General features: G+C 40.1%; 2 protein-coding genes across 3 annotated transcripts; one reads left to right on the plus strand and one right to left on the minus strand.

The window, feature by feature from the left end:
* Positions 1-3,404: 3,404 nt before the first annotated feature.
* Positions 3,405-4,820, plus strand: LOC128738592 (galectin-7-like). Of its 2 annotated transcripts, none has more exons than XM_053833844.1 (4): positions 3,405-3,557; positions 3,616-3,698; positions 3,795-4,162; positions 4,222-4,820. In XM_053833844.1, exons 1-4 carry the CDS (start codon positions 3,525-3,527, stop codon positions 4,380-4,382), a joined length of 645 nt encoding a protein of 214 aa, XP_053689819.1. In that variant the 5' UTR covers positions 3,405-3,524; the 3' UTR covers positions 4,383-4,820. The 2 variants fall into 2 exon arrangements, with proteins under 2 accessions (XP_053689819.1, XP_053689820.1); XM_053833845.1 differs by having other exon boundaries at positions 4,237-4,820.
* Positions 4,821-28,765: 23,945 nt separating this feature from the next.
* LOC128735179 (roundabout homolog 2-like) lies at positions 28,766-173,168 on the minus strand. Its single transcript, XM_053829674.1, has 15 exons — positions 173,025-173,168; positions 172,619-172,912; positions 145,685-145,987; positions 95,197-95,466; positions 69,941-70,218; positions 69,650-69,857; positions 39,885-39,967; positions 39,351-39,626; positions 39,092-39,262; positions 37,404-37,817; positions 36,755-37,348; positions 36,503-36,692; positions 36,226-36,397; positions 35,568-36,056; positions 28,766-29,420 (listed from the first exon to the last, which is right to left on the minus strand). The coding sequence occupies exons 1-15, from the start codon at positions 173,032-173,034 to the stop codon at positions 28,766-28,768; spliced, it is 4,407 nt and encodes a 1,468-aa protein (XP_053685649.1). The 5' UTR covers positions 173,035-173,168.
* Between the last annotated feature and the right edge of the window lie 115,190 nt (positions 173,169-288,358).

Consider the following 288,358-nt stretch of genomic DNA (forward strand, 5'->3'; position numbering starts at 1 on the left):
CTCATAACTCTAGAACTAATCAAGCAAATGGAACCATATTTGGCATGTGGGGGTTTTAGAGGGCAGGAATTTTTTCTATGGTATAATGAGACCCATCCGTCTTTTAACAGGGGGGGGCGGGATTATTTCTATGGTGGATTAGAACCTTTGCTTTCTTTAAGAAGGGGAGATCCCATACAAATAAAATACAAATTTCTTCATAACTCTAGAACTAATGGGGGGTTTTTAGGAAGCATGAATTTATTTATTTTATGATGCTTTGAGACCCCTCACTCCTGTGGTAGGGGGATAATTCATTACCATTAAGAAATTTCTATGTCTCAAAGGTTGCAGGCGTTGTACTTATGAACCCCCGTCCACGTATTTTCAAAGCCACCATTGCATTAAATGAAGAATTGAATCTGAATATTTCGCTCTTCTCTTTTAAACATTCACTTAAACAATGGCACTCACAGATTCTTATAAACATACATATGCCAGAAATGCAGTTTACGTTAGTCTTTGATCTGATGATCTGATATAGTCCTACGTCACCCTTTCGTACAACCCTTAGGGCTGTATACCTTGTAGTTTTTATTTATTTATTCCGTCTTTTCGTTGAAGTTTTCCAACATCACTTAATTTCGAAATTGGACTCAAAAATGGAAGGGAATTGGTGCTGAAACTAAACATAAAATTGGACTTGAAATCGGCGTTGTAATTGGGCATGTCATTAGTATTGGATTTGCACTTAAAATTGAGTTTCAGTTGGATGAAATTTATTTGATTGCTGGATTGGAAACTGGAACTGGATTCGTTTACTTATCGCAAAATTGAAAACTGCTGACTTCCAGGTTACAGAAATTATCTTGTTTTAAATTAAATTTCACATTACCATTGAAATTATTAGTGTTTAATAGAACACCGCCTCTAGTTTCTGATAATAAATAACATAAGTTGTGTTTCATCATGCGCTATGTGTGAGAGTATGCTTGAAACTATCAATGTTTCTCTGTTGAATACAACAGATGTCGTTACTTCGTAACGAATATTGTACATTTCGGAAACAGCTTACTCTCTCATGCATCTCAGTTTCTTTTGTGTTTATCGGTAATCGCAATATAACGTTTGACACCTGAACCAATAAATAGTAGGTAAACATTGTTTTTATTTATTGCTCTCATGTTGCGAAATTTAATTTTTTCGAATTGAAATGTCGCAAACATATTCAGCTCCTGGCTCTAGTATGATGCTATGGAGAGTAACTGAGTAACAGAGTAACTGTACCACAAATAAAATATGATTAGTGATTGTTTTTCAGGTAGGTAAACATAGTGAGAAATTTTGATTTTACTACCTCTAGAAAAGCGCCCTCTCTTGAAAAGCAACGGTTCGTATGGTGTCTTATTGTTGGTGATTACACTGGTGTTGTTCGAGCCAAAAAAGAAGATTCAAAGTAGAAAAATAATGAGAAGATTTGCACCTCCGCTTGCTATTTTAACTCGAAAGGTGCCAATGTGGATAATCGAATTAAATCTGAACATAGTTTTTTGTTGCAAAAATCTACTGGAAAATGCTTTAATCACTGCTGGGAATGAAAGCCATTTAATTGTAATCATGTCGTACTAACTCGTGCGGTCCATGAAATCGACCGTAATTGAGTTTTAATGGTGACAAATCGATTTATGTTTCCAATCGAATCGCTCATCCTGCCAGGGCTACTGATCGAGAAAAAAACGAAATAAAAAGAAAATCCGAATCACAGACTCGAACCGTTTGCCGTACATAACAATATCCGGACGGCGAAGGACATAAATTTGTTATTTATTCTTTATGATTTGCCCTTATTTTTCACTTCCGCCTCCGCTTTCTCAAGCGCAGCTTGCCCCGCAATGAACGGGCAAAGCCGGTGGAAAACCCGAAATTGCTTTACTCCCAACCACCGCGCACCGCTCGTCGGTTGTCGGAATCCGTTCGATCGGAAAATCCGTCTAATCCTGCGAAGCGATGAAATTTGTTTTAACTCTGGCGCGAAGTCGGACGTTCGGTGGGTGCCATCCACCATCCGACCGGCGGCCCATTATTGGCAACACCGGCGGGTGATGTTTTACTTTATTCCGGCACGGCTGGCCATTTTTCAAAGCTCATAACCCTTTCACTTCGGCGCTCGCTTCAGCCGCCCGATCATCGGCGGGGCGGCGTTAAATCCTCATAACGGAAGGAAAAATAGCTCAATATTTCATATTTATGTACTCCCGTATTCGCCGCTGCACTTACGCCCTCTGCACTTCGTCTTTCGTTGGTCGACCTCCATCGTGAAAGGAAGAGTTGCAAAGATTTTTTTTTTCGTGATTTCCGAAGGAAAACTGTGCTGATTGGGAGAAGACGGTAGCGGAAAAGCTGTGCAAATGTTTGCTTGTTCGCGAACTTCCTAGCAGCCAAAGCTAGCTATAGCAAGTAGTACCGTAACTTTCATCCTTTATTATGTATGATTTCTGCTTATTGCAATAATGGAGAGGTAAAACTCCTTTTTTGTGTTTTTTTTCTTGCTGGCAGTGCAGTGGTTTGAGACATTAACAGTCGGCCGCAGAATGTTAGTGAGCTCGTAAATTTGAAATTCCGATTTTTTGAAAATTTTTTCTTTGCTTAAATTTGGAACCGTTTGTAATGTTTGTGAAATAATCAAAATTTGGTGGGTTTCGGAAGAAAACTATCATCGGTGCTTAGTACTGTTCACTTTGCGAAATAATGGCTTCCAGCTCAGCCCGATGACTGCTGCGGTATTGCTGAACGAGCGAAGGAAGAAATGCAGCCAAGTTCTGATGTGCTGTTCACCGGAAAATAAATCTTCAGTTGCATCCTCCGCCATAGGAACATTATTATTATTTGTAGCGGTTTCTTTTGGCACGACAGCATCTTGTTTGTGTTTCAATCTTGGCTGGAAATATACATACATACCAATATATTGCTTTATCTTTAAAATGAAACGAATGTTTGTTTCCCGCGTATGAAATTGCATTCTTTGTCGCAAAGAGAGCAGATTGCAGTACAAAACGTCTCCATCTAAATCATAATATTGGAATGACACTGCTAACGTTACTGAATCATAGTTTTGAAAATTATTTATGATTTGTTAACTAATTTTGATCGGTAAGAAATATGAAGATGATTCTTAAAAGATCCTATCTATTTGAGGCGCAAAACTTACTATCTTCTAATACAATACTCATAATAAATTATAATTAAGATCACTCTGAGTACACAAGTGCTGACAAACTTTTTGCTTTTAAACTAGACTTTTATAGATGCATTCTTTTCTGTATATTGAAAGCTGAAGATATGATGAATAATAGATGCACAAATGTTTGCATTGGCTGCAATCGTGTAACGATAGATGGCGATAGCATATATAACAAGCACGGTTATCATTAAACGTCAAAGTGTTTTCACGCTTTGTGAGAACAGTAACGTTTTGTGACCTAAAACTAGTAAATCCGATTGTTGCGCTTGACCTGTATTGTATTGTATTACTGCTCAATCCTGACATGACGTCCTCAATGATTTCAGTGTATTCTCCCGTAAGTAAAGAATCGAATTTGGTTTCTTCGATTAATTATTGAAACTATTCGCTTTCAGTCGACTCCGTTCGTAGGTTCGGTACCGGGTGGACTTCCACCTGGAAGCCTAATTAGAACTACAGGAGTTGTCCACGAAGGATTGTAAGCAACGTTGCTCTAGTGGATAATAATTCTCTACGAGTGCTCTACGTTGAAACTAACAGGATAAACTTTAATTTTTTTTTCATCTGTGTATAGCTGTCATATCGATCTTCAAACGGGATCCGAACCATATCCAAACGTTGATATTGCCCTGCACATTAGCATTCGACCGAGTTGGAACCAGGTCGTAAGAAATACGTTTCAAAATCGTGCCTGGGGAACCGAAGAGACTGACGGGGGTTGTCCGATTCGTTACGGGCAGCGGTTCGAACTGTTGGTACTGGTTTTGGCAAACATGTTTAAAATCGCAATCAATGGAGTCCATTTTCGTGATTACCACCATCGAATGTCGCTTTCTTCGGTTAAGTATGTCTCGGTTAACCAACAGTGTCGGATCAATTCGGTTTCCACTGAAATTGAAAATTACTGTATTCCTGCACCGCCGTATCCTAGAAGTCTCCGAGGTTAGCTTTATTTCAAACAACTCGTTTGTGAACTGTGTATTATTTTTATAATTGTTTAGATGGCTATCTTCCAGATGTCAAGCAAAGGACGTCCGGAGGAAATGCAAGTTTTGTTCCACAGCCGATATTGTCGCACTCACCAGGCACACCTACACCCGGTCTTCTCGTTGACCGATCCAATCTTTATAATAATTCATCTGCGCTTATTGATACAATTTAGTGAAATATTTGCCGAAAAAAATGGAATATGTTTCTAGTGTGCTCGCATAGAAGGATTTTAGTCTAAAACCTCCCACTAAAAAAACGAAGCGAATTCTTGGTCATCAATTTTCTTTCAATAGATTACTTTGTTTGAATTTGCTTTGAAAGGAAGACGAGGCGTGAAAGAAAAAGCGCAGAACATGGGGTAAAGAAGTGTGATTGAAGTAACGCTTGTTATGTCTGTATAACTCTCTCCTACCTAATTTTTCGCTACTTTGCCTTCACGTCTTGCCTCACCTGAGATACTAGAAATACATTTGTTTCATTACTTTCTTCCAGCGTTCCCTTCGTCAATTTAAAGAAAAACTACCGTTTTAAAAAATGATTTAACAATATAAAGAAAACTAAAAATACACGAAACAACTACTGAAATAAAACTAAATATTATTTGAAACAATAGTTGAATGAAATATAATTGAAAATTAATTAAAATAGCAAACCACTCAGGTATGTCAAACTATAAAGCAATATAAACTAAATTGAAAAACCGATCCAAAAATGCCAAGAATAAAAAAAAATCAACAAAATCAGACCAAATTACATATAAATCTTACCAATTTTGATACAATATGTGGAGGTTCCATTTTTTTTAAATCATAGAAAATTGATTCAACTTTAACACCCTTTCAGCTCATTTCCTCCCAGCCTTGCAAAAATATAACGCACAACGGTTTGCGGTATCATCATGCGTTTTGAGAAACATATCCCAAGAAACAATGGGAGTTTTATTGTACTCTTATGGCGGTTTTCATGACCAATTTTGGTTTTAAATGCCATCATAAGCGTGTAAAAAACCCAAATTGTTACTTGGGATATTAGATAAACGTATAAAAAATGAAAAACTTGTAACAATTACTGGTCTTGCTAACTTGCTGCTAGTTTAAACTAGTTACTTTGCCCGCAGAATACTGGAAGAACTGAACATCAATTTGAACATCAATAACAGTACGGGAGTGTCGTCGTGGTTGGGTTAAAAGTTATACGCATTTACGTGAAGATAAAAAATGTTGTCATAGTCGCGCCATGTTGTACAGGTTGGGCCACCGCAGAAAATCTGAGACATACGTATTGAAATTCTATATAGAGACATAATAAGAATGAATTCCGTGAACAACGGCTCACATAGGCACAAATACCCTATTTTTAATTGCATTTTTGGGAAATTTTGGCGAGCTTGTAAAATAAATATTTGCTACAATGGCCTTTTCCGAAGTGTACAACTACAATGAAAAAACAACAAAAATCTAGGTTTTTATCGTATTAATTTTGCTTCATTTCATCACATTTTACGTGACTGACATTCTCTGGCGATTATATTGCGCTTCTGCGCTTAAAATTATGGTGGCCCAACCATGACTACTCAAGTGGCTCGACCCTTTTTTTCCATGTTGGGTATTTTTATCACTGCGACCATTTGTTTGATCTATTGTGATATATCCCCCATTTTACTATAGCTATGTTGTCAAGATGACGCACCACTATTAGAAGTGACCGTCATTGTTTGACTAATAGCATTTGACCAGTCCGGTGATACATTTCGGATAAAGTGCACTACCGTACTGGGAATTGTTCTCCAAATATCAAAGGGTTCTAACAGCCCTCTGTCAAAGAACCTTAATCTTTTATTCAAAATTGCCGGACATCGGCATAACAGGTGTTCCGAGTCTTCTTTTTCTATGCCACATAAGTACCAGAGCACCCTGTGCAGTATATTGCTCCCTCTGTTCCAAGCTGGTAAAGAACCATTGATTTTCTCCCCAGCAGAGTACAACCATCGCCATGGATAACCTTGAAACAATAATTGATGGGGCAACCAACGACCCCCAAGAGTTGGTGATAAACACCGGAGTAGGTGTAGAGGTGGCGCACGACGGTAGACCGGAAGTGCGCAGTCCGATCGGCACGGACAATACTGGCGAAGTAATGGATACAGGGATGGAAGAGGACTTTAACCTCGACAGCATGTCGCTGGAAGGAGGACTCTCGGCTTCATCTCTGATCCTGAATTCACCATCAGGGAATGCGGAGAGCGACGCGGATAACCTTCCCGATCCGGTGACGCTACCTGAAGTCAAGGGGCAACCTGGGACTTCCGGAGTTGTAGCCAAGCGTCTCTCCAAAGCGCAACGGCGACGGCAGAAGTGGTATCGGAGCAAGGGCTACTCAAAGGACGAAGCGGAGGAACTTGCCCTTCTGCCGGCCGGCCAGCCTAGCCAGCGGGACCTTGTCGTTACCAAAAGGCAACGATCCGCTGATACGGCGTCGCCGAACATCAGCAGCAAAGGTCCCACTAAAAAGAGACCACGCAGTCGAGCCTGCGCGGGTCCTTCGGCACCAAAACCATCCTCGGGGTGCACCTACAGGGAAATGGTGGATGCTTTCAGTGTAGCCATAACTACGGCTGATTATCCCGTTTCCCTGCTCACTACGGATCAGCTCCAGACTGTCCGCGCCGTTCTTCTGGATCAAATAGCTGACCAGGAGACTCCAGCCATTAGACCCAAGTTCAGGAGCTGCCAGTTCAAGAACGGCTACTTGATACTGGCTTGCTCTGACCAGAACACGGTCAAATGGCTGGAGCAAACGGCATCTACTCTCGTCCCGTGGGAAGGAGCACAACTACGGGCCTACGACACGAAGGAAGGCCTGCCGAAGGCTCACACCTTCATAGGGTACTTCCAGGACAGTGTCGGTACCACGGACGAGAAAATCCTGAGATTCCTCCAGAATCAGAACGACGGCTTTTCAACGCAAGCGTGGCAGATACGCCGTCGCATTGTGCGTGGAAATACCGTGGAACTGTTAATGGAGGTTGACCAAAAGTCGGCAAGTCAGATCACTGAGCAGCGCTTTACGCTAAATTTTATGTTTGGCAAAGCACGCATGCGACAGGTTGGTAGAGGTCTGATCAACACAGGCGCAACAGTCTTTGCTGCAAAGTCGAGGAAGGTACGAGCGGAACTCCCTTCTGGGAGCGCCCCGCCACCACCAAGACAATGCAATCCTGCAACGTTGAGGGTGGAAAGTGCGGAACTTCCCATTGGAAGTGCCCCGCCGCCACCTAAACAATGCAATCCTGCGAAGACTAGGCGAGCGCCGCGAAAACCTCGCAAGAGGCGTACGCAGCAATCACCAGTCGATAGCAGACCTCAGAGGCTCAATCCGCCGTTAAGTGCGGGTCGGACATCTGTAGCCTGTCGCCTGCGGCAACCGAAGCCTGCCGGTGTGAGCGACCCAGCCGCTCAACTCAGCGAAAACGCTGCTGGTACCCGTTCGCCAAGGCTCGATCCAGTACTGGATCAAGCTGAAAACGGCAATCCTGCCTCCAAATGAGCAGCTTTCGCTGCATTCAGGTGAACCTCCACCATGCCAAGGGCGCGTCTAGTGTCCTATGCCGGAGGTTCACCAAAGAGCAGCTGAGTGCTGCTCTGATCCAGGAGCCATGGATCAACGATACCACGATCCTCGGTCTATCCGGCGCTAATGGTAAGTTGATCTATTGTAATACACAGTCCAAGCCTAGGACTGCCATTCTGTTAAATAAGAGAATAACATTTTCTCCAATTACAGAATTCATCCAACGCGACGTCGTTGCCATTACGGTGGTAGTCCCGACGACTAGAGGGAAGCAGGAGATAGTCGTTGCGTCCGCCTACTTTCCAGGGGACAAGGACGAAATACCACCGCCCGAGGTTGCTGAACTTGTGCGGTACTGCAGAGCAGTCAACAAGCCGTACGTGATAGGCTGCGACGCAAATGCGCACCACACGATATGGGGCAGCTCGGACACAAACAACAGGGGTGAGTACCTACTTGAATATCTTACTTCTAACGATGTCAATGTAATCAATGTAGGGAATGACCCCACCTTTATAAACGCTATCAGACAAGAGGTCCTAGACCTTACTCTATGTAGCGCCTCTATAGCTGAGAAAGTCAAAAACTGGCATGTCTCTGATGAACCAAGTTTATCAGACCACAGACATATCATTTTCGACATCGAGGCTAATCCTCTAAAGAGAGAACAATTCAGGAATCCGAGGAAAACCAATTGGAGTTCCTTTAGGGATCATCTGATTGCCTCACGTAATTCCTGTCACAATAATATACGAACTCCAGTTGAGCTGGATATCGCCGCTAGTGACCTGCAATGTAGGATCACAGACGCGTATAACACAAACTGTCCCGTAAACACGCGAACAGTTTGCCGTGATGTGCCCTGGTGGAATGAGACGCTTAGCAATCTCCGTCGGAAGGCAAGGCGTCTGTTCAACAGGGCCAAAATCACGTCTAACTGGGAAGACTACAGAGCTTCCCTCACCAAATACAACGCTGAGCTACGCAAAGCCAAAAGGAAATCTCGAGTTAAATTTTGCGAAAGCATTCAAACTCTGCCAGAGGCTACGCGTCTGCAGAAAGCGATGTCCAAGGACCATTGCAATGGTCTAGGGCAATTGAAAAAAGAGGATGGGAGTCTCACTGTTACCACCAGGGAAACTCTGGAAGTTCTGATGAACACGCACTTCCCTGGTTCGACAGTGACCACTGGGCAAAACATAGGCGGGCAACAGTGGAATGGGTCATTACACAATGTGCCAAATGATTCGGTTCTACTTGCACGCCGATTGTTTACGGAGGCCTCGATCAATTGGGCACTCAGCTCTTTTGAACCAATGAAATCTCCAGGTCCGGATGGTATTCTACCCATTTTCTTACAAAAAACGGACGGTGTTATAATGTCCGAGCTCATCAACCTCTTTCGAGCCAGTTTCACTTTGGGGTATATCCCAGAGAATTGGCGGAAAGTAAGGGTTGTGTTCATACCTAAGGCTGGCAAAAAAGACAAAACCATGCCTAAGGCTTTCAGACCGATAAGTCTGACTTCAACGCTTCTTAAGCTGATGGAGAAAATCACGGATAACTATATCCGCAATGAGTTTTTAAAAAACTCTCCGTTACATGTAAATCAACATGCATACCAACACGGTAAATCTACGGAAACCGCACTGCACTGCTTAGTGACGTTAATTGAGAAATCGCTCAAATATCAAGAGACGGCACTTTGTGCTTTTCTTGATATTGAAGGCGCTTTCGATAACACGTCCTTTGCGTCAATTAATACGGCTCTCTGTCAAAAGAGAATCGACCACACTACAATGAGCTGGATTCAAGCAATGCTCTCGAGCAGACAAATTACAGCATCATTGGGAGATACGTCGGTCACGATTTCGGTGATCAAAGGATGTCCACAGGGAGGAGTTCTCTCCCCCCTGCTCTGGTCACTGGTGGCCGACGCACTCCTTCACAAGCTGTCACAGCTTGGTTATGAGACCATTGCTTACGCCGACGACGTTGTACTTATCGTCAGAGGAAAGTTTGACGCAGTACTGTCAAGTCGCTTGCAAGGAGCTCTAAACACCACCATGTTATGGTGCTCACAAGAGGGACTTAATGTAAATCCCACCAAAACAGTCGTTATACCATTCACTAGGCGAAGGAAACATACCATTACTCCGCCTATACTGAATGGTGTCAGACTGGGCTTCAGTAATGAAGTCAAACACCTCGGAATAATTCTCGATAAAAAACTGAACTGGGCTGCCCACCTAGATTATGCTGTTAAGAAAGCAACTTCGGCTATCTGGGCATGCAGGTCACTGTTTGGCAAAACCTGGGGATTGAAACCTCAACTAGCCTTCTGGTCATATACTACTATTGCACGGCCTAGGATAACCTATGCTGCAGTCGTATGGTGGCCAAAGGTGAATGTGGTGACAGCCCAAGCCAAACTAAACAAAGTTCAGCGCCTGGCCTGTCTTACAGTTACCAGTGCCATGCGTACAACACCTACTGCAGCCATGGAGGCAATGCTATGCTTACTGCCTTTGCATCTTCATGTGAAGAAGGAAGCAGAGCTAGGCGCACTACGGTTGCAAAGGAGTAAAACCATACTCGAAGGTGACCAAATCGGTCATCTTCGCATACTTCGGGAATTCAATCTGACACCCTTAGTAACTTCAGTCTCTGACTGCATGGAAGCCAGGCCCAATATGGACGTTCCATATGAGGTGATTGAAACAGATCGCTCAATGTGGAATAATGGAGGGCCAGATCTTCCATCTGGAACTATCTGTTTTTTTACAGATGGTTCAAAAATGGGGGCCTGCACAGGCTCCGGAGTCTACGGACCCGGCATCAGGGAAACTATCTCATTAGGAAAGTGGCCCACCGTTTTTCAAGCAGAAGTATATGCCATATACATCTGTGCGACAATATGCTTGAAACGAAAGTACAGGCATGCGAAAATCGGTATCTTCACGGACAGCCAAGCAGCACTACTGGCTCTCAAGTCCGCCAAATGCGTGTCCAAATTAGTTTGGGAGTGCAGCACAGCATTGAGGGAACTCTCCCGCCAAAACAAAGTTTTATTACTTTGGGTGCCCGGTCACTGCGGAATCGAGGGCAATGAATTTGCTGACAACCTAGCAAGACAAGGATCAGCTCAGCAATTTATTGGTCCTGAACCGTTTCTGGGCACCTCCACATCCGCCGTGAAAGGCGAACTGATGACATGGGAAAAGCTACAAATAGCATCCCGTTGGAATCAAACACAGGGTTGTAGACAAGCTAAACAGTTTATCTACCCAAACCCTGCAGTAGCTAAAAAACTACTCCATTTAACTCGTAGTGAACTACGCACGATCACGGGACTCCTAACAGGACACAGCCCCGCTCTTTATCATTTAAAGAATATCGGCAAGGTATCATCTGACACCTGCCGCTTTTGTAACTCTGAACTTGAAAGTTCAGCGCATCTGCTCTGCTATTGCGGAGCTCTTGCATTATCAAGGCACAACTTCTTAGGAAGTTTCCTTCTTACTCCATATCAGGTATGGAGCCTAAATCCCAAAACGGTCATTGGCTTTATAAACCATGTAGTACCGAATTGGGGCACAGGATTACAACTATTCCGCTCAACTCCATCAATGGGTATGAGCGATCCGTAAACTGTGTACAGCAATCGGGGCCTGCCACAAAAGACGATCATTAAGACTGTCGCAGTGGCCTTTTAACCCAATGCCCTTCTGGCATACAAAAAAAAAAAAAAAAAAAAAAAAAATGCCACATAAGTGGCATATATCATCTTGAAGTTTTCCCATAAGCTTCAGATGATAGCGGCTCGGACAATGTCCTGTTATTAGACCAGTATAGATGCTTAGATCTTTCTTTGAAAGCTCCAGTATGCGGCAGATAGGCCGCAAAAGGGCTCAGGTCCCATAAATTGATGAGAAGATCCGAGTCTTGCAAGCGCATCAGCCCTTTCATTTCCATCAATTCCACAGTGACCTGGGACCCAATATAAGTTGACTTGGTTAGGGCAAGATAATTTTTGGAGTGATTGAATACATTCCCAGACGTGTTTGGATGTGCATGTCGCCGTCTTTAAAGCATTTAGAGCTGCTTGACTATCGGACATGATGCATATATTTGAATGTCTATAGTTTCTGCGCAAGCACACAGTAGAACAGTCTAGAATTGCTTGAATTTCACTTGCAACACAGTTGGCCATCTACCCATAGAAATTGACTCTATCTATTCCTGGGCCAGTTACTCCTGCTCCCACTTGGTTGTCCATTTTTGAACCATCTGTGTAAAAAACCGTCGAGCCTTGGCGAAGATCGGGACCACCGTCTTCCCAGGAATCACGCCTAGGCTCAAATACACGAAAAATTCGGTCAAAGTTGTATTTTTTCGCCATCCAGTCTTCATTATTGATTACCAGAGGATTAATACTAATAGTCTTTAAAATACTGAGATGACCTGTAAGATCACCATCATAGAGGTTCAAAGATCTTTTGATCCTCAGAGCACTCTTTTCAGCTTCTAATTGTATGAACTGATGCAGTGGAAGCATATAAAGTAAAGCATCCAATGCCTTCGACGGTGTACTTCTCATTGCACCTGTTATTGAGACAGTGGCTAGCCTTTGAAGTCTTTCTAGCTTTTTCTGAGAAGCTTTCTCTTTTGTTTTTGGCCACCAGACCAACGAGGCATAGGTAATCCTGAGTTTCACAATAGCCGAATAGATCCACTGGATCATCTTCGGTTTCAGTCCCCTTTGCTTACCAAAAGTTCTTTTACATATCCATAGAGCATTTGTAGCTTTGTTTACAGCTTGCTCTAGATGTGTATTCCAATTGAGTTGTCTGTCAAGAAATACTCCAAGGTATTTGACAGTGTCTGAAAGTTTCAAGAGTGTTCCTTTCAAACTTATGTTACTCAATGTAACTTTATTCCTTCTCGTAAATGGTATGATAGTAGTTTTATTGGCATTAATGTTGAGGCCCTGCCTATCACACCATGATGAAATAAAATTCAAAGCAATTTGCATTCGGTCGGCGATGATAGAATCAAATTCCCCACGAACAATTACGACTATATCATCTGCGAAGCCAATTATTTCAAAGCCTAAGGCTGTCAACTGTTGAAGAAGATCATCAACTATTAAAGACCACAATAGAGGTGATATTACGCCTCCTTGTGGGCACCCTTTCATTGCTCTAACGCTAATGGATGTACTTCCAAGTTTTGCTGATATATCTCGTTTTGATAACATTTCGCCAATCCAGTGGATAACGGATACATCGAAACCACGTTTCATCATAGCCGCAATCATTGAACTATGGGATGAGTTATCAAATGCGCCTTCTATATCTAGGAAGGCTGCTAGTGATATTTCTTTCGCTTCAAAAGACTTTTCTAGTTTTCTTACAACCGTTTGTAATGCTGTTACTGAAGATTTACCTTCTAGATATGCAAATTGATATTCGCTCAGAGGGTTTTTAACTAAATATGATGATTTTATATGCTCATCAAGTATTTTTTCCATTATTTTCAGCAGAACAGACGAAAGGCTTATCGGCCTAAAGGACTTTGGTGAAGTCTTGTCCTTTTTATTGTGGCCTTCGGGATAAAAGTGACCCGCACTTGTCGCCATGCTGCTGGAATATGGCCTAGTATCAGGCTGGACTGATAAAGGTTTGTCAGAGTAGGTGTTTAAAACGCCTTGCTCTTCTGTAGTAGTACAGGAAAGATTCCATCCCTACCCGGTGATTTGAAGGAGTCAATCGCCCATTCCACTTTGGCTCGACCCTTAGAAATAACGCTTTTCTATAGTTTTTCACCTTAGCCTTCCCAAACACCTTACTGGGGGAAATTTTCTACAGTCTTCGAGTGCAGTATAACACACTTCATACATTTTCAAAATTTATCTCGATAATTGCATTTCATGAATCATTTCTTGAAGAAAAGTTTATTGCGCCTGGAAAACTTTTTTTGTAAGATTTAGTCACTGAATTCAGTACGGGTGTTTTGAATACGAGATTGAAACTCACAATATTGTGAAAAGTTAGCTATCACAGTTAGAAGTTTTACAATGGTTGTACCATAGATATCATGAGTTACTAAAACTGTAAAATCTTGATGGCCTGACCATAACAGTGGCCCGACGATAACGACAATACCCTATTCCTGGACACAAATCTAATATTATAAACTATTCCATGTTGAGTACCTCCCTACGTCCCGCTGTAGGCTCCAGCGTTTATTTGCAACGTACCGTTACGGAGTAAAAACTGAAAATACTTGTCTACAGTTTTTTGTTAGCTGATTTAAAAGAAATGTTCCCTGAAAGTTTCAGCCTTCTATCACTGCTGCGTGCTTAATGGGCTTAATGGTCTTAATGGGTTAAGATTCGCAAGCCGAAGAATTTGAACACGCCATGCGACGCTCGTTTTCGCATTTATCAGCGCGAAATAAGCTAATCAGCAAGATAAAGACAGAGAAATAGCATCATTTGGTCACATTTTAAAACTTATCCGCTTGTCGAACTTTGGCGGATTATGGGAGCCGGGGATCAAGTAATTTAAAGTTGCTCAACGCGCGAGACACCAAGCGCAACCATTTTTAGCATCAAATCAAGTCAAATATAAGTAAAGCAGAGCAAAGCCATGGGTTTAAATGTCTATAAGAGCTTCGCAGCCGGTTGTTGAGCACAGGACAACTACGGGGCTAGTGCAACGATCCTCCAATCCTCCAATTGTACTGCAAAACGAATGCGTTCTGACATTTTTTAATATTTTAGTTTCGTTTTAGTTCGCTGTACTGTTTGGAACAGCGAATGATTGCAATCAGTCAACTGGGATTCACCACACTAACGGAAGGCAACCAAGCTATCATATGATTCAAAACCACGAAAAAAAAACAAATAATACAACAATAATACAAGTACGTAAAAGAAGCATATCGAAAGTCGTCCGACACAAACGAACAGTTTGCTTGCGTTGGACCGACGTCGGACGACAAACTTTGGAGAGGAAAAGAGAAACGGAAAAATAGGTCATCTTATGCCCCCGATCCGTTTGCAGTTTACACTTTTCAATCTGAACGCTAAGCGGGAGATCGGCTGTTGGCTTCTCTTGAGATGTCACATGAATTGTACGCGACGGTCGCTGACGAAAAGCAGATTGACTGCATTTGAAAAACAATCAAATAATCGTTTTTGAGGCGCAAATTGAATGCAGAAAGCGTACGCATTCACGCAGTCACAGTCAATTCGCGATCCCTTTTCAAACCCTGCTGTTCACCCATCCGCGGATCCTCTAGTTTGGATAAAGAGGAACGATACACAACTTTGTAAGCGTTGCTTCCGTGACCTTTCGTTGCCAAATATTTCGCTCTTTGTCCTTCGCGGCTTACCTCCCCTGCGGTACTATCAACACCTTTGTTTCATTACTCTCTCCTACCGTACGGTCTCCTACCAGCACTAGCGATGGTTTTATAGTTAGAAGTGAAATAGACGCATAAGACAAAACGAGCAAAATGTACTTTTCAGTCCTACGCACTCTAAACTATGTTGTATAGTACCCAATACTCAAATAATATTTGTTTGTTCGAAAATATTCGAAAAATTTGGGAAAATAGAGCTTCTTTGCTAATAGTTTCATAGTTGACGTTACTTTCCGCGTAATCAATCAGCACAGTAACCTGTTTTTCAACACTTGTATGCCAAGCTATGAGAATAAACGTTCAACAAACAGTCTGTTTATGCGCATAAACTGGCGTAGGCGTATATGTTCGAGCGCCTAGAAGGGGTCTTTCAACTCGTTTTCGTAGGGTAGGGCTAGTTATCCCTTTAGTACAGTGCTATTCTTCTAATCGTCAATCATTCACCACTTATGGCATGGACATATATGACTATTTATACTAGATTATTATCAGAACGTGAGAGGTTTGAACACTAAATCACTCAATTGTAGTTGTTCTTGAGCATCTGCGACTACGAAATTCACATTCTAATGGAAACATGGCTTAGTAAACATACTAGTAGCCGCAAAATCTCCTCTAACTGTACAATTTTTCGCTGCGATCGCAATCCGTTGACTAGTCTTCCAGTTTTGGAGTAGGGAAAACACCAGAAAAAATACTTACCTCATATTTAGCTAAGTTGTGGTGAACTCCGCTTGCTCTCATACTTTTCGTATTTCATCCACTTGAAGATTTTCACCCTAAGTAAGAAAAAGTGATATTATCATGTATTACGAAATTCAATCAAGAAATATTTATTACTTTCGAGATTCGTTGCATAACCGCATAACACTTGCGTACTTCTAATCATACCAAAATACGTCCTAGATTATGGCTGACCAAGACCACTCTGGAGAGCTGTGTTATGTATTTGCTATTTGTGAAACATACCATCAATGGCATTGCAATTTGGTCTATTAAGTCTACCGCATAAAAACAAACTTGCAAACTAGTCATCACCGCTAGCGTTGGCACTGGTGGGCACTTGGAATGCAATGCAAACCGCATTTAGTGTGCGGCAACAATGCAAATTAGCACCTACCATCATCATCACCATCACCATCACATTAGAGAATAAGCAGCATAATTGCATTTACACATGGCTGAGTTGCCCCATTCAATCAATAGTAATCATTTTTGGTTTTTGTTGCTGTCGCTGCTGCTGCTGCTGCTGGTGACAGCCACCAGCAGCCAGTAGTCCCGTTCGCCGGCTGGACCAAAAGCAGCAAACATTATCAGTGAAAATTAGAATCGGGCCTGCGGTCGTGCATTTATTTCAGCCACTCAATTACGCGTGATATGGCAAAGCTGTCAGGTGAAAATAAGTTTAAAAGCTCCGCGGGAAACCACGAATCCCTGCCCTGCCCGTGTGTATCCACTCTTTTGGGGGGTCGCAATATAATGGATCGGAAATAATTAATACAGTCTAATTGCGTTTCAATTCGAAATTGACTGACGGACCGGTTCCGGTTTTGGCTGGACCTACCTACCTGTCTACGCACTGGACGTGTGTGACATTCTACGGATATTTTCCCGAATGAAATCCGCCAGTCGCTATTTGTCAAATATGGTTTAGATTTATTTACAAATTCGTTCACTGGTTTTCCTGTTTCGATGCACGAGGCGCTGTCCTACGCAAGAGAGGAAGTGTCATGAGGATTTTGTTTTTCATATTTCAGTAGTTTGTTTTCATTTCGAAGATACAATTAGGTCATTGGGTAATAAATAATTCTATAGTTAGTATTGCGCAAGTATAATGCTTCCGTCTCTAGCTAGAGCTGCGATCTAAATGATGTGTTGTGAATCGTGAAAGGGTTTTATGATTATTATTATGTTTTACGATCATTTTCTACAGACTTACACGCTAATCAGAACCGACACTCCTGCACAGTGGAGGACTGTTTTGCTAATCGATGAATTCATTTTACGATTTACGTATTGATGATGAGTGTAAATTTGGAGTGTTTTACGTTGCTTTGCTCTAGTCGGTTTTGTAAAGTTTCTATAAAATCTCCGTAAATCATTATGGCGTTTAGGATTGTTCGATTTGAGTAAGCAATGTTTACAATGTTCGTAATAAGTTAGTGACTTAGTGACTACGCCTATTCGGTTGTCGTATTATTTTTATTTTTTGTTGCGTTTAGTTGTTTTGATTAAACATTTATATAGCACGTGATAGGAAGTTGATGAGTTGATTGCCATCTTATTTACAATTGCATTTGCGCTTGGAGTATTTACAGTCTCGTTACTACTTAATATTGAAAAGATAAAACAAAATGCGACACACAACCAATTGCCAGCTAGATTCTAATTACAACCCAAAATTCATATGTATTTATGTGTGTATAAGTGTATCGATCGGAGAGGCCAAACGATATAATTCAACTTATTTAACGTTTCAACGTCTGCTCAATCAAGGGTGGCCTATCACATTAAAATAATATCACAGGTACAATTATACATGATTTTAACTTCAATTAATCTTAATTGCTAGGTGATTAATTTTTTTTTGCAACGACAGTTTGCAGATTCGTGCAAATTCGAGAATTAATGTTGTGACTGAGCGCTTTTATCACGTTTTGATTGTGATGCGACGAGCCGATCGATAAAGGTGTCATTATTATTGCATTGCATGGTCGATTCGATCGCATGTGTTTCGCGTACACTTGAATCGATTGTTATCAATTTGCGGTGGAATTTAATGGCGACTCTCTCCCGTGGGTGCTTGGGTTTCGCGGCGGAAAAGTGGTCATGAACGGAAACTGCTTTCAAGCGGCGGTTTTCCGCTGTCGATGTATCGGATTTTTTAATTTTTATGTTGTATTTTGGTTACACTTCATAAAATACAAATAATTTACTCCGGCTTTTGTCATTTAGTTGAGCATGGATTTTCCCTGGACGAGCTGAATCGGAAAATGTTTGTGCAGGTAAATATATCATTACGTTTTATTGCTATTCAACATACAAAGAGTACAATTGGTATTTGACATGCATGAGAACATGATGAAACAGTTATTTTCATACAAAAAACGAAAAATTAATTGTCGACAAATCGAATAGGTATTTTTATTGCTGCAGCAAATAAATAAAGCTTATGATTACAATCGTTCAACCAAAAAACCCGAAATTCAACAATTTAAAGAAGAAGAAAACGGCTCTCGCGGCTTTTGAATCACATCCAAAAGATATCAACTAGAGCAGTTACAAAAAAGGACAAATGTCACTAATTCGGAATGAAAAATAACAGAAGCTAGTATCCGACACACTACAACACGGATTCTTTCCCGGGTGATTCGTAGAAACAAATTTGGTGGACTTTGCATGTGTGAATAAGTGTGAGTGCCACAGCTCAAGTTGATTCATTTGATTCAGTTGATTCACTGGCTTGAGAGCCGCTTATGATACCGTCATTCATGCTTTTCTTTCGAGCAAGCTGGAGAAACTTAGGTACACAAAGATTTTGTAGATGGTTGGAAACATGTTCTAAACTTTTCGTACGATTTGGTTCAACTGCCGGTCTGCCACGTTTACAAATAACTCTGGTGTACAACAGGGTAGCAATTTGTGGTCACTGCTTTTCTCTATCTACATAAACGAAGCAGTGTTATTACTCAATGGAAATGGATGGCTTTTCTTTTCTGATGACTTGAAAATTTATCTTGTATAGATTTGTATAAACGAATTTGAGACTGCAGAATGTTACAAAGGTTTTTGGACTTGTTTAGTGAGTGGTGTGTAAGGAATCGATTATTATTATTACTAGTTGAGCCCGAATCTTACGATCCAGAAAATATAAATGTTTGTTTAGAATTCAGAAAACTGCGGATACATTCCATTGACCACTATTTGCGAAGATGTTTAATCTTTGTATTAGTTCTTTGAGTTCTTATATTGCTTAATATAGCTCTAAGATGTTGTACATGAAAGAGTCATAGCCGGAAACTGAAACAAATAGTTTTTATGGTCGTATTGAATTTTATCTAACTGAATAAAAACATTATCTCCACTGTGCTCCCGCCTATAGGCGGTCAATAAGACTCTTTTGTGTGGGTGGCTCTGAACCGTCTATTGTCTGCCGCATACCGATTCATATGGTCAGTGTTAGGTCAGACAGAACCAAGTGGCAAAATTCTGACTTCGAGAAAAACGCATTCAAAGTTTGCTGCATTCGAAATCATTTTCTAACTCTGGCGTTTGCAACATTTATGTAGTCTGATTAGAGTAAAATGTTGCTTAGAAAATTCTTGATCGTTTGCTATCATTAACTCATTTTTTAAATTTTGCGACTTGGTTCGGTCTGATTCAATACCGACCATGTGATATCGCGGCAAGCAGTCGAGTTGAGCAGGCGAGTCGAGCAGTCGAACCTAGCAATCGAGTCAAGCAGTTGGGTCGAGCAGTCAAATCGAGCAGTCTAGTCGTGCAGTTAAATAAAGCTGTTCAGTTAAGCAGTCCGGTCGAGCAGTTGAATCGAGTGGTCGTGTCGAGCAATCAAGTCGATCAGTTAAATCGAGCAGTCCAGTCGAGCAATTTAATCGAGCAGTTAAGTCGAGTAGTACAGTCGAGCAGTTGAATCGAATAGTGTAGTCGAGCACTTAAATCGAGCAGTCAAATCGAATGGTTTAGTCAAGCAGTCGGGTCTAGCGGTTGAGTAAATCAGTTGAGTCGAGCAGTCGAGTCAAGCAGTTGAGTCAAGTAGTCCAGTCGAACAATTTATTCGAGCCGTTGAGTCAAGCAGTCCAGTTGAGCAGCTGAGTCGAGCAGTCGAGTCGAGTAGTACAGTCAAGCAGTCGAATCAAACAGAAGTTAAGCAGTTGAGTCGAGCAGTCTAGCCGAGCAGTTAAATCAAGCTGTTCAGTCAAGCAGTCCAGCCGAGTAGTTGAGTCGAGCAGTCGAGCTGGGCAGTTGAACCGAGCACTCGAGTCGAACAGTGTAGTCAAGCAGTCTAGTCGAGCAGTCGGGTCAAGCCGTTCAGTCGAGCAGTTAAATCGAACAGTTGAGCCGAGCAGTTCAGTCGAGTAGTCCAGTCGATCAGTGAAGTCGAGGTGTCGAATCAAACAGTTAAGTCAAGCAGTTGAGTCGAGCAGTCGGGATGAGTGGCTAAGCCGAGCAGTCTAGTCGAGCTGTTGAATCAAGCTGTCAGTTGAGTCGAGCAATCAAATCGAGTAGTCTAGTCGAGCAGTTGAAACGAGCATTCGGGCTGAGCAGTTGAGTCGAGCAGCCGATTTGAATAGTACAATCGAGTAGTTGAGTCAAGCAGTTCATTCGAGAAGTCGAGTTGAGCAGTTGAGTCGAGCAGTGGAATCAAGCAGTTGAATCGAGTAGTTGAGTCTAGCGTCAAATCGAACAGTTAAGTCGAGTTATGTCCAGTCGAACAGTCCAGTCGAGCAGTTCAATCGTGCAATTAAATCGAACAGTCGGGTCGAGTAGTAAGTCAAGCAAATGTGTCAATCAGTCGAATCGTGTAGTAATGTCGAGTAGTCCACTCGAGCAGTTAAATCAAGCTGTTCAGTCAAGCAGTCATTTCGATTTGTCCAATCAAGCAGTTGAGACGAGCAGTCGAATCGAACAGTTCAGTCGGGCAGTTCAGTTAAGCAGTCCAGTCGAGCAATCAAATCGAGCAGTCTAATCGACCAGTCCAGTCGAGCAGGCTAGTCAACCAGTTGAGCAATCGAGCAGGCCAGCAGTCGACCAGTGAGGTGACTGAGAATACAACCCATTGCTACGAAAGCATGACGTCCTATCAGGGACCTGTTTTTAGTTACCGATAAGCCTCTTATGACGTCCTGTCACATACCTGGTTTTCGGTACAGACATAAGCCTCTTATATAAATAGATAGATAAATAGATTATGTGTGGTGAAGTAATACTTGACGAGAAACTCATTATGAAGTCTCACATTCCGGCCATAATTGACAATTCCAGTCGTAGTCTTGGGTTCATATTTAAAATCGCTGGAGAATTAAACGATCTATTTTGGATCAAAGTTCTCTATTCGTTCGGTGTTGGAGTAACCAAGCATCGTTTTGAACTCGCACGAGTCTTTCGGGGACGTTAGACTAGAGAACGTACATCGAAAATGTGTTCGTTATCCGATTCATCAACTTCCCTGAAAGGATTAGCAATATTTAAAGCTGTACAAAGATCACTGGTGCCTGTTGTCTCTTAACTTTAAGTCGAACGACCACAATACAATAAATCTCTACATCCTCACAGTCTACAGCCACTGCCCGGATTGCATAAACCAGCTGACCCAATCTCTCGCGGGATTTCGACTGGAGGGACCACAACGGCTGAAGAAAGGGGAAGTTGAAGCCGGAGAGAAATGGCGCAATGTGTTTTCTGGAACGGTTTCAGTGTTCACCGATTTTAACAATACATACATGACCCATATTTCGTTTTACCTAGATCCCATTCGACGCACAGTATGTTGGCTGCTGCATTTAATAAAGCTCCCAAGGAGGAACCCAAGTAACATTTTTGTTGTACAATAGCTTATCAAGCACTTGTTCCACGTGAATCAGCTGTACAACAGTTTAATAAGCTATTATACGACAAAAATGTTACTTGGGAATATTATAAACCACTCGACGTTCTTATCACCGGAAACTCTGGGAACACTTCCGCTTGCTGCAAGAGCAAGTTTTTCAGGAGTATTAGAGAGTATTATCGAATATGTAAGCAGTAATAGCAGCTGATCTATTTTGAAGACCGACTGAAGCATTCATTGGAATCGCTACTTCATACGTTTCCATTTACGACGCTGCCTTTAACACCTATTGCATGCTAGACCACAATTGCTCCTGGAAATCAAAGCAAAGCAAAGCCTAGGTGTCACATTCCGTTATCGAAACTTGACGTTCTGTTTTTACAAAACAGACTTTGCAGCCATCTGTTAGAGTACAGGACAATTGCAGGGCCAGTTGCTATGATCCTATTAACTCTAACAGCCTCTCCCAGACGAGATTTGAACATACGACGACTGGGTTATTAGGCCAGCGTCATTCCTCAAAGCCAACTGGGAGGCTCCCCGATATCATCAGTCCCAAATATTGATTGCGAAGAGGAAGAAGTGTTGCAAGGGTCATAATACACAGTTGAATAAAGTGTTATACCGTACGACGTTATCCCTAGTTCAGCAAATGATGGCAAATTTGTAGACAGTGAGAGTGCCTCTTAGTCTTCCAATTCTGCGAACTGATGTGAACTTTTTTGGACTCTTTTACGTCAAGGCGCTTTGCTATTAGAACTTACGTAGCTGAATTTATATATTTTCCCCCCTAAGCCATGTACCGTGACTAGCAAACAGATTTGTCTGTTGGAATTGATGGGTCTATTTAGAGATGATAAGCACCATGAAATCATATCCAAAGAATTAGTGAGGGATAGAATAAAGTGGCATTCAAAACGTCCCAGCGTATCGCATTTTGAAGGCATGTGGGAGACAGCGGTAAAATCTGTCAAAACCCGCCTGCAAGTAGTTTTACTTAAGTAATTAGTTTCGCGTGATCCCGTGTCCGCAGAAGGCATTATTCCAATATTGGTTCAGGTGGAAATATGTTTCAACTCTCCGTCTCTTACCAGAAACTAAATCCAGCGACCTATCAACCACCCAAATAGAGCACTGCCACTGTCAGCTAATGTAACCGAAAATTGAAGGAGTTTTGAAGAAGGTGGCGTAAGGACAATAACGCAGTATTGGCAACTAACTGTTCCTAATAACGTAGAGTAATTAGTCGTCATTCATGATGATTTCTTGTCGGGATGTAGCCCCTGATTAAAGCTATCGAAGCCAATTATGATTAGGGTCTAGTTCCAACACAAGTGTAGGGGAATTGGAGCCTCATTCTCATTCTATGCGTATGATGAGTGTGGTGGGAGAAGCTTTGGATAGGACAAAAACTCGTTTTCAACTCTGTGAGGCCAATCGTCGCCGTTTCAAGCATTTTACCCTTCCTCCGAGAGCTTGTCTTCATGTCAGGAGTCGGACCTAATCGGTTAGTGACTGTTACCTACGATAGTGGCGACGTGTGCCACATTAGAATCGACTGCAAAGAGCAAAGCCTTGGGCTTAAACGTCCTTTTTGAGACTTGACCTTTCTTTATCGATAGACTTCACAGCCGGCTAATCAGAGTACAGGACGGTTACGTGGCTAGTGCAACAAACCTACTGATTCTATCTAGCAGCACCGCCTAGCAGAGAATCGACTGCAGTAAAATCCTAACAGCACGACCCAAGTTACAATTTCAAAGCCGCTTGGTTTTGTTTGGATTTTATTAAGATTTTATTGCGGTATTAGTCATTACCTCATGGTAATACGCAATACCAAGATTATACAAGTCTAAAACAACTTATAGCAAGCTATAAAACCACAATGAAGCTGTTAATAAATCAAATTTATTGTGGTTGCTTACCACGATAAAACTACGATAAAACTGCGTTATAACCCTTATGAACTTACCATACGTGAGGGGTAGCAATACAATATGGCACACTAATTAAAATTGATCTTATTACGGTAGCTTGTGAAATCGCAATAAAACTTTTAGTTTTATAGAGCTAGTAATACGGTAACACCCTGATCACTAAGATTTATTGCTGCTATTGTGAAGAATGTTACAGTTCAACACCGAAATCATTTTTTTATGCGAGGCCATATTGCCATATTCTAGAATTTTTCATAGATCACAAACAAAAAGTCATCAAAGTTTAACTAACTGAATATATTCATTTTGTTAAACAACTAGTTTTCAAAAATTGCAAAATTTCATCATATTAATTTCCACCATAAAATTTAATGCGCATATGACGCACAACTACGGAGACTACTGAAAATTTATTAATTATTCTATGTGATATTTTATTATGATCGCTATAAACCAAATCGATCAGGATGATCTGACATTAAAACTTTAACTTTTATGCTCACAGATGTATTTTCATGTAAACAAAGCTGGTAGACTGATTTACCTTTAAACGCCTTACGCTTTATAGCTTTATAGTGAAGAGCTTCATTAAATTATGGCGGTGGCTGTCAAGCAGCGAAAACCATAAATGGTTTTATTACTGCTTTCTGCAGAGCATGAGAAGACCACTTGAGCTTATAACCTTACTCTTAGAGAGCTTATAAAAACCTTCTGAAGTGTGGGTCCTTTGGTCGAAAGGCAGCTTTATAACGGTCATCAGGAAATTGTGGTGGGTCTCATAGGTTTATTAGCGGTTTTAAGAATTTAGTCATGAAAACAAAACTTGAAATTGTTGCTTGGAAAATCTTCCCCACGATAGTGAAGAACGTGCTGCTCGAACCACAGATGCTGATAGAAGATTCCAATAACTGTATACTGGACATAGGATTGACATCTTGGACGGGATATTTCAAGACACATAATCGTACTATTCTGCTCCCTGAACAGGCAAGGCATCTTTCTAAAACGGTGAGCGCGCTTATGGCGTGGTTTCCCTCGTCCCGGCAAAACCCTGGCAGTCTTGCAGGTACATTCCAGACTTCTACCAACGTTGGAGGGTGCGACCTCAGATGTTGCCTTCTTAAGGTGAACCGGTACTGAATCTCAACATGGCCGGATCGATGGCAGCCATATCCTCACATGGACACCGTTTTTCCGATCATGCATGGATTCAGTACCGTGGTATCACCTTAACAAGAGCCCACCCGGCTCTGCATACGGTACTCTATGATTGACCGTATCAACCCAAGCATGGTCTTCCTGCTAGCAAGGATAACGATAGGAATGGTCGGAGATTGTGACCTGAAGGGGCGACCCTGCAGCATGGAAGCAGATCTACAAACATTAAAGCAAGTATGAGAAACAGGAGAAGAGAACCCGTTGGTACAAAGTGCAAAAATACGGTCAGACCGAACCTGTTATACCGAATGACGCAACAAGCGAGCTTCAAGGAAGACAGCCAGTACTCAGTACCAGTAAAAGAAATCCGCAAATCCGCATCCGTCGAAATTGAAGGATGTTAAGACTACGTGAACAAAGAGAACAGACAATAAAAAAACCGTAATAAAAATGTGCATAAAATGCGTTCTAGTGCAAAATGTGCTACGAATGTGTTCTCGTACCAAATACTAAACATTCGTAATAGCTACATTTGCGGTAGGAAATAAGCCTACGAATTGAACAGTCGATAGCGTTAGAATGGCAAAAATTGTTACCTTCAACGACTGTTGTGGTTGAAGGTTGTGAGCGATGTCCAAACTGTGAAGTCACCAACACAGGAGGAGATCAGAAGAGCGACAAAGGGGCTGAAATATCAGCAAGGTTGCTGAGAGGGCTGGCAAAGCAAAGCATTGCCTACGTTTTCCATTTCGCTTTTGGTTTTGACTTTTAGAAAATGGATTCAAATTTTCTTTCAATTTAATTTTTCTCAACAAATTTCGCAACAACCGGTTATAGTGTAGGGCAATAGCGGAGCTAGTGCTGCTATTGTGTTGAAAAGAATAGCTAAAACTTAGAAGCAGGTATGATGCCACCCACCGGATCATAATAAGTATCTTGACGGATGACCTAACTGGTTAGAGGACTTGTTGGAAAATCCCATTTGGTCTATCTACTAAAAGAGCCTTCGATTCGATTGTTGCAATTCTCGAGGCATTATTCTGCTTAGTTCTATGGCCCAGTGATCTCTCACAATCTTCAAGTTCATAAAACTGAAAGCGTTAGCGGAATGTTTCACAGCTCAGTTAATCGATTTTGAGGCAGTGCACGATTCAGTTAAGTGAAATGAACTGAAGAAGATCTCATGCTAGAACTTGGTTTTTCGACGAAGCTGAGCACCTTTTTTGACGTTGAATGACCTGAAGCACTTTCAAACTTATTGTTCAAACATAGCTTTGGAAGGTCTGGCACGAAGAGCAAACGTTCAAACAAACGGTGGTATCTTTATAACGAGATCTCGTATGTTTTTTGGTTCGGCAGATGGTATTAATATCATCGAGATGGACCGTAGGGCTGTGAAAAGGTGTTTTGGCGTTTTAGGAGAAAAGTTGCGGGATTGAGACTTATTATCGTGGGAGTTTTAGGAAAGGTGGGATTCACGATGGTGTTGGTGCTGAGATGAAATGAGTTGAAATTGCGAGCAGGACTCGTAGTTTCCAAATTCATTCAAAACTAATATTGTATAGAGCTGTTATACTCCCAGTGGACCTTTACGGACTTGTAGATGCTGAAAGAATCCTTAGTACTTGAGGTACTTAGGGTTTTGTACGTTACGGGTTGAGTACTTAGGGTTTTGTACGTTAGGTTCGCTCGAAAGGAGCATTCAATATCTGATGGTAATTTGAAAGATGAAGTGCGATGCAGACGTGTCGATCACGAGTTGTACCAAGTATGCAGGTACCAAGGAGATCTACTGCCTAAGACCGACGCTACGGCAGAGTTATAATTCTTTTTGCCGTTTGTTGCTAAAGATCCATCGTCACAAAAATAAGGAAAGGAAAGGGGTTTATAAATTATATGCTGCAAATTTTATCAATCCAAAATACCATAAATCTAAATCCATGAAAAATGAAGTTAATTTTCGTTGCTGTACAGCAGAAGTGCTGTAGCAAAGAAAAATATTTGTCAGTTATACGAGGAGCCAATAAGTTACTTCTGCATTTTTTTGGTGTCTGGTGTGAAGAAAGATAAACTGGATGAACTAGAAAATGTCGGTATGTAGGCCAAAACTATTATGAGCCATTCAATGGCAGATGGGACTCGGCTCGCACCCACGCTCTTTCGGTTGGTACCCGAATATTTTACTAACTAAACTACTGCCCTTATATTAGGCAGTCTATTTAATATCCAATTTTGTTTTATTTTGCATGTTTCATGAAAAATGCGAAAATACAAATAAATAATAGTTAGAATCAGCTAAATTGTTTTAAAAGCATACAAATTGACAGCTAGGTCCTAGGTGAGCTATATATCAATAAAAAATCAACATTTTTATTGACCGTTATAGTTTGTAGTTTGATAAATACAACAGAAACTTTTGTATCTTTTTTTACCAATTTTTTTCCTTTTTACATTATTTTTGACACAAATTTATCCTTTACTGCAAAAAGAGCTTAAAATTTGTATCCACCGTGTCGAAGACAAATATTAAAGAAGTAACAAATTAAAATGGCTTGTCTACTGAACTAATTGAAAGGCTTTGCGGACTCTAAAAATGTATATAGCCAATAGGTTTTAGCACAAATTTGGCAGCCATTTGGTTTAAAAGCAGTTTTAGGGAATCATCTCTGAGTTTTGTCTCAATCGATAGCTATCATTGACAAAAATTTAGCATTTTGGCTACTTAGCATCATTAAATTAATTAAGAAAAATTCATAGCGTGGCATTGTTAATAGAATTATTTGACAAAGTTTCGCCGGTAGTCAATCCTAATGAAGTGTTTCGACACTTCGTCCACAAATCCCAACACAACATAAGTTTTGTTCTGAAACGTAAACTTCATTCCAGTTACTTCTCTAGTTTAGCGAGTTAAAACCGGCCCCAACTAAAAGGAACGTGCTCCCGTGTATGCTGCCGAGTTGACCCTCCGGTCGATGTTGATGCAGTAATCTAATGTGTGCCGAAGATAAAAGTAAAAACTTTGTCTCCACACACTATAAGGACGGGCAGCAAAAGGTGCTAGGTGCTAGGTACATATCCTGGCAGGCAGCCTACGCGCACGTGTGCAAGTCTGAAAGTGAGTAATTTGCTATGCAAAACGTGTTCGGCAAATGCGATTCTGCAGGATGGTCTACGTGCCGGTTTGCCTAACTCTCTCTGTCTGTCTCTAGACAGTATAGATTGTTTTCGGTTGTGTTGCTGATGACGGTTTCCCGAACAGTGAGCCCCTAGGATCGTGGTACGCTCTTCCTTAAATAAACTAACACAGAAGCAATACTCCCATTGGCGCTTCACCGGTGGAGTTAGGATATTCAGCCTCAGATTGTTTGGTATTCCGAACCTCATCGATATTTAATAGTTGCTCATCGGTAACACTTGAATGCTAAACTGGTGCTAGCAAATTGTTTCTACCTTCTATTTTTTTTTTTTGCTATGGGGCCGAATTCTACGTTCCAGTTTGGGGATTGTTATTTCTCGCCAGAGCTCATCGGCACGATATGATACGACAGTGCTGAGCTCAGTGTTTCCCCAAATACGATTCTGCTCGGCAACTAACGCCGGCTTCGGTGGGATTAATTTCTAATTTATGTTCCGTTCATGACCGAAAATTCCACACCAAGCAATTGATTTTCTGCTGTGGTGCAGCAGAAACTAACAAACAGGTTTCAGTACCGAATATAATCCCAATATTTATACGCTACGATATTGGATACCTTTATTGCTACTGCAACTACTCATATATCTATGTACATACACAAACACTCGTGTCGGAAAATCCTAATTGAGGGCGATTGGTGACTTCCGAAAACCGGCTGTGTCCTAAAATCACTAGCGATAAACGTCAGCTGAGCTTTATTTGACCTGGATCGGTTCCTCGTATAGGTACGAGCCATCGCTGCAGGAGCAGCACGTGTCTCCGTCGTCATCCATGTCACAACTGCCGGTTCCGTGGTCATTACTTACCGTGACCTCGTTTCCGGAAGTTTCGCTATAGCTATTAAGCATTTTGTCGTTCTCAGTCTCATCATGCTCGCTGATCGCCTCCTCCGGCGGCTGCTGCTGTTGCTGATTATGAAGATGATGATGATGATGATGTCCGTTCTGATGATTATGTTGATGATTATGATGATGGTGCTGATGATAGTTCCCGTTGAGGGCGTTTTCGATATTTACATGCACTTTGCGGGCGAATTTCGATCGTTGGGAAAAGCCACCGCAGCCAGTGCTGTTGCTGCTGGCGCCGCTTCCGGAACCGTCCGAGGAGCAAGTGTTGTTGAAACTTGTGGCACTTTCGTGCTCGACCCCGCCATTTTCCCCTCCTACGGTTTCTCTTGCTCCACCGCTGCTGCCACTGCCACCGCCTGCGGCGGAACTTCCGTTGCTGCTGCTGTGCTGCAGCCGGTGATGATGATTCGCCGCCTGATACGAGTCAGGAGTGCGATCCAACGGCGGATATGCGATGCCCCTCATCGGCAGGCCAGATAGTGCATCGCAACTACCGCATAATCTGTTGGGGCAGAAGAGAAAATCATTATATAGTGATAACTCAATCGAGACAAGTGAAATTGGACAGTAAAGGAGTGCTCAACTGAGCGTAGATAATAGTTTCACCATAGTCGGTTTAATTATTTCGACGTGCAACATTTTGATAGCATTTGCCATACTTAAAGTTGAATTACCTCTCAATTATGATTATAACTGGGAAACTCATATGGTAACTGAAAATGCGTAGAACTGTTTCTATGAAAATTTTCAGGGCTTTCCCCAGCAAACAATTTGCTTGGTATATCTCGGTTGCAACTGAGAAATACAAAATCACATCTGCACAAAAAAGTTATATTCTACGCCACATAAGAACATATAGACACCAAAGTGGAGGCAATATACGTGCGAAAATTTTGACAGTTATTTGCAATTCTAGCTTGCAGTTTATACAGCGGTTTTTAGAACACGCAACTTAATATATGATTAAGATATAACTTAATATTACGATACAATCATCTGCATTACTTTATAATTCACAATCATGAGTTATATAAGAGGACATGGGCGACTGAGCGATTTATTGTTCACTTTGCCTTGACATACTCTAATCAACGTGCAATTCCAATGTAATATTAACATTTAAACGACTCAATGTGACCTTTCTATTACTCTCTTGTGTTATCTGGATCACTCTTACAGTCTTCTCAAAATGAAAGCATCAAACATTCTTTTCCCATTACCTATAAACGATGAGTAGTAATAACTGTCAGTGTTTTTTGGACGTGTTCAATTTAAAATGGGTTTATCGCAGATGTGTCTGCATATTTTTCATTTAGAGTATATTCAAATATCAACATGTTTGTTTGTAATTTTCATTCGATTCTTAAATCGTGTAATCATGGACGCAAAAAGGAAATGTTTGATAAGACTGTTTTTTTTTTAATTTACGACCGTTTGATATTTTAAAGAAGTTGAAGCCACTCAAAATAAACGAAAGATTCATTTTTTCGTACCATCAAGCAATACAAGGTAACTGGATCTTGGAAAATACTCGGCAAATCTGGCCGTAAACGCACTGTAAGGTCACTGGAAGTCATTAAGGTGAAATTAGTCGTCATCGATTGCAAATTTCAAAAGTAGTCTTTTTGTTTGAAACAAAATTTCTGTTCATGAATATATACTCGCTGTGTTTGGCAAGGAAAATGCAGCAAATACATTTCTATAAGCAGAATCGCCTTTCGGGCCCAAAAATTGCTTCCGAAATTGGGCTCTCCGTCAAAAAGTAAATGGCTGCTAATTTCTTTTCGTCAAAAAGACTACAAAACTGCAACATACTGCTTCCAACAAGATTCTGCACCATCCTAGCTAGCACCAACTCGTATATCAACGTACGAAAATTATCGTAAATAACTCTTAACTAATTCGAAATCGTAACAAATGCTTGATAGAGTGGGCCCAAGTTGATTTTATATCGTATATAATGATAATAACTGACCTACATACATTCATACATACAATTCAGTATAAAATTGTATAGCATTACGAAGCGAGTTGCGCTTAATCGGATATTATCGTATATAAATACATATATGATCGTAACGCTTATAATGATTCCTAATCACGTATATCGCATCCAAAATAGTACGGATATGCCAAGTCTGCTTGTTTGATTTGAATCCTCTCGACTTCTATGCATTGGGTACCATGCTAGCCAAACTAGGGACTACTAGGCTAGGCAAACGTCACCGTAGACGTCAACGACGAAAACCAAATTATTGGCTGCTCGACTGGACTGTTCGACTGGACTGCTCAACTAGACTGCTCGACTCAACACCTCGACACGTCTGCTCGATCAAACTGCTCGACTCAACTACTCAACATGACTACTCGACTCAACTGCTCGACTTGATAGTTCGACTTGAATACTAGACTCAAATGCTCGGCGTACGACTGGAATGCGCGACTTATTTGTACGACTTGACTACTCGACTCAATTGCTCCACTAGACTACTCGACTAGACTTCTCAACATGACTGCTCGAGCAGTTGAGCCGAGCCGAGCAATCAAGTCGAGCAATCGAGTCAAACAGATGAATCGAACAGTTGAGTCGAGCAGTCAAGTCGACTCAACTTTTTTTTCGTGAAAGAACTCTCAATGCCAGGCACACTAATGATGTATTGTTACATCACGTGGCACAGTGTTGGACTCCAACCCACAAAAAACCTCACGGGCATCTGACCTTAACCCCCCGGAACTACCGTTAAGTATTACTTCGGGGGACGGTAGTGTCTGTATCCTACTTCGCACACCTGTCAAGACGTGAACCAATCCGGAGATGACGACCGTCATGACTTCCATTTCCTCACGGCCACCCCCGCAGGGTTTCTATCCAAGCTTGGTTTGCTCCGTCGCGCTCGTCACTCCATCTCCGATGCGTCTGCCGAGACTACGCTAACCGGGATCGGTAGTCTCTCCACTGTCGTTACAGTTGCAACATAATCTGTGTTACAACGCCGGTGACGGCATTCCACACGCTCTTCTAGCGACACATTGCGCTCACTATGCTCCACCGTAAGGAGTAGCATCTCCTTTCACATCACAGCAAACCGAGGACATTCAAAAACTACATGCTGTAGTGTTTCTACCGTCTCTCTGCATTCCGGGCAGACTGGCGTCGCGGCGTGCCCAAAACGGTACAGGTATTGCCTGAAGCAACTGTGACCCGAAACAAACTGCGTCAGGTGGAAGCCGACTTCTCCATGCTTCCTGTTCAACCAGGTTGACAGAACCGGTATGAGTCGGTACGTCGTTCTGGATCTTCCATCTGTCCGGGAAAATATCATCTTCTAAACATTTCTGCAGCACGATCCTGAACATATACGGGAATACTTATATTGCTGCCTTAAGAACCACGCTAGGAATCCCATCAGGACCAGGGATCTTCTTCGTCTTTAGCTGGCTATTTCATTGATGAAGACTTGCCGACCGTCAGTGCTGGCCCTCTCTTCTGGACCGTACGGTGGTGGTGGCCACATCGTAGGGGCGTGCGTCGGAAAAAGTTCCTCCACAATAACCTTCAGCTTATTCGGAACACCTCCCTAATAGTCGCAGCGCAGGACCTTTTACTTTCGCCATTACGATTCGGTACGCGTCGCCCTAGGGGTTGGCGTTAGCTTCTCGTTACAGCTCCCTGTAGCAGTAGCGTTTGCCTTGTTTTATCTCCTGTTTCAACGTAGCCCTAGCCAAGCTGAAAATCAGGTTACGCTCTTCATGGTCTCCTGGATTGCTGGTTCTCTGAACTCGTCGTCTGGCTCTGAGACAACCTGCGTGTAGGTTGCTAAGTATCTCATTCCACCAGTAAGCTGTGCGCCGGGCATTTCGTGGTTCCAGTTTTCTTGGCATGGTAGCATCACATACTCTCGCTAACATATCCGTCAACTCATGCTTTCACTGTCCACCCGGATTGCCTCAACGAACAAGTCTTTGTCAAAGGCCGTCCTCTTCCACTTTCGCTCGCAGATTCTAGCTCTGTGCATTATAACTAGATTCCGCCGGCCGATGGTATATTCAATCGCTTGGTGATCGCTGTGGGCTTACGCTTCGCAGACCCTCCAGTTCATGTTCGACATCAAACATGGGTGGGCTACCGAAGGTGACGTCGATGATTGAGTCGCGGCCGTCCTTACGAAAAGTGCTAACAGTTGAAGAAGTTGAAGTTGAAGTTGAAGAAGTTGAACAGTGCAACTTCTAGCTTAGCCAGACTTCCAACAGACTATACCCTCTGGCGTTAGTATGCCTGCTACGCCACTCCACAGCCCAAGCGTTAAAGCCTTCTCCATTAATGATTGACCTTCGCTCGACGAGTTTCTCTGTCAATGCATCCAACATTTGGTGGAACAGCTCCATGGTCCATCTTGGGGGTGCGTAACAGCTACATAGGAAGATCCCGTTGATTTTGACAATCACGAAACCTTCATACGAACTCGTAACAACCTCCTCGATGGGAAACTCGTTCTCGCCGCATTTACGGCATGATTTGGATCTAGTCGGATCTTCACAGTCCCGCGCCTGGTGCGCAAAGCCCCAGCACTTGAAGCATCTCTCCATTTGGTTGGCCACGCGAGGGATGGTTTTTAGCGCACACACTTACCACCCGACCTTGATTTTGCCCTTTTTTAGTAGCTTAGACGCCGAAATACGAATCGCCGTCGTCTGCGTTCCACCGTAAGCCTTCCTCAGCCGGATTGCCATCGGCACGTCGCACAATTCACACTGTACTTCCAGCGCGTTTCTAAGTTCTTGCTCTGTGGTGATCTCGGCCAGATCCCTGTATTCGTTCACGGTTTCTTGGGAGAGTGCTTTTACACTCGTATCATTTCCCAGCGCCTTGGCAACCAGTTTCTTAAAAGCTGCGCTTTTGATCGACGGATCCTTCCGTAGCTCAAACAGTATCTTTCCTTTTTGAATCCGTCTTGTTCTCACCTCTTTTTCACCGAGTTCCTTCAGCTCCGGGGCTTCTCGGACTTTTCAGAGAATCGCTGCGTACGAAACGTTGGCGTTCGCTTCGACAGCTAGAGCATCGCTTTAGTCTTCTCCCGCCGAGGCTTTGGTTTTTCTGCTCTACGTTTTGGTTGCTTCCATTTTGTTTCTTCCTGTCCTTCCGGTTAGCAATGAGATCCTTGAGATCCTACTACTCGCGTACGACGACGGTAGTTAAAGCAGATTTAATCCTCACCACTAACTGCTTGATCTAGGTGTGGACATTGTGTCTATCCTTAATGAGCTCGTAAAGCTCGCCAATTTTCATCCTAATCTCTACCATCCCATCTAGGGGTGCGCATCTGATTCAGTGTCATACCATGCCTTCCTTTCTGTTCTGCTGGAGGCACACTACTACTTCTACTCGTCAGTGTAAGTTTGTTTGACACTGGCGATCGTTGTAGTCTTCCACTTCTAGCGAATACATTCACCTCTTCCTTGGTGTAAAGCTGCTATTATTTTGGGTCTCTTTTGGTGTTTTCATACTCGTGGGTCCCTCCTTCGAGCCGCTATCTCGTGGTTCGTGGTCGCCTTGTTGCGATCCCATGGTTATCTATGCAAGCAGTGAGGCCATGCAAGGGTTGACTCGAATCTTTCATGGGGATCTAAGCCAGAGCCAGATCGCCGTAAATCAGGAATTGTCATCCGAACCTACTACCCCACCACCTTTGAGCTTGAACGAAACACGAAGATTTGCCAGGTTTTAACGAAACGGAGACAGACGTTGTATTATAATATTAACGCCATTTCACCAAGGTACCACCCGTGTTTACTGAGGGAACACGATATCTTAACTGTCAGCCCATACCGTCTAATACCATCTCGTCTCTAAATCCTAGCCGTAGTCAGTACACCATATTCAGGATCTTACTGGGATCGGTCCTAATGTGCCGATTAGCACTCCACGGGGGGAAGGGGGGTACAGTGCTTTAAGCGGCACTAACTCCCATTAACGAAAGTGCTTCCGAATGTTGTGGTATTTTATATAGGTTCGGTAGAGTCCACTGTCAAACCTCGCCCTCCTAGACAAACTTCCTAACTCGCAGTATGACAGGCAGTGGCAGGGATGCCACATATAATTCTGTGTTTTTTGTTGGAAAAATCTGACAATCTGTACGGCGAGGAAAAATATCTGTGCAAAAATCTGTCCAATGCAAAACAATGAGAGTGAAAGATATAGAGAGTCATTTTGCTGATCATTTCCGTCTCTTTCACTCTCATGTAAAAGCTCAAAAATCTGTTTAATCTGTGTAATGTGGCGAAAATCTGTATTCTATGCATACAGATTCTGTACAGGCGATTTCTTTCAAATATCTGTTAAACACAGAATAATCTGTGCATGTGGCAACCCTGATGACGGGGGGTCGTTAAGCCCTTGACTTACTTTCCCTGCTGCCCCTTGTCTGTCTGTCGGTCTGTCTGTCTGTCTTTCCTATTATTTTCCTGTCCCTCTGTTTCATTCTTCGTCTCTTATTGATCTTTGTTTTGCGGTAACGAAGATTTTCTAGCAGGATTATGACTATCCGTTAAAATTATTTTTTTTCTTGTAGATTAGTTTATAATTTGAGGACTGCTCTAATTTGTCAAAAATGTAGTATAGAATACATTTAGATCAAAGAAGTTTACTCACCGCTTCTGATGGTGTACAGGCAGTTCAGCAGGACCCTGCTGATGGTGTCCTAGCTGTTGGTGGTGTTGCTGCTGCTGCTGTTGATAATCTAGGAAATCTTGATGCTTTAGTCCAGCCGGCGGACCACCACCGGCTCCATTTTGGCTACCGCGCGATTGACTCGACGGGCAGCAAGAGATCGACGATGCCGACGAGGAGCTGGGCATTTTAAACGGATGCTGCGTCGTTGGCGGGGGCGGCATCATCATCATCACCTGTTCGGCACTTTTGACCGGACTGTTGTAGATTTCGTCGTTGAAGTACACTTCGCCGGGGTTGGTCAGTGCGGAAGCCGAATGCGGTGGCGGTGGAAGTTGATGGCTGTGGTGCAGGAACAGATGCGTTGGCGGCTGGGGAGGCCCCGTTGGGCTGCGCAGCTCGTTGCTGCTACTGCGGGAGGAGCCGCGTCCTAGCAGTGAGGGATCTACGTATTGATATGAGTGGTGAGCACTTGAGTGTTGCGTTTGTTGGAGGGGTTGGTTAGAGGTTGGTTTCCAAAATGAAGCAGAAAGACAGAAATAGAAAACATCGTGGTTAGATCGTGAAGGCTCGCATTAGGAGGAAGGCCCAAGGCGTACGGGGGTGTAAGCGGTGTTAGATTCGCCTGTTGTCTACTTACTTGTGGCCGCTGGACAGAGTCGAGCCACAGCGGGAACCCTGGGAGCTGGTGGTCAGTCCGACCAGCTCCGATGGATAGACGTGATTCAGATGTAGATGGTGATCTAAAGCTTGCGGAATGGGTGGTGGGTGTTCCGGTGGAGGTGGTAGGAAATCGATCCAGTTAGAGGGAGCTACAGAACGAGTTGCTAGCGATTAGTACCATAGGATATGTTTACATACACAAACCAAAGGGAACTCACTCTAAGAGAGGAGAGAAACAGAAACAACAGGCTTACCTGCGCTGTACGGCATTGCGAAGGGTTTCGGATGACCCGGACCGTACGGAATATCCGAACGAACACTGGAAGCCGCAGATGAGTAAGCTTCGTGGTTCATCGATCCACCTTGATAGGGAAGCTTGCCATTTTCCTGTGGGAAACCGTTCATTAAAACGGTAGTAGCGTACGGTGACGGGTTGTCAGGGGACTGGAAGGATGCGGTAATTTAAAAATAATCTTTTGAAAATTTTTTGGGTATCTCGGTCTTACCTTCCGACAATTATAAAACGAGGTGATACTCCTCGGATCAACTTCCGCGTAGTCGGTTCCAACATCGGTATAGTTGGAGGGATTTTGTGATCCTTCCAACAGTTTCATCTCACTCAAACCCGAGTCTTTATCGGTGTCTGTCGATCGCCAACCTCGGTCGATCCAGAGACAATCCTTTCGCGATATATTCATGCTCGCCAAATCGCCGGTCGTGATGACCGGCACAGTGGCAATAGCTTTGCTCATGCTTTGACGCTTTTTGAAGAAGATAATGGCACCGACGACGGTGAAGGTCAGTATGATCAGCAGCGCGAGTGCCACGAAGATCACAAACCAAGTTTCGTGCATAAAATTGTGCTGCCGATAGCCTCCGATGTCGCTCAGTGAGTTGTGAGCCCGTGGAGGAGCAATCACGTGGGCAGGATCCATCACCAGATAGGCAGGTTTCGAGTACGGTCCAGCTCCTACGCGGTTGTATGCGACGATCTGAGCTCGATAGGTCGCTCCCGTTGTGAGGTTGTTTAACATGACCGAGGTTGTAGTGGCATTCAGTGTCATCGATGCGAGCGTCTTGGAAGAGTTGCCGGGTTTCACCTGAAAAAAATCGGTTTAGATTCGTCGCCGATTGTTCGGGGAGGTTTGGACTTACCTGGATTTTATAACCTAGTAGAATTCCGTTCTGATGCTCTGGCGGTGGTGGGGACCACCGAACCCAACCGGCCGTTAGATTTAGCATTCCGGTTTGAATGTTAACCGGAGCAGCTGATGGGGCATCCTCCAATGTTTGCACCATCTTCGAGTTACTCGGTTGTCCTTCCACGTTTTTGAAGTACGGAGTCAGGAAGAATTCATACCGGGTAAATTTGTTCAAACCCGTAATCAAATGCGTTTCGGCTGCATTGTTCGGAATGGTCAGCATACTGTACTTCTGTGAATTTGAACCCAAATCACGATACCGTACGTACAGCCCTTCGATGTACTCCTCGGTGCTCGATATATGCAGCTGCCATTCCAACCGGACCGAGCTTGAGCTCATGGCAACCACATCGACCAGCTCGAGAATCTAAACGGGACGGAATAATAAACCGGACGACAGTCGGTTAGTGGAGTGAAATGAATTATGAACTAAGCTCGGAAATGAGTGTGTGGATTGATATCAAACGGTAGATAATTTGCAATCAACACATACCGGGTTGATTTAAAATGCAAATTAGCTCGGTCTAGAACTAGATTTCCGGATCAGAGATGAATTCAATTAGTCTCCAGTATGGATTGGTAATAAATCATGGCAAATCGCAAATTTCTTCCGCACCATTTGGTGTTGTGTTCTTCGATTCGGATTAGTAAGTTATTCGAATAATCTTTTTTGAATAATCTTCCTGGTTAGATACTTGTTTTTTTTCCAAAGCTTACGAACACAAGCATAATTGTGTAATACTACAATTATAATTACTTATTATTTATCAAAATCACTAAAAGTCTCATCAACTTAGGAATGTAAAACCAATCAACAAATTACTTTCAATAAGCATACTTTTGGCAAAGCAACTAAGCAGTTCCTCTAAACTCTCATACTGATTTAGCGCTGCCAGTGAACACAAACCGGGACAGGCCCCTTCGTTCGGAACAAATTTATGCCCTTTTAATTCATCCAATTTAAACCCCGTTCTGGGCAATATAAATTATCGGCATTAGACTGGCAAATGCTGGTCTGCACCCAACAGACAGCGACAGCGAGAAGAGCAGAGCAGTGCAGGATCTTCTTTTCTTCGTGTTACTTTATCCGAGTAAGACTCTTCGGAAACCTCTTGGTTTTTCCGCTTCCGGCGGTCCCGTTTTCTTTCCGTCGTCGTCCGTCGCGCTGTCTTGACTTGCATTAGCTTTCATTATCATAAAATAGGGATATTTCTTCGAATTCGCGTCGACTTTTTGCCCTCCACTCGGTGTGGAAGAAGTGAAAAACTACCCTCCCCGTCGCTGTTCCCCCACTCCAACATTCCGGCATCCAACTTACTGCTTGGGACGCCTGGGAGAGACCGCACGTTATCTACGTCGGTGTCGGTAGAATGAAATATTAAACTCACTCTACCGTGCCGAGAAGCAAAAGTTCTTATCCGTATAAAATTTACTAACTATATTGGTTCCACCATCTCGCCCAGCGACTGCGAGAATCTTCACTAAGGTCGCAGCGAGAGAATTTTCTTAATTTTCGACAAAATTGATTGGAAATTTTCCGCCCCCAAACTAACTTCTTCTCGACTGCTGCGGTTGACTGCGCATAAATTAGTGCCGCTCATTTCAGTGCCGGCATTTTACCCGAAAAGCTTCGCTACTTACCTTCCCATTCAGAACCATCCGGGCGGCTTCCAGCTCTTCCGGTCTCGTGACGCCATCGTCGGCGGAAAGCGTCCGGATCACGTTGGAGGGCGGTGACGGGGCGGAGTAACCGTATGTGTTTTCCGCCCGAACCACGAAGATGTACGCCGTCGACGGTGAAAGATTGGTTATCTGTGGGGATTAAACAACAACGTGTGAGTTTAAACGGAATTTGATTTGTGGTGGTTTTTAGTTTTTAAAATTAGGACCAAAAACTTACCGTAGCAGTGTTTCCCGATAGGCGACTAATTGCTCGAATCCAGCCATTTTTCTCATCGGGGCTGTAATATTCCAGCGTATACCCGCTAACAGGATTGTTTCTAAGTTTTTCCTGCATCGCGCTGCCTCCACCCCCGCCGACTCCGGTTCCGACTTTAGACCAGACGAGCGTAACGTTACTGTTGGTGATGTTCACTGCTTTCGGCATGGAAGGCGCGGCCGGAAGTAGGTCGGCATTGTGGGACCGATGGAGCATTGCCGATAGATTTTTCTCGACCTAGATTTTGCCGACCACGACGAATGCGATGATAAAAGATGAAAGACAATAGACAACACATGAAAGCGATTTGATGTGCGCCAGAGTGGGCTTAGGTTGAGAAAACCGCAACCATCAACCGTTCTGGTTCTGGGAATCGACGGACAAACACTCACTACACTGACTGGGTTTTGCCGGCAATCAGCGCAGCAGATGAAAAAGCTGTCCACGTTCCCCGGGAAGGAAAAGGGTAATGATAAGAAGCGCATCACTACTTACCAGCAGATAGGCACTCCACGCGGTTTCGCCTTTCTCGGAATAGGCCACGCATGTGTACCAATCGGAGTCCTCCGGTTGCAGATCTGGAAAAAAGAAGGAAGCGGAAAATAGGCAGAATGAGTCAAGGATGTATGTACTAACTAGTGCCTCTGCTGGAGTGGTTTTGAAGTGGATGCTTTTGTTCTAACAAATAGCTGGAGAATGGCAAGTATTCTCCAACTGCAGATGGGTGGGACGACAGAAGGTTACAATGTTTGTACAGTAGCTTTGGTTCGATGAAAGCTGTAACACAGATGACTTTTGAACCTGTCATTAGTTGCATCATAGAGTAAAGCTAATGTTATAAGCTCTTGAGTAGATACTAATTTACTTGATTGAATCATTGAATCATCAATGGTCGATTTTACTATTCAAAATACTGGCATTGGATCTGGCCGATATATAGTTTCAACAAGATGGCACTATATGCCATTCGGTACGTGAACCAATAAATCAATTGTAAGGCTAGTTTGGTGAAAAATTATATTCTCGTCTTGGACCTGTAAACTTTTTTTTCTTGTCCTAGATTTAGACGGTTTTTAACAAACCAGTCGAGGCGGGTCACTAAGCAAAGTGCTCCTAGTGCAACCTAACGAAACTTACATTTTGGTTATGTATCCCAAGATGATATTAAAACTATGCAGAAACAATCCCGATATGCAAGCAGATGAAATCGTATGTTTTATTAAGGTTAAATAATCTCCAAACCATCAATTTGGTTTAAAATTATCATCAGCTAATTAAAAATCATCAGCTAAAAAAACGTTAGTCGATTTAACACCACTGCGCGTAGCAATACATTGGTTCATGCGCGTGTAGACAAACGTCAAAATGTTTATAAAACACATATAATCGCTTGGTAGGAACCGGCGTAAATGCACCGAACATACACACAAAACCCGATCGTCGGTTTTGAAAGAATGCAACACTTGGGACCATTGTGAACACGGTTCGGAAGGAGCTATCGAGGTAGTAAGAGGCAAGTATTTAAAAGATATCGAGAAAAACTGCTTCGCGGTATCTTAGCATCGACCGCTCCAGGCAAGAGGAATCTTTTCCAAGCAGCAATTTATGTTTTATTATCGTGAGCTGAGCGTTCCTGACTCTGCGCATGGTTCATAATTCTGTGCAACCTATATTTCAGCCAAAACTTTCAAATTCGTGCAAATTGTTATCCCAATTAACGAATGTAGCAAAATGTCAGTACATGTAGTTGCTAATTTTCAAGTAAAATATTTCAATTTCTTGTGAAAATAAGCAGTGCGCAGAATTAGGTGCGCTTACGGTAAGTTCCATTAGTGGCTTTCGTGTCCAATTTCATAAAACCGCTAATAAGACTATGAGTTCCACTAGAACCTTCTGAAGATCGCTATGAAGCTTCCATCTGACGGAGAAGCCCACAAATAGGTTTATTCCGCTCTGCTGAAAGCAGTAATAAAACCAATTATGCTTCTTGATGCTTGACGACAACCGCCATAATCTAACGAAGCTTTTCGTTTTGTTCGACAAAGCTACAGAGCATGAAGCTTGTGCATGAACCCAGACAGCTTTATTAACTTGAAAATATATTGCCGTGAGCAGAAAAAAAAAGTCTTATTGTCAGATCATCCTGATGCGATTTACAGCGGCCATAATAATCTATTCGAAAGAATATATAATAAATTATCAGTAGTTTCCACAGTTGTGCAGCATATACGCATTAAATTTTATCGTTATTGCAATAATAAATGGCTGAAATTAAATTTTTGAAAACCAATTGTTTGAACAAAATAAATACAGGGTGCTAAGTAGCTTAGTGCAGATATTTTGAGGAGTGATAGAGGACCATATTTGACGAAAAAAAACCTTCTACGCATATGGTCAAATCTCAATTGTTACAGAGTTATGGAACATTTTTAGTTTTCGGTTCTGTATGTCTTAAATTAGCTCAAAAACTACAAAAACTATGCTAGCTAGCTAAATTCTGTTACTTTCATTCGAAAGCTGAGAAAATTTTGTACTAAAAATTGTTTTTAAACCTTCTACTTCATGGATTTTAGTAACTTTTTAGAAGCAAAAAACTTTGAAATGTGGGTTTCTCAAGACGTTTTTATCGAATTTCTTCTAAAAACGTGTGATAATAATGATTGCCGTTATTCACCAAGTTAAAGCTCTAGTACCGTCTTCCAGTTCGTTCTTTGACGTAAAACGCCTATCTCTTTTAGTTTCATTGCAATTTCATTTTAAACGTATCGTAATTCAACACTAGTATCTGAAAACTGCAAGAATTCGTACATCACGCATTGCACACTAGCTTACCGCGTGCGATGAACACAGTCTGCCACCTTTTAAAATCAACAACAAGTTTTTCATAAAATGAGGGTTCGCCTCCACTTTTGCTTGGATAATCTTGCAAAACTCAAGCCGCTTAGGTTTATTCGCTGGCAGCAGCTCTTGAGCATGTAGTGTGGAAAGGATGCATTTACCCGGTTCAGCACGTTCTACACCTCCATGGGGACAAGGGACTGTGCCGCAATTTGCCTTGTACTTGTCGTTGAATCATTTTCCACAATCCGCAAAATTTTATGGTCAATCGTTGACGCCACTTGTTGATGAGGCAGAGGTCCTCGAAGCCTCGTTGAAAACAATGTTCCTTCTCGCAAGCACGCTGCGTTGTCTTAGACATCCCCGGAGTGTACAACAAAACGAACACTGCTGGATTTGTGTTCCCTTACTTGCATTAGGTAGCGGATGATCAGAAAATCTACAACCATATTCTTGCTAGGCTGTCGTTGCTGCACAATTAGCGAAGCCATAACAAAGATGAAGGTCCGCGAGTCCTTCCGGAGAATACATTTTAATACTTTCAGAAACGTCCCAGGGAGACCCGAGAAGTTAGTTTCGAAACTGTTTTCCATATGCATCTAACCATGTCTGTCGCACGCAATGATCTTGTGTGCTATGCGTGATGTATGTGTTCGTGCAGTTTTCAGATATTAATTCAACACCCAAAACCAAACGTTTCAAATGAAGTTGCAATGAAACTAAAAGAGATAGACGGTTTACGTCAAAGAAGGAATTGTAGAACGGTACTAGAGTTTTTAATTGGTAAATAGCTTTTATTAGTTTTATCACACATTTTTAGGAAAAATTCGATAAAAACGTCTCTAGAAACACTTATTACAATATTTTTTGCTTCTAAAAAATTACTAAATCTAATAAAGTAGGAGGTTTAAAAACAATTTTTTGGACAAAATTTTCTCAGCTTTCGAAAGAAAGTAACAGAATTGAGCTAGCTAGCATAGTTTTTGTACCTAATTTAAGGTAAAACGAACCGTAAACTAAAAATGTTTAATAACTCTGTAACGTGTGAGATTTGGCTATATGGGAAGAAGGATTTTTTTGTCAATTGTGATCACCCCCTGAAATATTTGTACTAAGCTACCTAACACCCTGTATATTCGATATGTTAATCTTAGTATCTGTCAAAATCAATTTAGTTGCATTCTGGGGCATAAAAATCGAATTATAATAACTTCCTTTCTCTAACTCACAGTTTGCTTTGATGCATTGTTGTTTGGTGACCAAAAAAAGCGGTTTGACAAGCAACCGCAATATGATCAACTTAAATTTGTGCGCCATATTGTATTACTACGCCTCGTGGTAACTCAAATAACAATCCTATGTTTCATTACGTTCGTCTAGTGGTTTTCATGACCAATTTCATAAAAACGCTAATAAAACCATGAGCTCCACCAGAACTTTCTGATGAGCGCTATAAAACTGCCTTCCGACCAAGTGGTCCACTCTTCCGAAGGCATTTATAATTTCTTCTCGAGAATCAGACTATAGGCTCAATTAGTCTTATCACGCTCTGCTGGAAACAGTAATAAAACCGATTATGGCTTGACAGCCACCGCCAGAATTTAATGAAGCTTTTCGCTATAAAGCTTTAAAGCATACAGCTTGCTCTGGAAAAAAGCTAAATGAGTTAGCCGGCTTTGTTATGCTGAGAACCCAAGTAACAATCCAGGTTTGTTTTCCACGCATGTAGGCCATTGCAAATCATTTTCAAAGTTTTTGTCACCCCCCCCCCCCCATTCCTTGGAAATTGGCTTGAAAAATCGTGGGGCAGAAAAATAATTTGAAGGATATGAGTCAAACTTTTTTTATAAAATCAATTGTCCATGGGCTCTACAGTCTGAAAAACTCGAAAAATGAGTGGACAAGTTGAATTAACGCTTCTAGCACGAAACAGAAATGGAAATTCGAACAATGAAATTTCCGTAAATCGTTCAAAAAAATTTTCCTTCGTTTTTGTCTTTTTTCGTATATTTTTGCATATAAAACAATAACGTATATATTATAAGCAAGAATAGATTCGGTTTTCACGTTTAAAACTTAAATAAAAATTCTTAAAATTCATGTTTTTTTTGCTTTATTAAAAAATTCACTTTGTTTTTTTTTCGCCCCCCCCCCCTTCAGTGGCCGAAGACCGTAAGGACAAAAACTTCATAAAATATTTGTAATGGTCTAACGTATATATTATAAGCAAGAATAGATTCGGTTTTCACGTTTAAACTTTAAATAAAAATGCTGAAACCCAAGTTTTTTTTTGCTCGATTAAAAAATTCACTTTGTTTTTTTTTTCGACCACCCCCATACCCCCCCCTTCAGTGACCGAACACCGGTAGGACAAAAACTTTATAAAATATTTGTAATGGCCTTATGACGGTTTTGGTGACCAAAAATGACCAATATGACCGCAATATGAGTGGCATGAAACTTAAATTGTTATTTGGGAATACATCCGTGAGCAGAAAAGTTAAAGTTATACTATCAGATTTACTTGCTCATTATGGTTTATAGCGACCATAATAAATTCTCCGATAGAATAAATAATAAATTTTCAGCAGTTTCTCTAGTTGTACAGCAAATGCACATGAATTATTTAGTGCATATTGGTTTGATAGGCGAATAAAATCAACGCCCATTGGTATTTTATCTTGAAAATTTGAGTAGAAGTAGTTTAGAGTGTATTGTTCCCACTGTATTTTTATCGCTGTCAGTTTTTCGAAAATTGGCAAAAATGGCATCACCCGAAAAGCAACGTTGCCCAAGCACCTGAAAAATCCTCAACTCTCTCATCGGGAAACCGGAAAACAACTCGGAATCGTACATTCAACGGCGAGTCGTGTGATTAAACGTGTCCTACGAAACTCTAAGCATCGAACGGAAGGAGAAATGCGGTCAGAATGGATGGATTCGGTCAGGAATGCGGCCAAAAAGTTGAATCGGTCCAGTCTTTCGTTCAGAGAGCCAAAGACCGGGAGGGACTGCATACGTACAAAGCGCAGAAGGCTCCAAATCGTGACGAACGGCAAAATACGGTGGGAAAGACAACCCGGTATAAAATAACCATGACGCGGAGATAAAAATTATGTTAACAGCAGGATACAAAGTACAGTAAAAACAATAAAAGTCATCGTCCGAAAAAATAACCAAACTATCAAACTTATTGTTGTCCATCATAATTTTCATGGTTTTCAGAGATTCTACCATAAAAATGACGGGTTGAATAATAAAAAATCTAGTTTTTCGCGAACCAAAATTTTCATTTACAGTAAAAGTTATAGTCCTGCTATGGTTTTTTTAGGCGAAAAAACAAAATATAATTTAAAAAATCAGTAAATTTAAAAATTGAAATATGGCCAATTCTATAGCGTAAAATAAGAAATAAAAATATTAATAAAATTTGGATTTGTGGCACTTTTACAATAAATTTACCATAAGTTTTAATGTTCACAATAAAAACTGTTGTAGATGCATTGTTTCTACTACAAAATTTAATGTAAATTTTTTTTCGGGCCTCATTGTCTCATCATGGATGATGAGACTTACGTCAAGGCCTATTACCCAAGCAACAATGTGAGTTTTGTTGTACTCTTATGGCGATTTCCAAAGCCAATTTTGGTCTGAAATGCCACCATAAGATTGTAAAAAACCCAAATTGTTACTTGGGTATGGAGCCTATTATAAAGCAGGCACTACGGAAGCCACCCAAGGAAATCAAATCTGCGGAAGACTGGAAGGAAAAGTGGGTTTCCGTACAAAAGAAGCTACAGCTAGATGTTGTACAGAACCTGAGGAGTGGAGTTAAGTATAAGGTGCAAGCATACGGTTATGGTATTGAGGTTGAATGAAAAAAATATATCAAAAGCATTATAATGGGTTACATTTTTTTTGTCTGATAGCTTGAAAAGAATCGGTCAACTAGGTACTTTTCTACAAATTATGTCCCAACTTGAAATGAAATTTTGTAACCCTTCGACCGAAATCAATACGATAATTTTAAAAAATTTCCAATACACTAAGGTCGTTTGACGTGGTTTCTTTTTTGCGCAAAGTTTAGAATTTATGCAGCTTTTTTTGTATGTCAATTGTTGAATTTAACCCATTGAGCCCCACACTTTTCCCAGCAGGGTTAGAAAGTTGAAACTTTCAGGAAAATTCTCTTTTAGGTCAACTAAGAAAAAGCCGCTGACATGTATTTTTAATTTTGACCCTGTGTTCCGCAACGCTACGTTGCGAAAACGCAACGCTGGGCGTTAAGGGTATACCGTTTTTGCATACCTTCATTATTATGCATATAAATACTTCATACTTTTTAACCGTTAAATCAAACTTGGGATTTTTATAATGTTTCCGGGATATTTTGAACAAGCGAAAGATAATATTTACATTCATTTGTTTACTAAAAAGCAACGACTTCAAATGAAACATCTGCAGCGAACGAACGAAAACAAACGTTCCCGTTGCAAATTTTGAATATCGTTTCTTCCTAGCGTTGCGTTTTCGCAACGCAAAGCTTAGAACCTTTCCTAAAATTACTAAAGTAATCAAAATTTTGAAACAAAGTGTTTATTGGCAAGCAACCGATTCTTACTAACACTGATTAATAGGTCAGGTGTAAATAGAGGTAAAATCGAATTATATGAGCATTTTTCCTTAATTGTTTGAAAAATAGCAAAACCTGTTGTTTTGTCACAGCTGTAATTATGTTACATGTAACATCTGACCTTTGAGCAAAAACAGGTCGATTAGATTTTTTCCCAATCTTTCTTTATTTCTCAGGGTCCAAGTTGATATCTTAAACAGGGTCTTCTCTAGAATCGTATGAAAGAACGTTGTGTTTTCGCAACGCTGGGAGGAAATGGGTTAAGCGGGATAACGAATCTGGATTTACGCAATAGACATATTTTTTGAGTTAATATCGAAATTTATGCGATTTTCCACATGAATTGCGGTATTTACTTAGATATTTAAGCGAATTATGGAATTTATGCAGGTTTTTTAAACTTTAATTTTGGGATTCAGGCGTTTGTTCTTGTTCAACCAGAACCAGAATATATTTTTTTCTGAATTAATGCATTGAAATTTTGAAATTTATCCCGGTTTTTTAAGTATTTTTTTGTAACTTACGCGATATCTTTACGCAAGTATTCAAATTTATACGTGTTATAGGCGAAATTTTGGATTTACAAGGGGTTTTCACGTTAATTACGTGATTTACACATTTTTTTAACACAAATTCCAAAGCTAAGATTGGGATTGGGATTGGGATTGGGATTGGGATTGGGATTGGGATTGGGATTGGGATTGGGATTGGGATTGGGATTGGGATTGGGATTGGGATTGGGATTGGGATTGGGATTGGGATTGGGATTGGGATTGGGATTGGGATTGGGATTGGGATTGGGATTGGGATTGGGATTGGGATTGGGATTGGGATTGGGATTGGGATTGGGATTGGGATTGGGATTGGGATTGGGATTGGGATTGGGATTGGGATTGGGATTGGGATTGGGATTGGGATTGGGATTGGGATTGGGATTGGGATTGGGATTGGGATTGGGATTGGGATTGGGATTGGGATTGGGATTGGGATTGGGATTGGGATTGGGATTGGGATTGGGATTGGGATTGGGATTGGGATTGGGATTGGGATTGGGATTGGGATTGGGATTGGGATTGGGATTGGGATTGGGATTGGGATTGGGATTGGGATTGGGATTGGGATTGGGATTGGGATTGGGATTGGGATTGGGATTGGGATTGGGATTGGGATTGGGATTGGGATTGGGATTGGGATTGGGATTGGGATTGGGATTGGGGTTGGGATTGGGATTGGGATTGGGATTGGGATTGGGATTGGGATTGGGATTGGGATTGAGATTGGGATTGGGATTGGGATTGGGATTGGGATTGGGATTGGGATTGGGATTGGGATTGGGATTGGGATTGGGATTGGGATTGGGATTGGGATTGGGATTGGGATTGGGATTGGGATTGGGATTGGGATTGGGATTGGGATTGGGATTGGGATTGAGATTGGGATTGGGATTGGGAACCTTCAACATATGCGTTTCAAAACTAGAGTTATTGTTTCACAATGATTAATCAGTTTTATTAGGTTTTAAACTATGAGATATTTGAAGCTGCAAGTTTTTATAAATCGTAGAGCAGCGTAAAATTTTAGTTCAATGATTACATAATTGATTTGTTAAGAAATTTTGGCATTAGTCCATCATATAAATTGCTTTAAAAGAGTTTTTACTTCTCTTCTGAAGTACTACACGCTAGTAATTGAATTTACTGTTGCAACAAAACAAATTCTCAAACGTTAAAGTAGGTATTTTGCGAGCTTTATCAAGTTAAAACTTTCGGGTGAGCAAAAATGGTTTATTTTACTGGCAAGGTTGTAATTGTCTTTTTAATGTAGCTGCATTCTGCCTTCAAACTAGATTGAAAAAGTACAGTAACCTAATGTCTTCTATAGACCTTTTTACAGAGAACCGAAGTAAATTTCAACCAACCAACTGCTTCTCAATTCCAAGAAAAACAAATGAATGGCAAGCTCTAAAAATCATTCGATTCAATGTGTAATACCATTATCGGCAATCGGTTTTTGGTCAATTTCAGTCGATGGAAGCGATTTTATTTTCATCGCTACCCTATAGCCTAGCGGCGGCGCCCGGCCCACCGAAGATTGTCTCTTAAATCCGCCATACACACGCAGCCATAAACTGCCTCGGAAGAATGTTCCACTCCAGATCCGAGAGTAACCGAGATGCTCGAATGGGCTATAAAATCGAACGATTGGTGGGTAGGTACTAAAGCCAAAATGAGCTCGACTACCGAGAAGCGATCGCAAGGCAGCAAAAGTGACATCCAATTTCAGCCTAGAGCGGCAATCAATTCAGCTCGGATCGGATCTGTGCCGGCATCAGTCGCGCGTTGGTGGTTCGTTTCTACCGGGATGCGATGACGATAGCTTCAATAACGATAATGGCGGCTTCCGGTGGCTTTGCCATCTCTCCGGACGTCGCGATGGCACGGGAACGGGACGGCACCCGGCAGGTATATGTGTATAGAAGATGATTATCTTCCTGTCGCCGCTGATGGCGCCTTGCATTGCATTTCCAGCGGAGATGCCATTTTCCAGCTTGATCCTTCGCCATCGGCCGGCTAGTATCCCGGGCTGATTGAATCAAAGTGCCGCTGAGGAGCTTTTCGTTCGCACGTCGTTTGCATTCGAAATGACAACGTGACTCCGTCGTTATGCAAAGTGAATGCAAGAGATCCGGTCCGATTAGTGCTTCTGGCAGGTTAAAGTCGCCGCCGGCTGACATATAAGTAGCCACCACGACTGGCATCGTTTTTCATTTCTACACGTTGAAAATTGAGACATTTCACTGATTTGATCCTAGCGACAGACGCAGAGCAATCCTGAATAATTGCTGCACTCGTCCCGCGCCGAGCAGACTGAGAAATTAATTACCACCAGCAATAGCATCACTTCGCGTTGCTTGTGCCTTTTCCGCAAGATTGACGGAGAAGATTCATGAAAATCACTGATAAAAATGAGAAATTAATCCTCGTCCTCTTCATTCAGGCGGGGAACCCTTGGCAACAGAATAACGCACAGGAAAATGTTTCCTTCCTGTGAGTTTTTGTGCGCTCCATCTCTTCCCCCTTACTTTAAGTTTCCCGAAGTTGAGTTGCAAGGCAGAAGCTCTTATCAAATTGCCATTTTTCAATACGCATTAAAATTAATCCTCATTGTTAGCGGTAATTACATTTTATGACAGCTGATAAGCAGCTTACCAGCCAAGCAACGCAGCGACTGGTAGAACTACCGAGACTAGGAGAAAGTTTTATGCGGCCTAATCAATTATGAGTTTGCCCATTTTTTCGCCCGTGAATAATGAACGTGGGCTTTTTGAACTTTCGAGCTCCCCACTCTCCCGTTGTGGAGGTAGAATGCATTTTCTGATTTCCAGAATGTAGATAATGTTTGTTCGTTGTAAGCTGTTGGCGTAATCCTACAGAAAGTTAATGATTTATTAAGTTTCATTAGGATTGCTGCAGATAAATGATTCAAAAAAAAAACTCTACTAATGAGATGTTATTAATTTCCACGGAAACACATTAATGTGAGCGATTAAACATTCTAAATGAAATGTCAGTCCAGCAACACCGCGGAAAGGTTACAATTGAGATCACCGAGATTAACATTAACCGGTAGCTGCACTACGGCTGGCAGCATTCTTCAATCATCCGCCAGTGAGTGGAACGTGGAAAGGCACTACGCGGGATTTATTACTGACGGGAGTGAATTAAGTGCACGCTCGGTTGGCAGGATTTGATTCGTCTCACGTGAAGCGAACAGTTAATGCGTGTGGTATCTGTAGGCTATCCATCACTTTTCGGGATACGGAGTCGTAAATCAGCTCCACGCGGGCGTTCGTTCGGTAGCAGCTTGAAGCGTAGGCCCATAAAGTACAATTTGAGCTTAAGTTCATGTAAATTTAAAGCCACCGTGTAGGGTCTGAGTCAATTTGCATAGGTTTCAGCCAGGGGGCCAAAATTGGATCAACTAAATTCATGGCACATCCCGTAGCCACGTATATAATGGCGCACTTTAGCAACGGATCGTATTCCGTCATCAGGAGGAAGGCGGTCGGTAAGCAATGAGCAGAGCCACGTGGAACGCGCAATAAAAATAATTATCTCTCCATTTTTCATCCTCTTCGTCTCTGTGCGAGGAGCCTCGCTAAGCACACGGTACAAGTAGGTGCCTATAAGCAGTTTGGTGACGTGCTTTTTAAGAGCACTTAACCTGAAAGCTCTCTTCCTGTGTTCTTGTCGGTGCTTACGGACCGCAGCTGCCAGTAGCGTTTTCACTTTGGGCACTCACCAGGATCATCCATTTCCGGTGACCTGCTTTTTTCCTTCGACAGAATGCCGGCTGCTAGGATTGATGTATGAATGAAAAGCCCTGTTGAAACTCGGTTTGTAAAGGCGAAACATTAAATTTCATAATTCAGTAGAGAGCTATGGTTGAAAGTTGTAAATGTGCTTCAATTTCAAAGGCACTCTTATCGAATTAAAACATAAAGGTTGATTTTTTAAGTAGCTTATAGAGTGTAAGTTGCACAGTTCGGATTACCATTCTGGTGCGTGTGCTGGGTGAGGTACGATATCGGTGCTACTAAGCTTTCCTGAGTTACACTCGTAATCGGTTTCCTCGCAATGAATGGCAACAAATCGGCTCGAGGATAAACTTTGATAATTAAACCAACCCCGGGCCCGGGTTCGTTCATCGGGACTACATCGAACGCGACCGGGGAGTGCGGTTTCCTTTCGTGTGCCTAGTAGTGTGAAACGTTGCGTGCCGGGGCGGCGCACACGCTCACGCTGCCATCAAAACAGTGTCCCTATGTTCCGAAACAACGACTGAGACTCCGACGATAAAGCGAAACTTTGTCGTTTGCTGTCGGAAACTCGTTGGATATAATTTGTGTACACGGACGATAGGCACAAAGTTACAACGCCCAGCTTTGCCGAGCTGAAAGCTGACATAACATTCCTAAGCATTGCTGCCAGTAGGGACGAGGCGGTTTATGTCGTGTTTCTGGATAATCATTTCTAGTTGTATTTTGTAACTGGTTTAATTTGAGCTTTTTGTTCTGATAACTGGCATACAATTTATATTTGAAAAATGATTGAATTATAAGTAACTCAAACGCTTAGATTTCCGGAAATTGTTTAAAGAGTGATTGGATTTATTTCCGGAGAAGTATTAAATGTTTTATACATAAATATTATTTGTAATTCCATGAAAATAGTTCAATCAAAATTTCAAAATGCTACAATTTTATTAAAATGTTGTATACTTACTCCTTTTCAGAAAATTTTTGATCCGCGTTTTTGTTATTTAGTCCTTGGGGTGCCTGTTTCTGAGTTGGGTTGGTCCCAGAAAACGCTGTTTTTGCCAACTTTTTTTGTTTAAACACTTTATGACTTTTGAGCCACTAAACCAATTTTACTGATTAAACAAGATTTACTTTTGTGTATCTTCATAGAAGCTCAAATATGAGAATAGGAATTGTTTTCCGCTTAGGTTAAAAAGTTAAAAAGTTTCGCATGTTAAAACACGCACGATTCATAACACCGTTATTGAACAGGAGACACAGGACAGGACACAGGAACAGGACATTATGACATTATGAGTAGCTGCACGGGAGAGAAATTTTGAGGGTTTCGCCATTAGGCCGAAAACCGGTTCTACACTTTAGCGCAACGAACTCGTTGGACTAATTATATAACTACGAATAATTGTTAATATATAATTATTCGTATATCCTAAATATTTTGATACTATAAATTCCCGTTTAACTACCGAAGTGCTACAATAATTATGCATAATGAAATGATACTGCTACATACCATCACCTTGTCGAAGCCCCCTGCGTGTTTCAAACGGACTTGATAACGCGTCCGAAATCCTTCTACAGCACCAAACACCGGCCATTGTGGCCTTAATCAGTCTTGTCAGCTTCCCGTGAAAGCCGTTTTCGTCCATAATTTTCCATAGCTCTTCACGGTCGATAGTATCGTACGCAGCCTTGAAATCTCTGAAATGGTGGTGCGTAGGGACTTGGTATTTTTTTACTTTTTGGTCGCAGCACAAAAATTTGGTCCGTTGTCGATCGCCCATCCACAAAACTGGCCTAATAACTTCCCACTAATCTACTTGCGCGCGCTAGCGATAGACGACGAAAGATGATCTGAGAAGGCACGTTATAGACGGCGTTGTGAATGGTGATCGCCTAATAGTCTTCACATTCCAACTTGTCGCCTTTCTTGTATATTGGACATATTACTGCCTCCTTCCATTTCTCCGGTAGCTGTTCTGTTTCCCAAATCCTGACTAGCAGCCGGTGCAGACAGGTAGCCAACCTATCCGAACCCATCTTGACAAGCTCCGCTGCGATGCCATCTTGGCTAGCTGCCTTGTGATTCTTGAGCTGCTTGATGGCTTCGATCACTTCACCTATTGTGGGAGTCAGCACATCACCATCATCCGACGTACTGACGTAGTCATTACTGCTGCTGTCTTGGCATTCCTTCTCCGCGCCTTTCAGTTGCTCCTTATAGCGCTGCTTCCACCGTTCGATCATCTCATGTTCATCCGACAAGATCCCTTCTGTTTCTGTATTTATCCCGATATGTTTCGGCTCGCGGCACAAAGCCGTTCAGGTTACGTTCAGTGTCCTGTAGAATTTAGGTGTTTCCTGAGAACGGTATAGCTGTTCCATGTCTTCGCACATCATTTCTTCCAGGTGGCCGACGCTGCTTATCCCTGTAAAACTGGGTTTGCTGTCTTTGTTTCTGGCTATATCATTCCACATTTTGACGCGTCCCCTGATGCAGCTTCTATGCCTGCGCTCGCCTACCATCCTCTGGTATTCCTCGCCGATCCCAGTAGTCCTCGAGAGGCGCTTATCGGTGCTATTGTTCCTAATCAAGAATTTAGTTTTTACATTTTACAGTTTCGGGTCTACAATCAGTCTCAGCTCCGGTGGTGTAAGTCAGATAGCAGAACATTTAAGACTTGTTAATATTTACCTGCTGCCGCTTGATTCGCACTTATCGATAACATGCAGGTCTACGGCATATCGATCAAAAAGACAAGTTTTCTTCATTGGGTCTTGTCTTACGATGCCGCAACATCGGTCTGCACCATATCAGGGGTTATTTATTGACCCATAGGTCGCTTTTGACGCAGACCACGAATGCTTTATGAACTCGTTTAACAAGCACTCGGCCTCATATGACCAAATCGTGATTACTAGTTACTAGTGATTGCCCAGAAGTGTTTACGGATATTACCAGTGTCCCCCAGGGGAGTATTCTTGGACACCTTTTGCTTTCGCTATCCCTCAACTAGCTTTTTATTGCGTTGCCGCCTCGTGGTAATTCGTGGCAATTTCTGACACTCAGCATCAGCAAATGTATCGCCAATAGACGTATTTGTGGACGCCGTATTGCTCGCTACCCAAGTAACAATTTGGGTTTTATCACACTCTTTTGATGGCATTGAAGACCAAAATTGGTCATGAAAACCGCCATAAAACTACAACAAAACTCACATTGTTGCTTGGGAAGTCTACTCAGTTCATCCCAAATAACATTGCTAGTTTTATTACACATTTATGACGGTTCTGGTGGCCAAAATTGATCATAAAAACCGCAATAAGAGCGCAATAAAACTCAAATTGTTACTTGGGATGCGTTTATGCGGTTAATGGTTTGGTATGAAGTCCGTATCAAGTGAGCTGGATTGCTAAATTCGAGAGGATAGAAACAAAGTTTGCTCGCTACGTGCTTTGTCGATTGCCATACCGTGATGTGAGCAACCTAACTTTTTACATTTATTGCCATTATCTACTGGGTTTTGACACCCTTAAACGCGTAAGGTTCATTGCACAAGCTGTGTTTGCTACCTGCACTAATTCGATAAAATACGAACAAAATGTGACAAAGCGGAGTGTGTTGCCTCAAATAGCGATGTTGTTTAACCCTCTGGGACTTGTATCACCGGTGATCGTAGAAGCAAAGATGATCATAGTGTGCCTGTCGGCTTCCAACCTTAGGTGGGATGACCCTGTGGAAGGTGAATTACTCGAGCGGTGTACGAAGCTGCTTAATAGCTTAATAAGCTCGTGATCCCAAGTCGCGTCGTAATTCCAGACACGGAGGTAAAGCTAATCCATGGTTTCGCCACTGCCTCGAAATAAGTCTATGTAGGTATATAGCTTAGCTGCACTGATAAGGAAGGGTCAGCAGTATCTTATCTGCTACGCAGCAAATCCAAGGTAGCTCCTTTACGTGTGATGAATATTCCTAGACTAGAGCTCTGTGTTACCTTATTGCTGGCCAAGCTGCTTAATCAGGTGCTTCTGACCGTGAAGCTGCAGTTCCGTGAAATCAGACCACGATCCGACAGCCAGTAGCGTTGGCTCGGATGACGAATCCCTAGGATCCAAGTCTTCGCTCGTAACTGTGTGGTTCAAATCAACAGGCTGACTGATCGCAGCCATTTCGTCAGCACAGATCAAAACTCGCTGGATATCGTATTCCGTGGAATAAAACCGGCCCTATTAAGTGTCAACTGTGATTCTTTGTGAACCCCAATACGAGATGGAGCCGACAAAAGACATTCCCGATGAGCTGAAGTAAACTTCTGCCGCACCCTTATGTTATGTACACTAATATCCAATTTTGTTTTATTCTCTCAGTTCTATCACTCCATGTACTTACTTACTTACTCACTCCACGTACGGTGGTGGCAAATTACACTAGACTTGCCGTTTCAACGTCCGGCAACAGACTGACTGTTTCTATCGCACCGACCAAGTAGATGACAGTCTGTCTTCTCGGCAGTAGAAGCAGGAGGAGCAATCATACAAATAATAATTATCGTCGTCGTCGTGTGTGGTGTTTGGAGTGATAGAACTGAGAGAATCAAACAAAATTGAATATTTGATTACCTAATATAAGGCTGCGGCAGTAGTTAGTAAAACATTCGAGTACCAACCGAAAGAAAGTGAGTGCGAGCCCCACCTGGCATTGAATGACCCAATATATTTTTGGCTTATAGATCGCAATTTTCTAGTTCAACCAGTTTTTCAGACATTTCTTCACACCCAAACAAGAGATTCGTGTGGCCGAATGACCGTACAGGACACGCGTGAGGCGATGGATTACATTGTGCGACGTCTGCAGCATTCCTAACTACAGGAGAAGATAAAGTGCATCCAATACGGTGAGAACCCAAGGCATTTAGCTGCGTTGCAAATGTTCAGTGCGAGTCGGCGGTCTTCTGCGAATTACAAATTGCGTAATTGTCCTTTAAAACCAAGCATCAATTGTTGTTTCCTCAAAAGCACCGAATAACGGGATTGCTGATTCGAAAAATCCACGGAGAATACCTTCACGACGGACAGTCCGGAGTGTTCACAGTCCGGCAGCCATCCGCTAGATATTTTGGATCGTCAACGCTCGTTCAACTATTCACAAGGCGATCCATAATTGGTAAATGGTACGGATGGTAAATCTTCCTGAATCGCAAGTAAACATTGTCACACTGTTCGAGCTAACTGGCGTCGATTATGTTGGGGAAGTTTTACAGAAGGAGGGCCAGTATAAGATAAGGATCGTCAAGGAGTAGATCGATTTATTCGTATGTCTAGTATCGAAGGCGATTCACCCCGATCTTGTGTAGGATTTGTTGTCGAAAGCATTCCTGGCGGAATTCCTAGACCGCGTTGTCAATCGATGGGGTATGGTGGTGAGAATATTTGCCGACAACGAAACCAACTTTGTTGGCGAATCCAAGAAGTTGCGCCAGCCACGTGCTCTGTTCGATAATGAAACTGCGAAGGTCATAATATGAGATTTTCTACTATGCGGAGAAGTGAAATAGGAGTTCATTCTACTAAGATCACCGAACTTTGGAGGATTATGGGAGACCGTAGCGGAGGTGGTACAACTGCATTTAGTCAGAACTATGGGAAATGTTGCCATGACCTCAGAAGGTATACCGTGCTGACTCAATATTAGAGTCAACTGTCAACTCCAGGCCATTACACTCTTCGTCCGAGTTATCAATTCGTCAACCGACATCTCCAGCCCATCTGATGTTTGGCCGATCATGCGGACGTTTGTTTGACGAGATGTAAATTTCAATACTTAGATAAAAAATAGAATAGATTCCAAAATTAAAACGTAACGTAAAAAACCTAAAAATGAAGAAAAAAAGACGAAAATATTATGTTAGGGTACGTTGTGTTCCTAACATTTCTGGAGGTTTTGCCGATTTGTGAAAATTTGGATCGTGATGGTTCAGTTGGTGTTGTCTTAAAACTACCAATAATCTTTCCAAATCCTGGACATAACCCGGAGAAGTACCTTTTCTAGTGATTTTTTACCAAGTTTGTAAAGCTTTGTGGGTAGTTGATCTTTGATGGTACAGAAATTATGCCATACAGTGAATAAAAATCATATTCACCCTGAACTACTAACCTTGAACGTAAATCGGATCTCAAAATAAATGTGAAAAAAATCCTGTAAAATCTCCAACAAATATTGTTTCGCCAGATTTAATTGCTGTCAACATTAGTTCAGACAAGTGCGGAAAATCCACTGATTTAATTGCTGTCAACATTAGTTCAGACAAGTGCGGAAAATCCACTCTACGCGCACGCCGTTATTATCATCCGCCAGCCACCAGCCGACAACAATTCGACAACCCTAACAACCGAAGAATCAGTGCTTCACAGAGAAAGAACGAACCGGAAACCCACAGCACCAGTTTCACATGTCGACCATGTCTGCCATATTCAGCATCGCGGAAAATAATCCTTTCATGTCCGTGGTGAAGTGTGTGTGTGTGTGTGTATGTGTGTGAGTGTGTATGTGTGTGTGGTGCCTACCTACCTACAAGAACAGTCTGTAAGCTTCCGTGCTGCTTCCGCAATTGGATCTTGGAAAGCTGAAACAGAAACTTTTGAAAGCCAGACAAGGCAACAATAACGAAACCGCACCACTACGGGCACAGGAGGGCTGGCCGTCGTCGCCATTGTTACCGCACCACCACCCCGCTACTCGAACCGACACACGGTATTATTTATGAATGTTCTGCGTCGCCCTCTAGTCGCTTTTGCCCGGAAGTAGGTACTACTGTACTGCGAACTAGAGCTTTCTTCTCAGTTCGTTTTGTTGAGTGAGGGGTACCTAACTAGTAGTACTAGGTGGAAGTGGGCGCAAGGAAGAACTTAGTTGCAATGGATGGCAAAGTCCCTCGGCGTGCAATCTCCGCACGAAAATCCTCGGAAAGGCAGCGAATCACTTGGTATGCGAGACTGTGCGAATGGATAGTGATGTCATAATACGCTAACTTGGGATTACTCTTCGTTGTTTAAATTTCACGCCGCGCGGCGGGGGCGGTTGAAGACGGGAAGGTTTGCCAAAGAAAAGTACTAGGCATGCTCGGCGTGGGGAATAGCAAATGGCAATATTAGCATTCGGCAGAAGGATGTGTTTCCCATTTGTGCTACTGCCGTGCCGTGCTGGTTATACTCTGGTGAGCATGCATCGTCTCGGCGCATTAGACGACGGGACGCAGTGTGAAAGCATTTTACAAATTGTCATTTTCTCTCGAGGATCGGTCTCGTTTCATTTGGAGGACTTTGTTTGCAAAGCACAAAGTGGATCTCGACATGGATTCAATTTGAGTCTGACAGCTCAGTCGATTGAGGTAAAGTATGCATAATTGCATAACATCTATTCTTGATCCGTTTACGGCAGTTCGCCACAGTACAATAGCCTTTCACCTATTTTGCAGGTGAGAGTTGCAACTCACGTTTGCGAAATTACGCATACCTTTCGAACTGGCTTTTACTAATCGAAAGCTCCGGTGTCCACTCCCTCGCTGTCCTGTAGCTGGTAATTAATAGCCTCAATATTGACAATCCCAATAGCATGTTCCGTGTCTGTCAAGCAGTGCACGCAAACTGCCTGCCAGGTCAACGACGGGAACGGGAGCGACGGATTACCTCACAAGGGGTCACAACCCACTTAACGCCTCTCGAAAAACCGGGGACTGGATCAAATTTCATGACACCCTAGCTACGGCAAAAAGTAATAAAATTTTAAATGAGTTCAGACTTTTGGGACACACCGTGAACCGATAGAAATTTGATTGTATCGCGGTCGCAAAGTAACGAGCTGCCATCCGCCAACCCACGGACCACGGACGGATGAGGTCGTTGATGTCTGTGCCACCAGCGAGCGCCGCGCCGTGATCAAAACACCAAACGACATTCGGGAGGATGGCGGTGGCATTCGGTGTCGCTATAGTTCTAGTCATTACGCCATCTCGGGTGTTGCCACGCAACCTTTCCGGCAATAGCCGGAGAGCGCCATGCTATGTTATGTGCAAATACCACCCAAGCCTTTGTAGTTTCGACGAAGCCAACCTCCGACCGACCGACCGGCATTGGCAGCAACACGGTGAGGTGCGGTTTAGTTCAGATATTTACTACGAAGCAATGTAAATCATATGCAAGACCGATACACAAACGACGACGACGACGGTGCGTCGTTGTTGTCGTCGTCGTCGTCACGTTCAGAGCCACCTTATGGTAAGGAGTTTGCATGTTACACGATATTGTCTCAGTGAACTATATTCAGGAATTATGCTCTTCGGGAATAGGCAACTCGACGGCACAACACACGGACATTAGATATGCTTTGTGAAGTTTTCGGTCCGGGGAACATGCGATGATTGCCGGAGTAATAAACTTTGAGCTGTTTGCTATTAATTTGAGAGTGCTTTGAAGCTTGAATGGAACACTCAGCGGTTTGAAATTTAACATCCAGCTGGCTGGTGAAATGTAGATTTTCTTGTTCGGTAATTGCTTTATAGCACGAAACTAGGACATAACAATCCTCGTTATGAAGTTTATTGCCGGGAACTTTATCACTTCATATTTGAAGCTAATATAAGTTCTTGTTGTGCTTCAAATTTCAAGATGTAATAAAATACATAATTTTATCACCTAGTTTTGGACAATTATAAGAAAAAATTAAGTAATAGAAATTTGATATAATCAAATCCGTGCACCAAATCAATACTATATTCTACTATTTTCTCCTGAACCATCTCCTAACTTAAATCAAATAATGTCGACGGCAATCAAAGGAGAAAACAAAAGCATTCAGCTGCATACGAAGATACCATTGATGTTGACGATTATGAAACTTTCGCAGAAGTTCCCATGCAACCACCACCTGTATGGAATATCCGTTCATGCAAACTGTAAATTGCAGCTATTCCGGTTTTGTTTGTAATTGTTATCGGGAAAAACTAACTAATGCTTTGCCTTTTCTATACTGAGCATAGATATCCCCTCAACATGTCATGCGATCGATTTCTATCCTTTGTTTTACAGTAAATGCAATTCGACTGCATTGAGCAGTCAATTACCTTGTATCTGATAAAGCTTGTGTAGTTTCTGGTTTGCAGACCGAAGCGCATCTCTTTGTTTCCTTTGAAATTCAAAAGACAACTTTCAACGAACACAACGACAGCTCAGATTCGAGTCGAGAAATATCAAACAATTTGCTGGGAACCGATGCCAAGAAGTGAATAGATGCAGTCCCTTTTCACCCAATTATCCCTAACTTATCATTGAAATTCCGCTGTACAGTGGTTAAAAGTGAAAGTTTAAGTGAAAATTCAATGTTTGAAATACTAAATAGGATAAGTTAACGGTACGCTTTGAGAAAATAAGAGTGCGTTATTGGAGACCAACTTTTCCAGCAGCTGGCTGATTCAAAGTTACTCATCTTTGTAAAAGGTCCGTGTAACATATTAGTTTTCTGTGCCCTTACTTTGGTTTGAAGATACAGCAAGTTTCAGCAGTATAAAAATGGTATTTATAACCATGTCGATAAAATAAAGAACTTTTCCATAACCGATCTTTTGATTTTGACTTTGTCGTTGATCAATTGTGCAGATTAATCAAGTTGGTATTAGTAAATTTGGTTGGATGTACTTCCAATCTTTCGAATTTTCTTATGCCAATCCCAATCCCAATCCCAATCCCAATCCCAATCCCAATCCCAATCCCAATCCCAATCCCAATCCCAATCCCAATCCCAATCCCAATCCCAATCCCAATCCCAATCCCAATCCCAATCCCAATCCCAATCCCAATCCCAATCCCAATCCCAATCCCAATCCCAATCCCAATCCCAATCCCAATCCCAATCCCAATCCCAATCCCAATCCCAATCCCAATCCCAATCCCAATCCCAATCCCAATCCCAATCCCAATCCCAATCCCAATCCCAATCCCAATCCCAATCCCAATCCCAATCCCAATCCCAATCCCAATCCCAATCCCAATCCCAATCCCAATCCCAATCCCAATCCCAATCCCAATCCCAATCCCAATCCCAATCCCAATCCCAATCCCAATCCCAATCCCAATCCCAATCCCAATCCCAATCCCAATCCCAATCCCAATCCCAATCCCAATCCCAATCCCAATCCCAATCCCAATCCCAATCCCAATCCCAATCCCAATCCCAATCCCAATCCCAATCCCAATCCCAATCCCAATCCCAATCCCAATCCCAATCCCAATCCCAATCCCAATCCCAATCCCAATCCCAATCCCAATCCCAATCCCAATCCCAATCCCAATCCCAATCCCAATCCCAATCCCAATCCCAATCCCAATCCCAATCCCAATCCCAATCCCAATCCCAATCCCAATCCCAATCCCAATCCCAATCCCAATCCCAATCCCAATCCCAATCCCAATCCCAATCCCAATCCCAATCCCAATCCCAATCCCAATCCCAATCCCAATCCCAATCCCAATCCCAATCCCAATCCCAATCCCAATCCCAATCCCAATCCCAATCCCAATCCCAATCCCAATCCCAATCCCAATCCCAATCCCAATCCCAATCCCAATCCCAATCCCAATCCCAATCCCAATCCCAATCCCAATCCCAATCCCAATCCCAATCCCAATCCCAATCCCAATCCCAATCCCAATCCCAATCCCAATCCCAATCCCAATCCCAATCCCAATCCCAATCCCAATCCCAATCCCAATCCCAATCCCAATCCCAATCCCAATCCCAATCCCAATCCCAATCCCAATCCCAATCCCAATCCCAATCCCAATCCCAATCCCAATCCCAATCCCAATCCCAATCCCAATCCCAATCCCAATCCCAATCCCAATCCCAATCCCAATCCCAATCCCAATCCCAATCCCAATCCCAATCCCAATCCCAATCCCAATCCCAATCCCAATCCCAATCCCAATCCCAATCCCAATCCCAATCCCAATCCCAATCCCAATCCCAATCCCAATCCCAATCCCAATCCCAATCCCAATCCCAATCCCAATCCCAATCCCAATCCCAATCCCAATCCCAATCCCAATCCCAATCCCAATCCCAATCCCAATCCCAATCCCAATCCCAGTTCCAATTCCAATCCCAAGTCAATCGGACGAATGCAAAACGACACTTTATTTTCTCTATTCCAAACGTTTCGATAAAAAGAAAACTTATCCAATTTAATTCTACTATGTATATTTATTCTTGACAGATACGTATTTCACCTACGACATATTCACAGTAGAATTAAATTGGATAAATTTTCTTTTTTATTTTATTCTAAGTTTCGTATTCTACTAAGACGCTCCAAAACCTTCAGTCAACGTTTCGATGTAATTAAAAAAAATCAAGGAGTTCAACAACAAAAATAATATGAAAATACGACGAAAAGACGCAACAAAAAAAAAATGACAAAAAACAAAATCACGACAAAAAATCGTTTAAAAAGCGTAAATAAGTCGACGAAACATGGTAAGAAAAAAGACCAACAACACGTCGAAAGAACGAAAATGACGAAAAGACAGTAAAAAGATAACATTTTTGTTGTCTTGACAATAAACAGGATGACGAAAAGACAATAAAAAAGGCAAAATGGCGACAAAGGATGAATGAAAACAAAATGAAGAAATAACTACCCATTGACTACGGAAAGACGCCAAAACAGTAACCAAACAGTTGACAAAAAACTGCAAAAACAAAACGAAAAACAGATGTCAAATACGAAAACATAAAGATAAAACTACGAATGAAAAATGAAATTGGGGGGCTCTGTAGTCGCAAGGTTACCGAGTCTGCTTTGACAAGCGAATGGTCATGGGTTCGAATCTTAGTAGAATCAGGCCATTCGATGGGAAAGTGACTTTAGCATAGGTTTATTCCCAGGCCCCTCACCACCCTCCCTTCGTGCTGAATTCTATGTTATCCCGATATGGCCTATTGACAGTGCAAAAATGAGACCCTTATAGTTCAATGCACTGGTTAGCTGTTCCAGGGATGGCTATAATTGGGGACAGCGCTGTCATGTGGAACGAGGTGGGTAAAGTAGAGAAAAAGCATTGAGGGAAGGGTACTCAAATTACACACAAGCACGCATAAAATTCAATAAGCATATCGCTCACTCAATAGCGACTATAGCCAAAATAAATGCAGTGCGGGTTAGACAGCAAACACCCGGGCGATATCACAATAGATCAAATCATGCTGGTCGCAGTGATGAGTCCATACAGAAAAAAAAAGAAAAATGAAATTTAATTAGCAAAAAGACCGCGATAACATAACAGGGGCACTTGAGAGATGACAAAAAGACGACAAATACGAAAATATCATCAAAAGAGACGAGGAAAGGATGGCAAAACGGCATTGAGATGAGAACAGTAAACGACGAAAAGACTACAAACGAACGACAAAAAGATTATCGCAGTCTGCTTCAGGAACATTTGATCATGAAAAATGGTTTTGACGTAGGATTACGTCTTACTGCAGGGTGTCATTCCATAGTTTAGATTCTATTTACCGTCACGAAAATATGAAAATATGAAAGCGTTCAATTAATAGCTTTGTCAATTATGAATGGATTTTGATGGTACCATCAAAACCAATCGATACCAATCGATTCGTAAAAGATCTGAAATTATGAGGTTTTTATTACAAACACAATTTTCGTTTTCAATCACTCAAAAGTGAATATTAATGAAAATTTTGAAGGTCCAAATTTCCCATACATTTTGTTCGTGACTACTATGCTTCACAGGCAGGGACGACAGTTAAACACACCATCTATTTAGTGTGGTTTTCTTTTAACACCGGAGTGCAAAACCACCCCTGTTCTTCAATCGATTTTATCTTCAAGCATTGAATCTAGTCGAATTTGATGTTCTGAAAGTGAAAGGTCATAGAAAAGTGAGCGGTCATCCTTCTCTTTTTGCCAGATGGTTCCGATTATATCAGCTTCCGATTGAATCTACCCCCGATTATGTCACCTATTTTCCGATTTTATCAGCCTCAAAACTAATTTTTCTTTTTAAGTTATTTTATGATTCCTTTCTGGTCATATGAAAAGCCAAATGAGTGTTTCAGGCGTTTTAACCCTTTATGGACCAGGTTGCACAGTGATCCAAACTACGAAATACGTGATCGCCTGAGGTTACACCGAAGCGCGAGATTTTTCGCACAAGGCAATATTTCTTGGTATAAAAACCCTTCGTCGGGCAGGAACCATTATGTTGTTTGTTTGTTTGTTTATTATGTGATTAATTCTCTGAAAAGTGAAAAACGAAATCTATTTCCTCACATATTCGAGATAGAGATTTGATGTGTTCAGCAAAGATATAATAAATATCAATACAAACAACTTTGTGAAAGACATTATAGCTGTATCTCTTCATAAAAATTAGCTGTGAAGCGTTATTTAGTGGGCAAGTCCTTTAAAACAGTTTTTTTTGTCTCTAAATTATTCTGGTCAGTTTTTACGTGTTCATAGTTTCCTAGAAAGTTATTTATCGTACTAAAATCCACGTTTTAGTGGAACATCGTTATTCGTAATTTTCTAAATTTTCTGAGATATTGGGCCTTATGAATAAAACAGTTCTCTTTGCTTTTCCCGTTTAAATCGTATGGGAGCATTTGCTCTAACTCATTTATTCATACGGCCTATTAAGCTTATTCGGTGAAAAATAGTACTTCTCTGAACTCATAAAATTCTCAAGGTGGTAAATGATGTCAGATCAAACAACTTACACATAAAAGTACAAAAAAACGGTAAAAGCAAGTATCAGTTGTCAGTATCTGATTATATTCTCAAAAGTTATTGATTATTGACACAAATAGATTTTAAGGGGAAACCGAAAATGGCTCAAAGATGGCTGGAAAAATGGCTACCGTTCAATGCATGTATTGTTTTGTGCCTTAAAAATGCATATGTATTGGCAGAGCACGTAATCAGTGCTCCCAGTGCTGTTAGATTTCCTAAATCTTGTCATTCCATTTGTCGACCCGGTATATATCAACAAACGCTCAGCAAAACATAGTTGCTAATGGAAAATAAATTCAACGGATCATATAGATCATTACGTTTTCATAAAACGTATAATCTGGAATTGGTTAATAGATATTTGGTTGCGCACATATTTCGTTGTACTAGCGCTTTTCGAAAAAACAGCACCACGATCTCAAAGTTTCGCCACATCAATGAGCTTTTAAAGAGCTTTCTGCTTTTGCCGCATCGATAAGCTTAGAGAATGTAAACAAAGAACTCGCCTTCAATGCAAACGGAATAATTAGCCATCCTATTGAATGCATAGGATCAATAGGATTGCTGCTGCAAATCTTAGATGAATCGGAATGTCTTGATAAAGAAAATAAACCATATTTCGGGATTTTAGTAGTCGGTGCGGTTGCTGCGGATCAGCTGTGTTTTTGTTCGCAAGCTCTGCCATTTGACATATAGTACCAATACTAATGCAACATTCAAATAAACGTTTAGGTTTTTAACGAACACATGAGATGTACAGTACAGTGTGTGTCGCTCTAACACAATAACGTTAGCCACTTTCGGTGTCTCCTTAAGTGCTGTTTACAAGCAAATCATTATATTTCTAAAACCATAAGACATAGATAGCTACCATATTTGACCAAGTTACTTAGCTTGGTATGTTCTACAACTTTTTTTTATTAACTTTCATAAAGACATAGTATTTTTGGTATGCGTTTAACATTTTTTTTGAATCATCCTAATGTGTGGAAACATTCCCACCCTAATTATGCAAAAAGGTAGAACATAATTTTTTACTAAACTTGGCATATTATAATAGGAACAAACTGCATTGCTAGAATTTGTTCGGAATTGTTGTCTCGCACGGAAATAGGGCTGACAAGATATTTGTGCAAGTGACGTGACGCAGCTATTGTCAAAGCGAGGAAAATGTTGTCTTATCCGAGAATAGTTTTTGAGCGTTTAATTTGCTGCTTTTCCTATGTTAGTTGCTTGCAATTCTTTACATAGTTTTAATTATTTCTTTTCTGTTAAGTATTCAAATAGCTGTAAAGTAAACTGTCGAAAGGAACTAGTAAGATGCAGAAGACGTTAGTTAATTGATATTTTAACTGGTTGTCCACATGTTAGTTGTAACACAATTATACTTCTAATCAATCTATCACAATGAATGGTGCTATCAACAATTTCTTAGAAATTGACGAATGTGAATCAATGTTGCAAATGATAACCCAGAATAGTTCCAGAATCCATACTTTTACCGACAATGGAAAATGTATCTGTATATATCAATGAATCAATCAGATTTTCTCCAACTCTGTGTGTCTCTTCTTAACAGCTTGACAAAGAAATTCCAAAATTTTAGTTGCCACCCGTTAATTTGTCACTAAATCCGGAAACTTTCCTAAAAGTTAAATTCCTTAATAAATTATAGTAGTCGGTGCGTTTCCTCAAAATTCAAAGGATTGGTGAGTCACTGCCGAATTTTAGATTTAGGATGTGAGTGTTATCGTGTTATGAGTGTTATTTTTGCCTGACCTACGCACAGTGGTCCAAAAGGGCTAAAAGTGGAACTTTTTTCCTAGTGTCTTGCTTTCATTTTATCATTTACGATCTTCAGTACTTTTGTTCGTATGAACATCCCCCCCAATCTAAAACTGTCAAAAGTTAATCATTGCTTACTACAATGAAAATAAACAAATAACTTTTTTGTGTTAGGATATATAGACCTAGTTTCTTCGGCACAGTTGTAAATATTGTAAAAGCAAGCAACTTTACCAAAGAAATAAAATTTCTATCTTAATCGAGTGCTGAATTATAGGGCATTTTCTTTGAAATTTCTTCAAAAATTAGTTTTTCATTCTTAGCTTTTGTTAGTTGCATTTTACAAGAATATAATGTTCTAGACAATTATTGAAGCTATCAAAACACACATTTTTGCAGAAGACCGCAAATCTCTGGGACTTTTACTTTCTAAGTTATCAAATATTCAAGCTTTAAATTTCCGTAGATTCACGAGCCTATGGGGTAAAATGGGGCAAGCGGACTTATGAGATCAATGCTTCGTCTTAAAGCTTAAGTCGAGTTCTATAAACTTGTATGGGTTCCACTTGTCCCCAACCACCCAAATGAGAGTACGGCAAGCATACGTTTTATGTGTTATGCTCCATAGTTCAGCATTTATCAATTACGGAACCGTGTTAACATGACCATGAGAGGCGGAGCGCGTGTTGACCAAAAGAATGAAAATTTGCTCGAAGTTTATGACGTCAATTTCAACTAGGGAGTCACTTAATAATGAATAATGTAACTTTGTTTTTGGTATTAAAATTCGGAGTCTTGCGGATCCTATGACGCAAGTGAGGGCCTTCACCGTTTGTTCTCCCGCTTTGAATTGCACACTAATTGCCAAACTACTTTACTAGTTGGTAAACCTCTATTAACACTGTCGCAGTGGTCTTTTAACCCAATGCCTTTCTGGTGTACAAAAAAAAGCCTCTCTTTCAGAGATCAGAGAATCAGCAACCCATAAAGGGGGGGGAGATGTAACGACTTTACCCTCTGCGAGCATGATTTTAGGGATTTAGCCTGGAGTCGAAAGATTAAATTCCGATCATTTCATAGCAAAGCAGCGTTGGTCTGAAAGTAGAACGGTCAACGCCAGCTTAAAAGAAATATGACACATTTCCTAGAACGTTCGACCCAGTTCTCCAAGGACGCTCGCAACGAAAACAAAACAAAATAAAAAGCTTGATGAAACTGCTTATTCCGCAAGCCTACGTGGCTGACGAAACACGCCATGGCTGTCCCTTCACGACTACGACTAACTTACTTGAATTCATACATTTACCGTTAAATGCAATGGACTACGTTCAAACTTTATATACAGACTACAGGACAGCTATATATTACCATTCCTAAGGCTTTACAAATGTATCAAATCATATCTAACAACTCGTCAACAAATATTCAAATTTGAAGGTCGTCGATTTTTGACCCATTGCTGGTTATTATTCTATTTTGGCCTTCTCGGTACGTTAAAAAACGTCTTATCAAATTAACGTCTCAAAAGCAAAGACTATTGAAAAAGTCTAGGATCTTCGATTAACATGATGTAATGCTATTCGAAATACATTCTAAACTACTAAAAAAGTTTATTATAATGCATAAAATAGTCAAAATCTCCCATCAGAAAAAAAAACATACTAAATTGAAAGCATGTGTGAAAGTAAAAGCGCAGTAGTGAGCGACCACGATGACCCTTAAACTGAATGTTATAAAATTTTGATTACAAACTTTAGGACTGGTTGCTGAAATGCAGTGGGTTTTAGATTTTCGTTGCGTTTTTGTCAACTTCCCCATCATTGTGCGATGGACGTTGTTTACTAAACGAACAAAACTATCGAATTAAATAAGTCGTTATAAGTTGCTTACTCTGCAAGTGTCCACGCCGACAATTTTAGAGTCGCTTTTGTGGATCAATAAAACCAACCAATCGGTCCAGAATATTTAATTAATGTGCTTCTAATAGGTGTAATTACTGCAACTAATGCCGTTCGTTTCTGGTTTGCCATGCTTTGCCTAAAGCGATCATTAGCGTAACTGAGTACATATTTTCACGCAATTTAAATTGCGTGTGAATGAGCCGTTTTAATTGACGTCGCTTCCTTCTCGGACTCCGGGGAAAGTGTTCGCGAACTAGTATTATGTATTACCCTACAGTTACTTCTGTAAAATCAATATTTAGCCTAGAAAATGAGTAGGAATTATAACTTATAATTTAGTAAAATGATACACATTCGGTGAAATGTGCAGCACGAGCCGTAAGTCCACGAGCAAACAAAGGGTTATCGCTTTAAAAAAGCCGTAACCCTTAATGTCCTAGAGCCAAAATTAAAGACCAACAAACAACAACCACCTTTGTATGTATCAACAAAACACGAAAGAGCAACCGTGCCGGTGAAATTTAACCAACAATCATATGGCACACTACCGTCCCCATGAAAACATCACTCCCATCACGGTTGTATCCCATGATTATCGCGTGTACCATGTCACGTCCCGTAAGCCACTGCCAGCCAAACATCGAAATTGCCGGGTTCTGTCGAGTCAAGTCGATACTTTGCTCGTTGCTGTGTAGGTTGGAAGGTACCTATCCCGATGGCAAATGCGCACGATGCAGCTCATCGAAACAAAACGATTTCAACCGGCAAAACAAATCGATGATGACTACCACGGTTGCGAACCTATGCTATGCTACGACCGACCGGCACCCGGCAGGCGGCAGGCGCCCATGCCACGGGGTGGTGGTCATGCAAACCGGCAATTACTCGTCCGTTCGATTGGAAACAAAGTATAGAGCCGGCGTGCCCTACCGCAGAACTCGGTGGTAGGTGGCACGGCCTGGCTGGCAGGTACTCACCGTCAATTTTGAGCGTTCCGCCTTGAACGATGGTGAAGCGTGGCCCGAGAGCGGTGATGTCGGTGACGTTCTTCTTCCAGTAGAGTTTCGGACTAGACGGACCGGACCCTCGGCAGGGTAGCAGCGCGATGCTGCCCCGCGGTAGCGTCTGATTAGCTGGCACTGCCTGCAGCAGCGGGGGTGGGCTACTGTCAAACGAACTGGTGACCTGTTCGAAATACAAAACACATGGTTGAAAGTTACAATAAACATCATGCAAATTGCTCGAAGTACTGAGTTGGTAAAACTCACCTGAAGATACGCTCGGCTAGTGGTAGAGCCGGCCACACTAAGTGCTGAGCAAACGAAATAGCCGTCATCTTCCTTCTGGGCTCCTCGTACCTGAAGGGATCCCTGGCTGGATATGTGTATATTTCCGTACGTATTGTTAGGGAACATCAGCGTTTGGGAGCCTTCTTTGGACCAGAACACCGACGGAGGAGGATTGCCCGATGCTGTACACTTGAACGTTGCGACACCGTTCAGGTTGGTCCGTTGGTCCTGCGGCCGAATGATGAACGTTGGAGGCGCTGAAAGTAGGAATGGAGGAAAAGATTCACATATAGTCATTGTCCAGCAAATGGTCATTTTCCAATTACATCAACCCCATTTGTCAAACGGGCATCCAATTTCCCACACCGTCCGGCGTTCTGGGCTTGTCGTTCACGTGATATCTCAACCATCGTTTCTCGATCGTTTGTATCAGTGGATTTTTTTTGTTCTGCCTGTCTTTAAAAAACGAACCATTAAACCTACAATTTTCATGTTTTTACACGGTCCCTCAGCCGCGCACTGTCCATAAATTATAGCACCCGACGGAAAACAAAGCGCCCGAGTTCCGCCGCTCGGTTGTCACGCCGACTCCCACAGTTCACACTCGAGCATCGCACACTGTACTGCTCGAGTTGCTTTCGATTGCCGGCAAAACACTGGATAGTTAAACCGAAGGTGGGTATGTAGGTATTCTGTCTGAGTTGCCGTTGGTTGTGGCCGTTTTTTTTTGCTGTCCTATTTTCCATGGAAACCACCACTAAGGAGAGAGGAAGCCAAAGGACGCACGGCTCACACACAGAACACATAAACCGAGAGCGCAACGATGCGATGGCGTCTGCTATCGTTAACTTCTGAAACGACTGTGTTCCGGTCAGTAAAACTGGACAGGACAGCAACCGGGGACAGAGGACAAAAAGAAAGAGTTTTACGTTTCATAGAACCTTGACGGAATGTGTACGATGTGGTAGGTAGGTCATCAAAATGCAATGCAATGGGCAGAAATTAATGCATAGATACCGATGGGTAAAAGCAAATAGCTTGCTATAGACAAAAGTTATTCGTTTATGATTTAAAAGATTCAATTTTTTGATAAATAATGTATTTTATTAGGGGTCAATCCAGGTTAGCACTCGTGCTTCTTACGGCGAGGACCCGGGTTTAAATCCCAATCTCGCAAAAGTCACGAATGACCCAAGTGACTAATTAAGTAAAAAATATATGTTTTCGTAGTTGGTTACTTGAGACAAGTTATTTTGGTACTGGATAATAACAAATTTTGACTTATTTCATTTTTATTTCACTGTTAACATTTTATTGGTGTATGAAGTATGAAGTATTGGCGGAAGTATGAACACATTGGACACTGGACAACGTTCACAAAGGACTAAGGCCAGACATTTTCGAAACAAATAAATACAGTCGGTTCAAATACGACGCGACTTGTCTCATTTGTTGCAAAGAACCTTCCAAACAAGTTTCCATCGGAACTGCTGATTGTTTCAGGCGGCGGGAATAGAAGTTGATAGAAAGATAGTTTATAGAAAACTGCAGGGAAAAACTATTTATAGAGCTATGGAGAGGACACATAATTCAATCGCTGATACACAGATCTTAAAAGAATAACGTGGGTTGATACTGGAGGAATGTGGGAAACAGTGGGAAAATGAAATTGTGAGCACAGCTATCTATTTCTATTTCTATGTTATGACACATTCCACCGTTACCCCGTTACGGAACACAAAGTGCAGCCATGTTTGCTGTGCGAATTAGTTCCTGTTTTACCAAATTTTTGGAGGATAACTGGAAAAATATGTGACGAGACCCGACCCAATTTACCATTTGAATTGCATGGATTTGGTGAAGTAGTGTCCCATAACGCTTTAATGACACATTCCAGCGTTACGGGACACTATCCCTACTATGCAGATCGGTCTCTGTTTCATCAAATCCCTGGTATTTTAAAGGAAAATAAATTACTCTTTAAACAACTATTTTACAGGGTATTTGCAAAAAAATTGGTGAAACAGGAGCCGATTCACACAGTAATAATGGGTGCTGATTGTGTCTAATGTGTTTAATACGTTACTGTAAAACAAATATTTTATTTATTTCAGAGAAAACACAAAATGTACAGTTTAACAATGAAACTAGTTACATGAATTCTTTTGTATAATTTAACAAAAATGCAAAAAAAAAATGATTTTAAAATGGAACAGTTAGTCTTTTATTTGTCCAATTGGTTAAATTGTTAAATTTTGACGTGACATTCAAGGTTGGTTGATTATGAAAGCACGCAACTAATCCGGGATCCATGAAACAGTTATATACTAGCTGAGTGCCCGGTTTTACTCGGGGCGCCTTTACCTCACAGCTTGTACATTAGTTATTGTAACCAAAATGCTTTTAATGCAAAAATTTAACGCTTGTTCCCCTTTTGGACGTTCTTCCCCATTTGTCAGCTCCCCCTCTTTTGTCTACCCGGCCACTTACACATTTGTTTTCTTTATGGAAATCCCTATAAAACCCTATAGAGAAAGAGAAACAAAGATATTTATCCTATTTGCACCTTCCGCTAACAATGGCAACCCCACCCATAGGTAATGAATAGTTTTGTTATTGTACTTTTCAAAAAAAGTAGAAGGTGCAACAGTGTTTCTTCCTTGGATTCAAAAAACCTGTCATTCCTTTCATCTCACTTAAAGACAAAACTTGTGTGTAAACAATGTTTTTAGTTTCACCACCAGGAGCAAGCATGCACAAATTATTGGCCGAGCCCACTCTGGAATATGCCACATAAAGTTGACCATGGGGAAAACATGGTGTCCTCAGATCAACTCCACACTGTTTGAATGATTGCCCCTGTAACTCAAATAGAGTCGGCCAGCACTAATGGTCGAACACTTTTTATATGGGTCACTTTGATTCGGCGCATAATTACACTTGAAAAATCTACAGTTGCGAGCATTGCCGTTTAGTGTATCGTATTTTAATTTTTTCTGTTGTACGGATAAATTGGTACAGTCATCCCCGGTGCTGATTCCCTGATGTCAAGGAACATGTGTGCCAAGTTTGATAAAGAACGGTCAAGGCGTTTCGGAGTAATGGCCTCCCCCTTTAGGGACCATCCCTCCCTATCAAGGAACCTCCCTCCCTCGTTTTTGTTTACCATCCAGTGCTGATTCTTTTATGCCAAGGAACAATTGTGCCAAGTTCGATGAATAACCGTCCAGGCATTTCGGAGTTATGACCTCCCCCTGTTACGAACCCCCCCTGTTGGATTGATTCGGATCGTGAGAGTATTTTATACCGAGAAATCAACTACAAAAACTTATAAAGAATATTATTAATGTGTGCTTCACTCAGTAGCTTTAGCAAAAGAGAACAATTGAATTATAGAAAAATGTCTTTATATATTTGTGTAAGTGTTATGTGATTGATAACCGGTAACGTCTAAGCACTGTAATAGAGAACGGGGGGCGTAAATTTCTACTCTCCTCCTCAGTGTATGCCCATGCAGCATTTCGGAAAAACGTCGAAGTTTCCAAGCCGCTAATAGTTTTGTGAGTAAATCTGCAGCCATCGATCTGTTGATATTTGACGTCGCCCTTCTTTTCCTCGGACAAACGGACAGGACAAAAACACAAAAGAGACATACAGGATAGATAGACATGACAGACAGACAGGACACACAGACAGGATAGACAGAAAGGACAGACAGACAGGATAGTCAGATAGGACAGAAGGCAGGACAGACAGATAGGATAGGATAGACAGATAGAACAAAGTGACAGAAAGATAATAAAGACAGCATAGGTAAAGAGAATGGACACAGGGAACTGTACAGACACAAAGTTAAGAGATAAGCAAAACAGAAAACGGGACAGATAGACAACACAGACAGACAGCACAGACAGGACAGACGGACAGGCAGAGCAAACAAACAGGACAGAGATATGAAAGATAGATAGGATAGACAAATGGGACAGACATACTGGACAGACAGACCGAACCGACAGTCAGGACCAATACATAGGACAGGCAGACAGGACAGACCGATAGGACAGACAGTCAGGACAGGCTGACAAGACAGACAGGCAGAGAGGACAGATAGACAGATGAATCTGACGGACAAGACAGACACACAGGGCAGGCTGACAGAACAGACAGACAAACAGACAGGACGGATAGACAGACAGAACTGACAGACGAAATTTAGACAGATGACAGACACACGGTACAGAATGCAAATGGAGTCGATGGAGAAGAATGGGACAAATAACCGGGATGAATTATCGGTTACTTGCAGACAATTTTCCTAAAATTTCGACGGCTGAATAAGCCGTTCTACATCAAACAAATTAGCAAAATTTTTTACTTTTTATACTACGGTAGGGTAGATGCTCCAGTAATGGAGGGATTATGTCGGTGGATAGTGTTAAAGACAATTTGAACGCTCAATTTATCAGTTTCCAATTGAACTACATGATAATATGGTGCACCATAATGTTGGCTTTATACCAAAATTATACCATTCTGCTGGGTGATATATCTAAAATATTGCTTTTCCTGACATTAGTCTATGCTCCTAAAGTAGTGGTAATGTTCCTCTAATAGTGGAAAATTTGCCTACAATAGTGGAATTTTGTTTGCCACCCTTAGTAACGCTTGCAGTCAGCATGGCAGTAGGTCGATAACAGCATAGGCTTGTTAAAATGCTACCCAGGTAACCAATAAGCATTAGTATAAGCAGTAAATCAGTCGTTTATTAACATCCCTGGCATTTTATACTGCAGGTTGCTGTTTATCAACCTTTTGACTGCATAACTGTCGTAAATTGGCATCCACAATTCTATTTAAATTCTTCTTGTCGGTAACTAGCTGCAAATAAGCATTGTCAGCACTATAAGAGGGCTTGCCGTAAAGTAGCCGCATATTTTGCCAAAATAGCATTTAAGTAGCATTTAAGGCAACTTAAATGCTTATTGGCTTGCATTTAAATTGCATTGGAAATGCTTATTGGTAAGTAATTGCACAAAAGGAATTTGTAATTTTTGCACCATCATCTTAAATTTTAACTGTGTATCTTAGATAAAACTATTAACAAATATATATTTAACAATAAAAAATTGAAATTATCTCGAAGTCCGCCAAAATTATGATATACTAGCTGATTGCCCGATCTCACTCGGGGCACCTTTGTCACTCAGTCACTTGTATATCAGTTGTAACGAAAATTCTTATAATGCCTTTATAAACCCCTTTTTTCTTTGGAATATGTCTACTTCTTTTGTCAGTTCCTCTCATGTTGTGCCACAACCACTTATAAATCTGTCTTCTTCTCGGTAATGCCTATAAATCGACACAAAACCTTTTTTGCGTTTTAGAACCTCACGTCACGTCACGTCTGTTTGACAAACGACGTTTGATGAAGAAAAGTCCAGAAGTTCCGGAGCTATAGCGGAACATACATTCATACTCACGATCCTCGTCCCCGTACATGTCAGTTCCTTCCCAGTCAGCTTTCTCTTCTGTCACGTAGCTAATTGTGTATCGGTTTGCTCAATGAAAATCGCTATAGTGAAAAGGAAACAAAGGTATATTTACCATATATTCCTCCTCGGTGGAACCCCCTCTTTTCTCAGTCAGTTGCACAACTGCAATCGGTTTAATTTTAAGAGAAACGCAATCCTTTTACTTATTTAGATCTCTCCTCCCCTCGTTAGGGATTCTCCCCTTTTGTCAATTTCCCAATGCTGATTCCCTAATGTCAAGGAACATTTATGCCAAGTTTGATGAAGAATTGTCCAGGAATTTCGGAGTTATGACCTTCCCTCTGTACTGAATTCCCCCCTCCCCTTTTATGACCTCCCTCTTTTGTCAACCCCTTGAGCTCTGATTCCCATACGCCAAGGAACATGTGTGCCAAGTTTCATAATTCTTTATTAAGGAATTTCGGAGTTACGGTCTCCCCCTTGCTATGAACCCCCCTGTTATTAACTCCCCCTGTTATGACCCCGTTTCCTGTTATGACCATCCCCCATCTTTTGTCAACCCCCTTTTGCCAAGGGCCATGTATGCCAAGTTTGATGAAGAACTGTCCAGGTGTTTTGCAGTCATGGTCTCCTCCCCTGTTATGAACCCTTACCTCCCTCCTCTTCTTGTCAACCCTTTAATGCTGATTTCCTTATGTCAAGGAACATGTATGGCAAGTTTGGTGAAGACCGTCCAGGCATTTCGGAGTTATGGATAGTCCTCCTCCCTCCCCCTGTTACGACCGCCCCTTCTTATCAACCCCCCAGTGCTGATTCCCTTATACCAAGGAATATGTGTGCCAAGTTTGGTGGAGATCGGTCAAGGCGTTTTGGAGTTATGGTGGAACATACAAACGTACAAACATACAAACATACAAACATACAAACATACAATCATACAATCATACAAACATACAAACATACAAACATACAAACATACAAACATACAAACATACAAACATACAAACATACAAACATACAAACATACAAACATACAAACATACAAACATACAAACATACAAACATACAAACATACAAACATACAAACATACAAACATACAAACATACAAACATACAAACATACAAACATACAAACATACAAACATACAAACATACAAACATACAAACATACAAACATACAAACATACAAACATACAAACATACAAACATACAAACATACAAACATACAAACATACAAACATACAAACATACAAACATACTAACATACAAACATACTCACGCTCACTTTTATATATATGGATTTCGAGTTTCCACCACTACTGGTACTACCACAACTACTGGAGCATCTACCCTACTTGAATCTAGAGGCATGAATTTTGAACGTTCAGGAAAATTAATTCTTTTAAACCATACTCAGGAACAAAAAGAAACTATTTATTTTGAATTTTTTTTCGCTGCTGATTGCTGCGGTAATTTGCTTCTATTTTCTCCAAAATTTGTTTGTTTTGTGATGCTTAGTTCAAGATCTATCAGTCGTCTATATGAGCAAAGTCCTAAATATCAGAAAACTTAAACATTGAGTTGCACTTGACCGCAAATCACGGCAACTACAGTTCATTAACTAAAGTATTTAGAGCGTCCTAGCGGAATACCAAGGTTGAAATTATAGTAAACTTTTTTCACGATTGAATTCCACTATTAATGTTATTAACGACAGATACGTATTAGGTCTATGATTTGCAAGCGTCATCAGTGTCTGTTTTCGAACAGTTCATCAGCTAGTTGCCGCTACCATGGCGTTGGGGTTTGCGTTACAGACCAAATAAGGTCTGTGCGAGGTCTTACCTCGCATCTAATTGAGAGCGAATCGGAGGTACCCAATAGAGATGGTCGGGTAGCGGAAAATTTGCCCGATACCCGCACCCGTACCCGTACCCGCTGGGTTCGGGTCGGGTTCGGGTATTGAAAAAAAATAATTTGCGGGTTCGGGTCGGGTACGGGTTTTTAATTTTTGTTTTTGAAACCGGGTACGGGTCGGGTCGGGTATCTCTATTGACCACATTTAACACTAAAGATGTCCGGATACCCGGGCCCGTCCCGTACCCGACGGGTTGCGGTCGGGTTCGGGTATCAAAAATAATAAACATGCGGGTTCGGGTCGGGTACGGGTTTTTAATTTTTTTCTTAATCGGGTACGGGTCGGGTTCGGGTATTTAAATTTTCATACCCGACCATCTCTAGTGCCCAACCTAATTTTCCATAATGTCAGCGAAAAAATAGTTTTTTGATGTGATAATCCTGATTCATTATTACGGAGATACCGGGAATATATGACGAAACCCCAAAATGTACCTCTAACGCTATGTAACTCTTTGAGATGCAACTACGTTACTGATGCTTGTCTTGAATGCAATCTGGAATAATTTGTTTGAGTTTTCGCTTTCATTTATATACTAATTTGCCACTGTTAATTATGGCATTGTATCCCGAATATTTTCATGTTTTAACACCAATTTTTGAGGCCTCTTATTTTCCGAATCCACAACACATCCTGCTCCGGATAAGAGAGTGTTCGTAAGCTGCTCGTACCAGCTGTAATTTAGGTGCACATGTATTAGTTGCAACTTTGGGTAAAGTATTTAGGGAGCGAGCCGCAATTTTTGCTACGAAAACCTGACGTCTTGTCAAGGGTCTGGTTTTCGTTACAGGTGGAATAAGGCGCTTATAGTATTAAATGTTGATGATGATGATGATGATAATCCGTATCAATTTTTATTTCTATTACCCGTGAAAAGATCGTAACAAAAAATACTTCAAAAATGTTGCAATTGATTGTTTAGTGTGTGATTCCGATTTCATAATCATCGTGTTCAGGCAGCCTGCTAATGTTCAACTAAATAAAACCATCGAGTGCCGCTGTGTTAGGCTCCTATCACGACAGCACTATGCCTAATGCAGAATAATTGTATAGGTCTTAATTGTAGTTGTTGGCTGGCTTATAAGGCCATTGCAAATCATATTTAAAGTTTTTGGCACGCCCCCCATCCCCCCCCCCCTTGGAAATTGGCATGAAAAATCGGGGGGCAAAAACATAATTTGTAGGATATGAGTCAAATTTCTTTTTATAAAATCAATTGTCTGTGGGCTCTACAAGCTGAAAACTCAAAAAATGAGTCTCCGAGTTGAATTAACGCTTCTAGCACGAAACAGAAATGGAAATTCAAACAATGTAATTTCCGAAAATCGTCCAAAAAAATTTTCATTTCTGTCTTTTTTCGTATATTTTTGCATAGAAAATAATAACGTATATATTATAAGCAAGAATAGATTCGGTTTTCACGTTTAAACCTTAAATAAAAATTCTTAAAATCCATATTTTTTTGCTCGATTAAAAAATTCGCTTTGTTTTTTTTTCATTCCCCCCTTCAGTGGCCGAACACCGGAAGGACAAAAACTTTATAATATTGTAATGGCCTAATTTTGACAGCCCAATACAGAATGCAGAGAACAGTTTTTAGCATGTTTCGGAATGTAGGCAAATCTTGATGATATCCTCTCTTAACTATAATGCTTTCCCCTTCTATTCGATAGTGAAAATGCAAACAATTTTTCGATCTTTAGATGCAAAATGTCGGAATAAAATCCTTTCATTTTTCTGAAATAACAGTATTGCGACTTAATCGTTATTAACCATAGAACTTAACTGGAATCCTGGAAGATTGTAGAATTAAAACCTCACGCTCTTTTATAGTAGCTTTTGATGGATTTAAAAAATATAATTTATTTATCTGTGACCAATCAATCATATTAAGCTACTAGTTTGTACTTAATTAGAATTCAAATTACTTTTCATGTAGTTAAATGAGAAATCCATAATTTAGTTGTATCAATTCAGCAGTAATTAAGTCAATCATTTAAAAAGAAACAGTTAATGGAATGGCTGTAAGTTCCATCCTGATTTCATTAAGGTCGAAATCGAATCATGTTACTACACAGAGTTCACTTAATATATTCCTAAAGAAGAAAACAAAAACCCCGACTAGAGAAAGCGCCTCAATTTAATCGCGACCAAATTTGGTAATATCGTTAAACTTTCCATTAGTACGATATCCACGTAGGTACAGCGGACATGTCTCCGGTATTTCAAGCCGAGAAAAAAACACAACAAAAAATGGAACACCAAAAAACAACAATGTTTATTTTGCTGGTTAAAGTATATCTCGAAATTGAACCATGCCGGCACGGCGGCGGACGTAAAGAAAATAACCATGCCGGCACGGCGGCGGACGTAAAGAAAATCAAACAAAATCGCCGTCCCCGAAGGCATTTTTTGATCGAAGACAACCACCGGAGCGCGGAGTCCTAGGGGAAGGGCGGTAAAGACGGACACCTTAAGGTCAAGAGTCAATATCCACTCAAATATAACTGTATTGATTGCAATTTTCATACAAACTGAAACTTTAAGTCTCTGTCTAATAAAGTTACAGCGTGTACTAGAAAATTTCTTCCAAAATTTATACTTTTTTTAATATTATAAACATTATGTATAAATCAGAGTTTCTGCGCATGGGCGGGAAAGACGGACACTTGATATGGGAAAGACGGACACTCGCGAAAAGGTGTCACGCGCCGGCGAATTATCAGTGTTAAGAAAGATTAACATATTTCATCATGTATTTAGGAAAGAATTGGCTTGGGAAAACCCCCTACCCAATTCCCCCTTTGAGCGAGGAAATAAAATGGTTCCCTGTTATAATCTTCAATATTTTAATTGGTGATGAATTAATCGTTTCTAAAAGTTGGCCTATTCCAACTGTTAAATGACTTCTGGATACTTTTACATGTATAATATGCAAGTATTTGCAATTTAAATCGTTGTTAGGCAAAATGAATACGGAATCTTTGTGTCCGTCTTTCCCTACCTTCGGGTGTCCGTCTTTCCCGACTTGAATACCATTTTTTCAAACTTTAATAACTTTTTACTGAATATTCAAAAATTCACTAGATTTCCAATGGACATTCAGTGAAGGGTCAAACTAACGTAATGTCGTCAATATAGCACGAAAGTATTGCTTTTTAACGATTTACCCGCTATTTTCTTCACACACAAAATTACATCGGTTAGCGTATTTAGGCATTTTTTCTTTGTTTTGCTTATAAATTTGACAGCTGCGCTGCAAGAAATCGGCAGTTCAATTCAAAAGTGTTTATTCAGTCTATAGAAACATTTCCCATCATTGGTTTGCTTCAAAAAATTATTGTTTATGAAATATGATAAGTGTCCGTCTTTCCCGCAGTGTCCGTCTTTACTGCCCTTCCCCTACATGTTATCGTACCTACTTGACGACGTTTCTGTTTTGCGGTAAACAAAATAGATATCACTAAGAATGGTGGAATTACCCACACCAGGTTTACATGAAGTAAAGTGCTCTGATGGTTTGATGGTCTTTAACGGTAAGTGTGTCTTTGGCATGTAAGCGATGATTAAAAATGCACTTCGATAGATCATTTTGCAAATTGCCGAACTAACATTTGCGTTTATCGCAATTTTAAAGATGCTTCCAGCACTTCTTTCGGTGCAGTGTGTCGCCAGGAATCAAATTTTTGTCCAATCATGGTCTCTTTCCCATGCCCGGAGCGTCCGTTTTTCGACGACGAACGATGTCCTGCCAATTTATCGATACACTGTTACTGGACGGAAGCTGCGAACTTTCGTATTTTACTTAAACATGCCCCACGTGACTTGCCCATTGCTTGACTAGTTCGCAGCAACCGTGCACACGGTACAATCAACTTTCGGGACTAAACACATCGAGGTCACGTCCAAGTACACGGTCGGTAGTTGTTAAATTGCTTGTTACCGGTCCTCGGGAGTTTTCGGAAGATGCAGTTCAGAGCAGACAGAGTAAAGAAAGAAAAAACCGAGGGCAATCAATGACTCGCGACCGTGAGGTGCTGTTTCGTGCCATACTTCCGTTCCCAAAAGCTTTGCATTATAAAACGGTTCAGCTCCGGGTGGGTCAGGTTAGCACGAAAGCAACTCGGAACACAATGGTCGGACCAGAAAACGACAAAAAAAGAGACTTCAAGCAGCAGGACATCAGCAGACAACAAAATGGGTGTATGTACATACAAAACATTATCTTCTCGGGTTACCTTACTTGACAACTTTTTTCCGTTGTTGGTCTCATGTTTATGCCGATGCCACTGCGCTTGGAATCGAGTAGCGATTGTACTGCCGTCAGCTTTCCAGCAGCAGGACGAAGCACTTTTTTGTCGTCCTCTCTGCCGATCTCTGCTGCGCTGGGCACTGCAGTTTGCCCTGTTCATTGTATGTAGGAGCAAAAACTTCATTGAACATTTTGTTTATTGGCTGTTTATCGTGACACTTGACTTTTCCGGAGCACGAAACTTTTCTGACTCAGTTGCTTATTGGAGTTATTTCCACTATCATTGGTTCGATAGATTCGAGCAAAACTTCATCATAAAGCTCAGTCAGTTCATTTGAAAATCCTTATTATTCTCACGAAAATCTTCAATTAGACAGAAACGAATATTTTCTAAGGAAGACAACCAAAAGCTCCCTGTCTAAGCTACAGCCATCAATTCGATTCCTTTTATCCAGCGCCCGGCAGTCGCAACACTTTAGTGTTGATCATTTTTCACTTCTCGTCACAGCATTCATGCCCGAACGAAATGAAGCCTGTAGCTTAAGCTTCAACCGCACAGGTTGCGTTCGGCCATATCAACACATCCCCGTAGTAGAAGGAATTAAGAGCTGCCGAAGATTTACGACCACCGACTGCTAGACGGCAAAGTGCTCAAGAGCTTCCAGCTTCCGTTCCGTCCGGTCGGTCGGTCGGTCGTAAGTGTACGAACGGTTTTCTTTCTTTCTAAATTGGGACTACCGGTTCGCTACTCTGCCAGTGAACATACGGAAATCCGCATACATTCCGCTTGCTGGTTGGACTTTATCTTGCGTCACATTTATTTCGGCTGCTGCCAACACCTTCCACCTGTATCCGCTGCTGCTGGCTGGCTGTTCGCCATTCAGTGTATCAAAGCTAAGCAAGACGAGTGGAAAAGCCCTCTCCCCCAGCTGGATAGGCAGACAAGTCGTGGCACACAAACATGGCTCCTTTCAACGGTTGGTGGCCACTTAAATTTATGGATGCCCAAAAACCGAGAGGAGGGTGAGGTGAAAACCGAGGGTTGGTAGTTTTTTTTTCTCTGAGTATTTTTCTCCGATTTTCATCGTTACTACATTGGTTATACCGGGTGGAAAAATCTTTTTTCCGTTCTTAGAAGTGTCCGACTGGGTGGAGATACCGACCTGATTAATTCGTGTCCATTTGTTAGGTTTTTCCTCGGGAAGGGGGACGGGGACTACTATTGACTATAGGATTGATGTTTTCTGCTTGAAATCACGGCAAAAGATTAGGTTTAGCCTTTTTTGCCATCTTCGTAGGGAATTAAAATGGTGTGTTGATTATCGTGTATTAATTAAACAAAATATCTTTTGAAAAAAAGATCGTTGATTACTATCTGAATTTATTTGTTACATAAAAGGATCCTAAAATATATGTCAATGAATGAGGCCAAAAAGCGATAAGTCGAGCATAGCCATGGTGCTACATTCCGATATCGGGACTTGAACTTCTGTTGACGTAGGACTCTTTGTCTTTGTTTACTATACTGGGTAACAGTTTGTGAAAATGAAAGCGAAACTGTAACGTTTGAATGAAAGACTTCAAACATCAATAACTTTTCTATCGCTGCATGGAATTCCATCGTCAATATGTCGTTGGATATAAAAAATGTCCAGTAATTTTATTATGTTTCCATTACCATTTTAACCATTTTTTAAATTGATTAGAAAATTAAGTTAATATTAATTTTTCAAGCAATCACATGGAAGCACATTTTTGCTTTCCCAGACGACGATCTAATACACCTGCGCTTTCGTTGAATTCGGTTCCATAAAATAACCAACCCGGAAAAAATAACCATAGCACGAAGATAAAAATTACTGTAACAGTAGGATACAAAATACATAGCCAAACCATTAAACTAATTCTAGTCCACCATAACATTCATGGTTTTGAGAGATTCCACCATAAAAATGACAGGTTGTTAAGTATCTTAACAATAAAAAAAATATTTTTTCGCGAACAAAAATTTTTATTTACAGTGCAACTTGCACTGTTGTCCTTTTGTGGTATTTTTTTCAAGCGAACAACCAAAATATATTTAAAAAATGCAGTTAATTTGTAATGTAATATAGTGAAATTTATTGCTTGAAATAAGAAACAAAAATATGTATAAAATTTGAATTTGAGACGATAAATTTACGATATTACGATAAATTTATTCTAAGTTTCAATGTAAACAATATAAACTGTTGTAGACGCATTACTTTCGCAACAAAATTTAATGCAATTTTTTTTCAGAAAGCCAATTTATCCCAACCATTTTTCCTTAGTGTACCTAGACGAAGTTGATATCCTGAAAGTAAACCGTATCAAATAAATGCCTAGCCACCTCTAATAATTATAATAATGTATTAAATACACGAAGTTACCCTTGAAAGAGGATTCACATTTTAAAGCTAGCGATTATTTTGTTCCTGAATTGGTTGCAGGCTTTTATTCTGGTTTATCGTACCAGTTCGATGCTGGTAATTCATCGCCTATTTTCATTCATATCACGATTGATAGTTGACACAGGGCACAGAATTGAAAAAGATTGTAAGTACCATACCATACCATACCATACCATACCATACCATACCATACCATACCATACCATACCATACCATACCATACCATACCATACCATACCATACCATACCATACCATACCATACCATACCATACCATACCATACCATACCATACCATACCATACCATACCATACCATACCATACCATACCATACCATACCATACCATACCATACCATACCATACCATACCATACCATACCATACCATACCATACCATACCATACCATACCATACCATACCATACCATACCATACCATACCATACCATACCATACCATACCATACCATACCATACCATACCATACCATACCATACCATACCATACCATACCATACCATACCATACCATACCATACCATACCATACCATACCATACCATACCATACCATACCATACCATACCATACCATACCATACCATACCATACCATACCATACCATACCATACCATACCATACCATACCATACCATACCATACCATACCATACCATACCATACCATACCATACCATACCATACCATACCATACCATACCATACCATACCATACCATACCATACCATACCATACCATACCATACCATACCATACCATACCATACCATACCATACCATACCATACCATACCATACCATACCATACCATACCATACCATACCATACCATACCATACCATACCATACCATACCATACCATACCATACCATACCATACCATACCATACCATACCATACCATACCATACCATACCATACCATACCATTTTAAAATTCTATTCCATTCCACTCCATTTTAGATTCCATTCCACATCACGCCATTTCAAATTTTAACCCTCTAACGCAGCGGTTCCCAACCTTTTTTCGGTTCGCGTACCCCCTGACGGATTGCATATCACAAATATATCTCAAATTCCAAATTTCATTCCATTTCGTTCAGTTGTAAATTCCATTCAATTCCAAATTCCATTTTATTTTATTCCATTCCAAATTCCTTTCCTTTTCATTCCATTCCAAATTCCATTCTATTTCACTATATTTCAATTTCCACTCCATTCTAAATTGCATTCCAATGCACTCCACTCTAATTCCAAATTCCAAACTTCCATTCCATTACACTACATTCCAAAATTAGAATCTCATTACATTCCATTCCAAACTGCGTTCCACTTGACTTCGTTTCAAATTTAATTCTATTCCGCTCTTTTTCAAATTCCGCTTCATTCCACTTCATTCTAATTTCCATTCCATTCCACTACTTTCAAATAATATTACACTCTACTCAGCGTTATTTTTCGGCTTCGCAGTCAAATTGCTGAAAAAACGAACGTTTTTATCGATACTCATTCGAAAGCTATAATAACAATTACATTATACTTCATTCCAAATTCCATTTTATTCCACTTCATTGCAAACTCCATTCCCATCTACTGCATTCCACTCCGTTCCAAATTTCAAATTTCATTCTATTCTGCTTCATTCCAAATTCAATTTTATTTAACTCCACTCCAAAATTCTTTCCTTTCTACTACATTTTAAATTTTATTCCATTTCACTCGTTTCCAAATTCCATTTAAAATGTATTCCATTCCATTCCAAGTTCCAAATTGCATTCCAATGTACTCAATTCCAAATTTCATTCCCTTCCACTCTATTTCAAATTCCAAATACATTCCATTCTACTCCTTTCCAAATTTCATTCCATTCCACTCCATTCCAAATTCCACTCAGTTCCAAATTCCAAATTTCATTCCATTTCGCTCTATTCCAAATTCCATTTTATTTAATTTCATTCCAAACTCCTTTCTATTTCACTGCAATTCAAATTTTATTACATTCCAAATTCCATCACATTTCACTCTCTTCCAAAATCCACTCCATTTCAAATTCCAAATTGCATTCCAATGTTTTTTTTGTCGAAAGATTTGACCACTGCGACCATTATTTTGATCTATTGTGGTATTGTGGTATTGCATCTATTGTGCATTCCAATTCCACTCCATTCCAAATTTTATTCCCTTTCACTCCAATCCAAATGCCATTCTATTCCAGTTTACTTTATTTTACTTTACTTAACTGTACTTTACTTCACTTTCCTTTATTTCACTCCAGACTCCTGCACTTTTCTGCAGTTTTCTTCACTTTTCGTCACATTTCATCGTTTCACTTCACTTCACTTTACCGCAACGCACTTCTCGTTACTTAACTTCGTGTCATTGCTTGTTTTAACAAGATGTTTTAGTTCTTTCATAACAGTTTTTGAGCCATTACAAATATTTCACAAAGTTGTTGTCTTTCCGATGTTGGGCAACTGAAAGCAGCTTTTATTAGTATGGAAGCCCCCCCTCTTAAAGGAGAGGAGTCATAATTCCCCTTCTAAAGAGGGGAGGGGTCTCAATTCACTTTCACTTTCGTATCTTCGTGCAACGTAAGAACTATTGAACTAATAATGTAATGTATATACTGGACACTATCACTTATTGTTCTTACAAAATAAAAATGAGCATTTACCTTATTCGCCAACCGGTTTCGGGTAGATGTTACCCATCATCGGGGCTAGGTCCAATGATGGGTAACATCTACCCGAAACCGGTTGGCGAATAAGGTAAATGCTCAATTTTATTTTGTAAGAACAATAAGTGATAGTGTCCAGTATATATTACATTATTAGTTGGTCTCAATTCACCATAGAAAAAATTCTTGTCTCCAGAAACACTCGCATGTCAAATTTTGTTTGTAATCAAGCAAATGATTAGCTCTCGAGTTATGTAGAAATTTGTATTTCATTTGTATGGGAGCCCCCCCTCTGAGTGGGGGGAGGGGTCTCTAACCATCATAAGAACCTTCCCTGGCCCCAAAAACCTCTACATGCAAATTTTCACGCCGATTGGTTAAGTAGTTTTCGATTCTATAAGGAACATCCCGACAGGCACACAGACAGACGGACAGAAATCCATTTTTATAGGTATAGATTAAATTGACCAAACTCGTCTTTTAGTCTTTGACCTTGAAATGCGGTCAGGCATTAATATTAATATTTTTTTGAAACGATGGTTTTTACAATTAATGGAGGGACGGTAGGGGAAAGTAATGAAAATTTTTTGGGAAAGGAGGGGGAAGGAAGGGACGGGGGGGGGGGGGTGGTTAAAAGGTAGCTACGCTTGACAAGCTATCGTTGTGACTTCTATCTTTTGTCCAATGCTGGAAGGTGCATGGGTCGAACCAAGCTATAATCAAAGATTATAACCGGATTTGGACCCACAACTCAGTTAAATAAAATTTTACTCTTTTTTGTTGATAATTCCATATCTGTGACGTACTTCCAAGGACAAAATAAACACTACCGCAGTTTTATATTATAACAAAAGCTGCTAGTCGATAATGTGAAAGTTTCATTACGAACAATAGAGCTAAGAAAATCTTCTGTCTTCATATTCAAAGATATTCGTTCTAAAAAGAACGGTTTTTGGTTTCGCGGCGGCCCACCGAAAACTGGGGAACATCACGGCTTGTAGTTTGTACTTTCTGCTTCTTCTTTATCCTTTGGTTTCTTTCCACTGGTTTTCGGTACCATTCCGACGGTTTGCGTTGACTTGCTCCGTAGCAATTGATAGCACTGCGGAGGTGTAACCCTTCGTTTTTTCAACACAGGTTTTCAGGTGTATTTAGTCCGTCCCATTTTTCACGTGTTGCCATTTCAATACTTACGTAGCCGAACCTTTTCATCGATTGTTGCTTCGGTATATAACGAGTACGAGACATCAGTCTGTGGAAGGTAGAAGTTAGACGCTATTTCTTTTGCAGTAGATCGAAAATAAAAGTCATGCTACATTTTTTGACGCGGCAAAAAGGCAATGGCAGAGTCTTGTTCTATTCGGGCTCTCGCCGCCGCTGGTGACAACAAGAAGTCTGCGAGCATTGCCCAAGTTTATGTGTTACGGAACGTTCAAGTCGTTCAAGTGCCAGTTAAAATGTTGAAAATGTAAAATGTTGAATCGTAGCTATCTCACTAATGAACAAAGACCGTTCTTTTCAGGACGAATAAATTCGACTACGGACTAGCCTGTTTTTGAAGACGTCATAGCCAAAGGCGTCCATAGAAAATGAAGCTGTTAATAATCATAACCAATTGAGTCGATTCCGATAATTCGTGGAGTGTTTTTTTATATATTCGTGGAATTTACTGTATAGCGATTGTAAAATTTTGGCTTCAAGTAATTAGTGTTCTCCATCGTCCTCCATCAGTGGTGGGCAGAGTAAGCTTGTATACAAGCTCTCTGATATTTTATATCAACAATAACTTAATTTGTTTTAACCCGCCATATTAATCTTCTGGTGGTTCCCGACACCGGCCCTTGGTTCCTACACATGTCATTCCCATTCAAATGCCAAATCAGTAGAACCGTGTCATTTAAATTCATTAATTTTAAATTAAAATGCTGGTGGCCTGTAATTTTAAAACGCCACAAAGCCAACATCCAACGAGTATTTTGGTCATGATTTTCCACCCTCCGTCCGCTCGGGACCCGCTTCGCGGTGAGCTGTGCAAGCCAAATTTGATGATGATAGCATTTTGATATTACGGTCCGAAAACGTGCGCCAGGAGCTGCAAAAAGGCTCCCACTTCCGTGCCAGCCAGCACAGTCGAGTCTGGACCGCTCGCTCGCCGTTTCTTCGCTTCGTTCTTTCGTTCATTCATACCTGACCGAGCGATTACCTCCATCATCGCAAGTGCTATTCCCCCTTCCGCCTTCACGAATCCATTTCACTATCAAAAATTCATGAACACACACACACATTCACATACACGCACACACCTGCAAGTACAGTGAAGGAACATCGTCAGAAAAAAAAAAAAAGATTCGCCTGGAAACGATTTTCATGATTTATGTGATGAATACACTTCAGGAAGGCGAAAAATTACGACGATTCGGATTTTTTATGTCCGCACTCGCTGCGGCGCTGCCGCCGGAGCCCAGGGAATGTCGGCGCTTTTATCAGTGCAGCAGCCTCCTCCCTGAGTCCTGCTGGCACGGCACACGGTAAGCGAACCGTGCTTTTTTGTCTTCCGCATCCTGCTGAGTATGAGGTTGGGCATGGAGGCGACGGACAGACGGTGGCTTGAAATGGCATAACGAGGCATGCAGGACCGTTCATGTTATTTGCTCTCGCGCGTACCCCGCGCTCACTCGCAGCCACCTGCTCGTACGGTTGGATTCGGAAATGAAAACGGTAATAAAGATGCGCTGAATTATTTCAATTTTCATGCTCGAGTGGCCGGATTTATGGATACGTGTGGGTGGAATGCCATTTTTCCGGTCATTATGGCTGACGGTTCCACGCTCCTGGCGATGAATTTATGATAGTTGGCAACATTTTTTTTCTTTCTTTCATTCTGTGCTCTGGAGTGCATCACGTTGGGTCGCCGGAACGCTGAACTGTGCCGCGAAGCCACGTCTTTGGTACTTTTAATTATGAATATTGGAAGGGTAGTGCAATTTTTTTCCTTCAAAGTAGACTATAAATTCTACAAGATAATGCTACTGCATTGCACTGGAATCACTCCGTTCGAGCAGAGCTTCAAAGAAATTAAAAAGTGATTTCCTACTTCGAACTATGGACGCACCTCAATCAAAAGGATGAAAGTCGTTGCTGGCAAATGTTGCTTTCTTCCGAGAAAGTATGGATTCTCTTCTCGAAGAAGTTAGTCGTACTTTGCCGGTACCATCAGCCGAGGAATGGCACTACCTCGCAGTAAATATACATTTAATAACCGCCATAAGGGATGAACGTGTCGCTCTGATGCCATTATTTCCAAGAAGAGCGCACAAGAATCGTCATCATAATCACCGTCAGGCAGCAGCAAAACCAGCCATCGGTTGTAGTGATAGTCATAGTAAAGGCATTAGCAGTGCTAGTCGGAAGCGGTGTGTGTTTTCCCCCAACGACCACATTAAACATGTGTCACACACGTTCCGGAAGCTGCCACCCGGTCGAAGCAAAACCAAGCCAGATTACGAGAAACTTTGCAAGACGCCAGTCGGTGGCGCTTGCTGTTAAGGATTTGCTTCTTCTTCGGGGAGAATATGTATGGGTTTTGCTGCTGGCAGGATCACGCGCGTGTAATGTTACTGCAGTTTTGTTCGCCACCATGAATTACAAGTGAGCGATAAATTGTTTCTGCTTCATCTGCTGTTAAGTTCAGGCGGTAGGACAAAGTTGGTGCAAATTTGAAACAAAATTTGTAACAAAATATATAAAATTTGTCTAAAATTATGATAAATGAAAAATGATAAGGCCATTACAAAAATTTTATAAAGTTTTTGTCCTTCAGGTGTTGGGCCACTGAAGGGGGGGGGGGGGGGGCGAAAAAAAACAGAGATTTTTTTAACCGTTATGTGTTCGACAAAAAAAACACCTTTAAGTGCTCGACAAGGGTACCCGGGTACCCACAAATTGAAACGCTTGTAACTTTGGCAATGTTTGACCGATTTGGACCATCTTACCACCTAAAGATTCAGGAACTTATCCACTTTCAGTGGGGTTACAACAGAACCGGAAGTGGTTCATCTGATTCCCGGAAATTCGGTATTCCGAGGGTGTGTTCCGGAATTAAAGCACTTTTTAAGATTTTGGATGTAATCATAGTAATATGGGTATCCAAAATTCCTCAAATGACTCCGAAAGGTTATTTTTCATAGTTTTAAAACAGTATAATGATTTATCCTAGGAATGGCCATTCTGGAACAAGTTCCCATGGGACCTCCTGCGGCCACAGAACTGTTTGGATTGCAACACTGGCAATATGGGTATCTAAATTCATGAAATTACTCCGGAAGGTCGTTTTTCATTGTTTTAACTCTATCTAATGATTTTGCCCCGGCATGGCCATTCCGCAACATATTCCCGTGGGGCTTCACAGTGGTTCAAAACCAGTGCTTCAATAAACAAGCGTATTACAGTTTTGAGTGGGAAAACTTGACTTTAGGTTTATAAAGGCTTTGGAAGAGTTTCTTGAAATTAAAAGTTCTATCGTTTGGTGAAATTAAAATTTTGATTAATCCCCCTAAAAGTAAAATAAAATTTATATTTTTCTTCAATTTCAATATAACACATTTACGGGTTCTGCAAAGTTTTAGAGCATGTTATTACAAGAAATTTTCTAGAAGACAGTAACCTTCTATCTCTTTAGCGAAGATAGAAAAATCCTTTTCAGCACTTTTTAGCTTTAATTCCGGAACACATCCTCGGAATACCGGATTTCCGGAAACCAGATGAACTACTTCCGGTTCTGTTGTAACCCCATTGAAAGTGGATAAGTTCCTGAATCTTTAGGTGGTAAGTTGGTCCAAATCGGTCAAATATTGCCAAAGTTACAAGCATTTCAATTTGTGGGTACCCGGGTACCCTTGTCGAGCACTTAAAGGGTAAAAAATTTCGAAGCTTCCCCTTTCCTCCCCCTTAAGTGCTACATGAAAACTTATTTTATGAAAAGTTGTAATTTAGCTAGTTCTGAGATGTCACAGAGTTTCAGTATCCTGGGTCGAAGAAAACTTTAGAATTTCTTACTTTGAAATCTGAAAAGGTACCCGGGTACCCTGTCGAACACATAACGGTTAATTGAGCAAAAAAAAGGGTTATCAGCATTTTCACTTCACAACAGTCAACAGTCAACAGTCAACAGTCAACAGCCAACAGTCAACAGTCAACAGCCAACAGTCAACAGTCAACAGTCAACAGTCAACAGTCAACAGTCAACAGTCAACAGTCAAGAGTCAACAGTCAACAGTCAACAGTCAACAGTCAACAGTCAACAGTCAACAGTCAACAGTCAACAGTCAACAGTCAACAGTCAACAGTCAACAGTCAAAAAGTCAAAGTCGAAAAGTCAAAGTCGAAAAGTCAAAGTCAAAAGTCAAAAAGTCAAAAAGTCAAAAAGTCAAAAAGTCAAAAAGTCAAAAAGTCAAAAAGTCAAAAAGTCAAAAAGTCAAAAAGTCAAAAAGTCAAAAAGTCAAAAAGTCAAAAAGTCAAAAAGTCAAAAAGTCAAAAAGTCAAATGTCAATAGTCAGAAGGCAAAAGTCAAAAGTGAATAGTCAAAAGTTAAAAATAGAAAATCAAAAATAGAATATCAAAAATCGAATATCCAAAATCGAAAATCGAAAATCAAAAAGCAAATCGCATAAACCGTGAACAAAAAACCAGAGACAAAAAGTCAGAGCAAAAAAAAAACAGAATCAAAAAACCAAGAGCAAAAAGTCACATGCAAAAAACCACGAGCAACAAGCCAGATGTATAAAGGAATATCCAAAAAGCCAGAAGCAAGAAACCAGAACTAAAAAGTCAAAACTGAAAAGCCAGAATCGAAAAAACAGAAAAGCAGGATAAAAAACTTAGCAAAAAGAAGTGATGAAAAACCCAATCGATGGAAAATAAAGCAGAGCCGTAACAACCGTCAAAGTGTCAACTTGTAATTTACAAATGAAAGCAAAGTACCCATAAAATGTAAATTTTAAATATTGTGGTACTAAAAACTAATGAGTAAAAGCTGCCGACAAGTCGCTGCTAAATAACCAAAAAGATAAAGGCAGCAAGCCAGAAGCAGAAAGACAACATCAAAAAGCCCCAAGCAAAGAACCGGAAGCAAAACAACTCGAAGCAAATGATCATAACCAAAAAGCCAATAGCAAAAAATCAGAAGTCAGAAAAAAGTCAGAAACAAAGCACCAGAAGCAAAAAACCAGAAGTACAAAATCAGAAACAAAAAACCAGAGGAAAAAAATCAGAAGATAAAAGTAAGAGCAAAAAACCAGAAGCACAAAACCAGAAACAAAAAATCAGAAGATAAGGGCAAGAAGCAAAAAACCAGAAGTAGACAGTCAAAACCAAAAAGCCAGAAGCAAAACGTCTAAGCCAAAATGTCTGAAGCAGAAAGTCAGAAGCAAAAAGCCAGAGGCGAAGGCCAAAACCAAGAAGCCAGAAACAAAAAGTCAAAACTAAAAAGTCAGAAACGAAACACCAGAAGCAGAAAGTCAAAACCAATAAGACAGAAGCAAAAACCCAGAAGCAGAAAGCCAGAAACATTAAGTCAGATGTAAAAACCCAGATGCAAAAAACCAGAAGCAAAAAACAAGAAGCAAAAAGCCAGAAGGGAAAAGTCAGAAGCTTAATCTAAAAATAAAAAATAAGAAAACTTATCCAATTTAATTCTACTATGTGTATTTTATTCACGACAGATACGTATTTCGCCTACGACTTGCAGGCTTCCTCAGTGTCTGTTTTCGAACTGCAAGTCGTAGGAAGCCTGCAAGTCGTAGGCGAAATACGTATCTGTCGTGAATAAAATACACATACTAGAATTAAATTGGATAAGTTTTCTTATTTTTTATTTTTAGGTTTCGTATTCTACTAAGACGCTCCAAAAACTTCAGTCAGAAGCTTAATGCCAAAAGCAAAAAAAAACAGAAGCTAAAAGTAAATAGCAAAAAGTCAGAGGCAGGAATTAAAATTCAAAAAGTTAAAACCAAAAAGCTGCAAGCAAAAAGTTAGAAAAAATAGGCCAGAAGCAAAAAGTCAATACCAAAAAGCCAGAAACAGAAAGCCAGAAATAAAAACCCAGAAACAAAAAACCAGAAGCAACAAGTTAGAAGTAAAAAATTAGATGCAAAAAGCCTGAAGGAAAAATTCACAAGCTTAAAGCCAAAAGCAATAAAAAGCAGAAGCTAAAATTAAGAAGCAAAAAACAAGAAGCAGGAAGTCAAAACCAACAGGTCAAAATCAAAAGGCCAGAAGCAAAAAGTCTAAGCTAAAAAGTCTGAAGCATAAAATCAGAAGCAACAAACCAGAAGCAAAAAGTCAAAATCAAAAAACCTGAAGGAACCAGCTAAAACTAAACAGTCAGAAGCTAAGAGCCAGAATCAAAATGTTAACACCAAAACAATGAAACATCAAAATTTGAAAATGAAGAATGAAGAATGAAGAATGAAGAATGAAGAATGAAGAATGAAGAATGAAGAATGAAGAATGAAGAATGAAGAATGAAGAATGAAGAATAAAGAATGAAGAATGAAGAATGAAGAATGAAGAATGAAGAATGAAGAATAAAGAATGAAGAATGAAGAATGAAGAATGAAGAATGAAGAATGAAGAATGAAGAATGAAGAATGAAGAATGAAGAATGAAAAATGAAAAATGGAAAACGGAAAGTAAAAATTTTAAAACGGACTATAGATTCAAGATGTTCTTATCTTTTGCTAAGCCGTCTAATTCCAAGTGAAAAAGTCACCTCAATTTCAACCACTTCTTCCGTCGTACGTGTGAAATAATTTCTTCTTCCTGCATGACACAGCTGACTTTTCCCTCGTCCCAACCATCTCCATCCCTTCGGCACAGATTTAATGCACAGAAACTTAAGTCAAAAGCTACAAGAAACCGCTGTAGCTACTTTTTGTACATCAAATCATAACACGTATGATGCAAGCTTATGCGGCCAGCACCAGTGGAAACCGACTGCATCGCAAAAATGCTAGTAGCAACTGTAACTTTCCGGCTCCGGGTACACAACAGCAGTGACGGAAGCAACATACCGTTTTTTTGTACTTCTTCAGCTCGAAAGACCAACTTGCGGTCCTCGTCATCGTCGTCGGTTGGTACCGAACAAATGTGCCATTAGCTATTAGATTATTGTTATCGTTCGAACGTGTTTCCACCCGATCAGTGGATTGTCATAATGCTGGTGGGTTGCTCCCGCACCACCGCACCGCCCTGCGAATGAACTACGACTGTTGCGAGCTACACGATGAGATTGGATTCGTACGTGGATAGAATTTAAGGTTTCGCCGTGGATGCAACCGCAAATCGGCATTTGTCGTTCCTTAGGCAATTACTTGGAGATAATATTAGAGGAACGAACATTTGACGTTTGACATTGTTGAAATTTTCATTCGAAAGAAAGTAAAATGATTCGAAAATAATACTTACAATTAACAACCAGATGAGCTTTGGCGTTGATCTGCCCGACCGAGTTGTGCGCCTCGCACATGTACATTCCTTGGTCATCCTGTGCGACGTTTTTGATCACCAAACTACGATCCTCCTCGAGAATTTCGGCTCGACCAACGGGAATGTGGCCATTCTCCTTTTTCCACAGAATCTGCGGGTGCGGGTCGCCTCCGACGGTGCACTGGAACTGAACTCGTTGACCGACCAGCACCGTAATGTCCGTCGGTTCATTGATGAAGTAGGGTTTAACTGGAAGAAATAAGCGAAACGATTGTGGTTGAAAATGAGCCATTCGACGACGATGTTCGGAATCGGAACAATTATCCGTAATAGGATTTTCTCGCTCACGGAACGGAAACTCCCTCCCTTCCCCAACCTTGCTCCCCTCGCAGGAGCACTGCAACTGTACTCTGTACTCTCTAGCAACAATTGAACGGCAAACCATAATTTAATTTCGGAACAACCACAATTTCACACAGCGACAGGCAGCGAACGGTTTGTCGGTCGGTCGTCAGTCGTCGGTCTGCTCAACTCCAATCGGGAATTGATTTCCCTATTATTCACCGAAGATGACATTTTGAGTGGTCGACTGCGCTGGCGGCTAGGCTGCAGTGAATCGAAGAGAATTTCCTTTTTCTCCCAGCTGATTCGATTAAGCCCCGAAGCTTCGAAGTCCGGGCACAAGGCTTCATCAATTTCAGCTTGATTGAAAAGATGTCAACAGCGTCGTCGTCGTCGTTGACTGCCGCTGCTGCCAGCACTGGGGAAGCTCGAGCAACAACAAGATACAAGCCAAAACGAACCGAACTGAATGGGAATATGCAAATCGTAGTCGGAATCGGTTTGCCATTGCTGTCGTTACTGTCTTATCCATCCACGCTCCCTTTCTGTGCTGTGCTGATGGAAGATGAAGCTAGAATCTATTGTCTCGTTTTATCCCCGGTGGAGAAGTGAATGTTGAAGTCAGAGATGAAAATTGCAGCTGATTGATTGAACCACGTTCTCTCCGTCGATGGAATTTGCGATACGTTGTGGGTTGATATGTTTGCTGATGAATCGAGATGTGGAGAGTAATATTTCATAAGTGGTCGTATTATTAAAATCGAAGGAATTCGATTTCTTGCCTGAGCAGAGTAACTGAATGTCAACTTATGAGCAGTAATCAATATTGCTATTGTCAGTAGTGTTCGGCTTTGAACGTAAAATATTTAACTTCTTGCAGTGATTGCAAATCGAATAACCTATAAAGTACAATAAATTATGATTGGCTATTGATTAGTGATGATAAAGTAGATATTCATTGGACTTTAATCCAAAGACCTTTTGTGATAGATGATTTTTATTGGTCTTCCGAATGGGTCTCATATTGAAGTTCAGTTTAATCGACCGGCGCCTGATCTCTGACAGCCACAGGTTTTATCACCCTGAACCATTTTGTTCGTCGTAATAGGGGTGTTAAGTAGTCACGCGTTCAGTATGCCCCAAAGATATTCATTTGACGTTAGACATGATCCCAACTATTGGTTGTACGCCGCTAGTGTTGTCCGATAGAAAATTGCTGAACATAAGAGTTTCAGTGAAAATTACGCTAGTGTTATTAAATTACAATTCATTCTGTTTCTAGCGTCAAAGTAAGTTAACCACCGCCATTGATGGGCTGCTTTCATCTCCGCCTTGACGGATCGAACCACTTGTTCCCACGATCCACCCATATGCGGAGCGGTCGGTAGGGTGAATACCCATTTTGTGGTTGTGTAAGTAAATGCTTCTACCATTGTTCCGCAGATCATCCGAATCTGCTCCCGTAGTACTGATGTTTGCTCACTGATGTTTACTCACATTTTTAATGTCTTAATGAATTTTCGTTTATCCATCCTTTACTTCTTACTTTTAACTACGTAACTAGGAATAGATTTTATTAAGTGAACTACTTATATTCTCTACAAATTTTTTGAAAGAAAAAAACCCGATTAAATCCACCTATTGGTGAAAGGAACCTTTGTTATACCATCTCATTTGTCATTTGAGTTAGAATTCGTCGCGTCTTCGGAACATAACTCTACTTTTTGATAACACTATGGTAGTTATCATCAATATATATGCAATTCAATGTAATATACTGATAAATTTGTATAACATTTCAAAGTAATCAATAAATGTCTTCCTTTTAATAGTAATTTGTTAATTTGAGTTAATAGCGGGGACGCATTCTGGGGTTTCGTTTAAGTTAGAAACTGGCCGTTTTCCTAGATGTATTCGGAACATTCTTAGAGCGTGTCCGGCTGTGGCCAATGTAATCCTGGACACTTTATATCACGACAAATGAACTACTTTTTCAATTTTGAGTACTTAAAGTTATCACATGTTGTATTTAAGTTCAATTCAGATACTGATACCCGATCCGGAACATTCCCGAACGTGTTCAGATTTGGCCGATGAAGTCTTGAACATTTTATACGACTAACAATGGTCTAGTTTTGCAATATCGAGTACTTGGAGGTGTCGCATGACGGGTTTGTTATGATTCAAGGTGCTTATATGTTCAAGATTCATATATTCCGGAACTTGTTCCGGATATATCTTCGGAACCGTATATCCGATTCAAATTCTGTTCAATAGAATTCTTTTAGGCCACAAAACTTTGCCTTTGGTGATTATTCAGTCAAATCGGTCCAGGCATTTCCTAAAGGCAGATGTTTATATTTTCACTACTGAGATTGTTATGCGTTTATTTGTAACTGACATAGTTTGATTTTTTTTTTCAAAATTTTGGGAACAAACATAACATTTGAAATATTGAAAGAATGAACAATTTATAGATGATTCCCAGGCTTACTTCAAAAGTGATGAAAAATCACATGGGACTATTATGCGTTTATGGGCAGTAATGGTAGTTATCATCAACACATATGCATGTGTATTGGAGTGTCCCAAAATAACACTATGTCAGAAAACCCGGGGGCTCACCCCTCAAATGATAGCTTAGGGTTGTCACAACAAAACTTTTATATGACGTCAACATTGATTGCCGCGATTTAGGGGTCGCACATTTGAGTTTTATGAAAAAATGGCATTTTTCAGGAGTAAATTCAAAAAAATATTTTTAGAAATGTTATAATAGATGAAACAAGGTACTTAACTATTTTTTTCACAATCATTGGGATCTGATACATTCATAAAAAAGTTATGGTGGCATGTCTGGAGTCATATTTGGTTACAACAATTTATTGAATTCGGCAAAAATTTAAAATTTTCGAAATTTCATTTAAATAAACATCAAAACAGGGTATCGAACAGTGTCTTAGAGCAACATAGCTATACTGTATAGATGGGAAATTTTATGACGAACAACTTTGCCGAAGAAAGTAAGGATGTATCTTTAAATCTCGCTGAGATATTCACCGTCATAAATGCTCAATTCGTCGAATCTTATCGATTGGTATATGTGACTCGGATCAACTTCGTGTTTTTCGACCAATTTTTAAACCTTTGCACAGTGGTTCAATCAGCGAAATACGTGATCGTTTGATATAGCGCCGAAACGTGAAGTTTTTCGCATATAATGTCTTTAGGAACATTTATTGGTATAACAAGCCCCTTCTTGTGAAAGAAATCTTTGGGTGATTAATTCCCTTAAAAGTGAGATACGAAATTTATTTTCTCGTATATTCGCGATACAGTTTTGGTACTTTCGGCAAAGTTGTAGTAAATATCAATGCAAACAACTTTATCAAAGACACCATACTTGTATCTCTTCATGGAAATTGTCTATGAAGCGTTATTCGTGGACAAACCCTTCAAAACAGTTTTTAAATCCTCACTTATTCTGGTCAACTTTTACGTGTTCATAGTGTTCTAGAAAGTTGTTTATCTTGCTTAAATCAACGTTTTTGTAGAACATTATTATACGCGATTTTCTGCAGTTTCGGAGATTTTGAGCATTTTTGATGAAAAATAGTACTAGTTTGAGCTTAAATGTTTCCCAAGGTGGCAAATGGCGGCAGATCAAACAACTCCTACTTAAAAGTACAACAAAAAATCTTTAAAAGCGAGTGTCAATTGTCTGTATCTGTTTGTATCCTCAAAAGTTATAGTTGTTTTAAAAATCCATCTCAGTCATGTTTATAGAGCAATTTAAATGTACTTCGGATGCAATAAACGCCATTTTGTTTACGTTGACAATCTTTTTCTAACAAATTGAGTTACCAGCAATTTTTTCGCCTATTTTCGAATCGAAAATAAATGCAGACTTAAAATTATTTGACGCAAATAATAAGAAAAAAGCTTCCAAATAACTAACTTAAGTCTATTTTATTCAATACCTTCGATTACATAGTATCTTTTCAAAAGATTGCACTCATAATGGGCTGGTACCGCATGGCAGAAACACAAATGGTCGAATCACGAATGGCCGAAATCAAAATGGCCGAATTTCAACAGCAGTCACAGAAGGCCGAATTTTCTCGGAATGACTAAATAACTATTTAATTGGAAAACAGTAACAGTAACAATTCACATTACTCAAACAAAAAATAAAATAAGCATTATTTTTCATCAAAAAAGCTCAAAATCTCCGACACTTCAGAAAATCACGTATAATAATTTTCTAGAAAAACGTTGATTTTAGCAAGATAAACAGCTTTCTAGAACACTATGAACACGTAAAAGTTGACCAGAATAAGTCAGAGTTAAAAAACTGTTTTAAGGGTTTGTTCACGAATAACGCTTCATAGACAATTTCCATGAAGAGATACAAGTTTGGTGTCTTTGACAAAGTTTTTTGCATTGATATTTACTATAACTTCGTCGAAAGTACCAAACCTGTATCTCGAATGTACGAGAAAATAAATTTCGTCTCTCACTTTTAAGGGAATTAATCACCCAAAAATTTCTCTCACAATAAAGGGCTTGTTATACCATGAAATGTTTCTAAAGACACTATATGCGAAAAACTTCACGTTTTGGCGCAATATCACACGATCACGTATTTCGCTAATTGGACCACTGTGCTTTGTTATAGTATAACAAAGGTTGAACGAGTACTGTATTTGAGAACTGACACTCGCAGGTCGATTGCTGCTCCGACAGAGGCACTCGATCGGGTATCAGACTTGTTAAAAGTATCGCTCGGAGCGACACGGCTCTTACCCACTCATGCATGCACCGCTCTCGACGCTTTGGATAGTTGAACACAGTATCGGTGTTGTGTTCTGGCTCGCTATCTGGGAAAGAAAGAACTCAAACGCGGTGCTCTCAACTTCAGCTCTATGACTTTGGTATGACCGGGTAGGCTGGCACGGTGTCACACATAAACTTGGTGATCAGTACGATTTATGAACGGCATTGCGTTTCTTCGACAAATAGACAAATGGAAACGAATGAATAAATTGCTCGAGTAAAGTGCCTTGGCATAATGCTGCACGGTGCACTCTTAATACATATAGCACTATATCATACAAAAGAAATTATCTCCGAGAGCCCAATATTCGTTTTAGCAACAAGTCGTCAAAATGCGCCAAAACCGAGAGCGTGTTAGTTATGAATGGGGCAGAATATTTAAACATGGATCGCAGTGCGGTGCGTGCTCTCAGAAGTCTGTACAGATATAATCAAAAAACTTAGTAACTAGCCGTCCACGATTTTGTAAAAATCAAAATACAGCCCGGACTCGATTATCCGATTTTTAGCCCGGGTAATCGAATCATTATTTTTGGAACAAAATTTTTTATTCTGATTTTTTGTTTTGATAATCGAATCCCCGGATAATCGAGTCCGGCCTGTACACTGATTACGTTCCGTAAACAAATATGTTGTTTGAGATACTCAAAATTTCAACAAATCAATTATATTAGATACGATACAACATTTAAATGAAATTAATAAAGCCGACACAAAAGCAATGCTTGATGATTCAAGAATAGTTCCATCTCACCAGAACACACATCGAACAAAAAGCCGCCTCAACCAACTATCCCAGCGCTATCAGCAGCCAAATAGCAAACTTGACAGATGACGCTGAATGTCAACACTTATCAGGGGCCCCCTGCACAAACAACGAAGTTGTCATTTGTGCTTTCCGGTAAACTTTGCGACCGGTGCGTGCCGAGCAGAATTGCAAAGTTTGGAATGTTCGCTATTTTCCTTGCATTTTCTCGGCAACATCGATCGGCTGACGGGGTTCGCTCGTTCGCTGCCGCTTGTTGGAAGGGTAAATAAATACAAATTAAAGCTCAACATTCAAGAATGCTCCCGCACGCGTCATCCGCCATCGCGCCGCTTGCACAGTTTCGGAAAGAATTTCACAAGTCGACAACCGGCAACAACGTGGACGACGACGAGACCGATTATCATGAAAATGGTAACAGCTTCAGCCTCGGAACAACCGCAACGTGCAACGTAAACGGCCGGGCCCGGCCCGGCTGGTGAAGGTGAATCGGAAGAGCAAGCGGAAAAACATGTGCCGGTGAGACACTGGCTGCTGCCAGGATGTTTTCTACCGCAGTCGTCGCCGCTTTCGCTAGCAGTTGGTATTTAAGACAATTTAGCTTAATTTATCGTGACAATGCACTGCTGGAGACAATTTTAGTCGGAGCAAGATTTACGGCTGATGTACGATCGGTTTCGTTCTGCCAGGCCCAGGACGGGATAAGGTTGATGGTATTATCAGCGCACTTTATCACTGGCCGTCGGATTAGAAAAGGTACTTAGGATGGATTTGGCGACTCGTTTGCTGGCTTGGCTACTTCGAACGAGGATGGAGATTTTCACAACACGGTACCTTTGAGTTGGGCAACGCCCAACCATTTTACTATCAGCACAAAAGTGGCCTGCAACATTCAATTACATGGTGCACTTATCTGAAGTACTTAAATCTGCATGCAATTCCTTCGCCGTCCCGAAAGCCCGCAGGCCGTAAGATACCCATCGACATGCATAAGCAGCAGCGAATCAACCCCGGTAAAATGGCTTAAACATCGACGCGCCGGAACGATGATCGGCCAGAGTGCTGTATGATGGAAAGATTCAGCCCATTTTTCTTTATGCGGCACCGTTTGCCACACCATGGATGGCTTGCCATCGGAAGCTTACCGACTGACTGACTGACTGACTGATGTGGCGGACGGACGGACAGATTTCGGACGGATCAACCGGATGGGTGTCTGCCCCCGGGGGCTCCACTCCGATCGGTGCAAACAGACGCATAAATCGCAGGAGAACAATCAAGGGACGTACCGTGGAACATTATCGTTACACGCAGTTTAAACGATTTTGACGTTCGATTTTCGCTGCTAACATTGCCGCGCAATGAATGGCCACTGGGCAGAAGCTGAAACACTTCAGTAAAGCGTGTTAAATGTTGATACGATCGACTGCCGCATCGAACCGAATTGCTTTGCTCCTCTGGAGCTGGTCGAACGGAATGGGAAATTCGGTTTTCAGTGGAAGGTAGCTTTCTCATCCCACAATAATGCGAAATCGAATGATTGAAATCAGACAGTTGCTGATTGCGACAAAACATTTCGTGACAATTGCAGGTCGCATTTTTATTGACAGCAAACGAACAAAAGTCACGAACTTCTGCCAAAAGGCACATCTTCGCTGATCGGTTCAAATATTTTTTGGTTTGGGTGAGAGGTACGCCAACAGGCATAATTGTACCTTTTAGCAGTCTGCACACAATAATCTTTTTCGCCTAGCTGGCAAACGGCTTGGTGTTTCCTTGCAGAAGCGTGACAAATAATTCGAAAATTGTTAATACAAACTGTTTCTTCCGTAGAATAGAATTATTGTGAACAAAAGAAGCTTGTTTATTAAAACAGAATATAGAATAGACCAACATCGAGTTTTTCTTTCTATTGGCCAGGCATTTATTTACTTTTTCATAACGTCAGTTTTTAAAATCAACGGAGCGGATGGTAGAAGAGAATAATAAAACAAAGGTGTTTGCAGTATCCAAACAGAGTGGGATAAGGCGTGAAGGGGAAAGCTAGGGCAAAAAGGAACGGTACACATCTTATTATCTTATTATATTTATAATTATAAGAGGCTTGTGTTTGTCGCCAAAACGAGGGGCGCGATATGTATTTTTGTGGTAATAATCGCCCACATTAAGCAAAGACTCAAACCAATCATACCAGATTACATTCAAGACGAGCAAAAGTAACGTAGTTGCACCTCATAGACCCGAGCAGGAGCGAAGAGCAAAATAATATAAAAACCATATCAAACTGTGTTATAATAGTATATTTTGTTATTGAATAGATATGGAGATACATTGATACAGTACCGCCCCGCTAATCCGACAAATTTATAGTCGGTTAGCGAATTTTGACTCGATAATCCGACAGTCAAACTGACGTCAGTGTGAGTTTGAAATGTGGTTTTGTTTACATCCATACGTAAACAACTCCGGAAATTTTTGAAAATATCTGTCGAAAGTACGCAATAACTATGTTTTATACTCGGTAATGCTCAATTTCGTCAACAAAATACTTTGAAATTCTTAGTTAGTGTCGAAATAAGCGCAAGCACATCAGTCTATTGAGAGTAGCAATGAAAATATTATAGCCATGGCAAAAGTGAACGTATTGTCGATTGAGAGTAGCAATGAAAATATTATAGCCATGGCAAAAGTGAACGTAGTTAGAAGCAGCACCATGTGCCATTTCCATTTAGTTAGAAAGAGTGCCATTCTGACTTTAACGGAGACGCCAAACGAAGGTAGTGTTCGATTGAAAGAAGTCAAGTACAATACGTTTTAATTCGGAATTTTCCGGAGTAGCGAGATCCGGACTATTGAGTCGTCGGATTATTGGGTGTCGGATTAGCGGGGGGATACTGTAACACATTTTTTATTGAGTAGATATTTAGAACAGTGATTGTAAGATGAGTTTAATAGCTGATTTTGTTATCATATCTTATTATGGCCTTAAAATGACATTCGATGTATTTCATAAACAAATTTTTTATTGATTAAAGAGATTTTAGATTATAAATATTTTATAAAATGATTTTTTAATAGCTCATATGCTACTGCTTTTGTTATTCAATACCTTAATAATACTAAAATATGTTATTCTAAACTCTGAATACAGTCATGTTATCGCTTTGTTATTCAAATAACACAAGTATTTATTTTTTTGGTCTTAAAGGAGCAAAAATTTGAAATTAGTTTTTATTATTTTACCAACTATGTCAGCCAAAACAAGACCAAATTTTGATACTAGTTATTCGATTTCCATAATATATTTTGCTATCATTTGCATGCTCGGGGAGTTACATAGCGTACCACCAATTTGCGCACAATTAAACGCGAGGCAACGCGCGGGGGTTACAGCTAGTATTTATATAAGAGGCTTATGTCTGTACCGAAAACAAGGTCTCTGACAGGACGTCATAAGAGGCTTATCGGTAACTAAAAACAGATCCCTGACCGGACCTCATGCTTTCGTAGCAATGAGTTGTATTCTCAGTCATCTCACTGGTCGACTGCTGGACTGCTCGATTGCTCAACTGGTTGACTAGACTGCTCGACTGGACTGGTCGATTAGATTGCTCGATTTAATTGCTCGACTGGACTGCTTAACTGAACTGCTCGACTGAACTGTTCGATTCGACTGCTCGACTCAGCTGCTTGATTGGACAGATCGACTTGATTCTTGACTGAACAGCTCGATTTAACTGCTCGAGTGGACTATTCGACTTAACTACTCGATTCGACTGTTTAACACATTTGCTTGACTTACTACTCGATTTGACTACTCAACTTAAGTGCACGATTGAACTGCTTGACTGGACTGTTCGATTCGACTGGACTGCTTGACTGGACAGCATGATTCATTTGCTCGACTCAACTATTCGATTCAACGCTCGCCTCAACTGCTCGATTCAACTACTTGATTCCACTGCTCGACTGGACTACTCGATTCAACTGGTCGAATGAACTGCTTGACTCAACTACTCGATTGGACTATTCTAATCGGCTGCTCGACTCAACTGCTCAACCCGATTGCTCGATTTACTGCTCGACTAGACTACTCGATTTGATTGCTCGACTCAACTGACAGCTTTATTCAACAGCTCGACTAGACTGCTTGACTTAGCCACTCAACCCGACTGCTCGATTCAACTGCTTGACTGGACTACTCGACTCGACTGGTCGACTCAACTGTTCGACTTAACTGCTCGACTGAACCACTTGATCCGAATACCTGACTAAACTATTCGATTCGAGTGCTCAACTGGACTACTCGACTGGACTACTTGACTCGACTGCTCGACTCAACTGCTCGACTCAACTGCTCAACTGGACTACTTGACTCAACTGCTCGAATAAACTGTTCAACTGAACTACTCAACTCAACTTCTCGACTCGACTGCTCGAATGAAATGCTCGACTCAACTGTTCGACTTAACCGCTTGACCCGGCTGCTTAACTAAACCATTCGATTCGACTGCTCGACTCGACTGCTCTGCTAGACTACTCGATCCAACTGTTTGACTGGACTACTCGACTTAACTGCTCGACTGGACTGCTAGCTTTAACTGCTCGACTTGACCACTCGATTCAACTGCTCGACTCGACTGCTCCGCTCGACTGCTCGACTCAACTTCTCGATTGCACTACTTGACTGAACAACTTGATTTAACTGCTCGATTTGACTGTTCGACTTGACTATTCGACTCGACTGCTCGAAACAACTGCTTGACTCGATTGCTTGCCGCGATATCATATGGTCGGTGTTAAATCAGACTGGACCAAGTAGCAAAATTTAAAAAAATGAGTTAATGATAGCTAACGATCAAGAATTTTCTAAGCAACATTTTACTCTAATCAGACTTAAATGTTATAGTACTTAAATGTTGCAAACAGCCAGAGTTAGAAGATGATTTCGAATGCAGCAAACTTTGAATGCGTTTTTCTCGAAGTCGGAATTTTGCCACTCGGTTCTATCTGACTTAACACCGACCATATGAATCGGTTTGCGGCAGACAATAGACGGTTCAGAGCCACTCACACCAAAAAGCCATATTGCCCATCTATAGAATCAGTACAGTGGAGATAATATTCTTATTCAGTTAAATAAAATCCAATACGACCATAAAAACTATTTGCTTCAGCTTTCGGCAATGACTCTTTTATGTGCAACATCTAAGAGCTATATAATGCAATATAAGAACTCAAAGGACTAATACAAAGATCCACAAACACTGGCCAATGGAATGTATCCGCAGTTTTCTGAATTCTGAACAGACAGTTATATTTCCCGGATCGTACGATTCGGGCCCAACTAGTACTTAATAAGCGTTGTTTCAATGACACCTCCGTAGCTAATTTTTTGCTCTTTTTTCTTCACGTCTTGTCCCACTCTCACTCTCACAACACCATTGCTTCATTACTTTCTTTCTCGTCCCCTCGTCTTCTCGTTTTCTTCGTAGGTTTTCTCATCCCCTCATTATGTCGGCCAAGACAAAAACACGAAGTTGGTCTAACATATGTCTGTTATATTGGTATTTTTGTATACAATTTGCACCATTTTCGTATATTTGTTGGGAAATTTTTGCATAGAGTTTGTACCATTTATATGCCATTTTGTTTAATTTTTATATCATTTTTGTATAATTTTTGTGTCATTTTTGTGAAACTGTTTGTCAAACTTTTATTTGTAATTTTTGTGACATTTTTCTGTACCATTGTTTCCATTTTTCTGTGACATTTTTGTAACTTTTTACATATTTTTTATGTCATTTTTTGCAGCTTTTGTTATTTCATTCTTGTATCGTATTCGAATCAAATCTTATGCCATGTTTCTAGCGTTTTTTAGTAATTTTTTCGTCATTTTTGCCCCAATATTGCACTGAATTGGTGTCTTGCAACATTCACGTATCGTTATTGCGTAATTAAATTACAACATTTGGGATCAGTCCCGGTGGAGTGGTTAGCATTCACGCCTCTTACGTCGAGGACCCGGCACCCGGGTTCAAATCCCAATCCCACAGAAGTCACGAATTAAAGTGACTATAATCTCACAAAAAAAAATCACAATATTTCATATATTTTAACGAAGGACTATGTCTTATGGCAAGCTTCGTCCCAACAGGTCGAAGATTTGTTACGACGATTAAACCTAGACCAATTTGATGTCTCTGCTTGGAAAACACGTCAGAAAAAGTGACAAAACCTCCGCGTCGCAACAAGTTTCTTTTAGGACTACGATAAACCTAGAAAAAATTTGGTGTCTGTGATAGGGAAGTATGTCAGGAAAAGTGACAAAATCCCCTCGTTCCAACAAGCTTTTTATAGGACCACGAAAAACCTACTCGGATCTGATGTTTGTGTTGGAAAAGTGCGCTATAGCTGCAGTGTTTTCGATAAAAAATATGATTCTGTATGGATGCGTAATAAGACAGGTAATAAGACAGCAGTAGTTTGTGTTCTTGCTTTCGCCAAATTGTTTCCAAATGCACATTCTCGCCAGCGCAACTTTGATGTGTCCTCAAACTCAGATCCACGTGATTTGAATTAAGCACGTGGTTCGGTTTAAATATCTTTAGTTACATTCTTTAGTCTTACGGGACACAATTAGCAACCATTTTTACCGTGTAAATTGGTTCTTGTTTCGCCAAATTTTTGGTAAATAGCTTGTAAAATTAGTGACTAAAAAGGATTTCACTTTCCAGTTATATATCAGGTATTTGCCTAAATAGGATCTGATTTGCGTGGTGGGCACTGGGTCTCGTAGCACTGAAATGTGTCTTTATGGATTAAGTCTCAAAAGCATGTAGTATAGTATATTTGTTTTTTGTTTCGTAACTTTTAACTACAAAAGTAAAATACTGCGCTTATTAAATAGTTTTTCTTTCTTTTGTTCTTCGGTTTACTGGAATTCCGTTAATCAAAATTCATAGTGTCTCATTTTTTCTAAATATGTATTTCGTTTTAGTATTTTTAACTTTTAAATTTTATATCTCAATATGTGTTTATACGCTTAATGTAAATATCTTTCGTTCCACATGGTATTATAGTGAGACCACTTCTTTTTGCGTAATTTTCAACAAATATTTTGAAATTCTTTTCTACAAAATTGTTTTTCTCTTATTAGGCATATTTGGGATAGAAACTTAAAATCTTTTATTTCGATATGGTATTGATACAATTAGATTTGCTTAAGAAAAGCTTTCCGAGACGGATGTTATTACTCAGTATGACTAAAAAACCGTAATTTTAGGTCAAAATCAATTTGTATTACATGAACAATCAAACATTCAATAACCTACGATAGCATTAGGTACCCGCGGAGACACTCGCTTTCACCGTTGCTGTCTGAAACGAAAAATAATAAACTGCTCTGCTGACTCTCACACATCCCTCCACATGAACGACGCAGTCTTCCGATCACGTCCGGCGTCAGTTCAGGACTGCCGTCGCGGTGATTACTGCAGCAGCAGCAGCAGAAAAAACAGCAGTGCTCCGAGGAGATGTCAATTGCTTATCGGCTGATTTCCTGATTTAGTTTTATCGCTGGAGCGCGGCATTCAATCAGCTTGCCAAAACGTGACCCCGGTGGTTCAAGCAGGCCCGGGCTTTCGATTGGCCGCTTTCCAAAGGACAAGCATCGACAGAATGTGCTACAGAATTTTTATTTCTGTTTATCGTCGGCTCGAACGAATTGACTCCCTACTGGCATCCCCGCTTCTGCAATCCACCAGTACGACGGGTGCATCTGTAGTTGGGGTACGAGGATGGGTGACTTTCCTTTGTCTTGTGGAAACGGTACCGAAAAGCGTCTTGGGCCAAAAGAAAGATCATAAATCAAGCCTTGTTCTTTGTTTCGAGCAGTGCACCGTCAAAACGGTTCACCGAGGGGGTGGCCATCCAAAATGCTGTGTACTTGGTTATTGTGGCGATGAAACACGAAAGAAAACAGGCGAATAACCTTTTCCTCTGTGATCCCCAAAGGGACAGGCTAGAACACTACCGGAAAGTTGCTGACGCGAGCAGCACACTGGAAGGATTATTACGCTGTCAGCGTTTGGCGTCCGGTGTGCCGAATTCAAGCTCCTTTGCACAGCTTTTTTTTTCGGAAATCTCTACCGAAATTTATTGGGAAAAAACTATAGTTTAATACTACAAACCGTTTTCCGCCTAATTGGCCAATTAGCATCAAATTCCGCTATTCCGAATTATGTTACCGTTTCACAATCTTTACCCTATAACACCCATTTAGAGGAGATTACGTTGAATGCACTGAGAAGCAGCAGACTAGAGTTCGTGATGAATTTTGTATATTAATATGTAGTTTTAGGTTGGGTGAGCGTTTAAATAAATTATATATAGTATACTTTGTTATAATTATAAAAACTAAATTAAAATCGAATTTAAAATCAATAAATATTTAGGGACAAATAAAATATACAATAAAAGTAACTCCGAGTAAATAAAAATAGGGACAAATTAAAAACGCTCACAATGCAACGATGCAACACGGAATCCACAATTTGACAATTACCAACGTCAGTTATAAGTCAATCGATAAAATGTCAGTTCAGTGGCTCAAGTAAACGGCAGGAAATAAAGTGAGGAATTTCTCCCTCCAGCAGTATTGGAGCTACCGACACTTTCTGTTAAGTAGTTGACCAAGTAAGATGAAAATTATTAAGCTCCGGCTATTGGATTAAAATAGTTAACGTGTTAAGCCAACTGACACCTGTTACTATTAATTGTACAAGATCCGTGGCACGCATAGTGGATTAACCTAGTCAGGTATGAAGAGGTTTATAGGTTACGGGGAAAGCATCAACCCTAACCTCAGTGGATTTATACTGATGAATTTATTCTGTCCACGTGCTAGGACCCATTAATCTTTGGCATCAAGACGCCGTCAGCGCAGAATTAACCCATTGTTCTTTTGGAATACCGCATCCGCGGTCGAACCCGTGCTTCCGAGGTCAGACGCGCTCGAAGAGAGGATGTGACGAGCCGGGATGAATCAAATAGATCGAGCAGAATAACCCTGATAGTAGAGATACCGTCCCCGCGGTAGGATCCCCCGCCTTTGAGGTCACTCGCGCTCATAGGGAGGCGGTGACGGGTCAGGGGTGAAGCAGAACGATCGAGCCGTGAACCATCGAACCTGTAGTCGAGAATCTATTTCCAGTTTCTACGCATACGAGCTCGGAATCTCGACACTCTAGTAGCCGGATTGAACTGACCACGTGAGATTAGCAGCAATGAAATCGATGTACCTAATAAGCACCAACGGTCGGCCGACCACCACAATAAGCAGCATCGACAGCAACCAGCATCGTGAGTAGAGTGTGACAGCCAAAAAGAGTTAGATTAGAATAAATAGATATAAAAGTGTAATTTAGGGCTTTTGATTTCTTGATCCAGAAAAGTAGACCCGGAGCCGACTCTGAGAGCCTTCGCGTTCTCAAGGTTGAGCTAGCCAGTGAGAAAAGAGGTCTTGAGAGCCCAGCCCCTACACGGTTCCCAGTGGTTCGACCAGGAACCTGGGGTGAACGTAACCGAGGCCCCTCCGGCCTCGGAAGTAACAATTATTCCATTTTGTGAAAATAATCCACTATAAATAATTTGTCCGCTGTAAACAACAGCTAAATATTGCTCTCACTCCACTTATCGGTCGGCGCTATTCCCGCCTTATCTGCCGCCTCTGCTGCCGGCCTCCTGCTCGGCCAATTCCATTCCGAGAGGAATTCGCTCCGGCCCCCGGACCCAATTTTCCGCAGACACAGCCACGGCCGACGAGTGCCAGCCAGCCCGGTCCGTACTAAACGGCAAATGAAATAACTTGCCTTCATGTTAAATTAAATCCCATTAGCAACTAAGTGAACTTGCACACTGCATCCTGCGGCTCCCTCGTTACACTCGACCCGTCGACGAAATTCTTCCCTCCGTCGCTTCTTCAACGGGCGACGGGCGCCCATTTTGCATGCGATCATGTTGTAAATATATTGGGTCCCGAGATTCACTAGACCTGGTCGTGCTCTGTTTGGCGTAAAACTCTTCCTTGCATGCATCCGTGTCTGCATAGTTGCATGCGAATGCAGTTCTACTGCCTGAACAACGACCGACACGGGTCGGGGGCGAATGTGTTGTGTGTAATTAATAACATTCGGCTGCTTCGTCCCGCTGCTCCACTCCGCAATCCACCCACTGTCTGATAAGCCCGTCGGAAAATTTGCATGCCACTTTACTATTGTACATCGAGATTCAATGCTACCTGCCCTATCGGTCCATTCCCCCCGGTAGGACTGTCCTTTCCCAGGGGAGAGTCGGTATTCATTAAAGAAAACCAGAACGTCGTCGTCTTAGTTGGTCTACCGTCTACCAGTTCGGATGCATTCTAGCTTTGAATATGCGCACAAGTTCATGGATATATTTATGTTATCATCTTAGTTACTGGTGACTATTAGTTCTGCCAACTCAACCGACCGTTTCGGAACCGTCCTTCTGGAATTTTCCCGAACCAGACGTCCCTAATTTTTGCCTTCTGCGTTCGTTGTCTATCCAAATGAGGCCCCGAAGTGTTCCATCTTCTAATGGTCGTACACTCCATTGCTAACTAAAGTTAATTCGTTTGCAAGAGTGTGGATGCATGCTTGCATGGCTACATGCATGCATGCATCCATGCATACATCCATACAGTAAGCGGCAGTGGAGATTTTTGTCTTTAGCGTAATAAATTTTACGATAAGCACCACATGTACTGTCGATAGAGGACGCTGCTGCTGCAACAATTCTCGTAAATTTTGCTCACTTGAAAATATCGCAGTTTATCATTTTGAGCTCCGATATCGGAAACATGGAAGGTCTCCATCCGACACGCGAAATATTGCCGGCAGCCGAAAAATCGACAAAATTGCATCTTCTACAGTGGAAGATTTTGACTCGGTTTACTATCAATCAATCAGCGTTGGAACGCACGGGGCACGGAAAAGTAAGAAACTGGTGGAGAACGACAGCCAAAATGAAAGAGAACAATTTCAGGTTTTTATCTTGCGGTATCAGTGGAAAAAGGCAAATGAAGATAATCGCGGAAAAATGTCATTCCATTGAACGGATGAAATTATGTAGGTTTGAGAGTTTTGGGAAGTGGGATTGCAACAATTTTTTGTGAATTGCTAAATCATATTCAATATGAAAATGACCAAGCACACTTAAATATTGATTTTTTAATTTTTAAGAATCGTAAATCACAGTTCATATATATGCGATATGATCAAAACAACAAAAATCAATTTGCGACAACGAAAATCTAATTCGGCGAGGCAGCTGGTGCTCGAGGAAGCGTTAACAGTTCAGAGTCTGATGTTCGATTTTTGATTTCTGATTTCTAATTTCTGATGCCTGACTTCTGATTTTACAATTTCCGGATTTTCTGATATTTTGGTTTCCTGATTTTCTGATCATCTGATTTTCTAATTTTCTAATTTTCTTATTTTTGGATTTTCTGAGTTTCTGATTTTTTGATTTTCTGATCTACTGATTTTCTGATCTTCTGCTTTTTTGATCTTCTGACCTTCTGATCTTCTGACCTTCTGATCTTCTGATCTTCTGATTTCTGATCTTCTAATCTTCTGATTTCTGATCTTCTGATCTTCTGATTTCTGATTTCTGATTTCTTATTTCTGATTTCTGATTTCTGATTTCTGATTTCTGATTTCTGATTTCTGATTTCTGATTTCTGATTTCTGATTTCTGATTTCTGATTTCTGATTTCTGATTTCTGATTTCTGATTTCTGATTTCTGATTTCTGATTTCTGATTTCTGATTTCTGATTTCTGATTTCTGATTTCTGATTTCTGATTTCTGATTTCTGATTTCTGATTTCTGATTTCTGATTTCTGATTTCTGATTTCTGATTTCTGATTTCTGATTTCTGATTTCTGATTTCTGATTTCTGATTTCTGATTTCTGATTTCTGATTTCTGATTTCTGATTTCTGATTTCTGATTTCTGATTTCTGATTTCTGATTTCTGATTTCTGATTTCTGATTTCTGATTTCTGATTTCTGATTTCTGATTTCTGATTTCTGATTTCTGATTTCTGATTTCTGATTTCTGATTTCTGATTTTTGATTTCTGATTTCTGATTTCTGATTTCTGATTTCTGATTTCTGATTTCTGATTTCTGATTTCTGATTTCTGATTTCTGATTTCTGATTTCTGATTTCTGATTTCTGATTTCTGATTTCTGATTTCTGATTTCTGATTTCTGATTTCTGATTTCTGGTTTCTGATTTCTGATTTCTGATTTCTGATTTCTGATTTCTGATTTCTGATTTCTGATTTCTGATTTCTGATTTCTGATTTCTGATTTCTAATTGTTGGTTTGATTCTAATTGTTCGCTTCTTATCAAATAATTTTAACCGATCACCTCTCGCGCTTCTGTTCGCTTGTTACTGCTGGTTGAGTTGGCCGTCTCGGAAGGTAAGAAGTAGCCAACAAATATACCAGCTCCAAGTAAATGTCAAAATGCCAGTAAATGGGTCAAGCGTCAAAATCCATAAAACCATGGGCTTAATAAAATGAAATAGTTTTAGTAACATCTTTTGCATCTTCATATGAGAATTTGTTCGTTCTTCATAGAACGGTTTTCGGTAATTGATGAAGCCTAGGAAACTTGGAACTTAGGGCTTTTCACTCGGTTTTCTTTAGTAACACAAATTTATCCATCACCAATGCTACAGTAATAATACGTAGCGTAATTTTTCTTTGGCAGCAAAAGGAGAACGGATCACTGGTAACTTTGCTCTTTTGTTCAGACTGGAATTGAAATGCTCCATTTTATTTTACGTACATGGTAGAATGAAGGACCATGAAAAATAGGTGTGGCCGATTCTTGTCGCTTGCTCTGGTACATAACACGAGGTAAGCCGGCGAACAGCATAATTCAAACGCTAGCTGAGCTACTGCCAGCATCGTTTGCCAGGGCAAACGAAAGTCACGCTCGACTCGTGCACGTTTGCAGTTCCCGGTCGGTCGTGTTCATCAGCTGCTGAGGAAAGGAAAGTATGCTGAGCATGTGTTGGATGGAGCTGGAGCACTCGTTTCGCTGCCGTGATGGAATATCTGGCTGTCGAAGTTGTGGAATTGGCAGGAAATATGCTGCACGGGACAACAAAACGACCAGAAGCATCCCACGTCACTTGCAGCTGGCCACTTGGAGTGGTATTTCATCATGATTCAGGACCACACACGAACGGCTTCGTTGATCGCATAGCTGCTGAGGCTTTCCGGCTGGTCCGTTGCAATAAGCCGTGCCTGGTTAGCGGTTATCGGTCGGTACTCCAATTTACCGAAAAGAGAATTACGTTAAGTGCGTTAGTGCAAGTTTATTGCAAGCTGGAGTTATGATAATCAAACAATCGGTCCTTTTCAGGGCCACACAACGATTGAAGAGTTTATTATATTTTCTTGCCCAGTTATTACCATAATAACACAGGCAACGAGGGAAAAGTTGAATTTTTCGCCATTGCGGACGACCAACAAATGACGGCAATAAGTTTTCTGCAGCTTGTTAATGCTTTATTACCAGTGTTCTTTTGTAACCCGCAGAACAGTTGCGCAAAATTTTCAACTTTTTGAAAACTCTCGTGTACCGTCTACCAATTAACTGAGGAAAAGCACTATTCAACGTAGAAACAGATCATAAAAATTTATTTACTGTTTGGTTTAGTTACCGACTTGGTTTCGTTTTAATAAAATAGTTTCAATCAGGGATGGTTCGATCACTTTGACTCAATTTTGATTCATTCGACAGTACCGTCTTAACGGGGCCAAATATGACAAAGTTATATATGGGACATTTGTAAAACAGGTCACTAACTATAATTTTTCTGGATTAAGTTTTGCTGTATCTTTTGTAGTTGGGGCGCTACAATGCTAGTATCTTATTAGTGACTAAATGAACGTTCATTTAGTCACTGATGAGTTACTAGCGTTGTAGCACCGTAACTACAAAAGATACAGCAAAACTTTGTTCAGAAAAATTGTAGATTAGAACTAGTTCTACAAATGTCCCATATGTAACATTGTCATATTTGGCTCGACTGAGACGGTACTGTCAAATTAATCAAAATTGAGTCAAAGTGATCGAACCATCCCTGGTTTCAATCAATTCATGGATATAACTCCAAAATCGGTTGAGGATTGAACGTATATAATGTTTCTACTTTAATAAACGTTACGTATGTAGGTTGTATACATGAAGAATCGTATTATTACATACATGGATACATCCTACTATCGCTACAAAGAGACTTACGTGGTCCTACGTCACCTATGCGGTCGTGTCTTGTGCACAACTCCTCTGATTTTTAAATTTCAGGTTTCGTCTTCTACTAAGCCGCATCAAAAACTTCAGTGATGCATATTTGAGATTCTACAATCGGTCAAACGCAACGCTTTATATGAATCTTTTCTGATTTTATTTTCTGATGCCCAATGTCCATTGTTTAATGTCCAATACTGAATCTCCAATGGCCAATTTTTAATGTCATATGTCCAATATCCTGTATGCAGTGTCCGCTGTTCAATGTCCAATGTCTATTGTTCACTGTCCAATGCCCAATATGCAGTGTGCACTGTTCAATGTCCAATGTCCAATATCCATTGTCCAATGTCCAGTATGCAATATTCTCTGCCCAATGTCCAATGTCCAATGTCCAGTGTCCGATTTTCAATGTCTAATGTCCATTATCCATTGTCCATTGTTCATTGTCCAGTGTCCAATATGTAATGTCCACTGTTCAATGTCCAATGTCCAATGTTTAATGTTTAAAATACAATGTCCAGCATGCAATTCCCACTGTTCAATGTTCAAAGTTCAACGTCCAATATCCATTGTCCAGTATCCAATATCCTGTACTGTACCTCTGAAATCGTAGTCGTAGTCGAAATACGTATCTGTCAAGCATAAAATATACATAGCAGAATTAAAATAAGTTATCTTTTTATTTAATTTCCAGGTTTCGAATTCTACTAAGACGCTCCAAAAACTTCAGTCAATGAACATTGACTATTGCACAGTGGACATCAGGCATCGGATTTCGGACGTCGAACACCGGAGATCAAATCTTATATAATGGATATTGGACATTGAACACCAAACATTGGACATTGTACATCGGTCATCGAACTCCGAACTTCCGACAACGAAAATTGGACAGCAAGAATCGAATATCGGACATTTGACATCGGAAGAATACATTGGATATCGCAATTTGGACATTGTACATCGGGTTTTGGGCATTGGATATTAGACCTTAGAGACTGGACATAGGCATAAGACTTCGGATATCGGAATTTGAACATTGGACATCGGACACTGGACATTGCAAATTGAATATCAGAAAAATCAAAGTTGAGAAATGTAGTTCCTCAGAAATCAGAATCGGAAATCGGACATCGAACTTCAGAAAATCAAAAATAGTACAAAATTAGAAATCGGTTATCATAAATCAGGCTATCGATAATAGGACACCGCCTCTAGTTTCTGATAATAAATAACAGAAGTTGGCGCAAGTGTTTCATTACGCGCCATGCGTGAGAGTATGCTTGAAACTATCAATGTTTCTCTGTTGAATACAACAGATGTCGTTACTTCGTAGCTCATAGTGTGCATTTCCGTAACAGCTGAATTATGAGCGACAATAAATTTGCTAAAATCAACACCCTTACTCTCTCATGCATCTCAGTTTCTTTGGTGTTTATCGCTAATCGCAATATAACGTTTGACACCTGAACCAATAAATAGTTGGTAAACATTGTTTTTATTTATTGCGTTCATGTTACGAAATTTAATTTTTTCGAATTGAAATGTCGCAAACATACTCTTCATAAAGCCCTATAAATGTATCTTTATAGGGCTTTAGCTTTTTAGAGCTCTCGGATGACTGGTAGTAAGATGCTATGGAGAGGTATAGGAAATATTTGTTTTTTATCAAAATTAGGCAGAAATCATGAAAATTAAGTATAACAGAATAACTGTACCACAAATAAAATATGATTAGTGATTGTTTTTCAGGTAGGTAAACATAAATAAGTGAGAAATTTTGATTTTACTACCACTAGAAAAGCGCCATCTCTTGAAAAGCAACGGTTCGTATGGTGTCCTATTCAGAAAATCTGACAATTTTATAATCTGAAAATGTCGTACAATTGTTCAATCGTCAAATCGTAAAATTGTAAAATTGTAAAACCGTAAAATTGTAAAATTGTAATATCGTAAAATCATGAAATCATAAAACCGCAAAATCTGGTTCTCAAGTCCAAAATCCTAAAATCCCAAAGCCCCAAAATCCTTAAATTATTAGTAAATTAGAAAAACTATAATTTTTAAATTATCAGAATCAAAAATCCAGATCAAAGCGGAAATATAAGGCAGAATGGCTAACTATTGTTTCAGAAGATGTTGTTGTAAAAAAGAGAATAAATAGTTTAATAAAAAATAATAAACAGATTAATTAGATTAATAAAATGAAGCATGTAAAAAAATAGAATTGGCGAAAAGTAGAGTCAAAGAATTTAAAGAATTCCCGAAAATCTTAGAGAAATCACAGAAAGACAAAATGATGTCTGTCTCAATCAGAAAGGTAAAAAATATAAATTAACTAAGAAAAGTACGAACAAGATAAGGAAAAAGGACAACACACTAAACATAAGCAGATAAGAAAAAATCATAGTAGAAATAAGACAAATATCAGAAAAGCAATGACAGTAAAATAAAGTTTTTAAATTTCAGAACAGTCAGCAGAATGTCATAAACTGGCAAAAATCTTAATTTTGAGTAAAAATTTAAATCAAATTCTAATTGCTTGGTGAGTTCCCCAAGATCCTCATTTGAGACTTGTTCTGTTTATTCTATACGTATGCGTTTTCTACAAACTGCAAAAGGGATGGAGTTATGAGAATTACCTTAGAGTGCAAATCAATCAATGAATCATTCCAGTTAATTGAGGAAAAAAAGGTAGTTGTATATACATGACACGATAGCTGCCGTAAGACAACGTTACTTTTGCTAGAGACTATATCGGAAAATACCAACGTTAAAATATCAGTCCCATTCTATTCGTTCTTTTCGATTAGGTTTGTAGACAATTCTAATCCTTAAGCTTAGGTACAATGTTAGCATGGAAAATCTAAAAATCGTGGAATAGATTACTGTTGAGATTTCAATTAAATATTCAAAAGCGAGACTCTCCATCACACTCTTCAACAAGCGCACGCCATACGTTTGTCTGCAGCTGCATTGACAATTATCAAACTGGTGTCTGTGCTAGTAAAGCGCTTCTTTTTCTAAGCAAATATACTGAAAATAGCAAGAAAATAAATTGCTTGACATTTGATAATTTTTCAGTAGAAATCACTTGAAATTTAATAGTTTACTTCATTGAAGCCGATACGTAAAAAATTTCGGATCTACTAGGGCAAAAATATTGAAGAGCGATCAGAAAATTGTTTAGTATTTAGTTCAAAATCTAACCAGCCTTTCGTGACGCACGCTCTTTAGAAAAATGTGAACTTGCACAGCTTGGAACGGTATGGAGTAGTTAAGATTAACAAGTTGATAGTACATTTAACTGCATGTGTAATATAATTAATAAGCAAAGTTAAATTTAATGACGAAAACTAGACTAGAGAACTAGAGAACTAGAGAGATAAAATACTAAAACCGAGAAATTAAAATTAATTTAAAATTTGTAATTCAAAATATGTATTGTGTTGAAAAGCTTATTCTCAAGTAAGGTCAGCTTTACTCTTTCACTTTGAAAAGCTGATCATTTTCTTCGTATGGTAAGAAAACCTGTTTCGGGTGAACTGCATGTCAGACGGCATGACTCATACGTTTATTGAAGAAAGTATTTCCTTTTCTATGAAAACCAGTGCTTTTATGTGGTAAGTATTATCTGTTTTTTTTTGCCTTCGATACAAAATTCAACAAAACATGAGAGCGAACATTCGGAAACATTGAATCATCACCAACATTGCATCCGAAGCGGATGATCGCAGCCGGTAGGGCTTACTAAGCAAATCGTAGGCGTCGCAGCTGGGCAGTTCAGCAGGATGCCAAAATTAAGCAACAGTCCCTCTAATTGATTGATGATCTTTGTGCGAGCGCAAAGCGAGCTTACTTTTTATGGTGTGATTTTTTTTCAACATCAGCTCGTTAATTGAGAAGCTACTTGCAATTTTGTAATGACTAATAAAGCCTGAACCTCCTGAACTGAAGGCTGCGGGGTTAATATTCGCATCATTGTTTCACAGAAATTGTCCCGCTGACCGGACAGCATTGGCTTAACTGTAGTCAACTCAAATGAACTTTTTTCAGCCGCTTCTGACACTTTACCACCAATCGAAGATTCTAATTATATCTCAAGCTAACGTCAAAGTACTAGGCCGTGAGAGGAATAACCTTTGATTGATTATTACTGTATCGACAAAAAACACCGTTGAGATATATTTGGGTCAATTAGCAATGCATCGTAGGCCTTGTCAACACCTGATAAAGGATAAAGCAAATAAATATATTCTTAAACCACAGTTGAAACTAACTTAAAATGCTTCCACTCATATATAGGGCAAACCTTAATGGCCATTCGCTACGATCGACTAGATTTTCCCAACCTACTATTAATTAACATTTCCGAGAATTCTCCTACTATTATCTGGGCCATCGTATTCGCGATCGGTCGCATTCCTATACCTGTTGCGTTACTGGCGACAAAAAAAACTACAACATATCAGCCATCCACATGTGATCATATCTACTAACTTGCATATCAGCCAAATCAAGCTGAAAACAAACGGCGACGACGACGACGCTAATTGAAATTCTACGGCAGGAAGCGCACGCCACCGGCGTGACAATACGCGTTTGATCGTTTAGCACCCTACTAATTAGCATAACAGGTTGCTGGACATTGCAGAACAGCGCGTTCGGAATTCGCCGCTTCCGAAGGGATTGCAACCCGCCGCAGCAGGAATTTCTATGATTTGTTGTTGCGGAGAACAACAACTTCATTGATTCATTAGGTCTGTGCTTACCTACGCGGTAGGGAAATTACGTAGATCACACCATGTTTGGTCACCAAAACAAACGACAGTGTTGCAAATTTCTGTATTTTTTAGAAAAACCGTAGGACAACTTAATCAGTCTTTTGGAAAGGATGAGTTTGATGACTCACACCGCCGCGAGTCGGGGGTGATCGAGAATGGATCAATGAATCCGTTTCGCGTCACCGATGCAACTTGCCTAGTCACGGTTGCTGTTACCTACTACTGCTGCTGCCGCTCTGTGCCAAGGTGAGACGCTATGAGGCTGCATGCAATGCAACCGGGCAAAACTGTCAAAGTGACGCACTCCTCGGTGTGATTACCCCCTCTGGCGCTCGTGCGCCAGGTATGCAGTGCATGATAATTTGTACTTGTAAATTGTTTTGAAAATGAGTTTGTTTTATATTAATCATATATACACGGCTACCGTAACACCGAACGACGGATTGACAGATTGTATCGAATGGAAGAGTCGTGCACGCGCGCTAAAGAGATGCCAACGGGGGCGGGCGTGGCCGGGGGTTGCGGGTGTCACTGGGCTTGATTTAAGTTTTCGAATAATATGAAATCACTGAAATCTCACAGTAATACCTATTATACGATTTAATATTTGACAGTCAACCAGCAAATTTATCAAACCTTTGTTAAAATATACCCATGTTTCCAACAGCGTCACATGTAGTGACATATTGTTTGTACTGTGAAACGTACAATAATTATTCAAGCATGCCATCACGATTTTCATGCAACTTTATTTCCATTATTACTTCAGGTTTCAATATAGAACATATTAAGCTAGGTCGAGTAGGGAAGATTTTAGATAGAAAGGATCACGAAATCTGCTAACAAACTAAACTCATTCCCGGCATTAATAATTGTTTGAAAAGTTAAGAGGTATCAGTTGGCCTGATTCATCATACCAGGATGGGACCCAAAAAATGAATAATGGAAAATAAAATAAAGCACGGTCTTCCAATTAACAACCTGCAGCACTCATCCAACACGAATAGGAACAAAATAATACCATAAAATGATTACTAAAATGCGAAAAAAGCAACTGTCCAAAGTTTCTTCTTTGCGGCACGTCGGACGTAAAATTAAATATTTTTTATTGCTTGCAGCCAGCGCTCAGTCTACTAGATTAGATAGATAAATATGGCCTTAAGCAGTTGATTCGTGACTTCTGCGGGGTTGGGATTTGAACCCGTGTCCTTGGCGTGAGAGGCGTGAATGTTAACCACTACACCGGGACTGACCCAGTAACAGAATTGACCTAGTTTGCTCGCACGCTTTTTGTACAGACCCGAAAACTAAAAATATTTAATAGCTCTGTATCGATTGAGATTTGACCAAATGCGTAGAAGGATTTGTCTCGTCAAATGCGATCCTCTATCACTTCCTGAAAGATTTGCACCGATCTACCTAACACCCTGTTTATAAAAGTGAACGTATGTTTGTATATTCCGCGATAACTCCAAAATTCTTTGTTTGAAAGTTTTGTTTTGCTTATGTTATAGGGATTTTAAGAAGAGGGAGCAGACTGCAAACGAGCTAACGGGAGAGGGAGGGGGGCGTGGAACGTGAATATGAATGTTCCGCTATAACTCCGAAAAATCTGGATGATTCTCCATCAAACTTGGCACTAGAGATGGTCGGGTATGAATATTTGAATACCCGAACCCGACCCGTACCCGATCAAGAAAAAAATTAAAAACCCGTACCCGACCCGAGCCCGCAAGTTTACTATTTTTGATACCCGAACCCGACCGCAACCCGACGGGTACGGGACGGGCCCGGGTACCCGACCATCTTTAGTGTTAAATGTGGTCAATAGAGATACCCGACCCGACCCATACCCGGTTTCAAAAACAAAAATTAAGAACCCGTACTCGACCCGAACCCGCAAATTATTTTTTTTCAATACCCGAACCCGACCCGAACCCGGCGGGTACGGGTACGGGTGCGGGTTTCGGGCAAATTTTCCGCTACCCGACCATCTCTACTTGGCACACATGTTTTTTGACATAAAAGAATCAGCGCAGGGGGGTTGACAAAAGGAGGAGGCGGTCTCTTACAAGTGCGGAGGTTCAAAGGGGTGGGGTGCGTTTCTATTGCATTTGGAACGATAGCAGTTGTTCAAGTAACTGAACGACAAGAGGGGAATTCTGCAAGGGGGAATGAGGTGGCTATTGACGGGGGGAAAGAGGGTTTAAAAAGGCTTTGTCTCACTTTATAGGATTTCCAAAACGAAGACAAATTTACATGTGAGTTGGGGATAACATGAGGGGAAGCTGACAAAGAGTAGACACATTTAAATGAAGAAAAAGGGTTTTATTTCTTGCATTATAAGAACTTTCGTTACAATAACAAATGAAAAAATAGCTGAGAGACAAAGGGTCCGAGTAAGATCAGGAAATCAGCTAGTAGTTTTAATGTAGATTTATTGCCCTTGCTTGACAGCTATTTGGCAGTGAAACGGGTTTGCAGCTGTTGCCAGTGACTGGTGGAGGATTTCAAAGTTTTATTGGTAGTTTTGTAAACTAGCTGAAAAGTTTAAGAAAATTAAAATTATTACGTGGAAGGCTGGGTGGACAGGCACGCTGGTGAACAAAAGGTATTAGTGCAAACCACCATTGATTTTTTAGTTTAAAAGACAGAAGAAAACGGCTCAACCGCTTTATATTTTTGAGCGAGAGAGTTGAGCCGAGAACTAGGGAAAACTTTGTAGCAGTCAATAGACCTAGAACGTATACACCCAGACAAGTGCGATCTGTGCGAGAAGCTTGCGTTTCAGATGGCGGGTCGCCTGAGTGCTCGTCCGCAGCCTGTGACCGTCTCGTCTTGAAACAGCGTTTGTAGCATTCTGCCTAGAAGATGACGAGTCACTCCTGTTCCTTACTTGTTTACGAAAATAATGAGAAGTAAGAAGTGAGCAGTATGAAAATGAGAAGTGGATAGTATGGAGAAGTGAGCAGTGAATAGTGAGAAGTTAGGCACAAATCTTCCACACGCTTATGAAAAACGTGCTGCTCGCGTCACAGATGCTGAAGAAATGAGCAGTGAGACGTGAGAGGTGAGAGGGTAAAGTGAAAAGTTAGAAGTGAAATGTGAGAAATGAGAAGCGAGAAATGAGAAGTGATAATTCAGAAGGGAAAAGTGAGAAATTGAGAAATGACAAATGGAAAGTGAAAAATGAGAAGCGAGAAATAAGAAGTGACAAGAGGTAGGTGAGAAGTAAGAAGTGAAAAAGGGCTATATTTAAAAAAGGAGCAGCCTTAGCGCAGATCCGGAAACCGATTTCGATGGAAACCAATTTCGAAAAATGTAAGCTGACAGAAAAGGAAGCACTCAAGCTTTTGCTGAGTGTAGACACAAGGAACAGCCTTGCAGGCCGAAAGCAGGTCACCGGCGGCTCCTTACGGTGATCTCACTGCAAGATGCATCGTTGTTTTCTTGTCAGATGCGTGACTATATTCTAGTATAGGACCAACGAACAAGTGACTGATTCGTAGCGAAAAGATGGATTCTGCAATACAAGGTATGAAAAGCCTAGGCATCACTGTCCTAGCAAGGTCCCATACTTACAAACTATCGGTGTGGACCTATGTAAAGGAAAGCGGAATATTATTGGAGACTCGATACTTAAAGGATCAGGACTCTACTTAAATCGGCCTGTACGGATATCCGGGCAAGAAAGGTGTAGAACATGAAGATTGAGGTTGTAGCCAGTCAGGAAGTGTAATGGTCTTAAATGGAAGAACTTTAAGCAGTAGATCCTATTGTGGGCATGACAAGAACTTCAGGCAGTAGATCCTATTGCGGGACTGTGGTATCGATTTCGAGTTAGGTACTTGGAAAACAAAAGAAATGTGTTATTAGGAGGAGGCCCATCAATGATCGACTCGGCATGTTGAGGATGAAGGACAAATTCTTCATACGATTCCATACGATTTTCCATACGAAATCCATACGATTTCTCGAGAAGCTCTCAAAACTCATAGATATGATACTTTATCATCCTGACACAAATATACAGGTAGCACGCGAGTACTTTCGCCTAGTTATTGATAGGGAGCAATGCTCCACTCTACTATAAATGGTGTCGGTTACACGGTTACTTTGCAGGAAACTGAATCCTAATAGTGCTTTCAGCTCTCAGAGGACCACGTCTTATTTACGGTCAGCACTTTTCTGAAGACAACGATTCTACACCACACTATTTCCGAGATTTGAGAGGAGGAGAAGCTAGTGGAGGCCTACACGTGCCGACGCGTCACATATTTATTGGTTACAAAGCAGCAGACGATACAGTCGATCGAGACCAGCTATGGCGGATAATGCACGAGCAGGGTTTTCCATATAAACTGACGCGACTGATCAGAGCTACATTGGATCGAATGATGAACCAACTCTTGGGCTTTGCAGATGACTTTGATGTTATTGCTTGGAACTTTGCGATGCGGAGCTAATCTATGTTAGACTAAAAGCGAAGTCTAGGAGGATTGGGCTAAAGATAAATGCGTCGCAGGTCAAATACATGAAAGCAAGAGGCTCAAAGAAAACAAACGCATACCTCCTTTGGCTTTATGGGTTTGAAGCCATGATGTTGCTCACGGAGAATACACACGCCCTTGTCGTGTTCCAGCGCAGGGTGCTGCGGACGTAATTTGGCGGAGTACAAATTGAAAGCGGAGAGTGGCGGGGACATATGAATTACAAGCTTCATTCACTGCTTGGAGAGATTCTTATCGTACATCTGGCAAAAGTCGATAGGCTACGGTGGGCCGGACACGTCGTAAGAATGCCGAACGACAGTGCGACGAAAACAGTTCTCTTCAACAACCCCACCGGCACCAGAAACAGAGGAGCTCAACGTGCCAGATGGCTTGAAAGTGATTTGCGTCTTCTGAGACGACTGGGAAATTGGCAACGAGTGGCCAAAGATCAAGTTGAATGGTGACGACTGCTTGAAACAGACGACGGCAACGATGACTTTATTGATGTCGCAGATGTACGGTCCTTCTGGAAACAAAACGTCCACTCGGGCACTACTCTGTAATAAGTCAGATTTGCACCCGCTTGCATTCAAATCGAAACCAACTTGGAAGATTCTATTAGACTACCGACGAACTGACATAACATCCCATATATTTTCCTTAGAAAACATGTTCCGAAAAAAAAATTAAATGTATTTTACGTTGATCAGTAACACCATCTGTGCATCGAATTACTATTTATCTAGGAACACTAGAGAACAGATTTGACAGAATTTCATGTATTAACTTCGTGATCGACACGAGAAAAATTAACACTTTAAACACGAGAAAACACTTTAAAAGCACAAATAAATGAATAAAGATCTTTCTAAAAATTACTTTATTATCTGTTTGTAGAGCATTCAAATAAATGCCAGGTCATTATTGCTATTCATACAAGTTTTCATTAAAATAAACTGAATGTTGCATAAACAGGAGACAGCTGTACCTTTCTGCATCTCTCTGCTGTTTGACATAAGCGATCACTCGCTTGCATACATCGTTAATCGCTTGCTTGACCTCATGCGTCAAAACTGAAATGCCAGTGTCATGTCAGTTCATCAGTGGCCAAACATTTGGTAGTTATCTGTGGAAAATGTTGATGCAGAGCCTCGGAAAGTTGAATCGGAGAACTCTTTTAGCTGATGTTAAGTGCTCTCGGAAAGTCGAATCGGTGAGCGACTTGGGGACAGGCTTGTTTTCGCTCATCTTAACCATAAATAGACATAAATATTTGCGTCTCACAACGACCAAGAGCTTTTGTTTCTGTTCAATCGTTAGCTCTGCCTCCGAATGATGCATGAATACTGTTTTCTTTTACAATCACTCATCTTGCGCAAAAAGAGCACAACTATCACGTAGAGCCAATCTTTTCTTCACACACTGGAGCCTGGAGACAAAGTCGTATGACAAAGAGAACAGGGAATTATATGGATCGAAATGATTTGTTACGTGACATTGAGAGAATGGATTCGGTAGTTTTCCGGCAGAAAAAGAAAGATGAAACAGAACTGACGCTCATTCGGAGGCAGAGTAAAGCAGCAAAAGCACTCATCGCTTACCAGAGAAAGTAACATCCAACTGAGTTGGACCTAGCCCCGATGATGAGTAACATCTACCCGAAACCGGTTGACGAATGACGAGGTAAATGCTCATTTTAATTTTGTAAGAACAATAAGTGATAGTGTGCAGTATATACTATACATTACATTATTTGTTGTCACTTATTATTGATCTTTTATGTACCTCAGATTCCTCTTCACAGGATGTTAGAATTAGCCAATAAAAATACAACAATAAATTTAATGAAGGTTTAAACTTTAAACCCTGAAGAAGATCTAAACCAAAGATCGAAACGTTAGCGTAAATTAAAATAAATCATCCACTGCATTTAAAGACTGGACAGGCAATCCTACTACCTTTAATGAAGGACCTAAAATAATTTATCTCGGTTTTTTTTATAAAATCGAATTTTTTAGTCCCTAATTTAGATCATTCCAATTAGCCTCGAGGCACGATGCTGATGCTGGTCTTGGTGACAAGCCAGTCCTCGTATGCTCAAATCCCGACTGAGCGGTGCTATTAAAGTCCGTAGGATCGTTGCACTAGCTCCGTAATTGTCCTGTACTCTAACAACCGGCTGCAAAGTCTGTCTTATGATGGTATTTAAAAACCAAAATTGGTCTCGAAAACCGCAATAAGAGTACAATAAAACTCACATTGTTGCTTGGGATTCCACCTCAAGTGATCACAACCGTTATAATCAATTACCTCCGATTTCAACTAAAGTTAGTATAATTGCTCATTTTGACCACGGATTCAATTTTTCAAAGTTACATCCGTACAGGATAGATAAATCTCCCTCAAATTTACAGAAACCAGTTTACCCATATACTTTTTTCGTAGCATTTTGGATGTGTAATCGAATGATGTCAGATGTTTAAACGGTGGTGGCGTGGTGACTGGAACCGTCGACAGAAACAAGATAATAATCGAGAAGGACAAGTTGTGAATCCACCTACTTTGGTTGCGGTAAAAACTAGCCAGAGAGCTGAAAAACGGTAAAACTGCTGAAAAAACGCCATCCCAGCTGAGCTTTGGGAAGTCGGTAGCGAACGGCTGTATTGTGCTATCCATCAAGTCTCGCTAAAGGTTTGGTTTGAAGGTTCTCTCCCGTATCCTGTTTTATATACTGAAGGCATTGCAGGAAACCTCCCCGATAGACTAAATGTTCACCATGCGACAGACTCTGAACAAACTTCGTGCATTCAACTTGCAGATTTACGATTTGCTCATAGACTCCAAGACGGCGTACGATTCTGTTAAGCGAAATGAGCAAAAGCAAAACTGAAATACTGAAAAGTATCGATGATTCAAAATGAAGCATCAGAATAGCCAGTGAGATATCGGACTAATTTGTGATGCTAGAGAGTCTGAAGGAAGATGACGTGGTATAAAATTTGCTGTTCAACATAGCATTGGAAGGTTTCGAAGAACAGGCATGCTCTTAAGCTCCGCGGACAATATCAATAAAATAGGTGTTTTTTAACCTTAGCACTATGGAACAGGCTTATACGTATCTTAAGTAGGAATCTGTGAGGATAGAGTTTGTTTTAAACTGTGCCAAACTCCCATGGTGGCTAGTAAAGTGTGTGGCTACGTATGCATTCAAGCTTCCGTTAAAGAAATTATTTCAGATTAGGTAATGCAAATAGTCCGGGACGAGCAACAGAAAAGGTAGCAGCATCTATTCAACCATAGAATTGCGATTTATGTTCTTTACATATTTTCTTTATACTACATTTTGTCAATGTAAATGATAAATAACCCCAATTTTTGAATAAAACAACTGTCTAATAATATCAATAATATTAAATTCGGTCGTTATTGTCGAGAAAATTGCAGTTGCAGGTATTTACCCACTTGAGAAATTGTGTCTACCGTGTATTTGTAGCAATATTGTGAAAAGCTCGCTTGAGAACTGAAAGTGGTTAGAGCTAATTTTTGATTGAAATATTTCAAATATTTTACGACTATCGACCACACTATCGCCACTAACCCCTATTGACGACCGTGTCCGCGCGATGCTTTGTAATTGCCACTTGATTATTAGCTGGCACTGGCACTGAATTGGAGCAATTTCTGCAGCAGTCCGGTTGTCCGGTGGTTGTCTGTCTCCATGAGTTGTACCGTACCGAGGAACTATTTGCTATGGACGACCGTGTGGAATTCGACCGTTTGATTGAGGCTCGTCAAAAATGTTAATCGCTCGTATCGACACGAGTTTTGCCTATTTGTCATCCTGGCCTTTGTGTTGCGTTGCGTTTGTTGGTGTCACGGAGGAACTCGGCCGACCATGATTGTTAAATTTTTCCGTTTCGAGGATGAGGTGTGAATGATGATGATAATGATGTTGTTGTTGATATTCTCGATTGATCCAAGCTTGAGTCGTTTGGTGGTTGCAGCGGTTGGCTGTTGGATTTCTGTGGTCATTCGTCGTCCGGTAGCGCCACAGACGTGCAGCATTCATTCACACTTATCGCCGAATCAAGTTTCGGTGTCGGTCTGCGGCTAGGCTAACGTGAGGCTAACGATAGTTCCGAACACAGAACCTCGCAGTCGCAGTAGCAACCGCAGCATCACAATATCAGCATATTAAGCCCGGGGGTGGTGAATCACATCTTTCGATGGGCCTGGCCTCGCCGTTCGTCGATCGCGGGTAAATCCACTAGGAGCAACAACATCAACAACAACAACAGTCAGTGCAGCAACGAGGTGAGGCGGCGGCAGGGTTCGCTTGGAATTAAAAATTACGCAAAGCTATAGTCTTATATATGCGAATTGGCTGCCACGGTTCGTCATCACTAGTCAATCGTGGCTCCGCCAGGTAGGTTGTGTTTACCTTAAACGGGAGAAATACGCGCGTGCACGTTCGTCAACATACAGAAACAGGTGTCACTCGCCCGCACCCGACAGCCATGTTCAAAGGGATCATCAAATTCAACGGGTACGCTGTGGCTATTAGTTGCATCAACTATGCCGTCACGCGCATCCTGGAGACCAATGTCGAGGGAAACATCCTGCAGCAGCTTCCTTGTAAGTGGAACTGATAAGTTCGAACTGTTGATTGATTAGCTAAATTGTTTGTTTTTGTTAAAATTTTAGGGATGAATAAAGTGCTAGCAACCAATTCTCGACCGGAATCAGTGATCTATATTGGATTTCTAGTAGCCTCCATAATTCTACTCATGGGAATATTTTGGGTGAGTGAAGAGTATGTGACAAAGTACTATACTTTTAAGGACACTTTGATTGAAAAACAATCCTTGATATTAGTAATAAAAATAAAACAAAATGGATTTCTCCACAATTCAAATTCGGAAGCTGATATATGTTTTAAACTTTTTCAATTAAATATTTATGTGTTGCTCAGGAAATACTACTTAATTGGTATTATTAAATTAGGATAAACTTTGAGCACACCAGAATTGGTAGTTAAATTATCTTTTTATTGTACTTTAAGTTAGAATACCTAGAAGGAATACTCTAGAAGATTCAGAAAACTAAATCAGTTAGAGTCATACCTAATTGAATTAAAACGACTTCAACTAACGACAATAATTTGAATCCAGCAAATTATCCACCTTCACCGTAGATCACATACACCCCATGAAGTAATTGCACATCTAGAATAATGAACTCATGCGGCTCCTCCCATCTACCTATCCATCGATTCGTTGCAGGAATGCAAAGCTCTCATGATTCCTTTCGTGATCGCCTACGTCGTGGTGCTGTACGAGGAAACAAACGGGACCTTTCTGATGAATCACCTGTGGCAGGCGGCGTACACCCTGTACGCGGCGATCAGTCTACTGTTGCTGTTCATGCTGGGGATCTGCGCGTGCTGCCGAACGGATGATGACAGCAAACGGCAAGCTGACAGCCCCAAGCGGGGGTGGTTAGCATCCTGGTGCTGCTGCTTCTCTGTCGGTCTCTGTCGACGAGCTCCGATGAAGAAAAACAAGCTGGATATCGAACGGCAGTGCTCCTGTGAAACGCTCAACATAAGGGTGGCCGAACCGAATGAAAAGCACTACCATCGGGTGGTATTTGTGTAGTTCGGGATGCTTTCAGTGAAGCTGCTGACGACCAAAGATCGTCCCGCGATTTGACTTCTCGAATCGAGAAGCAAAGTGAGTGATCGCGCTGCGAGTGCACTTGTGATTTGAAACGAAAACGAATAGGATTAAGTACGATAGGACGAAAAGTGATCCCATCGGCATCCATCGATGTAATTAGTGCGTATACTCAACTAGTTTAAACCTTAAGTGATAAGTGTGCTACACCAATGACTGATATACCAAGAATTAGGCGTAAGGAATTCGGATTTCACGTGCAGTCAAGAGTGAGTCATCCTGCAGCGGAAATTACTTGTCCCGTTGACAGTTAGTAGTTAAGTGCGATAATTTACGACAGTTACTTTCCAAGCTCAAAACTTTTATTTTTGCGGAACTGTACTTATTAGTGACTCAGTGACGTTTGGGGATCACAATTTACGCGTTTAGATAGGTAATTTATCTAGTGTTCAGTGTAGAACAATTTTTACGTAGAAAATTGTGAACGACTGTGCAAAACGGTTTGTTTTATTCGTGATCATTTTAATAAATCCTCGAAATAGAATAAATTTTGCGTGTTTTGTTTCGCTACTAGCGTTGCTTATTGGTGTCTCGTTGAAGAACTTTGGCTCTACTGAAGTCAATTACAGCTGGGCGGCTACCTGGGCGGACCTCAAGGCGAAATCCGATGGATCAAAAGACTTAAAGCCACATTAATTCGATGAAAATTTTCTGTAAAATGATCTATTCCGGCCGGACGGATTTGGTGCCAGATTGCGAAGTTTAAGCATGTTAAAAATGGGTGTGAAACCGTTGCCCTCGACAGTTAAAGGACAATATAATGGGTCGAAATTGAGGAAATAAACTTTTACATCGACCTGCTTCAATTTCGAGATGGCACCAAAATGCCATCTATGGACTATCTAAAACTACTATCTTCTTTATAGAGTACCGCAAACAATCCATAGATAAATCAGGTTATTCATTCAGCGAGCCATTTCTCCTGACACAGTGACACGAAACTAACTGGAAAAACTGGATTCAATGAAACTGGAATAATGGAATCGCTAGAAAGGGCTGCTTCTTTTGATAAATCCAAAATAATGAGTCAGGTAAATTATGATTCATTTTATGGTACATTCAAAAAAGAAATTACTTTTTTTACGACAATTCCCGCATTGTTCAGGTTGCAGTCATATAAACTTTGTAAAGGTTTAATTTACTCTATGTAGAAATTTTTATTATGGAAAGAAAAATATTACCCGGACCTCGGACCTGTCCCAATTTTCATACATAATAATGGTAAATAGTAATACCGCTACGGTCGGTGCGCAAACAACAAAACTAACGACTATCATTTATTTTTAGGCATTGGTTTGTCGTTTTTCAAGCATGAAACTTATGATTCGGACTGAATGCATCATTAGTTTGATGCATCATTAGTGAGTTATCACAACCAGTAACGACTGCTCATTATGAGCTCATCCGGTTATCTATGCCATCGAGGTAAGCAGATCAACGAGTAAATCGAATTATTTGCTGTACTCTTAATGGGTTTGGACTGTTTAATAAAAAAAAACTTTGAAATTATTGTTCAACTAACTTGATATGAGCGGCGTTCGAATTATAAAACCATCAAAGTGGATTTAATTACAAATATTTTTTTCTTCGTAGAAAGTACTCATTTTATTTTGAAAAACGGCTGAACGGCTAATGGAAACACTAATGGCAATATTGTCTTTCAAGGCTACATTTTTCTTATTACTGTGAACCGAATTAAATGCTAAAACTAAAAGTTTTCAATCATTAAAATATTTCACTCTATATTTTAAACGATGAAACCAAATTTGCCCTGCATCAAATATGCGTCCGTGATCCAATTATTACCGAATGTTGGTAGATTTGATGCAAGCTCTGAATTGATATATTGGCCGTCAAGTTTTAAATCAAGCTGTAGCTACTAGTTACCGCGCGGTTTCAGTGTCAAGTCTTGAATTAGCGATAGAGCGTGGTTTCCGGGGCTTTTATAGTCAACATTCAATAAATAACACTACTCCTTTGAAGATTCTTCAACTTGCACACAACTAAAACTTTGACGAATTTCCGGCAGCAGTTAATCAAGTCAGATTGAGCTGAAATTTTGCACAGGACGTTTTCTATGGTAATCAACATTTTGCAGGTAGTTCCGTTTGAAAATCCGAAGGTCACTTTTTTGCTATACATTCCATTGGCGCCCTACTTCATATAGAATCGTATGACAACCGACCATTACAGCTGTGGCACACTTTTCTAGCACAGACATCAAATTGGTTGTAAGAAATTTCGAAGAATTGTGTCAAGTTGGATAATGCTTCATTATTTTCAATTTTTAAATAGTGCAACCTCAAGTACTAATCTATTTGTTTTTTATTTGGGTGGACACGTAGAAGAATTTCCGATCGATTGGAATGACACCCTATCTAGCTAAACTGTGTCGTAAAACGTAGTCCTGCGTCAAAAACCCAACCGCCAGTGCATCGTGTGGAAAGAAGAATCATGCGGTATAGTTGTTTGCTTTGCTGTATATTGTTATCAACATAACATACTTGAGTATAGCAACTATATTTTACTTAATTACGGGTTCTAATCGACGGATTGTTGCAGTTGACTCGAGTTATCAACGATGAAATCTGTGCTGCCTTATCGTAGGCTGTTACCGGGCGTATCCTGTAAGATCAGTCTAGGTTCGTAGAGTCGATCTCTCATGTAGTCGACCGTTTCTGGGTCGAGCTTAGATTTTTCAGCCGCTTCATCACGTTTGGTCTCCCCTCCTTTAACCCCAGTGGGATTATTGTAGGGACGACCGGAAACAGTGGCATTTCCAATACCGTTGGGAAATATAGCGAACATCAATTCTTCAATAAAGAGGTAGTCAATATCTTTAGCAGATTGTGACACTTTAATAAGCCATTCTTTGTCTGGATAGCCATCTATTTCTGTGAAGCCTGCACCGTTTTGCTTCGTCAAAACATGATTTAGCTCTTCAGATTTAGCGTCATTAACTCTTTGTGTTTCTGCTCAAGCAGTTTAATTTTGGCTTCCAACGTTGCTTGTAGATCTCCCGTATTATTGGCTCGCTCGGTGTCTGTGTCGATGGGTGTTTCGGGATTGTCAGCTGTAGCATCCCATGTTCGAATTGCGACCTCAGGTTTTTCCGGTGTCATACTGACGTCAGTGACTTCCTCTACGAACTTCGTTTCATCCAACACAACTCTATCGACGTTGACATTTTCCGATATATTCATTTTTAGAATTGGGTTCTTCCTATTGTTCGCGATTTTCACACGTCTTAAGGACGCTCTGATTTTGGAGACGCCATTTTGTGTCCGATGCAGTGTTCAACAGAAACTATTGCAATAATTTCGACTTAACAATTGCTAGGTCAGATATGGTATATACATCATGCTACGTACGAGGATTGTTTCACTCACGGTAGCTAACTCGTATATGCAAGCATCGTCTGTGTTCGGAAAGTTGAGAAAATGTTTTCATTTGAATTAGGATTCGAAATATGATCTCGTAGGAAAATTTCTTATCGATTAGTGCGAAAATCTTGTTGATCTATCAAGAAATATGTGAGACATAATCGTTCAAAAGGGATGCGCGATGTTAAGGCATACGAACATTAGGGATAGTGGACGTTGGACATAATGGACGATAGACATGATGGACGAAAGCTATCATGGATGATATGCATAGGTGGAAGTCCTGTATGACCGGACAGATCTCTATGCCCGGACACTAGCGATTTCTCGAAAACTAGGAATGATAAAATTATTTGGAAAGAATAGGACAATGGTCCCAATAAAGTACTATTGTATCATTCTTTCCAGATATTTTTATCATTTTTTGTTTCGGAGAAATCGCCAGTGTCCGGGCATAGAGGCCTGTCCGGTCATACAGGACTTTCCCCTAATGGACTAGGTATAATGAACGATAGGCATAATGGACGTTAGGCATAATTTACAAAACCAGGCTTTTCTATGAATACACACTTGATCCAATCATCGCTCTTTCATAATACAATGAGAACCGGCCACCCATTTGACATAAATTAATGCTGAGCTACTATTTATCACTTCCCAGTTGGCCTCGAGGTAAGACGCTGGTCTAATAAGCCAGTCGTCGTATGTTCGAATCTCGGCTGGGAGAGGCTGTTAGAGTCAATAGGATCGTAACACTGACCCGTATTGTCCTGTATTCTAACAGCTGGTTGCGAAGTCTGTCGTATAAAAACAGAAGGTCAAATTTCGATAACGGAATTAGCACCCAGGCTTTGGCTTTGCTTATTATTTATCATTTTGGGGTTGTGAGAAAAAGGCCATACAAATTTGGAAATGACAAGCAATAGCAAATGACAGAGCAATAAATCTGCAGTAGATGCATTAAACAGGTTAGTTGGTAAGCTAGAGAATTCTATTGAACAATAGAAATCTCACTGGTAGCCTTCCTAGATATAGAGGGAGCCTTTGATAACGCTTCTCATAGATCAATGCAAGAAGCTATGGGAAAACGACAATGTGATTTCAAATGGAATGCAATCAGCATTGAATCACGCACTGGCGTGGTGTAAAAAACTGGGGCTGAACGTAAATTCCTCAAAGACAATTATAGTTCCGTTCACCCGTAAGAGGAAATATACTATTCAGAAACTCTTGCTGGATAGAATCGAAATACAATTATCCAATGAAGTCAAATACTCAGGCGACGTACTAGATAAAAAGCTAACCTGAAATGCCCACGTGGAACAAATTATAAATGAAGCAACACGTGCTATTTGGTTGTGCAATAAAGCAATCGGCAAAACTTGGGGCCTTAGACCTAATATGGTCCACTGGGTTTACTTAACAATAGTGAAGCCGAAGATAACTTATGCCTCGCTTATTTGGTGGCCTAAAGCGAAAGAGACATCAATACAAAAAAGCTAAACAAATTGCAAAGACTTGCGTTTGGATCAATAACAGGAGCCATGCAAAGCACCCCATTGAAAGCTTTGGAGGCAATGCTACACCTTCTCCCTCTAGAGATACAATTAGAAGCAAAGAAAACTGCATTACGTTAGCGATTAAACCGCAACAAATCTTTGCTGGAGGGAAACATAACAGGACATCTTTCGATCTTGATGGAAGTCCGTATAAATGAAATGACTACCGGAATAGAAGACTACCCGAGCATGACGCCAAACTTCGAAAGTCCTTACAAAATCATCTCGCCCGAACGCTCAACCTGGGAACACGGTGGCCTTTCTCTACGTCCAGGCTCAGTAATTTTCTATACCGACGGTTCAAAAATGGACCGTTGTACTGGAGCCGGTATTACTGGCCCAGGAATAAACAGATCAATAGCTATGGGTCACTGGCCAACAGTGTTCCAAGCGGAAATATATGCGATTTTAGAATGCTCATACATCTGTCTGAGTAGACAATATAGGTATACTAATATCAGCATTTTCTCAGATAGTCAGGTAGCACTAAACACTCTAAGTTCACCCACGTGTCGTTCCAAATTAGTATGGGAATGTGCCCGTTCTCTTCGACAGTTGGCTAAAATGAACCAAATAAATTTGTACTGGGTTCCTACCACACTGCGAGGTAGAAGGAAACGAGATAGCTGATACATTAGCAAGACAAGGATCATCCACTCACTTTATTGGTCCAGAACCATTTTGCGGGGTATCACCAAGTGCCCTGAAAATGGAATTCAAAGAGTGGGAAAATCTATACGAAAATGAATTTCTGTCTGTCTGACTGTCCCTATGTTCCTTAATCGAAAACTACTGAATCGATCGGAGTGAAAATTTGCATATAGGGGTTTTTGGGACCAAGGAACGTTCTTATGATGGTTAGAGATCCCTCCCCCCACTAAGAGGGGGGGCTCCCATACAAATCTATACCTATAAAAATGGATTTCTGTTTGTCTGACCGAATGTTCATTATAGAATCGAAAACTACTGAACCGATTGGCGTGAAAATGTGCATATAGGGATTTTTGGGACCAAGGAAGGTTCTTATGATGGTTAGAAACCCCTCCCCCACTAAGAGGGGGCTCCCATACAAATGAAACACACATTTCTGCATAACTCGAGAACTAATCAAACAAATGGAACAAAATTTTACATATGGGTGTTTTTGGAGACAAGAATTTTTTTTATGGTGAATTGAGACCCCTCCCCACTTTAGAAGGGGGGGCTCCTATACAAATGAAATACAAATTTACTCATAACTTGAAAACTAATTAATCAAATAGAACCATATTTGGCATGTGGGTGTTTTTGGAGGCATAAATTTTTTCTATGATGAATTAGGACCCGTCTTCCTTTTTAGGAGGGACCCATACAAATGAAATACAAATTTCCTCATAACTCGAGAACTGAGCAAGCAAATGGAACCAAATTTGGCATGGGGGGGGGGGGGTTTTGGAGGCAGGAATTTTTTTTACTGATGGTTTGAGACCCCTCATCCCTGTGGTAGGGGGATAAGGACTCTCATACAAATAAAACAGAAATTTTTGCGTAACTCAAAAACTAATCGAACTCGAGAAATTTTAGACTCATAAAACATTAGTCAATAACAAGACCGCCAAAAACTATCAATAGTAACATTGGATAATTCAGCGCGAGACGGCCACATGCCGCGAGTGTTGCCGGCGACCCGCCGCCGTCGGAAGCGCCGGCCACTGCGGGGAGCAGCCCCCCGTAGAGATCACCTCTATCTTTACTTTCCTTCAGTTGGGCCACCCCTGCGAGATGGTACTTTCTACAAAAATGGATGGTATTCTTAGACTTGTATTACTATGTAAACATTTTGTAAATCAATAGCTGTCCTGAGGATGAAGGGATACCCTTCGAAACGTCGACATTAAACGTAATATAAGTATTTTCGCACGAAACCCGTGACCAAAGCCAGTATCATATCTATTTACAAAAAAAAAAGTATTTTGGCATACTAAATAATTTTGTAGAACATTTCAAAGCAATAAAAAAATCGTGTGCAAAGTTATTGAGCATAATTGATTCTTTAGAGCTCTCTTTAAACACATTATATTTCGCAACCAGTAAGAGATAGATAGTTACTAAATTCAGCAAAGTTGCTTATTTTAGTATTTTCTGCAACGAAAGTTTGTATCACCCTAATATAAATTCAATTAAATTCGGTAAATTCGCGGTCACCCTAATAGTGCAGAAAGATGCGCTATATTTTATTAGTAAACTTCTCTGAGCCTTCACTGAACCTTCACTGAGCCTTCACCATACAATGAGAATTGGGCCGCCCATTTAACATATATTCATTTCGCATAATGCGGTTTAACATAACGTCGTTTGGCATAAAACATTGGAATTAACATTAGGGACTATCTGGAGGACAAACATTTGGCATAATGACCTCCAAAAATTCCGTAAAAAATATGAAATTAGATAAAAAGAAAACTTATCCAATTTAATTCTACTATATATATTTACTAGCTGACCCGACAAACTTCGTATTGCCACAAATTAACCTGTGTTGTACATAAATCATGAATCTCGGATGATCTTTGTCACAATCTCGAGTTTTGCAAGCCCCCCAGTGGACGGCGCTTCCGACGGCGGGTCACCGGCAACACTCGCGACCGTCTCGTCCTGAATGATCTAGTGTTACTATAGATAGTTTTTGTGGTCTTGTATTGACTAATGTTTTATGGAAGAGTCTCGAATTTCTCGAGTTCGATTAGTTTTTGAGTTTCGCAAAAATTTCTGTTTTATTTGTATGAGAGTCCATATCCCCCTACCACAGGGGTGAGAGATCTCTAACTATCGTAAAATAAATTCAAGACTCCAAAATCTCCCACATGCCAAATTTGCTTCCATTTGCTTGATTAGTTCTCAAGTTATAAGGAAATTTGAATTTCATTTGTATGGGAGCTCCCCTCTTAAAAGGGGAAGGGGTCGTAATTCACCATAGAAAAAATTTCTGCCATCTAAACCTCCCACATGCCAAATTTGGTTCCATTTGATTGATTAGTTCTCGAGATAAGAGAAAATTTGCATTTCATTTGTATGGAAACCCACCCTCTTAAAGGGGAGATGGGCCATAACTCGCTTTCTAAAGAAGAGAGGGGTCTGAATTCACCATAGAAAAAAATCTTGCGTCCAAAACCACTTACATGTCAAATTTGGTTCCATTTGCTTGATTAGTTCTCGAGTTATGAGGAAATTTGTTTTTTATTTGTATAGGAGCTCCCCCCCCTCTTAAAGTGGGGAAATCCATAGAAAATATACCATAGGAAATATTCTTGCCTACAAAAACACCCACATGATATATTTGGTTCCATTTGCTTGATTAGTTCTAGAGTTATGAGGAAATTTGTATTTCGTTTGTATGAGAGCCCCCCCTCTTAAAAAGGTAAGGGGTCCTAATTCATCATAGAAAAAATGGTTGCCTCCGAAAACACCGACATGCCAAATATGGTTCCATTTGCTTGATTAGTTCTCGAATTATGAGGAAATTTGTATTTCATTTGTGTAGAAGCACCCCCTCTTAAAGTTGGGAGGGGTCCTAATTCACCATAGAAAATATTTATGCCTCCAGAAACCTCCACATGCCAAATTTGGTTCTATTTGCTTGATTAGTTCTCGAGTTATGAGGAAATTTGAATTTCATTTGTATAGGAGCCCCCCCTCCTAAAGTGGGTAGGGGTCCCAATTCATCATAGAAAAAATTTTTGTCTCCAAAAACACCCACGTGCCAAATTTGGTTCCATTTGCTTGATTAGTTCTCGAGTTATGAGGAAATTTGTATTTCGTTTGTATAGGAGCCCCCCCTCTTAAAGTTGGAAGGGATCCTAATTCACCATAGAAAATATTTTTGCCCTCGAAAATTTTTACATGCCAAATTTGGTTTCATTTGTTTGATTAGCTCTCGAGTTATGAGGAAATTTGTATTTCATTTGTATAGGAGCCCCCCCTCCTAAAGTGAGGAGGGGTCCCAGTTCATCATAGAAAAAATTTTTGTCTCCAAAAACATCCACGTGTCAAATTTGGTTCCATTTGCTTGATTAGTTCTCGAGTTATGAGGAAATTTGTATCTAGTTTGTATAGGAGCCCCCCCTCTTAAAGTGGGGAAATCCATAGAAAATATACCATAGAAAATATTCATGCCCTAGAAAACTTTCACATGCCAAATTTGGTTCCATTTGCTTGATTAATTCTCGAGTTATGAGGAAATTTGCATTTCATTTGTATAGGAGCCCCCCTTCCTAAAATGGGGAGGGGTCCCAATTCATCATAGGAAAAAATTTTGTCTCCAAAAACACCCACGTGCCAAATTTGGTTCCATTTGCTTGATTAGTTCTCGAGTTATGAGGAAATTTGTATTTAGTTTGTATAGGAGCCCCCCTCTTAAAGTGGGGAGGGGTCCTTATTCACCATAGAAAATATTCTTGCCCTCGAAAACTTTCACATGCCAAATTTTGTTCCATTTGCTTGATTAGTTCTGCAGTTATGAGGAAATTTGTATTTCATGTGTATAGGATCCCCCCTCTTAAAACGGGGAGGGGTCCCAATTCATCATAGAAAAAATTTTTGTCTCCAAAAACACCCACATGCCAAATTTGGTTCCATTTGCTTAATTACTTCTCGAGTTATGAGGAAAATTGTGTTTCTTTGGTACAGGAGCCCCCCCTCTTAAAGTGGGAAGGGGTCCTAATTTGCTATAGAAAATATTCTTGTCCTCGAAAACCTTCACATGCCAAATTTGGTTTCATTTGCTTGATTAGTTCTCGAGTTATGAGGAAATTTGTATGGAAGCCCCCCCTTTTAAAGAGGAGAGGAGTTATAATTCCCCTTATAAAGAGGGGAGGGGTCTCAATTTACCATAGAATAAATTCTTGTCACCGAAAACACCCACATGCCAAATTTTGTTCTATTTGCTTGATTAGTTGTCGAGTTATCAGAAATTTGTGTTTCATTTGTATGGGAGCCCCCCCTCTTAGTGGGGGGAGGGGTTTCTAACCATCACTAAAACCTTTCCTGGCCCCAAAAAAACCTCTACATGCATATTTTTATGCCGATTGGTTCAGTAGTTTTCGATTCTATAAGGAACATACGGACAGACAGACAGACAGAAATCCTTCTTTATAGGTATAGATTCTTGACAAATACGTATTTCGCCTACGCCTTGCAGGCTTCGTCAGTGTCTGTTTTCGAACATTCGAACATTTCGATATAGGGAAAATTAATCATTACTGGACCAGTTAGTACTTGAGTAGTTTTCTTCCACGAATTATTGTAAACTGGTAACGCTAAACACGCAACCGATGGAACTTACAATACGAGTAACTTTCGATTAAACCTAAAAAATATCAATTTATGTTGAAAATCTCTATATTTTGCACATTCTTTGAAACAGATTGGAATGTCCGTTTTCCTTTAATGTACCTTGTGATTTACAATAGGATAGCGACCGGGTCCATTATAGGGATTCTAGTGTATTTTGCATGGAGAGGGTCTATTAATGACGACATCTTTTGCGTTGTTAACCTATACTGGACCCTCACTTGTTGAAAATATCGATTTTAAGGAATTAATAATTGAATGCAATTAAATCTTTATAAACTGGAATGTGTGGTATGTTTAGTACTTTCTGTTTCATGTCATATTTTCTCGGAAATAAGTAGCACAAGCTAATAAACGCCGAAACTGTACCCGAGATCCATTATAGGTAAAGGGTAGCTTACCCTACATAGTAGAATTAAATTGGATAGTTTTTCTTTTTATTTAATTCCAGGTTTCGTATTCTACTACGACGCTCCAAAAACTTCAGCCGTAAAAATATTTTATGTCTTTTCATAGCAGCCACGTAGCCAGAGGTGGGGGCCAGGAGTCCTATCTTGGCTCCTATACATTATATGCATATCTTATTGGTTATAACTATAATATATTATAATACATTTAATGTATTGTGGTTCTAAACGAAAAAATATGCACATAAAACAGTTAAAATCAAAATTGGGCCCCCGGGCCCCCCCTTCTGGCTACGTGGCTGTTTCATAGATAATTCAGGGCGAGACGACTGCAGACCACGAGTGTTGTTGGCGACTCGCCATCGAAAGTGCCGGCTATTGCGGAGGGCAGCCCATCTTTGCCAAAATCACTTCTATTTTTCATAACAATCGGCCATTCGTGATTCGGTCATGTGTGTTTCGGCCATTTTTAATTCAGCCATTCGCGTTTCGGTCATTTGCTGATTTGTGATTCCATTAGATTTACTTATTTCGTCCAATTGAGTTTCGGCCCGTCGTAGGCAATCCGATTCACCCTGTATATAATGGTTTTTGAAACTGAGTCGTTAGGACCTTTTGCAAGCTAACGGTAGATTGCCTAACTTCCATTATGCCTATCATTCATTATGCTTATAGTCCATTATGCCTACCGTCTATTATGCCTACATGCGTTCAAAAGCTGACCGTTTTCCACTTTATGTTTAGTAATCCGTAGTTCTGCGTAATGCTATTCGAAAATTGAAGAAAAATATTCAAAAAAGTGTCCCACAAGAATCAAGTTATGAATTGTGTTCTTCGTATTTTTGAAATATTTTCAAACTTTTGATTTTTGCTGAGTGAGGAGTTGAAAATTAACCGATTAGTACAAAAATGTATACAATTACTATATCATGAGTAAATTAACTTGAAGGTTTGTATATAAATATGTGACAAACACGAAATCGAACCAATAATGTGCAATTAAAATCTCATGTCCCGACCGACAGTTTATTGAGTGCTCGACCGATGACCAGTATTCGCATTTTTTTTATCCCAACTTCAATTACGAAACTTATCAACAGAACATGTTTAATTTACCGCAATTAGTTGAATTTAGCACTAATTGACAGTCCGTGCCCGGTGGCCTCTGTCATCGCACGCTACGTTAAGCTCAAATCAATCGTCACAGCAAGGAGGGGCGTGGTGACCTCTAATCATTCACTCCTAGGGAAATCATTCATTTGCCCCAGGTAGCGACGATACACCGGCTATGCCGGTGCCAGACGGAAATTAAACAACCAAAACTCGTCATCACAAACCGGCGTCATTATCCCATCGAGGGCCGGAATTAATTAAATTTTGCTACTGTCAATTTGCATCCGCCGGCAGTCCCTGCCAGCTTCCGCATCCTGTCTGGACGGTATTTGACGGATGCGCTCACGCATATTCAGCAACAAAACCTGGTACACAATCGGACTTGACTCGATTGAAATTTTAATAAGTTCCCCAACTCTAGTTGTGCTGCTGCGCAATTGCAACCATCGGGGTCCGGTCACCGGCAATTATCGAAAACTGTCGATTGAAACGTTTGCAAATTATGATCAATTCAGTTTCGTTCAATTTCCCGATGCAAATGGGAAAACCTACCTGTTCCCTCGGGAACGAGCCGTCACGTTGGACGTCCGTGCTGTGTCTGACTCTTGCCTGGATGGTTGTTCAAATGATTTGCTAACGATGATGCTACCAGTCTCGTAGGATGGCGGTAACAACTCGAGTTTTGAATAGAAAATAAAAACGGCTGATTGCATTAAATTGCACGTGAGGGAAAATAAAGCCGATCAACAATGTTTGTGCGAAATCCTATTTAAATGGTGCTCTCCCTCGCCAGTGAAATCTCGTTGTATTCAGGCAGAATGAAGAATATGACAATAAAGCATTGTCGTTGTCGTAGTATTATGGACCATGAAAGTCCTTTTGTTCGGGGCGATAAACCTTCCGGCTTTGGTTGCGGGCGCCGCCGGTTTGGGGGCTAATCTCACTATCCGTGCTGCTAATGGGCCGAAAATCCTCGGCGACACAGCCGAACAAAGGATGAAGGAAAGCAACGCAACTGAGTCGACTGAGATGGCCTATTAAACACACTCCATAAAGTCGAACGCAGTCGAACGTTGATTTCATTAAGCACTACCCAACCACCACCATGGCAGCCCAGGATCATGGGGAGGAAGCAAGATAACACCGAAATGCTATGTTGTTGTCACTACTTTATGATCCATTTCGGTAGTTGTTTAGTAATAGTACATACTATTCTGGACTGGCTTCTGGATGTCGAAATAAAATGACTGCTTGGAAGGAAAAGTGATTAGCAAACTGCTGTTACCAAAATAAGGCGAATGCCGAGCAATAATTGGATTACAGAGTCAATAACTGGAAGCTTTTTCATGGTTGTCATTAATCAGGCTGGATGCATAGAGTTATAAGTTGTAAATCCAACCAAGTAAAATCCGTAATATATTAATACAGATATTTGACGTGGTTATCGACTGTATTCAATAATTCTTTAGACTTGGGTTTTATCGGCTCATCAGTCAGAAAAAACAAACGAAATTTAGCTTTGCCCTAACGTTTCAACATTATATTATGTCTTTTTCAAAGAGCTGTAAGGGAAAGGGGTACACAAAATATATGTGGTTTTACATTAATCGGAAACATTTCTTACAAACAAATTTTTCTCAGTGTACTTACATAGCTATTCGTTTTGTCGTATTATTGTTTATATAGGTATCGTCATTGTGCGTCAAATGTATCGTCCTGTTATATGAATTGTCAAAGGTTTCTTAATATATAAACGTATAGTGTATACGAATTTCGTATATACTATACGTTTATATATTAAGAAACCTTTGACAATTCATATAACAGGACGATACATTTGACGCACAATGACGATACCTATATAAACAATAATACGACAAAACGAATAGCTATGTAAGTACACTGAGAAAAATTTGTTTGTAAGAAATGTTTCCGATTAATGTAAAACCACATATATTTTGTGTACCCCTTTCCCTTACAGCTCTTTGAAAAAGACATAATATAATGTTGAAACGTTAGGGCAAAGCTAAATTTCGTTTGTTTTTTCTGACTGATGAGCCGATAAAACCCAAGTCTAAAGAATTAATACAGATATTTTGATAAAGAAATAATAAATCGACTTGCTTCAATAATCTTAAACTAAATTTTCATAGAAACTCTTTTTCAATTCACAGCTAAAAAATCAGTCTGCGAACTGATTCTTACAATTGCATTCATTACTTCTATTGGGTCGTTTCCAAACCGTGCTAAAACTCACAAATTGCACCTGCTTCTGCTTCGATCCATCGTGACAGCAATAAATTGCACTCCATAGCCCCGACAGGAATCGACAAGCGTTTGCTGCAGTTTGTTCTTTGCCTTCCCGCAACGAATGTCAAACTCCAAATTTATGCTCGTAATCCACTACCAACTAACTACCAACTACGACTACGAGAGGCTAGTGAGAGTGACTAATGGAAACAAGTGCTAAATGCATCTCAATCGCAAATACTGCTTCCAACAAAAGAAAAAGATTTATTCCAAAGCAATTTGAGTAGTCCGTGTAGACAGGCGAGGCGTGGCGCGGCGACGGCAGCGCCGTAATGGGAAGTAAGATTTTTCCCAAAATTCTGCTCTGCACCATTAATCTCGCACGGAACGGTCGAATTTCTCATCCCATCAAAAGCTTCCCCCGGGCGCCAACAACGACAACGGTGATGGTGACGCCATGCTTCGCTACCTGCTGCAAGCCCTGCAAGCCAGATCCAGAGCCAGAGGAACAACGATGGATGTGACGGCAAACGAGGCAAGGTAATAAATTGCTGACAGAACGGGACCGGCAAAGCAAAACTGATCGTGGTACCATCGAACGTCGTCCTCGTCTTTGTCGTCGTGGTGTAATTGCTTTAATTATTGATTTCGTTTCGCTCCCAGATTCTGGGCTGCAAGCAGCCAGCGATCGTCGTCGACGGGAGTCGAGAAAAACGCGTTCTGCGGCACTAAAGTGCAGCCATCGATGAGATTGCGAGTAGCTTCGAACACCGTAGCTTCCGGCTAAATAATGCATTATCTGTTTTATTTTTCCTTGCTGCATTTTGTACTGGTTCGTGGAGAAAACTCAACTAACGAATTTCCAGCGGGCCGCTACTCTGGAGCGGAAGAGACCGGACTCATTGACATTAATCATACAAAGTCTTTAGGACTAGGCTCTTGCGCAGTTCCAGATCAGCTCTCGGATCAGAAGGTGGACCAATTATCATTACAACTTATTTATTTTCCGTCCCCCGAGGCGAGAAGCCACCTATATAGATTCGTAAAGTTGTCCAACAATTAATTACCACGCACGGCCGGCCGTGGTCGTGGGCTAGTGCTGAACACACCTACCTTGGACTGTCAATTTAGCGGAGGCACTTTCCCGGGAGCCGACCATGTTTTGCGCGATGCACTGGTACCGGCCTTCGTCGGTTGGTCGGACGTCGCTGATCAGCAGATTGCCCCCGTCCACGATGCGAACCCGGGCCGGTTCCTTGCTGGACCGATAGTCATCCAGGTCGAGCATTATTTCGTCCTTCTTCCAGCTGATGGTGGGCTCCGGATTGCCCTTGGGGGCACCGCACTCGAGCAGTGCCGTCTCACCGGCTGCTACTCTGGTGTCCTTCGGTAGCACCCGGAATTCGTCACGGAGAACTAGAAAAAAGAAAAACAACACAATTGGTGAGTGAAAATCACTAGGACAGATCAATTGAATTTAAATGAAGATATTAAATTCGAACCACATTTTCGTTTAAGACTGAATGTGGGATAACGTTTAACTTCTGGTCTATGTCAAAATCTTGAATCAAGCTTACTTCAAGTCCGAAACCCCGTTAACAAATACACCGAAGAAAGAAATTCCCTGATTAGGGCTAGATATTAGTCCCAATTCCAAGCTTATTTCTAAATTAAAATTGAAAATTAAAATACATATATACATCCATAGTCTGAGTGCAAATTTCACCCTTTATTCAGAATAGGTATATTTAGTAGAAAGGCAAAAATACTTGTTTATTATCTTGCTTCCTTCCATTTTTTCGACCTTCCGATGAAAGACCTGATCCACATGGCCAACATCATTGATAGAGGGAAACTCTGATGCTCCGAACTCCGAATATAAATGGGACGGTCCGATGCGATCAGAGCTAAGCCTTGGGTGTACCGTCTTTCTAAAACTTGACCCTTCTTTATCGACAGACTTTGCGGCCGGCCGGCGAGTACAGGACAATCATGGAGATAGTGCAAAAGTCCTACTGACTCTATCTAGCAGTACTGCCTAGCCGAGATTCTAACATACGATGACTGGCTTGTTAAACCAGCATCGAATCTCGAAGTCAATTGGACGGTTTCTGTATTCTTTGTTCTGTTGCTTTCTGTATGGTTATAAACTGAAATTATTCGCTACAATCATTGTTGGGAAGTATATGGTTCGGTGCGACCATATATGGATGAATTGGTTCTGTATGATCTTTGATGAATAATAGAGGGGTTGTGCATAAGACACGACCGTACAAGTGACGCAGGACTACGTAAGTCTCTTTGTAGCGATATTAGGGTGTATCCATATATGTAATAATACGATTCTTCATGTATACAAGCGTAACGTTTATCAAAGTAGTAACATTGTATACGTTCAATCCTCAACCGATTTTGGAGTTATATCCAAGAATTGATTGAATCTATTTTATTAAAACGAATCGAAGTTACACTAAACTAAACAGTAAATGAATTTTCATGATCTGTTTCTACGTTGAGTAGTGCTTTTCCTCTGGTAATCGGTAGACGGTACGCGCGAGTTTTCAAAAAGTTGAAACTTTTGCGCAACTTTTCTGCAACTTACTAAAAAACACTGATAATAAAGCATTTACAACCTTTATTATAACACTAGCTTGCAATAAACTTGCACTAACGCACTTAACGTAATTCTCTGTTCGGTAAATTGGAATACCGATAACCGCTAACCAGGCACGGCTTGTTGCAACGGACCACCGGAAAGCCTTAGCTATGCGATCGACGAAGCCGTTCGTGTATGGTCCTGAGTCACGATGAAATACCACTCCAAGTGGCCAGCTACAAGTGACGTGGGATGGTTCTGGTCGTTTTGTTGTCACGCGCAGCATATTTCCAGCCAATTCCAGAACTTCAGCAGACAGATATTTCATCACAGCAGCGAAACGAGTGCTCCAGCTCCAACACGCTCAGTATACTTTCCTTTCCTCAGCAGCCGATGAACACGACCGACAGGGAACTGCAGACGTGCACGAGTCGAGCGTGACTTTAGTTTGCCCTTGATGCTTGCTCCTATGTCGGGTCCAGACATGCCAATGAGATGCTGGCTAGCTCAGCTAGCGTTTGAATGATGCTATCCGCCGGCTTACGTCGTGTTATGTACCAAAGCAAGCGACAAGAATCGGTCCCGTCTATTTTTCGTGGTCCATCATTCCATCATCTACGTTGAACAAACTGGAGCATTTCAATTTCAGTCTGAACAAAAGAACAAAGTTACCAGTGAGCTGTTCACCTTTTGCTACCAAATAAAATTTACGCAACGTATTACTGTAGCATTGCTGATGGATAGATTTGTGTTGCTAAAGAAAACCGAGTGAAAAGTCCCAAGTTCCAAGTTTCCTAAGTTTCATCAATTACCGAAAACCGTTCTTTTAAGCACGAACCAATTCTTATATGAAGATGTAAAAGATGTCACTAAACTGCTAATACTAATACTGCTTATATGAAGATATAAAAGATTGGTCTACTCTGCTGATCACAATAAAGTTTCGGTTTAGTTTTAAGGGGCATGAACGACTAAAACTTTTGAAAAAATCATTATTTTTTATTTTCAGATTTTGATTCTGCAATCTTTTCCGCTTATTTTGATATTAAATTTGTAATGATTCGACCACGCGAAGTGGCTGAAAAACGATCATACACATAAGCATTTCAGTGCGGTGTGGAACAACTTCGGCGGAATAAAATGCCGCTCCTGGAAAACCATGATTTTTAAACTTTATGTACCTTTTCCTCAGAAACTACACAACGTATTGGAACAAACTTTTTTTATTTTGTTGATAGTAGCTTGGCAAACACTTTTATAACTTTTCAGTTTCGTAAACAAAACACAGCTAGAGAAAAAAGAAAAAAGAAGACAAAATTTTATTTTTTCAGGCATCTATTTTTCTTCTTTACTCAAGCTGTGTTTTGTTTACGAAATTGAAAAGTTATAAAAGTCTTTGCCAAGCTTCTACCAACAAAACAAAAAAAAGTTTGTCCGTTTGTCCATGATCCGTAGTTAATATCCTGACCCAATCCCAAAACCATTCAAATACTGGATTTTGTAAAATTTCTGTTCCAAGTTTAAATTTCGATAAAATTTTAATTCCGATTCTCTTACTCTTCTCTTACTGTAATTTCAAGTTTAAGTTCCGGTCCAAGTCAAAGGATTTAATACCACGTGGGAATTAATTAATCTGCACGTTCAAAATCTGAACCAAATTCGTTGTAAAAATTTCGTTCAAAGGCAGAATTTCGATTTAAGTAAATACCCAATGCAGGTTAAAATTCTGACCCAAATCGAAATCCTGGAGACACACGACTAAACCCTAACTGTGCACTAGAATTAGAATCTATAATTTGTATGCATTCAAGATGAAATCATAATCCAATTTTAAATTCCGGGCCAAACTCAAACCCAAATTGCACTTTTGTTCAAATCCTGGTACCTTGAAAGCACCTAATTCCGATCACCTAAGGCATGATTCATCTTTGAGTCCGCACTGAAAAATAAAGCTCTGACATTTATTTATTTGGTATGTGTGTTTAGCAAGTATTTTCAATTATGTTTTATGGAAAAATATTAAAATGCCTAAATTATTTACCGAAAGTTACAAAAAATGCATCAAAGTATGATGTAGCAGTGCACCTATTTCCGATCATCAATTTTAAGGAGTGATTCTAATTCCGATCACAGGTGTATCTAATTCCGATCACGTCATGATGAGCTGTTAAAATATAAAACTATTGTCAATTTGTACCAAATGGATCTGAAATGTTTTGCGTTAATATAGTCTGATGACAATCTCCCTACCAGTCATCTTCTGCTTGCGTTAATGATTATTGTTATCATTAGATTAATATTCATAAAATTTGTGTGCTCGAAAGCTCGACAAGCGGATTATAAAACTTTCTCTGTCTTTTATCTCTGTTCAACTGTTACAATTACAATAAAATTGGGCCACATTCGAAATTTTTATAAAGTTTTGATCATAAATAATAGTAAAAATCAAATCTGAGAGGTTGTGTTCCAGTTGGCGTAGAACTACGTTAGGTTGGTTTTCGCGAAAAAACCTCGAATATTGAAGAAATCTTTTTACACCATATTGATATACGCGTACACTGATAATAAAACTTGGTTTATAGTACGAAAACGAGCGTTTGCTTTACGAATTCTTTCGTTGTTTTCTACCACGAACTAGATTCGTAAAATCAATCCTGAATGTTTCGTACATAGTAACAAAGCTATATTCGTACGAATCATTGCATTTTACAAAATGGTTTGTAGATTTTACGAATGCACGAAAAGGCTGTCGATAAAAATAATACTAGTTTTCACTATTTTCCGATAGGTGTCAGCATGCTACATTACCGACACCTATCGAAAAATATCGAAATCTTTATTATCTCTGAAAAAAGCTGATTTTATCGGGAATCGAACTGAGCTCGTTTATCATTCTTCTTTACGAACAGCCGACGACGCCGCAAACCACAGAACCACAACTACTGCATATCAAGAAGGTCATAATTGCACAAGTCTATTTTCTCTTCATACAATCTTCGCATCCCGTTTTCGTCGATAATGATGCCAGACAACAACCGTGCATCAAATGGGTCTTGATGCAAGACAGCTACGAATGTGCTCTCGTAAAAAATACGAACCATTCGTAATAACAACATTTGCGGTAAACAATAAGCCTACGAAAGTTTTTAAATGGTATGAAATTATTTGTACCAGCTACGAACATAGTTTTACGAATGTTTTTTCAAACAAAATACGAAATTATATTTTCAGTGTACGGTAAATCAGCTCTACTTACTGCATTTTTTGTTAGACAATACCTAACATTTTTCAATTATTTCAAAGTTTGTTAGAGAAACATGTAATTGATTGTATTGTATTGGATTGGTAGAAAAATTTCCAATCGATTGAGACCAATTTTTCTAGAATCTATTAAGAGATGACTAAGTTATAAGCGTGCAAACTATAACCACGTTTCGTTACATGTTCCCTTCCAGTTTTTCTAAAGTAAATATAGAAATCAGAGACGTAGTCTTATCACATTGCGATTGAGTAGGTGAGGTTTAGGTAATAAACGGTAATTGTAATTGATAAGGGAATTTAGCTAGTCCTCCACCGTTCCGTAATAAATAAAGTACATGGTTCGGTACAACCATGGATGAAATGGTTCGGTAAAAGCAAAGCCCAGGTGCTACCCAGTAGAACATTTGGTTTGTATATTTCGATTGCAACTGAAAAATTTGCATTTCTCAGTTCTCATTTCTGCATTTGCAGAAATTTACATTTGCAAATTTGCAACTGAGAAGTTTAATTTTTTCGACAGACTTTTTTACATGTTTTCGTTCATAAACTTTAAAAACTACAAAATTATTTTTAAAGTGTGAACCAACAAAGTAAAACTGGGTTTAAGGGGGCATAGTACTTTTTCAATATAAAAAAATCGAAATTTTTTTATTGATTATTTCGAAAGATTAACATTTTGACCATACGTGTTTCAAGACATTTCGATAAATTCCAAAAATTGACAAAGTTACAGCTATTTGTACCGCGCATGTCTGGAGCGATTACACAGCGAATAAAAACTTCAACGTCGTTTTTCTCGAAACCAGGTTTTGAAAGTCGGTACCATAAATATCTCAAGAACGGCTCAAGCAATTCTCATGATTCTTTTTTTGTTTTAAAGCTAACAAAATATCTAGTGTTTGACCCATCCTTTTTTTGATATTACAATTTTTGTATTTTTTAGAAATGTTTAAAGTCAATTTTTTCGACTGAAAACGTTACTTTTATGTTTGAATGTCCGCCATTTTGTTATGCGTTCGAATTTTAAAAAAAGGATGGGTCAAACACGAGATAATTTAATATACTTTCATGTCGTTTTGGAATTTTTCAATTCGGATAAGCCCCCCAGCGCCAATCCATGGTACCGTAAATCATGTTTTTTTCGAATGATCATGTTCAAGTAGCCGTAGGGGAGAGGGGAAGAGGTTCACATATGCAAACAAAATTGTAAATATTAGTATAAAGTGCAATGTTTTGAATGCAAAAAACCCGAATCGATTCGCTTTTCGCGTTATCGAGGAAAAAATATTTGAAATAAGGCAAAAAATATGGTGTAAAAAGTACTATGCCCCCTTAATTCACAGCGCAGGATAGATTTCGAAAGTCTACTAAAAGTCAAAATTAAGGATCAAGTTAAAATCCCAGTCAATTGCACATTATGCTTCAAGCCCAAATGCCAATTCAAATCGAAATCTTGCACTAAACCAATTCAACCAATTCAGGAGAATGTGTCTTGCAAGTTTTAAATCCAAACCGATACAATCGATACAATCTAAACTTCCAATCCATGTACGAGTTATATATTTTATTAATTCAAACTAAAAACCCAATCCCAACTCCAACCCTGACTCAAATGGACCAAATTCAAGTCCAAATTGTATTATTAGTCAATATTTCAGTTGTAGTACTGAACCAAATGTTATGTTTATGTTATGTTATGTTAATGTTATGTTATGTTTAATGTAAGTTTATGTTCCATCCCGGCAAGTGACTAACACTTCAAAAATAAAGTCCAAATCAAATCAAAATTTCAGTGTTAGTTTAGATTTGGAATAAAATCCCGTATAATAGGTATAATTTCATGTGAAAATCTAAATTGCAACACCGTGCTCCGAGTTCGGACTTCAGATAAAACTTTGATCTAAGGTTTAATTCTAGTTTAAATTGAAATTTGAGAACCTTGTCATAACACAAAACCGAAGACCGAAGATTCCAGATCAAATCGAAATCCTGGTGAATTATGAATTATATTGCAAGTTATAGTGCAAGTTTAAATTCTAATGCTAATTCTAAATTAAAGTTATATTTTGACCCAAATTATAGTAGAAATCTTAGTCTAAATTCGGCTTAAACTGAAATCTTTGTATGCATTCAAGTATTGATTTAGATTCAAGATCTGGATCTAATTCTAGATCAAATTCCCTCGTTAGCTATAATCTAAATTCAAGTTAAGATCTCAAGCGAAGTCGAAATCTTTGTCCTTGACCAAATTCATGGTAGTTCAGTAGTTTAAATTTTGACCCAAGCTCAAAACCAGCAGCAGCTTAAAACCCTGGACCTTGTCGAACTGTCGTTCCTAGTTTGAATTTCGATTTGATACCCAATCCAGACTGAATCTGTGACCGTAATCGAAGTTCTGGAAGTGCATGAGTAAATTATAAATCAGGATTAGAATTAGAATCTTTATTTCATAGGCTTTCAAGGTCAGATTTTGATTCAAACTTAAGCCCAAATTGCAGTTATAGTTCAAAGCCCCGTTTACATTTGTGGTTCAATTCAAGTATAAGTGCCTGTCTAAATTCAAATAGAAGTTTGAAATTTCTTCCGATTAAAAATCAACACCCAACACATCAGTCGAAATTCTTAACCTAGTTTGAACCACATTCATGTTACAACCGAAGATCAAATCAGGATTTCATTTAAAAACCTGATTGTAGCACAAATTCCAGTCCACGCTCAAGTTTCGATTGTAATTCAAATCCTAATTCATGTGAAAATTATATTGAAACTCGAATAAAATGGTATTCCTAATCCTACTCGTAACCATAATCTAAATCAGTTCGAGTTTAAAACCTGATTCAAAGCCAAACTCTAGACTTTATCGGAAATTCGCTCAACTGTATTTAATCATCCACTTCCAAATTTAAATTCAAATCCTCTTCCAGAATTTAAAATTATTCTTTGATGGCGGTTCAAATTTAACGTGGAAGGTGAACCTTAATTTGAACTATATTCCGGTACCGAAACTGGCTCAAGATCAAATTCCATTCTCAGATTTAAATTATAAGTTCAGTCCAAATTAAAATATTGGTAAATGACACATTCCATTGTTACCTGATACAACCCGAACTATGCAAATCGGTTCCTACTTCACCAAATCGCTACCATCCAAATAAAAAATTAGGTAGGATCTAGTCACATATTTTTTCGGCTATCCACAAATATGGTAGCCTGCCTGCCTGCCTGCCTTTCACCGTACAAGCTACGGACTACATGAACCAATTCACGCGATGTGTTGTTTATTCAATGAGGTGTATGAACATTTTGACTTTACAATATCGACGAATACTTTTAAGAATAGGATAAGAAATAGTGTGACTTAATGTGAATTTTATGTCTCTATGTTTGATTAAGTTTGTGTGCCAATGTTATTGTTATTATTAAAAGATAATGGGTTTTTATGCCGATTTGAGAATGGGATTAAATCTCAATTCAAATAGGCTTTTACCATCCACAGTTTAAATCTTCATTTAGACATTAGTTCCGATGAAGTAAGAAAATAAAATAAAATAAAATAAAAATAAATGAACTAAAATAAATGTCTGTAGAATTACAATCTCCATGTCTAGACTCATGTTCAAATGCTGGTATTAATATTCTAATTTTGGTTTAACCCTCTAACATTGTGGTTCCCAATCTTTTCTGGTGCGTCTCCGTCGCGGGAAATTTCATATACTATTTTGATGAGAGCCATATTCTTGGCGAACCCCCGTTTGGGAATTGCTGCTTTAACTATGATTATTTTGACTATAGATTATTTTTTCATAAAAGTATACTTAAAAGAAGCTCAAGTTTTGTTTTTCGTGCAAACATAACTAACTGGACGAGCGCCAGGTAAGAAATAGTCCAAATTTTTGGCGTTTTTCATATCCATGACATTCAAGACATTCCACCCAAATATATTTTCAGATTGAAGACATTTAGATTATTTAATTCTAAATGTACTCTTTTTAAGTGGAAATCGCCAACATTCACGAAATAATTTAAAGTGCAATTTTCCTGACTTCTTGTTTTAAAAAACCTGACACAGTTGCCAGAATAGTAATAAATCTGTTCTGAACGGCATTTATATAGCCTATTAAAAACAAATTTCATATGTGGCTCTGAGGCTCTAAAAGCAAGCTACCCTTTGACGGGTTAAATTCATTGAATTCATTGTCATATTCATACACATGCCCTAGTTCAAACATAAAATCATAAAATTTCAAACTCAAGTCGAGGATCATAAAAATGCTATATTCCGCTTGCAGTGAATTCATTCAAATAGAGGTGAACTGGTATGTTACACAAATGTAGTTGAAGGTAATAATTTAATTGAAGGCAATTCACTCACACACATTATACTTTTGACACACATAATAAAGTTTTTTTTATAAAAATTAACAATTTATCATTGTGTTTGCATCAATAGTAAGCCTACTTTCTCTTCCAGCATCTGCTCAAGACATCAATGCAAAACCGCACCGCCAAATGGTGTCGAGCAATTGAGATAGCTCCGTAGTGATCTGGTTACAACCTGAAGGTCCCGCACATGTCAGTAACCATTACATGCCTCATCAGGGGCTGCCTAGCGGCTTCGGTTGGCGGTACCGCAAGTTTTCATCCAAAACCATTCAATCGAAACCATTACGCTGCGCCCCAATAACAACAATTTATTACAAGAAAAAAAAAAATCTTTCAAAGACCACACTCCCATGAAAGGCACCACATCTCCCGTACATATTTGTATAGGCCAGGCCGCCATATACAACTCATTTGCGGTTTCATCAAATTTATCAACTGGTACATCTCCCTCCCTTGGTCACCCCCCGGTCGAGCCGACCCCGGGCCGGACTCCAGCCATGTAGCGGGCCAACCAAGTACAAGAAAACGAGAAAAAACCGCCCCGGGAGACGGACCGACCGACTGGTTCTGGCTCTGGACCGACGAGACCGAATCCGGGCCCCTTTGACGCAGCTGATGGATGAGTGAGGTTACCGCCGAGTCAACCCACGGAGGCGCCACAAATGCAAATCCCGCTTCTGGCATCATCATCATCCGGCCAATAATAAGCCAGTGCGCACCGTTTTGTGCCAGGTTGGCATTGGTAACGACGACGTCGACGACGATGATGAGGACGACAACGGCTGCGGCGGCGGCAGCCCCAAAGGAGAGATGGGTCTATGAATTTGTTTATTTTCATACAGTTGATTCGATTACTGCCAGCCAGTCTCAGCCTCAGCCTCTGCGGAGATTGGTTTTCAGTAAGTAAGCTAAATGTTTGCAGCCAGCAGTGTTTGGCAAGATGTTATTTATTTTAATGCCATAGACGTCTGCGGGTTACGAATCGCTGCAGGCAAATGATCCTGCTGCATTGTGGGTTCGGATTTATTAGGTGCAATAGCTGTAAGCTAGGCACAGGCAGTAAACCAACCATCCTGCCAACCAACCAACCAACCAACGGAACGCATTCGGTGAATGAGGAGACTCCCATGCGGTGGTGGGTCCGAGGCGGGCACTGCGACACCGACCGACAGCTGTGCAGGTTGGCAAATTATCGTCAATCATTACATTGAAAGTGGGCAACTGTTGTGTGGTTTATTTAGTTCGGTGCTCTTTTGTGCAGGCTGACCTAGACTAGTTTAGTATCCAGACTAATTTCCAATGGTGCTGGTACTTCAATGCCGGAGTTTATTTGAACCAGAAAAAAAGTAATGATGAAGAATTTATGTGTAGTAGCTCGCAGCGGAGATTGAATTTGAAGTAAGCCATAACTTTTATTTCCATATTTACAATAAAGAAAGAACCTGCTGGGCATAGTGTTAATTATTGGTAAATATGTTCCATGCCTACATTCATTAACAATTTTAATGGCATATTTTAGTATCATTTTATCGATCCGTCGATATGTTTTATTGCTTTTGGTTTCACGATTTTCATCTTGTACTGTGGGTGATACTGTGCAATATGTGAGTCAAATCTGCAATAAATGAGATTACTGTTATATCTACATCATTAACAGTAAAGTGCTTAGGATGAGAAACATTTTTTTTTTTGTAAAATGAAGGAGTTTCTGGTGCAAAAAATGATAAATTGGATGAAACTGAGAGAATTCGGGTCGTTCAATAAGCCGTATGAATAAAACAGTTTGCTTTGCTTTTTCCGTTTAAAGCGTATGGGAGCATATGCTCTAACTCTTTTATTCATATGTATTCTGCCTAATGGCAGGTGGGAGTCGAACCCACACTCTTTCGGTTGATACCCAAATGTTTTTGCAATTAAACTACTGTTGCTGTCTTATATTAGATTACAGAGACTAAAACTATAGTTTCAACCATATTTATTTATAAACAAAAATTTCATCTTGTTTCCAATTGAAATGTATGATTGAAATAAAAATAATTACTGTTATATCCATGTCAAATTCAAATTTGAAAATACTTTACTTTTAATTCGAAACTATTATCTTATTGATTGAAATAGAATTTCGATGCAGGCATCTATTTTGATAAATATAAGCGCCCATTCTAATGTTGGCATCCCAAGCAACAATTCAAAAACCGCTTAGTTTTATTTGAATTTTATAAAGGTTTTATTAGGTAGGTACCGAATCGTGAAACAAGTTTGTTGGAAAATTTTTTAGTGCTAGGCTTTTATAAACTTAACACTTATTTGAGTTGTATGTTGAACTGTAATATTTTTCATAATAGCAGCAATAAATTTGTTTGGTCAGTGTTATCATATTAAAACCATGCAAAAACCATAAACAGTTTTTTGCGATTTGACAAACAAACGCAATAAAATCGAGAGTTAGATAGATGACGAGGTAGAGAATATACGTGTTAATGCGTAGTCAATGACTGAAGAATAGTAGGTCGAAACGTCCGCGGAAAACACAATATTGGTCTGTATTTCACCGAAAAAATCAAGAAACTCAAATTATGCAATAAAATCAACCTTGATTGATGCGCCATACTGTATTGCTACGCCCCACTTATAGAAAGTTTGTAAGAGATGTGTTGTATCCAACCAGTTTTACGGTGTACACTCAAGTCTTTTTTTACACGGTTTATTTTTACGATTTTTGAATTCACGCGGTTTTTTTTACGACGAATTAACGCGGTTTTTTTACATCATTTTTCGAATAAACGCGGTTTTTTCAGCGATTTTTAAATTTGAGCGGCTTTTTGATGATTTTGAACTTACGCAGTTTTATTAACGTCGACTTTTTGAATTAACGCGGTTTTTTTACAACATTTTTATTATTAACGCGGTTTTTTTAAAGATTTTATTTTATACGGTACGTATCCCCCGTGTAAAAAAAGACTTGAGTGTAATATTAAATTAACAACCACAATACATTTGCTTTATGAACAGTTTTATTATGGCTTTATAGATAGCTATAGGTGGGAGTATTATCTTCGAATTGTGCACCATAATAAAACCAGAGGTAATGTTTCATACCGCAATAAAACCTTTATAAAATTCATATAAAACCAAGCGGATTTAGAATTGTTACTTTGGGTGGCACCTGAATGATATAAAAATATCACTTTCATTATTAAAAATGATAAAGGAAATGTATGAGAATAACATAAAACGATTGAACCGAAAATAGAAAAATAACCATAAAAAACAAACTAAAATAAATAACACTATCCAAAAATTTCCCAGAAAAATCAACAAGAAACGGAAACTGGCACAAAAATGGTACAGAATTCACCCAAAGTGGTATAAAAATAAGTTTATTCCATTTTTAGATCGGAAAGTAATTTTATGAAATAAAAATGCGCCGTTTCAAATCAAACCTTATTGATAATATATGAAATAAATCATCGTAATTTCTTGATAAATGACGTAAAACCGATACTTAGCTTTTCCATGGCACAAAATGAATCAAATATGATACAAAAATGACATAAATAAGGGCAGTAAAATGGAAAATGATTACATAAATTGATATAAATACGATAATTCAAAAGTAGTATCGAAATAATGAAAACATGATACGAATAATGTTTCAAAAACATCAGAAAAATATACAAAAAGGACTCAACATGACTTAAAAATGGTACGAAACTAACACAAAAATAATGCGGAAATAATGCAAAAAAAACGACAGAAAAACTTAATAAAAAAAGATACAAAAAACATTATCATCATCATCTCTTTGATATAATTTTAGATATAATTTAGATATACACTCAAGTCTTTTTTTACACGGGGGATACGTGCCGTGTAAAAAAACCGTTTAAAAAAACCGCGTTAATTCGAAAAATTTTGTAAAGAAAACCGCGTTAATTCGAAAATCGAAAGTAAAAAAACTGCGTTAATTCAAAAATAACCGAAAAAGCCACTTGAATTTAAAAATCTCTGAGAAAAACGTGTTAATTCGAAAAATGATGTAAAAAAACCGCGTTAATTCGAAAACTGATGTAAAAACACCATGTTAATTCAAAAATCATCATAAAAAACCGCGTTTATTCAAAAATCATAAAAATAAACCATGTAAAAAAAGACTTGAGTGTAGACCACAAGTATATTGAGTTAGTAAAACATTCGGGTACCAACCGAAAGGTGGTGGGTGCGAGCCCTATATATTTTTGGTCTATATCAAAATTTTCCAGTTCATCCAAAAAATCATTTTTCGCATCACACTTCCTCCCTTTCCAAAAAGGAGTTTACGCCAATACCGGGTATAGAGTCATATACATACAGGGATACCACGATATAAGACAATTTATAATTTCAAAAAGTTGTCTTATATCGAAATTGTCTTATATCGAAACATGATTTTTTTCAAAAAAAAAATGCCTTAGCGGTCGCCAATTTTGCTCTGTGTTGTGTGTTTACATTTTCTGAACTATTTATTATTGTTTGAACTATTACATTTTTACAATTTTTAGCGTTATTTTGAAATAATGAACATCCTCATGACGCTGATTTTGGAATGAAAAATTAGCTCTGGCATCGTTACAAGCTATGTCAAAGGGATTTGTTTCGATATAGGACAAAAATTGTCTTATATCGAATTGTCTTATATCGGGATTGTTTTATAACGAGGCTGTCTTATATCGAGGTATACCTGTACAAGAAAATAAAAAGTTCTTCGTCATCGTCATCGTCGTCCCACTGCATTGAATAAAAATTACACATAAAAGACATAATAGTGAAACAAAATTACACAAAACTTATTGATTATTAACAAAACTGACTCATTTGCGTAGAAATAATACAAAACGGCTCATAATAATACAACAAAATTATACAAATATAATACAAAAATGGTACAAAAGTGAAATATTAAGGACACAATAATCAATTGCTCGCAAAAAGTGAAACCAGCGATACAAAAACTACACAAGAATGACACCAGTTTTAGAAATAACACGAGAATAATTTAAAAATGACGCAAAATTACACAAAAAAGTACAATGACTCAGAATATAAAAAAATGATACAAAATTATATGATAAAAAATTATGATAAAACCAATACACAAATCATGACATTTGCGCACAAAAAACTTCAAAAAGACTCTAAACTATTAAAACTTGACACAGAAATACCATGAAAATGACACAAAATTGACTCTAGCAGAACACAAAAATAACACAGAAATGAAAAAATAATGGCATATAAATATGTAATGCAAAAAAAGACACAAAGAATGTAGAAAATGACACAAAGTTGATACAAAAGGTGCAAAACGTATATAAAACCTGTTTTGCGATTTATTATTTGTTCTTTTTTGTGCAAATTTGTTGCAGATAAACTTGTTTTTGAGCGAATCCTATGTACGGTGCAAAAGTAAACGTATAAATAATAAAAAATCACACAAAAAAGGATCGCGCAAACCTGTTTTTGTATAAATAATATAAAACTAATATACAAAAAAATATAAATGAGAAAAGGTTAATACTGTAAACGATAAATAACAAAACCAAACGACAAAAACTACAAGGTGGACAGCGCTAAGGGTTGTACGAAAGGGTGACGTAACACTATATCAGATCATTAGATCAAAGACTAATGTAAACTGCGTTTCTGGCATATGTATGTTTATAAGAATCTGTGAGTGCCATTGTCTAAGTGAATGTTTAAAGGAGAAGAGTGAAATATTCAGACTCAATTCTTCATTGAGTGCAATGGTGGCTTTGAAAACACGTAGACGGGATTCATGAGTACAACGCTTGCAACCATTGAGATTTTTTTAAATATCACTTGTGTATATCACAAAGGTTGAAATAGCAATGAATGGCCAGTCCAAAGATTATTGTATTAAATACGATTATGCGTAGCTTGATATGTTTGAATAATCTTACTTTAACTCGTTTGTGGCCTTTAAAAGGGCCATTGGTTATAAATAACATTAAAGCCAAAGCACGTTCATTGCAAATATGACGTGCCATTCGAATGTCCTTCTCTTTTGACATGAATGGCAATAGGCACGTAAGTTAGCGGCGTCGTTTCACTGCCTTTCGCTCCGAAAAGGTTTTGCTAGTTTACTTTCACAGCTTACCGCTTGTTACATAGCAGAAAATATGGCACATACGCAAAAATTTCTGTTTTATTTGTACGAGAGTCCTTATCTTCTTACCACAGGGGTGAGGGGTCTCAAACCATCAAGAAATAAATTCATGTCTACAAAAACCCCCACATGCCAAATTTGGTTACTTTTGCTTGATTAGTTGTCGAGTTATGAGGAAATTTGTATATCATTTGTATGGGAGCCCCCCTTCCTAAAGAGGGGAGGGGTCTCAATTCATCATAGAAAAAATTTTGCTTTCTGAAACCCCCATATGCCAAATTTGGTTCCATTTGCTTGATTAGTTTTCGAGTTTTGAGGAAATTTGTGTGTCATTTGTATGGGAGCCCACCATAAAATTGTTCTCTTACCCCCTTCATAAAATTGCTGATCATTTTATCTCTCCAACGACATATAAATTATTTAGTTTCGTTCAGTAGTTTAGTCGTTACTAGCATTTGAAATCTTTCATTCAAACGTTACACTTCTATTTTCGTTTTCACAAAGTGATACCCAGTCCCAGTATAGTAAACAAAGACGTAGACCTACGTCAAAAAATGATAGACACTATCACAAGTTGTTAGACCTAGAATCAGCCAAATTCATGCTAGACGACTATGCGCTATAAATTATATCGATCATGCATATTCGATCATCACTAGCTGATGAATACTCTCACAAAACACAAGAGAGTAAATCAGTAGGATCTAATGACAAGATGAGGTTCCAATAAATCAATAGCTTCTGGATAGCCAATACGATAACACGTCCCCCTTTTGTACAATCGTTCAGTAAATATACTCGGAAAGGATAAATGTCGATTTTTCAATACAATCTACGTGGAAATTATGTTCATTGTAGGGATCAGTCCCGGCGTAGTGGTTAGCATTCACGCCTCTTACACCGAGGACCCGGGTTCAAATCCCAACCCCACAGAAGTCACGAATGACCCAAGCTGGTTAAAGTGACAATAATCTAGCAAAAAAAAATATGTTCATTGCTGATACATTCTTGCGGCAAATTTCGGACTAAGATCGGTTCAATTGTTGACAGTTAACAAAAGGGGGTGGCGGTCCCTAACAGTGGGGGAGACCATAACTCCGAAATATCTTGACCGATCTGCACCAAACTTGACTCGATTGTTGCTTCGCATAAGAGAATTAGCACTGGAAGGCTGACAAACGACGGAGTGGTCCCTATCTCAAGATGGGGAGGTCCAACTATGTAAAAGGGGTTGCCTTTCACTTTCATTTAGACCGATTCCAGTTCACTAGAGGTTAGAATAGAAAAAGGTGGAGGGGTTATGGCGGGTGCGATAAGGGAGCGCCCCCTCGAGGAGGTATATATGAAAAAAGGGCTTTGTTTCTCTTCCGTTATAGTGTAGCGCAAATTGCTGCATAATTGTATAGATGTCAGAAGAGGGAGCAGACTTTGCGGGAAGGGGGGGGGGGGGGGGTTGGGGTAACAAGAAACGCTAGTATGAATATATGTGTGCCACCAGAACTCCAAAATGCCTGGAAGATTCTTTATCAAACTTGGCACACGTGTTCCTTGTCGTTAAATAATCAGCGTATGGGAGAGGTGACAAAAGGGGTGGCGGTCCTCAATAATGTGGGGGGCGGTTGGTCCAAATAAGTAAAAAGAGTTGCATTTCTCTTGCATTTAGACTGATTGCAGCTGTGGAATTGACTGGTGGCATGGGGGAGTTTGGGGGATACAAATTTACTACAAAAGAAAGACACGAAAAAATTAGATATGTAACTATCTAATAGAAGGGTGCGACCTAAGTTTAATTGCCCAAAACACTCGGATACCAACCGAGAGAGTGTGGGTTGGAGTCTCATCTGCCATTAAACGACCCGATATATTTTTGATCTTATATCGAAATTACTCACAAGGAAACATCACTATCGGTCACAGGATTAGAGCTTAACCATATACACCATAGTGTAGTCCTGTCAATCCAGAACTTCACTGCATTGCACGTATAGGTGTAGCCTATGGAACTTTTTTGAGGAAACTTAACTTGAAATTTGTATGGGCATTTGACTTAACGGAGGCGCATGGTACATTGTGGATATCCTAAACGTTTAAGTAACAGATCAAAAAGAAAATGATATTGTTTGAAAAAGGATAATTAGATTATGCGCTGGTGTATTAAATTTATATGGATGTCCATCAATGAAGTCGGTCCGATACCATGAATACCATGATACCATAATAACTTTCAAGCCTTTGTACCAAAGCATGTCTAGAATTGCCAATACATTGTTCTGCTTTGTCAAGATTGTGATGCCACTTATGCCTCTACGGTTAACACCGATGATACTAATAGCATCCGCAAACGCTAGGAGCATATGAGATTTCGTGAAGATGGTATAGCGATAGCACCTTCCAATACAATTTTGAAAAGCACCAATATACAATGTTGAAAAATTGGAACCATTAACAATAGAACTTTTCAGCCTTTACGTTTAATTGGCCTAACGTCTTATGACAAGGCCTGCGCAGTATAATTTCTCCATCTGTTTCGGTCCATGGCAACTGATCTCCAGTTCCGCGGGCACCCAGTGCTCGCCAGATCTCGCTCCACCTGGTCTTGCCACCTCGCTCGCTGTGCCCCTCTTCGTCTTGTTCCTACCGGATTTGATGCGAAAACCATTTTTGCAGGATAGTTGTCCGGCATTCTAGCAACATGTCCTGCCCAACGTATCCGTCCAGCTTTAACCACTTTCTGAATACTTGGTTCGCCGTAGAGACGCGCGAGCTCGTGGTTCATTCTTCGCCTCCATACACCGTTGTCTTGCACTCCGCCAAAGATGGTTCTTAGCACCCGCCGTTCGAAAACTCCGAGTGCTCGTAGGTCCTCTTCTAGCAATGTCCACGTTTCGTGCCCGTAGAGGACAACCGGTCTAATTAGCGTTTTGTACAGTGTGCACTTTGTACGGGGGCTCAGATTGTTCGACCGCAAGTGTTTGTGGAGTCCGTAGTAGGCCCGACTTCCGCTGATAATACGTCTTTTAATCTCACGGCTGGTATTGTTGTCCTCTGTTGCCAGCGAGCCAAGATATACGAACTCGTCGACTACCTCGAACTCATCCCCGTCGATTACCACGGTGCTGCCCAAGCGAGCCCTGTCGCGCTCGGTCCCGCCCGCCAGCATATACTTCGTTTTAGACGTATTTATCTGCAATCCAATCTTCTCTGCTTCGCGTTTCAGTCTGGTGTACTGATCTTCCACCGCCTCAAATGTTCTGCCGACAGCATCCACGTCGTCAGCAAAGCAGATAAATTGACTGGATTTGTTGAAAATCGTGCCCCGCATTTCGATCGCCGCTCGCCTTATAACACCTTCAAGCGCAATGTTGAATAGCAGGCAGGAAAGACCATCTCCTTGTCGAAGTCCCCTGCGAGATTCGAATGGGTCCGACAATCCACCCGAGATTCTCACACAGCACTGGATCCCATCCATCGTAGCCATGATAAGTCTAGTAAGCTTACCCGGAAAGCCGTTTTCGTCCAAAATTTTCCATAGCTTTTGTCGGTTTACACTATCATATGCGGCTTTGAAATCGATGAACAGATGGTGCGTGGGGACTCGGAATTCGCGGCACTTCTGGAGGATCTGCCGCAGGGTGAAGATTTGGTCTGTTGTAGACCGACCCTCCATGAAGCCGGCCTGGTAACTTCCCACAAATCTATTGGCTATTGGCGATAGTCGATGAAAGAGGACTTGGGACAGCACTTTGTAGGCGGCATTCAGGATAGTGATGGCTCGGTAGTTCTCACAATCCAGCTTATCACCTTTCTTGTAGATAGGGCAGATAACCCCGTCTTTCCACTCCTCCGGTAGTCGTTCCGTATCCCAAATCTTGACAATCAATTGATGCAGACAGCCGGCCAACTTGTCCGGGCCCATTTTAATAAGTTCCGCTCCAATGCCATCCTTTCCCGCTGCTTTGTTGTTCTTCAGCCGCTGGATGGCTTCTTTAACTTCCCTTATCGATGGGGGTGGCACATCTTCGTCGCTTGCTGCACCAATGTGGTCACTTCCTCCGCTATCATGGTCTTCCGCCTGCACGCCATTCAGGTGTTCATCGTAGTGCTGCTTCCACCTTTCGATCACCGCACGGTCATCAGTCAAGATACCTCCATCTTTATCTCTGCACATTTCGGCCCGCGGCACGAAGCCTTTGCGAGATCCGTTGAGTTTCTGATAGAACTTCCGTGTGTCGTGAAAGCGGTACAGCTGTTCGAGTTCTTCGCACTCCTTCTCCTCTTGGTGGCGCTTCTTTTCCTTGAAGAGTCGGGTTTGCTGCCTCCGCTTCTGTTTGTATCGCTCCACATTCTGACGGGTGGCTCTACGCAGCATTTGTACCCGCGCTGCGTTCTTCTCATCCAATATCTGCTGGCATTCCTCGTCAAACCATTCGTTACGTCGATTCGGTGCCACACTGCCTAGGACGTTCTCCGCTACGCTGTTAATGGCTGTTTTCACGGCATTCCAACAGTCTTCAAGAGGGGCTTCATCCAGCTCTCCCTCTTCCGGCAGCGCGGTTTCGAGAGATAACGCGTAGTTTTCGGCGACCTCTGGTTGCTTCAGTCGCGCTAGATTATACCGTGGCGGGCGGCGGTATCGTATGTTGTTCACAACCGATAGTTTTTGACGTATCCTTACCATCACTAGGTAGTGATCCGAATCAATGTTAGCGCCCGGATAGGTTCTGACGTCGATAATGTCTGAAAAGTGCCGACCATCTATCAGAACGTGGTCGATTTGTGATTCTGTCTGGTTGGGTGATCTCCAGGTGTACCGATGGTAGAGGTTATGCTGGAAGAAGGTACTACGTATGGCCATGTTCTTGGAGGCGGCGAAGTCGACAAGTCTTAGGCCGTTTTCGTTCGTTTGCGGGTGAGCGCTGAACCGTCCAATCACCGGTTTGAATTCCTCCTCCTGACCAACCTGAGCATTACAGTCCCCGATGATAATTTTGACATCATGTCTTGGGCAGCGGTCGTATTCACGCTCCAACTGCGCGTAGAATTCGTCTTTGTCATCATCGGTACTTCCGAGGTGAGGGCTGTGCACGTTAATTATGCTTATATTGAAGAATCGGCCCTTGATTCTTAATCTGCACATTCGGGGGTTGATCGGCCACCACCCGATCACCCGCTTCTGCATCTCGCCCATCACTATAAAAGCTGTGCCCAGCTCGTGTGTATTGCCGCAGCTCTGGTAGATGGTATGACCATCTCTATACGTACGTACCATCGTTCCTTTCCAGCATACCTCCTGCAGCGCTACGATGTCGAACTTGCGGCTCTTCACTTCTTTAGAAAGCACGTGGGTACTTCCGAGGAAATTTAGAGACCGACAGTTCCATGTTCCTAATTTCCAATCGTTAGTCCGTTTTTGTCGCCTGGGTCTTTGCCGATTGTTCCGATTAGAGTTATTATTATTACTTACGGAGTCCATTGCTTTGGTTTTACCTTTGTTATACTTTATAACAAAGGTTTAGAAATTGGTCGAAAAACACGAAATTGATCCAAGGCCCGGAGGGCCGAGTCACATGTACCAATCGATAGGGTTCGACGAACTGAGCAATGTCTGTGTGTGTGTGTGTGTATGTATGTGTGTATGTGTGTATGTGTGTATGTGTGTTCGCTCCGAATTTTCTATCGCCTGTTACTCAGAGATGGCTGAACCGATTCGACCGCTATTACTTTTGTTTGAAAGGTATTATTGCCTAGTATATTACTATTAAATGGTTTCGTGGTCTGACTTTTCGTTTGAAAGTTATAAGCAAAAATGTGAAAACTACGTGACACGGTTTTCTCCGGAACCACGCAACCAATTTTAACGATATTAGTACCAAACGAAAGCTCTTATTATTAATAAACATTTTGCTAAGTTTTATTGAAAACGGACAAGCAGTTTAAAAGTTAGCCTTGAAAAACCTGTTTTGACTAGGTACAAATGAACGCCTGTTTCTTAGAGATGGCCAAACCGATTTACGCGCTATTAGTTTCATTTGGCAGGTAATATAACCGGATAGATCACTATTGAATGGTTTTCAGATTGGACGTTTAATTTGAAAGTTATGAGCAATCGAATACACCACACCAAAATTAACAATAATTTATAATGATTTTAACCAAGATAATTTACCTAATTTCAATTATTTTAATATCAAACGAGAGGTTTTCACACTACGAATATATATGCAAAATTACATAAGAATTGGTTTTACCGGTCAAAAGATATTAACCCTCGAATACTCGCGCCAACTTTTATAACACAGTTACTTGCGCGCACAATAGCCCAAAACCAAAGAAAACGTGCGCACTAGAGTTTTGACTAGGAAAACTAGGTTTAAAGTTTATCAAACCTTTGGAAGAGTTTCTTAAAATTGAAAGCTTTATCGTCTGGTAGAATTTGAATTTTGATTAATCCCCCTAAAAGTGAAATAAAAAAATTATTTTCCTTCAGTTTCAATACAACACATTGATGTGTTCTGCAAAGTTTTAGAGCATATTATTACAAGAAATTTTGCTGAAAACACTAACCTTCTATCTCTTCAGTGAAGGTATAAAAATCTTATTTATTGTATATGAATTTGTAAAATCAGTTTTTCTATTCTAACTCTTCTTGTAATTGTTGTATGACTTTTTCATGTATTACAAAGTTGTACAAAGAATAAAAATACACAACTTTGCTGAATTTTATATACCTCTATGATTGCTTGTTTAGGAACTGTAGAACTTTAATTGTAAAAAATAACCTGATTTTGACCTCGAATTACTCGATTAGCAACAGACGGATACATCTTAAACATTTTACATTTGCTGGTAGTTTTGCTGCATACAGACACCATTTTTCCATATGAAGAAACGAGAGAAAATTCCAGTTGGGGTCAATTGCGGTACACCTCACATGCTACTTGCTTCGTTTCTGTGATGTCGGTTTATGCTAATCTTGTTTCCTAACAATTTAAAGTATTAATGCATTGAATAATTCTGACATTTTGCTCATAACAAGTTTACTGAAGAATATACGTTAGTGTATACGTAATATACGATTTGTAACTTTATAACAATATGGCATTCAAAAACCTACACATGTTGTACAAAATACAACAGCGTGAGTAACCGAAGGTTAATAAAAATTGATGAAATTTATTCAAGAAAACTTTATTGTTGTGAATCAAATAGAATGGCATTACAAGAAATTATGCATAGTTCAAAAACTTATAAACTAGACCTTTACTACGCAATGTATATGTTAAAGAATAATATTTCATCTTACAACCTGCTTTTACTTGCACTTACCCTCATTAGTAACAACTTACTCAGCAATTTCATGAGAATAGGAACTATCAAAATTTATAAGTGTATATATTTGGTTCAAATTTTGTAAACTTATTCAATTTCCAAAAATTTCATGTAAACCAAACGTGTCTATTTCTATCTCAAATAGCAAGTAAGACCGTATAACAAAGGTTCCTTTCACCACTAGGTGGATTAAATCAGGTTTTTTTAGTGGTTCAGGCTTGCAAAGCCCGCAACCAACCCCACAGTATCGCCGGAGGGCCAACGTAGCTCGAAGGAGCCCTCCCCCCCTGTCAGCATACGACCTTGGTTTCCACCGGGGTTGGTTACCCGATCTCCACCCGAGGTTGCTCGTATCCCGGCTGGTACCACGAGGAGGTTGGGGTAGGAGTTGCTAGGTAAGAGGCTATGAACCACTGTGGGGTCTATTTTATGCCCAGTGCACAAGGCACCGATGGTACGCATTACCAAGCCATTTACCAGATTTTCAGCCTTTAAGTCTTGTTGAAAAATCATGTTCGAGCAAAATTTGCCACAGCTCATTCCGTTTAACGGAACCGTACCTCGCCTTAAAGTCTATAAACAAATGGTGAGTCTGCAAATTGAATTCCCGGAACTCATCGAGGATTTGTCGCAAGGTGAACATTTGGTCCGTCTTGGAGCGTTCCACTCGAATACCACACAGGTATTCGCCAACAAAGGTTTCCTGCAACGGCATCAGTCTGTTCTGAGAAACAGGATACCGGGAGAGAAGTTTGTATGCATAATTGAGCAAAGTAATGCTCGGTGATTGCTGCATTCGAGTCAAAGGCCTTTTTTGTAAATAGGGAACATGAGACCTTCTAACCAGTCCGTAGAAATTTCCTTTTCAGTCTATACCTTTTAGGATAACCTGATGGATTGCACCCGTTCTTTCAAAAGTTCGCTCCCGACTTTCAAAAATTCAGCAGGGAGGTCATCCTTTCCAACTGCTTTGCCATTTTGCAGCTATCTCGCTGCTTTTATAATATATATTTTATAATCTCGTCCAAAGTTAGTGGATCCATAGCTTGTCCATCATCTTCAGTCGTTCTCCTATTTCTGTTGAGCACTCTATCTTGTTGAGCATTCATCAATGTATCGGAATGTTGATCCCAACGCCTAGCCACCTCCTTCATCCATTGCTTGGCAATTTCGTTGCCCATCAAACCAAATTTGCTGGAGTATATTTGCAAATTTCCAATTGCTGTTTTATTCAACATAATACGTAACAAAGAAAAGGTAAAGAAGAATGCTTTTTTCGGTTATCCAACAGCAAAACTATTGTAAACATCTCTGAACGTTTGTGTCAATTATGCCACCGTATTTAGTTAAATAGAGAGAAAGTACCGTCCTGTATCGTAAACGAATAACTTAACGTATTAGCAGTATAAGAAAAGTTTAATAACACTTCCAGGTGAACAAAAAAAGGATTTTAGAAATGCTTTTTGCTTAATCAAATCATCCTTTTCCAAACCATATCATTTTCTTTTTGAACTGTTACTTAAACGTTTAGGATATTCACAATGTACCATGCGCCTCCATTAAGTCAAACGCCCATGCAAATTTCAAGTTAAGTTTTCTCAAAAAAGTTCCATAGGCTACACCTATACGAGCAGTGCAGCGAAGTTCTAGATGGGCAGGACTACACTATGGTGTTTATGGTTAAGCTCTAAGCCTGTGACCGATAGTGATGTTTCCTTGTCAGTTCCATCCAGTTTACCATTCTTCTCACCAAACGCTTCTTCACAAAAAAAATTATCGTTGGACCGCGACAAAGTCAGAGACAAGTAAAGCAGAAAAAAATTAAATGAGATACAAAAATGTTTCAAAAAGAGGCAAAAAAAGCATCCAAAACATGAAACAAATAGCACACAAAAACCGTAAAAAATACACCAAATAATACAAATGTGACACATAAATGACACATAAATGACACACAAAACAAAACGGCACGAAAAGAACACAAAAGAGATACAAACCGTTGTAGTTTTTTAACAGAAATGATACTAGGATCATTGCATGATACAAAATTGATACAAAAATGACACCAAAAATATACAAAAACAACTTAAAGCAATACACAAGTTATAGAAAAATCAGACTACAACACTATTGCCAAGAAGGGTCTGAAAATAAACGAAAATTACACAAAGATGATACAAAAGGAACTAATATGATTTCAAAATAAACAAATGTACCACAAAATACACAAAGTCGATATAGGGTACAAAACTAATACAAAAATACATGCAAATGTTATGAAAATGGCACAAAAACGACTTAATATATAACATAAGTAATACAAAAATTGCACAGAAAAACAAATTGATTTGAAAATGATACAAAAATCCATATTAAACTAACGCAAAATAGTGCAAAACTTATATAAAAATTACACAAAAATTAATAATCACAAAATGGATACGAAATTAATACAAAAGGGTCCGTAGTAACACAAAAAAGACCCCAAACCGTACAAGAATAACACAGAATAACCCACACATGTTACAAAAACTACATAGAAAGTTCACAGATAAAAAACAGATAATAAAAGGACACAAAACTTAATGACAGATAATATAAAAAAACTCAAAAATGGTAAACAAAAATAACACGTAGCCTAATACAAAAATTACAAAAGTGCCGCTAGCGACAAAAATATTCAAAACTAATACGAAAAGGATGCGAAAGTGGCAGGGAAAAAAACACGAAAGCGATAGAAAATCAACATATAATGACAAACACTACACCCAAGATTTGTAACCAAAGATAAGACCAAAATTACCAAGATTTGTGTTTTAACTTATAGTTATGGTTTGTGTCTGGTTTGGCAAATGTTGCTCAGTGGGCCTGGCCGATTTAATACTTGTTTTGTATAAACATATACCCGGTATATAGAATTATAATAGTAAATATGAATACAAGGCAAGATGTGCTTTGAGATGAGCTCGAACAAACACCAGGAACAAACTGGCTGGGTATACATTAGATTGATTGATTGATTGCTATGGTTTGTTTCTGGTTTAGTGTTAGTTTTTACTCAGTTAATCCGTTAACTCAAGTTAAATTATGACAAAATTGAAAAAATAATCAAATTTAACTCAGGTGAGATTCCGATAAAGGCTATTAAAGATATTGAGAAAAAAGTGTAAAGTCAACACAAATTAGAGTAGAGTTCTGGCAGTGAAATCTTATACTTAATTAAGATAACTCGACTCTTAAATTTCATTATTGCAAAAAAATTAACAGTTTGCAGTCCTTGCCTATTTCCCGTCGAATGCAAATTGAACGCACCCTTGCCTAGACACCACACACATGCACTCAGATCAACAAGACCCGTCAGTCTGCCCGTCCGCGTCCGTGTGCTGCAACCAAACAGGAAGGCAATAATTGGCGAACCAGATCTGCGGACGCCACCACGATATTAAAGTTACATAGGCAGTGACACCGGCAGCAGCAGCAGCAGCAACAGCAGCGACCAACAGGAGATGCCTGCCATCTTCGCCCGCCAATCGCGGCGACGCGAAACAGACAGGACGGTTGGTTGTTGTTGACTGAATAAACTGAAAACCAATTTCACTAATCGGTGCAGACGCGTTGCGTTGAGTGCCACGGGAGAAGAAGCTGTTGCAAAAATCCTGCAATTTACGACCATTACGATTACAATTACCATAAAATTGACACCGTTCAAAATGGGTTTGCCTAGAGTCGGATGCTCAACTGGCGCGCTAATTAGTTGCAAGTGAACATAAACTCGATCCGTCCAACGACGAATCGAACGAGCGCAAAATTGGCTCATCGAAGCGCGATGACTAGACGAGACTGTCATACGTGGAGGGGGGGGGAGACTGTATAATTACGGTAGTACACTTAAATAGTGACAGAAATAGTCCCAGCCGGGTTTGATTTTGCCACAGCAGCAGCAGCAGCGCAGAGGCTGCCTTGTCATTAGACGACGCACGCCTGACTCACATTCCTTCGATCGCTTTCGAACTGTCGTCGGCGGTCGATCGTGTTGCAACATAATTGTTTCTAAATAAGTGATCATCGTTTATGCAAATCGGCAAAAGAGTGGTCTCATTTATCGTCGTGAGGTGCAACTAATGAATATGTATGACATTTGATAATTATTTCGGTGTGCGTCAGACAGATTTGCCTATGAAACTTTACGCTTATGGTCGCAAAATGGAACGACTCTACGACGAAATAGTCTATCTCACTTCTCAGCCTATCACACGACATGTGAAGTTTAAAGTTTTTTTTCAATTATAATCGACTGAATTAAATAACTTACCGGCAATTTGTAGTGTTGCGTTGCGACTTTGCACTTTCCCAGCGGCATTTTGCGCCAGGCACCAGTAAACGCCGCCATCCTGTTCCTTCTTGCTGTGAACCGTTCTCAGGAAAAACAACGACCCGGACGGCAGCAGGACGTGGTTCGGTGTGAATTTGAACGGTTCACCGTCCTTGTACCACTCGATTCTCGGTTCCGGTTTGCCTTCCGCCTTGCAGTTAAGCGTGACCGGGTCATTCTTCGGTACGAGGACATCACTCGGATGTTCCGTTATCCGGGGCGTGCGGAATTGAGCTGAAACAGACCAGAAATAGGGAAACATTAGTAATCACATGGTGGCCCCGGAGGATTATGTCCTCCCGTGTGGAGATGGAAATTATTAATTTCGAGCTGAGTGCAAACTCACAACATGTCATTTGCCTTTCTGGGAATGTAGGCTAACTAGTCGTACGATATGTTGTGATTTCCCAAAGCCTGACTCATTGAGGCGCCTTACGACAGCCTGCCAATCCGGACTGCTAGTAATTTGCTTTCACTGTAAACCATTGGGAGGCTGTTGACAACTCACTGAAGCTTTAAGCTATTCCCCGAGTTTTGGATCGCTTTAAAATATTTGTCATCAGTTGAATAATCAAATAACTTGCAGTGATACATGAGAGACGGTATTATCAGCAGGTCTGTATTTTCATTTGTGAAATTTTGAGTTAAATGAATGAATATAAACGTGCGAACAATCGTAATCAATTTGATAGCTTCCTCTAATGAGTCTGCTTCATTTCAAAGATGACGAACAGGTTTGTGATTTCAGCTACCGTTTCACACTGATGTGAATATTCGAACTATACTATATTTAGTTAAATGTAGTCCTTTGTGCTATGCCCCGGATAATATCGGAACGCGACCTGTTCAACGTTAAAGTCGGAATGCATCATCGCATCGTTGCACAGTTTGCCATGTTAATCTCTAACCGAAAAATTTGCACTCAGTTATGTATTATAGATTAGGTGAACCGGCCTAGCAAGGTGACGCGTTGAATCGTTAAAGTGACGTAAGCACCATTAAAGTATTTTCTACAATTAATTCCTAACTTTAGAGTGCAGTAAAAACTGTTTTACACGTTTGACACATTTAACGACAGCTGCTGTCTAACAATTCGAATATTTAGAATTATAGATTCATTATTTCCATAAGGTAAGCGTACCAGTAGTAGCGCATTTAGTAGTAAAATTTCAAATTTTTGGTCAAAATACAGTGATATCAAGGTAAATAAACCATCGCACCTTTTTCTTTGGTTAGAGAGAGGTCACTTGCAGCACGCACACTAACTACCTAGTCTTCATTTTTCCATTATTCAGTAATTTGAGAATTGTTTCCGCCGTAGCATCCTTAGCCGGATTGCCAAAGATACGTCGTTCAACGCACTTCTTAGCTTCTGTTCTGTCGTGATCTCATCCATCGATCCATGCAGTCAACCATGGTTTTTTTGGGAAAGTCCTTTCACGATCGCTACGTTCCCTGACAAAGGCCTTGGGTATTTCCATTTTCAGACATTACCTTTCCTTTATTGACAGACTTCGCAGCCGGTTATTAGAGTACAGGACAATTACGGGGCTAGTGCAGCGATCCAGCCAAGATTCGAACATACGACGACTGGCTTGCTAGACCGTACCGTGTACCTCGTACCTCGTAGCTAACCGGGCCGGACGTTCCCTAATAACGAGCTCCTTGAATGCTGCGCTTATGTCCAACGGATGCTTTTGGCAACTCGAAGAGTAAATCTGAGTACGCCTGTTCTTCGCCACTTTTTCATCGAGGTCGTTCAGTTCAGGGGCTTACTTATTTATGATGTGTCTTATGCTCCACTGTCGACGGTTCCCACCATGGCTTTTACCTGTCGCCAGGATACGTTTTCGTCTACAACCCGGATGTCGTTGGCTAAGCTGCGTCGCCATGAGCCTCTGGGTCTGCCTCCTCTACGTAGTCCTTGCTAGAGATGGTCGGGTAGCGTAAAATTTGTCCGAAACTCGCACCCGTACCTGCATTCCCCGGGTTCGAGTCAGGTTCGGGTATTGAAAAAAAATAATTTGCGGGTTCGGATCGGGTACGGGTTTTTAATTTTTGCTTTTGAAACCGGGTACGGGTCGGGTAGGGTATCTCTATTGACCACAATTAACACTAAAGATGGTCGGGTACCCGGGCCCGTCCTGTACCCGACGGGTTGCGGTCGGGTTCGGGTATCAAAAATAATAATCTTGCGGGTTCGGGTCGGGTATGGGTTTTTAATTTTTTTCTTAATCGGGCACGGGTCGGGTTTGGGTATTCAAATTTTCATACCCGACCATCTCTAGTCTTTGCGGATTTCAGTCGTGTGCTTCTCTGCAAATCTCGTTCGCTCCTCTCCTGCATGTGATAATCTGTTTTTCTTTGCTATCTAGCATCGACTTACTTTCGACCCCGTTTTCTCGGGAAGCTCTCAACTGTCTGCCTTGATCGTCACACGCTACTGGCTGCATCGTAAATAATGTATAAACAACACACATTACACATTTCAGGTAAACCCTGCATTAGGATGCCATATCCTCCCCCGTCATAAATTAAACATTTCAATTTATGATTTTGTTTCAGGTCAATCATAGTTTATTCACATTATTTATATATGGGCGCAATTGTTAACTTATTCTTGTTTGTTATATTGAAATTCGTTAACTCTCATATACAACTGCTTAAGGTATACCGGGGCAAGTGGGACCTAAAAATGCATAGTTTGGGTTTATTCCACTGTGTTTTCTATACCTATGATTATTTCAAAATTCTTTCAGCACAGAAACTCTTCAGTGGTATCACTTCGAAGGATTAATTACGAAAAAAGCCTATCAATTTACATGAAATGAATCTGGAGGAGAATTTTCAAAATTATGGCGACAGGTCCCACTTGCCCCATTTACCGTGGCAAGTGGGACCTATATTCAAATTTGATTTCAAAGCATAAAATAATAGTAAATTGTGTAAGTTAATATTCCACAATGTTAAAGCATTGCAAGAAGCAATTAAAAACAATATTTGTACGAAGGGTTCATTCAAAAACAAAGCGTAACAAAATCAGATCACAACGGGCGACTTTATAATGTATATAAAGCACAAATCGTGAGCAATTACGCTATAAAGCATTATTGTAATGAAATGTTGTTGAATATGTCGTTGTATCTAATTCTTGCGAGACGTAATTTATGATTAACCATTGTTTAATAGCTCGAAAATACGATTATGATCTGTTTGTTCTACCATGCCCAATTCGGTAGAGCTACTCATGAGAGATAGTTACGTTATAATAACCACAACACTTTATTGTTTCAATTCCAGTTGCAGCTTTGCTTAATTATATCAAATTTGACTTTCCAAATTCAATAACCATCGTTTAGGTGAAACCAAAATGTGACCAAACTGTTTGATCCTTCACAAGCTGTGCATATGGGCTTTTTTCTTGGGGCCCCTCGGTTTAGTCCTTTTCGGTTTTATTTTAAAGCTTTACTGGTATAAATATTATGTAATTGAATTGAAAATGTTCTACAGTTCATCTAAAAAATGTATGGAGACACCGAAAGTGGCTAACGTTATTGTGTTAGAGCGACACACACTGTACTGTACATCTTATGTGTTCGTTAAAAATCTAAACGTTTATTTGAATGTTGCACTAGTATTGGTAATATATGTCAAATGACAGCTGATCCGCAGCCAACCACACCGACTATGAACATCCCGAAATATGGTTTATTTTCTTTATCAAGACATTCTGATTCATCTATGATTTGCAGTAGCAATCCTATTGATCCTATGCATTCAATAGAATGGCTAATTAATCTGTTTGCATTGAAGGCGAGTTTTTGATTGCTGGTCAGCTGTTAGTTTGTTTATATTCTCTAAGTTTATCGATGCGGCAAAAGCAGAAAGCTCTTTAAAAGCTCCTTGATGTGACGAAACTTTGAGACCGTGGTGCTGTTTTTTCGGAAAGCGCTAGTGCGACGAAATATGTGCGCAACCAAATATCAATTAACCAATTCCAGATTATACGTTTTATGAGCACGTAATGTTCTATATGATCCGTTGAATTTACTTTCCATTAGCAATTATGTTTTGCTGAGCGTTTGTTGATACATACCGGGTCGATAAATGGAATGACAAAATTTAGGAAATTCTAACAACACTGGGAGCACTGATTACGTGCTCTGCCAATACATATGCATTTTTAAGGCACAAAACAATACATGCATCGAACGGTAGCCATTTATCCAGCCATCTTTGAGCCATTTTCGGTTTCCCCTTATGACAGGAAGTTTTGTGCTGAAACACTTTATTTTTAATAGGTCCCACTTGCCCCGGGTGCTTTGAAGTGCCGACCTTACTTCGACCCATTTTTTTAATGCCGTTTGTTAAATTAAACAACTAGTTTTCGGGTGTAATTTGTTAATACACTCATTATGTTTACCTACTGTCAGAAAAACATCTACTTTTACGTAAAGCCTGTGGCCAAAATATCATTTATAGAAAGGTGCGTCAAACTTACAACGCCAATTGAAAATAACGCTCAGATTTAAAGTCCAATTTTGATGTTTGGAATGCCTGTTATAAATAATCTATAATTTTAATACATGCGTTTAAGTTGTATCTTTCATTTCTAGAAAGGTTCGGTTGGAGAAAATGAGGTTGAAGGGAATAATGAGCTCCGTTCCCACTTACCCCGTAGTCCCACTTGCCCCGGGGTACTTTATCTGTTCTAGTATCTATCATAACTTGTCCGTAATATTGCACGTCTATTAACCTTACCTTCCTGGGAATTGGCACGATATTCTACCTATCCAACGGTTTAACCACAGACAAACAAACATAAGTCTCTGAAGAAAATCTCATAAAAAATATCGTCACGCCCATTTTACCAGAACACTAGTGCCCTCCCTAATCGACATTCCTAAATATTAACTTAGCACAAATCGATACTTTGACGTTTAAATTTATTGTTACAGCGTGCGATGAGTGGGATAAGGAGTGTTATCTCTGTTTGTCTGTGTTTTAAGATTTTCAAAACATTGGCCTTAGAATCCTCTTGACTTAATATCTTCATGGGCTATTCCCGACTTAACCCTAACAAATGTTTGCTATCGACTCTTCCCAACTCAACAACAATATGCTTTGACTCTCTCAATTTGCGTTGACCGACTTAACCTTAAATGATTATGATTATGATCCTTCGGCGACGCCGGCCCAACCTTACTATGAACTGGCCATGACGTTTTCCCGGCTCAATTTTAACAGACGTTCAAATCTTCCTAATGGTAAAATCCACTACCAAGTGTGACTTTAATCAAAACTGGAGTCCGGCCAATTTCGTTTAACGTTGCGAATGCAACTATCTACTTCGTTGCAGGCAAAATTTTCGAAGCTAGTTGAATACAACACTATTCCGTGCAACATCAAACATCTTTGATATTTAAACATTATGTTTAATCAAGCCCTATCTTAAAAAACTCACAATGCGAACAAGTCCGCAAAATAAACGCCAGTCACAACAAATTTGCGAATGCAATTGGATTTCCATTCGAATGGGTAATATCCCAAGTAACAATTCTAAAGCCACTTGGTTTTACTTGAATTTTATAAAGGTTTTATTGCGGTATTAATCATTACCTCTGGGTTTATTGTGGTATTGCGCAATACCAAGAGGGTACAAGTCCAAACACATTTATAGCTAGCTAGAAAACCATAATAAAACTGTTAATAAAGCAAATTTATTGTGGTTGCTTATACTACCACGTTAAAACTTGTTGGCTGCACCACGTCTCCTATAAACTTACCATAAGTGTGGCGTAGCAACACAAAATGGCGCACCAATCAAAATTGATCTTATCGCGGTTACTTGTCAAACCGCAATTAATCTATTAATAAAGCTATTAAAACGGTAACAGTCTAACCAAACAGTTTTTTTGCTGCTATTATGAAAAATACCAAAGTTCAACACCAAAATCATTTTTTTATGCGAAGTCATATTGCCATATTCTAGTATTTTGTTTTAGCTCGCAAACAACAATTCATCAAAGCAAAGTATTTTGCAGAAAGAAGGTTATTATCAATCGGTTTTCCTGTCAGAGGAAGCAACTAAAATGATTTTGCTAGAAATTAAGATTGACTAACTGAATATTTTCAATTTGTTAAAACAACCAGTTTTCGAAAATTGCAAAATTTCAGTGGCGCGCTGATTTTATCGACCTATCATATCAAAATGCACGATGAAATTAAATGCGCCCATGGCGCAAGCCAACGAAATTACCTAAAATTCAATAAATATTCTATGGGATATTTTATTCTGGTCGCTATAAACCAAATCGTTCAGAATGATCTGTCAGTAAAACTAAAACTTTTCTGCTTACGGATGTGTTTTCAAGTTGACAAAGCTAGCGAACTTATCTGGCGAAAAGCAATCAGCGAAAAGCTTTTTTAAATTATGGCAATGGCTGTCAAGCAGCGAAAGCTTAATCGGTTTTATTGCTGCTTTTGGCAGAGCGTGATACGACTACTTGAGTTTATAACTTGATTCTTATAACGGTTATGAAAACATTCTGAGGAGTGGGCCACTTGGTCAGAAAGTAGTTTTATAGCGGTCATCAGAATGTTCTGGTGGAGTTCATAGTTTTATTAGCGGTTTTATGAAATTGGCCATGAAAACCACTATACAAACGTAATAAAACTTGGAATAATTACTTGGGATACTGTGCTGCAAAATATATTCCATTTTTCTTACCTTATACCGTGAAAGCACGTAATTCCGATCACCTAAGGCATGATTCATCTTTGAGTCCCTGCTGAAAAATATAGCTTTGATATTTATTAACACAGTATGTGTCTTTAGCAAGTATTTTCAATTATGTTTCATGGAAAAATACTAAAATGCCTAAATTATTTACCGAAAGTTAAAAAAATGCATCATAGTATGATGCATCAGTGCATCTAATTCCGATCATCAATTATAAGGGGTGATTCTAATTCCGATCACAGGTGTATCTAATTCCGATCACGTCATGATGAGCTGTTAAAGCAAAAAACTTTTGTCAACTCGTACCATAAGGATCTGAAATGTGTTGCTTTTATGTAGTTTGACGACAATCCCCCTACCAGTCATCTTCTGCTTGCGTTGATGATCATTATTATCATTAGCCTAATATTCATAAAATTTGTGTACTCAAAAGATCGACAAGCGGATTATAAAACTATCCTCTTCTTTTATCTTTGTTCAACTGTTACAATTACAATAAAATTAGGTCACTTCGACATTTTCATAAAGCTTTGATCATAAATAATAGTAAAAATCAAATCAGAAAGGTTGTGTTCCAGACATGACTGCATAGTTGGCGTAGAACTACGTGAGGCTGGTTTTCCCGAAGAAACCTCGAATATTAAAGAAAACTTTTTACCCCATATTGGTACATGTGTTGCGTAAAATAGCGTAAAGTGAGAAAAAAACAAACAATATAATAATAATATTATCTTGCTGTACCGTATTTATGGTAGGCGAGCTATTTTGTGATATCAAAAACGAATATTTTTACCAGTGCCAAAGTCGGAGTATTTCAGTATAGAAATTTGCCTCACGCATCCAGCTATTAACAAAGTTCTAGGAGAAAACTTAAGTCCTCAAAATAATATGTTATTGTTATATTAAAAGAACACGCATTAATAAGATAGCTCATACTGCGCTGTCGCTGTCGCTTGTTTGCAGCGTTAGAAAATTTTGTTCCATTTGATTAATTCTCGAGTTATGCAGAAATTTGTGTTTCATTTGTATGGAAGACCCCCTCTTAGTGGGAGGAGGGGTCTCTAACCGTCATAAGAACCTTCCCTGGCCCCAAAAACCCCTGTATGCAAACTTTCACGCCGATCGGTTTAGTAGTTTTCGATTCTATAAGGAACATAGGGACAGACAGACAGACAGAAATCCTTTTTTGTAGGTATAGATTATGATATAATTTAATCTAGTTTATATCCATATGAGTAACAAAAATCAGTATTCTGTCTTGCTGTATAATCAAACTGTGACAAAGCGATTTATAAGTAACAGAACGAGATAGAATCTTGGTAGAAACATTTATAACAAAGTTTGATAGAAATATCAACTTGAGCACAATTCAGTAAGATTTTTGCTAGAATCATCTGATCAGGAAGCTAGACGTCACATGTTCGAATCTCGACTGAAAGAGTCAAAGGATTTGTAGCACAATTGTCCCGTATTCTTACAGGCTACGAAGTCTGTCGTATAAAAACAGAAGGTCAAAATACCATCAAATCGGAATGTAGCACCTAGGCTATACTGTGCTCTGTAGTAAACAAAAAACACACAAGTTTATTTTGCTTCTTTGTCTTGAATCAGCAGCAGCCACAAGCTTGATGCTTGTGAAGATGCAGAGAATTCCCTGGTCTTTATTAGCAACAAGTATTGGACTTACATTCCTTCCCATCCCACCAGGACCTGCATTCGGACGTGATCGACGTCTGTATTGATCAGCACGCAGGGACCTGATAAGGTTGCACAAAAAGGAACAGTGTGCTGTCCTAAGCATGCTTCTTGCAGCCATCATTTTGCAATTTTCATCGGTCCTGGTCAATAACGGAGTAGCAGCACACGGGCGGAATCCTATGCTTGTGCCTATGCTTATGCTTGCTTATGCTAATCAGCACCAGCCACAAGCTTGGTGTGTGTAATGGTCGTCCGTGCCTGGGAACCAAGACTATCATACGGAAAATGTATGGAGAATTTTTAGCTTGAAAGCTTTCGTTAATTTTCACTATTTAGCGATTGGCAAACAACCTTTTCAAGAAAGCCATACAATTGCTGCATCGCTTATGATCAAAATCCGTTTTAAATTGGAAGAGCTATTAGCGTTCAAAATTTTTCATTCTTTCGTGACGGTGGCTTAACGCCAAATTTTTGGTTGACCCCTGCCGTAAGACGTAGTCCTACGTCAAAAAATTTCGATAATCCTGCCATGTTATCATGTTGCAATCAATCCTAAAATCCAAATAGTAACTTCGTTCGCTTGCATTTTGCCAGTTTATAACTTTGATATAGTGATCGGAATTAGAAGCAGAAAAAAAAAATTATGTTCATAATTCCGATCAATTACTTTAATGGAATAAATTCCGCAAATTCAGCATTTTTCCAGCCAAATTTGATACAGATCGGTTATATATGCTTGTATCTATTAGTTATCATAGAATACCGAAGAAGGTAATATGTTTTCACGCTGCTATGATCTTAGCAAATTTGATCGTGCGCTTAGCACTTCGGCTAAGAAAATACATTTTGATGGCGTTTTTTGCTTCTGCCTGTCGAATTTAATTTATTTTGAAGTGCATGGTGCCCCAAAGGCAGTCATTTTTCAACAACTGACACATAAACACATAGCACAATAACTAAGCGTGCTCATTTACTACAGGTTTTGGCTCAATTTTCTAAAAATTGACTATTTAGGTTGAGTGATCGGAATTAGGAGCTGATCGCAATTATGTGCGGTCACGGTAGTTATATTCACTCTATATTCACCCTGAAGATTCAATTTGGCAATGGATCGCCAATGTGTCTTCTGTCTTTCTTTGCCATCTAGCATCAACTTACTATCGACCCCGTTTTCACGGGAAGCTGTCACCTGCCTGCCTCATTCGTTACACGCTATCTGGTACTCCGGAAATAATGTGTACCCAAGCAACAATGTGAGTTTTATTGTACTTTTATGGCTGTTTTCATGACCAATTTTAATCTTAAATCCCATCATAAAAGTGTAGTAAAACCCAAATTGTTACTTGGGTAAACAATACACATTTTAGGATTTGCTTCTGCTTCACCCTTTAGGTTTTGACAGAGCGTCATCCGCTGCATTACCCGTGCTTCAGATCCTCTTCCTCGTCGTTATTAAGCTTTTTTTGCAGCGTTTCTCTTTTCACTTTATCCGAATGGTCTGCTCGGCGTCTCTAATACTTGGGCAGTTATCTTATTTGCTAGTTCGCTTAGTGCGTTTTCAGTCATTAAAGCTCTAGTCCTCGTATAGACCATTGTCACCAATGAGGAAACACTCGTCGTTTATAATGTTTCAACTAGCGTTGTCAAGTTTTTTTTTTAATAACCCGCCGCTACCCCCACACCAAAAAGCTCTAAGTACGAGCCCCCTGGTAATGGACTCATCTAAACTAATGAACAACGAAAATAAACAAAGAACGAAAAAGATATATTACAATATAAAATAGAACGTGTAATTAATTGGTGTGTTTGAAAGTGATGAACTACGAAAAGGGGATTCCCAGTGGAACTTTGTTCCTTTGAAGGGATCCCAAAAATCTAAATAAACATAAATAGTGGATTTTACAATACAGGTTACAAAAAAGAAATATTTTTACCTAAACATTTATAGAGTGTATTTACGAACATTAAGCAGTGGTTGATTCCAAATTAAATTATGAATATATTGACTTTAGACTTGTAATACTGTTTCAAGCTTTTCTTAAATAGCAGTCTATTATTGATTAGCTTAAAGTGCTCTGGAATTTTATTATATGCAGAAGGGCCGTAAACATATATTCGCGTTTGACCAAGAGTACTGAGTGCTCGGGACCTTGCCAAGTTATTAGCGTACCTTGTGTTATGGCCATGAGCTCTAACCGGCAAAATAATATTATGATGAATGTTTGAATTTTTTGTAACATCATAGATGAATAAACAGGTTTGCAGTTCGCACAGCCCTAGTATTGGTAAGGCGTTTTGCGTGAAGTTTTTGTATAAATCAACCGTTGAGTATAACAATGGTAGTGCATAAATTGTTTTGAGGCATCTGTTCTGCAAAACTTGCCGTTTTTTAAGCTTGGACTTGCAGGTTTGACCCCAAACGACGACTAGGTACTGCAGGTAAGAATGTATGCATCCATAATAAAATTTAAGTAGTGCATACCGTGGAACAAAGGATCTGACGCGATACAATAACCCACAAAGAGATGATATTTTTTTGCAAATATGGTCTATATGACTCCCCCAAGAAAGCGTAGGGTTTAAAACCAATCCGAGATATTTAAAAGTTTGTACCTGTTCAATTGTTATCTGTCCAACACATGGATTTATATGTGCAGATATTTTTTCCTCGGCGACCGGAACAGCAGGTACTTAGTTTTTCCTAAATTCAAGGATAAAAGATTGGAGTCGAAAAACTGCCTAAGGATACTTAAATCATCATTCATATAAGCATCCCTATTTGGGCAAAATATTGCTGTGTCATCAGCGAATATTAATGGTACTCCTTTAAGAGGGAGGTTTCCGAGGTCGTTTATGTAGATCAGAAATAAAAGTGGCCCGATATTGCTACCTTGTGGCACGCCAATATTAAAAGTTTGCAAGGAACTTCGTAAGTCCTCGATAGCTACATATTGCTGTCTATTCTTCAGATAGCTTCGAATAATATCATTTGCTAGACCTCGAATCCCATAGTATTCTAACTTTGGAAGCATAATGTTGTGATCCAAAGCATCGAACGCTTTTTTAAGATCGATAAACAGCCCACCAACAATACATTTGTTATCAATGTTACTTAACAAAAATTCAACTAGATCCACTATAGCTGTCGAAGTACTGCAACCCTTTCTAAATCCATATTGAAATTTATATAATATATTAAACTGGTTAAAAAAAATTTACTAATCTGTTGACCAACAGCTTTTCAAAGATTTTACTAAAAACGGAAAGGGTCGAGATAGGTCGCAAATTACCCGGATCTGAGGCATCGCCTGACTTAAACACAGGTGTAACCCTCGCAATTTTAAAACAATCAGGATATGTACCTTGTTCTATTATTTTATTAAAGAGAAAAGCGAGAATATATGAAAATTTGGTAGTGTTGCTTTTTAATAAACTTGTTGGAAAGTTATCTGGACCGCAACTTTTTTTACGTTTAATTCGCTTATGATCTCGGTTACCTCAATCACATTTGCAGGTCGCAGGAAGACAGATTGATCTATTCGAGTAAAATTGCGCATTGGATTAGTATTACTTTTTGGAATTTTGCTGGCGAGATTGGTTCCAATTTGTGAAAAGAAATTATTGAAGGTTTAGCAAACCTCTAAATTTTTAGAAGTTATTACTCCATTGTTTTTTAGCTCGAAACTTATCGCAGGTTTAGATCGCCCCATAATTTCATTTAAATTCTTCCACAACTTTGCATGACAAGTGGTCTCAAGTATGTTTTAATAATACTCATAAAGTTATGACCAACGTCGTTGTGTGCTAGTGTAAAAAACTTATGTTGTCTTCAATTGGTTTTGAATTGCTTAGCGTTGGTACCGAAATATTCATTAATTTAGCTTCCTGAGCAATTTCGGTCTTTTGCTTTGCTTCCTCCTGGCCTGTCTTTCTGGGATGTAACCTGATTGCTGCTCAGAAACAGCCTGCCGGCCTTGGCTGACACGTTTGTATGAAAATGTCCATTTTAGCCGTTTATTTTGATCTCACGGAACGATGAGGCCACTTTGCTCCTGGTCTGCACTTTACGGTCGCGCAGCACCACGGAACGACAAGAACCAGGCTTCCGTTCATTGCTCTCGCCATTCTGCAGAAGGCAGAGGATGTTATAAATGCCGGATCAGCTATACGGATATCCAACTTTTTCCCTCCGGGATAGAGCTCGCAGTATTAACAAAGTATCGAGCGTAGTTGCTGGACTGCTTTCGCCAGAGATGCCAATGATCCCTGATATTTGTGATGCATAAATTTGGGATCCACCAATTATGTTAGTGCCTGTGAGTTCTGGTTCTATTACCCGAGCAGGAGCCAATACCTCATGCATACCTAATCATATCTAAATTTGATGCTCATTAGTTATTGCATTTTTATGAAGATTAACTTATAAACATCTCGATGAGAGATGATACCTCAATATGCTATTAATAAGTTATATTACTGAGTCAGCTATGAAGCTACGAAGAATGACTTGTAAATGCCTCATTGAGGCATAATACCTCAATTGATGTCCCGTGTTGCAAAAACATTTTATACTATTCAGAAATTGCAATAACAAAACCAGTTATTATTTAAGTGTTTGTAGGCCATTTTTAGCTATTATTTTAGCTTTTTTACGTCTTATGTCAAGCTCGTCAATACCAAATTCAGATATGCAGTTATTCATCAGAAAATATCTGCAGGTATTTTTCAGTAATTTTCTCCTGCTCGGGTAATGTTCCTGAAGTTTAAAACTTGTCAGTCCATTTTTTTAATGGATACGCTATCCCATTGATTTTTGATTTTTAATTAGAGAAAACCTTGCAAATGGCCATTCATTGGGCTAAAACTTCTTGAAAGTAGTGCAAAAATCTGGTTGCATGGCAGAAATTTTGCAAACAACTTGATAATGGAATAACAATTTTCCCCATTAATATCCAGCATAACGGTTAGGACACTTTTGCGACTAATCTCCTACTGTTCCTCCCCGCAACACATATAGACACATTTGAGGAACGACACCGTATTTACCGCAGCGGATTCAACTTTCGAAAACATTTATTTAATTATCTAATCTGTTTATTCAATAAACGTTAGTACTCTGTGGAGTGCGTTCGTGCTTTCGTCTCGACTCGGTAACCCACCGGCCTGACACACTCACCGACTGGTTAGGAGCTGCCTTTCGCGGTTAAGCGAAACCGATTCGGACGACTCCCGTCCCGTCTGGAAGCTGACGACGGACGGTGTCGAATGTCACTCGTAGAGTCATAGTATCGCGTCATTTTAGTTCCGGTCGGCAGAACGAATGACATGCGATAGCGCAAGGGGCTGCGCTGTTATCAGAAACGATTTCGAGTGAAACAGAGGTCTGATAAGTGGAACCACCGACAACGTGTTGTCGTTCTCGGTTGAAACGCTTGCTCGCTCGGAAAAGGTGGAAAGGTAAATTAATTCCTTTAGCAGGTTGTTGATGTTTCTTTTCAAACCACTCATAGATGTGTGTGAGGTACGGAGCGAACGAGTCGGCTGCTCATCAGACTGAAGGATTTAGTTGATTGCATTTGCGGAGAAGTGTAATGAAATTAGTGCGGAATGTTTCCTTTCAATTAGGGTTTCGGAAACCAATCCAACCCGTCACTCACGTGATAAATGAACTCGTCGTTCGTATTAACTGACACTGTTGGCATTGGTGGCGGGAACGATAAAGTGAAATTGAAACGGCATCATTGTTTTTGCTATTTTTTGGCAGCCTAGTTATTTCCAATCTTGATTTAAGATGACAGATAGAAAGTACCTAATCCTAATAAGCCGATCGATCGTTTCTAAAAATAATTGCAACACCTTTAAAAAGCAGTGGTTGACTCTGGTATATAATTCAAGTTCACACCGATCGGTCTTCTAGCCGTAATAAATGATCTTTTCGGACATTCCACAGAACGATTAAGTCATCCATTAATTACCAATCTATTTTGAAAATTTCTCACCACGAGTTTGACCCCTCACGTCGACAGCCGTGTGCATGCTGATCATAATTTAACGGCTCTTTCGGAAACACATCAGTCATTTGGTAGGTACTAGGTAGTGGCACAGTGCGTGAACTATCCTGCGTGCCGCCGCGCCAGTCTAGGCATGCGGCATAACCGCACTATCGGTAGGCCTGCTGCTGTGAATCTGGCAGCACAATATCACAACAACTTTACCGCGGATCACAAATCTCACGTTTGCAGACGGCGTCGACTACGACGACGACGACGACGATAAAAAAGAGCAGATCATGAACCGGCTGCGCGGCTACTAGCCTACCCACTGCAGCATACCAGCAATCGCCAGAATGCCAGGAGATAAACAACCGCGAAAACAGGGACCCCTGCTGGGGGTACTGGCCGAGCTGCCGACCACGCAGTCGCCAAAACCGCAGTCCGATCGGACAGGCACCTATGTATATGGAGGACATGTGTTTCGGTATGTTGCCGAGCAACCGAGAGAAAAAGCCAGTCCGATCTGTCGTTGATATGCCTAATTTGTTTAAATAGTTTGAGCTGCTTTCTACGCTAAGCTGGCGCGCAACAATCTTTCCACTTATGGTACACATTCATACGTGGCTCAAGGGAAACCGTTCGGTGATCGGGTTTAGCTCTGCTGCTCGGTTGCATCTTATCGGGATCGATTTACCAACGTTCCAGGTTAGACAAACAAAACGTTTTTCTGTGTTGTTGGGTAATAGAGATCGATAAGTCACCCCGTGGGCTACTGTTTTCCCGATACCCGTACTGACCGCTGGCTTTGGTTGGTCCACATTAGTCGTTCATACCGACTGGTTGTTAGACTGTGTTTACCGGTATATCCTATTGAAAGTGGTAAAAAATCGGTCTACTATTAAATCTGTTGCTAGCGAAGCTGAAACTTCTTCGATGGTAAGCCCATTGCAAGGTTCATTTTTCGATTAGATTGAAAATTTTCCAGGTTGAAAAATGATTTACAACCGCACGATTATTTTGCTTGGGGGACGACTGCCAACTCTAACGATGGTCTTAGAATAAAGTTCGATATCGTTACAACGTTTAAATCTTTTTGGAACCTTCAAACCAGGGGGCTGGCAGGCGGCCATGGTTTTGGAGCCAACATGTCGACTGCAGCTTAACAACACAACATATCGCCAGCATTTTTAAATTTCGCTCCTGCAACTTTCTGTGCTCCCGATTTGATGCTTGATACTTCTACCAGTTCCTTTGATGCTTGATTCTACCAGTTCCAAATGGCAGTTTGAACGCACCGCCACGATCAAAAACAAAGAAAAATTAGCAATGACAAGTGTTTGTTTTGGGCCGTATTCAAAACGGCCCGCAATATGTGAGTTGCTGTCAATTGACGTTGAAAAAGATAGGGTTGCCAGTCCCCTGCTTCAAACAGTTTAACCAAACGAGGTGCCTCCGCCGATTTCAACGAAGATGGTCCACAAATTTGTTTTTTGCCAAAAAAATGCTAAAAATATTTGAAAATGAGAGTTTTCTTTATACCATAGCACTAAGTCTTACAGGACCGTATACAAAATCTGGCATTTCTGTCAGATTAACTGTATCGCTGTAAATCCGTAGATCCGTAGGTACTGATCTTTGGTAACTCGCGCGAAAAATTTTCCAATTTTAGACAGATGGAGTGAAGACTGGCTTGTCCCAGTCGTAGGAAAGAAACCACAACTCCAGCAGCAGAATCGAGGACGACTGGTACTTTCTGATGAGCGGATCAAACAGTCTAGTGATCTTTTCGTAGGAGGTTCATTACGCGTCAAAATCTGGGAATCGCACAAAACATGCTCGGATTCAGATTACCATCTGATCCCAGCGCATTTATGGGTTCTCTTGGGAACAATTGAACATTGGTCATCCTCGAGTTCTTATTAACCGATTAAATGTCCAATCCTTCTTTGTTCTCTAATTCCGTCAATTCATTTCGAAGCAGGATATCTTCTACCGCAGTAATCGCTCCTGCGCACAGTGGAGCAGATTGACGCGGCGCTCGGACAAAACCTCATAACTTCTTTGATATGCTTCGTGGAGATTTGTTGTCTTCAACAATATTATTTGTTATAAAATTTCGCATCACTTTGTAAATTGTAGCTAGCTGTATTTTTATTCCTATAAATGGCGTTGAAGTTCAACTAATGAATTTAGAAATTTTGTGTCTTTAAAAAAGTTGTTTATCCTGTAAAGTTTCGCAAAGTTACCGAAGACACTAAAATTGTAGGACTTACGGAAATTAAGTTCTAAATATTTTAAATACTCGAACACATTTTTTCAGATGTTCAGTCAAAATTTCTAGTCGGACCAGCGCCTACACAAATTATCACAATCTGTATCCAAAGAGTAAGTTGGTATTATTATTCTGGTATTAGGTAAATTAACCATTAATGGACCCTTTAGTGCTTGAGTTGTCTTCTTCTATGAATTATCTTTAACTGGTAAAGCTAAATACTCAACAAATGTCACAATATTAGTAACTTTTGATTGGGCCTTATTTATGATAAATAGGAAATAGTACCCGAGGAGATGCGGTAACCACCCCTGGTGGAAACTAAGGTTGTATACCGACAGGCAAGGAGGCACCGTCTATAAAATGTTAAAAGTATAAAATGTTAAGCAACATGTTAGCTAGATACTAAAAGATTGAATGATATTATTTTTTTCTTTTTCCAATTTTTTTATATTGTGTTTCACCTTCTTTAACGCCTTTTGAAAAAGCACTTATTAAAACAATTTATGCATATGTCTTATAGATTACATGTCTACTATACCTAGAATATTGAGTTTGGCATAATATTGTTCCTTGCAGCAATTTTACAAGTCCTACGCAAATTTCTATTTTATTAATAATTATTCTGTACTTATCAATTACATTGAAAATATGTTTGTCAAGCAAGAAAGGGTGCAGTGGGGAGGCAATAATGAAAAACTGATGGTTCAAATTGCTAAATTTCAAACATTTGTGGGATACGCAAAAAATAACCACGCTAATAATTTTCGCGTGGGAGTCTAAATAGGTGGAATCTCCGCAATATCTCAAATAAAAATTTTGAGGTTTTGTCCGAGCTTTCTCGGGTTCTGCCCGGATGATATTTTTGCGTAACAAAAGAGCACCTAACTGACATGCGTAACCCTCGTCCCTTGTATTGCTATGCCCCACTTATAATAAGTTTATAAGAAATGTGTCGCAGCCAACCAGTTTCATCGTGGTAATATAAGCAACCATAACCAATTTGCTGTACCAACAGCTTTATTATGCTTTTATTTTGTTGCTTAAAAAGAATACTTAAAATTCATTTCTGCACAATAACTTTGCATTTAATTTATTTATTGCTTTCAACTGTTCCACAATGTTATTTACTATGTTAAAATACACATTTTTTCTGAAGACAGTTTTAGGCATTTTTTACGCAACATCAAATGAATGTGTTTTTGCGGATCTAAGAGAGAATCAGGCAAAATGGACCATTTGTGAATACGTCACGGTACAAAATCGATGACACTCAACTCTTCTGATATTTTTCAAATGAATTGGTGTTATTCGAGTTTATTCTCCAGCCTTAGAGTTAGTTTCGATCACTTTAATTAGGTTTTACTATGTATTTATACATGTTTTACTATGTAAGGAATGGATGGGATTTAACTCTTCTGATATTTTGATAATATTTAGAAGTTCGTTTCACAAACGGCCAAAGCGTTTTTATGCGGTTTAATTGCCTTTTACCATGTTTTTTGGGGATAGAAGGGTGAAATGGACATCTTTCCTAGATCTGCGCAAGATGGGACAATCATCAATCGATTCCTTGATTTTGTTACATAAGAATAGGTATCGTGTAAGATTCCAAACTAATGGCTTCTAAACTAAACTAAACTAAACTAAACTAAATAATTGGGATAATGAGCTTATTTTTGCACAAAGGTTATAAGAAAAGTAGGTATTAAAACAGTCTATTAAGAGCCAAACAGAATTCTGCGTCAACGCGTCCGTCAGCGTTATTCTGACAGTTTTCCCATGGGTTTACTGTCAAACTGACTCTGACGGATGCGTTGACGCATCATTCTGCTTGGCCCTTTAGCCTATTATAATTTTGTAAGGTCCTCCTGATCGGATTATGCCAAACTTTAATGGCTTCTGACAATGCGGAAGACAATTTGTTGACTCAATTGATGAATTTCTTCATTTGTTTATTTGTTTATTTGTTGATGTGGAGGATGTGCTGACAAATAATTTACCTCAGTGACGAGATTCACGGTTGTAGGTGATAGCTGGTTGCCCATAGCTATACCAAAAGCCTGTTTGGTTGAATGATGTATTCTTGAACTTTTTGGAGGACCTGCCGCAGCGTGAATATTTGATTTAATTTGCGTGATAAATGATAGGATGTCAATAGTTCAATATACATGAGTAGCTTACTGGGTCTACACGTCAGAACAGATCAGTTCATAGTGCAGGCGATTCCCGTGCCGAGTTATAGCTATAGGTGAACAAAAGCTTCATTCGACAAGTAGTTGGCGCCGCGGTAAAAATGATGATATTTTTATTTCGAGCTGTCAAAACACATAGAAAACTAAAATCATAAGAAGCGAATTTGAATTTTTTTTAAAACTGCGCGCTTTGGAATCAATCAAATGTTATGGTTGGGTTAGAAAATAACATATATACTTACTATAATTTTTATTTGCCTGCATTTTATTTAAAACCATTTATAATTTTATTACATAATAAATACTAAACAATAAGGACATTGATTCAACATGCCTTGTATGAAATATTGTTATAATTTTGCTTAAAATCATTGAAATTACCTTAAACAATATATAGAACACTTTCATGAATATATCTGGATCTAAATTTTTCGGTCTGGAACCTATAAACATAACCACACACACCTAAACTAAATCCAGATCTCAATTTACTTGTCCTAAGTACACATTTCATTTGCAACCACCAGTGCGCTAGCTGGTTAATAAGATTTCTAACCCGCTGCAGAAAATTCAATGTTCGCAATATTCATTTTACTGAGATTTAATTGAAAAATGTTTTGATTTGTATATCCGTCCAGCGAAAATTTGTAACTGATCATCATTTTCCTAGTTCAGACAGCCAAATGTAGGAGTCGCATGGGCTTAATTAGTTTTGCGTTTATTCGCCTATCCCTGGGATTAAACTCTTGGATTCTCCTATAAGAATCCTGCTTCTATAAGCAAGGTATTCTGTGCGAATCCTCTGCAGAATTTCTCCACACGATTCCAATGTGAGGAATGCCCGAGACTCTGCGCGAATATTTTTGGTTCGTCCTGGTAGAGCTGCGAAAAAAAGAACCCACCGTCTAAAAACGCCAGTACGAAGAGCACGTGCTCGCCAGTTCAGAGGAGAGGTTCGTCAGCAACGACACACGGAGTTTCTACAAAACGGTCAGGTGCAAGAATTTTGCCATGCCTGTGATGTGCAATGATAGTGCTGGCAACCTGCTTACTGACAAAACGACCGTAGCAGCCAGATGGAAGAGTATTTCCAGACGCTGTTGAATAGAGAAGTAAACACGAAGATCAGCAGGTACAGGATAATAATTTTGAGCGACGGCCAAACTGTGGAGCCACCAACACAGGAGGAGGTCAAAAGAGCAATCAGTGAGCTGAAAAACGGTAAGGTTGCTGTAAAGGATGGTATCCTGGCTGAACTTCTAAAAACGGGGAGCGAGTAGCTGTACGAAACAATTCGCCACCTCATTGTCAGGAACAGAATATGGGAGGACAATAAACATCGGAGGAGTGGTTGATTGGCCTCATTTCCCATAATTTTAAAAACGGACATCGACTTGAGAGTAAAAACTATCGAGGCATTACGTGGCTCAATTTTGCCTATAAGGTGCTCTCCCTATCCTGTGTTTCAGACTGAGTCCGTTAGCTGATTTCTTCGTCGGCGAGTATCAAGCTGGTTTTCATGAGGGTCGCTTCACGATGGATCAGATATTTACCCTTCGTCTAGTAACTGACGAGTTCCGGGAGTACAACTTGCAGACTCATCATATTTTTATGGATTTCAAGGCGGCATACGATTCAGTCAAACGAAATGAGTTGTGACAGTTAACGCTAGGACATGGTTATCCCACAGAACTAGTTACGTTGATTCGTGTGACGCTGGATGAGTAAAAATTATGAGTCAGAATAGCAGATGAGACCTCACGTGCTTTTCACGTGCGGATGACGTCGATATCACCGAAATCAAAAGTAGAGCAGCGAAAGAAGCCTTTAGGTCATTTATTGAGAAATTGGGACTTATTATTAACACCGCCAAAACGAAGTACATGGCGTGGAAATCCAAATGGTGTTGGTGTCGAAGAGGAACTGAATATATTTTGGAATGCTCGTGACATGTGACAACGATGTAAGCCGCAAAATAAAACGACTAATTGCAGCTGCAAATTGGCCTTTACGCAGGCATTACATTTTGTAGCTGAAGTCCCGTAGCTTGCAAATTCGCATAAAACTGACGCTCTAGAGAATACTAATTCGGTGGCCCTTAACGGACATGAATCATGGACGCTAAAAGAAGCTGATCGACGAATGCTTGGGGTTTTAGCGTAAAATTTGGCAAAATCCAAAATGGACTGTAGCGCAGATACATGAACCACGAGCTATATTAAGAAGGCAAATATGCTGTTATAATGAAGATAGTACAGTGTGGCAGTCTGCGCTGGGCTGGTCACGTGTCCAGAATGCCCGACGAAAGAGTAGCCAAAATTATTTTAAGCAGAAGCTGAAGGACCACAATTCATTCGGCGCAGGATCGATAACGGACCGTTGCCATTGAAGTAAACTGAGTAGGGAGCTTAAGCCGACAGTTCAATATTTATAAGTAGTCAAATAACTGCGGGTGAAATACTAATTCTACTTTTAAATACTCAGAATTGAAACTGGTCCCAATTGAAGCTGAATTTTCAATCATCAAATCGTATGATTTCATAAATCATGGGGCCCCAGCAATTGAACATTCATGAGTCGTAGAAAGAGTTTAACTGAAATAAAAAGTTTGGAAAATCTCATTTTGTGTAACAACGAAATTTTTACTGGGGCCCACCGGGCATTTGCCCGATTGCCCGGTGAGCCAGTCCGCACCGCTTCGATCTCGTCCCCGGTACCAGTTTCAAAGAGAAAGATGAAACTTGATGACGTTTAATTTTGCTATTTATTTGTTGTTCTTACAAATACGCATTTTGCTTCCGACTTGCATGTTTAAGCAGTGTCAGTATCGAACCAGAAGAAACAGACACTGAAGAAACCAGCATGTCGAAGGTGGAATGCCTATCTGTCGGATTAATGAATAAACAGTAGCTTAAACAGACTGTGTCATATTCCTTTTTGGAAGATCTCCGTAGAGTGCACACATGAGGATCCAGTCATTGATGGAACAAGCGAGGCTCAACCGTTGGGGAAAACTGGAAAGAACGGTAACACTAGTTAGATTCGTTGACAATGTGAAGCGCAAACGTCAAGGCAGTCAGTTGAAGTTAGGGATTTTGAAACAGAAAAGGTGGTGGTTTCAATCACAAAACTTGCCATGCAATCGTCGGAAAAGTACTGCTTGTTTCTATCGCACTGACCGAGCAGATAACACTCAATCTTCTCGGCGATAAAAAAGGAGTTGTACAAAAGTAATATCGTCACCCAAGCATCACATCCCAAGCAACAATTTGAGTTTTATTACACTCTTATGATGGCTTTCAAGACCAAAACTGGTCATGAAAACCACAATAAGAGCGCAACAAAACTCACATTGTTACTTGGCATAGGAAGTCTGTGGTGCGTTTACGGGGAATGATAGATTTGGGAGAATGAAACAAAATTAGATACTAATCTACCTAATATAACGGGCGGCAGTAGTTTAGTGAGTGAAACATTCGGGTACCAACCGAAAGAGAGTGAATGCGAGCCTCACCTGCTATTACACAGCCCGATGTATTTTTGGACTACATCGAAATTTTGCATTTAATGCAATTAATCATTCTTCGCATCAGACACGTACTCCCTTTCCAAAATACCTTAGAAATAATTAAAAATTGGCCCAGCATTCGATTGATGAATTCTCGAAGCGTTGGTTTAATGAGTATCTCTCTGTGATTTCACTGCAGTTGATATAGTCGAAGAATTAGTTCAGTACAGTACAGAAGCAGAGCTTTTAAATCGAATTCAATTTTAGGTGCCGATTCAAGTTAGTGCTTAATGCCGATATCCGGCCTAAGTACTTACTCTAATTCAATCGAAAGTAATCGCTAATCTCAACGTTTACGGGGGACTCTTTGTGCAACCAACCGCCCGCCTGATTCGCCTTATTAAGCTATCCACAGGCCTACATCCACAGTTAGCGAGCTAAGAACCCCTTTTCCCGGAGCGTCTTTGGTCGTACAAAGCGACCCGCTTGCAATAGCGCTTCGATTGTATCGACAAATTGAGAAATAAGCAGCCTGCCCATTGTAGCACATGAAACGCACAATTATCGTTAAAACTATCCTCCTCCTCCTTCCCGTTGTGCACAACGGAAATGGTTGCAATTAATTAGAATCAAAGACATGTATGTTGTTGGCGGTGCGATGCGGCGGAGCAGCAGAGGGAAACCTAAGGACCGAGTCCGCGGCTTTGATCCACGAAAACAAAACCCCGCTGGCATGTGTAGCGCTGGGCCTGGGTCTGTAGCCTGCGACCTGTGCCTGCCTGCCTTGTGCACTAGGCAAAGCTCGCTCGCTCCATAACGCACAAAAGCGTGGTGACATTTCACAAGCCAAACAATAGCTAATAAATGCACAATTATGGCATGTGTGTGTATCAGATTATGTGTGCGCTCGGGTTGTACGGTATTTACCTTCCTATGCCAGCAACCGGCACACGGTAAAGTCAAATGTGAGCCAATGCAGACCGTCGTTGCATGCATAGAACTGCATCGAATGTCGTCGTCGTTGGCGTATTTACGAAAACGAAGGTGGAGGTGCACCGTTCAGAGGGGTGGGTAGGTGGCGCATGTCTAAAAACAATCAAACAGCATAGTAGGAGAACGGTGGCGCGTTGTGTGGATTTTTCCTTATAAATTTGTTAGATACAATAAAAATATTTATTTATTTTTAAATTGAATTCATCTTATGTAAAGCAACTTTGTTTGTTTCTTGTTTTTGCAACTTTGTTTCATTTAAAACATTTGAAAAATCCACTTACAGCAATCCCGCTGCGGATGCATTCACATTAAGCCAACTAGTCGGCCCATAGCGGAATCACTGATTGATCTTCAATGTGCTGGCAACATCGGGGACACATGCTGCTCGGATTCAAGTGCTTTGCTAGACAACAGCCCTTCTGGTGCTGGAGCTCAATCGAGATGCAGCTCGAACAAAACCAGATGAGAGGAATTTATGCATTCCTAAATGCTCAATTATCGATTCTTATCCTTATAGATCGAACGCTCTACCGAGCATTACGCCCCCCGAGCGTCGACTTTCCGCTTACCCCTCACCGCCTGTTGCTTATCCCATTGAAAACTGGATGGGGAATTATCGTTTATGCAAAACAGCAAAAGCACACTTAATGATTTCCTTTTTGCTGGCTGTCTGCACCGTACCGTTGTTCGAAGCCGAGCGAAAATAAATGCACCCGTTTTCCCAATAGCCGCGCTGCTCGCATAAAAGATCAGGTGCGGTAGAAATATTGCTCCCTTCTTTTAGTGAAACTTAATTTGAAAAAAGCACTCCTAGCAAAATAAATTTTAAAACTTGATAAAATGCACTTCGTCTGTTAGTACATTGCTGCTGCGACTAGCAAAGGAACAGAGCTGCCTCAAGAAGCGAAAATAATCCTCTTTTGTGCCCTCACTCGTTGTGCCCCCTGCTCCCTTCATGCATCTCGCGCAACAAAAATACAACTTCTTTTGAGCGCAAAACAAGGAAAGATCGGCAGCGGCGATCCACGAAGAAAAGCGCCAGGGAAAAGTGGCAATTTATTTTATTCTATTTCCGTCCGCTTTTAGCACTGGCAGGTTAGGTTCCTGTGCGGAGGGCCTAGAAAACCCGAAATGGCGGTAGCTTTTCCAAACAAGATTTCCAACGCCGCGCGTGAAACGGCACCGCTCTGGCCATTTTCTAGCCAAAGCGAGGCTAGAATGGCCAGTCCCGATGCCCCAACGGTCCCGGGGTGTGCACGCGGGTTTACCCGCAAAAGTTCACCATAGTCGAAAAACCGAGCCATTAATTTTCAATTTTATTTTCAACCGGTACTGGAAACTTTCCTGCCCCGATAGAATTGCACACACAAGTTCGGGTGGGCATGGGGAGGGGGGTTTGGCCGTCCGGGTGCACCTTTTTTACTATTTTGCACCCGTTTGAACCAAAACTATACGACACGGCGACGGAATTTGATTCCGAAAGCGACGACGACGACGACGACGGGGAGTGCTTCTGCTGCTTATTTCGGAGATTTTTTCCTCGCCAGCATTCCTAGAATGATACCGGAATGATAAAATTGCAACTTTTAAATTGGATTTGGGAGTAAAATAAATAGCACTATTTTGTTTTCCTGCGGGAAGTGACCGACGGTTTCCGGGGGGAAGTGTGGGAGAGGGGGCGAAAAATAAGGCAATGTTTGTTTGAAAAACTTTCGAATTAAACATCCAATTACGGGTTGAGACACGGTTGTGGGACTTTTTTCTGTTGGTTGTTCTAAGTCGGGGGATTACGGCGGTACTTTCGTGTGGACAGCGCCGGTTTAAACTTTTACTGTAAATTAACTTATTTATTTGGCTATTTCTGAGAAACTATACCGCGATGGGGATCGTTGTTTTAATTTAACTTATAAAGGTAACTGTACTGATCTACCTTATGGTGGAAGGTATTCAATACAATAAAGTTTGTTTTGGCAAAGGATACTTAGCAGTTGTTTTGTGAAACAAGTTGTTAGAAATTGACTATACTCTTCGAAAAAATAAAATGTTTTGGATGCCATCTGAAAAGGGCATATTAGGCTGTATGAATAAAAGAGTTTGCTTTGCTTCTCCCATGAATACGCGATACAAACGTGAGGCATAATGGAGACAAAAGGCCTCATTTCTCATTTCTTATTTCTCATTTCTCATTTCTCATTTCTCATTTCTCATTTGTCATTTCTCATTTCTTAATTTTCAATTCTCAATTCTCAATTCTCAATTCTCGTTTCTTATTTCTAGTTTCTCAATTCTCTTCTCATATTAAGGGATTAACAAAAAGACGATAAAAACTGTGAAATAACGACAAAAGACGATGGACATATGAAAGAACGTATAGAAGAGGCAAACCAGCCGCAGGCTGAAAACCTCTTAAATAAAACTACAAGGTATACAGCCCAACGGGTTGTACGAAAGGGTGACGTAGGACTATATCAGATTATCAGATCAAAGACTAATGTAAACTGCATTTCTGGCATTTGTATGTTTATAAGAATCTGTGAGTTCCATTTTTTAAGTGAATGTTTAAAAGAGAAGAGCGAAATATTCAGATTCAATTTTTCATTTAATGCAATGGTGGTTTTGAAAAGACGTGGACGGGGGTTCATAAGTACAATGCCTGCAACCTTTGAGACATGGAAAACTTCTTTTAAAAATCACTTGTATAATGCCCCCAAAAAACGGTTGAAATGGTAATGAATTATCCCCCTACCGCAGGGGTGAGGGGTCTCAAAATAAATAAATTCATGCCTCCAAAAAACTCCACAACCCAAATTTGGTACCATTTGCTTGATTAGTTCTCGAGTTATGAAGAAATTTGTATTTCATTTGTATGGGATCTCCCCTTCTTAAAAAAAGTAAAGGTTCTAAACCTATGGTGGATTAAAAATCCCCCCCTGTTAAAAGACGGATGGGTCTCATTATACCATAGAAAAAAAATCCTGCCTTCTAAAACCCCCACATGCCGAATTTGGTTTCATTTGCTTGATTAGTTCTAGAGTTTTGAGAAAATTTGTATTTCATTTGTATGGGAGCCCCCCTTCTTAAAAGAAGAAGGGGTCTCAGTACACCATAGAAAAACATCTTACCTCCAAAAACCCCCATAAGCTAATTTTGGTTCCTTTTGCTCGAATAGTTCTAGAGTTTTGAGGAAATTTGTATTTCATTTGTACAGGAGCCTCCCTTTTAGAAGGAGAAGAGGTCTCAGTACACCGTAGAAAATTAATCCTGCCTTCTGAAACCCCCACATGCCAAATTTGGTCCCATTTGCTTGACTAGTTCTCGAATTTTTAGGAAATTTGTGTTTCATTTGTGTAGGAGCCTTCCCTCTTACGCCCACCTTAAAATTGCTCTCTTACCCCTTTAAAAATTGCTGGTCATTTTATTTATCCAACGACATATAAATTGTTCAGTTTCGTTCAGTAGTTTAGTAGTTATTAGCATTTGAGATCTGTCATTCAAACGTTACACTTCTATTTTCGTTTTCACAAAGTGCTACCCAGTCCCAGTATAGTAAACAAAGACGTAGTCCTACGTCAAAAAAAATATAATAATAATAATAATGAAAGAACGGAGAAAACTACGACTAAAAGACGCTGAAACAGCAACAAGCAAGATGATAAAAGTGTCAAAAAGTAGCTGAATAACGCGACAAAAATCTCTAAAGCATACGCCAGAAAATGACGAAAATACGATGAAAAGCTGGCAAAAAGAGCTTGAAAAGACGACAAAATAAATAAATAAAAACACCAAAACAGCGACAACAAAATACCAAAAAAGACAACAAAAAACGACGAAATGATGTCATTAACTGCAATCAAACACGCTACACAGGATGATAAAATAAGACAACAAATCGCTAAAAAGGGACAAAAAGATGATGCAAATATGTTAGATAGCCAGATGTTAAAAAGAATGAAAAACAAACGATAAAAATATAATAAAAGAAAGACAATAAGTGTGTCAGAGTCATATAATAAAAGAGATGAAAAACACGAAAAAACCTAACGAGGAAAAAACAAAAACGAAGGATGAATGAACTAGAACAAAACTTGAGAGTAAGCGACCTTGAATAATTAAGTCAATCTGAACTGTAACGATTGAAAAAAGTTCATCCGTGTAAACAGAAGTTCTAATATACACTAATGTTCCGATTTTGTCAGCATTTGATCCCGATTTTGTCAGTCTATAAATTTTGTTTAACTTTTGTGCTTATAAACATGATTTATACCGTGGACCCCCGTTCGTTTGACCGTTTTTAATCTGAACACATTTAATTTGAACCCCGTTGGTTTGCACGACGTGCAAATTAAAAATGGTTCAAATGTCATTCTCAATGTACATGAACACGATTTGTTTGTACTGATCTAGCGTGCTTATTCTGTTTTACAATGCGTTTCCCAACGATTATGGTAGAAATCTGATCGGAGAATGAAATATTCGCTGCTTGCAACTGCCAACTGAATCAAACAACCAAAACAATAATAAAGAACAGGGCAGCCAGTTCACACAATCTCCAGCATATTTTGGGTTACCAGATGTTCAAATTAAAAGCTAACCCCGTTAGTTTGCATGAGAAATCGTTCAAACGAACGGGGGTCCACTGTAAAACTAAACCTGCTTGAAACTATTCTGATTTTCTGGGGAGAACTGCTCGACTGGACTGTTCGATTGAACTGCTCGACTGGACTGCTTGACTGGACTTTACTCGACTTAACTGTTCGATTCGGCTCAACTCAACTCGACTCAACTGCTCGACTAGACTACTCGAGTCAACTGCTCGACTGGACTGCTTGGTTCAACAGTCGAACTCGACTGCTCGACTCAACTACTCGGCTGGACTGCTTGACTGAACAACCTAATTTAACTGCCCGACTAGACTGCTCGATGTGACTACTCGACTCAACTGCTTGACTTCTGTTTGATTCGACAGCTCGACTTAACTGCTCTACTGGACTACTCGACTCGACTGCTCGACTCAGCTGCTCAGCTGGACTACTCGACTCAACTGCTCGAATAAACTGTTCGACTGGACTACTCTACTTAACTGCTCTATTAAATTGTTCGACTCAACTGCTCGAATAAACTGTTCGACTGGACTACTCGACTCAACTGCTCGACTCGCCTGCTCGAATGAAGTGCTCGACTCAACCGTTCGACTCAACCGCTTGACTAAACCATTCGATTGGACTGCTCGACTTATGTGCTCGACTAGACTACTCGATTCAACTGCTCGACTGGACTACTCGACTTAACTGCTCTATTAAATTGTTCGACTGGACTGCTCGATTCCACTGATCGACTTGATTGCTCGACACGACCACTCGATTCAACTGCTCGACTCGACTACTCGACTCAATTGCTCGACCGTACTGCTCAACTGAACAGCTTAATTTAACTGCTTGGCTAGACTGCTCGATTTGACTGTTCGACTTGACTGTTCGACTCGACTGATCGACCCAACTGCTTGACTTGATTGCTTGATTCGACTGCTCGATTCGCCTGCTCAACTCGATTGCATGTCGCGATATCATATGGTCGGTGTTAAATTAGATCGGACCAAGTCGCAATATTTAAAAAAATGAGTTTATCATAGCAAATAATCAAGAGTTTTCTAAGCAACATTTTACTCTAATCAGACTACCTAAACGTTGCAAACAGCCAGAGTTAGAAGATGATTTCGAATGCAGCAAACTTTGAATGCGTTTTCCTCGAAGTCAGAATTTTGCCACTTGGTTCTGTCTGACTTAACACCGACCATATGAATCGGTTTGCGGCAGACCATAGACGGTTCAGAGCCACTCACACAAAAAAGCCATATTGCTCGCCTATAGTATCAGCTAGAGCTGTGCGCTGCCGCGCCGCCGCCGCCGATGATTTAGAACCGGCGCGCCGCCTAGGTCCTTTTTCCCACGCCGCACAGAGGAGTAACTAGGGCAAAAAGCTGGCCAAAATTATTTGCTTATGGATCAAGTAATATTTCGCTCAAATATGAAGTGGAACGTAAAAATAGTTAATTTTGTAACAAACTTGTGCCATTACTAGTCATTTCAATTCACTTATTAGTGTAGATTATGCTTTTCTTCTAGTCACTATTTTGCAGCCTTTTCCAAAACCTACCAATGTATGAGCAAATTAATGAGTATCTTGTTTGTCTTTGATTCATATAAAAAATGATATTGGTTAATATTAAATTGTTGATAGTGGAGTAGACTGATTCTTCAACACTAAATCAACGGTGATGTCTTCTCTGTGATATATCGCCTCTGTTATGGAATTTATCAAATAACATCACGCACACATACTATAACATACTTTACCGTCATCCAGCTAACATTTTTCCTTCTATTTTTGTCAGCGAATTTTGTTGAATGGGAATGTTGTTTCAAATAGTAACACCTCTAGAGAACAGATCTCATAATCCCTAGACATGTAGTATAGCTAGCGTACCCATTGTATTCAAGGTGAATTATCTTGCACAAAAGATAGTACGCAACTAGATGCGAATTATCGATATTTCCTTCAAAATAATGTAAAACATATAATTTTCAAAAGGGTCGCAAATGCCAGTCCGGATGTTTCCGGATGAGCTTTACGTACCGATTAATTCAGAATACCACAAAGATTCATTCCTCCACAGATTATATGACCAGATTCTGCAAGATTTGATAACTATTTTACCATTGAAAAAGCACAAAATTGTAAAAAATAGTTGTTTGACAAAACAATTTAAAACAAGTCATATTTTCAAAATTTTAAAAATTTTCTGCTTGCAAACCAGTTAGAATTACTTATTATGAACCTATGTTTTGATAAATATCCTTTGTTAATCCTTTTGTTTACTTCTGATGGAATCCGTTTCCTGATGCTTGATGATTTTGAAAAAAAAAAAACGTTTCAAATGTTGTCAATGTTTATACACCTGATAAAACTTACAGGTATGTTTCTACGTGTTTTGACTAAGAGTACTTTGTGCAGCATCTATTTAAGCATACAAAAAAATATATATTATATTAGAAGACCGAAAAAAATGTTTTTCTTATTTTGGCCAGCTTTTTGTCCTAGTTACTCCTCTGTGCGCCGCCGAAGCCATTTACCCACGCCAACGATAAAGTCCAGCATTGACAAAAATGCGGGTCAACATGTTGACAACACATAGTGAACCCGTTTTGTGAATTTATTCTTACAATGTACCTTTAATTTAGATTCAATTAAACTGCTACCATGCGTCCAACTGAGTGCGAATCGAAACACCTAACGTAAACGAACTTTAGCATGACGTTTTCTGTCAAATTTCTATCTTGATTCCCGGTGCTCATTTCTTTTTAAGGAGACATAAGCGACCAAAATTTTTGACCAAAATAAGTCACATTTTTTATTTCAGATTTTAATTCTGCAGTCTTTTTTGCTTATTTTGATACTAATTTTGTAATGATCCGACCACGGGAAGTGACTGAAAAACGATCGAACACATAAGCATTTCACTGCGGCGCGGAACGACCTCGCTGGAATAAAACGCCGCTCCTGTAAAACCACGATTTTCAAGCTTTATGTACCTTTCTCTCAGAAACTACACGCCGTATTGAAAAAAATTTTTTGGTTTTATTGGTAGAAGCTTGGCAAAGACTTTTATAACTTTTGAGCTTTGTAAACTAATCGCAGCTTGAGAAAAAGGAAAAAGAATATTTTTTGAAACTGTAATTCTTTTACAATTGACGAAGGGACGGTAGAAGAAAGTAATGAAACTTTTAGAGTGAGGAGAAAGAGCGGAATGGTGAGAGCTAGTATTGCTTTTCATTTCGCGGTTGTAAACTGACTGGTGCCAAAATTAGGTGCCGGTCTTACCCCCATACTGATTTCCAGTGTTGCAAGACCGCACTCGTGTGGTCTAATTTTCTCACACGCGCGTTTTAGTTCTAACGAACACGCCGGCATGAGTATCTCCTACGGACTCTCGCTCTTATTTTTTCATGCACTGCGACAAATTTTTGCGAGTGTGTATTTCTCTCGCTCGTCATTGCAATCCAAGCAGCTGAGGGCTCGCAGTCTTATCCGCGTGTGTAAGTGAGGACGTAAGGTGAACAAAAAAGAAAAAAAAGGAAAATAAGCAGTGTTGGGCACCGCTAATTCACTAACCGATACAATTTGCTCGATAATTGTGGAAATTTCGCTAATCACTAATCGCAAACTGCAAATTAACAGTCACTGTCTATATTTGAACATATCGCAACAACTTGCATTGTAATCTATCACTGTACAACTTATTACTAATTTGTATATATTACATGACTTTTCTTAATTTAACTAAGATCGAAACCTATTATTGTGCTTTGCAGCTATACCTGGATTAATCCAGATTATTTTCTCTAATGCCAATGTATATGACAAAACAAAACAGCAACATTGCAATTGTCAGTCTTTCTCTTTCTTACTCATAGCATTCGCATTGTCGCACTTTTTGTGCCAGTCGCACTTTTAGACTGCGGTGTCCAGTAAGGTACAAAATGCGGGATATAATGGATAAAATGCTTTACAGTTTATTTATTTTAAAATAATCAGCGGCACTTCATTTGGTATTATGGACCAGCAACAATTCGGCTAGTCTGAGTATAAATTATAAAGTATAACTAGCGTTTCTCGATTGGTCGGTTAGCGAATTAGCGAATTAGCGGTGCCCAACACTGAAAATAAGTATCCATATATCCTAGTATGCCGCTAGCCCACACGGGCTGTTGGCTTCTCACAAGTTGTTGGGTTTGTGAGCAGGCTATGCAGAAAGACATTTCGAGGCTGTGCGCTCGCTAGTAAGTAGGTAGCAGGAAGTATGCACACAGCATCGGTGGTTGCTTATCGTACGCTTGCGTCAGTTGCGTAAGCGCTGGATGCTGCTTATACTCACTCGCATGGGCATACTTTACTTCTTGCTCGATTTGCAACATTGCCGATTTCACCCGCCTAGTTTTCGGCGCCGTCTATTATACGCAATGCGTGTAATATCCCCTAATTTTAACAAACATATTGGCAGAAAACTGAAATTTAAATTCGATCTGTATCAATCGGAAGCTCATATGTACGGCATAAAATCGAAAGATGGGGTGCGTATCCCAATCTTCCCTGCCTTTTACCACAGAATAGAAGTGGAAGTAGAAATCCAAACACGTACATGCTACTTTCTACAGATACTAGCGAACCTGGGGTAACGAGTCAGTTTTTTCCACGAAAACACACGAACGCATACGAAAGCATGTAAAAGCTGCTATGCGATTGGCAGCGAGCGTTCTGCTTATATTGCTGTTATTCGCTTCTTTGAGAAAACCTTCCTAAATAAAAATAAAAACAAAAAAAAACTGTTACCAGTTTTGATCGCCGAATCGTTCGGATTTCCACTTCTGTTCTGTACTTTTACATACTAGTGTCTACCATATCGCGTATTCGCAAACATACAAATAACAAATTATTCAAAGATTTAAGGGTCATTAAAAATCATTCACAAAATAAGCATTATTAAGATTTGTTTTACTTGTCAACTTTAGTTCGATTTTAAAAAGATTTTGCTTAAACTTATACGAAATGCGGTAATTTACCGGTGTAAAATACTCGAACGCCACCACCGCCGCCGCCGAATAAAAATGATTCCTGCGCCGCCGCCTGATAATCTGACTACCACACACCTCTAGTTAGCACAGTTAAAATTCACTTAGATAAAATTCAATAAGTTTAGTCAAGCAGTCGTTGAGCAGTCGGGTCAAGCGGTTCAGTCGAGCAATTGAGTCGAGCAGTTCAGTCGAGTAGTCCAGTCGAGCAGTTAAGTCGAGCTGTCGAATCAAACAGTTAAGTCAAGCAGTTGAGTCGAGCAGTCGGGTTGAGTGGTTAAGTCGAGCAGTCTAGTCGAGCTGTTGAATCAAGCTGTCAGTTAAGTCGAGCAATCGAATCGTGTAGTCTAGTCGAGCTGTTGAATCGAGCAATCGGGCTGAGCAGTTGAGTCGAGCAGCCGATACGAATAGTCCAATCGAGTAGTTGAGTTAAGCAGTTCATTTGATAAGTCGAGTCGAGTAGTGCAATCGAGCAGTTCAGTTAAGCAGTCCAGTCGAGCAATCAAATCGAGCAGTCTAATCGACCAGTCCAGTCGAGCAATCTAGTCAACCAGTTGAGAATACAACCCATTGCTACGAAAGCATGACGCGACGTCCTGTCAGGGACCTGTTTTTAGTTACCGATAAGCCTCTCATGACGTCCTGTCAGAGACCTGGTCTTCGATACAGACATAAGCCTCTTATATAAATAGATTAGAATCGGCAACAGAGCACAGCAGTTGAGAGAGCAACAGAGAGCAGCTGATACGAGCATTATTGCAGAAAAACGATGGTTCATCAGGAAGCGAAAGATGTCCAAAAGCAAAAGCGCCGGTACCTGTCTACATAACGGGTTGAAAGACCCCTTACCAAGTTTGTCTTCCAATTGGCCTCATGGTGCGGAACTGGTCTTAACAAACCTAACAAACATTGTCATTTTCTATGTCTTTAAAGTCATTCGTATTTTCTGTTCCAAAATGTTTTTCGTTAACTTTCGTAACTTGAACTTCATTCACAGTATTACTTTGTTAAAAGACATGCCGAAGCAATTATGAAGTCTCTCCACCCAAGCTCTTAACTCCCAACTCCACAACAATTTCAGACCGCATAATGCGAAACATTCACTGAACATTAACGTTCGGTGGTCATTATCGGTTCAGCGAAAAAAGCTTCGGACAACCGGTCAACCGGATAAATCTATCGATCTTCATCAAACTTGTCGTCACCCTTGATTAGAACCCATGTCAAAAAACCAACATTGTCTGGTTCTGTTCGGTTCTGTTCTGTTCAGCTCTTTGCTATTCTACCATTCACTATATTCATCACCGTTGATTATGTCCAATCGCAAAAAGCGCCAAATTTAGGAACCAAACCAATCAATCTTTTGTTCCAAATCTAGTGTACCGAACAGCAAAAAATAAAAACAGACATTATTAATCACCGTCTCCGTTCCTGGTTCAGGTGGATAAATTTTTGCACTTTCCCAATGTAATTCTCCGGAATGTATCTCTTGTTGCTAGCTGGGTGGGTGGCTTTTCGGAATCCAGTTGTGAAAAGGATTTAAAATGTTCGCCGTTCCTGTCGGAAGAAATTTCTCTCACCGCACGGCCCGCCGCGCCGGGACAGGAGCTCGACGAAGGAAACTTCCAAAATACGCGGTAGCTTTCCGGTGTGTTCGTGGTGTAAAGTAATGAGATAAGCTGTTTTTCGGTTTTTCTGTTGTGGAATTGTTTGTTACCTGCAAAAGAGAAGATAAGTGGAAAAGAGTGCGAATTAGTATTTGAAAAATTTTGTGCTGTGGGAGAAAACACGAAAATATAATAAGTTTATCATTTCAGGTTTACTTTGTGGTGAAGCTGCGTTCAACAACGTGATCAGACTCGATCAACAAACCCGAACCGACCGATCACGTTCCCAACCTCTGTCAGAACGAAATTATTAATAAACTTAACTTCTTTCACTCTTTAATGACGCACGGTCCTGTACCGCCGCGCCGACGGATTTGAATAGAATGGAATTTCCAGCATAATGAGACGATTCTTTGTTTATCCAGATGGCGGGACGGTCGGTCGGTCGGTCGGTCGGTCGGTCGGTCGGTCGGTCGGTCGGTCGGTCGGTCGGTCGGTCGGTCGGTCGGTCGGTCGGTCGGTGGCCGGTGTATATTTAGAACTGGTTTCCTGAACTAACTTCAAAGCCAAACTGTGAGGCGAAAAATGGAACACTTCAAAATTATCATAATTTCGTAACTTCGTTAATAAATTTATTCCGCGCGTTGATTTCACTGTTTTTCGCTGCCGGGCAAGAGGGCAGAGAGGGAAATGAGTTAGCGGCCTGTGAAAAAAAAAAAAAAACTGGCGGGTAAACGGAAACTTGCGAGACTCTTCATGGCTCCAGGGGCGAAAGGGTTTTGCCGATGAGAAATGCTTCTTCTGTCAACACGTACGGTCAAACGTCAAGACGTAGAACCACGTTTGTTCACACTTGCCAGAAATTAGTGTGAAGTGTCAGAGCATAAAAGCCGAAATGTGTTGATTCCGTTGAAAAGAACTTTTTGTGTGATGAATATTATTGCGATTTTCTGTTTTTGGAAGCTGACACATCGAACGACTTTTTTTTTCACAGAACAAGGGTGGGTGACAAGATTACTTTCTATAATTTACCCGCAGCCTCAAAAACAAGTTTATTCCAACTAGAATAAATCAACCACGTTGAGCAGTTTGGAAAATGTACACCAATAAACCAAACTAATTATCTTCATAAAACGAACGATAGAACTAAAATTACCACAATCGCCCGCTTATTCCGCTCGAATAAACCGCGAAACACAACTCGTTCTAATTGATCCCCACGACTCATCGGGCTAGCTAAGCTTCCCCCATGCCCCGCCTCCAGCTTACTAATATCCAGTTTATTCTTCTCGAATTGGGTTTGTTTGGTTGGAAAATCGATCGGGCTCATTAATGCGAACCAAAGCACTCCGCGTAAAGCCGCGTGAAATTAGCTAAGCGCCTAAGCGACTGTTCCCCAAAGCTATAACAAACAATTCACGCTAGGCCGTGCGCCGCTACGCCGACCGGGGGAGGTGAACATCCTGCCGAAATGGGGTTGAAAAGCCTTAGCACAAACTGCACTAGCGGATGCGACTATGGCCGCCAAACGCTTTCGAATTTGATTAACTTTAGCCACGATATTACGGTATCGGTACGATATGGGCTTTTTGGTTGAATATTCATCCGAAGTTTGCTGTTTGTTGTTTTTGTGCACGCAGCGTGAACACGGGGGGAAACCCATTGATTCCATAATGGTGACGATCCCTGCGATGTTTGCACTGCTGCCGAGGCTTGCGTCGTTTTACGAGCGCATTTTGCATACACGGGGAAAGTACGCCCGTTAAATGTATATTTTTATGATACCTTCTCACGGGAGGAAGTGCAGGAATTTAAACCTAATCCTTGGGTACAAAAAATAAGGTGAGCTGGTTAACCGATTCGAAAAGATTATCCGTTGTAAAATTAAATGAAATCCCGATTTGATATCAAATCAAATCAGGATTTCATTTCAAATTAAAATGTTCCCAACATTCGTTGAGTTGTTTCCTATTAGTTGAGCCTATCACTTTCACAGATCGTCATACGATCCCTTTACGGGAGAATAATTGACTTCCAGCTCGATTCAATCATCGAGCAGTCCATCATTCCATTTACTCCCATATCACCACACTTAATTGATTACCGTTCAACATGCATCCTCACAACCAGATTTCGTTCACCATCTCAATTTTCATCGCCACGTATATCCGTGACTTGTTGCCGTGACTGACAAACAACACGACACAGCAGGAGCTGCTGACCGGCAGACTGCATAATATGTGTGTACACACACGTCATCGGTTTGCATTGCATCGCCGGCCAGTCGGCCAGCCGGCCGGTCGATCCCTGTCTGTCTGTTGAAGAGCCCGAATGCCATCACAACTTCCAGCAACAATCTGACTCGTCCATGCTCGGCTCACGTTGCTCACGTTATAATGAATGAAATTTCAATTAATTTATCATCGTCAAAAACTGGTTCCCCACAGCCGTCGGCTACCTGTCACCATCATCCGAGTCGTCCGGGGTATTTTTACTCTTCTCAAGTCAAAAGTCGCCATCGAACCAGTAACCATTAATGACCATCCGTCATTACGGGCGGAAATGAAGCGTCCGTCGTCCCGTCTTTGATGTTGCTTGAATGCTCGGCAAAAATGTGGCACTTTGTGACAATTCTTGGAGTCTTTAGCTAGCGAAATTGTATCTCTAGTTGAAGGAAAAAACTTAACAGCCTGCAGTGTAGGACTTTTCGATGAATATTTTATGTTCCACGGGAGTCTGCGGCTAAAAGACAAACGTTTTAGTCATAGTTTCAAATGGCACAGAAATTGTAGCAAAATGGTGCATTTCACCAAATGAGTCAAACTAAAATAAAACTGACAAAGTGAAAAAATTCAAGGGTGAAAAAATACAACAAAAATAAACAAGTATGCAATCCAGCCATTGAAAACTCTGAAACTATTATTCGAAAAATTATACACAGCTTTCTGCATGTTGCTAACTGTATGAAGTTTACAATTTTTGATAAAAAAAATATCACTATTGCTAGCTGCGTGTGATGTTGTAAATATTTCTGCTAAAGGAAACATGACATCGTTTGGGTTGCCTTTGCACTTAATTTTTGTTAGTACTATCAGTCGTGGTGAACCACCGTGCATCAAAATATCATGACTAGCTTCTAAAACAACATCTACCATTTTTCGTGTAATCAAAATTATCGGAAAAGGTATTAAATCAAAGAATTTCGGCAAATGTTTCTTTATCTAATGACATCTTCGTAAGCAATTCCAAACGATCTTTGCCGCATATCAAATCACTCCTGGCTTCTAATTATTTTTCTTACTACGTTTAGTTGTTTGATTTCTTTTTTTGTTGCCTAACTTTTATGTTAGTAATTCCACTTCGTCTCTTTTGAATTGAATCTTTTGTAGCTTAAACAGTTGTTCTTTGATATTTTCTGTATCTCAGCCTCTGATTTCGGTAGTTTCTCCACATCATGTAAAATTCCAATAGTTATGTCATCTTTACCATTTGCTTCGAATTTTGCAAAAAAAAACAAACATACTTTTTGCTACCCCAGACGACTCTGCGATTTCCTTTAGGCCATTGCAAATCATTTTCAAAGTTTTTGTCACTCCCCCCCCCTTGGAAATTGGCTTGAAAAATCGGAGGGGGGGGAATAATTTGTAGGATATGAGTCAAATTTTTTTCTATAAAATCAAGTGTCTGTAAGCTCTACAGTCTGAAAAACTCGAAAAATGAGTGTACAAGTTGAGTTAACGCTTCTAGCATGAAACAAAAATGGAAATTCGAACAATGGAATTTCCGAAAATCGTCCAAAAAAAATTTCCTTCGTTTCTGTATTTTTTTCGTAGATTTTCGCATAGAAAATAATAACGTATATACTATAAGCAAGAATAGATTCGGTTTTCACGTTCAAACTTTAAATAAAAATGCTTAAACCCAAGTTTTTTTTGCTCGATTAAAAAACTCACTTTGTTTTTTTTTCGCCCCCCCTTTTCAGTGGTCGAACACCGGAAGAACAAAAACTTTATAAAATATTTGTAATGGCCTTACTTCGATCCGAAAATTATCATGCCGTTAGCAGTTTTCACTGAACCTGAATCAAGTTGATGTCCTGAAAGTAAACCGTGTCTTAAACATAAAACTGTTTCTCTTCGACCGATTTTATCGATAGACCACTACTAAAGTGTAATCAAAACTGAAGTCCCGTACGAAGACTTACGCAACAGAATGTAACATTATTGTGTATTTTAACGCAGTTATTCTTGAAATTAGCAATCACATTTAAAAACTAGTCAAATTTTTATTATTGCTTTGGCAGTAGCTTTTTTTTGTCCATCGTTGCAGTTACATGTTGGTAGAGAGAGATCTTCCAATATCGGACACCCAAGGATTTTACCAAATATAAAGCCAACTCTAAGCAAAATGTCATTTTCTTTCGCTGTGGCAGTTTTCCAGAAGGCCATTTTTCAACAAAAATAGGCTATGAGTATTTGTATCGTCCGTGAACTATTTCAAGGGATAATCCAAATACTGACAGTGAATTTTAGAAATTGTATCTCCCAATACCGGGCACTTCATATAAATCGTAAAATAAACGAATTAGTAGTCAGCATTTCCGAAATAAACGTGTATAAATGACGAAAATTTTTAAAGCGTCTTACCTGATTTCTTTAATTTCAGGTTGCATAAAGGTTTGAATTCTTCTGTTTCGTATTGCCTATAGACATTGGAAAATTGCTTAGAACAAAAATTAATCATTTTTATGCGCTATACCGGGAGCTTTTTGACGTAGGACTACGTCTTTGTTTACTATACTGGGACTGGGTAGCACTTTGTACAAACGAAAAATAGAAGTGTAACGTTTGAATGAAATATTTCAAACGCTAATAGCTACTATACTACTGAACGAAACATAACAGTTAATATGTCGTTGGATAGATAAAATGTCCAGCAATTTTATAGTAACATAATAATAATAATTTTTTATACGCTAAATAGTGAAAATGTGTGTAAAGTTTTAAGTTCGAATTTTCCCATACAATTCCCTTGTGATCGCCTAGCTTCACAGGCACGGACGACAATTAGATACACCAAAGGATTTGGATCCAAATGATAACCTTTGAGACCACTTTGTAAGCCACACCCCTTTTCCAATCCAATTGGCAACATCGAAGGCTATTGACGGCAACACCGACCCCGAAGACAAGCGGAATCAGCGGGCAATGGCCAACGTGAATCCCACACGATGCACTTTACGTTACATTTTGCATTATCCCCATCGCAGACATGCGAAATTGTTCGATAGCTTGCTCAATCAGTGTCGGACAATCATTTAAGCAGCAGCAGCCGATCTGGTTTCCTCCACCACCTACACTAGCTTACAAGTAGCAGCGGCAGTGCCAGTGACTATAAAATGGTACACTTGGTTCGCCGCCTGCTCATTTATAGCACGATCGCACTGACGGACGGTCAGTATTTATCATCGACGGCTATTGGTGGCGAAACCAACGGCATTTGGCGGCAACACCGACAGCAATTGGAGGTAAAAACGATGGCATTTTGGCGGCAACACCGGCAATTGGATGCAATTCCAAGGACCTTTGCGGCAATTAATGGCAATTCGAAGCATACCCGATGGCATTTTGGCGGCAGTTTCAATGGCAATTATCGCAAACCAACACTGAAGGCAAATGGAAACGGATCGACTGACGGGCAGCATATTCAGCAGCAGGCCATTGTGGTCTTAAACAGTTCTTATAAGAACTATAGTAATTGAAGAATGGAAAGATTTTTCTACACTTTCTAAATGGTTAACGTTCCATTTTGCGTTATACCATGGTAAACATGGAAAATGCTTGCTCATTCAGCGTATAGTTACTATATATATAGTTCGGCGGATAGAAAACCAGGCGAATTGGCATCCCTGATTTATGAAATTAAATTTGAAATTATGGTGAAATGTGCAAGTTTTTACGAAAAATAATCACTGGCAGGTGTTGAAAATGGCTAGTTCTATGAAAATAAAGTGTGTTTTTTTAACATTACTCCTGCATTTTTGATTTTGAAAAGCTTTTGGCTCCGCTTTTGACGTTTATTTGGCTCCCGATTTTCTATCCGCCGAACTATATATATAGTAACTATAATTCAGCGTCGGATAATCATTTGAGCAGCAGCAGCAGTCGATCTGGTTTCCCCTAACACCTACACTAGCTTACAAGTAGCAGCGGCAGTGCCAGTGACAATAAAATAGCACACTTGGTTCGCCGTCTGCTCATTTATCGCACGATTGCACTGACGGACGGTCAGTATTTACCGTCGACGGCTATTGGTGGGGCAACACCAGTAATTGGCGGCAACACCGATGGCAAATTGAGGCAAAAACGAAAAAATTTCGGCGGAAACACCGGCAATTGGAGGCAAACCAAGGGCTTGGGATGGCAATTGGTGGCAAGACAAAGGACATTTCGCGGCAACACCGGTTGTTAGTGGTAACATTAATGGCAATTGGAGGCAAAGCCGATGGCATTTTGGCGGCAACTTCGATCGCAATTATCGTAAACCGACACTGATGGCAAACGGAAACGGAACGACTGACTGACAGTAAATTCAGCCGCAGGCCGTTGTGGTCTTAAACAGTTCTTATAAGAGCTATAGTAATTGAAGAATGGAAAGATTTTTCTACACTTTCTAAATGGTTAACGTTTCATTCGGAGAATTATTTGAGCTGCAGCAGCAGCCGATCTGGTTTCTCCCACACCTACACTAGCTTACAAGTAGCAACGGCAGTGCCAGTGACTATAAAATAGCACACTAGGTTCACCGTCTGCTCATTTATCGCACGATCGCACTGACGGACGGTCAGTATTTTGATAAAACTAATCCATTTCTACTTTACAGGCATTTGATATTTCCTATCACTCCTGTATTAGCGGGCAACCATCATCCTAGAGTCTAAAGGACCGAATAGCGACATCCATCGATATATTGGCAACAGCAATTATAGTACTGATTTTTAAGAAGTGCTGTCAGCTCAAACTTAGTTCTTTTCAGGGCCACCAAACAATTTCACACGGTTTTTTCAAAACCACCATTGATTCAATGAAGAATTAAATCAGAATATTTCGCTCTTCTTTTACAAATAAACACTCAAACAATGATACTCACAGGTACTCAAATATGCATATGCCATAAATGCAGTTTGCATTAGTCTTTGATCATGATCAGACATAAAGTTATACTTCATCGATTAAAACATGTTATCATCAATGTAATGAGTATTATATAACACAGTCCTACGTCACCCTTTCGTACAACCCTTAGGGCTGTATACCTTGTAGTTTTTCTTCTTTGAAAAGATGATTGTCAACTGATTAGTCTCGTCCTTACATTCTCTTTTCTATCACCACTTTTCGTAAAATCTGGAGCACATACAAAGTTTCGCTAATTTAAAATAAACATTTTTCTACCCGATATTCGGTTGAGGGCAATGAGTTAGCATAATTTAGTGAACGGAAAAAATATTGACACCTGAACGATATGAGATATGATACAAAATGCAGAAAAATGTAAAAAATTAAATGCCAAATGGTACAAAAAGTTCCAAACATTACATTGTACGAAAATAATACAAAAATGATCCAAAAACGGTACAAAAATGACACAGAAATAATAAAGAAAATAATACAAAAATAAGGCCATTACAAATATTTTATAAAGTTTTTGTCCTTCCGGTGTTCGGCCAAAATTTTTTTGGACGATTTTCGGAAATTTCATTGTTCGAATTTCCATTTCTGTTTCGTGCTAAAAGCGTTAATTAAACTCGGATACCCATTTTTCGAGTTTTTCAGACTGTAGAGCCTCAAGCCTTTGACTCATATCCTGCAAATTATTTTTTTGTCCCCCGATTTTTCAAGCCAATTTCCAAGGGGGGGGGGGGTGATAAAAACTTTAAATATGATTTGCAATTGCCCAACTACAATAAGAAAACAAGACAAAAATAAATACACGGAAAGACACAATAGAATCCCGAAAAGGAACAAATATTACACAAAAACTGAAAGGGCATGGCACTAAGACTATTACTATGACAAATGATAAAAAAAGACAAAAAATTGATTCAATAAAACGACACTAAAAGTTGTATGCAAAATAGCAAAAAAATACAACTGATGATGAAGCAAAGAAGACACAAAAAATGATACAAAAATATACAAAAAATAACAAAAATAAAACAAAGAGATACAAGAATGGCAATGAAACAACAGAGATACTAACATCATAAAAAAGATATGTCGGAAATAAATAACAACAACAACAACAACAACAACAATAAGAAAAGATTAAGAAATGGTTCGTTAATGATGGAAAATATAAAACTAGGAGGGGGAGGAGGAGGACGAGGAGGAGGAAGAAGATGAGGAGGGAGAGGAGGATGAGGACGAAGAGGCAGAGGTGAACGAGGAGGAGGAGGAGGTAGATGCGAAAGAGGAGGATGACGAAGATGAGGTAGACGAGGAGGAGAACGAGAAGGACGATGAGGAGAATGACGACGAGGAGAATGACGACCAGGAAAATAACGACCAGGAAAATAACGACGAGGAGAATGACGACGAGAAAGAATAGGACGATGAGGAGGAGGAAGATGAGGAGGAGGAAGAGGACGAGGAGGGCGAGGCGGAGGATGACGAAAAGGAGGAGGAAGAGGAGCAGAAAATGGCTCAAAAATGACAACTGTGAAATACAAAAATGACAAACAATAACGTCAATTTTAAATTGACATAAAAACGGCAAAAAGCCCTGTTCTTCTTCTTTACAAGATTATGTCATTTATGAGCAGGCTTGATTTTGATCTTCTTGATCACACAGATACCAAGAGCTTTTATTTTCTGTTCAACCGTTTGCTCTGCCCCGAATGCTGCAGGCTTCCTGTTTTCACTGACAACCACTCATCTTGCGCAGAAGAAGCACAACTACAAGCAGCGCTAACTTCTCTTCGCACACTGAAGACAAAAGACACCTTGAGAGCATGCAAAGATGAAACAAAACTTACACTCACTCCGTGGCAGAGCAAAGCAGCAAAGCACTGAGGAAGCAAAAAACTCGTCGCTTGTCGGAGAAGGTAGCATCCAACCCGGTAACAATGTGACAGCTCCCATACTAATCAAACGTACCTAAAACTGCTGGTTCATGGTTCACGACAGATGTTTGAAAGCGGCGTAAATATCGAAGAAAGAGTTTATTATCATTTGTTTTGGCAAAAAATCCCTTGTGCATATAAGATCTGAATTGGTTTATTATTTCAATAGAGTATTTTATGAACTGACAACATTATGTCAAGTATCAACACGTTTCCGTGGTAATGACAATAGCAGCATAACTGGTTCTTCTGTCATAATAACATGCTCTATTTGGTTCTGTCATGTAACAGAGTGTTTTTTGTATAACTGCAACGATCTCTATTGCTTGGATTTACTCTTGAATTTTGCTTAACTTGTTCTGTTAACAAAATCGATCCAGCAATCATGAAAGAGCATTTCATTTTGAATTGCGCAGCGGATATCTTTCAATGAAACACGCTATATTTAAATACTTTAGAGCAGACAACTCGTACACAAGAGTGGTAATCTTGTAATAAATACCGCTTTTTATCTTGTAAACAAATCAATCAAACAACCCACTAAGAATTCAAACAGTTTTACCGAAAACATGAAACAATGCTGAAATAATCAATACGCACTTTTCAAATCGTTGTCCAGACAGCTTTTTGCGTTCACATTTAACGTAACAAAAATTAACATTTCCTTTGGAAATCGAAGGTGCGTCAATTTTGACCGGCACGTAAAAACGATCGTCGCGACATTTTTGACACTGGCGGGTGTTATGGGAAACTGTTAATAACTGTCACATTGTTACGGGGTAGGTAGCATCCGACTGGGAGAGAGCAAATTGATTTGTTTTCTGCGCTTTGCCAGTAAAACGCCGAGAATTGAGATTTTTTTCAGAGCACGACGGAATCCTGTTTATCAGTTGTTTGATAAAAGTTCAAATTTTATTGAAACTGTCTGGCCCCTTGGCGAACGAGGGGTCCCCTGTTTCGAGGGACTAAATGTGTATCAGTAGTGGCCCAATTTCGACTAGAATTACTCGTGAAGTCCTTTAACATTTTGATAGTATTTGCGGATGCAGTCAGCAGAGTACCAGTTTTCCGCCGACGCAACCACCGAAGGGGTCAAGATGCCGTCTCTGTTTTTCAGATCACGCGTTGCTCTAGAAGTCTGTACCAAGTCAGAATGGCTCAAGAACTTTCATTTCACATACAGAGCCACGACTGATGAACGAAAGCTGCTGTGGCGGGAGGATCGATGGCTTTCAAAGTACCAAAGTCGTTGCGCCCCAGAGAACCCTGCGCAAATGAATCGGTTAATTACTAGATCGAGTTGATAACCATTAAATGGTTATATAACAATTAAATCTAAACCTATAAAAATGGATTTCTGTTTGTCTGTCTGTCTATCCCTATGTTCCTTACAGAATCGAAAACTACTGAACCGATCGGCGTGAAAATTTGCATGTAGGGGTCAGGGAAGGTTCTCTCGATGGCAAAAAGACCCCTCCCCCCCTTAAGAGGGGGGCTCCCATACAAATCTATGCCTATAAAAAAGGATTTCTGTCTGTCCTATGTTCCTTATAGAATCGAAAACTACTGAGCCGATTGGAGTGAAAATTTGCATGTAGGGGTTTTTGGTGCCAGGGAAGGTTCTTTCCCCACTAAGAGGGGGGCTCCCATACAAATCTATAATATCAAAATGGATTTCTGTCTGTCTGCCCGAATGTTCCTTATAGAATTGAAAACTACTGAACCGATCGGCGTGAAAATTTGCATATAAAGGTTTTTCGGGCCAGGGAAGGTTCTTATGATGGTTAGATACCCCTCCCCCCACTAAGAGGGGGGACTCCCATACAAATGAAACACAAAATTTCTGCATAACTCGAGAACTAATCAAGCAAATGGAACAAAATTTTACATGTGGGAGTTTTTGGAGGGGAATAATGACCCCTCTCCCTTTTAAGAAAGGGGGCTTCGAAGAGAATCTCTCATTGTCACATAGGGCTATTTGAAAAATTACTCGAGATTTGACGGGTCAAACCAGGACCAAACCAGGAATCACAAACTTTCGTTTCGTGATAGTCGGCATACTTCGGACAGCAGAATGGATTATTGCATGAAGAACCACTCTGTATCGATCCCATGCACGACTGTGCAGCTTGAACAATTTTTCAAATGTCTGGACATCTGGGTCTACATGACGGCCATCAATGCTCTCCGACGGGAGTGGAAGATTATGTTGTCGTTTCAGTTTGGGAACAATTTTATCAATAGTTAAGTGATCGGGCTTACCAATGATTCCCATTCTTGATTACAGAGGTATATGAATTAAATTTCATATTCGTCGGGCATGATGCCTGCTAAAATATTGGCTGATTTCTAAACCATCGAAGGTCAACAGCATCCATCATCCTTACATTATGCGAACATCTTTGGTCAAAAAGGCAAAAGGGTCTAGCTACAAGTGAATAGCATGCTTTACATATCGGCTCGTTGATTAGACTTCGGTCTGATGATTACAGTTTGTTCCATCCTCATAGAAGTCATGGTATCTGGCGAAAAGCGAGGCAAGAGAGGCAGGGGGGGGGGAATGCACTGTCAAAAAAACTGATCGGAGAGATGGATCATCAAGGACAAGTTGAAAATTCATCCTAGTTTCTTCGCCTCACATTGGTGGCGCATGGGAACGGCTCATTTGATCGGTTAAGCTGACGACTGGGGCAGGTTCGGAAATAGGGTCAAGGTAATTATTTTTCGAATATCACTCTTCTAATGGTTTCAAAACTAAATTGCAAAGAATGAATAAAAAATAACGTTACCAGTTCATTCCAGACCTCAGATGGTTCAAGAGTTGCGGAATGTCGGCGAATCCTGGGGACCTAGGTTGGAATCGATTCCGGTAATCAATATCCTCGAACTAGATGGGTTCTCGCTTCTAGTTCCTCAAGTTGTTGGTTGCTATCATCCAATTTCATTTCACAGAAAAACACAGCGTGCAATAAACTATGAACGTGAATACCATTTAACATTCTTTCCTTCTTAGTCTTACCGTTACTATGCAAAACCGCTAACGAATGCGCAAGTGAAAAACACCATTTCACACATTTGTTGCCACCATCAACAGCTCACGGGAGTTGTTGTCTTTGAGCACCGGCGGCACACCGTAGCAGATAGATCGTGCATCCGGCCAAACAGTTCACGGTGCAACAACGGCAGGTAGCACCTGTAGTGAGTGTGATTGTGGGGTGTTGCCACAATGGCATTAAAATGTGCGAATGCGATTCGCACTCATCAAAGGTGAAGCGTCGTCGTTTTTTTCTTACACTTGTTAACAAATTTCTGACAACTCCATCCTGTTGGCTTAATTATGTGCGACGGGATGCGTTAAGTGGAAACACTTTGAAGAAATGTGTATGCAAAATGAGTGATGAACTTTTAAAACTAATAGTTTAATTTTCCAGATTTTTCTGTTTTGTACGTTCAGGATCATTAGTCCGAGTACGAAAGACCGACTTAGTTAGACTTTAGTGGCTCTGTCTGTATGACCACCAGCCCACCAGACCAGCACGCATCGTTTTGGGATGCATGTAAATATGAAGCAAGCCATTAATTCCTGTGGTGGCATACCGGAAAGATTCTTTCTTTCTTTTTTTTGTGCGTACGTTGCTCCTTACAGAAACGTGCGCTACTGGATGCTGGATGCTGGATGCTGCATGCTGGAACAAACGACGCCGGCGTTGTTGTTGGGCAATCGAAACGGGCATCTGTGCGGTATAAGCTCATAAATAAATCAACACCAATCACGCGTGTGCTGTGATGTTGTTTGCGAATAACGTGCCTGCTCTGGTCTGGTCTGGACTGTCTCGACTCGGAGTTGCACCAAACGGCACAGGATCTGCTCTACCAGCCAGCCAACCAGCCAGCAGAGTTCAACGAGGTGTCGCTTTTGGAAGTGCCGATCGTTTGTGTTGATTATTATGGTTATGGGCCGTTTCGTTTTTATTCGTTTGATCTGTGGGTACACAGAGGTGGCACTACACTGTTGTTGGGCGGAGTGTCATTTTTCACTTTTGTTTCAAATTTATAATAAATCTGATTTGGCGGCATCATTTGTTTAATCTAATAAGAGTTATTACCGTTGAAGTCGAAGCTCAATGGGACAACCTCACGCCGGATAAGATTTATAACCATTTCATGAGACGCACGGAAATCACTTGATATCGTTCGGTACGATGATGGGGGATTAAATTACAGATAAACAGGTCCGCTGGCAGTTCATTAGAATAGCCCAAATTACGTGTGGTGATGAATTGACTGGTGAGTTGGAAAGATCTGACCGAAACGATACATTAAATGACAAATTGTCAATTTGAAACAAACAAAAAAACTGCAACAGCACACCTACTTGCCGAAATCACAACTCGTCTGTCAACTTTGTTAAACAGCAATCATTGCAAGCCGAACATCGGTGTTGATTAATCATTATAAACGTCGCCTTTTAATGGTTGCAAACAAGCCTAGACAGAGGGCGAACCGCATTCACAAGATCATTAGTCGCGTCGGTTGCAGCGAAATTACAACTCTTTCGCAACATTCCACGCCCGGATTTAACTCTTCCGTCGTTCCGTGCTGACATCGCACGCATTCAAATGAAAATTCTTCGCCCGATCACTGCTGCAGACAAATAAACATCGGGAAAAACTTTTCCTTTCACCACCGGGCACGCCTCCCACCGCGCCATCCTGCATCGTTCGGCGAACTGAAGTCAAAATATTTACTTTCCGCTGCTTTCTTTCTAATTAATTTTATTTTCGGTATCACGTGCGGCACGTCCGTCCAGATTTTTTGGTGGGGTTTGCTTGCGGAACGGAACCGACATGACACAAACGGGTCGATGCAGACAGACAACGAACGTAGCGATCACTACTACTCGTTGCTTAATGACTACAAGGCCTCTCTCATGCTCGATGCTTCTAGCCGAAAATGCAGTGTTACCCGAAAAGTGTCATCAGTTGCTGCCAGTCGGTCGGGCGATGACATGTCCATTTTGGAACCACATGGACATCCCGAACTAAAGAAGACATGTTGACACGGATCATTAGGCGGGGTAGATTTTTGGTCATGTTGTCTGGGTTGTCTATGTTTTTTCGGATACACGCTGACAAAACGACGATCTAGCAGAGTTGACACCGCTATCCGGAGCCGGGAGTAAAGGTTTTTGATACGGATTCTAGTTTATTTTAGTCAAACTAGATTTCACATGTTGCCGTTAATGACTTTACAAACCGACTTCTTAGGGCTTTGCGAAGAACGTGTGTGTCCACCACCAGATGGGATCAAGTTGTGTTTACCTTTACGAAATTATAACTTTATTTATTTGCTGCCTTATGGACTTATCATTTCGATCATTATTTTGATCTATCAGGGCGCGGGTGTTTGTGGACTGAATAACCACCAAAAGAACGATAATCTACGTTTATCTACAATACAAATCCCAAACAAATCAAAATTTTAAAGCAAAAACAATTTTTTATAAGTTTGTCTCGTTTCTAAACATAAAAATATCGGCTAAACAATATCATTATGACATTAAATTTATTTTCTATTTTCGTTTTTGTAAAAGAGTGTGGCCCATAGGTACCCTCTGGTTTTGTTTATAGAATTCATTGCGAGACGTGATACTCGACTCCTAAAATTGGCAGATCGAAATTTTGTTCTATTTTCCATAGTAAAATTTTTTCTACTCCTACAGAGGATATTGGTTTAAAGTAATTTCTGCATCGACAGATCTTCTATCTTAGGTCAAAACCGCTCAAACGCACGTTTAACTTCAATCTTACAATTCAATTAAAATTCTTAAGCAATTTTTTCGTTTTACGATGTTTGGTACCAAAACAGTGATTTCTAAAAGAAGCAATGCCAGTGAAAATTTGCAAATTTTCCTTATGTTCCTAGGAAAATAAGAGACCTACAACTATTTAAATACTGTTTTCGAAAAGTCCATTAAAAGGTTTCTGGCCCATTTTATAAATCAATTATTAAAAATGTTGGTCCAAACTTCAGGACCAAATAATTTGAAGCTTGCTTGGAAAGTTCTAGTCAACAAACGAAGCAAATCACTTCATGTATGAAGCGAAGGTTAGAGAAAATCAGTTTCATTTATTTGTTTCGACGATGCTTGGCCCTGGTCACGTGTGCTTTTATGGCGGTCATATAGAATTCAGCATGAAGGAAAGGTAATGAGGGGCCTGAGAATGAACCCATGCTAAAGTCACTTGACATCGAATGGCCTGATCCTACTAAGATTCAAACCCACGACCACTTACTTGTCAAAACTGATTCGGTAAGCTTGCGGCTATGGAGCCCCTCCATTCAAGTCTTAATATCAGGTCCATCTTTTAGATTCAACATTCAGATCTAACTTTCAGGTCTGTCATTTAGGTCCGACTCATAGGCCTAACTTTCAGATCTAACTTTCAGGTCCAACTTTCAGTTCTAACTTACAAGATCAACGTTCAGGTCCAATTTCACGTTCAACTTTCTGGTTTAACATATAGGTTTACTTTTCGGGTCAAATTTTCTAGTCTACTTTCAGGTCTAAATTTCTTCTTTTTCTTTCCTGTCCAAAACTTGCAGGTCCAATTTCACGTCCAATTTTCTGGTCTAACTTTCAAGTCCACTTTTCACGCTCAATATTTTTGTCAAATGCTTAGGAGTAGCTTCAAGTGCAACATTAAGGTCCAATTTTCAGGTCCAACTTTTCGGTCTATATTTCAGGTCCAACTTTCAGTTCTAACTTTCAGGTCTACTTTTCACGTCCTATCTTCTTGGCAAATTATCAGAATTAATTTTCAAGTCTAACTTTTACGTCCAACTTTCAGTTCTAATTTTTAGGTAAATTTTTCAGGTCCAATTTTCACGTCCAATTTTCATGTACAACGTTCAGATTCACTTTGCCCGTCCATTTTTCTGGTTTAACTTTCAGGTCCAACTTTTAGTTCTTACTTACATTTACAGGTCCACTTTTCACGTGCAATTTTCTGATCGAAATGGTCCAATTTTCGGATCCAACTTTCGAGTCTAACTTCTAGGTCTTACTTTAAGGTAAATTTTTCAAGTCTAAATATCAGGTCTAACTTTTAGGTCCAATTTTCAGGTCCAATTTTTGGATACAACTTTCATGTCCAACATTCTGGTCCACTTTTCGCGACCAATTTTCCAGTCTGACTATCAGATCTAACTTTTAGGTCTAACTTTCAGTTCTTACTTCCATGTCCAACATTCAGATCCACTTTAAACGTCCAATTCTTCGATCCAACTTTCAAGACTTTCACGTCCAACTTTCACGTGAAAGATTCAAATCTAAATGTTAGATCCAACTTTGAGGTTCAACTTTCATGTCCAACGGTCACAGTCCCAGAGACTGGCTATGTGGACTGGTAATTTGAGAATTTAAACAAAACGCTCCTTTAAATATCAACGGGGGCAGATGTATAGTATTATAATATAACCTCAGTCCCAGTCCCAGTCCCAGTCCCAGTCCCAGTCCCAGTCCCAGTCCCAGTCCCAGTCCCAGTCCCAGTCCCAGTCCCAGTCCCAGTCCCAGTCCCAGTCCCAGTCCCAGTCCCAGTCCCAGTCCCAGTCCCAGTCCCAGTCCCAGTCCCAGTCCCAGTCCCAGTCCCAGTCCCAGTCCCAGTCCCAGTCCCAGTCCCAGTCCCAGTCCCAGTCCCAGTCCCAGTCCCAGTCCCAGTCCCAGTCCCAGTCCCAGTCCCAGTCCCAGTCCCAGTCCCAGTCCCAGTCCCAGTCCCAGTCCCAGTCCCAGTCCCAGTCCCAGTCCCAGTCCCAGTCCCAGTCCCAGTCCCAGTCCCAGTCCCAGTCCCAGTCCCAGTCCCAGTCCCAGTCCCAGTCCCAGTCCCAGTCCCAGTCCCAGTCCCAGTCCCAGTCCCAGTCCCAGTCCCAGTCCCAGTCCCAGTCCCAGTCCCAGTCCCAGTCCCAGTCCCAGTCCCAGTCCCAGTCCCAGTCCCAGTCCCAGTCCCAGTCCCAGTCCCAGTCCCAGTCCCAGTCCCAGTCCCAGTCCCAGTCCCAGTCCCAGTCCCAGTCCCAGTCCCAGTCCCAGTCCCAGTCCCAGTCCCAGTCCCAGTCCCAGTCCCAGTCCCAGTCCCAGTCCCAGTCCCAGTCCCAGTCCCAGTCCCAGTCCCAGTCCCAGTCCCAGTCCCAGTCCCAGTCCCAGTCCCAGTCCCAGTCCCAGTCCCAGTCCCAGTCCCAGTCCCAGTCCCAGTCCCAGTCCCAGTCCCAGTCCCAGTCCCATTCCCATTCCCAGTCCCAGTCCCAGTCCCAGTCCCAGTCCCAGTCCCAGTCCCAGTCCCAGTCCCAGTCCCAGTCCCAGTCCCAGTCGCAGACCAGTCTCAGTTCCAGACCCTGTATTCCACTAAGATGCTCCAACAACTTCAGTCTGGCAATTTGGATTGGTCAATTTGGACGGGTAATTCGCGTTGACGGCATTAAACGATTTCTTGCACACTAATAACAATTTCCATATGTGAGTGTGGGTGAAAATCTGCCAAACCATTTCGATCTCTTGCGCTCTTTAACAAATTCCTATTCTGCTTCATCCCTACAGTAAACTTTTGGAGGTGACAGGAGCTTACGTTCGTCAACGTGAATTGGATAGACAATTTGGGCTGGTAATTTGTGCATCGAATTTGAACAGGCATTTTACAAAGGCAAATTGGAAAAACAATTTGGACAGGTAATTTGGACAGGCACTTTGGACTGGAAATTCGGACAATTTAGACAGGCAACTTAGAAAGGTGCTTTGGATAGGCAATTTGGACCAGGTAATATAGAAAACCAATTTGGACAGTCAAGTTGGACAGGTAATTTGGTATTAAATTTGGACAGGCAATTTGAACTGCTAGTGTGGACTGGTAATTTGGATAAATAATGTAAGCTGGTTATTTATGCGTGGAATTTAAACAGGCAATTTTAATAACAATTTGGACAGGAAAATTGCAGAAGTAATTGGACGTATTGGACAGGCAATTTAGACAGGCAACTTGGAAAGGTGCTTTGAACAGGCAATTTGGAAAGGTGCCTGGGACAGGCAATTTGGACCGGGTAATTTGGACAATCAATTTGGACAGTCAATTTGGACTGGCAATGTGAACAGGCAATTTGGATATACAATTCGGGCTGGAAATTTGAACGTGCAATTTAGACTAGCAATTTAGACTACTGTGTTACCTAACTCATAACGAACCCTTATTTCCGAAATTATAAAATCTCATGATTTGATTTTTGGAGTAAACATGTAATTTTTTATGTTATATAGTTGATATTTGTATGCTCTATTCGAATTTATGATCAATTAAACGAAAAACCACAAAGTTTGTGAGTTACGAGACCCTCCCCCGTACATAACGTATATTCGTTATGAGTCAGGTAACACAGTAGCAATTTGGACAGGCAATTTAGTTAAGCAATTTTGACAAACAATTTGAATAGCCAATTTGGACAGGCAATTCGGACAGGTCATTTGAAACGGCGCTTTGGACAGGCAATTTATACCGGGTAATTTAGATAGCCAATTTGGGCAGGCATTTGAGATCGGTAATTTAAAAAGGCGCTTTGGACAGCCAATTTGAATTGGCAATTCATTATTTCGTTATACAAGAATCATGATTTTGACATAAAACCTTCTAGTAAGACGTAGTTCCACATAAAAAAATCGCGAATGGATCAGATTTTTACTTGAAACGACCGTATCTCATTAATAGTAGGTAAATAGTGTTTATAATATTTGATAGTGTTTACTTTCCCCCCCCCCCATTTGGTTTCGAGTTACGAAGCTGGCCAAACGAACCAGTCGTCGTGTGTTCGAATCTCGGTTAGACGGTGTTGCTAAGGGTAGTACTAGCCCCGTTAGAACATGTGCTTTAATAGTCGGCTGCGAAGTCTATCGATATAGAAGGATCAAGTCTTTAAAGACGTTTAAGCCTTAAGGAAAAAACAGTGTTTACGTTTCATTGCGTACCGAGTTTTCGTCAACGATGGATGTGCTTCATTGTTGCTGCGTCGCATGTACGAGTGTTATAGGTTGTAGGCGTTTGCTATAGCTCAAAGTTATTGACTGCCAGCACCTGGGCATCTGCTGCTTAGTTGCTATTAGTAGATTGCAAAGCCGACAAATCGTTCCTAAAAAAATGAAATAACATAAACAAATGCTGAGCGAAGAACAGTGTCTAGTGACGTCCAGCATTTAATCCATTTTTGCTCCTTGTCATAGTTTTGAAATAATAACAAGCGAAAGCTCCATTCTTTTCATCACGCCCACACTTTTTTGTAAACACAATATTTGCTCTGGTCCCGACAAGCGTGAAACTAATTTTTATTTTTAGACGCTTTTTGTAAAGCATCGGATTATTATGATATCCGCCGCGTCCACAAACTGTTCGATGGCCGCTGCAGGCTTCTAGTGAGAATCGGCTGTCTCGGCTCCCACCAGATGTGCAGCAGGACGAAGATCGCTCGCGGGTTCGATTCAGTCCCTCGTTTCGATTAAAATTCAAATATTCGAACGGCGGTTGCTGTCACCTTTTTTTTCTTCCATTCCGACATTGAAGCTACCGCCATCAACGACCAACAAAATACATAAATACCCATCATCAGCCAGCAGCCCCACAAAACGGCGCATAGCAGCAGCTGGGCGGGCCTGGTTTGAAAAGATGACATCGGAACAAATATTCTTCCCCCCGTCCTAACCTGCTCCCCAGGCTCCTTCCGACCGATGATCAGCATCGGTGTTGACAGATTGGAGCTTTTTTATGTGACAGGAAAAAAAAACTGTCTGTGAACGCAAAAAGAAGCATTTTTGCTCATTTGCACTTAAATTGTTAATTTTTTCGGCTTTCCGTGGGACGAAATGGTTTATCGAACACAAAAGGTTACACGGTCGCTTACTGGGGCCGCTTCTGGGAGCAAAACAAGAGATATATCTGTCACTTCAATCGTCAGCGGAACAATTTAACTGTTGAAAACAAAATGCGTAGATTTTTTGTGAACGACAGTGTGCAGTTTAGCTTACGGAGATAAATACTGATGAACTTCACTAATATTTTTGTCAAGCTTATCTAAAACATCGAATGCATATCTATTCAAGTTTGGGACGAATTCATTTGGAGTTGAAATTCATGAATTTTCAAGCGGCAGCTTCGCTCGCTATCTGGTGTAGATTAACATTTTAAACCGTTCGGTTATTTGAATGGCATAATTTAACCCGCTGCTACGGTTAAGCACCGGAGAGCGAAACAACTGGTTCGAATCACACCAGCTTCGGGTGGCCATAAATATTCGGTGACTCATTTAGGAGATCCGCTGCCTCAGATTAACCTCGAACCTCGCCTAGTTGATGGAGAAATTCAGTGATCATACTAATTTAAATTCCCGAATCCACAAAAGACGCACACGTTTCGGTTCTCCAATTGTCCTATATCTCTAACGACCAGATAAACGCGCATGGTTTTGAGATGGCTTGCTGGTTGCCTTTTTATGGTTGATGATTTAATTGGAGATGGCTTTCTCAGCCGTGGCAGTTTCTCGGCTATGTATGATGAGCAACCATAAATCTTGTCCGGTTCAATAAACAAAATTTGTGCTTCATTATAAACTGTCAAGCCAACATAACAGTGCAAACGAAGGGTTGTACTGATGGTAATTGTGCGATAAGGTCCCCCTGAACCGATGGTCGTAATTAATATTCGAGATGAGCACCGGATAAAGGTCATAAATCATCAGCGTTTCAGAAGCTGCCCAGGTAGGTACGGCTGGTCGGCAAGTGCTCAATTATTGAACGATTAAAATGGTTTCTTTCACAATTATGTTTTACTTGAATAAGACTTTAAATATTAATACCACTAAATGGTCATGAATGGCAATTTGGAAAAAATACACACCATTAAATATGAATTCGTCACAGCAGTTGAGCGGGAAAAGCAACATCGTTCAATTACCCATCACGCGACCAGTTTACACATATCGATGTCAATTATTCATAACCGCTTGTTTTACAAGCCAAACACAGCGCTCGCAGAAGGAAAGCTCGGAATTTCCACGGCATGGCACGAAAGGACGGGACCCGTCAATTCTAATTGTCAGCAAAGCGACGACGACCCGCACGCGGGACTCGCTCATTAAACCGAATGACAAAAGACAAACCTGCGCTCGTCGAATTCCGTTCCGTGATTGGTGGTGGCGTGAATTGAGTGACCACGCGACGATCCGAGACCAATTGTTTCTCCGGACAAATTAAATATTTACCCCTCCGCCGGTTGCGGTCCTTGTTTGTGACTTGATTGACCATGGCAGACGCTCAACAATCGTGTTCGTACTCGGATGCTCCGGTAGTCGAAAGTCAAGGCACACCGATGACAAGGCAAGATAGGCCGAAGAGAAACAAAGAAAGATTGAAGTTAATTGTCGGCTGTGAACCCTACACCTTCGCAGGTCAGCACAAAAATAAAGACCTGACTGACGTCGGAACTGTTATAAGTAATTAAGGAAAAAATGTTTGCCACTTCCTGTTATGGTAAATTCAATTGAATCAATCAATTTTATAATCATTAATTCATTTACCCGCAGTTGAATGGCCAAAATTCAAGAATCTGTTTAGGACATTTAGCGATTACCCGACACCGACTGCGATCAAAACGAATCCACCGACACACAGCAAGAGTGATCGTTCTTTAATAGCTCCAAACTGGTTTCGGCACTCCCTGGCCTGGTTCCTAATTTCGAAACCAGCTGTTGAAATTAAACAGATTTGATAGATACTGCCTGCGTCTTACATTCCCTCAACCAGTGCCTCCATCCCCAATCCATCCGTCGGTTGTCATCGATATTTTCGAGAACACTCCACGGTGCGTTGATTTCTGGAACGATAGAGCGCGCTTTTCAACGCCATCGCACCATCGCATCGGCTTCGGCGCTTTGTGGCCCAGAAGTGGGAAGACAAGTGGTTCTCAGCCAAACCAGCGTGAAACGACTTGCCTTCCTGCCTTCGCCATCCGCCGCACGGTCAATTCGAAGAATTTCTATGATATATGCAATATACATAGCAGTTAAAAGCACCCGACTGGGAGACTTGTTGATATTATCCAAAACCGGGCCGGGATTTTGATCTTTCCGTTCTCCTCCGTCAGTTCAGTTAATTTAATGGGCGAAGCAATCGATTGAAAGTGGAGATTCTGTGTTGACATCTGTCAGAATGAGAAGTCTGAGAGCTCGTCTGCAGAGCATTAGAAACTCCATCAATTATAGAACAAGTATGGAACTAGTTTCTCAAACGGAACGTTTGAGCTACTTCACAAAGGCATGATAGTTTTTCACTTATTTTTTTCATTTCTAAAAAAAATCGTTTTCTTTTGTCATAAGAATAAATCTAATCTTAACATCCAAGGTGGGTTGCACAGGTGACCGTCTTTCACACTCCCAAATGACTCAGCAACACACGCTTGGTCGAAGAGTGTGCCAAAAAGACACCTCTTGTGGATGATGATTATTTTCACACCACACAATACCGGGAACGGAACGGATAACCTGGCCGCAGTAGCGGCCAGCGTTCACTCCTTTCCCACCATCACGGACGGTCGCCGATCCAAACAATTATTGAATTTACAATCGTTATTTGCAATCATCTATCTCGGCGAGCAGTCGCATCATCATTTTTCTTTCTCGGCTGAAGTTCACCTCCTACGGAGGGAATCGCGCAGGAATCGGCAGCGGCTGTTTGTGCTTTGTCATTGGAAGCGTTCCGTTTTCCTTCTGCGTGCCAGGCTTCGCGGAGCACAAGAGATTTATTTATCGACCGGGCCCGGGGCTTCGTCAGAATGGCTCTAACGGCACTCGATTGTGGGAAGTTTATCGGTTTCCACTCGTGCACTGCGGACAGAAGTCGAACATGCAATTTAATCGGTCATTCGTTCGTCATCTTGGATTGCGAGCGAAAGAAATTTAAAACGACGTTTAAAGATTCAAAAAATGATTTTAAATTATTTTATTTCCATAATTTTTTAAAATTCAGTATCTGGTAGTATCAAATAGCACTTTAATTCTACATGCAACGAAATTTCCTGAGCGTTATTTAAGTATTGCACAGCGAATCTTGTATGTCACCATTAAAATTTATATTGTGGGTTCCTATTTCTCATTTCTAAAGCAAGAATTTAATGGCTCAATGGCGACTGTGATCCAATCCGGTCCAATGGTTGACTGAATAAATTTCATTATAAAACCCGCCTTGTTGTAAACAACTCTGAAACGCTGATACGCAGAAGTCTTCCCCTTTTGAAATCAAAGAAAAAGTTATTCGATGTTCGCCAAATCTAGCAACGGAGTCCCTTAAATAGTCTTGCCATGTTAATTGCATTATTCTGCTGCACAAAGATTGGTTTGTTAATAGATTTGTATTCGAAATCAAACATGGAATCGAATACGGAGTTGGACCAAGGAAGTTGAAGTTGGCTGAGCATCAGATGCATTCCAACTTGGACCATTTGGATTTAGATTTGGATTCTAGGTTCCGTATCGAGCTTATAGTTGGACATGAACTTAAACAGGGGACTTGAATATGGGACATAATCTGGGACATGGAACATAGGACTTGATCGTGAGACTTGGATATGAGACGTAAGATTTGATCAAGGGACATGAGACAAAGAACTTCATCATGGGATATGGGAATTGAATATGGAATATAGGACTTGAATACGGGAAACGGGACTAGAATTCGGCATATGAGACTTGAATATGGGACTTGAATCTGGAACTTAAATATGGTACATGGGAATTGGACATGTCAAATGTGGGACATGGGACATGTTGAATGTGGGACATGTGGGACTGGGACTGGGACTGTGACTGGGACTGGGACTGGGACTGGGACTGGGACTGGGACTGGGACTGGGACTGGGACTGGGACTGGGACTGGGACTGGGACTGGGACTGGGACTGGGACTGGGACTGGGACTGGGACTGGGACTGGGACTGGGACTGGGACTGGGACTGGGACTGGGACTGGGACTGGGACTGGGACTGGGACTGGGACTGGGACTGGGACTGGGACTGGGACTGGGACTGGGACTGGGACTGGAACTGGGACAGCCTAAAATGAAGGAGAATTTTTTTCCACTTAATCAGTGCCCTAGGCAATTTCTCCATGTAAGAATCGCTTTCTTTTATTCTGCCGATAACCACATTCCATCCCATGTGGTGAGTAAAGAAAGTATGTAGTAAATAATGGTCAAGTAACTCAATAACTTAGTATCATTAAAACAACTTCTGTCCAATTTCAGAAAAACAGTCAGCAAAGAGAGGAACTGGTTGAAACGGCAGAGAGTGAGATATGATGGCCATTATTTTGATATGGCTTCTTTAATGTTGAGTACCTTGGCCGTGCTCTTTGCCCGTGACTTTACTCGTCTCCGTGGAGAGCGAAAATTAGGTGCGCTCCCTGACGTCAGTCTCGCGAGTAGCAATACTTTAGTGCCGATGTGGCTAACTATAAACACAACCATGAACCTTTCGGCAAGCCACACCGAAAAGTGCTAAGTTAATTTAATTTTCCAACCCGCAAGGCACACGATAGAGATTGTTTAAATGAGATTTTATTCAATTTCAACTTCTTTGCGCGCACCCTTGGAGAAACTGGGTCGCGCATTCCAAGAAATGTTTTATTATTTTATGCCGTCGCTGGCTGTTCTATCTCCTGACCAACACAGCTGCTTTTGACTAGCTCTGAATTGACTGGGATTTGATTCTCCAGGCCCAATCTAGTTCATAATTCGTTAAATTGAGAGTCGGGTCGTCACACTTAAAAATTGGATTTGGACGTAAAATTTGCACTTGAAGTTTGAAAACAGAAGTTGAACTTTCAACTGAATTTGGACTTACAGCTCGATTTGGACTTCTACTTGGACTTGGTCTTGAACTGAAACTAAAATTGGTTTCCTGCTCCGTATGGACCGCTGTCCGAATAATGATTTTCAGCGATATTTACAAACGTATGTCTTCGATTCCTTTTAATCTTCCTCTTGTTCTATGGCACTCAGGTTATTAATATTACTTAAAAACCATTGAAACTCGACCTTACAACATGTATGCTAACCAATACCGGCACAGACCTAGTATCAATTTGGTCACCAGCACCGTTATAGGTGTGCAACTAAACCAAAATATCTACTTGGGTGGCCAACCTCAAATGCGGACTCTCATAATTGATTAAGAAGAAATTGTAATAAAATATTATTTGTTGATAAATTTGAAGGTATCCTGCAAATCTTCTCAAGCATTATTAAAAAATAATGATTGTTAGTCAGGGCTGTCCTGCACTGAGTGCCCCTATTTTGCTTTTTTAGCTGTAACATCTCAACTACGCAAAATTCGAAAATGTGAAGTATAGGACCTTTATAGAGTCAATTATTACACATAAGATTGCTGAACTAAGTATTGCTCTATCTTAAGTAATTACGGCGCACTCCCAGTTCATACTGGGTGGTGCACCAAGAGCGCTCTCTGTGCACCACCTAGTCTGAAGTGAGAGTGCGTCGTAAATACTTAAGATAGAGCAATACTTAGTTCAGCAATCTTATGTATAATAATTGACTCTATAAATGCCTCATACATAACATTTTTGAATTTTGCTTCACAGAGGTGTTACAGTTAAATAATTAAAATAGATGCACTGAGTGCAGGACAGCCCTGTTGTTAGTAAAAGATATTTTATTAATTTTTATTACCATTCAAGTCAGTTTCAAGAGCACCGTTGCTGAGTTGATAAAACGGGCGACTATTCGTAGTTCACATAGTATAGCACTAATTAAGAGCTGTGTAAAGAACATTTCGCTTTGACAAATACAGGGTGTAAGGTAACTTAGTACAGATATTTCAGAGGGTGATGTAGGATTATATTCGACGAAAAAATCCTTCTACGCAAATGGTCAAATATCAATTATTACAGAGCTATTGAACATTTTTAGTTTCCGGTTTTGTTTGCCATAAATTAGTTCTGGTACAAAAACTATGCTATCAATTCGGTTTTTTCTATTCGAAAGATGAGAAAATTTTGTGCCGGAAATTGGTCTTAAACCTCCTACTTCATGAGATTTAGTAACTTTTTAGTAGCAAATCTTTGAAATAAGTGTTTCTCAAGTCGTTTTTCTCGAATTTCTCCTAAAAATGTGTGATAAAACTGATTGCTGTTATTCATCAATTTAAAGTTCTGGTACCGTTCTCCAATTCATTGTTTGACGTAAAACGCCTATTTCTTTTAGTATCGTTGCAATTTCAGTTTAAACGTATGGTTGTGGATGTTACATTAGTATCTGAAAACTGCAATAATTTAGACATCATGCATAGCACACTAGATTACCGCGTGCGATGAACACAGTCTGACGCGTATGAAAAAAAAACAACAATGTTTTTCATAAATCGAGGGTTTGTCTCCACTTTTTCTTGGATAATCTTACAAAACTCAAGCCGCTTAGGTTGATTCGCTGGCAGCAGCTCCTGTAGTTTGGAAAGGTTGGATTTTTACCCGGTTCAGCACGTTCCACATCTCCATGGTGACAAGGAACTGTACCGCAATTTGCCTTGTGCTTATCTTGAAATCATTTCTCACGAAATGAGCGATGGTCAATCGCTGACGCCACTTGCTGATGAGGTTGAGGCTTCCCTCGAAGCCTCGTAGAAAACTACGTTCCTTCTCGGAAACGACGGTGCTCTGTCATAGACGTCCATGAATTAAAATCGTTGTGCAACAAAACGAACAATTCTGGATTTGTGTTCCCTTAGTAGCATTATATAGCCGATGATTAGAAAATCTGCAACCATACTCCTGCTGGGCTGTCGTTGCTACACAATTAGCGAAGCCATAACAAAGGTGAATATCCGCGAGCTCTACCAGAGAATACATTTTAATACTGCAACCGTTTTCAGAAATGTCCCAGAGAGACCCGAGAAGTCAGTTTCGAAATTGTTTTCCATATGCGTCTAACCGTGTCCGTCGCACGCGTTGATCTGGTGTGCTATGCGTGATGTATGAGTTCGAGCAGTTTTCAGATACTCATTTAACATCCACAATCATACGTTTAAAATGAAATTACAATGAAACTAAAAGAGATAGATGTTTCACGTCAAATAGCGATTTGTAGATTGGTACTAGAGCTTTTAATTGGCAAATAAAAGCAATCAGTTTTAATACACATTTTTAGGAGAAATTCGATGAAATTGCCTTGAGAAACACTTATTTCATAGCTTTTTGCTTCTAAAAAGTTAATAAATCTCTTGAAGCAAGAAGTTTAAAAGCAGTTTTCAGTACAAAGTTTTCTCATCTTTCGAATGAGGGTGACGGAATTGAGCAATCTAACATAGTTTTTGTACCAGAGAAAATTTAAGGCAAACAGAGCCGAAAACTTAAAGTGTTCAATTATTCTGCAACGATTGAGATTTAACCAAATGCGTAGAAGGATTTTTTTCCTCATATATGATCCTCTATCACCCCCTGAAATATCTGCACTAAGCTACCTAACACCCTGTATATAAACTGACGGTATATCGTTCATGTACAAACTGAAACCTAGTGGGCCTAAAACTGTTCTCTGGGCAACGCTAGATGTAGAAAAACCAAATTTTAAGTTTAAGTGAACAAATTCACCATTTTTGATATGGTCAAACTTTTGCATAAAAAATATTTCAGCTGTGAAAAGTACATAAAACACGAATAATAAATAAACTGAAATACAACTTCAATCAAATAAAATGCGGAATACATCCGGTGTTCAATGAGTAGTTTGAATCTACCAATTGCACGTGCTTCACGCCCAGACAAAGGGACTTGTTGACGTTTTTCTTAAACAAAGGCGGGCGTTCTCTCATTCAAATTTGATAACATTAAATCGTTTGATGTGGGTTTCTGATAATTATTACCCACCTCAGCCATTTGCCATTTATTATAACACTTTTAGTTGGCGCCTCCAAACCACATTCGAAACTTCTCAAGTTTGACAAAGAAAACACTCCAGCAAAATAATCCAATCCATAACCAGCCTAACCTTCTTGACTATGTTGACCCACGCAAGTAAAGGAGTCGCACGTGACTGTATCATTTTATTACCTCGTCGGCGGCGATTGCACACCATAATCAGCGAACGCGCCGCTTCGTGGCTGTCGCTTCCTATCAATGCAACGCAGGCAGGCACCTCGCAGGCAGTCCGCCCGTCCCTTCGCCACGTTGCGAAGCACTACAAAACCAACGAATCGTTAATCCAACACGCGACTTATGAACCCATCACGCAAACGCGCATATGCCGTAAATTATAGGAAGAAATTTACGAGACGGGCTATGTTCCAATTAAAAAACCGTAAATCTGCTTTTCCGTCCATGGCGTCGTTCCTTACAGAACGAGGGAGGACGTACCTGTGACTGCACCCACCACAGCAAGAAATTGATTTTCCTGCCTGCCCAGCCGGCGCGCGCCTCCGAGTGCGAGCGGCATGGCGTTCTTTGTCGGGAACTCGACCGGCACGGCGTGGCGGCGCGAGGACCATCAAAGGTGTCGTAAATCATAAAACAGTTATGATCTTGCATGTGGGCTGTGATACAAAGCTGTCGAAGGATTGAAACTGGTAAGCTATAGCCCGATTGTACTTTTATGGCGTGCAGGTGGGAAATTTCGCCCCGTCATGAATAATGCTTAAAAGGTGTCAAAATCTCAAATGTGAAAATCAAACGTCTTTTGATCAACATCCGGAAGTAAACAGGTCTTCAGCAGAATTCCCACAGTCTACTGGCGAGACGAGGTGTCACATTAAATATTTATTGTTCAAGAATGTTTGGACGAAAACGAAGAGGTATTAAATCAGTCTCCCCAGGCTATACCTTTCATGTTTTAAAGCCTACCGTTGCTCGTTTCCCAAAATAAGCACATTGTGGGCTTCGCAACTAAAAGGCATCTACCGTTTTGCTGTCTTGCTTTGATGCTTCCGGATTATCGTATTATCTGGGCATGTATTATAGAGCCCCATAAAAGCTTTCACATCCCTCGGAAATCCGATCCTAGGCGGATTGTTTTGATTAAATTACTCAAGTGGAGGAATCACTAAAGCCGGTAGGAAATGAGCGAGGGTAAGCGAGGGTCCCCGAAGGAGCAAATGATGTCAGAATTATGACCAGCTGATAAGCTTCGCATGTGGGTCATGTTCGGCTGGCCTGACTGCGGTGTTCTTGTGTCCCATTCAATATTCTAGCCCGGGCAGGAAACAGCCACTCGGGCAAAGATTTTCTCCCGTCCGTCCGATTCTATCGCTGAATGCAGCAAGGCAGGGCAGGCAAAAAGCGAATACGCATCGAACCAACCAGCCAGCCCGTGTGTACCGCAGCTGGACAGGAGGCAGCTGCGGGTCATTGGGTATGAAATTTGTTTGCTCTTCAATCTCGATCCCGGAAAAACGTGCTTAGCATATCGGCATAATCAATCTCACTCTCGCTGACTGGCTCCCGACATGATGTCATGATGTGCTGCTGTGGTGGGGGTTTGGGGTTGGAGCCGATTTCAATCGGAGAGGTTGAGCTGGGTTGGGTTGGGTTGGGTTGGCAGTCAAGAACTTCATTTCGTTACGGCTTGGGAGGTTTTATCGCACCACATACTGCAGCCAGCGGGAGGTTCTTCAAAAGGGACGATAGAAGATTGTTTTGCCTTTTTCTTTGTTATTTACGTCAGTTGCTTTGTTCGCACGGATGAAAGTGAAAATTTGCGTCTAGCTTGCTTACATTTTTTGCCTGTTCGGGAAAGTTGATGAATTTCTTCTTGGTTCCGAAATTGACAAGGTTGATTACGGAAGAAAGAATGAAGCTGGATGCTATTAGAACTAGTAAGTTTTCTTCAAATGGTTCAGTAGTTATGGTGCGAGTAGGTATTTTTCAACTTGTGATTTTCATTTATCACCATGATAGTCTTTAAATACATATATTAAACTCGTAATCTGCGTAATTAAACTTGAGGTTGCTTCAAAGCCACAAAGTATTAAATCAATCTAATTGTAAGTCACCTTGAAAAGCTGCACCCATTAAGATTTATCATGGGAGAATTGAAACCGCAATGAAATTCGATGAATTTAGTGAACTGCACAGTTGCACAGCGTCGACGCCATCAATCATACAGTTGATTTAAATGTGAACGCTGCTTTGTGGTCAGCACAACCTGTCAGTCGGTAGCTACTGGCACAGTAGCTGCATCGGATTCAATAACCAATATCGAATATCGGAAATCGAATTCTTTCATGGTATCGTTCACAGTTGCTTCTCAGGATTCACATTAGGGTTCAGGTAACCTTGTAAGGCCTCAATCCATGGTTGTTACAGCCTTCATGTACTTAAAGGTAGTTTACCGTTCCTAGCTTGATGATTTGTAAGTTAATGTTTTCACTCGATCGAAGTCGTCGATCCTTCAAATTTACATTCTTCTATGTTCTTGATATTTTACTAAATTGAAATTTTCCTTGTTCTTTGGAATTTGTTTACTTTAACGACGACTAAAGGAACAAATTTGAAGCAATTCAATTAAACTCTACTACTTCGGTTACGATTTGTAACATCCATCAGTGTGACAAGTTTAGAACAGCAATTCAGTTTAAAAATAGTTAAAAATAATAACATGAAACTGCAGTGAAATAAAATGACCATTCTACTGTACGACACAAGTGTTTTACTTACAAAATAAACTGTTTCAATACACGAATAAAATTTTTTCTCAAAAAGCTCCATCAAGTTTCGAAAAATTCGCCGCAGAATGACTGTATACTGAGTGACACATTCCGAAGTCGACAATTCAGGTCCAAAATTTAGGATCAAACCGCGTTGCTGGTTCAAATAGCCTGTTCAAACTCCCAGTCCAAATTGGTTATCCACATTACCTGTCCAAATTTCCTGTTCAAAGCGACTATCCAAATTGTCTGTCTAAATTGTCTGCCCGCCTAGTTAGCTCCGGGATACGATGCTGGCCTGCCGCTACAGAGTTAATAGGACCTTTGCGCTAGCCCCGTAATTTTCCTGTACTCTAACAACCGGCTGCGAAGTTTGTCGATAAAGAAGGGCCAAGTTCTGAAGGACGTTTATACCCATGGCTTTGCTTTTTTTTTGTCTGTCCGAATTGTGTAAATTTTCGGTCAAAATTGACTGTCTGAAGCGCCTGTCCAAATCGTCCTTCTAAATTGTCTGTTAGAAATCGCCTGACCAAATTGCATGTCCAAATTGTTTCATCAATTTGCCTGTCAAAATGCTTATTCAAGTTACCTGACCAAATTATCACTCCACATTACAAGTCTAAATTGTCAATCCAAATAGTCTGTTCAAATTACCGGTCCAGAGCGCCTATCCAAATCGTTTGTTCAAATTGCCTGACCAAATTGTTTGTCCTAATTGTCTGTGCAAAATACCAGTTCAAATTACCTGCTAGAGGGGATGCCTGGGGTACCAGGTATCCTCCAGAAGACTGTAGGCCCCCTCCAGAAATTTTCCCCATTGGAATTTTAAAACCGGAAAAAAGTTCAGTGTACATGTTGCCGCTGCGTAGATATTTTCTTCTTCACTAGCCTAGCCTAGTAACCACCCCGGGCCATGCTATTTCAAGTAGTCGACTCCATTCAACTCCATCCTGGGCCACTCGTCGCCAATTTCCCAGTCTCAGAAGTCGCAAATCACTTTGGACCTGGTCGGCCCATCTTGCACTTTGAGCCTCCCTGTTCCAGATACTGGTGCAGTTGTTAAAGAGAACTGTTTTCGTTGCACTATAGCCTACTGACTTTCGTCACCTGAAAATGGCAATCTCTCCAAACAGGGCTTGCAGCTCGTGAGTCATACGTCTCCGCTACTCTTCAGTTTTAGTTTGTACACCGCCATATATCGTCCGCAGTACTTTCCCGCTCGAACAGGGCAAGGGCGCGTACCGTCCGCGGGAAGCACGCGCTTGTTTCCTTTGAGTCTCTTTCTTTCATGTATTTTGTCTTCAACGCATTTATGTTTAGCCCACTTTTCTTAACTTTCGCTTTCATCGGATCACACCCTCTAGTTGGATGCCGTCACATTGTCTCAACCTTCACCGTGTCTCAAAGGAATTCGAAAGTATCGCCGAGATGCACACGAAACGCATCACTCGATCCAAAGCTCTGATCAGTTGTAGCAAATCGTGTTCGTGCATTATCTACCATAGCTGGTCTCGATCGACTGTATCGTATGTTGCTTTGAAATCAATAAAGATGTGATGCGTAAACACGTTGTGCTCCCAACATTTCTGCAAGATCTGTGGGATGGTAAACATCTGGTCCGTAATTGCGCGGGCCCTCATGAAACCCGCCTGGTATTTCCCTACAAAACGTTGTACTATCGGTGACAGTCGGAGTAACAAGATGAACGAAATTTTTTTTTGGAAGGCACCCCCTAGGCCCCCTCCAGGGAACTTTCCTAGCTACGCCAATGATTACCTGTCGCAATTGCCTATCCTTAGCGCCCAGTTAGCATCGGGGTTAGATGCTGGTCAAACAAACCTATCGTCGTATGTTCGTATCTCGGCAAGGTCGTGCTGCTAGAATCAGTAGGATCGGTACACTTGCCTTATAGCTGCACTGTACTCTAACAACCGACTGTGCAGCTTGTTGACAAAGAAGGGTAATGTCTAAACGCGGTTATCACATGGCTTTGCTTTGCTAATTACTTATTCAATTTGCAAGTACAAATAGCCTATCCAAATCGCCTGCCCAGATTGTAAGCCAAAATTGCTAGTTCAAATTGCTACTACAAATTGCCAGTCCAAATTGTTCGTCCAAACTACCAGTCCAAATTGCCAGTCTCAATCTCATTTCAAGCCCCAGCCCCAGCTCCAGTCCCAGTCCCAGTCCCAGTCCCAGTCCCAGTCCCAGTCCCAGTCCCAGTCCCAGTCCCAGTCCCAGTCCCAGTCCCAGTCCCAGTCCCAGTCCCAGTCCCAGTCCCAGTCCCAGTCCCAGTCCCAGTCCCAGTCCCAGTCCCAGTCCCAGTCCCAGTCCCAGTCCCAGTCCCAGTCCCAGTCAAAGTGATTTTTTGACGGAGCATTTTAAAACACTGACAATCGGTTTATTGCGTCGACACCAATCAGTGAAATTATATTTAGCAATCCTTGTAAATGATAGCAGTCGTTGATACATTTCACCACAGAATATAGTTTTAGACCGTCAACAGAAACGAATTTTCAGTTTTGATATCGAGCAAAAATGCAACTTCGTTGAAAAATATCGTGAACAGCAATGGTCCCAAATTGCTTCCCTGGGGTACTCCACAAGTTACCCAACGGTGACGGAATACATACATTGTGCAGCTCACCAAAAACGAACTTTGGCTATATTAAATTACAATAATATATCAAAAACATTGTTAAAAATAAGTTTTCGCCATGAGCAGGGCTTCGACCAATCCTTTTTTTCTACCGCAGTCACACCAACGCGCATTCAAGTTCACACCGTCCGTTTAGAGGTGGAATACGAATGCTATGCATAACACAACTGGCATTTTGCTCAGTCAAACGCCGACTGCACGCTGCAGAACGAACGGCTTCTAAAACTTTTTGACATTTTCGTTTCGATCAAGTTGCCTTTACCGTTTGGAGCAGCGAATGACTGCAAAACAGTCAAATGACTGGCAATCACCACGCTACGAAAAGCAACCGCACAATCGTATGATTCAATACTACAAAAAAACAACCACTACATGTGCATGGAAGAAGTCGGTCGGACTCCGTCCAATACAAACGAATATTTTGCTTGCATCGGACCGACGTCTGGGTGACAAACTTTTACTGTGAGTAGCCGATTTGGAGACAAAAAGAGAAACGAAAAAATACGTCACCGTATGCTTCCAGTCAGTTTGCAGTTTATATTCTCAAAGTGCAAAGCAAAACGGGAGATCGACTGTTTGCTTTTGCTGAGATGCCGCATGAATTGTACGACGGCAGCAGCGCAAGCGGCAGATTGACTGGATTAAAAAAACGGTCAAATGATCGTTCAAAAATCGGAGTTTGAATGCGGAAAGTTCGCATTCACGGCAGTCACATTCAACTTGCGATCCCTTTTTAAGCCCTGGCCATGAGACCATCTAACAGTTCTTTTCAGAACTGGTTTAAAATTGAATTTAATTTATTCTAGAAGAATCACACGGCATTCATAGAAAGAAGCCGTCGACCAAGTGTTTGCAAAATTTATTCTCAGTAAAATATGACATCAGATGCGATCACTTTCTACTTCTAAACACATTCAGTTGACTTTAAACTTCACCCAGAAAGCATATCGGAATTCCACTGCAAGGCATCTTTACCATCCCGATAGCAAATCTTCCGAGCAACATTCGCAGCAAGCGGATGGCACCGGTTCAGCAAATTTACGATGCAATCATGTACCGAACCTAACAACTTCCAGCAGATGACGCAGGGGATTATCCCCAGCGGAAACATTACCGGTGCTCTTTATCCTCGAGACAAATTACGACCTGCTCGCCGCGATCTCACTTTGCAAAGCGTTCTCGTTCAATGACATCACTTGAGAAGCCGGCGGAATTATGAGTCTACTCCGATGATGCCAGTTCCAATATAGAATGACACTCCTTCCGTCGCCGGTTGGTTGGCTCATGCAAAAATAATCACACACAGGCGCGTGCGGGCGAAGGCGAAGACCCACCGATCGCAATGTTGTCTTTAAATTACTCCCCCATAGTAGAACATACATTGATTGCGACACACGCGTCCCGTCCCCTCCCAACCCACTCGATAGCACATATCTGTCATAAAGTATGTGTTTAATGCTAGCGGAGCTGCGAACAAATGCGAACGGGGTGAAGTGGGTCGCTCTATTGAGTGCTAAAGAAATGCCTCTAGAGTAGGTGGAAGGGTTTCAATGCGGCGCAAAAGAAAAATGGAACTTCCATACAAAACATCGACTAACGAGAGGGAGTGAAATTAAAAAGCTGAAGAGTTTCAAGCGCCCCATATATAGCTTATAGGTGACGATAGACTTATTATAAATGAGAACTAGCTGTGAAACTATTAACCTACTTTGCTGGACGAGGTAATAACTTCAAAATGGGTATATCTATCTATCGACTTAACAGTGATGCTCGGAAAGTTTTACTGCGTTTACATGCGAAAATAAACCACAATTTCCGGCCAACTTTAACCAATTCGAACGACCCGGCGTCGCTCTTTACCGTGAAGCTCTTATGTGTTTCTCTATTAATTGAAAGCCCAAGTACCATTCGCCATGCTTTCCGCAACAATAACAACAAAAGAAGCCTCCATGTTTAGTACGTATGCACACACAACATAGCACAACAAACAGCTACTCGGTCGAGTTAAAAGCCTTTCCTGCCAAGTGTTCTCCAAATGTGCCCGTCGTATCTACGCAAACAACAACACTAGGTAATCTCGACTATATGCTTGTTTGCGTCGGTACCAACTCCTGGAAAGGTAAAATGGTGTCCTTTTGCCATGCCATGACAGTAGAGCTTTTCCACTTTCTCAACCACGTAAAGTCTAGACCCGTTACGGACGAGCGCCTGAATTGTAAGGAAAATATTTTACTTCTATAAGCATGCTTGGGTACTACTTATGGTTAGGTGAAACATAAACAAGCAAAATTATATGCAAACTTTCAACCGAGTATAAAAATTCATGTAATTTTCAAAAATTAAACTATAAATTTGGTGCAACTTTAGAACTAATCATATCAAATGTTTATTTTGTCCAGTTAAAAAAAACAATAAAAAACTTGCAAGTTTCTCACGTTCATCTTCGTTTAATCAAACACCGTCTGCTGGGACTAACTTTTCACACACGCGGTCCAATTTATTGACACTCCGGTCCGGCCCGGTCCGGCCGCCCTTCAGCTAACAACAGCGGCCGGGATTTTCGGTTTGCTCTTCAACTCCGCGCCAAAATGCAGGTTGAACCAATATTTGCTCACGCCCAGCCCGCCCGAAGAAGATTCCTAAGGCCCATAACATGTATTCGAAGTGACACTTTCGCTCTTCGTCGGGTGTTACAACCAGCCCGACGGACGCGACGCGGCGACCAGGAAGCGCGCGCCTCGACTCGGGCCCGACTCTGGCTGTGAAAAATTATTTATGTTTACCGATATTTTTCATAATGTCATGAAGTCAACATAACGCTAATACGTCCCGTTCGGTCGGTCGGTCTCTGTGACTGCGCGCGTGAGAGACACCACCATGGGTAACAAATAATCATGAAAAATGTCAAGAATACACGAGCAAACACACGCTCTTCGTTTTGACGCCAAACCGAGCAGAAAGCGGAGCGGAGACGGCGATGTGGCGGTGGTAGACAAAGTGGGCTCTTCCAGCTTAGCCTGGCATGGCAGCCGGCTGGCAAACGGGGCTCTTCGCATTATTTGTATGTGCGAGTAAATAAATATATCTTTAAACGGGAATTGCAATTTTCAGTGATCTTTTGTGAAGCAGCGGACACGGACCAGCGGGAAACTATGGTAAGAATACTTTACGAGCTCGGTTGGCTCGCATCACGGTAAACCGTGGACCGTGGGAGTGCCCGGTGGGGGCCATTTTGTAAACGAGAGTGTTAGAATGACAGGAATTGGCATTTTAAAATTGTCGAAAGTATTTTTACTTTATTTAGCCTTGTTTTCAAGCAAGTTGTTCCTCTACTTGACTACAAAACTAATTGTTAACGTATTAGGTCGAGGATGAAGAAAAAGATATTCGAAACGTTAACCGAAAACGTCAAAAAGCTGTTCATGACAAATTCATTTTACCTAAAATAAAATAAAAAGAAGAAAACTTATCCAATTTAATTCTACTATGTATATTTTATTCACGACAGATACGTATTTCGCCTACGAATTGCAGGCTTCCTTAGTGTTTTCGAACAGTGTGTTCGAAAACAGACATTGTTCGAAAACACTGAGGAAGCCTGCGTCGTAGGTCGTCGTAGTCGTAGGCGAAATACGTATCTGTCGTGAGTAAAATATACATACCTAGTAGAATTAAATTGGATAAGTTTTCTACTTTTTTTTTAGTTTTAGGTGGTTTAGGTTTCGTATTCTACTAAGACGTTCCAAAAACTTCAGTCAAATTCATTTTACTTTTATTTTATTTCGTTTATTTACTCAAATTTGTGTTAATTTTACCAGAGTTTTCTTAATATTGTTTAAGAACAGTACTAAAATTTTAATGTAAAATCGACCTCTGTTAACATTTGTAAAAACTTCAAGAATTAGAAAATCTATACAGTAATGACCCAATTTTGTCACCCTCATCATGAATTTAGGGGTGACAAAAACAGGACAGTTACAAAATCGGGTATTTTTTCAATTTTTTATTTTGTTGCAGATAACTTAGAACGAACTACATATATTTCATTCTGATCACTTTTAGGACCTTTCGCACTTCTTTCTACCTCTCTGTGGACATTTGTCACCTGTGCTGTGAGGTCCCACAGGTATGAAAACACGCGTTTTTTAATTGCGCCGAAATGGTTGATTATACTGGTTGACTATGTTCAGAGAAATTTCACAGCGTTAAAAGCTCTTTCTTATGGTATGAACGATTCCCCCTAAAAGTAAGTTAGAAAATTTATTTTTCAAGCAGTAAGAGCTAGAGCAAAACAATGTTCTACAAAATTTTTGAAAAGATTATTATAAAGAACTTTGCCAAAGAAAGTGACCTGCTAGCTATTATAGTTGTGGAGATAAGAAACAACTTTTGTGGAAACTCCACGAAAATCAACACAGTTCTTTTCACAGTGTTTTAACACATTTGACATGTTTAAAAATGATTTTCAAACTAAGCTTTTGATAAAACAAAAGCGTGACAAAATCGGGTAAAAAACGTGACAAAATCGGGTGAGACAAAATCGGGGAGTGACAAAATCGGGTTACCACTGTATATATAACGGGCGGCAACTAAAATTTTGGATTTTTTTTTGCGGCCCTTATGCTCAACAACAAAGGAGCTCAGAGTGACATGAGAGTATGTATGTGTTAGCTCTCTCTCTCTCCTCTTTCTGTTATTATTTTTTGTTTTGTTTCTGCTTGCCCAGTTTTGCTAAAAATGGCATCGAAACAAGAAGCATTTCGGGAACGCGTTGTACACTTCTACGAACTGCAACAGAAATCTCGGCAAAAAATATACGGTACAACATTAAAAAAGCAAATATGTTGCAGCTTCGACTGTTTACTATGTCCTAAGATGCCCAACAACCATTCGCAAGCAAAGTAGTGGAAGACCAGCCGAAATTATGGACGCAGAAAGATATCGTTCTCTTTCTCGTTTCTTCAACAACAAGTCCTCTGGTTTGGCTATCAATTAAGATACACCAGACGAATGTTTGAACAAAATTTTGATCCCGTTTCTATACAAACATCATGCAGATGGACAATACGTGTTTTGGCCGGTTTTGGTTTATATCAAAAAAACACAATCGTTCCTGAATACCCATTCAATCCCATTTTTACCCAAGAACCACGACCCGAAAAATCTGTCTCAGTGCGCCTAATCGAAGATTTCTTCAGGATTTTGAGTTCCTTGGTGTACAAAAATAACTGGAGAACCACGAATTGCAAACAGTTGATTGGTAGAATCAAGAGATGCATTCGCAAAGTTGACATGAAGGCCGGACAACGCTCCTGTTTCGACGTCAAACGAAAACTTCGCCGAACAGCCGATTACGGACCGTTTTCAAATGTACACTAATTTTTTTTCAACAATGGATAATTTATCTTTAATTTCGGTAAATCAGATCTTCTTCATGTATCTCTGTCTTTTTTTGACAGCTTGAGAAAAAAATTCCAAAATTTTAGTTGCCACCCGTTATATAAGAGGCTTGTCTGTAGCCAAAACCAGGACGCTGACAGAACGTCATAAGAAGCTTATCGGTAACTAAAAACAGGTCCCTGACAGAACGTCATGCTTTCGTAGCAATGAATTGTATTCTCAGTCACCTCACTGCACAGTGGTTCAATAGGGCGAAAAGTGGAACTTTTTCCCTAGTGTCTTTTGCTTTCATTTTATCATTTACGGTCTTCAGCACTTTTGTTCGTAAAAATATCCCCCTTAACATAAAACTGTCAAAAGTTAGTCATTGCTTACTATTACGAAAATAAAAAAAATAACTTTTTTGTGTTACGAAATATAGACAAAGCTTCTCGATAATTTCCTAGAAGATTGTATTTTTGTAAAATGCAACTAAGAAAAGCTAAGTATGAAAAACCAATTTTTAAAGAAGTTTTAAAGAACATGCCCCATAATTCAGCACCCTATAAAGATAGAAATTTTATTTCTTCAGAAAAGTTGCTTGTTTTTATACTGTTTACAACTTTGCCGAAGAAGCTATGTCAAAATTCCTAACGTCAAAAAGTTATTTTTTTATTTTCATTATAGTAAGCGATGACTAACTTTTGGCAGTTTTAGATTAAGGGGGATATTTATACGAACAGAACTGCTGAAATCCATAAACGATAAAATGAAAACTAAACACACTTTTGGACTACTGAGCACTGGTCGACTGCTGGACTGCTCGATTTCTCGACTGCTTGACTAGACTGCTCGACTGGACTGGTCGATTAGACTGCTCGACTGGACTGCTTGATTGGACAGATCGACTTGATTGCTTGACTGAACAGCTCGATTAACTGCTCGAGTGGACTACTCGACTTAACTACTCGATTTGGCTGCTTGAAACATTTGCTTGACTTACTACTCGACCAGACTGCTCGACTTAACTGCACGATTGAACTGCTCAACTGGACTATTCGATTCGACTGCTCGACTGGAATGCTTGACTGGACCGCATGAATCATCTGCTCGACTAGTTTGCTCGACTCAACTGCTCAATTTAACTGCTTGATTCCACTGCTCGACTGGACTACTCGACTCAACTGCACGAATGAACTGCTTGACTCAACTACTCGATTGGACTATTCGAATCGGCTGCTCTACTCAACTGCTCAACCCGATTGCTCGATTCAACTGCTCGACCATTGATTGCTGGACTCAACTAACAGTTTGATTCAACAGCTCGAGTAGACTGCTCGACTTAGCCACTCAACCCGACTGCTCGACTCAACTGCTTGACTTAACCGTTTGATTCGACAGCTCGACTTAACTGCTCGATTCAACTGCTCGACTGGACTACTCGGCTGAACTTCTCGACACAACTGTTCGACTTAACTGCGTGACTGAACCACTTAACCCTACTGCTTGACTAAATCACATTCGATTCGACTACTCGACTCAAGTGCTCGACTAGACTATTCGACTTAACTGCTCGATTATACTGCTCGACTCAACTACTTGACTTGTTTGATTCGACAGCTCGACTTAACTGCACGAATAAACTGTTCGACTGGACTACTCGACTCAACTGCTCGATTCAGCTGCTTGACTCGACTGCTCGAATAAACAGTCCGACTCAACTCTTCGACTTAACCACTTGACCCGACTACATGACTAAACCATTCGATTCGACTGCTAGACTAGACTACTCGTCTTAACTGCTCGATCAAACTACTCGACTGGACAGCTCGAATTAACTGCTCGACTTGACTGCTTGACTCGACCACTCGATTCAACTACTCTACTCGACTGCTCGATTCAACTGCTCGATCGGACTGCTTGACTGAACAGCTTGATTTAACTGCTCGATTTGACTGCTCGACTTGACTGTTCGACTCGACTGCTCGACCCAACTGCTTAACTTGATTGCTTGATTCGACTGCTCGACTCGCCTGCTCAACTCGATTGCTTGTCGCGATATCATATGATCGGTGTTAAATCAGACCGGACCAAGTCGCAAAATTTTAAAAAATTAGTTAATGATAGCAAACGACCAAGAATTTTCTAAGCAACGTTTTACTCTGATCAGACTACATAATTGTTGCAAACAGCCAGAGTTAGAAGATGATTTCGAATGCAGCAAACTTTGAATGCGTTGTTCTCGAAGTCAAAATTTTGCCACTCGATTCTGTCAGACTTAACACCGACCATATGAATCGGTTTGCGGCAGACAATAGACGGTTCAGAGTCACTCACACAAAAGAGCCATATAGAATCGCCTATAGAATCAGCACAGTGGAGATAATGTTTTTATTCAGTTAAGACGACCGTAAACACTATTTGTTTCTGGCTATGACTCTTTTATGTAGAGTATTGTCGTTATCGTCGGGCCACTGTTATGGTCGGGCCATCACGATTTTACAGTTTTAGTAACTCATGATATCTATGATACGGCCATTGTAAAACTTCTTATTGTGATAGCTAACTTTTCACAATATTGTGAGTTTCAATCGTGTATCCAAAACACCCGTACTGAAATATTTATTTTGAAACGATGATTCTACAATTGATGAAGGGACGGTAAGGGAAAGTAATGAAGAAGGATTTTTTCGGGAATGAAGGGGAAGGGTGGAAAGGAAGGGGGGGGGTAATAGGTAGCTATGGTGGGTCCAGCGCCTCTGTGGTTCAAAGGTACACGGGTACCAGTGAGCGACACGCCCTGGCAGGTGTTGTGGGTTCAAATCCGGTTATAATCTCTGATTACAACTTGGTTCGACCCATGCACCTTCCAGCATTGGACAAAAGATAGGAGTCACAACGACAACTTGTTAACCATAGCTACCTATTACCCCCCCCCCTTCCTTTCCACCCTTCCCCTTCATTCCCGAAAAAATCCTTCTTCATTACTTTCCCTTACCGTCCCTTCATCAATTGTAGAATCATCGTTTCAAAATAAATATTAATATATGCCTGACCGCATTTCAAGGTCATGACTAAAGTCACGAGTTTGGTCAACCCGTACTGAATTCAGTGACTAAATCTTACAAAAAAAGTTTTCCAGGCGCTATGAACTTTTCTTCAAGAAATGATTCATGAAATGCGATTATCGAGATAAATTTTGAATATCTATGAAGTGTGTTGTACTGCACACGAAGGCTATAGAAAAATCCCCTCCAGTAAGGTGTTTGGGAAAGCTAAGGTGAAATACTAGAAAAACGCTATTTGAAAAGGTCGGGCCACTTGAGTAGTCATGGTTGGGCCACCATAATTTTAAGCGCAGAAGCGTAATAATCGCTAGAGAATGTCAGTCACGTAAAATGTGATGAAATAAAGCAAAATTAATACGATAAAAACCTAGATTTTTGTTGTTTTTTTTTTTCATTGTAGTTGTACACTTCGGAAAAGGCGATTGTAGCAATATTGATTTTACAAGATCCCCAAAATTTCGCAAAAATGCAATTAAAAATAGGGTATTTATACCTATATGAGCCGTTGTTCACGGAATTCATTCTTCTCATGTCTCTATATAGAATTTCAATACGTATGTCTCAGATTTTCTTTAGTGGCCCAACCTGTACAACATGGCCCGCCTATGACAGCATTTTTTGTCTTCACGTAAATGCCTATAACTTTTTTATTTTTCAAGTAATCAGTTCAAAACTTACCGGACATATATCTTATTCTTGGACCTTTGCAGCGATGTATTTAGATTTGCAAAATTCTTTTTGAAATGAAAGTTATGGGCGAATTCCAAAAACGTGGCCCAACCACGACGACACTCCCCTACAGCATTTTCGAGCTATATTATGCAATATAAGAACTCAAAGAACTAATACAAAGATCAAATATCTTCGCAAACACTGGCCAATGGAATGCATCCACAGTTTTTTGAATTCTGAACAAACATTTATGTTTTCCGAATCGTAAGATTCGGACTCAACTAGTTTGGCATAACGACCTTTAGGCATAGTTCCGTAAAAAATATTTTATGACTTTGCATACATGACTCAGTGCGAGACGGCTGTATTCTGCGAGTATTGCCAAACTATCGGCTTATTCTCCTATAATATTCTTTACGAGTTTTGATGGGAAATTTGTTTTTCTTCAAATACCATCGTAAAAAATCCACCTAATTGGCACCAACCCAAGCGACCGGTTACACCTTGTTGTTCCCCTTTCGTGAAATTACCCTGATAAACAACACCTGCTGTTTGATTTGTACACCCGCACCCGGGCGGATGGCTCGAAATGACCGGCGAAAATAAATGACCGCTCCATAAATCGGGCATCGTGCCTGCCTACAACACAACCTGACCGACTTAATCCGACGAGCTACCAAATTTGGTAAAAATCGCTAAAAAAGCAAGTGGCTAATCGTAAATTGTGTTTGCCCCGCTCGCTGGCTGCCGGCGGCCGTTGCTATTGCTGCTTCTGCTGCTGGTACTGGGTCTTACAGTAACTCATTCCAGTTTCCAGTTAACCCCTACTCCGCGGAGCAGAGTGGAGCGGAGCGTCATCCTCATCATCATTAACGGCACCATTAGCGTCCGGGCAACCGCTTTTTGGCTGCATTCCAGTCACCTAAACAAAATAGTACCACGACCGGGGTTAGTTGCGAGTAGAAAACAGGTAGCACAGCACGGTTGGAAGCTCGCTTCTTCGGATTCTGGACCGGATTTCTTACGGTGGCTATTAATCTACCCTGGCTTTGGCTCACTCGAACTTGAATTGTGGGAATTTGAGCCGCGCAAAATTATTCGGTATTTTTATCGTGACCCGGGTGCGGTGGTTCGCGGGCGAACAATGAGCTTCTTTGGATGTTAATTGCGTCTCATCTTTCCAAATGTCTTTTTTTATTTGTTTTGATAATAATTCGTCATTTGTTTGCAAACAGCTGCTGCTAGTGAGTGCTGCAATCGATGAGAAAGTCGTAAAATGTGTTAACGTTTCTGTAGCTACGTTGGTTAATTTTATCTTGCAGCTTGGCTGCAACAACGTTGAATCAGGTGCATGGCGTCCCGTCGGGCAAATATCTAAGGTGTAACTTTACGACCACTTTTCTTTAAGCACTATCGCTGCATCTGCCTGCCTTAGTCGAACGACGGTTTCAAGTTTCACCCGTCGACCGATGGCGATGGCGCGCGGATGATTTGCATTGGAAATTATAATGCCGCCCACCCACTGCAGTTTGCAGTCGGGTTGAAATCTTCATCAGAAACATTCGAATAGGTCGTAATAGGCGAAGGTAGTTTTTTCGCTTTTCCTAGCTGCACTTTCTTTCGCTCCAACCGTTGAAAATGTTAATCCAGGACGCTGCACTGTGGCCACGGTGCACACTTAGCACAAACTGGATGGCTCGAGTCTTGCAGTGTGGGCATCCTCTTGTCTGGTACGTCATATCAGCACTGCCAGCGAGGAATCAACTCCGTTTTGGCTTTTAACCCCCGGCTGTCGATTACACTGTAGTCGGATGTATGTATCGTGCAGAACTTCGATCGATGTCAGGGCTGAGATCAATCGTCGACGTTGCGCGCCGGCCAAGGAGGTAAAGCTGTACAGACACGCTTGCGCTAGAGTGCCGACTGTTCCGGCTTCTCTAATTGATCGACGCCTCCTAATGCTTCTGACGATTGATGGTGGTGGCTGCACGCGGGATTGCCGTCGCGTGGACAGGTTGCTGATGGCAAACCTGGTGGTGGTCCGCGATGCGTTTGTGTGTGGTCTGATGCAAACGGCTAAGCTGGGGCGTCCCTGTGTAGGTTGCAAAAAGCCACGGTGTTGAACTGCGGGTTGACAGCACACCGGTTGTATCGTTGATCGAGTTTCACCTTATCGATCGGCAGTCACTATCAAACGACATTTTTATATTTCTTATCAATTTTGTTTTGATTCTATAGCAGCTAGTGATCTTAAAAGTGAAAAATGGGACAGAAATGAACTGAAAATTTTTGATATTCTGCTAAAATATTGACTAAATGAAGATGGGATTTGGACCCACTCTCTCATATTCGCTTTTAAAAACAATGTCCAGGTATGCTTTATAATTACTTACTGATTGCCCACATTGAAAACTTTGCTCATTAGAGTTTTGCAGAATTTTTTTTGTGTAAATGGACATACCTGAAAGTAGACAAAATAATGTAATTAGATTACCTGTGTTCTGGTAGTGTTGAAAATAAAATCAAATTTAATTTAAAATAATGCATATGTCAATTTATTTGGAAGCAACCGACTAACTGACTGACTGAAGAAAATATTCTTCTTTCGTTTAATAAGACTGTTCTAAACTTGCTGACAAGAACTAATATTATTTTATAAAAAATGTTTCATCATATTTCTTTAATGACTTTTCTAATTTTGAATGACTACCCGAAAAAGTAAATATTTCTGAAGAGTTAATCGACCCAGTCCCATTTTTTTAACTTTTCCGAGAGTTCATTCTGCTATTTGGCATTAGCTTGGCTCATGAGCGGGCTATGCAGAAAGACACTACGCAGCTGTGCCCTCACGAGTGTGTACCCGATCAGGAGGCTATAACAAGATTATATCTGTTTTATAACAGGGATGGCACGTTCACTGTGTTTCTACACGCGGGTGAACTACACCCGCTCTTTCCTGTGTGAATCACAGTTGGTCAGAGAAGTGAAATATTGAACCACACAGCGTCGGTGCAGCGTACTCAAAAGTGAGTGTGTTGTTTCTTCACATTCACACTTGTTAGTCTCCTCTTTTCCATCGTGTTTCGCTAGTTCGCACAGGAGAAGGTGCGCTGGCACAGCCAAAGCTGCGTAGATATCACACAAATGCAAGACGGCACGGAATAGAAAACATAGCAGTAGTATTCGCGTAGCGCTTGCTATGTTGCATAGATGATGTATTTCGTGTATATACTGCCGCTATTCGCATAACAGTCCCAGTTTCTATGGAGATGAAACTGTTATGTAAATAGCGGCAGTATAAATACTCAATACATCGTATACGCAACATTGCAAGCGCAACGTGAATACCCCTAGCATATTTTTCCGTTCGATGCAGCAAATGTGAGTTTGAATAAAATAGTTTAAATTTTGTATAAGATATCTATCAATTCGAAACAAATAATCCTTGAAATAAACAGTAATTATATTTTGCAATTTATTGTGACAAGTACCAACTAATATTTTAGGGCTTCAGCACTGTCAGGATTTTGGTTGCAGTTGCAGCATACTGCATATGTGAAGTTTAAGATAATTGAAAGTATCCTATTTTCTTAACATTATGCCAAAAATATAGACTTAGAGCGAATAGAGCGAGGGTGACAGTCGAACTCACAGGTCTCAATCTTTAGTCGAATGTGTTGTTTAAGGGGACATAAACGACTAAAAATGTGTGTGTGTGTGTGTGTGTGTGTGTGTGTGTGTGTGTGTGTGTGTGTGTGTGTGTGTGTGTGTGTGTGTGTGTGTGTGTGTGTGTGTGTGTGTGTGTGTGTGACGCTTGACTTTAGTTATCTGTTTCTCGGATATGGCTTAACCAATTTGATCGCCGTTAAGCTTGTTTGAAAGGTGTTACTGCCTTGCAGATCACTATTGAATTGTTTTGCGGTCCGAGGTTTCGTTTAAAAGTTAGGCCATTGCAGATAATTTCAAAAGTTTTTGTCCCCTCCCCCTTGGAAATTGGCTTGAAAAATCGTGGGGCAAAAAATAATTTGTAGGGTATGAGTTAATATTTTTTCATAAAATCAATTGTCTGTGGGCTCTACAGCCTGAAAAACTCGAAAAATGAGTGTACGAGTTGAGTTAATGCTTCTAGCACGAAACAAAAATGGAAATTCGAACAACGGAGTTTCAGAAAATCGGCCGAAAAATTTTTCTTTCGTTTTTTTTATTCGAGCAAAAAAAATATTGATCTTAGACATTTTTACCGATTTTCTGAAACTCCGTTGTTCGAATTTCTATTTCTGTTTTGTGCTAGAAGCATTAACTCAACTCATACACTCATTTTTCGAGTTTTTCAGGCTGTAGAACTCAAAAACTTTTGAAATTATTTGCAATGGCCTTATTTGAAAAAAATCATACACATAAGCATTCCAGTGCGGCGTAAAACAACCTCGCCGAATAAAACGCCGCTCCTGGAAAAACACGATTTTCAAACTTTATGTACCTTTTTCTCAGAAATTACACAACGCATGCAATTGACTTGTCTTGTGACAAACACCTTATGTTTGATAAATTAATATCCCACAAGCATTAGTTGAAGCATATACCTGAATGAACAAGAAAAAAGAAATTACATTGTGCTTAGCTGCGCGACTAATGGAGTGTTAACTAACACATTTATTTACAGGTTATCCCTATGGATTAATGCAATTGAACACAAAAAAAATCAAAAAAATATGCATGGTGAAAGCTATGTCTAAGTGTCCCCCGCGTCTCTGTGTGTCACCGTTTCTAATAGGAATGTTTTATAAAAAATAGTGAACTAGCCGACAATGTTTTTTAAATATTAACTATTATTACTATGTGATGCCGTGCAGTAATTTTAGTTTTAATTTAATATGTATTTGTTGTTGAACATCACTTAAAAATGCTCGCAAAAAAATTTATGTTGACCCCCTAAAATTGATTTTTGTTGAAAAATATATTTAAAAATCAACATTTTTTTCTCAAACTGCATTATACGATGTAGGTTCACAAACTTCACTTTCCATGTAAATATCATGGATCTTGTTTTATGACTTAGCTATTCCCGTTGACTCACTGTTGACTACTCTCGCCTACTGTTAGAATAATGTCAATGTTAATTAAGGTGCGACTTGTTCATTTTTGATCAATATTACTTCTGTTGCCATCCTAATATTTGTGGGGTGTGGCCAAAGTTTCTTGGAAACATCGGGCAACATTAATGTTGGGAAAATTATAAAAACAAGTTACATGCTACATGTCAGTTTTTAGACAGTACCTACTTGCTAATACCGCGAAAATAGCTGTACAAAATCACGTCGGACTCGATTATTAACAAAATGTGTCGATTATACTACAACATGCAACATTGGTGTATTTTATTCATAATTAAATGTTTAGCCGTTAAAAATCAAATCAAAAATTATTTCGTATATGTCATAAAAACCAATATCGAGACAATTAAATAAATTACAATTACAATAAATTTTCATAGTGACTAAAGTTCTTAGCGATAATGAAATAGAGAAAAACTGCTAGCCTGATTTTTAGTTAAGTCCTGTAAACAAAAATAAAGAAGCGAGAGTTTGTTTCCTTATATGATAGTTTGGAATAACCCACACGGTTTTTACTTTGATGGCAACAATAGAACCTATTCGAAAATCGGGCCAGAATGGTATTCTAAGAGCGCGGACAATCAGGTGTGATTTGTAATACAGTAGGATTTCGAATTAGGCAACAACGGCGTATCGCCTATGTTGCCAAAATCGAAACCGTGCTAAAATCGAGTCCCTTTTTTGAAATGAAAAAATTGAATGTAAATGCGTTGGAAATAGACTAAATATTATTAATCAACGATTGCAACTATTTTATCTTTAAAAAGTCCGCTTAGAGCTATTTGTCCGGTGCAAGTAAGTTTTTGGCAATCTGCGGTAAGACGTAGTCCTACGGCAATAAAAATATGAAATATCTTATTACCGCCAGCTCCACGCGAAAAAATCATTCATTGACATGCATCATAGAAGCATTTCAATTTCTGTGTAGCTCACCGAAATGGAAACAACACAAAGCGAACTCCCCAATAAACTGCTTCCAAGTGACTTCTCAGTATCTTTACCGCTGCAGCGCGCTGGTGAACTATACATTTCTATGAAGTGTGAATTCACAGTAAGGATCGCACAGCCAAGTCACACTTGTATCTCACAGTGAAGCCACACTTGGGGCCTTCACAGTGGCAGTGTAGTTATTTTCATGTCCGCTTTGTGCGGTGTTTCGGAGAAGAAAAGACGCTGTCGTCAGTTCCATTGCCACTTAGGGGAACAAGGGGTAAGAAGGCCCGGCGGGGTAAGAGGGACCACATCGATTTCGTCAAGAAATCCTTAAATTTTGTACACATGCCCCAGTATGTTTTGTTTATTAGCCTATCTAAACACTTTCGAGACAACCTGTGGCACTCGGCCGTATCCAACGTCAAAACTAGAATCAAAACAAACTTTTCGTTCGCAGTGTCTTCATGCGATATAATTTCAGCAGCAACAAATTTAAGGTTTTTCAGCAAAAAAAGCTAAATATTTTGGCGTTTCTCTTACCACTGATTTTAATTGGGCAATTCTTGTTCTGCGTGTGGCGGAAAATGTATATAAAATAGTACGGATTGAGAGATAAAAGCAAAATAATGTAAATTGTTAGCTAGGGGTAAGACGGGCCATTTTTCACGGGGTAGAAGGGCCATACGTCATAGTGCTCATAACTGCCTAAAGTTCTTCTGTTTAGTGTCTTAATAGATTTTAAAAATATTGAATGAAAAACCAACCTTTTTCCTGTTAAATTTGACTAAATATTTTATTATTCTGACAGATACGCATTTCGTTTACGACTTGCAGGCTTCATCAGTGTCTTTTTCGAAATAGAGTACACCTGTAATAAAAATTATCCCTGAATCTGAGATCATCCTGTCTAACACAGAGCCTCCCACGTCAAAAGAAACCATAAGCCAACAAGTGCCATTCGAATAACACCATCAATGTAAATTTGGATCTAACGGAATCAAAATTCGATGATTCCAATTCACTTAACGTTGCCTTCTTTACCTTCACCTAAAGTTAATGGTATTCGAAGAGTAAACGTCCTGCTGACAAATCAACAAAAATAACGCCAAGAAAAGAGTAAATAAAAACCAGTGGAGTAAAATAACGTCTACTCTTATTTTCAAAATTGAACTAGTAGTAAAGTTCCTTCTTTTAGTAGGTGTCTAAATTAAACTATACCTTCTTTTAGCATGTACCTAAAAACCTCTTAAGAACTTGTTCTTACTTAATTAATAATATTGAAATTGGGTTTACAACTCAAAGAAACCTTCAAATCTGCCACAATCCGCCTTACTCCGCCATGGTCCGTCTTACGCCTTTGGTGGTCCTTCTTACCCCGCCTGGTTGTGAACGAGTAATTTTTAGACGTTTCGAAAATTGATGAAAAATCACGGAAAAATAAACTAATTTATTCTTTATATAATTTTTAATGGTAGATAAATGAATGCTTTTCCATGTGTGGAACAAGAAAATGTGAATTTTCGTACACATTTTATGCTAGCAATTTATTCGCTTAGGGTGGCCGTCTTACCCCGTCTTCCCCTACACTGCATCTAGGAGCCAGTGAACTAATGATTATACCTCTGCATCCTTGCTATTCGCTGAGAGAACTGTGTGAATCACTCTTCGCACCCGCTGCAAGTTGAGGTGCTGACCATCCCTGTTTTATAATACAATCTGATATATATATATAACATTATTTTACAAATTGAAAATAAACTAATCAGAAAACAACGATAGAAAAATTCAGGTTTGTAACAGACTCTGGTATTAGTTACACATTAAGTTATAAATAAGTAATATAGATTTCGCCACTAAAAATGTTACATATCACTTTTAGTCCAGTTATACTTGAAAGAAAATTATCATAATTAGCATCATCATTTTTAAAGTACCGCCATCCGGGGTGAGATTGTACCACGGGGGTGAGATTGTGCCAAAAACCAAAAATGTTTATTTGTGAAAATTTATTATATGTATAGAAACTGGGGACCTAAATTGAAAATGATCATGCACATAACATATTTATTCATAACTTAGAATGAAACACAGATAATATTAACGAACTATTTAACCTAAACAGGGTTTCAAAGTTCGCGATCAGAAATACTCGGAAATAATGCTTGTAAAAAATGTCTCGCATAAACCAACCCAAACAAGAAATCGCATCAACTTGCTATTTTGAAGGCATATAAACTAATCATTTACAATGTATTGAAAAGTTATTAGGCTTTGGATAAGTTTTGATTACGAAAATAATATTTTTCGAAACTTTGTACTTTTTGAGCTTCGCCGGGGTGAGATTGTGCCAAGCCATAATGATCGATCCATTTTGTGGATTTCACTTACACAACAAAAATACGTCAGTATACACCAGAACACTTACATTCTTTACTATTGAGCACAATATTTTGACAGATTAGATTGCATCATCCATTTTGGAGCAAACAGCATCATAGGCCTGCTAAATAATTTAAACTAATTTTTACTTTTTCTCTGGAAATTTCAGATGCTTTGAATAAACACTCTAATATAAGACGAATATATTATACCGTGTATAAACTGCCGGTTTTAAGAAGGGGGGAAGGGGGTGGGATGGGCCACATGTTCTGCGGCCGAGGGTTCTCGAACGAAGTAATGGCAACTTTTGTTAAATGATCAAATAGGTATGCCCCCTTTGAACACACCCATTCTTATATCTTCTCCTTGTTAACCCTAGAAACGCTACTGGCTATATAAAGGCTGTCCATTGACTACGAACTCATTTTTGGTTATCTCAGACCTACCCGGGTTATTTTCGTTCATACTTTTTGTATGATGCGTTGTTTTTGGCTGACCCCCTGCCTCTAATAGTCCACCTAGTTCATGGACGGCCCCATATGAACTACTTTATATTGATATTTATGTGTATTGTTTATAAACATGCTAATGTTCACTGTTTAGGTTTTTAGCTTAACTTTATGTTTTTGGCACAATGTCACCCCCTAGAAGGGGTGAGATTGTGCCAAAGTTCAAGCACTCCCAGTAAAATTAGGTTTCATTGCAACTAAACCATCTCTACGGTAGTTGTTAATTGAATAATTTAGTATATATTACATATATACAGGTATATATTACATATGTACAGGTTTGAAATCAACTTAGTTCCTAAATTGTGTGTATACTGAGCTAAAGAACAAAAACATATGTTCTTTTGGCACAATCTCGCCCCGGATGACGGTAATATAAATGCGTCACTTCACAGTTACTAATACTTGCTGATCTTTTTTGCTATCTTGGTCGGGTCGGAGTTAAATCAGACCGGACCAAGCCGAAAAATTAAAAAAAATGAGTGAATGACAGTAAACGATCAACAATTTTCTAAGCTACATTTTACTCTAATCAGACTACATAAATGTTGCAAACAGCCACAGTTATGAGATGATTTCGAACGATTGATGCTACAAACCATACAAAGCAGCAAAGTTTGAACGCCTTTTTCCCGAAATCAGAGTTTTGTCACTTGGTTCGGCCTGACTTTAACACTGACCATCTGAAAGTGTTGACAGTTAATCATTAACACATTGTGTTAAAATCTAGATAAAAAAATTACAGGTTTTGTAATGAATTAGGTATCAATAAAGAGATAGTTTAGTGATAATTTTTGTTAGTTAAATCACTTATGGTGGTTAATTTATAACAACCGTAGTTATAATTTATCTAACTAATAATAACCGTTGTTAGGAAAGTTGGTAACAAAATAACATGGTCTGTTATAATTTTGTTAGGTCCTCCTGATCGGGTAGGTAGCAGAATGTATTCCTACACAGCACTAACGATTGTTTGTCGTACTCTTTAGTCAGTGGAGGAAGCGTTTAATGCCTTGCTTCTTAACCCTTAACCCTATAACAATACTGAAACGAATGTAGCACTCATAAGCTTTAATGTGTTATAACTATTTTCATAAAAATGTAAGTAATTTCCTAAATTTTGTTCAATAAATATCAAAAGCACTGCTTTTCCACTGGCACGTAATTACGCTGAAAAACCCAGCAGCAATCGCTTTCGCGTATCCGCTCTTGATGATGGTTTGGAAAACACACAATTATGATCACGTTTACTTATTCTAGGAACTAAACAGCTGTGAATATGCTATCACAGAACAATTCTACTTCTTTTTATCACGGAAGAACACAAAAATTCCCCTCGGATATGAAAATATAAATCAATTTTCATTCACTAGCCATTAGCAGCATTTTGTTTTTAATTCCAGCATATGGTGCGTTATTTACACTACTACCGATATGTGAGGCCTGAAACGCCTGAAAAGCTTCTATCGTGTTGACATAGCTAGTTAGACATAGCAGCAAGCTGATGTCACTGCAAAACTAATTATCTTCAATGAGCCCGGAATGTAGGCAATACCGAAACGTTATCCATCGGTCTCTTTTGATCTGCTTTTGAAAAGCCTTTAATCCCTGTGCTGGCTATTTTGGCAGGTCGGATTTAAAAAACACAGACACCACCATAGAAAATGGGCTCAATTTAGCCGCAGCGACTTTACCATTTCTCGCGACTATAACTCAAATTCAGTAGCGTTTTATTAAGACCAAATTACACGCCGATATTCAGTAAATAATATTCTAGCAACTGGTATAAAAATCTTGTCTCGAATAAATATAGTTTCAACGTAATTCCTGAATATTGTTCAAGCTACCGCTTAATGGGCTGGAAATACACTTCCGGACCCTAAATTATTTTTACTGCCTTTAGATAAGCAAGTTTTTTTTTAAATGAACGTGCGCATTTAAGGGTTAAACTCGTTCGCGTAAGAATCGGCTTCGTTATCTTCTCTCCCGATTTGCAACATTGCTAATTCACTCAGCTTCACAGTCGCACAGTCTCACAATCTCTCAGTCTGACAGTCACATAGTCTCATAGTCTCATAATCTCACAGTCTTACAACCTCATAGTTTTACAGTCTCAGACTCACAGTCTCATAATCTCACAATATCACAGCCTTACAGTCTTATGGTCGTAGTCTCACAGCTTCGTAGTCGCAGTCGCACAGTCTCACAATCTCATAGTTTTACGGTCTCAAATTCTCAGTTTCAGGCTCACAGTCTCACTATCTCGTCTTACAGTCACATGGTCGCACAGTCTCATGGTTCGACAGATTCGCAGCCTTATTAGCTCATAGTCTCATACTCTTACAATCTCATAATATCGCAGTCTAACAGTCTCATGGTCCCATAGTCTCATTGTCATTATCTCATAGCCTACTGGTTTTAAAGCCTCACAATCTCACTGTATCACAGTCTTACAGTCTCATAGTCTCAGTCTTACACTCTCACAATCTCGCAGTCTCTAAGTCTCATAGCCGCACAGTCTCACAGTCTCAGTCTCACAATCTCATAGTCTCATGGTTTCACAGTCTCATGGTCTTACAGACTCACAGCATCAAAGTTACACAGTTTCACTGTCTCATAGTCTTACAATCAGAGCCGGCGTTACAACGCGCGAGGCCCTGTGCAGATTAAGCATCGAGGCTGTTTTTGTATGCCAGAAGGGTATTATTGACAGTGACAGTTTTAATGATAATCTTTTACGGTAGGCTTCGATTGCTCTACACAGTTTATGGACTGCCCATACACATTGATGGAGTTGAGCTAGATAGTTGTAATCCTGCACCAAAATTCGGAACGACATGGTTAATACCATCAATGACCTTTTAGGATCTTGCTGCTTAGAAACTTCAGTAAAAGGTAGCTATATCTTCTATCTTCTATATTATAAAAGGGCGTGAGTATGTTTGTATGTTCCACTATAACTCCAGAACGCCTCGACCAATCTCCACCAAACTTAGCGCACATATTCCTTGATATAAGAGAATTAGCACTGGCGGGTTGAAACTGGGGGGTCGTAACAGGGGGGGAGGCCATAACTTCGAAATGCCTGGACGGTTATTCATCAAACTTGGCACAATTGTTCCTTGGCATAAGAGAATAAGCACTGGGGGGGGGGGCATAACTCCGAAATGCCTGAGCAGTTATTCATCAAACTTGGTACACATGTTCCTTGACATAAGAGAATCAGCACTGGGGGGTTAACAAAAACAAGGAGGGAGGTTCCCTGACAGGAGGGAAGACCCCTAATAGGGGGAGGCCGTATTTCCGAAACGCCTTGACCGTTCTTTATCAAACTTGTCACACATGTTCCTTGACATCAGGGAATCAGCACCGGGGATTGACAAAGGGGGGTGGGACTAATAGGGTGGAGACGATAATTCCGAAACGACTTTCATACGTATTCGTTAATATAAGGGAATCAGAACTGAAGGGGTTGACAAAAGAGGGGGAGTAGGGGGAAGACTCCGAAATGTTTGGACGGCTCTTCCTTGAGTGACGGTGGGATAAAAGAGGGAGCTGATGACAGGAGGTTGCTGACGGGGAAGTAACGCCAACATGACTGTAACAATTTATCCGTACAACAGACAAAATCAATATACGATACACTAAACGGCAATGCTAGCAGCTGTAGATTTGTCAAGTGTAATTATGCGCCGAATCAAAGTGACCCGTATAAAGTGTTCGACCATTAGTGCTAAGTGTTGCTGGCCGACTCTATTTGAGTAACAGGGGAAATCATTCAAACAGTGTGGAGTTGATCTGAGAACACTCCCATGGTCAACTTTATGTGGCATGTCCTAGAGTGGGCTCGGCTAATAATTTGTGCATACTTGCTCCTGGTCGTGAAACTAAAAACATTGTTAACAAACATGTTTTGTCTTGAAGTGAGATGAAAGGAATGACAGGTTTTTTGTATCCAATGAAGAAACCCTGTTGCACTTTCTACATTTTTTTGAAAAGAACAATAACAAAACTATTCATTACTTATGGGTGGGGTTGCCATTGTTAGCGGAAGGTGCAAATAGGATAAATGTGTTTGTTTCTCTTTCTTTATAGGGTTTTATAGGGATTTCCGTAAAGAAAACAGATGTGTAAGTGGCCGGGTAGACAAAAGAGGGGAAGCTGATAAATGGGGAGGAACGTCCAAAAGAGGAACAAGCGTTATAGTTTTGCATTATAAGCATTTTCGTTACAATAACTGATGTACAAGTGGCTGTGAGATAAAGGCGCCCCGAGTAAGGCCGGGCACTCAGCTAGTAAATATATAAAGTAAGATATATCGTTTACGCAACATAGCAAGCGCTACGTGAATACCCCTGGTATGTTTTCTTGACCTAGTGAATGATATAACGACTGTTTTGTGAGGTTATATAAGGCCCGTATTGTAAACATCATAACATGGTGGTGTTTAGAGCTCCTAATATACAACTTGACAGTACAGTACTTCAAACTTTTCTTAGACGATAACTTTTACGTTGACGGCCAAAGCAATAGTCTCATAACTAAGCTGCGAATCTTGTGAAGAACTGCGTCGGCCACCAGTGTCCAAAGCAAGGGGAAGAGAACTCTTTGTGGATATTTTTTGGTCACCTAAATCGTCACAGACGTGATGATCTCAATGATGCTGTGAATTTTCTGCTTGAAAACATTGATGGAAACTAGTATATTGTGGTGTAGTTCATTCCGTTTTGGAAGAGAGCCGTAATGATTGAAACGAAGGACTTGTAATTGAAAGCTCTTTCAATATCAAGGAAAGTACAAAGTACAGTTTCCTGATATTTGAGTGATTTCTCATTTAACGCCACTACACAGTGCAGTGCGGTTTCCGCAGATTTGCCGTCTTGGTATGCAGGTTGAATTTCACACAACTGCGGATATAGTCATCTATGATTTTCTCCATCAACTTGAGAAACGTTGATGTCAAACTTATTAGTCTGCAAGCCTTATGCATGATTTCTCTTTTTTCTTGCTTGGTTATGAATACAACCTCTACTTTCCGCCAATTCTCCGGGATATGCCCCAAAGTGAAACTGGCTCGAAAAAGGTTGATGAACTTGGTCATTATAACGTCGTTGATTTTCTGTAAGAAAATGAGTAGAATACCATCCAGACCTGGCCAATTCGTTGGTTCAGAAGAGCGAACAGCCCATTCAATCGAAGCCATTTACAGATTTAATCGGTGTGCAGGCTGAGCTGAGCCACTTGGCACATTATGTGACGACTCATTCCAAAGCAGCGAGGCCTGATTTCATCGATTTTTTCTTAACACTTCACACTCTACATTTAAATAAAAGAGACATTTTTCGCTAGTCATCACCAAGCGAGAGACCGCACAGGTTTGCCGGCCTAAACGCCGGCTCTGCTTACAATCTCACAATATCATAGTTTAACAATCTCACAGTCTCAGTGTTTCAGTCTTATAGTCTCAGTCTCATAGTCTTATAGTCTCACAGTCTCACAGCCTCATAGTCTCACACTCTCATAGTTTCACAGTCTCACAGTATTACAGTCTCACGGTTTCACTGTTTCGCAGTCCCACGGTCTCACAGTCTCACAGTCTCATAGTTTCACAGTCTCGTAGTTTCACAGTCTCGTAGTCTTATAGTCTCATGGTCTCAGTCTCACACTCTAATAGTCTCACAGTCTAGAGTGGCCAGAGCCCGAAAACGCGCGAAATCGAAAGGGATTGCTCGTTAATGTCGAGAGCAGAAAAAAACGCGTGTGGTTTTGGTTAACAATTTTCTATACTAGCTTTATTAAGGCGAAGGAAGTACAAGATGCCAATTTTAGGTGCGGTGATACAAAATATTTAAGTTGGGTATTGGTTGCATAGGCATAACTGCTCGAACCGGGAATCACGTAGAGATACTGCGCGAACACAGTCTTAATCACTCAGTGTCATTTATTTACACAATCACTCTCATTTGTTAGCTTAGGCAGTTTCCTTTACTCACTCGTTCGAACTTGTTAGTTCTCTTAACTCTCTCATTTACCTATTGATTAACGCTCATTTACTCACTCCTTTGCTTCCACTTATTTGCTTATTGATTCTCATTTATTCGCTCTGAGTGACTCACACCCTCACTAAACAATCCAATTACACATTTAATCGCTCATTTACTCGTTCAGTCGCTAGCGCAGTCACTCCTTTGGTTTTCCATAAACTCGCTCGTTCTTTCATTCACTCTTTCGGTGTCCTGCTAGTCACTTACTCCCTCACTCCCTCACTATCACGCTACCTCTTTCTTCCACTCGCTTACTCACTTAAAATCGTAGGAAAAATTTGAATTAATTATGGTGTTTTTCGCGGTTCATTTTAACAACTTTCGTGATTGTCAAGAAATCATCATGTTTACTTTTAAAATGTAAAACTTTCAACGCTAATGTTTATGGCTTTAATGCGAATAAAAGGTAAATTGAATGCTGAAGTTAATTAATGTTTTCGGAAAAATACTGGACTGAAGCCCAATTTTTTGAATATTTGCATAGATAATCGCGTTTTCGTGTGTCCGTAGACCAAATATATCGGCACCAACTTTTCAAAAGGGTCAATCTGCAAAATGTTAACAAACCGAGTAAGGATTGCTTTCCCTAAGCTAGTCCAGCAGAAAATAACCCTCACTAGGTTTGTTTACATTTTGCAGATTGGCCCTTTTGAAAAGTTTGTGCCGATATATTTTCTAGAAAGCTGAGTTATTTTTGTTGTTGACACGATTACTTTGCCAGAAATATTCGCTATTTTTAGCAGTATGAATGCTTATAAGCATACCCCACTCCCTTTTATTATCAAAACTTGTAATAAACTTGGTATGTTCCACTATAACTCCAGACCGCCTGGACCGTTCCCTACCAAACTTGGCATACAAGTTTCTTAATATTAAGGTACCAGCACTGGGGAATTGGGTATTTTAACTTTCCCAAAAAGGTGGCTTTTTTACCTCATTTGATAGCCAGTCGTTTTCTGAATCTAGTAGTTCTTTTTTTATTTCAGTTATTTCAGTCAATATTTGATGAAAAAATTAATAAAACTCTTAAATAGAATGATTTGCTGTTTGGCAGATATCAACTAAGCCGATTGATTGACATGATGTCAGAACTTTTCTCCCTCTCTTCTATCTTTCTGATAGAGCTCTTCATTTTGACCGAGCTTTTGACAGCTCTCATATGAAACCTGTATCGTCCGATGACCATAGTTTATCTATTCACTGTGTTGTCTAACCAGAGCTGAGAAGAAAAGTGGTTTACTTATAAGCTATAGTTTTATCCCAATTTTTTTTAAATATGGAAAAGTGCTTTTTTATTACTTTTACTTGTTAAATTTGTTATTTTTAGAATATGCGAAAATTTATATACCGCTAATATACCCAATTAACAAAAGGGGTGATTGTTTCCAACAAAGGAAGCTCATAGAAGTACAAGGGGTTACGTTTCCCTTGCATTTGATCCGATAGTAGTTGTGCAGGTGAATAAGAGACAAGAAGGGGATCTGAAAAGAGGAAATAGACCACTAAGAGGGAATTTAAGACAAAAAGGCTTTGTTTCCCTTCCATTTTAAGGATTTTGAGAGAGAAAACAGATTCCCAAGTGGCTGAGCAAAAGAGTGGGTGTAGTCCTGGGGGAGGGTAGGAAAAGCAAACGAAAATAGAAGTGAAAGTGGCTGGAAGATAAAGGGAAGGTGTCCTATGATTTTCTATTCTACAAATAATTCAGCTTCGATCCAATACTATCCCGAAAACTCGTATTAAGCACCTATCACTAGCTTGTTAAAATTGTTAAAATCGGTTCAGTGGTTCAAAAGTTATATATTTTTAAAAATGTGGATGGGTAAAAACGATAATTTTTGTTAACATCTCAATTCAGAACTTCCTTCTTCATTAGGTCACTTTCTTGTTTCTACATTAGGTTTGGATGCAAATGCAGATAACCAATGTAAAAAGTTTGTAGAATTGAAAAAATGTAGCGTTGTATATCAGTAGTGAATGTAATAGTAATTGATGTACGATTGTAAATTATTTACAAAGTGGTCGTATCAACACATCCAAGTGTGCCGCTCGCTGCTGTTAGCGTTACCTTGCCTCGTGAGCGGGTTGTGCAGCAATACACTGCGTGGTTGTTGCATTCCCATCCATCTCCCACCCTTTGGAATGGATTTCAATCGGTTTAATGTTGGATATGAGTAAAAATATTTGTATAAAATCAGTTGTCTATGTGCTCTTTAGCCTCTAAAACTCTAAAAACGAGTGTATGGAGTGTTAACGCTTCTAGCATAAATAAAATGTTTGTTTAGGAAAATAAGTCCCAATATTTTGTATTATTTTTATGCAACAAAAATATTAAATGTCGACCGACATTGATTTAGAAAACTACTAGTCATCACGACCAACGGTACTTGATATATTTCCAACATTAATGAACTAATTGACCTATTTGCCACTATTCCTCTACTTTGTGTGAAAAATAGACAGAGCCAATTGGTTCAAAACTAACCAGCGTTGTTTACACAAAGCGAACACTGCTTGTGTGCCAATCGAGGCGAGTTTTACAAAGTGATCCCTAATTAAACAACCCACCATAAACAGCAAGATGAGTAGCTCTGTTTCATTTTTAGCAAACCTCCCATGGTCAAAAAATATCAATTCACAACTTTCAAACGAACGTTGTCCCCCGGGCAGTCAGTTAGCCAGCCAGCCAGCTAGTCAGCCAGTCGAGCGTGAGTGCTTATGGACTTATGACACCGTCGTCGTTGTCGCCAGTCCGAACCGCAACCAGCCAGCACCGTAAATTTTCGGCCCGTTTGATGATATCCTAGGCAATGACCAATCGTAAAAGCAACGTAAATTCGCAACTTTTACGACTTTCTGCTGGCCGCACGTCAGCGTATCGTCAGTTGTTCATCACATCAGCAAGATGGAAAATCATCTCTATGATTCTGGTGGTTTGAATTAGATTGCATCTCGGAAGCTGTAGCCCGCCTTGTCTTTCAACGTTTCCTATTATCCCCCCTTTTGGGGATTCCAGAGAGAGCGAGAGAGAGAAAGGCGGAAAACTCGTCACACTATTCCAACAACGCCACGCAACCGTTCGACTTATTATTCGCTTCGGAGATGATTTTCGCGAGTTCCGCGCCGCTGACGGAAAAATGAGACGAAACGAAATAAATTTCGTTATGCTTGCTGTTATAAAATTTATTAGAGTAATAATCGGAATTTATGACAGCATGGCGGCAACTCTTCGCCGTCCGTCGTTGGAATTGCCTGGGAGCTGCACGACCGAGAAGTCACCGGTTACGGGTTCTAATTTTTTCCGTAATTAAACTGCATAACTCATCTCCGCCCCGGAGGAATTTTGCCTCGACTGCGGCCGCGGCTACGCACTGCACTGCACTCGGAGGAGAGGAAAACAAACAGAACACCATTTTACGGAAGAGTTCCCGTTCCGTTCGGTGAAATGTGACCTATGCGGACGCGCGGACCCGCGGTCGTCGTGAGCTCCCGGAAGGTTGTTCTTTCATTGCGGTTGGTAACGGTGGAACGCAGAGATGAAATCAGGATAGAACGTTTGAAGGAACTTTATGTAATTCTGCTCTGAGTTATGATTATTAGCCTGGCAGCAAGTTTCCTCTAAGTGTGAAACTGCACTTCCCAAGTCAGTAAAAAACGTGTGAAATTCAAGAGTTTCGAGTCACATTTCAACGCAGCGAAGCACCACTAATGCAAGGGTCGCCAGGTCTCGGTACCGGTCGTTAGCAGGGATATCAAAAACTCGTATTTTTTCCCCCGGCGGACCGTGCTGACTTTCTTCGGAGCCGAGCAACAAAGTGTCAACCTTACCGTTTCGTTCCGACCGACACGAAACCAAAGCAAACTAAAACGGTCGGAAGCAACCGAACCGTGTAATGTGAAAGCTCTCTCTGTCTCGAAAGCGGTGCAACACCTTTTTAATTAAGAGATTTATCATATTTTAACGGCTCATTAGGGTGATTAGCGCATCTGTCGGTATCGCAGGAAGCTCAGTACTCTGTTTCACCGGTGCGGTGCCTGAAAGCCGCTCTGCTCGGCACGGCCGCTTTGCGGTGATGCGGTCTTGTTCGACGATCCGTGCCGCTCAGGTGTCTCGAGAAACACGATCATAATGCGTGCAAGATTGTTTTGCTTTATTACTGCGGCGTGTAGGTCCGATGCATGATTCAGGAACATTCTAAGCTGAGAAAAGACGAAGCTTTCTCAGCGCTGAAAGATGTTTTATGAGTTGTTAGTGGGTAACGCATAAGTCGGTAACTTTTGCTCTGCTAAAGTGTAATAATTTTCGGCCAAACTTAAACTGATATAATTCTTTTTCTTGAGTTCGAAAAATTTTAAAAGTAGAAATGGATTTTAAATTGGACTTGTACGTAATACTTCGTCTATTTTGAACTATAACAAACTTCAGCAAAGCTATCAACCATATGGCCACTCAGGCTAGCTGCCTGGGTCGACAGCAAAATGCAAATCTGATTTCCAGCCAGCATCATTACTCGATTCGTTTCGTGTCCAATTTCGAGCTCCGATTTCCTGTCAGCAAATCAATATTTCAAACCAACTTTCACCGCACAACCAACCAACCGGCCGGGCCGTGTCAGCGTGAATAATCCCCGGGAGCCATCTGGTATACTATGAACATCCATAATTTGCAACATTCCATCAACACTTGCAGCCCGGTTAATTAGAAAGCAAAATCCTCGCACGTAGCCTGAAACCCGGCCGCGTATAGTTGCTCCAAATCCAAGTCTGGCCCAGCCGAGCAGCCGAGTCGAGCGAGACCGATAATGACTGCGCCTGAACTAAAGCTCCATCATTAACTCGATTCTAGCCCCGCGGAGGTACCTGTCTCACTCGAAAGTGCGCGAACACCGGACCGCGTCCGATTTACCACCCAGCTTCGGAAAAGCTTGCTGCTGCTGCTGCTGCTGCTTCTCCTGGGGCACCGATGATGTTTGCGCGTGTCGCGTTTGCTTCGCGGAGAATAATCAATTTTCATTGTTGGTATTCTGCTGATGAAAAGCGCCGATCCGCGCTCTCAGTGACGGACACGTAGCACCCGACAAGGATCCGTCCGGGTAATCTAATTACGATCCTAGACACATAATTTATAATTACATTGTTAATTAGTATGCAATGGGCTTACTTTGTGTGCGGTCTAGCGGACGGACAATACAGGCAGCAACATTGATGATCCTGACGCAAGGAGCACCTAGGCGCTGTTCGATCCTGTTCATTGCGAGACAAATAGAGTAAATCCTATTCCCAGCCAACGTGTTTGCAACAATGACTGATATGACAGTAAATGAAAACACGATGGAAGGAAAATTTAATCCAATATTATGAAATAGATATTTTGACTGTGCAGCAGAAACAATAATATTCATCAAAACTAAACGCTGTGTGGAGAATAATAGATTGGAAAAGCTAACAAAAATTCGATATTAGCTTATAGAATAAAAAACGGTGGTGTAATTGGAAAACACACTCGACCGGAGGTTTTAAGCCTAATGTCAAACATTTTTCAGTTCATCCAATTCTCCCTTTTTTGCACTTACACGTTTTCGAGAAAAAAAAATTTAGGCCTGACTCATATAGAGTCGATAAAAAAGAAAAGGATGAGTGTCAATCCCAACTCCATTTACAGTGAACAATCGAACAGAAAGCTGTTCAGCGTTTTCCTAATTTTTGATGGACGTGTTTAAGATGTATGTGTTCTCATTCAAATTTGGTTTTGACTATTTTGTTAGACATTCTGCCAACATGTTCAGCTCGATGCGGCCTGCCGCGTTGTAAAATATTATCTATATGAAAATATTTGTATGCTTGATACAACTCGTGATTCTTACGTCGGCGTCATACTCCATTTTTTATTTAACCACAAGCTATAATTTGCCGTTTGAATTCATGGCTCATATAGTTGTCACATGTCAACTTAACAGATCTTAACAGATTCTTATTCCCGTTGTTTGAATCACCGTGCGATTTTAATTGAGGATTTTCTTGATATTTTTCGGTGAATAAATATTTATTCACCGAAAAATATCAAGAAAATCCTCAATTAGTAAATATTTATTCACCGAAAAATATCAAGAAAATCCTCAATTAGATCTTAACAGAGCCTCTTTCATTTTACTGTTCTTCGGTCAAAACTAAGAAACACCTAAAGTCACCGTACCGTGCCTTTGTTCGTTTGCCCGTTGCTCTACATTTTCCAATACCACATCCACCACATCAATTTTGTCGAAAAATCAAGTTCAGGCATTATTTGCCCCAGCTCAGTTTGATTTGACTGAATCATACGACGCCTTGAAGTTCACAAACAGGTTGAGCCTGCAAGTTGTACTACCGGAATCTTTCGCAAAGTAACTGCATGGTCTGTCGTAGAAGATCCTTTCTCGAAAGTCTTCTTGGATATTCACCGATATAAGTTTTCACAAACGGTCTCAGTCTACAAACCAAGATACGGGACATCACTTTATACAAATCGAATCGATATTCCTTTTTGTAAAGAAAGCAAATGCAGTAGAAATGATCCGGTTGAGAGCTTTATACAGCCGTTTGCTCACCCCCTTTGCTTTGGCTAGGAAGTTCGGAACGGCCCAACTATGTCCGAAGGCACCTATTACGTAACTTTCATGCACCTCAGATTTTTCTTCACAGTATGTTAGTATTGATTAAAACAATTAATTTAGAGAAGGTCTTAAAATATTCATATCCATTGAATCGACCACCTCCTATTTCAACCAAATTAGGTATAATTGCTCATTCCGATCCCATATTTAATTTCCAAAAGTTTTGTACGGATTGATTAATCCCCCTTGCAGTGGCATGCAGCGAAAAATGGGTTTTTTCGTAAAGCGAAGAATAATGGAGAAGAGTCACTGCAGGGTGGATTGATCAATCCGTACAAAACTTGACGACAACGACAACAACGACGACAACGACGACAACGACGACAACGACGACAACGACGACAACGACGACAACGACGACAACGACGACAACGACGACAACGACGACAACGACAACAACGACAACAACGACAACAACGACAACCACGACAACCACGACAACAACGACAACAACGACAACAACGACAACAACGACAACAACGACAACAACGACAACAACGACAACAACGACAACAACGACAACAACGACAACAACGACAACAACGACAACAACGACAACAACGACAACAACGACAACAACGACAACAACGACAACAACGACAACAACGACAACAACGACAACAACGACAACAACGACAACAACGACAACAACAACAACGACAACAACGACAACAACGACAACAAGGACAACGACAACGACAAAAGAAAATTTCTTTCAATTTTTCTTTTTTTTTTCTTTTGCATGTTTCCCAAGACAGGAATGATAAAACTATTTGTAATGGCATTACCAACCCTTCTCCCCACGTTGCAGCCATTTTACCTATTCGATCTATTTTTATTAATTGTACAGGTCGGACTCGATTATCCGGAATACTGAAAAAATGTGTTTTTTATTTTTCTATTCGATTATTGAACCAAAATTGATATGATTATCATTATTTACTGAAAGTAGTACATTGACGATACCAAATATAAATAATTAAACCATAATGGAACCATAACCAAATGGAATTGAAATGCACATCCCTAACACAGACATCAAATTGGTCTAGGTTTAATCGCTGGACGTAAAAAATTTTCAATTTGTTGGGACGAGGAGACTTTATCAGGAAACAGTAGCACTTCTTGATGTAATGTAAATGTTCAATGAATGTTCTATAGAAATGTACATGCAACACCTCGGTAAGTATAGGATACAAAAAGATATGATTTGATATGAATTGAAGCAAAATTTATATGGGCAGAATCCGTGCCAGAGCACAGCGGTGTTCGATGTGGCAGTTCTTTACTAAAAGTCAAGATGGAAAATCAGTAACTTTCAAGCGTGGATTCATAACCAATTTCAACAATACGACAAATCTCATCTACAACGGCAACAGAAGGCAAATCGCAAACATGAAGAAGACGAGCATTTCAAGCAGAAGTCAAAACAGCACCGACGAAAAGGGACTAGAAAACTAATAACTTTTTCTTTCTCGTTTTCCCAGGTTTTCTGTCAAGTTTTTTCCTTTCTCTTTCTTCTCTTCTTTTCTTGTCTTGTTTTTCGTTCTTTTCGGGCCTGACTTTAATCTTTTTTCCAGTCCATTTAAGGCCTGATTCTCTTGTTGGTTCTCTTTTCTGGTCCGTTTTTCCACCATTTTAGACCGATTTTTCCTCTCTTCTTGTTTAATTTAATTTGAATTTTCTCTTGTTTGTTTTCCAACCTTTTCTGAGACATGTTTGTCCTTTTTTGACCCGTTGACTCCACTTTCTCTTCTTTTTTGTTCCGTTTCTCGCCAGTTTCGAACCTGATTTTCCTTTCGTTTTTCTCTTTTTTGTTCCATATTTCGTTTTTTCGTTTTTCTCATTCTAGGCCTGTTTTTCTCTTTCTCTTTTTCTTCCTCATTTTCTATCTTTCCTGTCATTTTGTTCTTTTGTTCCATTATTTCCACTTTCTCGTCTTTTATTGTCCCGTTTTTTGCCTTTTTCGGACCTGATTTTCGTCTTGTTTTTCTCTTTTCTGTTGCGTTTTTAATTTTTTTTTTCCTTTTTCCGTAATTTTGTTCTGTTTTTCCTCTTCCTCGATTTCTCTGTCGCTTTCCCACTTTTTCTGTGGCACGTTTTTTCCTTTTTTGCTTGTTGCTTCCTTTTACAGTTTCGTTTTTCCACATTTTTAAGTCTGTTTTCTCTTTTCCTGGTTTTCTTTCTCGATTTTTCTTCTTTTTTGCCTGTTGTTTCTACTTTTTCTTCTCTTCTTGTCCTGTTATCCGTATCTGGGGTTCCTCTAGCTTTTCTATTTTCTGGTCCGGTTTTTGTTGTTTTCATCATTTTAGGCACGTGTTTCTCCACCTTTTCTGTGACTCGTTTTTCCTCTTTTCTACCAGTTGTTTCCACTTTCTCTTCCATTTCTGGTTCCGTTTTTCGCCCATTTCGGACCTGATTTTCCTGATGTTTGCTCCTTTATGTACCGTTTAGGCCATTGCAAATCATATTTAAAGTTTTTGTCACCCCCCCCTTGAAAAATCGGAGGGCAAGAAAATAATTTGTAGGATATGAGTCAAATTTCTTATTATAAAATCAATTGTCTGTGAGCTCTACAGTATGAAAAACTCGAAAAATGAGTCTCCGAGTTGAATTAACGCTTCTAGCACAAAATAGACATGGAAATTCGAACAATGGAATTTCCGAAAATCGTCCAAAAAAATTTTCCTTCGTTTTTGTCTTTTTTCGTATATTTTTGCATAGAAAATAATAACGTATATATTATAAGCAAGAATATATTCGGTTTTCACGTTTAAACCTTAAATAAAAATTCTTAAAATCCATTTTTTTTGTTCGATTTAAAAATTCACTTTGTTTTTTGTCGCCCCCCCCCTTCAGTAGCCGAACACCGGAAGGACAAAAACTTTTTAAAATATTTGTAATGGCCTTATCTTTTTTCCATATTTTTAAACCCATTTTGCCTCTTTCCCGTTTTATTCTTTTTTTGTATGTTTTATTGTATTATTTTTTATTGTATCCTGTTTGTCCTTCGTTATTAACTTTCCTCCATATGCCTTTTTATTTGTTAACGTTTCTCTATTATCCTGCTCTCGGATTTGCTACTTTTCTTTACATATTTTCTTTTAAGTTATTTTCCAGTTTTGTTTCGTTTTTCTCTTTTTCTGTCCAGTTCGTCTTAATTTTCTTTCTATTCGTCGTCTTTTTATAGTTTTTCTTCTTTTCTCTAAATTTTCTTTCTTCTTTTCTTTCCACTTTCCTTCGTTTTTGTCCAGTCTCCTTATTTTTGCCTTGTTTTCCCTTTTTCTCTCCTTTCATTTTTATTAACTTTTTCGTTTTTACGTCCCATTTTCCTTTCCACTGAACCATGATTTTGCTTTCGTTTTAATTTTTTGTTGTTAGTCTTTCTTCTTTTTTTCACTTGCCTTTTTTGCTCTTTTTGCATCTTTTTTGTCCAGTTTTTGTAACGTTTCCCCCTGCTCCTTTCCGTTTTTTCTCTCCTGGAGCAGTAAGAGACAGACTACCTCTAGGGTCACTTTTTATTTTTTGTACTGTTCTTTACTGTACCCTTTTCTTGGTTTTTGTTCTCATTATTCTTCTTTTTTTTCCGTTTTTCCTCTTTTACCTAGTTTTTCTTTTTCCTGTTCCGTGTTTTTATGTTATTGTTGTTTAATTGATCTTGTTTTTGTTATTGTTATTGTGTTATTGCTTTATTTTTTTCTTCTTATCTGTCACGTCCATTCTGATTTTGGATCCCTTTTTTACCTCATCAGTATTCCTGTTTTATCTTCCGTTTTTCGTCTTTGTCTGTGAACTTTTGGTCCACCTTTCTTTTTTTTCTTTTCTTCTTTTTCAAGTTTTTCCGTTTTTTTTTGTTCGCCTCTTTCGGACTTGATTTTCCTCGAGTTTTTCTCTTTGCTGTTCTGTTTTTCTTTTTTCCACATTTTTAAGCCCGTTTTTCCTTCTTTCCAGTCTAGTGGTTTGTCGTATGACCCGTTAACTCGTTTTCTGTTTTTTTGCTTTCGTCTATTCCGTTCTCCTCTTATGTCCTGCTTTACATCGTTTTCCATCCCGTTCGTTGTTTTTGGTTTTACCTCGTTTGCCTTCCATTTTCATTTGCTTCTTTTTCTATTCTCGTTTCTCAATGTTCCTGCTCCCGCATTTTCCTTTTTTCTTTACCTCTGTTTTTCGTTTTTTAAATTTTTTTTTTAATTTTTTCTGCTCTGTTTTTTCACTTTCAATTTTCTTGTTTTCTCTACCGTTTTCCCTTTTTTTCTGTCCAGTTTAATTTTTTTTGGTCGTTTTCCCTTTTTTAATCCGTTTTATTTCAATCCCCGTTTTTCTATTTTTATGTACTGTTTCCCCTACCATTATATCACGATTCTTCTTTCTTTTTTTCAAGTTAGTTTTTCTTCTTTTTCTAGCGTTTTTGCTCTTTTTCCATCCTGTTTGTTTGTTCAGTTTACATTTTTTTTTCACTTGCCTCTTTTTCTGCTATCGTTTCTAAATTTTCCTGCTCCCGTATTTTATCTTTTTCTTCATCTGTTTTCTATTCTGTTATATATTTGCTATTTAGTTTCATTTTTTCTCATTTTGTCTCCAGTTTGGCCTCAATTTCATTCTATTTCTCGTTTTCTTTAGCGTTTTTCCTTCTTTTCTCTCAGTTTTCAGTCACTAGTAAAACAAATAGCTACCCAAGCAGCATACTTTTGGTCCTTTTAGTTAAAGAAACTTCCTAGGTAACAATTTGGGTTTTATTACACTCTTATGATGGCATTTAAGACCAAAATTGGTCTCGAAGACCACCATAAGAGTACAATAAAACTCATATTGCTGCTTGGGTTATTTACAACTTGAATTGGTTCTAAATCAGTTGTGGCAACTGTTTTATAACAACTGTGCTGGTAGGGTAACTAAATTTGCAAAATATCCTATCTAAAACCTAATCGCAATATTTAATTTTTTACGATTTCTTTGATTGGAAATTCCACCCAAAAGCCCTCAGACAATCGGTGCTCTCTGTGTTTCACGTCTGGTTGCACCATCTGGCAATGAATACAAATCGCAATAAATTTCAAGTGTCTACAATTCCAGTTGACCACATTTGCCACTTCTCTCCGAAGGAGTTAATTTTCCTAGCAACCCACACACACACACCCCTTGCCAACACCCCCAACCTATCATCGGTTGACAATTTCATCGGCATTGTCGTGCCCTTGCGGAAGGAATATGTGCGCACATTCCAAGCAAACATTTGCTTAGTCAATAATTACAGAAATTTAATTTCGTTTTCTGCCAGCCAGCCCAAACAAGGGCCATGAATCGTTCCGCGTTCCGCGCGTTGGTAGACAGACCTAGAGAGTCTATCGTTTATGCTACCAGTATCTCAACGATGCAGTTTCGCCTTTAGAGAGTGCCACTTGCAACATGGATAACGCTACAGGCCATTCGCCCTCATCCTACGGGCCGGCTACGGTAGACCCGGGCAAGCAAAGCAATGGTGCGACGCATAAATAGCATCTCTTTATGCTCCAATATTCAAGTTGTATTTTAATTAAAACGCTGAAGCGTACCGAACGGTCCGATTGGTTTGGTTTTTCCGTGCTGGCTGGATGGCAGTCGAATATAACCGCGGGTTGTGCTTTAATTGTAGCCCGCCATATGAATGGTCCTTTTGAACTGCCCACCCAGCGGCCTACGGCAGAGTGCAGCAGCAATGCGTTGCAGCAACAACAGCAACATATACCTACAACAGAACTAAACCATCATGCCGGTGGCAGTGTGTGTGGACTCGCAATTCGTGTCGCCAGGTAGGAGCGCGAATGCTATTTTAGCTTTTATTACAGGCTCCCGTCGCAGCACCGACAGACAGGCCAACCAACCGAACAACCAACCGAGCCAACCAAGCCGAACAGGATACAATTACAATGTTTGTGTGCGCACCCTGGGGTGTGAGTTCTTCGGGTGCTTTGTAATCATTAGAATTGAAACGTAATCTGTAATTAAATTTTACTGAGCTGCTGGCAAGCGCTGGGTGGAGGCACAACGTTTCGCGATGCGTCCATCGGAGGAGGATGGGGGAAAGAATTTTTCTTTTGTGAAAAAATTATCGCCTCGCTGCTGGTGGTAAAGTATCGATACGTTTGGTTTTGCTCCGGGAAGTGACACCTGATGGCGGAATCTTGGCGAAGTACCAAGCGTTTTCCAGCATGCCAGTTACCAGATGGTTGCTGCTTTGGATGATTGGAATATAGCGATTGCTTTTGGTCGATTTTCTACTGTTGCCTTTCGGGCAAAATTCCAATAGAAAAACCATCTGTTTTTGCTAATTCACTTCGATGGAGCGAGCTTTGTTGAAATTTTTTGAAACCTGTTGCATCTATATGTAAAGAAATAAAACACTAGTTTAAATTCGCTTATATGTAGTAGAAACTTTAGAATTTCAATTTATTCATATGTTTTCATCACTGTCGTGCACAGGCTGAGATACACTGTGACACGTGCTCCACCTTCACTTTTAAATTTAATTTAAAACAATATGATTTCTGCAACCCAGAAGTCCGCAGTTTTTAATTTCATCTGCCATTATTTTTGCGATGAGTAAACTAATTGCGTGAAAATAGTTCCAGCTTCAAGTCCAATTTTAAGTCTAGTTATAACTTAAATGTCAAGGTTAGTTCCAACCCTAAGCTTAATTTAAAGTGTTAATTTGGATGAATTGGAAAATTTACATATTGACTAAAAATATGGCAATGGCACGTGGAGCTCGCACCCACACGCTTTCGGTTGATACCCGACTGTTTTATTCACTAAACTACTGCCGTCCGCTATATTAGGTAGTCTACCGGCGAGAACCGAGTAGATAGCAGTCCATCTTCTCGGCAGTGGAAACAAAGAGCAGGCATACAAAACAATATCGTCGCATAGGAGTATGTGGTACAAACTCCAAAGAACCGTCGGAAAATCATGTTCTGTTACATGGACATACGTTTAAATATTTTTGTCTTGTCTGTCAATTTCTATCATAAAAGATATAATTTTCATTTTCCTCATTTCCTAAACACTTGGTTTTCCTAAATATTTCCCTAAATAAATAATTCATATCTCATGAAGCAAATACAGTGGTATTCCGATTATATCTACACCTGGTTTAATCTACTCCCGATTTTGTCTACCATTTTGACCTGTTTTACCTACCTTATTTTTAAATTGTCATTTCAACCATGCGGCATGAAAATTTGGAAGATTTTATGAATTTTTACATAACAGAGAAAATTTCTTTGTATTTTATATGGCATGTGCGGCATGTAGTTTTACACAGAATAGGTATGAAAATGCTAGAGTCAAATACGCAAAGTAACATCTATTTATTTTGTAACGCTTCTTTTGTTCTTTTCCTTTGTGTGATTTTGTGAAATTTGGTGCTAGCTGGGTTTGAGCTTCTGTCCAAAATTTTTTCCTGAAAAGCTTATAAAAATACTTTCCATTTGGTATTAACATCATCTAAATCGTTTCAGTGGTCCAAAAGTTATGAAGTTTTAAAGAAAGAAAGAAAGGCGGCAAAAAATGATAATTTTTGGGACTACACTGACTCAGAAAAGAGAGCCTCAAGTGACAAATAAAAACACGGGTCTAAAATTTACTGCAAAGGGATAAGTCCACAAAATTTGAATCAAATCGGAGCAATTTTGAATTTCGATTATTGCTCTTGCTCCTCTTGCTACTCCTGGAGAAAAAACAGAAATGAGCGCGAGTAAAACACTGGACAAACGGATCGGAAAAAGAAGAAAAACTAACATGACAAAAGAAGAAAGAAAAATTGTGACACAATTGAAGGAAAACTGGGACGTAAATAGAGAAGAAATGGGAGAAAAAAAAGAAAACGAGGTTAAAAATAATGGACAAAAAAGACGGATAACGCAAGAGAAAAAAAGGAACACGATAAAAAAACGAGAAATAGAACGAAAATGAGCACGAAATGGTCAGAAAAGGAGAAAAACGAAACAGGAGAATTGAGAAACGAGAATTGATGAAGAGACATTTTAAGAAAAAATGACAAAGAAAAACAAACGGGTTAAATGAAAAACAACTAACTTGACAGAAATGGAAGAAAAGTAAGACTTAATAAAAGGAGAACGGAACAGACGAAAACAAAAAGCAACATAAAGGCAGTTAATGGGACAGAAAACAAAACACGGGCCTGGAAAAGAAGAAAAACGGTCCTAAGATGTGGAAAAAAGAAAAACGGAACAGAAAAGAGAAAAAAAGGGGAGAATTGGGACTGAAAAGTGGGAAAAACATGGCAAGAAAAGAAGAGAAACGGCAAACAACGTGCGGAAAAAAGGAGAAACGTGACAGAAAAGGTGCAGAAACGAGAAAAAAAGAGGAACAGAAAAACGGGCCTAGAAATGTGAAAACCCCGACAAAAACAAAAAAACTAAACAGAAAAAATGAAAACATCAGGACAGAAAAGGGCGAAAAACCGTACAGTAAAAAAGAAAAAGTGAAAACAACGAGCAGAAAAAGAAAAAAAAGAGAGCAACACAGGAAAAACGGAACAAAACAGTAAAACTTGAGCGGCAGAGACGAAAAACTGGAGATGAAAAAGGAAAACCGGAGAACAAAAAGTTAAAAGGAATCAAAAAATGGATCCAAAAACCGAGACATCTGACAGAGAAATAACGGAACATTCGAAGGCAAATAACAAGAAGAAAGGGCGTTAGGAAAAGACGAAAAATGTAAAAAGTGGAGCCAAAGAGGAAATACCGGACTGGAAATCAGAAAAAAATGAGACAGGAGACGAAGAAAAACGAATTATTGAACCAGGAAACACGGGAAGGAAAACAGAAAAACGTAGGAAAAGAGGAAAAACGAAAAGAAAAGGTAGAAAAGTGCGAGCAAAAATCAAGAAAATGGTACAGAGATATAGTAAATATGGAATCAAAAGTGAAACTAGAGGTAGTTCGTCTCCGGTTGCCTAAAAAGAAAAAAAACGGAAAAGAGCACGGGTAAGACGTGATAAAAACTGGACGAAGGGACGCAAAGAGCAACCGCAAGAAAGAAAACGAAGAAAACCTAACACCAAAAAAACGAAAGAAAAATTGTGACACAATGGAAGGAAAAGCGGGATAAAAACCGAAAAAAGTGAACAGTAATATAACGAGAAGAAAGGGAAAACGAGGCAAAAAAGAGAAAAGTGGACAAAAATAGAGAGAGAACGGCAGAGTATAGAAGGAAATTGCGAGTGAAGAAGGAACGATACAATAAACAAGAAGGAATAGAAAGAAAATGAGAAAAAACAGAACAGAAAAGCAGAAAAAATGAAAAAAAAACGAACTGAAAAGAGGAAAGGAGGAAAGGTAGAAATACGAGAGAAAGAAAATTAAGAAATCAGAACAGGAAAAGAGGCAAACGGAGAAAAAAAACGAAAATGGACGACAAATGGGATAAAACGAAAAACAACGAATGTAAAAGAGAAGGAGGAAAAACAGTACATGAAAACAGATGAACGGAACAGATAAAATAAACAAATGAAAAACGAGACTGGAAAAAATGCCCAAAAATGTGGAAAATCGAGAAAAAACGAAAGACAGCTTAGAAAAGAGAAAAACAAGAGGAGAATCAGGTCCTAAAGGGGCGACAATAAGAGAAAGTGGAAACAAGTGACGGAAAAAAGGAAAACCGAGTCACATGAAAGGTGGAAAAGCGAGAAAGAAAAACAGAAAGTGGAAAAACGGGACTAAAATTGTGGAAAATCGAGAAACAACGAAAAACGGAAAAGAAAAGAAAAAGCAAGAGGAATATCAGGTCTGAAAAACGAAAAATGCGAAAAACGGGACACTAAGGTAAGAGAAGGAGGAAACAATGATCACAGAAAACGAAAAACGTGACAGAAAAGGTGGAAAAATAGGAAAGAAATGAGAAAGAGGAAAAACTGACTAAAACTGTGCCAAAAACGAAAGAAAAAAAAACTAAACAGCAAAGAAGAAAACAAATTAAAAATCCTGTCCGAAAAAAAGGCGACAAGCGGAACAAGAACAGAAGATATAATGGAAACAACGGGCCAAATAAGGAAAAACTTGTCACGGGATAGGTGGGAACACGAGACAGGAAGGGGAAACCAAAAGGGAAGTGATGAACAGCGAGAGTTGAAAAAGTAAACCGATAAAGTAAGGAAGAAAATGAGAAAAAGAGATCAAACGGGACATAAGAGAGGAAAGATGGAACTTAATGGAAGTGGAAATGGGATGAGAAAATGAGGCTGAAAAGAAAAAAAAATTGAGAAAAACGGATCAAATAATAAAGACGAAAAACGGGAGTTAAAAAAGGGAAACCGCAGAGAAACGGTTTTTTACCTGTAAACAACTGGAAACAAAATAAATGTGACAGAAAAGAAAAAACAAACGTGGCATCTCACAGAGGGTTAACGGAACATTCGAAAGCGAAAAACGAGAAGGAGTAGTCAGCAAAAGAAAAAGAAAAAGGAAATGGAAACAGAAAAGTCATAAAACACGAAACGGTATAAAGAAGTACAAAATATGAAACAAGAAGTGGAACTAAAGGTAGTCTTGCCTGCGATACAAAAGAGGAAAACCAGAATAGAAAAAAAAACAAAAAATAGGAGAAAATACGGGAAAATTGAGAAACGAGAGCAGTAAAAGAGGTAATTGGAAAAAATGAAAAAGGAAAGGAAGACAAACGGTATAACACGAAAAACAATCGACGATAGATTTGCATCCTGCGATAGGCCAAAAACATCCATCTGAAAGGCTGGGTATCCCACCTTTTGTAAACGTCTGGGGACGCTAGTGGTTTTCATCATGAGCCCGGCTCACTCATAACATTCCCTTTAAATTCCACAGTTTTAATTTATCCTTCCTGAATATCGTAAAACTTTCCAACTTTTGAACTTGAAGTGATTTTTCATTCTATTCCCTCGGGTACTCCCCGGGTGCGCTCCCCGTCCCCAAAAACTCGAAAAATTCCAACCAAAACAGGCTCCAAATGCCAAATCCTTTCCGAGCGAAACCAAAATGCGCATGTGTCTGTCCAACCGTGCCTGCCTATACCGGCATAAAACAATGAAATAGTCCTTTTGGTTAAAAAGATCCCTCTGTTGGCCTCCACCGCCCGCCCATTCCCACATTGCTTTATGGGGCTTTCACATCGTGCACCGAACACCATCAACCCATTCGTCCCATTCGTAACCCCCAACCAGATCACTATGCCGCAAATGAGCCACGGCACCGAATTACGGCCGGTGTTTTCTCTCTCTGTGTGTGCGGGTTTCCGGTGCGTTACCCTCCACGACCAAGTTCGCCCGTCGTCCTCGCGCTGGCTGGCATTCATTGCAAATAATAATTTTGCTACACATTTGCACCTTTCCTGCATACTATGCCAGCTTCCCACACCTGCCGCACAGCCGAAATAGTAGCTTGATTCGGTAAGTCTGTTCCATAATCGAATCATCCACCTAACGCTACTTTAAAACCATGCACGTATGAGGACGCAATTTACGGTTGGACCCCACACTCAACTCGGGTTTGCAGATATGCATCCACAGCAGCCAGCGGAAAAGCGCCCGCGGTTGAACAAAGCAGTGGGGGAAAAGTTTCATACCATTCGTGTGTTGTTCACTGGATAATTGTTTCGAAAAAGCTTCACGACCGTGCGAGGTGTGTAAACGTAAAGTAGGTACGACGGTAAAAAGGGTGCCGGCATCCGTCGTCGTTGTGTTCTTGTTTTGCACAATGATGCTGTATACTTTCGTAAACGATGGCGACGACGACGACGATCGACGACCAACGACGGTAGCAAATTATTAACACATAACAGGGATGCCGGGCGCGCGGAAGCCAAATTAAGGTGGTTCGAGCGCACAAAAGGACGAAGGTTTTTTTTTGTTGCGCTGCTGTGCACGCATAAGAGTATCCAGGAGAAGTTTTCGATGGATGAGTGGAAATAAGCAAGCGGGTGGATAATGGGTTAAAGTTGTGAAATTAACGATGCTTATTGCAGTTAACACCTAATATGTGTTTAGTCCGCCCTGTAGTCAATAGTTTTTGTGGTGCACAATGTTGGCAAAAAACTTTTATTCACAGACGATAGAACTCATTGCGAACACAAAGTGCAGTTTTATTTTCGAGTACAAAATGAAATAATTTTTCGAGGCACATCAGATAAATAACATAGAATTTCAATTCAGTATGAAAAACAGAAAGAAACTTTATTTAAAAATCGGAACCAAACCACCCAATGGTCTCAGCTTACTCTCAACTTTTATTCTAGTTCATTTCACAGAGCGGGAGTAATTACATTTAACGATCCTCTTAATAATCCTCAACAACAGTGACATCCAATCAAAAGAATCATTTAACCCAAATCCTCATTGAACAGTCGGTACAAAGTTTCTTCTCGAACGTCATCCGAACCCATAGCAGCTTCAAAAACCAACACTGTGAGCACGCTAACAGGATATTAAAGTTGTGCCGTTGTGTTTATGTTTGATTTTAATTTTAAATGAATGAAACGTAAACATTCCCGTAGGTACTACTTCTCATTTACTTGCGTGTCTTTCTTACCCTTCAGTTGATCTCTTACCGAAGGGAGATTTAACCCTTTTGCTGGTTTGTTATTGCAGCAACATTTACATACACTGGTACCAGTTTGTCGTCACATCACACCGTTTCGACGGGGGTGGTTAGACAGCAGCCGTCAACCAACGTGGAATCCTTTTAACGTGGGGGTCCCAGACACACTGCTGTTGGTATGTATACAAAGCTATGGCATACCGAGTCACTATTCGAACCGTCTGTAGCTTCGGGTTGTTGTTATTGTCCCGGTCTGTTACAATGCCGTTGTTTGCCGGGGTTTTTGGAATGCTACTTCTCAGATTGAACACAGCAGTTCTGGTGTGCCGTAATTCAAGGCAGGTTGGTTTGGCGCTTCCCGGTACGTTGTCGTGCATCGAAGTAACTTTGGGAAGTGACAGTTTTCAGAAAGTGCATGTGCCTAGGATTGTGTCAGGGTTGCGAATGATGTCTTATGTTTCATTAAATAACAATTTTCTTTCGCTGTTCTATAGATCAAGTTTATTTGTGTGCATGCAAGTTAGTATCTATGTATGTTCCATCATCTGCGCCTAAAAACGTTTTACCACGATTTACTGTCTTAAGTGTTCTTATCTTCCAACGGATACTTTCCACCGCCATCATCTACTGTACAAGCTTCACCCACTCGTTGAAAGGGCACCTGTTGGTTTGTTATCGAAACGTGCGAGGGCTGCGTACTAAAATTAACGATTTTTTCATTGCTATGGCGAAATCGTATGTTGACGTCATCAGGGCGATGAGTGAGGGCCACTAAAACATGATGATGAGATGAGAAAGTCTACTCTGCGCAGGTGTTTGGAGGCACATTCACGGTATTCCGCTGTGATCGGAGTTCACACAATAGCAGCAAATCACATGGAGAGGTAGAGAACTTATTGCGGTTTCTACGAGGCTGAGTGTTTTCATTGATCCCATTTCCATCTGCAACTCATTCGAACAGATGGGTTAAAGTTAGGTTGTCCGGTCATACGATCAGCGTCGGAATTATCTACGGTTTCCCCGACAGTAGAGGAGATCCGATTTGCACTGTCTCCGTCCGTTCTACTGCGACTCAGTACGATCAATACTCGAGTCATGCTCAGTAATCTAGTGCCCGTTTCAAATTCGTTGGATTGCAAGGATTCGCAAGGTACCATACCCAAGTAACAATTTGAGTTTTATTACACTCTTATGATGGCATTTAAGACCGAAATTGGTCTCGAAAACCGCCATAAGAGCACAATAAAACTCACATTGTTGCTTGGGTAGAGTAGCCCGTCGGACCTGCCTTCATATCATGCAGGGTGCCAACTGCCGGGACTTAAAACGCTCAAAAGAGGAGCAAGACCACTTAAGTTTTGTTCGTTGCGCAGCTCTTGAACGGACTACTTTACTGGAACAGCTCAATCTCTACGCCTCAGAACGAGCTCTTCTAATGAGGAACTTCCTCCTTCTTGAAGCAAGGAGAGTCAACTACGAACTGTTTAACCCAACGAGATATGTAAGCAGCCCAGTTCAACATATTCTACGAAATATTCGATTTCGGTATCTCTTTGTTTTTAAAGTAATTGCTTGAATTTAAAGCTTCTTTGCGTTTAAAGTAATTGAATTTAGGGTTTTGTAATAGTACTAGTAGTCATTAAGACCATTCTGTGTTCAACGAATTTTTTAATTAAATGACAATGACAATTGACAATCATAACTCTGCAAACCCAGGACCATTTTGAGATAAGGGAATCTACACTTAAAAGAGAAAGAGTTCCTTACAAAAAAGAAGAGTCCAAATAAGTAAATTGGGAGAGGGCCAGAAGCCAAATGAAGAAAAAAAGACAGTTTCTCTTCCACTATAGGATCTTTCGTAGAAAAAAAAGAGATGAATCAGTCGCTGTAGAACAAAAGGAGGAAATTTATCAAGCGGGGAGCTGAGTGACCGATCACTCATTGCCCTACACTGCAGACATACTGTGTTCCGCCAAAACTCCGGATCGACTGAACCGCTCTCAATCAAATTTGGCATACATGTTCCTTGGCATGACAGGATTAACAAAAGTAAGGGGTTATATAAAAGTGGATGTTTGTTTGTAAGTATATTCACTTTGTATTCATTGCTATGATTTTAGAACGCTTAAACGATTTTTCATTCTTCAGGAATAACACTTGGCGTGCATATACCTTGGCACAAGGGAATCAGCACAATGGGATTGACAAAGGGGGATTTACAAAAGGGGAGTGGTCCCTAACAAAAACGGCTTTGATTGTCTTGCATTATGCGATTGTTCGGATCGATAACAGATGTATAAGCTACGAGTTAAGAAAGTGGCCCCGAGTAAGATTGAGCATTCAGCTTGTTATGATATCAAACAACATAATTTCAAGAAAAAGAAAGGCAAGTGACGTGACTCAATGCATTTTAATTCAATGCCACTAGTGTTACGTTTGGTATTAGTTTAGTCGAATTAAAAGACTTTAGAGTTTTAAAACGAACCTTTCGTGTCATGTAACTCGATTAGCATAACACCGAAATAAACGCAAATGTCGGTGGCAAAAATTTGAGATGATGTCACTTACATCACAGAATTAGACCCAATAACGCAGAAGTGTAGAACGCAGAAGTGGTACTAAAATTATGAAATCATCAAATAAAAGTGGCACAAACAATGATAGAAAAATGAAAAAAATTACTCAAAATGATGCAAAGGATTATCTCCAGTGCTCGAAAAAATGACAACCTTGCATGATGGCGAGCATAAAACGCATTCAGCGCATACAGGTTTACCCATGGTAATATTCTTTGATCTGTCAACCCATGGCAATGACTACTGAACTGCTGTCAGTGTTTGTCTTTCTCAGTTACCTACCCTTCAAAGCAATTTATTCATGAATTGCAGTGCTGAATGATTACTCGATTAACTTGTTAGTCAATTTTCCTACCCTTGACTGATATTTTAGACCACAAAATTAAGTTTTTTAAACTGCCTGCTTTCTAAAATCAACCAAGACATGGCTGAAGGAAATTGATTAAAACTTTGGAGCAATGTTTACGTTTATTATAATTTCGTTTGCTGTTGTCGGCAGTTCAAAATTAATGAATGATTCACGTTTGGTATCATTCACTATTGTCGAGAATGAAAGAATGTGAACGCCAGTGATTCGCTCGAATCGTTAGATTCAGGCTTGTTTTCTCATTTTTTTGCGGTAGACGCGATGGGAGGTTGGCAATGCTGAGTTCATCTGTACTAGAAACAGCAACGAATGAGCAGTATATTGCATCAATTCAGGGATATTATATAAATTAAATATGGCATTGTAAGTGACATAAACATTACACAATAATGGAAAAAATATTAATACCGAAAAATAAAAACATAGTGTAACAATGATACTAAAAAAAGCAAAGCCATGGGTATAAACGTCCTTCAGAACTTGACCCTTCTTTATCGATAGACTTCGCAGCCGGCTATTGGAGTACAGGAAAACTAGGGGGCTAGTGTATAGATCCTATTGACTCAATAGCGGCACCGCCCAGTTGAGATTCGATCCTACGACGACTGGCTTGTTACACCAGTATCATACCCCGGAGCCATCTGGGCGGGCAACAATGATACTAAAATAGTGCAAAGAATATTCAAAGATGAAAAGATGACATAAAAACTACACCCTCTCAAGCTCGCTGTGTCGTCGATGGACTGCTGGCTTGGTCGCTCTACTTCGTGCCCACTCAATACTGGTTTTCGCGCCCCATCCATCCATCAGGTTTCACCTGAAACCCATCCCCTCCGGCCATCGCACTCTTTCGTTGAGGGTTTCATGACGAGTTGTGACAAAAGCATTGTTGATGCCAGTCCACTGTTCTTCAACAGACTCAGCAGGCGGTAGATTCTGAGCCTCACATGCTATTTGCTCGCACTCGACACTGTTCATGATTTCTATTTTCATGCGACTGTATCGTGTGCTGCCTTGAATTCGATGAAAGTATGCCGTGTGACAACGGTGTATTTTTGATATTTTTTTTTATTAGAGGTGTTTTAACCCATTCTTGACATTTCTAAACGTTTTGTCAGAGTATTAAAATCTGATTCGTGACAGTATGGCTTGTCTTACGAATTCTCTATATATTATAGATAGACGACGTAACAATATCTTTGTGAGTACTTTGTAGGGGGCGTTAGTCCGTGTTGTGCTGCGTTAATTATAGCAATCAAACCGTTTTTTGGTACATCGAACAAATA

Source organism: Sabethes cyaneus, chromosome 2 (genome assembly GCF_943734655.1).
Source record: "Sabethes cyaneus chromosome 2, idSabCyanKW18_F2, whole genome shotgun sequence".
NCBI classification, from domain to species: Eukaryota; Metazoa; Arthropoda; class Insecta; order Diptera; family Culicidae; genus Sabethes; species Sabethes cyaneus.

Bases quoted from the DNA above. Each gene is read 5' to 3' on its own strand.
- LOC128735179 (XM_053829674.1), bottom strand. The intron at 39,968-69,649 runs GTGAGTACCTGC...TCTTTTTTCCAG, and splicing joins CGGAACGCTCAAAATTGACG to ATCTGCAACCGGAGGACTCC. The intron at 36,693-36,754 runs GTAAGACCGAGA...GCATCCTTCCAG, and splicing joins CGTTTTATAATTGTCGGAAG to TCCCCTGACAACCCGTCACC.
- LOC128738592 (XM_053833844.1), top strand. From the start codon at position 3,525: ATGACGTCCTCAATGATTTCAGTGTATTCTCCC. The intron at 3,558-3,615 runs GTAAGTAAAGAA...ATTCGCTTTCAG, and splicing joins TGATTTCAGTGTATTCTCCC to TCGACTCCGTTCGTAGGTTC. The intron at 3,699-3,794 runs GTAAGCAACGTT...ATCTGTGTATAG, and splicing joins GGAGTTGTCCACGAAGGATT to CTGTCATATCGATCTTCAAA.